This window comes from Bufo gargarizans, chromosome 6 (genome assembly GCF_014858855.1).
Source record: "Bufo gargarizans isolate SCDJY-AF-19 chromosome 6, ASM1485885v1, whole genome shotgun sequence".
NCBI lineage: Eukaryota > Metazoa > Chordata > Amphibia > Anura > Bufonidae > Bufo > Bufo gargarizans.
Window position 1 is genome coordinate 199692610 of NC_058085.1, and position 288358 is coordinate 199980967.

The 288358-nt window shown below is 44.8% G+C and overlaps 1 protein-coding gene across 3 annotated transcripts; it reads left to right on the top strand.

The window, feature by feature from the left end:
- Positions 1–18816: 18816 nt before the first annotated feature.
- Positions 18817–238377, top strand: DLG5 (discs large MAGUK scaffold protein 5). Of its 3 annotated transcripts, none has more exons than XM_044296449.1 (33): positions 18817–19615; positions 65254–65322; positions 68841–69009; positions 69128–69271; positions 74284–74467; positions 77706–77965; positions 79901–80213; positions 83222–83452; positions 94257–94441; positions 111750–111875; positions 125239–125371; positions 127472–127599; positions 128021–128196; positions 135253–135356; positions 142483–142575; positions 155937–156851; positions 156933–157062; positions 157168–157312; positions 158247–158368; positions 177396–177470; positions 179234–179402; positions 191835–191997; positions 193303–193433; positions 193523–193687; positions 193809–193992; positions 194346–194494; positions 197188–197358; positions 204893–205089; positions 214741–214884; positions 215033–215160; positions 219121–219230; positions 220847–220956; positions 237551–238377. In XM_044296449.1, the coding sequence occupies exons 1-33, from the start codon at positions 19318–19320 to the stop codon at positions 237652–237654; spliced, it is 5925 nt and encodes a 1974-aa protein (XP_044152384.1). In that variant the 5' UTR covers positions 18817–19317; the 3' UTR covers positions 237655–238377. The 3 variants fall into 3 exon arrangements, with proteins under 3 accessions (XP_044152384.1, XP_044152386.1, XP_044152385.1); XM_044296451.1 differs by having other exon boundaries at positions 157282–157312; XM_044296450.1 differs by having other exon boundaries at positions 155937–156824.
- The last annotated feature ends 49981 nt before the right edge of the window (positions 238378–288358 follow it).

Consider the following 288358-nt stretch of genomic DNA (forward strand, 5'->3'; position numbering starts at 1 on the left):
GCGTTTCATTCAAAATAGTCAACAGGGTCGCAAGAAGCGTGTGGAAAAACCAAGGCGCAAAATAACTGCCCATGAACTGAGAAAAGTCAAGCGTGCAGCTGCCAAGATGCCACTTGCCACCAGTTTGGCCATATTTCAGAGCTGCAACATCACTGGAGTGCCCAAAAGCACAAGGTGTGCAATACTCAGAGACATGGCCAAGGTAAGAAAGGCTGAAAGACGACCACCACTGAACAAGACACACAAGCTGAAACGTCAAGACTGGGCCAAGAAATATCTCAAGACTGATTTTTCTAAGGTTTTATGGACTGATGAAATGAGAGTGAGTCTTGATGGGCCAGATGGCTGGATTGGTAAAGGGCAGAGAGCTCCAGTCCGACTCAGACGCCAGCAAGGTGGAGGTGGAGTACTGGTTTGGGCTGGTATCATCAAAGATGAGCTTGTGGGGCCTTTTTGGGTTGAGGATGGAGTCAAGCTCAACTCCCAGTCCTACTGCCAGTTTCTGGAAGACACCTTCTTCAAGCAGTGGTACAGGAAGAAGTCTGCAAGGTAAGAAAAACATGATTTTCATGCAGGACAATGCTCCATCACACGCGTCCAAGTACTCCACAACATGGCTGGCAAGAAAGGGTATAAAAGAAGAAAATCTAATGACATGGCTATATTGGTCACTCATTTGTTTTAGTTTTGTTTTTGAATGTCAGTAATGTGTATTTGTGAATGTTGAGATGTTATATTGGTTACACTGGTAAAAATAAATAATTGAAATGGGTATATATTTGTTTTTTGTTAAGTTGCCTAATAATTATGTACAGTAATAGTCACCTGCACACACAGATATCCCCCTAAAATAGCTAAAACTAAAAACAAACTAGAAACTACTTCCAAAAATATTCAGCTTTGATATTAATTAGTTTTTTGGGTTCATTGAGAACATGGTTGTTGTTCAATAATAAAATTAATCCTCAAAAATACAACTTGCCTAATAATTCTGCACTCCCTGTATATGTAGAGGGAAAAGACCTTGAATCTCTATGCCAAAGCTGTCCCTTTCAAAATCTCAAGGCAGCATTGGATATCCTCATTGCAGGGGTTACAATCTGGCATGCCTTATGAGACATGTATCAGACTGGTTAGGTCACACCAATACACATTCCAGTTATAGAGTGGAGAATAACCTTGCAAGGCCATGGGATTTCGCTTCCCTGTTGCACCTTCCTTACTCTGAACTCCCGGGAGACATTAAGCAATGTTTAGTCCTAAAGGATACTATAGCAGCATGGAAGGAGGTCCGGCATCGATTTAAAGTGTCATATCAGATGTCTAAGTACTTGCCTCTATGGCGGAACTCAGGGTTTCCCCAGGAAGATACAAATAAAATATTTGTGAAGTGGAGGGAAGTGGGGATAACAATGCTGAAGGATCTATGGCAGTTGGAGGAGCACCGTTGGTTGTCATTTGGAAGAGTTACGCTGTCAATTTCAGGTCACCAGCTATCTACCTTATGCACAGATCAAAACGTTTTGTGGGAACCGCCTAAGGGAACAGTCTTGGGGGCTGTAGAAGAATGATTTCGATAAGTATGTCAAGGGGGGCCAGGTACGACGGTTTATAACCTGGTTATACAGAGGCATTTTGTCTCGTCTGTTGGAACCTACATCTTATTTTTATCATCATCCTAGCATCTTGGAGGATGATGGTTTAGCAAAAAATATTGTGGAGGGGATGGATAGAGTCCGCAAAGAGGTTATCAATGAACAGTAGAGGGAATATCACTTTAGTTTCATTTCATACATAGATCTACAGTATATATGGCTTTATTATCCTAACACATCCAGCGACCCCACACCGATTGGTAGCATGCCCCAATTGTCTCGGCAGTGGACTTATACCATTGCATGTGTCAATGCTCGTGAAGCACTTCTTTCTGGACAAACATAGTAGCTTATATTCGAGAAATCCGGGATGTTGAATTACCATTAACACCCCTGGTCTTATTGTTTTACATGGCCTCTGAGGCTGGTACCTTCCAATTGATTGTGGTGGTGGTGGTGCTTCTGGTGGCAAAGTGAACATTGCTCCAGTTCTGGTTAAGGACTGAGGTTCCCACAGTGCATGAGGCGACCAACCAATTGGCCTTATATATGCATCATGATAAAACACATGCCCTGCAATATAAGGTTACCAAAACAGCCTCTCTTTCAAGTTTATAATAGCTTTGCACGATAGGGAAGCCATTAACCTTATTGTGACCTTGTTTAAATACACGGAATGGTACCTAAAGGCCAATATTGGGGGAAGGTTGGGTGATTTAAAGGTGGGTTGATGTTCTAATGGAGAAACAGGAATGGCGATCTATTAGAATGTTGGTGGTATGAGATCATTGGCATTTGGGCTGGGGGGAGGGAGTAGGGAGTGGTTTACTGGGGGAGGGGAATGTTATTTGTCAATCTGTGGATTCTGGCTCTGATATAGACAGGGAAAAATCAATAGGCAGATTTACAAAAAATAATTTAAAAAAAGCGGTGAACTGGAATTAGTGATGTGTGAGACATACTGAGACTGATGTGTGATACATAACTGAGACATGGCTAGATAATAGCTATGACTGGGCGGTTAACGTACTGGGTAACAGCCAGCTTAAAAAGAATCGTCAAAACCGGAGAGGGAGAGGAGTTTGCCTTTATTTAAAGTCCTATCTAAAGCCCACAGTCCGGGAAGATATAAGTGAGGGACATGAACATGTGGAGTCACTGTGGGTAGAAATACATGGAGATAAAACCAATAATAAAATACTAATAGGAGTTTGTTGTAAGCATTCTAATATACCAGAGTCCACAGAAAATCTACTTCTAAACTAAATAGACGAGGCAGCAAATTATAATGAGGTTGTTATGATGGGGTACTTCAACTACCCAGATATAGAAAAATCACTGAAGTATTAAACCTACTTTAAAACGTAACTTTTATATGACGATATTAGTAAAATAATTCCCACAAAAACAAATGTTATTTTAGATAGCTGCAAATAAATCTAGCGGAGTATAGATAGGGTATACAGTACTCCGGATACACATATACTACACGTTAGGTCATATGTGGCCACTCATGATTAATACATATTAGGTCATATCCGACCACTCACGATTCAGACGTTCGGTGTTTGTTGACGGATATTCGCAAGGTTCCCAGATTCCCGGTCGTCTGATGTCTTGTTCGTGCTGGAGATATGGTCCTTCCGGCTGTAGGTATTCCAGGGTTCAAAAGAAGGGATATATTAGGGCGCAAAAAATGGGAGATCTAGCCCTACACAAATAGCTATCCCTGCCTAAAAGTGGAGATGGCCCCCGCCTAAATGCAGAAGTATCACTCCCTATTGGAGCGACCCCACTTATCGACGGCTGTACCCTGGATACTAACCCTAAAAAATGACTCCCAATTGGCAGTCCCAAATCCCGACGCGTTTCCTCTGTCACAATAGTGTGACAGGTTCATCAGGGGATGAAAACGATGTATGATGGCTTAATAGCCTAGCTAGATGCTGTTGCTGGTCATGCTAGATAAAGCAGACAGTCCAGAGTGGTGCTGGATACTGCTGCCCTTAAATACCCCATAGTTGGTTAAAAATTCCTTACCGGTGTGTATAATTGTTGCACACATCGCGGCGTGCGTTCCACATGGCGCCGGTTTCCTCATGGGTAAATGAGACGCATCCGCGTCATTGGATAGTATACAGGAAGTGTTTCGCCAACTGGCGACGTTACTTCCTGTATGTGAACCGCATCGTGGAACGCATCTTCAGTGGCGATTCAAAGTACCGGAAGTGACGATGCTTCCTGTGTATGAGACGCACATGGAACGCATCTCCGTCTATTTGAATCCACGAGATACTACACTTCCTATGTTTAATACATAAATATAGCGCACTTTTGATTTATATATATAAGGAACGCTATCAGGCACAGGCACAGTGAAGTATTCTCTCTGGATGTATAATTTAATATGGAACGCCACAATTAAAGATATAAACAGCTTATTTTGAGACATATTTGATAGATCTCAATAAGTATATTGGTATTTAATTATAAAAAGTATACCATTTAACCAACTATCGTCATTCCTGGGGATCAGTATAACAAGGTTGACCATATCTAAAATTTTAGGCGGGCAAGGTGATTCAAGGGAATGCTGTCTGCATATCCATTTGGCAGTCATCATTCAAAGATACCCTATATCACCCTATAATAAATTGTGTTAGACCTCTTGCGGTCAGATATCACTTATTTTCTAACGGATAGGTTTTCATATACACAGAGGTCTTACAAGTCTCTTTTTATGACAGGCAGTAACAATATATATAGTTAAATGAAACAACCAAAGGAGAGGATCTCGTTGAGGCCCAGTGGGCTCACAGTTTTTAATCTATGGGTCCACGCCGCCTCCTTTTGTAGGATCCTCCTATCCAGGTCTCCACCTCGAGGGGAAGGGCGTACCACCTCTACCACGCAGAAATTGATAACCTTGTCTACATTGTCATGAAAATTTCTGAAGTGTCGGGCAATGGCTGTGTCTTTTTTGTTCCTAATGTCCCCCAAATGGTCCCCAACCCTTCTCCTCCGTTCTCTTTTAGTTTTTCCTACATACTGTAATCCGCAGGTACAGTTGATCAGGTAAACCATTCCTGAGGTTTTGCAGTTTGCGAAGTCCCTAATTGTGTACATCTTGTTAGTGATGTTACTTTTAAAGTTTTTTGTTTGATGTATAAATGGACAAGCTACGCATGTACCGCAACGAAATGTGCCAAGGGGTCTTCTATCCAGCCAGGTACCTGGTTTAGGGATGGGAGTATAGTGGCTGTGAATGAATCTATCCCCGAGAGATCTTCCTTTTCTATATGTAATGGCTGGGTAACAAGGGAGCATGTCTCTTATGTCAGTATCCAAACGAAGCATTTCCCAGTATCTTTTTAGATTTCCCTGACCTCTTTGTTGCAATCATCATACGTTCCAATTATGCGAAAAAACGATTCTGTCTCTTTTCCTTTTTGGCCTTTCCTGGGATTAAGTAAATCTATTCTAGTGGCCTTCTCCGCTGACCTAAAAGCTTTATGTAATGGTTCATCTGGGTACCCTCTTTCATTGAATCTGGTTTTTAGATCCTTAGCTTGATGGTAAAAGTCATTTTTAGAACTACAGTTTCTCCGGATCCTCAAATATTGACCTTTCGGTATACCACACTTTAAGTTGTAGGGGTGGTGGCTCTCCCATCTCAGTAAGCTATTTGTGGCCGTAGGTTTTCTATAAGTTTTTGTACTTTATCCAGTGAGATGTACAGATCCAGGAAGGCGAGGCCCTTCTCATTTATCTCCGATGTGAAATGCAATGATAGCCAGATTATTAACCTGACTAAAAAACATCTGACTAATATAGAGCTGTCCGTTCTTGCCAGGGGGACGTCCTTCATACCCACCACTAGATATAATTCCTTCTCATGGATCAAAGATATTAATCTTTTTTGTCGTAAACTAAAATGGAAAAAATACTTTAAATCTAACGACGAGGGAGAAAGTCGGAGGTTGGGTATCAATGTGGAGGACGTCCACCTGGTGAGAACGATGACGGAACTCCTGAGGGAGAGTGATAAAAAACCAGGAGAAGGCCCCCATACAGATTTAAAATTAAAGAGCACAAGACTCCCTCCACCAATGGAAACAAACAGCATTGATCTGTTTCAAAATATCGTTACCCAGGAATTGGATAAATTGGAAGAAAGACAAGAGAAAAATACTCATATATCCAACCTGGAGCGCAAGGAAATAGAGGCAATGCTTAAAATTGAGAGGGACAAGGACATTATAATCAAGTCCTCCGATAAAGGGGGTAACTTGGTTATAATGGAACATCATGAATATACACATATGTGCTATGCAATTCTTAATGACAAAAAAGGTTATAACATATTGAAAACCGATCCCACAATAAATTTTTCTACCGATCTGGAACTACTACTCCTGGAGGCCCTGGAAGCCAAATTAATATCTAATGATGAGATGAAATTTATGCTTAAATTACACCCACAAATCCCCACCTTCTATACTATACCAAAAGTTCATAAGGGCTTGGTTCCCCTAAAGGGCCCCCGATAGTGGCCGGCATAAATTCCCTTACACAAAATGTAGGTACATACATCGACCACATTTTAAGACCCTTTGTCACATCCCTCCCTTCCTATATAAGAGACACATCTGACCTTTTGACAAAAATAGATGGTTTACATCTGGAAGAGGATATCCTGCTAGCATCTATCGATGTCGAGGCTTTGTACAGCAACATACCCCATGAATTGGGTTTGATAGCTGTAGAGCACTTTCTAAAAAGTAGAGGCACTCATTATAAAGCGCATAACCGATTCATACTCGATCTTATGAGTTTTGTCCTACGACATAATTATTTTTTATTTGACTCGAAGTTCTTCCACCAGCTCAGGGGCACAGCTATGGGGAGCGCTTGCGCCCCCACTTATGCTAATTTGTTCCTGGGCTGGTGGGAGGACACGGTGGTATTCACCGAAGGGAGCGTTTGGACAACCAGGATAGCCTTCTGGGGCCGCTATATCGATGACATCCTCGTTTTGTGGAGCGGCCCCAGAGGGCTATTCTCGGATTTTGTAACCGATCTGAATAAAAATCAGATCGGTATACGTTTCACATCGGAGATAAATGAGAAGGGCCTCGCCTTCCTGGATCTGTACATCTCACTGGATAATGGCAATATTAGTACAAAAACTTATAGAAAACCTACGGCCACAAATAGCTTACTGAGATAGGAGAGCCACCACCCCTACAACTTAAAGTGTGGTATACCGAAAGGTCAATATTTGAGGATCCAGAGAAACTGTAGTTCTAAAAATGACTTTTACCATCAAGCTAAGGATCTAAAAACCAGATTCAATGAAAGAGGGTACCCAGATGAACCATTACATAAAGCTTTTAGGTCAGCGGAGAAGGCCACTAGAATAGATTTACTTAATCCCAGGAAAGGCCAAAAAGGAAAAGAGACAGAATCGTTTTTTCGCATAATTGGAACGTATGATGATTGCAACAAAGAGGTCAGGGAAATCCTAAAAAGATACTGGGAAATGCTTCGTTTGGATACTGACATAAGAGACATGCTCCCTTGTTACCCAGCCATTACATATAGAAAAGGAAGATCTCTCGGGGATAGATTCATTCACAGCCACTATACTCCCATCCCTAAACCAGGTACCTGGCTGGATAGAAGACCCCTTGGCACATTTCGTTGCGGTACATGCGTAGCTTGTCCATTTATACATCAAACAAAAAACTTTAAAAGTAACATCACTAACAAGATGTACACAATTAGGGACTTCGCAAACTGCAAAACCTCAGGACTGGTTTACCTGATCAACTGTACCTGCGGATTACAGTATGTAGGAAAAACTAAAAGAGAACGGAGGAGAAGGGTTGGGGACCATTTGGGGGACATTAGGAACAAAAAAGACACAGCCATTGCCCGACACTTCAGAAATTTTCATGACAATGTAGACAAGGTTATCAATTTCTGCGTGGTAGAGGTGGTACGCCCTTCCCCTCGAGGTGGAGACCTGGATAGGAGGATCCTACAAAAGGAGGCGGCGTGAACCCACAGATTAAAAACTGTGAGCCCACTGGGCCTCAACGAGATCCTCTCCTTTGGTTGTTTCATTTAACTATATATATTGTTACTGCCTGTCATAAAAAGAGACTTGTAAGACCTCTGTGTATATGAAAACCTATCCGTTAGAAAATAAGTGATATCTGACCGCAAGAGGTCTAACACAATTCATTATAGGGTGATATAGGGTATCTTTGAATGATGACTGCCAAATGGATATGCAGACAGCATTCCCTTGAATCACCTTGCCCGCCTTAAATTTTAGATATGGTCAACCTTGTTATACTGATCCCCAGGAATGACGATAGTTGGTTAAATGGTATACTTTTTATAATTAAATACCAATATACTTATTGAGATCTATCAAATATGTCTCAAAATAAGCTGTTTATATCTTTAATTGTGGCGTTCCATATTAAATTATACATCCAGAGAGAATACTTCACTGTGCCTGTGCCTGATAGCGTTCCTTATATATATAAATCAAAAGTGCGCTATATTTATGTATTAAACATAGGAAGTGTAGTATCTCGTGGATTCAAATAGACGGAGATGCGTTCCATGTGCGTCTCATACACAGGAAGCATCGTCACTTCCGGTACTTTGAATCGCCACTGAAGATGCGTTCCACGATGCGGTTCACATACAGGAAGTGACGTCGCCAGTTGGCGAAACACTTCCTGTACACTATCCAATGACGCTGATGCGTCTCATTTACCCATGAGGAAACCGGCGCCATGTGGAACGCACGCCGCGATGTGTGCAACAATTATACACACCGGTAAGGAATTTTTAACCAACTATGGGGTATTTAAGGGCAGCAGTATCCAGCACCACTCTGGACTGTCTGCTTTATCTAGCATGACCAGCAACAGCATCTAGCTAGGCTATTAAGCCATCATACATCGTTTTCATCCCCTGATGAACCTGTCACACTATTGTGACAGAGGAAACGCGTCGGGATTTGGGACTGCCAATTGGGAGTCATTTTTTAGGGTTAGTATCCAGGGTACAGCCGTCGATAAGTGGGGTCGCTCCAATAGGGAGTGATACTTCTGCATTTAGGCGGGGGCCATCTCCACTTTTAGGCAGGGATAGCTATTTGTGTAGGGCTAGATCTCCCATTTTTTGCGCCCTAATATATCCCTTCTTTTGAACCCTGGAATACCTACAGCCGGAAGGACCATATCTCCAGCACGAACAAGACATCAGACGACCGGGAATCTGGGAACCTTGCGAATATCCGTCAACAAGCACCGAACGTCTGAATCGTGAGTGGTCGGATATGACCTAATATGTATTAATCATGAGTGGCCACATATGACCTAACGTGTAGTATATGTGTATCCGGAGTACTGTATACCCTATCTATACTCCGCTAGATTTATTTGCAGCTATCTAAAATAACATTTGTTTTTGTGGGAATTATTTTACTAATATCGTCATATAAAAGTTACGTTTTAAAGTAGGTTTAATACTTCAGTGATTTTTCAGTTTAGATACCTACTCAAATATGCATTTTACATTACTGTGAATTGTTACCCAGATATAGAATGGGAAACTGAAACCTCTACATGTCATAAAGGAAATAGGTTCTTGGCACTAACTAAAGACAATTACTGTACCTTTCCCAACTGGTTCAGGACCCGACTAGAGGGACGCCACACTAGACTTAGTATTAACCAATAGACCTGACAGAACAACAGATGTGCAGGTAGGGGGACACCTGGAAAATAGTGACCATAAAGTAATAACCTTCCAATTGTCATTCAAAAGAGCGTTTCTTCAGGGAGGAACAACAATACAAAAACTTTAAAAAAGCAACATTTAGCCAACTAAGAGAGGCCATAGGCCTAACTAACTGGGACAAAGTTTTAAAAATAAAAATATAGCCACAAAATGGGATATTTTTAAAAGCATCCTAAAATCTAATTGTGAGATATACATATCTTATGGGAATAAAATGGTGAGGAACAAAAAAACTATGTGGATAAATAGAAATGTAAAGAAAGCAATAAATGACAAAAAGAAAGCATTTAAATCACTAAAACAGGAGGGTAGCGAGGAAGCATTGAAAAACTATAAGGAAAAAAATTGAATATGTAAAAGACAAATAAAAACAGCCAAACTAGAGACCAAGAGATTAATTGCCAAAGAGAGTAAAACTAACCCTAAAATGCTCTTCAATTATACAAATGGTAAAAAGTATAAATCTGAGGGTGTCGGCACTTCACAGACTAATGACAGGGAGTTGCAGAGAGCGATGAGGAGAAAGGAAAGCTATTAAATATTTTTTTCTCCATTGTATTCTCTGAGGAAAATAAACTGTGAGATGAAATGCAGAATGTAAACGTAAATTCCCCATTAAAGGTCCCCTGTCTGACCCAGGAAGTAGTACAGCGGCATCTTAAAAAGATGAAATAGACAAATCGTCTGGACCAGATGGAATACACCCCCTTATCCTAAGAGAATTAAGTAATGTCATAGCCAGACCCTTATTTCTGATATTTAAGCACTCGATACTGACAGGGAGTGTTCCATGGGATTGCGCATAGCAAATGTGGTGCCAATAATCAAAAAGGGTGATAGAACAGAAGCTGGAAACTATAGGCCGGTAAGTTTAAGATCTGTTTTGGGTAAACTGTTTGAAGCAAATAACGCTATATTAGAATAGCTTTACAACGGATCGGTCATGTCAAACTAATTTAATCCGTTTCTATGAGGAGGTAAGAATTGACCGCAGCGAAACAATGGATGTTGTATATCATCTTGACTTCTCCAAAGCATTTGATACGGTACCGCTTAAAAAGTTATTATATGAAATAAGAATGCTTGGACTGGGAGAAAATGTCTGTATGTGGGTAAGTAACTGGCTCAGTGATAGAAAACAGAGGGTGGTTATTAACGGTACACACTCAGATTGGGTCACTGTCACTAGTGGGGTACCACAGGAGTCAGTATTGGCCCTATTCTCTTCAATATATTTATTATGTGTAAAGTAATTGACACGGAAGAGGACCGTATACAGCTACAGATGGATCTGGATAGATTGGAGGCTTGGGCAGAGACATGGCAGATGAGGTTTAACACTGACAAATGTAAGTTTATGCACATGGGAAGGGATAATGCAAGTCACCAGTACACACTAAATGGTAAAACACTAGATAACACTGACATGGAAAAGGAAATAGGAATTTTAGTGAAAAGCAAATTAGGCTGTAGAAATCAGTGTCAGGCAGCAGCTGGCAAGGCCAATAAGATAATGGGTTGCATCAAAAGGGGCATAGATGCCGGGGATGAGAACATAGTCCTGCCACTTTACAAATCACTAGTCAGACCACACACGGCGTACAGCTTACAGTTCTGGGCTCCTGTGAACAAGGCAGACATAGCAGAGCTGGAGAGGGTTCAGAGGAGGGCAACTAAAGTAATAACTGGAATGGAGCAACTACAGAACCCATAAAGATTATCAAAATTGGTGTTATTCCCTTTAGAAAAAAGATGACTGAGGGGAGATCTAATAACTATGTATAAATATATCAGGGGTCAGTACAGAGATCTATCCTATCATCTATTTATCCCCAGGACCGTGACTGTGACGGGGGACATCCTCTGCGTCTAGAGGAAAGAAGGTTTGTACACAAACATAGAAGAGGATCCTTTACGGTAAGAGCAGTGAGACTATGGAACTCTCTGCCTGAGGAGGTGGTGATGGTGAGTACAATAAAGGAATTCAATAGGGGCCTGGATGTATTTCTGGAGTGAAATATATTACAGGTTATAGTTACTAGAGATGGGTTGTTGATCCAGGTAGTTATTCTGATTTCCTTATTGGAATCGGGAAGGATTTTTTTTCGCCTAAAGTGGGGAAAATTGGCTTCTACCTCACAGGTTTTTAACAGGCCGAACTGGGTGGACAGATGTCTTTTTCAGCCTTATAAACTATGTATGTTAAAGCTGCTCCTTTTGTTATTTATTTATTTGCTGTACAAGTCAAAATGCTTCTTTTCTATTGTACCCAGCTGAATATTATTATTTTACTTTCACTGTACTATAGCAAGTACTGTGATCTGCAGCTGGTGATGCTTAGTGCCTGAGGACTCTTACAGTGACAGTTATAGAAAGTGACGCTTTTCTTGCAGAAGCATGTAGCTCCGCACGTCGCCAACATGCTTTTGCCCAGGAAAGATCTGTGCTGCATTCTAGGCGGGTTGACATTTCTTTTTCTCCTTCAGGCTTTATGTATTATACACACAGATAACAGTAGGTGGGGAGAGGAGAGAACTTCCAGTGAAACATAAATTTTAGTTTTGACTGACAAGAATATAACCAGAATGCTTGGATGTATAGGGAGAGGTATAAGCAGTAGAAAGAGTGAAGTGCTTATGCCGCTGTACAGAACACTGGTGAGACCTCACTTGGAGTATTGTGCGCAGTACTGGAGGCCATATCTCCAGAAGGATATAGATACTCTAGAGAGAGTTCAGAGAAGAGCTACTAAACTAGTACATGGATTGCAGGATAAAACTTACCAGGAAAGGTTAAAAGACCTTAATATGTATAGCTTGGAAGAAAGAAGAGACCGAGGGGATATGATAGAAACTTTTAAATACATAAAGGGAATCAACTCGGTAAAGGAGGAGAGCATATTTAAAAGAAGAAAAACTACCACAAGAGGACACAGTTTTAAATTAGAGGGGCAAAGGTTTAAAAGTAATATAAGGAAGTATTACTTTACTGAGAGAGTAGTGGATGCATGGAATAGCCTTCCTGCAGAAGTGGTAGCGGCAAATACAGTGAAGGAGTTTAAGCATGCATGGGATAGGCATAAGGCTATCCTTCATATAAGATAGGGCCAGGGACTATTCATAGGATTCAGATATATTGGGCAGACTAGATGGGCCAAATGGTTCTTATCTGCCGACACATTCTATGTTTCTATGTTTCTATGTGCTGCAACACCATCTACCAACTGATATCAGGTGTTGTGATGTTCAGTGTTAACCCTCATTTATTTTAATGTAAAGAACCATCTTTGCACATATATGGACAACTGTGAATAGATAAGGACTAGAACATATAGTATGGATACAAGAGTTTGCAACATGTGTCTTTAATCTCAAATAATCTAAAATACAGTGCTGATTACAATAGCTAATATGACAAAGCTTTATGATAGGAATATACAGTCTGTATCCTTCACTATGTTTAGCAAGCATCTGAAGAGCACCTGTCAGATGAACCCTATTAAACTAGGGATGGTACCTGGTAGGTTTCATCATGCTGACAAAAAATTATACCAGTTTTGTGAAGAATATATATATATATATATATATATATATTTATATTTATATATATATATATATACAGTATAGACCAAAAGTTTGGACACACCTTCACATTCAAAGAGTTTTCTTTATTTTCATGACTATGAAAATTGTAGATTCACACTGAAGGTATCAAAACTATGAATTAACACATGTGGAATAATAAGCATGGAGGAGGAGGTGTGATGGTGTGGGGGTGCTTTGCTGGTGACACTGTTGGGGATTTATTCAAAATTAAAGGCATACTGAACCAGCATGGCTACCACAGCATCTTGCAGCGGCATGCTATTCCATCCGGTTTGCCTTTAGTTGGACCATCATTTATTTTTCAACAGGACAATGACCCCAAACACACCTCCAGGCTGTGTAAGGGCTATTTGACCATGAAGGAGAGTGATGGGGTGCTGCGCCAGATGACCTGGCCTCCACAGTCACTGGACCTGAACCCAATCAAGATGGTTTGGGGTGAGCTGGACCGCAGAGTGAAGGCAAAAGGGCCAACAAGTGCTAAGCATCTCTGGGAACTCCTTCAAGACTGTTGGAAGACCATTTCAGATGACTACCTCTTGCAGCTCATCAAGAGAATGCCAAGAGTGTGCAAAGCAGTAATCAAAGCAAAAGGTGGCTACTTTGAAGAACCTAGAATATGACATATTTTCAGTTGTTTCACACTTTTTTTTGTTATGTATATAATTCCACATGTGTTAATTCATAGTTTCCATGCCTTCAGTGTAAATCTACAATTTTTATAGTCATAAAATTAAAGAAAACTCTTTGAATGTGAAGGGGTGTCCAAACTTTTGGTCTGCACTGTATATATACACAGTGAGGAACATAAGTATTTGAACACCCTGCGATTTTGCAAGTTCTCCCACTTAGAAATGATAAAGGAGTCTGAAATTCACATTGTAGGTGCGTTCCCACTCTGAGAGATAGAATAAATAAATAAATAATTCAGGAAATCACATTGTATGATTTTTAAAGACTTTATTTGTCTTGCACTGTTGAACATAAGTATTTGAACACCTGAGAAAATCAGTGTTAATATTTGGTACAGAAGCCTTTGTTTGCAATTACAGAGGTTTCCTGTAGTTCTTGACCAGGTTTGCACACACTGCAACAGGGATTTTGGCCCACTCCTCCACACAGATCTCCGCTAGATCTGTCAGGTTTCGGGGCTGTCGCTGAGCAACACGGAGTTTCAGTTCTTTCCAAAGATGTTCTATTGGATTTAGGTCTGGAGACTGGCTAGGCCATTCCAGGACCTTGATATGCTTCTTATGGAGCCACTCCTTGGTTATCCTGGCTGTGTGCTTCAGGTCATTGTCATGTTGGAAGACCCAGCCACGACCCATCTTCAATGCTCTGACTGAGGGAAGGAGGTTGTTGCTCAAATTCTCACAATAAATGGCCCCATTCATCCTCTCCTTAATACAGTGCAGTCATCCTGTCCACTTAGCAGAAAAGCACCCCCAAAGCATGATGTTACCACCCCCATGCTTCACAGTAGGGTCTGTTTCCACACCCCTGTGATGATGTCACTACTAGAGCTAGGAGGAGTTCTCTTCCCTGTTTCTCCGCCTCTGTGATGAGGTCTTTACTTTTGGTTTCCTTCCTCCCAGCTCCTCCTCCTGTGTTTGATTTCGCTGCCGTTAAATCACCCCTCCTCCTTTGTAGAGGTGCGGATTATACTCTTCATTTTGAGCTGTATCTCTCGCTTGAGTGTCTTCACCTGTGTTACTTCTCTTTACTGGATCTGTGTCCTGCTGATGCGAGTACTTCAGATATCGTCTGCTGACTTCGGATCTGTTTGCACTGCGGCTGCAGCACCTCAGTTAAGTGTACAGACATTGTGTTTATCTGTTCTTTGCTGACTGGATCCGAGGCGACCCCGGTTCCGTCCTTATACTGTGCAGGGCACCGGTGGCCGTGCCACTTCCACTATTGTAGGGGTTTCAGTGGTCTTCAGCCTTAGGTACGCGGGCATGTCTCGATCTACCATTCGGATCCGGACATGCGCATAGCAGCGTAGGGAGAGCTTTTAGGGTCTGGCAGGGGTCACCCTTATTCCTCCCTAGAGTGGGTCCGTCAGTTGTTATTCTCTGTGTACACTCTTGTTGCTCATTTACAGCCGTGACAAGTTTAGACCAAAAAGTTCTACTTTGGTCTCTACTTTGGTCTCATCTGACCACATGGATCATCCAGATGGTCATTGGCAAACTTCAGACGGGCCTGGACATGTGATGACTTGAGCAGGGGAACCTTCCGTGCAATGCATGATTTGAAACCATGACGGCGTAGTGTTCTACCTACAGTGACCTTTGAAACTGTGGTCCCAGCTCTCTTCATTTCATTGACCAGCTCCTCCCTTGTTGTTCTGGGCTGATTACTCACCTTTCTTATCATCAGTGATACCCCACGAGGTGAGATCTTGCATGGAGCCCCAGTCCAAATGAGACTGACAGTCGTCTTTAGCCTCTTCCATTTTCTAACAATTGCTCCAACAGTTGATCTATTTTCACCAAGCTGCTTGGCAATTGTCCCGTAGTCCTTTACAGCCTTGTGGAGGTCCACAATTTTGTCTCTGGTGTCTTTTGACAGCTCTTTGGTCTTGCCCATGGTAGTAGTTGGGGTGGACATGTGTCTTTAAAGAGCTCAGACAGTCGCTACTAAGTTAGATTAATGAGTGGAGTATATGTGAACTTTTTAAAGGCACAGTAAGGCTCCATTCCGACGTCCGTAGTGCAATGCGGATCCGCAATACACCCCGCCTGCACCCCCATAGAAATAAAACACCCAAAAATCAATAGCATAAGTATCTCACATGGAATCATCTGTACAACTTCTATACCGCTTAAAAAGCTAGGCTTGCCCCGTGAGGAAGCGCATAGCGAAACGATCGTCGGGCGGTACGCTCCAGACTGGGTCAGTAATTTAGATTTTTTTCTATGACTTCTATTAGCAGCATTACATTTGGGTGTGCATAGGTACATCACCGCCCTTCACGCTTTAGTGTTGAGCGGAGAATTGCAGTATATGGACACATGTTTGCTATAAGTGAGCCCTATGTGATGATGCTGCTATTTGTTATTACACTAGTCCAGGGATGGCCAACCTGAGGCTCTCCAGCTGTTGCAAAACTACAACTTCCACCATGCCATGCTGTAGGCTAATAGCTGTAGGCAGTGTGGGCATGCTGGGAGTTGTAGTTTTGCAACAGCTGGAGAGCCTCAGGTTGGCCATCCCTGCACTAGTCCCTTGATGTCTGGAGCTCATTTTTATTGTCATACTCCAGTGTTCTCATGTCTGCTGCTTTATGTATTTTATATAATTATTGTGTTGTTTTATGTGGTCTTCGAATAAAGTATTAAAGTTTATAATATTTACTTGCGTGGTAGCTTTTTTAGTGGTATAGAATTTGTACCCCCATAGAAATGTCTATTCTTGTCTGCAATTGTCTGAAAATCTATTTTCTTGTGGAGCTGCGGACCGGAAGACCGTGGTCGCGCTTCGGAAATGCGGATGTGGAGAGCACATAGTGTGCTCTCCGCATCTCTTCCGGCCCCACAGAGAATGAATGGGTCCACACCTATTCTGGATAAATGCGAAACGGATGCGGACCCATTCTACGGATGTCTGAATGGAGCCTAACAGGTCTTTGAGAGTCAGAATTGTGGGAATGCTCCTACAATCTGAATTTCAGACTACTCCATGATTTCTAAATGGAAGAACTTGCAAAATCGCAGGGTGTTCAAATACTTCTGTTTCTCACTGTATGTGGCACTGTATTACCCTGCATGTTCTGTAGCGCTGTATGTAATGTTTTCCAAGTATGTCTTTAAAGGTTTTGTTTTTTTGAGTGAGCGCTGCCTTCTCTGCTCTGTTTACCTGCTCATCACTGCAAATGCTACGACGATCAGGTGAACAGAACAGAGAAAGCAGCTCTCATATGAGCGCAGCCATCTCTTCAAATAGCTGATTGTCGGGGGTGCCGGAGGACCCAGGCTGATCTGATATTGATGACCTATCCTGAGGATAGGTCGTCAGTAGTAAAAAGAGGACAACCCCTTTAACAGTAGGAGTGGAGGGAAGGGGGGGGGGGCAATTTCAATATTTGACTTGGACAGCAGAAAAGCTAGGTGCACTAGCGCTGAGTGAAGGGGGGGGGGGGGGCAAGCTCAACTCTTGCACCAGGGCCCACAAGCCTTTAGCTACGCCCCTGCAGATACCAATGACCTATCCAGATGATAGATCATCAGTAAAAAACTCTCTGAAAAACCCTTTAACTCCTATTTACATAGGCTGAGGATCAGGACAATTATTGGGGATGAGCATTCATACAAAAGTTTGTCCATGATAATTGGTCCATAAGCCAATGAGGACCTGAGGAATGAGCTCATTCACTCGGTAATACATCTTTTATGTGGCACATTAAATCATTGTTTGCCGGTGTAATCAGGTATATGCTGCTGACAAATAAGAAAACTGCATGAGGATGAAGGAGTCCAGTATCTGTCTGCTGTGAGCCTCCCCAGGTAGTAGAATTATATCCACTATGCAAGGAAAAGGGTATTTGAAGCTTTGTGTTCCACCTCTTGTAGCTACCAGTAATGTGCTAGGCCCCTGGCATCGCCCAGCTGGAGACTACTCTGCTGTGGGAAACAATAAAAAAACATGAGGGCAAGAGGAGGTATGGTGACACCTGTGACAGGTGTTAGAAGGTCTGAAAGACTGACTGCACATGAGTGATCTGACAGCCTCTTTTGGTTTCACTTTGTCTGTGTGTTACTGGTATGTCCACACCTCCTGTTCAGGTGTGGATCATGTTACCTTTACCTCCCCCTATTTAATCTGACTTTACCCATCACTCCTTTCTCTGGATAGCTTTATTTGGTTTTGAAAGAGCTGGAGTGTGGTTCTTATTGAAGTCCTGTTCATCCATCATCCTTGTATCCCCCCCCCTTCCCGGTTGTTTACTAGGCCTCAGCGAGATGCTGGGAAGGAACTGGTTTTCTCTGCCCTGTCATTACCTTTAGTGCATCAGAGGGTCACCAGGGTTTTCTAGGTTCCTGTGTATGGGCATCTCTACCATCGAGAGGTGCCCATACGGATAGGAGTTAGGGCCATAAGCAGGGTTTTATAGGTGGTGACCCTTTTCCTTCCCTAACAGTGAGGCCTAGTGTCTTTCCCCTTCCTTCTTGTTGTCTTTTGGTGTTCTCCCCTACTACATCCGTGACAGGTATGTTATCAAGTAGGGGCTTTAATAATGCTTTCTATTTAGGAAGTCATGCCTTTGTGCCTTATAAGACCACGGAGACATAATAGAGAAGGCTACATCCTTCATGATCCCATCACTTACAGAGATCCCAGGATCTGCTATGGTCCAGAGCTGCATTCTAAATTCTGCATGCTTTAGTGCTGAAATTTACATAGATGAAATACCAGTATGTTGTAGAATTACAGGCAACCTTGCTAATATGCCCTATCCTCCTAATAAGTCTTCAGGCAAATGCATATGGGCCAAAGAGTGGAGTGCAAGCCTTCTCAGCTGTTCTTCCAGTGGTATATCCCTTTAAGCAATCCTGGCTTTATCTACAGTGTGAACTATACTTCATTTCTGACTTTTCAGACTTCCTTCCCTAACTTGTCCCCAGATGTGAAGTGACAGAAAGAAAAGTGAACTATTATGTCTAAAAGCACAATATTAAAGGTGCAGAAGGAAGATAGGAGCTAGCGCTGTATGCTCTGCTAGGGAGAAGGGGAGGGGCCGAGGAAAGAGGAGGAAGCCACAGACACACGGAGAGAGGAGGGGACAAGGGAGGAAAGGACTGAGGGAGAGCGGCACATCGTTATGCCAGGGGGAGACGGGTGAGAGCAAGAAGTTGTGGGGCAGCAAAGTAAGTAGAAGAAGAAGAAGCAGCCCCTTGTGAGGGGGGAGCCGCACGGAAGACGCACTCCTTGTTCAGTCATGTAGCAGGACAGAGGCTGACTGTCTGCCGGCCGGAGGAGGAGGACGCTGTTTCTTCTGCTCGCCGTTGCTGACTGGAAACAGTTTGGAGGGAGAGGAGCAGTGATAAGGTTGTGAGGTGAGGCACAGCATGCAGCCTCGCAGCCCTCCCCAGCTCAGCAATATGGCTGCTGCTGTTGCTTGCAGGCTCGGTGCAGGCAGAGGGTGCATGAGGGCAGGATTGTGCTCAGCTCCTATGCAGGCTGCAAGCTGGAGCTTCCTGCTGGGCCTATAACTCCTCCGAGAAAAGCCCACAGACTTAGACAGGAGGAGGGAGCTTCTGACGAGTCGGCTCTTCTCAGGCTTCAGGATGGAGCCCAAGCACAGGGAGTTACTCCAGCAGTGCCACCAAAACCTGGTGGAGTCCGTCAGTGATGCAGACAGGTTGCTGAACGTCCTGGAGGAGGCTGGCACCCTCACCCTCAGGGACAGGCAGGAGCTGGACAGTAGTTGTACCACTCACCAGGATAAAGTGGACCTCCTGCTCAAGATGCTACTTGTCAAGGAGAAGGACCACTTCCAAGATCTGAGGGTAGCGCTGGAGAAGACTGAGCCCCATCTACTACCCATCCTCTACTTGAACGGCTTGGGAAGTGAAGACACTGCAGGTGAGATTATCTGGCCCAGTCCCATAGGTATACTGGGCGGACTGGGGGCCAGTGACTTATGGTCTCTGTGTATAACTGTGCACAGTGAGTCTCCCCAACAATACAAACGTTCCTTCTTATCTGTTTGTGGAAAAGCTGGGTGCCAACCATTACGTCTGCCATTGCCGCCTCGACAGCTATACAAGAGTCCTGAAAGGTGCTGTAATGCTGCCATATTGGTTGTCACCCAGCCTTCCCAGGCTGGATAGAACTTCAAATAACTTAAACGGGCTTTCCAGGAAAAAATATATGTAAAACAGCTCATCAGGCTGAAAATGAAAAGAACTGGTCCGTTGTACAGCGAGGCACATTGACATATAATGGCGTCTGTCAAGGTTTGTAGTGATTTAAAGGCTTGCTATGCTTGCCATCAAAAGCAGCAAAACTGCTGTCTGATCCCCCGGTGGTGGTGCTGAGCAGAAGTGTGAACAGAGCCTGAGCTGTTCATTTTGATGACGCTCAGCATACTGTTAAAAACATCTGGAAATGTCACATTACAGTGGTACTGGGTCACTTCTGCCGTGTATTGGTTCATGTGCCACACACAGGGGTATAGCAAAACTGGTGTAAAGGAAAAATGGCTTAGTTGCCCACAGCAACCAGTCAGATTCCACCTTCCATTTTCCGAAGGAGCTCTGAAACATGAAAGGTGGAATCTGATTGGTTGTTATGGGCAACTAAGCAAGTTCTACTTTCCATCGTTTTTTATAAATCTTCCCCCTTGTATTCATAAAGTGCAACGTTTTGTGATTATTGGCAATGGTTTTCCAATACTGTTCAAAGCAAAAACGGGTCAGGGGGTTGATCTCCCTATTGTTTGGTGTATTTACACTAGAATCGATCATGTAACCCAGCAGTATTCTCAGAACAAGGAGGAGGGAGCTGATGGATTACTCTGGGCGCCACCAACCACCGGTATTGTGCTGTAATCGGACGGGCTCCGTCTGTGTGAACATGTCAATAACGTTTGTTGGCAGTGACCAGGAAGTGCTGTGTTCCATGCTCTGATTCCTTGTCTGTGGGGCCCCCCATGTTCATGGATATACAAAGAGGACACGTGGGGAGCAGACTGTGACACAAGTAGAACAGTAATGGCCTATCCTCCTGACTAGGGATGGATGGGGTCTGACATGCCGCACCCCCACAGGTCAGCTTGTTGCTTCAATGTAAGCACTATCCTGAGGACAGGCCGTCACTTAAACAAGGCTGGACAACCCCTTTAGGCCAGGTTCACACGTGACTGTATAGCGTTTCTGCTTGTAATCTGCAGTGAAATCCGCTGTAGATTTGAAGTCGTCCACACAGGTTAATTTCTCTGTGCACTTTTCTTCTGCCACGTGTGATTGAGAATTGCTATAAACTCACTGGAGCACATTTGCGGCTTTCTATGCCAGTCTTCGTGTCCCCCTTGCACTGCCGTAAGATTTGACTAATTTGTGACGAAATGTTCCGCTCGTCATAAATTAGGCACGTCTATGGCAGTCCTGTTTCCAGGTGTAAATTTGCTCGGGCCAGGATATGCCCCTTATCCAGCCCAACTGCTGAACATGGCATTCGACTGGGCATGCAATTAAATATTGTCGCACGGCTGGTTAAAAAGTTGACTTGCAACTATTTTTTAGACTCAGATAATCGCAAGTCCCTTAATAAATGACCCCCATTCACTTTTCTGGTACTGTACAACACCATGATCCTACAGTTTACTTATAAAATGACATAGAGACTTAGGTTAGGGTCCTTATACGCGGGCAGTTTCACACCAGATTTTGCACCGATTGGCACTCCCTTTTACAACACCTGATTCAGATTGAATGGGGGGGGGGGGAGCAGAGCATTATCACAACGATTGTTAACCCCTTTCCCCATACATATTGTCGGCAGTACACAGGACAATGGGGGACATTTATCAAAACCGGTGCAAAAGAACACTGGAAAACCAATCAGATCGATTTCTCAAAGGACCTCTGAAAAATGAAAGGTGGCATCTGATAAATCTCCCGCTATCTGCTACAGTTTCATTCTTGGATACAAGATCAGATTTGCTGACAAACTAGCGTTTGCTCCTCGACTATTCGGCAGGGACCAGTGATCAGAACAGAGATCTTCGGCCCATGCTTTATCCTGTGCTGTATTCACAATGCTGCAGACCTTACTGGTGCATGGTCAGGTTAGGCTACTTTCACACTAGCGTTCGGGCGGATCCGTTCTGAACGGATCCGCCCATAATAATGCAGACGGAGGCTCCGTTCAGAACGGATCCGTCTGCATTATATTAGCTAAAAAAAGCTAAGTGTGAAAATAGCCTGGGACGGATCCGTCCAGACTTTCAATGTAAAGTCAATGGGGGACGGATCCGCTTGAAGATTGAGCCACATTGTGGCATCTTCAAACGGATCCGTCCCCATTGACTTACATTGTAAGTCTGGACGGATCCGCACGCCTCCGCGCGGCCAGGCGGACACCCGAACGCTGCAAGCAGCGTTCAGCTGTCCGCCTGTCCGTGCGGAGGCGAGCGGAGCGGAGGCTGAACGCCGCCAGACTGATGCAGTCTGAGCGGATCCGCCTCCATTCAGACTGCATCAGGGCTGGACGGCTGCGTTCGGGTCCGCTCGTGAGCTCCTTCAAACGGAGCTCACGAACGGAAACCCGAACGCTAGTGTGAAAGCAGCCTTATCCATCTGAAATGTTGTGTATGACCTATACTAAATCTAGATGTTACCCCTTACCTTATAGCAGGTAAATCCCTGCTGGCATGCATTCTACTGTACTTTCTTGTGGACTCCACGTGTGAGCATGGCTTGTGCCCTTTGAATTAGAGGAGCTATGCTAAGTTCTTAGGCGTTTGTGTGTCAGCAGGCTTGTCGACGGTTTCCAGTGGCAACAAGCAGATTTATGAATTCAGCTCCTGCCTGCTATTTACCATCATTACAAGATAAGTAATCCATCGTAGGCAGTGTGTAGATTGTATACTGGAGAAATAAACCTTAGCTCCTCTGTTTTTTTTGTTCCTTGAATCACAAATAATTGCCTTTTCTTTACGTTTTTAAGCATTTTGTCATCCAGTATAAATTGAAGGCGGTCCTGTGACCAGATGATCTGTCTGGCAGTACATTTTGATTTTTACACTTTAGGCTACTTTCACACGTTTTGGGCGGATCTGTCATGGATCTGCAAAAACAGATCAGTTACAATAATAAAACCGCATGCATCGGTCATGAACAGATCCATTTGTGTTATCTGTAACATAGCCAAGACGGATCTATCTTGGTCTGTACGCCATTGAAAGTCACAGTACAGACCAAAAGTTTGGACACACCTTTTCATTCAAAGAGTTTTCTTTATTTTCAGGACTATGAAAATTGTAGATTCACACTGAAGGCATCAAAACTATGAATTAACACGTGGAATAATATACATAACAAAAAAGTGTGAAACAACTGAAAATATGTCATTCAAAGTAGCCACCTTTTGCTTTAATTACTGCTTTGCACACTCTTGGCATTCTCTTGATGAGCTGCAAGAGGTAGTCACCTGAAATGGTCTTCCAACAGTCTTGAAGGAGTTCCCAGAGATGCTTAGCACTTGTTGGCCCTTTTGCCTCCACTCTGAGGTCCAGCTCACCCCAAACTATCTCGATTGGGTTCAGGTCCGGTGACTGTGGAGGCCAGGTCATCTGGCGCAGCACCCCATCACTCTCCTTCATGTTCAAATAGCCCTTACACAGCCTGGAGATGTGTTTGGGGTCATTGTCCTGTTGAAAAATAAATGATGGTCCAACTAAACGCAAACCGGATTAGGGCTGCAACGATTAATCGATGTAATCGATTATAATCGATAACTGGATTCGTTGTCGACGAATCCAGTTATCGAATAATCGCCGATTCGTTGCTATGCGGGCGGGCGGTCACTGCATCTTTATTCTACCTTTTACAATGACGCTCCTGTAACAGCCAGGCAGAGCGGACGGCGGCGTAACGTCACTTACTCATGTGACACGCCTGCTCCGCCTCCTTCATTCATGAAGTGTGCGGAGCAGGTGCGTCACGTGAGTGAGTGACGTTACGCCGCCGTCCGCTCTGCCTGCTACTGGAGCGTCATTGTAAAAGGTAAAATAAAGATGCAGTGATTAGTCCGACTAAGCATCGGGGCCGGGGCTGTTATGGGGAGGGGGGAGGATCTGTCTATGGCACTGCTATGGGGAGGGGGGTCTGTGTATAGCACTGCTATGGGGAGGGGGGGTCTGTGTATAGCACTGCTATGGGGAGGAGGGGGTCTTTGTATGGCACTGCTATGGGGAGGGGGATCTGTGCACTGTTATGAGGAAAGGGATCTGTGCACTGTTATGAGGAAAGGGATCTGTGCACTGTTATGCCCATAACAGTGCACATATCCCCCTCTCCATAACAGCGCCGCCCACAGATCCCCCTCTCCATACCAGCGCCACCCACAGATCCCCCTCTCCATAACAGCGCCACCCACAGATCCCCCTCTCCATAACTGCGCCGCCCACAGATCCCCCTCTCCATACCAGCGCCGCCCACAGATCCCCCTCTCCATACCAGCGCCGCCCACAGATCCCCCTCTCCATACCAGCGCCGCCCACAGATCCCCCTCTCCATAACTGCGCCGCCCACAGATCCCCCTCTCCATAACTGCGCCGCCCACAGATCCCCCTCTCCATAACTGCGCCGCCCACAGATCCCCCTCTCCATAACTGCGCCGCCCACAGATCCCCCTCTCCATAACTGCGCCGCCCACAGATCCCCCTCTCCATAACTGCGCCGTCCACAGATCCCCCTCTCCATAACTGCGCCGTTCACAGATCCCCCTCTCCATAACTGCGCCGTCCACAGATCCCCCTCTCCATAACTGCGCCGTCCACAGATCCCCCTCTCCATAACTGCGCCGTCCACAGATCCCCCATAATAGTGTGGTCCACAATTTGTTTTAATATGGCCTTTGAACATAATTTTTCAAGTAAGATCATATAAACCTCTCTGTTTTGTAATTTTGTCGTTTTTCCCGATTAATCGTAGAAATTAATCGGCAACTAATCGATTACTCAAATAATCGTTAGCTGCAGCCCTAATTGTGGCAGTGAAAACGGATCCGTCCCCATTGACTTACATTGTGTGTCAGGACAGATCCTTTTGGCTCATTTTCATCAAGCGGACAGCAAAACATTGCAGACAATGTATTGGTGCCTCCAAAGCGGAATGGAGGCAAACTGATGCATTCTGAGTGGATCCTTATCCATTCAGAATGCATTAGGGCAAAACTGATCCGTTTTGGACCTGCTGTGAGAGCCCTGAAACGGATCTCGCAAACGGAAAGCCATGATGCTAGTGTGAAAGTAGCCTAATGTGTGCATGGACAGCCTGGTCCAGAGATGGGCTCTAACTGTCTGATATAATCAGTGACTCAAGGAGGATGAGAGTTGTTGGTTTGCAGTGCGCCGTCTGCACTTTGATTGACATGACCAGGCAGTGAAAACATCATCATGCTGGACCCTGACCAGTTTCATAGGTACAAGTCTGCTGACAGATGCCCCTTAAGATTTTCCTTCACTGGAGCTAAGGGGCCCAAACCAAGCCCTGAAAAACAACCCCATAGCATTATTCCAACAAACTTTACAATTGGCACATTGCAGTCAGGCAAGTAATGTTCTCCTGGGATTTGCCAAATCCAGACTTGTCCATCAGACTACCAGATAGAGAAGCCTGATTTGTGTTTTCACTGCTATGTTGTGGCAGGCTTTACACCCGTCCATCTGACGCTTGGCATTGTGATGTAAGGCTTGCATGCACCTGCTCGGCCATGAAAACCCATGCCATGAGCTGTAGGCGGACAGTTTTTGTACTGATGTTTATGGCAGAGGGGGTTTGGAGCTCTACGGTTATGGAGTCAGCAGAGCGTTGGTGACTTTTATGTACTGTGTGCCTCAGCGACCTTACTTTGTAAATCTGCATACGGGTGGATTTTCGTGTGGCCTTTTTTGCATTTCTGCACCAAAAACCGCATGTGTTTTTTCAGGTGGATTTCTGACATTAAGGCCTCTTGCACACGACCGTTGTGCTCCTGTGGCTGTATTGCGAGCCACATACGGCGGTTCTGCAACATACGGGCCACCGGCTGTGTGCATTCTGCATCACAAATGTGGACCCATTCACTTGTATGAGTCCACAAATCCGGAGGTGCGGAAAAGAAACATGGAACAGAACATGCCACCGTTCCACAAAAAAAAGTACTTGTTCTATCTTTTTGTAGAATGGACGGATCAAGGACACATTCAAGTTGAATGGGTCTGGATCCGTCCCGGCCGCCGCACGGACGTTGCCCGGACGTTGCCCGTGCATTGGGGACTGCAAATTGCGGTCCCCAATGCACGGAACGGAACCACAACGGCCGTGTGCAAGAAGCCTAAGGGTGGGTTCTCATCATGTTTTTCCCATTTGTTTAATGTATACAAAAAACACATACGTTAAACGGATGCCTCAGACTGATGCCATACATTGCCATCCGTTCATCATAGAGGTACATTGTAAAAATAAAGTAGTATACTTCTTTTTTTTTTTTTTTTTTTTTTAACCGGACTCTGCAGGATACAAGAATGTGGTGTGCTGTGTTTTTGTATTTTGTTATATTTTTAAATTTTATATTTTTTTCTTCTAACATATACGTCAAACGTGAAAAGGGTGAAATCAGCACAAAAGACCTGCACCGAGAATTGATATGCTGTGGATTTCAAATCACACAGTGGGTCAATTTCTGTACAGGAAACGTGCGTAATCCCCAACATGAGTCGCCGGGGTTGTAATAATACCACTCATAGTTGGTGAATCGGGAGCGAAGAAATGTCAAGAACTGACTTATTGGTGACATGTTATTAAAGTACCGTGCTTGAGTTAATTCTTCCACAAATGTCTGACTGCATGGCAATGGACTGAAAAAGAGCTGTTGCATTGTATTTTTTTTACTTTGTGGTTTCAGCCATAGCAATGTGCCCCTGCGCATTGGGATGTGCTGACTGACCCCCTTTTTCTTTGCAGTTTGTACTGGCGGTGTGGCTGCCTCCCCAGTCGTGCACTCCTGACCAGCCTGTCTGCCCCATAGGCTGATTTTAATTAGTGTGAGTATATCGCTTGGCCTGCTCTCCCTCATTCACTGGCAGCCATTTGGCACCAGGAGCGTTGTGCAGTGGGCTTGGCATGCATGTTGGTACCTGCATTCCCTGGATTTAATGGAGGTCATTTTGGCACCAAAGATGACAAAAATCAAGGTGGGCCCAGCATGCATGTGGAACCTGCACTCCATGAATTCTATGGTATCTGTCATGGCACATAACAGGTAGGATTTAGTGTTAGGCTCCCGTCTTATAGAGATCGCTTTGACGTGTAGCAGACAGGCCCAAATAATTTTGTACAGAATGCATTTGTCAAGCATCTCTAATTTACATAATAAGCGTAGCATTAGAATACTTTTTTGTACTTTATTTGGTTTGCAGAGTGCTGTTGCGTTGTATTTTTTACTTTGTGTTTTCAGCCACATGAGCGTGCACCTGCGCATTGGGATGTGCTGACTAACCCCCTTTTTTTTCTTTGCAGTTTGTACTGAAAGACGTGCCTGAATTCTAGCTCACTGTCTGTAAGTCCTCATGCACACGACTGTATGCATTTTGTGGTCCGCACCAGCCGTGTCGCACGGAGATATGGATGCACACAGCACATGGAGTGCTGTCCTAATTTTTTGTGGCCCCATTGAAGTGGTCCACATCTGCTCCACATTTTATTCTGATCGTATGTGTAACAGAAATATGCTTGTGTGCATGAGGCCTCGGTACTTTTAGGCTAGTTTCACACTAGCGTTCGGCTGTCCGCTCGTGAACTCCGTTTGAAGGGGCTCACGAGCGGACCCGAACGCTTCCGTCCAGCCCTGATGCAGTCTGAATGGATGCGGATCCGCTCAGACTGCATCAGTCTGGCGGCGTTCAGCCTCCGCTCCGCTCAGCAGGCGGACACCTAAACGCTGCTTGCAGCGTTCCGATGTCCGCCTGGCCGTGCGGAGGCGTGCGGATCCGTCCAGACTTACAATGTAAGTCAATGGGGACGGATCCGTTTGAAGATACCACAATATGGCTCAATCTTCAAACGGATCCGTCCCCCATTGACTTTCAATGTAAAAGTCTGGACGGATCCGCTCAGGCTAATTTCACACTAGCTTTTTTTTTGCCAATATAATGCAGACGGATCAGTTCTGAACGGAGCCTCCGTCTGCATTAATATGATCGGATCCGTTCAGAACGGATCCGATCGAACGCTAGTGTGAAAGTAGCCTTACACATGTAGATAATTGGGAACGAAGCAGACGCTCCCGATTACTGTCAAATCATCATTTCCATGCATCAATCACCTCCATGGTATTGGGACAAGCGATCAGTTCTCCCCATAGAAAAGCATTGTTCCAGCGCAGCAGATCGTTGTGTAGACAGTACTGTCTGCTGCACAGGAACAGGCATTCTGAGTGTTCATCGGGTGATCACCAGAACAAGCGGTTATACAAGCGGTCCGTGTAAAAGGACCTCTACATATACGCCTGGTGCACAAAGCCGTGACCATGTGTCTATGTCATATAACTTTGTAATTCTTACAGGGCAAACTGAAACCATCTGTACGTTTAGCAGACTGCTTGCAAATGCTGTTTCTGATCTCTTTTTCACACACACAGGGTAAAAATAACTCCTTAGTGAGCAGACATTTAGGAACAACAGGCGGGTCAGTGCCTCGGTGATGCCTACATTCTTGGAAATGGAAGGAGTTAACGACATAGTATACGTATGCAGTGCTTGTGCCAGGTCTGTCTACCGTACTGAGGAGTCGCTGTGTGAAGTCACATCTCATCTCCATCTACAGTTTGGATTGATAGTCCCTTCTTGTAGCAGACGCTCTGCGTTTTAGTCTAGCTGGGAAGTGCTGACACTACAGCCTTCAGCTAATGTTTCTTTAGTGAACAGACAGAGGGGAATGTGGCAGAGCGCCAGTGTAGTGTTCTAGGGCCAGCAGGGTGCAGAGGTACCCAGCTTCCTTATGTGATGCCGTAAGGTAAGCCTCTTCAAATTCAAGTTCCAGAAAGCGCATACGGTGAAACCTCTTTAAGCCCACCACCCACATTTGCACAGAAAAAAAAATATTTGCAGGTTAAAGGTGAGATGTCTGTCTTGACTTTACGTTGTGCTGTTCCTCAATTATTCCTGCTGACTGTGTGTTACTACTGGGGATGTCCATGCACAGTATGACACTTTTAGGGGGAATAATAGAAGCATGTCACAACATATAGTCCTAAGAATAAATCCTCTAGAATTGCTGTTACATGGAGAATACAAGTCATTACTGAAAGAGACATGTCAAGATCTGCGATGGAGTCAGCAAGGCCGTAGTCCCCCGGCATGGCTCCTATCTGATTTGTGCTCCCAGCATGGCTCCCCTCCTCATTTTATCCCATGGCCGGTTCAGTGCAGCATGACATGGCTTGCCCCTTACCCTTCACCTTCCTTTCTATACCTTCTGCTCCAGTTACACAGTGCAAAGTGGCAGCTTCAGTCCGGTGATGGAAATTGTGTGTGTGTGTGTGTGTGTGTGATGGAAATTCAGTGTGTGTGTGTTTTTTGTTTTGTTTTTTTCCCCCCAAAGGGGTTCCCATTAAAAAGTTAGCTCATAAGTTACAGAGTAGGGTCACGGAGCCTCAGCATAGTCCATAAAAGTCGCCAACACTCTGCTGACTCCAGAACGGCAGAAATGTAAACCTAACTCTAAAAACTGTGCGATGTTAGCATGGCCGAGCAGCTGTATGCAAGCCTTACGTCACCAAACACAATGCCAAGCGTTGGATGGAGGGGTGTAAAGTATGCTGCCACCAGACTCTGTGGAGTGGAGAATCACTATCTGACAGTTTGATGGATGACTTCGGATTTGGCAAATGCCAGGAGAACGTTACCTGCCTGCACTGTACAGATGTAAAGTGTGCCACAGGAGGGATAATGCTATGGAGTTGTTTTTAGGGCTTGGCCGAGACCACTTAGTACCAATGAAGGGAAATCTTAATGCTTCAGAATTTCAAGACATGTTGGACAGTTGTATGCTGCCAAGATTATGGGAAAACTTTTCTGTTCTAGCATACCTGTGCCTCAGTATAAGGCTACTTTCACACCTGCGTTCAGGTGTCCGCTCGTGAGCTCCGTTTGAAGGGGCTCACAAGCGGCCCTGAACGCAGCCGTCTGGCCCTAATGCATTCTCAGTGGAGGCGGATCCACTGAGAATGCATCCACCTGCCAGCGCTCAGCCTCCGCTCCGCTCAGTGAGCGGACACCTGCAAGCAGCGTTCGGGTGTCCGCCTGGCCGTGCGGAGGCGAGCGGATCCTTTCCGACTTACAATGTAAGTCAATGGGGACGGATCCGCTTGAAGATGACACCATATGGCTCAATCTTCAAGCGGATCCGTCCCCCATTGACTTTCAATGTAAAGTCTGAATGGATCCGCTCAGGCTACTTTCACACTTAGAAAATTTTTCTAAGTTATAATGCAGACGGATCCGTTCTGAACGGAGCCACCGTCTGCATTAATATGAGCGGATCCGTTCAGAACGGATCCAATCGAACGCTAGTGTGAAAGTAGCCTAAAAAGTAACGTCCATAAAGGCATGGTTGGGTGAGCTTGCTATGAAAGAACATGGCCTACAAAGAGCCATGACTTTGTTGTGCTGGCTGTACTTGCCTACCAGCATCTCACCACCAATGGTGGGTACTCACAGTCAGCGGTCTGTGCTCCCAGCTCCTTCCTCTTTCTGCACAGTGGGCATGGCCGCTGGAGCTCTCACCACTCACATGAGGCCAGTCTGGTCTCTAAATTCCTGCCTGCAGTTCTCTCTACCTGTAAGGGTTGTGTCCTCTCTGGTTCCTAAGGGGCCAGTGCACATCTTATTTAATCACCAGCCCGTGACTGCTTTATTTAAAGGGGTTGTGTAAGAATGGTTCTGGGAATGGGTTGTGTCTCAGACCTCAACCCCATCGGACACCTTTCGGATGAACTAGAATGGAGATTGCAAGCCAGGATCCCTTATCCAATATCGTTATTTGACCTTACAAATTATCTTGTGGATGAATGGGCATGCAATCCACAGATGCACGCCAAAATTTTGTAGAAATCATTTCCAGAAGAGGTAAAGGGAAACCTGTCATCAACTTTATGCTGAGGTCACTGAGAGCAGCATACAATAGTGACAGAAATGCTGATTTCAGTGGGGTGTCACTCATGACCTAAAAGTAAGTGGTTGCAGAGAACCAGCATCATGCAGCACAAGCCTTGAAAAGAGTCAAACCTACCTGAGAAGAGTCCTGGTTATTCATAATCCGCTGCTCTTCCTGCCCATTTGCTGATGATTGTCAGTTCTCTCCTAGAGAGAAAGGGAGAAAATCTAAGTAGAAGACTGTCAGTCATCAGCAGGTGGGCAGGAGAGCAAGAATTCATGAATAACCATAATTCTTCTGAGGTGGCTGTGACTCTTTTCCAGGCCCAGTCTGCAATGATTGTGATGTTGGTTCTCGGCAACCACTTACTTTTAACTTATAAATCACAGACCGCTGAAATCAACTCGCCTGTCTCTGCTTTATTTTGCTGTTAGTATGGGCAGCATAAAGTTGATGACAGGTTTTAACCCCTTAAGGACCAGGCTCATTTTCACCTTAAGGACCAGGCTCATTTTCACCTTAAGGACCAGGCCATTTTTTGCAAATCTGACCAGTGTCACTTTAAGTGCTCATAACTTTAACCGCCTCCGGACCGCCTAACGCAGATGTGTGGTCCGGAGGCGGCAGCCCTGCGCACAGCGACGCATATACGCGTCATCTCGCGAGACGCGAGATTTCCTGTGAACGCGCGCACACAGGCGCGCGCACGCTCACAGGAAAAGAAGGTAAGCGAGTGGATCTCCAGCCTGCCAGCGGCGATCGCTCGCTGGCAGGCTAGAGATCTGATTTTTTTAACCCCTAACAGGTATATTAGACGCTGTTTTGATAACAGCGTCTAATATACCTGCTACCTGGTCCTCTGGTGGTCCCTTTTGTTAGGATCGACCACCAGAGGACACAGGCAGCTCAGTACAGTCGCACCAAACACCACACTACACTACACCCCCCTCCGTCACTTATGAACCCCTTATGAACCCCTGATCACCCCATATAAACTCCCTGATCACCCCCCTGTCATTGATCACCGCCCTGTCATTGATCACCCCCCTGTCAGGCTCCGTTCAGACGTCCGTATGATTTTTACGGATCCACGGATACATGGATCGGATCCGCAAAACACATATGGACGTCTGAATGGAGCCTTACAGGGGGGGGGGGATCAATGACAGGCGGGTGATCACCCATATAGATTCCCTGATCACCCCCTGTCATTGATCACCCCCCCTGTAAGGCTCCATTCAGACATCCGTATGATTTTTACGGATCCATGGATACATGGATCGGATCCGCAAAACACATGCGGACGTCTGAATGGAGCCTTACAGGGGGGTGATCAATGACAGGCGGGTGATCACCCATATACACTCCCTGATCACCCCCTGTCATTGATCACCCCCTGTAAGGCTCCATTCAGACGTCCGCATGTGTTTTGCGGATCCGATCCATGTATCCGTAAAAATCATTCGGACGTCTGAATGGAGCCTTACAGGGGGTGATCAATGACAGGAGCGTGATCACCCATATAGACTCCCTGATCACCCCCTGTCATTGATCACCCCCCTGTAAGGCTCCATTTAGACGTCCGTATGATTTTTACGGATACATGGATCGGATCCGCAAAACGCATGCGGATGTCTGAATGGAGCCTTACAGGGGGGGTGATCAATGACAGAGGGGTGATCACCCATATACACTCCCTGATCACCCCCTGTCATTGATCACCCCCCTGTAAGGCTCCATTCAGACGTCCGCATGTGTTTTGCGGATCCGATCCATGGATCCGTAAAAATCATTCGGATGTCTGAATGGAGCCTTACAGGGGGGTGATCAATGACAGGGGGGTGATCACCCATATACACTCCCTGATCACCCCCTGTCATTGATCACCCCCCTGTAAGGCTCCATTCAGACGTCCGCATGTGTTTTGCGGATCCGATCCATGGATCCGTAAAAATCATACGGACGTCTGAATGGAGCCTTACCAGGGGGGTGATCAATGACAGGGGGGTGATCACCCATATACACTCCCTGATCACCCCCCTGTCATTGATCACCCCCCTGTCATTGATCACCCCCCTGTAAGGCTCCATTCAGACATTTTTTTGGCCCAAGTTAGCGGAAATATATATATATTTTTTGTTTGTTTTTTCTTACCAAGTCTCATATTCCACTAACTTGTGTCAAAAAATAAAATCTCACATGAACTCACCATACCCCTCACGGAATCCAAATGCGTAACATTTTTAGACATTTATATTCCAGACTTCTTCTCACGCTTTCGGGCCCCTAAAATGCCAGGGCAGTATAAATACCCCACATGTGACCCCATTTCGGAAAGAAGACACCCCAAGGTATTCCGTGAGGGGCATATTGAGTCCATGAAAGATTGAAATTTTTGTCCTAAATTAGCGGAAAGTGAGACTTTGTGAGAAAAAAACAAACAATTTCCGCTAACTTATGCAAAAAAAAATAAAAAATTCTATGAACTCGCCAGGCCCCTCATTGAATACCTTGGGGTGTCTTCTTTCCAAAGTGGGGTCACATGTGGGGTATTTATACTGCCCTGGCTTTTTAGGGGCCCGAAAGTGTGAGAAGAAGTCTCGGATCCAAATGTCTAAAAATGTCCTCCTAAAAGGAATTTGGGCTCTTTTGCGCATCTAGGCTGCAAAAAAGTGTCACACATCTGGTATCGCCGTACTCAGGAGAAGTTGGGGAATGTGTTTTGGGGTGTCATTTTACATATACCCATGCTGGGTGAGAAAAATATCTTGGTCAAATGCCAACTTTGTATAAAAAAATGGGAAAAGTTGTCTTTTGCCAAGATATTTCTCTCACCCAGCATGGGTATATGTAAAATGACACCCCAAAACACATTCCCCAACTTCTCCTGAGTACGGCGATACCAGATGTGTGACACTTTTTTGCAGCCAAGGTGGGCAAAGGGGCACATATTCCAAAGTGCACCTTTCGGATTTCGCAGGCCATTTTTTACACATTTTGATTGCAAAGTTCTTCTCACACATTTGGGCCCCTAAATTGCCAGGGCAGTATAACTACGCCACAAGTGACCCCATTTTGGAAAGAAGACACCCCAAGGTATTCCGTGAGGGGTACGGTGAGTTCCTAGAATTTTTTATTTTTTGTCACAAGTTAGCGGAAAATGATCATTTTTCTTTTTTTTTCTTTTTTCCTTACAAAGTCTCATATTCCACTAACTTGCGACAAAAAATAAAAAATTCTAGGAACTCGCCATGCCCCTCACGGAATACCTTCTGGTGTCTTCTTTCCAAAATGGGGTCACTTGTGGCGTAGTTATACTGCCCTGGCAATTTAGGGGCCCAAATGTGTGAGAAGAACTTTGCAATCAAAATGTGTAAAAAATGGCCTGCGAAATCCGAAAGGTGCACTTTGGAATATGTGCCCCTTTGCCCACCTTGGCTGCAAAAGTGTGTCACACATCTGGTATCGCCGTACTCGGGAGAAGTTGGGGAATGTGTTTTGGGGTGTCATTTTACATATACCCATGCTGGGTGAGAGAAATATCTTGGCAAAAGACAACTTTTCCCATTTTTTTATACAAAGTTGGCATTTGACCAAGATATTTTTCTCACCCAGCATGGGTATATGTAAAATGACACCCCAAAACACATTCCCCAACTTCTCCCGAGTACGGCGATACCAGATGTGTGACACACTTTTGCAGCCAAGGTGGGCAAAGGGGCACATATTCCAAAGTGCACCTTTCGGATTTCGCAGGCCATTTTTTACACATTTTGATTGCAAAGTTCTTCTCACACATTTGGGCCCCTAAATTGCCAGGGCAGTATAACTACCCCACAAGTGACCCCATTTTGGAAAGAAGACACCCCAAGGTATTCCGTGAGGGGCACGGCGAGTTCCTAGAATTTTTTATTTTTTGTCGCAAGTTAGTGGAATATGAGACTTTGTAAGGAAAAAAAAAATTTAAATAAAAATCATCATTTTCCGCTAACTTGTGACAAAAAATAAAAAGTTCTATGAACTCACTATGCCCATCAGCGAATACCTTAGGGTGTCTACTTTCCGAAATGGGGTCATTTGTGGGGTTTTTCTACTGTCTGGGCATTGTAGAACCTCAGGAAACATGACAGGTGCTCAGAAAGTCAGAGCTGCTTCAAAAAGCGGAAATTCACATTTTTGTACCATAGTTTGTAAATGCTATAACTTTTACCCAAACTTCTGTTTACTTCATGTTTGTAGCATTTTGGGAATGATATTTTATTTTTGGGGGATGTTACAAGTTTAGAAGCAAATTTTGTAATTTTTCAGAAATCTTCAAAATCCCACTTTTTTTGGACCAGTTAAGGTTTGAAGTCATATTGTGAGGCTTAGATAATAGAAACCTCTCAAAAATGACCCCATTCTAGAAACTACACCCCTCAAGGTATTCAAAACTGTTTCAAACTTTATTAACCCTTTAGGTCTTCCACAAGAGTTAATGGCAGATGGAGAAACAATTTTGAAATTTCTATTTTTGGGAAAATTTTCCAATATAATCAATTTTTTCCAGGAGTAAAACAAGGGTTAACTGCCAAACAACACTCAAAATGGGTTGCCCTGATTCTGTAGTTTGCAAAAACACCCCATATGTGGTCGTAAACTACTGTTTGGCCGAACGGTAGCACGTAGGAGGGGAACGCCCTTATGGGTTTTGGAAGGCAGATTTTGCAGGACTGGTTTTGTTTATACCATGTCCTATTTGAAGCCCCCTGTTGCACCCCTAGAGGACTTGATCAGAGAGATCAACTCCTCCCATATACCGATTGTAGTCGACGATAAAATCGGGCTTGAGGACCGTTGCCGCGGTACCTCGCACAGAGACTGGGGTGGTGCTGTTACCGTGGATTGTGGACAGCATAAGGACATCCCTCTTGTCCTTATACCTGACCAGCAACCGGTTTCCACTGGTAAGTGCACGGGTCTCACCCCTGGGGATAGGTACCTGGAGGGGGTAGGCAGGGAGGCCTCTTTGATTTTTCCGCACGGTCCCACAAGCGAACGTGGATCTGGCGGCAAGGGACCTGAACAAGGGAATGCTGGTATAAAAGTTATCTTCGTACAAGTGGTAACCATTATCCAGCAGTGGGTACATAAGGTCCCACACGAGTTTCCTGCTAACACCCAGAGTGGGGGGACATTCTGGGGGTTGAATACGGGAATCTCGCCCCTCGTACACACGAAATTTGTAAGTGTACCCTGAGGTACTCTCAAAAATTTTGTATAGCTTTACGCCATACCTCGCCTGCTTTGTGGGAATATATTGGCGGAAACTGAGTCTCCCCTTGAACGCAACGAGGGACTCATCAACCGCGACCTCCCTTCCAGGTACGTAGGCCTCCATGAATTTGGCCCCAAAGTGATCGATGACCGGCCGTATCTTATACAGCCGGTCATAGGCAGGATCACCTCGGGGTGGACATGCTGCATTATCGGAATAATGCAGACATTTCCGGATGGCCTCAAACCGGTGACGTGTCATGACCATACTGTACAGTGGGGTCTGGTATAGGATGTCCCCACTCCAGTATTGCCTGACACTGGGTTTTTGGACTAGACCCATATGCAGCACGAGGCCCCAAAATGTCCTCATTTCGGCTGCACTGACCGGCGTCCAGCCACCGGGTCTAGCCAAAACTGAGCCTGGGTTTTGAGCGACGAACTGTTGGGCGTACAGATTCGTCTGCTCCACCATCAAATTCACCAGTGGGTTACTGAAAAAAAAAACTAAAATAGTCTATTTCAGTAAACCCCACTGTGGGAATCTGGATTCCAGGATTTCCAGCGAAATCCGGAATCTCACGCTCAAAGTCCACTGTGGGATACCAACTAAGTTCGTCGGCAGGGGGCTCCGGTGGACTTATTTGGTGGGCCGGGAAACCAGTACGAACCCCAGGGCGGCTCGTACTAGGGTGGGCCACAGGATCCCTAGCATGTGGGGCCCCTGGCTCCGCCTGGCGGCGTCTCCGCCGCTTTGGTGGCTCATTGTCATCCGATGATGATGAGGAGGATGCGGATGATAAAAGGAATGTGGGGTCATCCTCATCCTCACTGGGGCTCTGAGTCGGAGGCAATCTGGGCGTATGCCTCCTCGGCCGAGAACATCCGACGGGCCATGGGTGTGTGTAGGTGTGCGTGTGTGGAAAACTTTATTATATGTGCGTGTGTGTGGGGGCAACGGGTGTTCGCGTACTAAAAAAGGCAACAAAAAAAAAAGGGCAAGTGTTAGGAAAAAAAAAAGTTAAAACTTGCTGATCAGCGGTACAACGGAGGGGGGGGGGGGGGGGGGTGGAAGTTTGGAATAAAAGTACTTTTTCTTTTTTTTTTTTCCTAACTTACTTTTCCCTTCTTTCCCTGCCTGACGGTGCCTCTCCCTCACTGACCCTAACCTACCTGGGTGGCGATGGGTGCAGGAGGGTGATGGATGCCGATTAGGCGGACGCAGGAGCTGGTGCTGGACAATGCTGCACGGTCAGCGTGCTGGACAGGAAGAGGAGGGGAGAGAGGAGCGCAGGAAGTTTGAATCTCGCGCCTCTCTCCCCTGCACCAATCAGCACCCTGAACAGCGGCGTTCAGCACCAGGGCCAGCACCGCCTCTCCAAATCCTCGGATTGCGATTGGTGGTGTATAATTACGCCACCGTTTGCAGTCTTTTTCCGGTTCATCGGGTCACAAGACACCCGAATGGACCGGAAACGCAGAAAACCACAGGTCTGAATTGACTTGCGGTTTTCTGCGATCGCCGATACGGGGGGGTCAAATGACCCCCCCCCCCCTGCGTTGTTACGGGATGCCGGCTGAATGATTTTAGCCGGTGTCCCGTTCCGATTAACCCCCGCGGCTCCGGAATTCCGATTTTAAGTCAGGACGTACCGGTACGTCCTGGGTCCTTAAGGACTCGGGAAATAGGACGTACGGTACGCCCTATGTCCTTAAGGGGTTAAAGCTGTTCTGTCTGTAAATCTGTAAAGAGGGGACCAGCTCCATGTCATATAAGCTCCTGTAGGTGGAATGTGTAGGTGTCCCAATACTTCTGTCCATCATATAGTATGTGTGTGTGTGAAAACCTGTTCTATTTCTCATTAATGCGATTATCTAGTCAACCAATCACACATGTAGGGTTGTAGTCCTGGTCAAGACAATCTCCTGAACTCCAAACTGAATATCAGAGTGGGAAAGAAAGATGGGCTACAACAGCAGAAGACCCCACTGGGTACCACTAATCTCCACTACAAATAGGAAAAAGAGGCTACAATTTGCACAAGCTCACCAAAATTGGACTGTTGAAGGCTGGAAAAATGTTGCCTGGTCTGATGAGTCTCGATTTCTGTTGAGACATTCAAATGGTAGAGTCCGAATTTGGCGAGAACATGTATCCATCATGCCTTGTTACCACTGTGCAGGCTGGTGGTGTAATGGTGTGGGGGATGTTTTCTGGGCACACTTTAGGCCCCTTAGTGCCAATTAGCCATCATTAAATGCCACAGGCTACCTGAGCATTGTTTCCGACCATGTCCATCCTTTCATGACCACCATGTACCCATCCTCTGATGGCTACTTCCAGCAGGATAATGCACCATGTCACAAAGCTCGAATAATTTCAAATTGGTTTCTTGAACATGACAATGAGTTCACTGTATTAAAATGGCCCCCACAGTCACCTGATCTCAACCCAATAGAGCATCTTTGGGATGTGGTGGAACGGGAGCTTCATGCCCTGGATGTGCATCCCTCAACTCTCCATCAACTGCAAGATGCTATCCTATCAATATGGGCCAACATTTCTAAAGAATGCTATCAGCACCTTGTTGAATCAATGCCACGTAGAATTAAGGCAGTTCTGAAGGCAAAAGGGGGTCCAACACCGTATTGGTATGGTGTTCCTAATAATTCTTTTAGATGTGTGTGTGTGTATGTGTATGTGTATGTGTATATGTGTGTGTGTATATATATATATATATATATATATATATATATATATATATAAATCTCGCTCTCTTAGGGGGTTGCAAAATCTAGGAGACGTCTCCTCTGACAACAGGGTTCAAGTCCAAAAGGTGCTTTATTTGGGCACTTCAGCACCATCACACACACACAGACATTGAAAATAAACACATGCACTTCTGGGCTCTACCTAATACACGTGTTATCTCTACTTCACCTATAGAGTGCCGTTCACACACTGAATTAGATCCGGCTTCCTCAGCCATGTACAGTCCAGCAGTACAAAGCCTCGTGGCCCCTCAGCCCTCCCGGCTGAGACCACGCCGAACCTCTCGGGCTCCCCACTCTTTCACTCTCAGGGTTCCTCAGCCTTTCTCCCTGCAAGTCATAAACAGAGGGTTGTTTTATCCCTCCGTGATTACAGCAGCAGGCCTCACCTGTGATCACCTCTGGCAAAAGACAATACATGTAGTGGAAGGGTGTGGACTGGCAGATCCCACTACCAAACCTAAACCCCAGTCCACATGAAATCCAGCCCAGAACAACATCTAGACAACTGTCTCAGCAAACTACACTTTGCTGAAACTACTGCAGATTTCTGGATTTGTTATCTCACCCAGCTGGGGATATACACGCCTCCCAGCACTTAGACTGTACACATCACCACTATATAGTGCTTTGTAAAAGTATTCATACCCCTTGAACTTTTGCAAAATGTATTTTATTGGGATTTTATGTGATAGACCAACACAAAGTAGCAATGTGAAGTGAAAAGAAAATGATACATGGTTTTCAAAAAAATTCTGATTTTAAATTTATTAAAAGTATGGAGTGCATTTGTATTTAGTCCCCTGTACTCTGATGCTCGCAAATAAAATCCAGCGTGACCAGTTGCCTTCAGTAGTCACCTAATTAGTACGAGTCCACCTATTTGTAATTTATTCTCAGCATAACTACATCTGTTGTGTGAAGGCCTAAGAGGTTTGTTAGTGAACAGTAGTGATCAAACAGCATAATGAAAACCAAGGAACACACCCGACAGGTCAGGGAAAGCAGGGTTAGGTTATAAAATGATATCCCAAACATTTCACCTAGCAGTGTTCAATCCATCATCAGAAAATGTAAGGAGTAGGGGCACAACTGTAAATCTACCAAGATATGGCTGTCCACCAAAACCGACAGCCCAGGCAAGGAGAGCACTAATTAGAGAAGTGGCCAAGAGGCCCATGGTCACTCTGGAGGAGCTGCAGAGGTCCACAGCTCAGGTATTAGAATCTGTCCACAGGAAAGCTATTAGTTGTGTACTCCCCAAACCTGGCCATTTTTGAAAGCAAGCCAAAAGAAGTCACGTTTGCGGTTTCTCACAAGCCACAGCAAACGTGGAAGAAGTTGCTCTGGTCAGATGAGACCAAAGTTGTCCTTTTTGCCCCAAATGCAAAACACTAAGTGTGCTGGAAAACTAACACTGTACATCACCTTCAACACACCATCCCCACTTTCAAAATTGGTGGTGGCAGCATCATGCTGTGGGGATGCCTTTCTCAAGTAGGGACAAGGAAGCTGGTCAGAGTTGATGGGAAGATGGATGGCGCTAAATACAGGGCAATCCTGGAGGAAAACCTGTTAGAGACTGCAAAAGACTTGAGACTGAGCCAGAGGTTCACCTTGCAGCAGGACAATGACCCTAAACATACAGCCAAAGCTACAATGGAATGGTTTAGATTAAAACATTTTGAAAACCATGTACCATTTTTGCTTTTCACTTCATATATACCTGCTACTTTGTATTGGTCTATCACATAGAATCTCTATAAAATACTTTTGTGAGTGTAACATGAAAAAAAATGTGGAAAAGTTCAAGGGGCACTCTCTCTCTCTCTCTCTCTCTCTCTCTCTCTCTCTCTCTCTATATCTATATATATATATATATATATATATATATATATATATATATAGTAAAACAAAACATGCAATGCAACAGCTCTCTGCAAACCAAATAAAGTACAAAATGCATAATAATTGCTAGTTACTTGCAATATAATTGCTATATTACTTATAAATTAGAGATGCTTGGCAAATCATTTTGAAGAAAATTATTTGAGCCCGTCAGCCGCACGTCAAGGCGATCTCTGTAAGACTGGTTCCTAACACTAAATTCTACCTGTTATGTGCCATGACGGCTACCATGCAATTCAGGGAGTGTAGGTTCCACATGCATATATATATATATATATATATATATATATATATATAATGTGTTATAGATAAAATATATATATACACAGATGTAGCCGAGCTAATCTTGACAAATAAAATCAACTAAAGTTTTCTTGCCATTCTTTACTTGACCCATTAACTATCAAGTTTAGCTCTGCTACATCTGTATGTTTATAAATTCACTTAATTGGATGTGATTTGGAAATATGCACCCTTGTCTATATAAGGTCTCACAAATGACAATGCGAACATCATGTGTCACGATCACTGTGGGGGAAACTTCCACACTGAACACAGGATAGAAGGGGAACAGTAACTGGGCCTGTAAACTAGGGAAGGAACAGGACACCTCCTAAACAACCCTTATCCGGGCCCTAACTACCTATCAATATGAATAGACCTTTTAGGTAGGAATATTCATATGCAGGAAACTTAGGCCCTTTATTCCCTATAAGGCCCTGGAATAAGGTTAGGATGGATGAAAGAAAGTCTGTGTCTCAGGCCCAGATACAAACAACAGGGAATATAACAAACAACCACGACACTAAACTTAAGTAGAGATGGACGAGCAGGAACACCAGATACAACCTCACACCAGCTCAGCAAAACCCAAATGAAAGCTTAGTTAGTCTACCGCATAGTCAGAAGGGTGGTGTCAGACTATAAAGAGTAGAAGTATTGACCACTGAGCAACAGCTGAGAAAAGGGAAGTGGTCATTAACCCTATCAATACTGAATCAAAAGAAATCGAGGAGGCTGCTAGATTCCACGCTCAGCCAGTCTCCTTGATCTCCTGACATCAGTCACCTGAGGGACCGTGACACCACGATTTTTTTTGCGGATTGGATGAGGACCCATCCATTTCAATGGGTTTGCAAAAAATGCGGACAGCACACTGTGTGCTGTCCGCATCTGTATGTTCATTCCGTAGCCCCGCAGAAAACATTAGAGCATGTCCTATTCTTGTCCGTTTTGCGGACAAGGATAGGCATTGTTACAATGGATCTTCAAAAAAAAAAGATGCAACACGGATGTCACACAGACGTCATCTGTTTATTTTGCGGATCCGCATTTTGCAATCTGCAAAATATTTACGGTTGTGTGAATGTAGCCTTAGACACAGGATTGTGTGGAGGCACAGATCTGAAGAATGGTACAAAAGTTTCTGCTGCACTGAAAGTCCCTAAGAGCAGAGTGGCCTCCATAATTCTTAAATGGAAGAACCTTGGAACAAGCAGGACATTTTCTAGAGATAGCCACCCCACCAAACTAAGTAATTGGGAGAGAAAGTCCTTGGTAAGAGAGGTGACCAATTACCCAATGGTCACTCTGGCTGAACTACAAAGAGCTGGAGATGGAACAAATGTCCAGAAGGTCAACCATCACGGACTCTCAGACTGTGAGAAACAAGATTCTCTGGTCTAATGAAACCAAAATGGAACTTCTTGATTTTAATTCTAAGCATCATTTTTGGAGGAAACTAGGCACTCCTCATCACCTGCCCAATACATCCTACCGACAAGCATGCTGGTAGTATGAGTGGCCCAGGCAGAGCCCTGACTTGAACCCAATCGAACATCTCTGGAGAGACCTAAAAATAGCTGTTGGACCAATCCCATACAGAGGAATTACATACATACTTTTGGCCAGATTTAGGGTCCATTCACACGTCCGCAATTTCGTTCCGCATTTTGTGGAACGGAATTGTGTACCCATTCATTCCTATGAGGCAGCACGATGTGCTGCCCGGACACGGAATTGCGGACCTGCACTTCCGGGTCCGCAATTCTGTTCCTGAAAAAAATAGAACATGTCCTATTCTTGTCCGCAATTGCGGACAAGTATAGGCATATTCTATAGTGCCGGCAATGTGCAGTCCGCAAAATGCGGAACGCACATTGCCGCTGTCCGTGTTTTGCGGGTCCGTGGATCTGCAACACACATTGCGGACGTGTGAATGGACCCCTAACCCCTTTAGGACACAGCCATATTTCACCTTAAGGACCAGGCCATTTTTTGCTAATCTGACCAGTGTCACTTTAAGTGGTGATAACTTTAAAACGCTTTGACTTATCCAGGCCATTCTGAGATTTTTTTTCATCCCGTATTGTACTTCATGACACTGGTAAAATAAAGTAAAGAAATAATTTTTATTTATAAAAAAAATACCAAATTTACCAAATTATTTTTTGAAGCTGTGCCTTCTCCCCTCTTCTGTGGGGTCCACACCAACCTTTTATTGATGGTGTAGAGCATCTGAGAAGGGATTATACCTGAAGACCCCTGGTGTGGACTGCCGTATTTTCCAACTACTCTACGAACGAACCAGGCGAGGGAGGTGGTTGTATTGGGTGTCTTGAGCTTTATCCCTCTACACCCCTCCCTGGTGAAGTGAGTTTCGGTGTTAATTCACCTTTTACTCTATATATTTTTATGTATTTTACTGATTATATACTAGCTGCTCCTTGTGACCCCATAGGGGATTTTAACTAATATATCGCCTAATCCCTTATTTTGGGATATTTTGCACTGTAGCATCTACTACATTTTATTAGCGGTAGGCGCCATTTGGTGATTTTTTATTTATTTTTTCTCTTTATCTCTACACTAGATTGGCAGGGCCAGGCAGTGTTCACCTCCAACTGCCGGCCTTGTGTGCTGGGGAAATCTTGCACCGTTCAGTATTCGGCGCAGGCCCAGTGAGGCAGCCGGCGAGCACCCTTCACTTACTGCACCTGCGCCGAATACTGAACGGGACGGTGCAGGCGCAAGATTTACATGGCAGGCAGGGACGGCAGTAGGAGACCAACGCTGCCTGGACCTGTCAATCTAGTGTAGCAGGGCGTGGCCAGGGGTGGGATAACGGAGCCTCTAAGAGCAAGGGCCCCCTGCTCCTAGAGGCTAATTAGCATATTTTGAAAGTTATATTTCTGGAGTAACGGGGCATAGATAAAAGTAGGAATAGACTAGTTAGGTTCAGCTGACATTAGCACATCAAATTTTTTAGGTTCCTAAAAAAACGGATCTGTCACCACTGACTTCCATTGTTTTCAGTGATTCGTTTTTTTGCTACCAGAGCTCAAAGACATCCTGATGCTTCTTGGAACGGATCTCTTTCCAATCAGAATGCATGAGGACTAAACAAAAACATTTTTTTTCCGGTATTGAGATCCTCTACTTGATCTCAGTACTGGTAAACAACAGCGTAAATGTGAAAGTAGCATAAAGAGGAGAGCCGTTGCTCCTAGCACTTTACCAAGCACAGTGGCGTCCATTGGATAGCGCTGGGCTTGGTATTGATAGCTTGAATGGGACTGAGCTTCACCTAGGTCATGTGACTGATGAACGGAACATCACCGGCCTAGGAAGAAGTTGTGGCTCTCCTATTCAAACAGCTGATTGGCAGGGGTTCCAGGTTTCGGACCCCCAATAATCAGATATTGATGACCTATCCTGAGGATAGGTCATACATTTTAAATACCTTTTAAAGGGTTTTTTCCCATCTTGCTAATTCATCCTCTTGCAGCCAGCTCTGCTGTACACTTCCTGGATTCATGCTTCTAAAGCTGGGCAGTTTGAGTGAAGCCCTGCCACGCCCCTTTCTGACATCACACTCCTTGCGTGCTTGTTCATGTGGCTCCTAATGCCACCGCTTCTCTTCCAAATCCCTGGGCCGCGCTTGCGCAGAAGACTGGCTGGGTGCTTATTGCAGTCCTGAGAGCTCACACTGCTGCGCATGCGCAAAGCTTATTTCTTTAGTGCCGTGTCTCATACAGAGCCGCTCTACATACAGGGCATGCACGGCTCTGTATGAGACGCAGCACTGAAGAAATAAGCCTTGCGCATGCGCGACAGCATGAGCGTTCAGGACTGCAATGAGCGGCTGGCTGGGTGAAAATAAAGTGTCTTCTGCGTAAGCGCGGCCCATGAATTCAGGAGGTGAGCAGTATTATGGGATACCGTATGACAACAATGAGGTAGGAGGGAAAGAATTTTATCAAGAAGGGTGGGAATTTGCCAATGCAATATATTTACAAAAATGATCACTGGCACATCATTAACAGATTAAACAGTGATCATTGTGATGGGAATACCCCTTAAAAACTACTTTAACAGGGTATTCTAGTGTTTATTATTTTTGAACTTGTTTGCTTATATAATAATTAATTTGAGAATTTTCAAAGATTCATGTATTTAAAATTGTTGATCCCTATTTGCACAGCAGAATGGTATAGCCCATGAATCAGTAAGTCCTATGTAATGCATCCATGGCCTAACTGAAACATGGAAGAAGTCATGTTACACTTTTCACATCATATTTTACATCCCGTAAGCAACCGTGTTACATGACATATATGTGCTGGGTCAGTGCATGGGACACTTCCATGGTATATCCACATAGGACTAATGGTGGAAACCAGTGTGGCTATTACAATAACGCCTTCACTTTGTGTATTTTAATAGCTGCCTGTTTCAGGTGATTTGTAAAATGGCTGCCTGTCTAGGTGATGTTGTTAATAAAGTTAACTGTAAAAAATTACATATACAGGGGAGAACAATGTTAGATGTTCACTGACAGTCATGATGAGGTGCTGCTGGAGGCAATAATGCTGTATATATGGTGTGTGTGTGTGTGTATGTATGCATGTATGTATGTGTATATATATATATATATATATGTGCTGCCTCTCAGTAAACTCAGGCATGGGATTCAACCAGTTCCCTCCAGTCCTCCAGATCCGGTTGTTAAAATTACAACTGGATCAGAGAACCGTGTTACCGTCTGAGACCCAGCTGGAGATGTTCGCTTCCATTGCTTTGTGCACCGCTGATAGTTTAGCTCTTTAGTTGGGTAGTATGGGCGTGTAGTGTGTGTGTGTGTGTGTGTGTGTGTGTGTATGTGTGTATGTGTGTATATATATATATATATATATATATATATGTGTGTGTACACAGTGTATTTATGTATGTGTACCATGTATATGGTGTTTTTATGTGTATGTGTGTTGCATATATATGGTGTGTGTGTGTGTGTGTGTGTGTATATGTAAACATGTGTCGTGACGCCGCGTGTCCGCTGTTGAGTAGGGAACTTGTTAAAAGTTTAAATCCCACCCCGGAGTAAACTACTATTCATCTGTTCAATATCTGAATAGCTAATTGAACAAACACACAATTAGAGTGGCACAGCACAAAATATAGGAAAAAACTAATGAAAAGATGAAATAAAGAAAGGGTTTACGCCTCCACAGAGCCAAAATCCAGATCCTCCCAAAACGATAAATGTACAAGGAGAAGGCAGCACTCCTGAAAATCCAAGTTTTATTCACCCAATGTCAGCTGAGCTAAAGAGCTGACATGGGGTGAATAAAACTTGGATTTTCTGGAGTGCTGCCTTTTCCTTGTACATGAATAGCTAACTGATGGCCAGAGATCATGTGACAAGCGTTAGGGTCACGTGACTGACACAATCTTTAGTCTTATCCAGCTCTCCTACGAATGCATTTTCTGAAAAACGAGAGAGAGGCTGTTGTGCCAATATATTAAGGAGTGTGAGTAAAATTTTTAATACATTTATATTAGAGAATTGTATAACCGCCTATTCTCTGAACAGATGTGACTTCAAATTTCTTATCTGAAAAATGGAGCACAGCACATATATTTCTCAAGTACACATAGCACTAAAATGGTTTACTTAATATTTTATAATCTCCAGTGCAGTGAAATATTCTGCAATCACTCAAATTGAGTTTACATCCTATTTATAATCCTCTTACTACTGAGCTTTTACAGAGCCTTCATTTCTATGCAGTTTTATTGTCCTCAGTCTTTTTTCCTCTGCTTCTACTTTTTGTCCTGGCGCCTGGGTATTTGCCCTCACATGGCTGCCCCCCCAGTAATCCAGAGCGATCCCGGCACTCCGCCGCCTCAACGTGGACTTCTCGGACAGTCTGGCAGGGAAGGAGTGACCCGGATCCGCCCCGCCCGCTCACTGGATGCTGCTCGTGGCTAGAGACATCAGCTTCTCTAGTGGGCTTTCCTTCTCCCTGGCTGTAGTGCTGTCCAATCGCAGCGCAGTACAGAGAGAAGGAACGCCCAGGAGAGAAGCTGATTCCTCCTCCCCATTGCTCCGATAGTAATTAGCATATGGAGCAGGAGCCAGCAATGGGGCACGGCGGGCGAACAGAGCGGCACCCAGGAATAATAGTAAGTGCTGGGACATCTCTGGGCGCCGCTCTGTGTAGCCTGCTACTTAAACTCTGGACCCATATAAGGTCGTCTTTAACACATAATACAGGAGGCAGGCACCGGCAGCAGAATCGAATAGCCGGCACCCTGCCTCTGACAGGGAGCTATGATCAGCGGCAGTTAACCCCTCAGGTGCGGCACCTGAGGGAATAACTGCCGCTGATCTGCTGCCAGTACCCACCTCCTGTATTAAGGGTTAATTATCATTGGTGGCTCAGTGTTCCCTCCCCCCCATTAAAATCATTGGTGGCACAGTGAGCCCACCCCTCTCAACCCCCCAGTATTAAAATCATTGGTGGCAGTGGCCACAGGGTCCCCTCCTCTTCTCATTGGTGGCACTGGCCACAGGGTCCCCTCGCTCCTTCATTGGTGGCAGTGGCAGCTTCTGATCGGAGCCCCAGCTGTGTAATCCTGGGGCTCCGATCAGTTACCATGGCAGCCAGGACGCTACTGAAGTCCTGGCTGCCATAGTCAGCTCCCTGCTGCCCTGTGCACAAAGCACAGGGCAGCAGGGACAGTGTGAGGTCCTATTCACCCTGATAGAGCTCTATTAGAATGAATAGGGCAAGGGATGAAAAGATCCCAGGTTCTGGCCCCTAAGGGGGGGAAATAGTTATTAAATAAAAAGTGTAAAAAAAATAAAAGTAAAAAATAAACCCACCCTTTCCCAATTTCACATATAAAACATATAAGCAATAAATAAACATATCACATATTTCCATGTCAGAAAAGTCCAAACTATTAAAATATTTTTAAAAAATGTGAACGCCGGAACAGAAAAAATAAAAATAAAACTGCACGATTTGCCTTTTTTTTTTTTTTTTTTAATGCGGAATGCATATGGCTTTTTTTTGTTTATTTTTTTCACGTGGTATCGAGTATCGCGATACTTTTTTATGGTATCGAAATCGAATCAAAAATTTTCTATCGCAACAACTCTACTCTGTACACTGCCACTGTGTATGTGTGTGCGGTTCTGTACACTGCCACTGTGTATGTGTGTGCGGTTCTGTACACTGCCACTGTGTATGTGTGTGTGGTTCTGTACACTGCCACTGTGTATGTGTGTGCGGTTCTGTACACTGCCACTGTGTATGTGTGTGTGCGGTTCTGTACACTGCCACTGTGTATGTGTGTGTGTGCGGTTCTGTACACTGCCACTGTGTATGTGTGTGTGTGCGGTACTGTACACTGCCGCTGTGTATGTGTGTGTGCGGTACTGTACACTGCCGCTGTATATCTGTGTGTAATTCTGTACACTGCCGCTGTATATGTTGTTAATGCCCATGTTGTTTGGTTCTAGACTTCTTTATATGTTAACTTAAAGGGGTTGTCCAGGTTCAGAGCTGAACCTGGACAGCCCTCCATTTTCACCCAGGCAGCCCCCCTGACATGAGCATCGGAGCAGTTCATGCTCCGATGCTCTCCCTTGCCCTGCGCTAAATTGCACAGGGCAAAGGCATTTTTTTAGAGTTCCGGTGACGTACCGGGGCTCTCCATGGGGCTGACAGGAACCCCAGTGACGTCACCGGCACTGATGGGCGGGCTAGGGCAGAGCTAAAGCCCGCCCCTCAGAGCCGGTGATGTCACCGAACACATCGCTGGGCGGAAGTTACCGCCCGGCAGTGTGTTATTGAAAACAAAAGAGCCCGTGCCCTGCGCGATCTAGTGCAGGGCACTGGAGCGCATCGGAGCATGAGATGCTCCGATGCTAGGCTCAGGGGGGCTGCCGGGGTGAAAATAAGGGTATGTCCGGGTTCAGCTCTGAACCCGGACAACCCCTTTAAGAGGTGTTATTTTTGTCGCTGAAAATAAGGCTTTATAAGGTAAAAAAGCTAAAAACTAAACACGGTTCCTAACTTTTTTAGCTGGCTCCTAGATTCCAAGGAAATCTGTCAAGCCCTGATTTAAATTGTAAACGGGGTTCTCCGGGAATTAAGAAAAAAAAATACTTAAATATTACTTAATTGTTAATATATTCCCAAATACTTTTCATTAGTTATAGTGGCTTGTTTTGTCTAGGGAGCAATCACAACACTGAGATAAACAGATGACTCGGCCTCCTCTCTGCTCTGCTTGTCTGGAATGGAGAGAAGGCGGAGGCAGCTCTTTAGCTCAGTGTTGTGAAGTAACTTGTCCTGCTGTGTGATTAGGACAGGTTTTGTGTGCACTTATAGGACGGTGGCCATTTTATTTCTCCCCATGATTGCTCCCTATACAAAACAAACAATTATAACTAATGATAAGTATTTGGTATTACATTTATAATAAAGTAATATTTAAATATTTTCAGTAATTGTATTTTCTTAATTCCCTGAGAACACCATTAAAGGGGTTCTGCACTTTCATTTAACTGATGATCTATCCTCTGGATAGATCATCAGCTTCTGATCGGCGGGTGTGCGACACCCGGGACTCCCACCGATCAGCTGTTTGAGAAGGCAGCGGCGCTCCTGCAGCGGCGCTCCTGCAGCGCAGCGGCCTTCTTACTGTTTACCGCCGGGCCGCCCGGCAACTGACGTCACAACTATCAACTAGCGTGGGCGGGGCTAAGCTCTGTTCACTTGAATGGAGCTTAGCCACGCCCACGCTAGTTGATACTAGTGGTGACATCAGTGGGCGGGCGGCCCGGCGGGAAACAGTGAGAATGCCTTCTCAAACAGCTGATCGGCGGGGGTCCCGGGTGTCTGACCCCCGCCGATCAAAAGCTGATGATCTATCCAGTTAAATGAAAGTGCAGAACCCCTTTAAGTTATAGTCACATCTGCAGCACAGGTTCCAGCAGGAGCCTCCATCACAGATTGTGGCAAAAAATAAATAAATAAAACCACTATATAGATGTGGTACTGCAGGTGCATCCACATGACATGGTTGGCTGTACCTACTGAAGTTGTCGATTTCAGCTGACTTTGTCTAATGTTTATGGCCAGTTTACGGGGACGACCCCTTAACTCTTGATATATGTTGCACCACATATATCCCCACTGTTATTTTTATTTATTTTTAAAGATATACTGCACGGTATATGAGTTTTCTTTTCTGCGGTGGTCCCCTTTATCAGAAAGCACAGTCTGCTGCTCTTTACTATATAGATGAAAGAGGATATGCACTATTATCAAAAATGAAGGATTCTACCATAAAGCCACAGATACTTAAAACGTTGTTTTATTCAGGGTGAATTTAATGAATTCATATTGTCAGATTAAAGGGGCACATTTATTAAGACTGTCATTTTAGCCACAGTTTTTAATAAAGACCCTGTGCTGACGTTGGTTCCGCCGGAGTTATGATGAGGCGCAGGCAGTTAGCACCAGTTCTAAATGTAAGACAACTTCCGAGCTGTCTTACATTTAGACCATTTTCTATGCTCAAACCAGGCATAGAATATGATGAATGAGATGGGCCTGCCAGCCTGTCCCCTTCCCTGCCCACGCCACACCCACAATTTTTGGCGTTAGTAGGGGAGAAGTCACAGATAGCTACGTATTTCAGTATAGTAAATGACCCCCCAAAATCTGTAACAAGTGTGTGTTAAGGACTAGGGTATATGATATTCGTGTTGCCTTACACTGTGGAATATTGTGGTGGGAGGGAACAATAACTCTAATCTGATCTTGTGATGTCCGTGTTACATTTTATTTTTTTGTGTGGACCCGTTCGATCATCCGTGTGCTTTATGCATCTGTATGTCCGTTCCGCTAAAAGATACTCTGTATACTTGGAGTCAAAATGCGGACCGATTTGAAGTCAGTGGGTCTGCAAAAAAAGGGAAATCAAAAATTTTTAGGAAGTTAAGAGCCAGGACAGAAAGTAGAATTCATGTTGTGAGTTCAAAAAATTATATCCAGAACCACCAGTTCTGTGTGTTTCTTTTTAATTCCATAGAATATTCACATATGGAATCTGTCACCATTTTTACGGTGTCCTAACTAAGGGCAACATAAACTAGTGAGGGATCTCCTTAGCTAGGTCACTTTCACTTTCTTTAATTGACCCAGCCATGCTGCCAAAATCTTGTGTTGAATAGCTCCAGCACTTGCTAATGATCCCCCATATTCATGAGCCCATGACTCTCCCCACTAACCTGCTGCTGATTCATATGGAAATAATCAGAGGCAGGTGTGCGGGCAGAGCTGTGAGCTCGTCAATATGGGGACTCATTGGCGTGTGCTGGAGCTGTTAGGATTTAGTGATGGTAGCAGAAAACTGGCGATACACTCCCTTTAATATGTGATAAATCTTTTTGGTGGTAATTTTTAGGGAATAGTCAACATTTTTATTTTTTTTTGTAAGATGGGACTTAAGTCAAGATTTCTGACTTTTGTATGTCAGAAAACTGCCATAGAATCTTAATAAATTCCTCCTTTGCTTACTGCAAGTGTGCTGAACTTCTGCCTCAGTTTGCCAGAATAGTGGTGCATTCTCATGAGTAAATCTGTCCCATAGTTTTTTAGGATTGTATAACCAAGAAAATTCATGTCTGAAAAAGCCATACCCAGAAAATGCTGCAGTTTGGGGGCGGGGGGACCCAGGGACCTAAAAAATACAATGCAAGTAAGATAAAAATGCCACAAAAACATCCTGTTTTTTTTGTTTTTTTTTTAGTGCATTTCATAGTTTCCTATTGACTTGCTGCAAACATTTTTCTGTGGCATTGTTTTGTGGCAAAAAAACTAAGCTGTGTCATTTTCAAAGGAGGAAGTTTAGAGTCGCTCATCCAGAAATGTGGCAGCAATTTTTTGACTCTTGACGTTTTGAAGTTACTTGGCTCTTGCCAGTTTTGAAAATTGAGTGAGAAAGAGGGCGTAATTTGCAATGTTAACGTGGTGCATGCCACATTTATCAATTGTTTAAAAAGTGGCAAAAAGATGAATTTCTACTCTAATATGGGGGTGGTATAAAGAAAATTGAGTGACATCTGCAGAGAAAAGTACTATTTTAAAAGATGTGTGCCCTATTCATAGTGCTAACCCTCACCTATCGGATGCCTGGGGAACCACTTCAAGCCAAGACAGACAGCAAAACTGACTTTTTTAGATTTCCATGTATTATATATTTACCCCTATGTGTGAAACGAAACAAAATGAAATAAGTTGTTGAAAAATGGTAAAAAGATGTAAAAAGGCCCAAAATATCCAGAGAAAATATATGGGGTCATTTACTAACATTGCTACTCCAGTTTTTGGCATAAAAACATTTACACCTATAAAAAGGCCTAAAAGAGGAGTGACAGCTGTTCCGGTCAGGATCTGGCGCAGTTTTCACTCCAGGTGCACGGACTTCTGCAGGAAGCACAAAGTCCCATCTTACAACATTGCAGGAAGCACAATGTTTTTTTGACGAGTCCTGTGAATTGGGCTACTTTCACACTAGCATTTTTTGCGGATCCGTCATGGATCTGCAAAAATGCTTCTGTTACAATAATACAACCGCATGCATCCATCTAGAAGGGAACTGGTTGTAATTTATCTTCTATAGCCATAACTGATCCATCTTGAACACCATTGAAAGTCAGTGGAGGACGGATCCGTTTTCTATTGTGTAGGGATCGACCGATTATCGGATTTACCGATATTATCGGCCGATATTCAGGATTTTGAACGTTATCGGTATCGGCATCTATTTTGCCGATATTCCGATAACGTCCTGGGAACACAGATCGCGCTGCTGACAGCGCTCTCCGTGTTCCCTCAGCAGCAGCACAGGGAAGAAGGAGCAGTGTCTCCTCCCCCTGTGCTGCTGCTGCCGCTCCAGCCAATGGGAGGACAGGGGACAAGAGGAGGGGAGGAGCTATGGCCACTGCGCCACCAATGAAGCTTAATCTCACATTAATTCATATACAGGAGGCGGGAGCTACAGAATCACATAGCCGGCTCCCGGCCTCTGAGCTGTAGCTGCGATCTGCGGTAGTTAACTCCTCAGGTGCCGCGGATCGCAGCTACAGCTCATAGAGGTCGGGAGCCGGCTATGTGATCCTGCAGCCAGCTCCCGCCTCCTGTATATGAATAAATGTGGGATTAAGCTTCATTGGTGGCGCAGTGCACCCCCCCAAGCCCCCCAGTATCAGACATTGGTGGCGCAGTGCGCCCCCCCTCCCCCCCCCCCCCAATATTAGGCATTGGTGGCGCAGTGCGCCCCCCCTCCCCCCCAGTATTAAGCAGTGGTGCGCCCCCCCCCCTCCTACCCCAGTCGCAGTGCGCCCCCCACAGGATTCCCTCTCCCCTGCTCCTCCGATCGGAGCCCCAGCAGTGTAATGCTGGGGCTCCGATCGGTTACCATGGCAGCCAGGACGCTATTGAAGCCCTGGCTGTCATGGTAAGCTCCATGCTGCTGTGTGCACAAAGCACACAGCAGCAGGGACAGTGTGAGCTCCTATTCACCCTGATAGATCTCTATCAGGGTGAATAGGACAAGGGTTCTAGTCCCTAAGGGGGCTAAAAGTTAGTTAAAAAAAAAAAAAAGTAATAAAAATAAAAACACCAAAATATTAAATATAAATGAAAAAGAAAGATTTACAAAAAATAAAAATACCCATTAACAATAAACATTAATTTTCAGCAGATTTGTGGGAATTTTTTTTTTTTTTTTTTTCAAAAATGAAAATTCCCAGAATATCGGTATAAATTATCGGCTATCGGCCTGAATGTTCACAAATTATCGGTATCGGTATCGGCCCTAAAAAATCAATATCGGTCGATCCCTACTATTGTGTCACAGAAAACGGATCCGTCCCCATTGACTTACATTGTGTGTCAGGACGTTTGGCTCCTGCTTCATCAGGCGGACAGCAAAATGCTGCAGGCAGCGTTTTGGTGCCTCCAGAGCAGAATGGTGACGGAACGGAGGCAAACTGACACATTTTGAGCGGATCCTTTTCCATTCAGAATGCATTAGGGCAAAACTGATCAGTGTGAAAGTAGCCTTAGGCGGTTCCTCCGGCAGAGCAGAGTCTATCAAAGACCAGTGTAAAAAGCCACTCTTCGATAACGGACCCCCATTGTGTGTAGAGATGCTGAGAATTCAGGAATATACTGCTATGTGTTTCCACTGTGTCTTTTTTTACGTCGTATAAAATATTGTAATCCTTATTACCATTGCATGTATCTTTTGATCAGATTTCTTGTCCTTTTTTTATTCCCGTGCCTGTTCCCGGATGTAGACATTCAGACTGTAACCTTACACCTCAGGAGTCGCACACTAATACAGCACACCCGGGCTGACTGGTTTCACCACCGATTAACAACAAGCCTTTGTTTTGTTGTGTCCAAAGTGCGTTGTCATTGTGCACTGCTCCATTAACTCTTTGCTACCAGAGGCCTATAGCGTGCAAAAGGTTACAGGTAAAGGAAGTGACTAATTTGTGTCATGAAGAGTCATCATTGACCTGCATCTCTATTACCTGGTGACTTGAGACACCTCCGGAACTCCCTTTCTTGCTTTAACTTCATCATCTGTGGGGCAGTATGATGCAACTGGCAGAATATCAGTGCCAGTAAATGTAGTCTTCTGTATGATCAAAGTATTGCCCAATGCCACCTGCACACGGGTGCTGACTGTCTTGCAGAATTTTCTGTGTGTTTCCTCACAAAATCCACACTAAAAATGTATGAGTTACTTGCGGTTTTTGGTGCAGATATGATGCGTCTTTGCCACAGATCTTATCAGATGTGATATCCTCACAAAAGAACTGCACAAGGAATTAACATGCTGAGGATTTCAAAATCCCATGGCAGGTCAATTTCTGCACAGAACGAAATGGCAAAGTGTACATGAGATTTGTGTAATCTCATACGCTTTGCTGGTACTACATTACAATGTATTTTTTTAAACCCTTTTACTTTAAATTGGGATGTTCAGCTGATGTTCGGTTAAAAATGCTATAAAAAAAAAACAAAAAAAAAAAAACCCTCTCCTCCTCAATATCCCATATGTCCAGTTATCCCGTTCAAGAAATGGCCATTCAGCTGAGTACCCATTGATTGGCTGAGAGGTATTCTACAGTAAAACCCCCCACACATCTCAGACAGTTCCTTTAGGGTACATGCAAGGGAATTGCTTCAGGCGCATTCCAATTTGTTATGGATTTAGAATAAATTGACATGCTGCAGATTTAAAATGCATACCTAATGCCAGTTTCTATGCAGATATTTTATACAGTGTGTGGATAAGACTTGTTTGAAGGGGTTTCCGAGCTTTTAATATTGATGAACTATCTTCAGGTCATCAATATCAGATCGGCGGCACCGCCGCCGATCAGCTGTATGAGGAGTCAGCACTCGCAGTGCGTCCATGCAGTCTCCCGCTTCTCTTTCTGTCACTGATGCTTTGCCATAGTCACAGCTTTATGTCACAATGATCCGTATCAGTAAGTTCAAGCAGAGACACATAGCATTATAAATCACTATAATGCTGTGTGAGCCTGCAAGTCTAGAACGGAGGATCACGCTCACACACTGAGCGCTATTCCCGCAATGGAATCTTTCATGTGAAACAGCGCTTTTAAATTTTTTTGTTAAATTGGCCATTTTTTTTTTTTTTTTTTATTGTACTGTCCTAATAGTCATGACATTTTCAGACATGAAAAATTTGATTATTTTTATCTGTGCTTTTTAAAAACTTTTTTTTTAAATTTAAGGCCTCTTTCAAACGAGCGTTACAGATTCTGTCAGGGTCTGTTCAGGAAAAAACGGATAGTTTTGCATGCAAGTTCAGTCAGTTTTGTCTGTTTTTCAATTTTTTCACACATGAAAAAAAACCTGAAGGATAACAATCTACATCTCCTAGCAACCATCAGTGAAAAATGCTTTGCATCTGGATGCAATCCGTTTTTCACTGAAACCACATTCACTTCTGTGTAACCAGAGCTGCGTGAAAAACACATAATATAGAACATGCTGCGATTTTCCCTGAACGCAGAAATGATGCGTGAGAAACGGCGCTCATGTACACAGACCCATTGAAATGAATGGGATTCAGTCTGGATGCACCCTGACTGAAAACTCACTCATGTGAAGGAGGCCTAAGGAGCTTTAACATGTGCTTGTTCAGCTGTGTCTCTGGCACGACCCTCCATACAGCTCAGTATGACAGCACTGGGAGCCTTCACAAGGCTTTAGACTGTCATAGCAATGGATTGAAGCCCTGAGATTTTGCTTCTGGGGCTCCGATCGGATGGCAGAGGGAGTCCTCTCTCTATGTCTAACCGCTTAGATTCCATGGTTGCTATTGATAACAGCATCTGAGGGGTTAAATGCCTGGAATCCACGTTTTTGCAGATCCTGGTCATTGTGGATGATTGTGGCTATACTATGTAGCCAGCACCTGCTGTGTATCGAATTGGATCAGCTGATGACCCCACTCCATGCACCTCATCTCTACTATTGCCCCATGGGCACAAAGAGGTTAATTCTCATCTGCTTTGCGGCTGTTCAAAAACACTACAGGTTTTCCACCTGCAATTCCAGGGCAGAAACTTTTCTTACAACACAAAATGATCTGAGTCCTCTGTGGCCAGTGAAGTCTTTGTCATATAGCTGACATCTGACCTCAATGACTGGAATTAGAGATGACTCTAACGCTGGGTTCACACCTGAGCGTTTTACAGCGCGTTCCTACGCGCTGTAAAACGCACAACAGGCAAGAACCAATGATTCCCTATGGGAAGGGTTCACACCTGGGCGTTTTACAGCGCGTACGATCGCGCTGTAAAACGCCCGACGCTCAAACAAGTACAGGAGCTTTTTTTGGCGCGTTTGACGCGCGTTTGGGCCATAGACTCTTTGGACAACACTGCTGTCAATCACCCAAACGCGCGTTCACTATTAAAAAAACGCGCATAAAGCGCGCGACAAAAATGCGCATAGAAACGCGCGTTTGAGAAACGCCTAGGTGTGAACCCAGCGTAAGAGCTTATGTACACGACCGCAAGAAAAAAATACGGATGACGTTCGTGTGCATTCCGTATTTTGCGGAAGAGAACAGCTAGCCCCTAATAGAACAGTCCTATCCTTGTCTGTTATGCGAACAATAATTGGAAATGTTCTTTTTATTATTTTTTTTCTTTCTGGACCCATTGAAATGAATGGTTCTGCATAATGTCCACCAAAAAAATTTGACTGACACAGAAAGAAAATACGTTTGTGTGGATGAGCCCTAAGGACTCATGCACGTGGCCGTTACGTGCATTGGGACCGCAATTTGCGGTCCCCAATGCACGGGCAACGTCCATGCGGCGGCCAGGACGGATTGAGACCCATTCAACTTGAATGGGTCAGTGATCCGTTGGCACTGCAAAAAAAATAATATAGAACATGTTCTATTTTTTTTGCGGTGTGGAGGCACGGACAAAAACACCACGGAAGCACTCCGTACTGCTTTCATGGGGCTCCGTGCCTCTGTTCTGCACCGCAGCTCCAGATTGCGCATGAGGCCTAATACTGATACTTTCAGATGCCACAGTTAACAGCTTCAGTCCGGTGGTGATGTGAGGGCCAGGAGACTGCCGTCTCAGTTCTTTGCAGAGAAAAGTATAATACCACTGGATCCATGCTGGAGATGTGGTTAGAGTTCGGGGTCATTCTCATATTTATGGCGGTACTGTCCTAAGATTAGACCTATTAATCTATAAATAAGGTCTGCTCCATTAACACATAATATAGCTCTCTCCAGAGCATATTTTTTTGGTTCCCCTGTCATTTATTTTCTTCTAGCTACTCATCACCTCACAGCAGCAAAGCTTTTGATACCTTTTAGGCCTCTTGCACACGAACACCAACCGTGGGGCAGCTGCAGCAGATCGCGGACCCATTCACTTTAATGGGTCCATGATCCTCCTGTTCCGCAAAAAGATAGCACATGTTCTATCTTTTTGCGGAAGTATGGGACGAAACCCCACGGAAGCACTCTGTAGTGGTTCCGTTCCCTGATTCCGTTCCGCACCATTCCTCATCTCCGCATCCGTGATGCGGAATGCCTATGGAGCGGTGCCCGTGTAAGTGTAGAAGCCCAGGAAGCAGTGAGTACAGAGCCTGGGGAGCACTGTATTCTTAGCTTCCTGGTCCTCCGGTACTAATCAGCACTTCCATAATGGAAGCGCTCATTAGTATTTGCCCCATAAGACACAGTGACATTTTTTTTACACTTTGGGTGGCTCTGGGGTGAAATGAGTCTTATGGGGTGAAAAATACGGTTCTCGCTCCACTTGAATGGAGCGAGTACTTGTATTCCACTGCACTTCCAAGACCAAGTGCAGTGTCCGTGTCCGTTCTGATTTTTTTGCGGACCCATTGACTTTCAATGGGTCCATTGAAAACTCGGATAATGCACCGTTTGTTATCCGCGTCCGTGATCCGTGGTTCCAGTCCGTCAAAAAAAATATAACCTGTCCTATTTTTTTTTCACGGAAAGCGGTTCGCGGACCCATTCAAGTCAATGGGACTGTGAAAAAACACAGAGGCACACAAGATTGTCATCCGCGTCCGTTTTTTTTCCCTATCATTTGCATGGCAAACCTGTCTTAGATTTTTTTTTTTTACTTTTCTTCATGTCTGGCGAGCCTCCAAAAATAAAGGAAGACACACGGAAACAAAAACGGATCACGGAACAACGGAACCCCATTTTGTGGAACAGAACACAATAACGGTCGTGTGCATGAGGCCTAATGAAGAGGAAGTGGAGCTCCCCATCCTCTTCAAACAGCTGATCAGCGGGGGTGCTGGAAGTCAGACCCTGCCGATCAGGTATTTATGACCTATCCTGACAATCGATCAATATTAACGCCTGGACAACCCCTTTTAATTTTTTACGTTTTTATTTTTTTAACTATTAAAACACAACAAAATGTACACAAATGGATTACCCCTGTAATTTTAGTGACCCAGAGATTGACACAGGTCAGTTTTACCATATAGGGAATGCCGTAAAAAATGGAACCCATAAAATTATGGCAGAATTGCATTTTGTTTTCCACCCATTTAACAATTTATTTTCCAGATTCCTACTACATCATATGTTATATTAAATGGTGCCATTAGAAAGTACAACTTGTCCTGCAAAAAACAAGCCCTCATACGGCTATGTGAATGGGAAAAAAAAAAGTTTTGGCTCCAGGAAGGCAGGGAGTAAAAAGCAAAAATCGCCCGGGGCTGAAAGGGTTAAACATATGGTTTCCCCCTGTCTGTCCGTTTAGTTATGGATCCAGCTCCTGACGCTTTTTTAGGCTAGTTTCACACTAGCGTTTGGGAGATCAGGTGGAGATCAGGCTGCAACCTGGCAGAGAATTGACCGGAAAAATACTGCTACGCAGTAATTGCCGGGTTGCAGCTGGATCTCCGCTGGTCCCCATTATAGTAAATGGGGCTGGACGGCATTCACGTAGCTTCCTGCAATGCTGGAGACCAGGCCGGATCTCCCGAACGCTGTTGTGAAACTAGCCTTATTCATCAATAAAAACCTTCTCCCCCTTCCTAAGGCCGAATGCACACGGCCGTGTTCCGCGGCCGCGAGCGGTCCGTGGTATGCCGGGCTGGATTCCTGCTGACAGCAGGAGCGCACGGTGTCATTGGTTGCTATGATGCCGTGCACTTCATGCCGCCGTTGCCCTACAAGAATACACTCGTATAGATCATATGAGTGTATTATTGTAGTGCAGCGGCTGCATGAAGCTCGCGGCGTCATAGCAACCAATGACACCGTGCGCTCCTGCTGTCAGCAGGAATCCAGCCCGGCATACCACGGACCGCTCACGGCCGTGTGCATTCGGCCTAAGGGCGTCTTCTTGCACTAACTTGCTTGTAGTTTTTGAAGGCAAGTACTTTTCTTTGTTTGTGTTATAAGCTCACTTTTATATGACCACTGTTGGCTGTATTTTGTGGTTGTGCTGGGACATTAGGAGGACTGCGTACCTCATTTTGCAGTTGACATGCCTGTGTGTTTCCTATTCTCTGTTTCATTAAAACAGTTCTGACCCCAAAAAGTTGGGACGTACACGAAAATGTTAAAGAAAAACTAAAATTAATTTTTTCTTTTTTATTGATATTTTTTTTTATGCCTAATGAAAACCATATAAAGTTAGATTAAATTGTAATGACCAGAATAAGGTGATCATATAATTTTTAGTGCACAGTGAATGCTGTAAAAACACATTGGGGCACATTTATCAAGCTCTCCTGTTTTGGGCCATAAAATTAGGCAGGCGTATTTCATTCGGTTGTCTTTCTTTTCTCATGTAGTCATTGAAAGTCGTACCGCAGTTAATGAATTAGGCAAGGCGTATTCTTAAGTCTGACCTCTGGTTGTTGTTTTTCAGTTAAAGGGGTATTCCCATCTCAGACAAAGGGGGCATATTGCTAGGATATGCTCCCATTGTCTGATTTGTGAGGGTCCCACCTCTGCGAGGGGAGACCCACACTTATCAGACAATGGGGGCATTTCCTACATATACTAGCGATATGCCCCCATGGTCTGTGATGGGAATAATCCTTCCAGTTCATAGTGCAAACACTATAGAAAATACACTAATGATAATGCTATGTTACAAATGTGAAATTTTTGGCAAATACATTTTTTACAAAATTATTTGTGCCTGTCTGCCAACGAGAAGGCGATCTCTTTAGGATAGGAACCTACACTAAATACTACCGCCTCTGGAGCCATACTTCCTCCATTAAATTCAGGGAATGCAGATTGCACTTTCATGCTGAGCCCACTCAGTATTTTACTTCTCCTGGTGCCAAATGGCCTCCAATAAATGCAGGGAGAGAAGGCTACAGCTTTTTACTTATACTAATTAAAAATGCTGCGGTTTTTGTCCGTCCGCCTCTCGGCCTGTTTGCTGTGCTGCAGCCAAATTTCTGGCTGGTCGCCATTATAGTGAAGCTGGCCAAAACAGCAAAATAGGCGAACAAGAAGCAAAAACCTTCAAAACGGGCAATTTTAGTAGTAAATGTGACTAAAAAAGTAAGACTGTCTAAACAGCATTTTTTATTTTTTGGACTAAAAACAGGAACAAACACTTTCGTAAATGTGCCTCAGTCTGTCTTGTCCGTCTTTTCTGTACTTTGGTTGTTTCCACATTGGGGGACGTTTATCAAACTGGTGTAAAGGAAAACTTTCATTTTTCCAAGGAACTCTGAAAAATGAAATGTGAAATTTGATTCGTTGCTATCGGCAACTAAGCCAGTTTTATTTTACACCAGTTTGATTAATCTCCCCCATGAACTCCATTCCTACAGACATTCAGCTGAAGATCTTATCATTGTCCGCATCTTTTGCAGCCCCACTTCTATACATCTGAATGAGGTTTTTTCTGCAGCATGTAAATAGGTTTCTGCTAGCTACATTCATATGCATGGGGCAGTTGCAAAAATTTCAAAAACCTATTTGCCCATGTATGAATAGAAGCTTTTTTTTTTCACCATAATTTCAAGCTATACTAATTGCATTTTATTATAAGCATTTTTTTGTGGTGTTATTTTCTACTCATTACTTTTCTTAGATTAATTTTGAGAAAAATGCCAGAAAAGTATATTTCATTGTCCTCTTCTTTCAAGTTTGCTTCTGTGAAAACTGAGACATACAATGTTGCCACCAGTACAGTTCATGTTTTGGATACTACCCACTGACTCCTGAGTGGTATTCAGTGATGTATCTATGGCCGCTTTCACATAAGCTCTGGCTCTAGATTATGGATGGATTCCTGATGATATACCTCAGGATTGTCATCAGTATTGCTTCAGTATTTCATCTGGATTTATATGTGTATTCCTCCCTCCCTGCATCTTTGATGCAATCCCATAGACTGTAATGTGCGTATTTGGAAACAAGCACCCACAAAACTCGGACATGATGCGGATTTAAAATATACACCCATGTGAATAGCCCTATTCATGAATATTAGCAGCGGATTCCATTACATAAAATCCGGCCCATATACGGATTGCAAATACGCTTGTATGAAAGAGGCCTCTGTATAATTCAGCAGATTTGCAGCCATGGCAGCCCTGACATGATTATTGGGGCACACCTTTTAATCATTGCATCAGTCCCATTGCTACAGGTGTATATGCAGTATACAGTTACATGCATTTGGGAAAGAATGAGTTGTTCTAAAGAGCTCCGTGTATTCAAGCGTGGTACTGTAATAGGATGCCACTATTGTGACAAGTCAGTTTGTGAAAGTTTTTCTCTCCTAGGTTTTCCACAATCACCTGTTAGTGGTATATTACAAAGAGGAACGCTTTAAGAACCACAGCAACTCAGCCACAAAGTGGCAGACCACAGCTATGTCGCAGAGTTCTGAGGCACATAGGGGGTCTTTTTAAGCCGGTCTTTGATGGTCTGCCAGAAGATGCACCTAATTCACAACTCGTTATAAATCAATTACAGCCTCCATCATTCCCTGCGGCTGAAGTGAAAACGACTTCATTTCATATTCAGGACACCACAGCAACTTCATTTAAAGTGAATTCTTCAGATAAAGCGCATCATCACAGTTTCAAAGCGCAAATTTATATGCATTATCCATAGCAATTTAAGAAAACCATAGCATCTGAGTACAGTCAAAGGCATGTCTGAGGAAGGGGGCTTGACCCCTGAAACGTAGCACACTGCATGTGTGAACACACTACCTGTCGACCTGACCTCAACTGGCACCTTGAATGGATAGGTACTAATGGATTATCCTGGACTGTATTCAGATACCCAATTTTTTTTCAATTGCTATGGATTAGGCCCCATGCACACAACCGTGCCGTTTTTTTCAGTCTGCAAACCGTGGCCTTCCGCAATTAACGGAATGGGCGGCCCATTGTAGAAATGCCTATTCTTGTCCTCAAAACGGACAAGAATAGGACATGCTATAATTTTTTTGCAGGGCCACGGAACGGTGCAACGGAAGGGGACAGCACGCGGAGTGAATGGATCCCCACCTGAGCCGCAAAAAATGCGGCTCGGATGCGGACCACAAACAGTCGTGTGCATGAGGCCATGAATTTGTGCCGTGATTCTGTAATGATACACTTCATCTGAAGAAGTAAATGCACTTTAGGCTACAGTTACATGACCATAGTGTTTTGTGGATTCTCAAAACACGGATACCGGCCTGTGTGCATTCCGCAATTTACAGACCGCGCGCAATCGCTTCTACCGTAGAAAATGCTTATTCTTGTCACCAAATGCGGACAAGAATAGAACATCTACAATATTGTAGACATGCACTACTTTATTTAAGTGATAGGGTGAATCATACAGACAGAGCACTATATATATATATATATATATATGTATGTACAGTACAGACCAAAATTTTGGACGCACCTTCTCATTCAAAGAGTTCTCTTTATTTTCATGACTATGAAAATTGTAGAGTCACACTGAAGGCATCAAAACTATGAATTAACACACGTGGAATTATATACATAACAAAAAACAAGTGGGAAACAACTGAAAATATGTCATATTCTAGGTTCTTCAAAGTAGCCACCTTTTTTGCTTTGATTGCTGCTTTGCAAACTCTTTGCATTCTCTTGATGAGCTTCAAGAGGTAGTCACCTGGAATGGTTTTCACTTCACAGGTGTGCCCTGTCAGGTTTAATAAGTGGGATTTCTTGCATTATAAATGGGGTTGGGACCATCAGTTGCGTTTTGGAGAAGTCAGTTGGATACATAGCTGATAGTCCTACTGAATAGACTGTTAGCTGCTTTTTTATTGCCATAATACAAATTCTAAGTAAAGAAAAACGAGTGAGCATCATTACTTTAAGAAATGAAACCACTAGGAAACCACTGCTAAGGACAGGCAACAAGCAGAAGAGACTTGTTTGGGCTAAAGAATACAAGGAATGGACATTAGACCAGTGGAAATCTGTGCTTTGGTATGATGAGTCCAAATTTGAGATCTTTGGTCCAACCACCATGTCTTTGTGCGACGCAGAAAAGGTGAACGGATGTTCTCTACATGCGTGGTTCCCACCGTGAAGCATGGAGGAGGAGGATTGATGGTGTGGGGGTGCTTTGCTGGTGACACTGTTGGTGATTTATTCAAAATTGAAGGCATACTGAACCAGCATGGCTACCACTTGCAGCGGCATGCTATTCCATCCGGTTTGCGTTTAGTTGGACCATAATTTATTTTTCAACAGGACAATGACCCCAAACACACCTCCAGGCTGTGTAAGGGCTATTTGACCATGAAGGAGAGTGATGGGGTGCTGCGCCAGATGACCTGGCCTCCACAGTCACCGGATCTGAACCCAATCGAGATGGTTTGGGGTGAGCTGGACCGCAGAGTGAAGGCGAAAGGGCCAACAAGTGCTAAGCATCTCTGGGAACTCCTTCAAGACTGTTGGAAGACCATTTCAGGTGACTACCTCTTGCAGAGAATGCCAAGAGTGTGCAAAGCAGTAATCAAAGCAAAAGGTGGCTACTTTGAAGAACCTAGAATGACATATTTTCAGTTGTTTCACACTTTTTTGTTATGCATATTATTCCACATGTGTTAATTCATAGTTTTGATGCCTTCAGTGTGAATCTACAATTTTTATAGTAAAGAAAACTCTTTTGAATGAGAAGGTGTGTCCAAACTTTTGGTCTGTACTGTGTGTGTGTGTATATATATATATATATAGATAGATAGATAGATAGATAGATAGATAGATAGATATAGAGAGAGAGAAGAAAAGGATTACATACTTTAGAACTAAGCAGGTAGACTTTGAACGATGTGTTGATTGGCCATACTTTCCCCTTGAATACTGGAACTAAGTCAGTGGCTTCCATATAAATATGTATTGCAGCTTTCTGAATGCAGCCTTTTCCTTATTCTAGTATGGTCATCTTGGTTTTGATTTGTATAGCTAATTATCCAATGCCAATAAAGTCTGACTCTTCATCGGTGTTATCTCCTCTTTGTAACAGGCTCTACATACAGTGTCCTCACCACCATGCCTTCAGACTCAGAAAGCAGTGGATCTGTCAGCAGTGTTGGTAAGACTTTTTATGTGTGCAGTATATTTCCTGCCATGTTGATCTTGCGCTGCATGTTGTGGAGAAGGAGAAGCTGAGCAGATTAATATATAGTTTTAAGGGAAAAGGAGTCAGTAGTGCTAGTAATTTATTCATTTAAAGGGGTTTTCCTATCCCAGACAATGGGGACGCATCGCTACGAATGCCCCCATCTTCTGATAGGTGTGGGTTATAGGTGAGATTTTTTTTTATTTGATAGTACATAGGACCAGTGGTCGGAATAACACCCGCACAAGCATCATAGACGCCTGTTCAGGCTATTTTACTCCCTGGAAAAAAGTCTAAGGCGTACCAATGCGCCTTAGACTTTTCCCTGCCATTCATCAGCGCAGTGAGCGCTGTGAACGGCACAGGCAGCGCAGCGATGCTGCTGCCTGAAACAACCAATAACAAGGCTCTTTACAGTAAGGAGCTTTGTCATTGGTCAGTTTGAGTGGGCTGGTGGAGCTTATGGCACACCACTCTGAAGTGAGGAACGAGGCACATGATCGTCACTGGCGGGGTAAGTGGCCTTGCTGTGTGGTGAAATTTAGTGGGGGGCCCAGATCTGAGCGCCTTGTTTTTCTCTATAGTCTGAAGCACTCACCCGAGCACTGTCTCTCCTCCCTGCTGAGCGCAATACTGAAGACGGCCTCAATAGAAGGTTTATGGGACCGTCTTCACTACCGCGCTCAGCAGTGAGGAAAAGTGGCTGAGCGCTTTAGACTCCTGCTTATAGAAGTCAGCGAGGGTCTCAGCGCTGGACACGCCAACAGGAGACCAGCATCAAGCAACACCATCTTCAGACTTGGGTCTGACCGCCAGCTGCAAGGGCAGGTCATTCTATTATCCCATAGCCAGAAAAATAAAGAAGGAGCAGCTTATAGATGCAGCAGACTGTGATGTACCTGTGTACCCGGTGCAGGGCCCAGCACAAGCCTCCTGACTGATTCATAGATGTCACAGCAATACTGACTTACAGATACCCCATCTCTCATTGCCAATGCTAATCCTGGAGATAGTAGGGGGATAAGAGAGGATGCTGCAAGCATCATGAAACATAAGCCTACTACCCAGACCCTGCAGAGCACTGTGCTATGCTAAGCCTACTACCCAGACCCTGCAGAGCCCTCTGTGCCATTTTAAGCCTACATAGCCTCATACTGTGCCAACCACACCCTGCAGAGCTCTCTGCCACCCTAAGACTACATGGCCTCATACTTTGCCACCCTGACCCTGCGGAGCTCTGTGCCACCCTAAGACTACATAGCCTCATACTGTGCCTACCTGACCCTGCAGAGCTCTCTGTACCACCCTAAGACTACATAGCATTAGCATCCAATCTGAGACCGCTGCAGAGGAGGATGCCCTCATGTGCGCGGTGCTTTGTACTAAGTTGCCCCTAAATTCCATTTCCTCTGAGTGTAACAGTGTCCCCAGCTTTAGGTGTTGGAGGAATGGCTGTAATAAGAAGTCTACTGTTCACATCTATAAAGGCAAGAACTGGTGGCACTGTTTAGGTGGCAGTGGTCTTATGTTTAGTATATGATGTCAGCTAAAGTTAAAATTGTCTAAATTTGCTATTTATGCATGGAAGAAAGTCCTAGAGTACTAGTAATGGTTTCCCTGCATAAATAGCAACCCCTTTTAGCTATATAGCCCTTCGTATTAGCTATTTGAATTACTGTAAGTTTCCTACTCCTCATCTGCTAAAAATACTCCTCAAAAATGGTAAGAGGAGTATTTTTACTCTTCCCAAAAAAATGTAGCGCGACCTCTTCATACAACATTTTTGTACAGGAATTCACCTTTTAACAAAAGAACTACCATATTTTTCGCCCTATAAGATGCCCATAGGTTTTAGAGGAAAACAATAAGGAGAAAAAAAAAATGTCATTAGACCTCAGGTCAGACCACCAATCAGACCTCAGATGACAGCCCCAATCAGACCCCCAATGTTAAAAAGACCCCAACAAGACCTTTAGAATCAGACCTCAGCTTAGACCCCAATGTGAATGACCCCTAATCAGACCTCAGATAAGAGCCCCATGCCTCTCATGAGCTCCCATATCAGCCCCCATGCCTTTCATCGGCGTCCATTGCCATATTTCACCCCCCATAATAGCCCCCATGGCCATATTTCAGCCCCCATGGCCATATTTCAGCCCCCCATGGCCATATTTCAGCCCCCCATGGCCATATTTCAGCCCCCCATGGCCATATTTCAGCCCCCCATGGCCATATTTCAGCCCCCCATGGCCATATTTCAGCCCCCCATGGCCATATTTCAGCCCCCCATGGCCATATTTCAGCCCCCCATGGCCATATTTCAGCCCCCCATTGCCATATTTCAGCCCTCATTGCCATATTTTAGCCCCCATATCAGCCCCATTGCCATGTTTCAGCCCCCATATCAACCTCCATTGCCATGTTTCAGGCCCCGTTGCCTCTCATGAGTCACAGAACATAAAACAAAAATATAACACTTACTGTTCCTCTCCTGCTCCCTGACGCTGCTGCTCCTGTCCTCCAGCAAGATCCTCTTCCTCCTGCTGTCAGCTGTGCTGTGAACAGCCACTGCACAGCTGACAGCCAAGGACCAGGAAGCGGTGAGTACTGAGAGCCTTCCCGGTCCTCCGGTACTAATGAGCGCTTTCATAATGGAACCACTCATTAGTATTCAGCCCAATGCATATTATCGGGTGAAAAATACGGTATTTTTAACAAATATTGTGAGTTTCATTGTTGGCATTCGCATTATAGAACATTTGTTCCTGCTATGTCTGATTCATCGTATTGGAGTAACACAGTGCCGTGTGTAGGTGTGCCTGCTTGCACTGGTCGTGTAGTGATTCCTTGTTACTTGTTTCAGATATTTAAGACATGATGAATTGCCAGTTGTCTAAAAAGTCCACCAATCACTTTAACTACTTTATATGTCACACAGAAGATAAACTGACCTTAAATGAGCTACATGCGATTTCTCCTTTGGTTTTGCCGTGGACTTCATTCTCAGGCCGCATGTTATGGAGCAGAAGGAGCTGAGCAGATTGATATGTAGTTTTAAGGGAAAAGATTCAGTATAACATGGAGAGAAGGTTGTCAATCACTTATATGACCACCTCTGACGTCAAAGCCCAGAATGAGCAGGAATGAATAAATTACAAGGCACACTGAATAAATCTGCTCCTCTCCCCTCCTGCTTTATAACATTCAGTCTTCAGCTCTGACACCATGTTCCATGCGACAGGTTCTTTTAAAAAAAATATTTCTTGCAAGTTTGGGTACACTTTAAATTATTTAGCCCCAAAAAGAAAAACAATGACAGAAATGCAGAATTTTATTTTTAGTCACATTGTCTCAAGAGTGGCGTATCCTCCAAAATGGTACCAATGAAAATGACCAGATTTAGAAATGCAAATTATTCCTTCATACTATGGTTAACAATAGTTAAATGTTTTTTTAGTTTATTTATTTTTACCAATGTGTCTATTTTGTAGGTACGACTAATAAGGCCTCTTCCCCTCCCTTATCTACTACTGATAGCCGTCTCATGAGTGAGAAGTTAGACACCATACTGTCACAGTTGAGGCAAGTGACACGTGAGAGAGATGAGCTTAGGAAACGACTGGCTTTGTCTTCACCCGGGTCAACGTTTGACGACTGCAGGTAGTAACAGAGATCATCTTAACCGTCAGTCGCTTGCTAAAATGTTATTCTTATGCATGTTGTAATACAGAGTGTATGTTGAATGCATCAAAATATCTTTGTAATAATTTTTGTGCAGACCAAGCCCCAAACTTACACCAGACTATGAGCGACTGAAGGTGCAGTGCATGAAAGCTATGTCAGAACTGGAGGCATTACAGAGTCAGCACTCCAAGGCACTTAAAAAGTGTGAGGAGGCTGCAAAGGAAGCGGATTTCTACCAGTAAGTAGAGGAGTATGTGACAAATCTGACAGCCAAGGTATCGAGTTAATTCAGTTCTCACATGGAAGTTTCTATTCAGCATGTCTTTGGAGTGTGGGAGGAAACCGGAGTACCCAGTGGAAAACCATACATACTCCATGAAGATGTTGTCCTAACCACTGAGCCACTGTGCTGCCACAGTGCTGCCACAGTGCTATCGAGAGATCCATATTCGCTCATGTGCCATGGGTTGTAACCCATGCGCACAATTTATGACACGTGATCCGGTAGTGCCACAAGCATATAATTGGACTGAGAGCACAGTGCTGGCCCTTTTATCAAGGACCAATGAAAAAGTTGTTACTCTTATCATGGGGAGGACATGAAACAAAAAAAAAAACAGATAACCCCTTTAATGTAATCCTCTCAGATTTCCATAAAATGAAAATAATTCACTTATATTGACATCTTCAGTATAGGTGTTCATGCCGACAGGGCTTAAATGTCCTGGGATATATTGGCATCTCATTGTGACATGTGGAAACCAGCAGGGAAAGGAACAGATGTAATGAAATAAAATATCATTTTTAGCTACCTACCGTAGGTATCTCAAGGTCTCCTATTTTTATTTTAGGCCTAAGAACAGGTTTCGGATTCTCCTTGTAGAAATTCACGAAAAGGTGGAGGGACTTTAAAGGGGTATTCCTATAATTTTAGGTTTTCCTTTATACACATGATAGAGGGGATAACTTTTTGATCTCTAGGAACCCCACCAATCACAAGACATGGTGATAACCACATTGCTGCTCTATTCCTCTCTGTGGGACCTGTCGGAAAAAGTCCATAGGTGTACTTGCCTGTCTCCAGCAGTCCCATAGAAATGAATGGAGCTGCAGTATGCTACGTGCCGCTTTGTTCATTCCAGGTGAACCTAACATAGTACATAAGGCCGAAAAAAGACATTTGTCCATCCAGTTCGGCCTGTCATCCTGCAAGTTGATCCAGAGGAAGGCAAAAAAAAAACCTGCGAGGTAGAAGACAATTTTCCTCACTTTAGGGGAATAAAAATTCCTTCCCGACTCCAATCAGGCAATCGGAATAACTCCCTGGATCAACAATCCCTCTCTAGTATCTAAAGCCTGTAATATTATTACGCTCCAGAAATACATCCAGGCCCCTCTTGAATTCCTTTATTGTACTCACCATCACCACCTCCTCAGGCAGAGAGTTCCATAGTCTCACTGCTCTTACCGTAAAGAATCCTCTTCTATGTTTGTGTACAAACCTTCTTTCCTCCAGACGCAGAGGATGTCCCCTCGTCACAGTCCTGGGGATAAATAGATGATGGGATAGATCTCTGTACTGTCCCCTGATATATTTATACATATTAATTAGATCTCCTCTCAGTTGTCTTTTTTCTAAAGTGAATAACCCTAATTTTGATAATCTTTCAGGGTACTGTAGTTGCCCCATTCCAGTTATTACTTTAGTTGCCCTCATCTGTACCCTCTCCAGCTCTGCTGTGTCTGCCTTGTTCACTGGAGCCCAGAACTGCACACAATACTCCATGTGTGGTCTGACTAATGATTTGTAAAGTGGCAGGACTATGTTCTCATCACGGGCATCTATGCCCCTTTTGATGCAACCCATTATCTTATTGGCCTTGGCAGCAGCTGCCTGACACAGTTTTTTGCAGCTTAGTTTGCTGTTTTATTAAAATTCCTAGATCCTTTTCCATGTCAGTGTTACCGAGTGTTTTACCATTTAACCACTTCAACCCCGCTAGCTGAAACCCCCTTAGTGACCAGGCCACTTTTTACACTTCTGCACTACACTACTTTCACCGTTTATTGCTTGGTCATGCAACTTACCACCCAAATGAATTTTACCTCCTTTTCTTCTCACTAATAGAGCTTTCATTTGGTGGTATTTCATTGCTGCTGACATTTTTACTTTTTTTGTTATTAATCGAAATTTAACGATTTTGTTTGCAAAAAAATGACATTTTTCACTTTCAGTTGTAAAATTTTGCAAAAAAAACGACATCCATATATAAATTTTTCGCTAAATTTATTGTTCTACATGTCTTTGATTAAAAAAATGTGAATTTCTGCTTTTTGAAGCAGCTCTGACTTTCTGAGCACCTGTCATGTTTCCTGAGGTTCTACAATGCCCAGACAGTAGAAAAACCCCACAAATGACCCCATTTCGGAAAGTAGACACCCTAAGGTATTCACTGATGGGCATAGTGAGTTCATAGAACTTTTGATTTTTTGTCACAAGTTAGCGGAAAATGATGATTATTTTTTTTTCTTACAAAGTCTCATATTCCACTAACTTGTGACAAAAAATAAAAACTTCCATGAACTCACTATGCCCATCACAAAATACCTTGGGGTGTCTTCTTTCCAAAATGGGGTCACTTGTGGGGTAGTTATACTGCCCTGGCATTCTAGGGGCCCAGATGCGTGAGAAGAAGTTTGCAATCAAAATCTGTAAAAAATGACCGGTGAAATCCGAAAGGTGCACTTTGGAATGTGTGCCCCTTTGGCCACCTAGGCTGCAAAAAAGTGTCACACATGTGGTATCGCCGTACTCAGGAGAAATTGGGGAATGTGTTTTGGGGTGTCATTTTACATATACCCATGCTGGGTGAGAGAAATATCTTGGCAAAAGACAACTTTTCCCATTTTTTTTTTATACAAAGTTGGCATTTGACCGAGATATTTATCTCACCCAGCATGGGTATATGTAAAATGACATCCCAAAACACATTGCCCAACTTCTCCTGAGTACGGCGATACCAGATGTGTGACACTTTTCTGCAGCCTAGGTGGGCAAAGGGGCCCAAATTCCTTTTAGGAGGGCATTTTTAGACATTTGGATCCCAGACTTCTTCTCACGCTTTAGGGCCCCTAAAAAGCCAGGGCAGTATAAATACCCCACATGTGACCCCATTTTGGAAAGAAGACACCCCAAGGTATTCAATGAGGGGCATGGCGAGTTCATAGAAATGTTTTTTTTGGGCACAAGTTAGCGGAAATTGATAATTTTTATTTTATTTTTTCTCACAAAGTCTCCCTTTCCGCTAACTTGGGACAAAAATTTAAATCTTTCATGCACTCAATATGCCCCTCACGGAATACCTTGGGGTGTCTTCTTTCCGAAATGGGGTCACATGTGGGGTATTTATACTGCCCTGGCATTTTAGGGGCCCTAAAGCGTGAGACGAAGTCTGGAATATAAATGTCTAAAAATTTTACGCATTTGGATTCTGTGAGGGGTATGGTGAGTTCATGTGAGATTTAATTTTTTGACACAAGTTAGTGGAATATGAGACTTTGTAAGAAAAAAAAAAACAATTTCCGCTAACTTGGGCCAAAAAAATGGAGCCTTATGGGGGGGGTGATCACCCATATAGACTCCCTGATCACCCCCCTGTCATTGATCACCCCCCTGTAAGGCTCCATTCAGACGTCCGTATGATTTTTACGGATCCACGGATACATGGATCGGATCCGCAAAACACATACAGACGTCTGAATGGAGCCTTACAGGGGGGTGATCAATGACAGGGGGTGATCAGGGAGTGTATATGAGGTGATCACCCCCCTGTCATTGATCACCCCCCTGTAAGGCTCCATTCAGACGTCCGTATGCGTTTTGCGGATCCGATCCATGTATCCGTGCATCCGTAAAAATCATACAGACGTCTGAATGGAGACTTACAGGGGGGTGATCAATGACGGGGGTGATCAGGGAGTCTATATGGGTGATCACCCCTCTGTCATTGATCACCCCCCTGTAAGGCTCCATTCAGACGTCCGTATGCGGATCCGATCCATGTATCCATGGATCTGTAAAAATCATACTGACCTCTGAATGGAGCCTGACAGGGGGGTGATCAATGACAGGGGGGTGATCAGGGAGTCTATATGGGATGATCAGGGGTGATCAGTGGTTCATAAAGGGTTAATAAGTGACAGGGGGGGGGGGTGTAGTGTAGTGGTGTTTGGTGCTACTTTACTGAGCTGCCAGTGTCCTGTGGTGGTCGATCCAAACAAAAGGGACCACCAGAGGACCAGGTAGCAGGTTTATTAGACGCTGTTATCAAAACAGCGTCTAATATACCTGTTAGGGGTTAAAAAAATCGCATCTCCAGCCTGCTAGCGAATGATCGACGCTGGCAGGCTGGAGATCCACTCGCTTACCTTCCGTTCCTGAGAGCGCGTTCACAGGAAATCTCGGATATCGCGAGATGACGCACGGATGGTCCAGGAGGAATGAATCAACCACCTTCTGGACGCATCCGTGCGTTAGGCGGTCGGGAGGTGGTTAATAAGTACGGGTGACTTGCATTATTCCTTCCCATGTGCATAACTTTACATTTGTCAGTGTTAAACCTCATCTGCCACTTATCTGCCCAAGCCTCCAATCTATCCAGATCGCTCTGTAGCAGTATACTGTCCTCTTCAGTGTTAATTACTTTACACAGTTTAGTGTCATCTGCGAAAATTGATATTTTACTATGCAAGCCTTCTACAAGATCATTAATAAATATATTGAAGAGAATAGGGCCCAAACCTGCAGGGTATGGCATCCCCTCCTCGTCTTGGGATTAGTGGCTGTCCCAACGGATAGGATAAAACTTTAGATTACCCCTGGATACCTTTTTGAGGGGGGGAAAACCCTGTCTTCTGTGCTTCCTTTATGTGTCTGTCCTGTAAGTTAACATCGGACTCCTTTAAAACAGGGTTCAAAATTAGTTGCCATTGTGGCGGGGTTTGGCTCTCTGTTCTCTGTGACTGCATGCAGCTCTATCTACCCAGCAATAATAGTCTTACACAGCCACTAGTTGAGACTGTTTTCTTCTTTTCGGGTAGCAATTTATTTTAGGACAATACGCATGTACTGATCAGAAGTAAAAGGATGACAAAGATGGTTTCCAAATAATTATCCTCTAGTTCTAGCAATTGTACATCTGATATCACAGTAGAAATTCTTCTTTTGCAATATTTTTTGTCCCTGTTTAGTACTCTTCACAGCCGTGTTTTAAGTGACCAAACGCAGCTCCAAGAGGATAGTGAGAGTTTGCGCAGGAAACATACCCAACTACAGAGAGAGTTCACCCATCTCCAGCAGTCCTGCCAGGATCTGAAGAGAATGCATGATGCAGATCAGAAGGAGATCTCTGAAATGCGCAGACAACAGCAACTGGTAAATTTACTTGGATTTATTTGTAGTATATAAGCGAGTCATTGGGAGTTATTTGCAAAAACCAACATTTTGCGCTGGTCTTTTGCAAAGTATTAAAGGGAACCTGTCACCTCCAAAAGTGATATAAAACTGCCAGCATTACCTTAAAGCAGCCCCCAGTCTGTAACTGATCATGTGTGTGAGCCAGAAATTCGTCAATCCATACTTGTGAAAAACGCTTTTTTAATCTCCCTGAGTGCTCTGTTTGCAGTGAGCTTGAAGTCAAGGGGGCAGCGGCCTCCTTGTTTCAAGTCAAGCAATGCCCGCCTCTTACCCGTCCCCTCCTAACTATGATTTACATATTTACCATTCCTTGGGATCCTGCCAGTCTGGAGCCTGCGCGGTGATCTGCTTGTGACTGCACAATCCTGTCTCGGGCTCCGGCAGTCAGCTGGGCATAATTTTGTAACTGCGCATGCAGTTATTTATTTATTTTCGTCCCTGGGTTTTCCATCTTGGCATACCATAATACTCAATGAGCCCTGTAGATAAAGGTCAGGATCCGGCAATGCTGCCGCTTGCACTGATCTTGCAATAATATCAGTCCCAGTTACAGTAGAAATTGGCAATACAAAACTGTAGTGTTGAATGCTCCCCAGGGTCTTGTAGGATCTTATAGGGGCACAAAGTGTAAAGTAAAATAGAATAAAAATAAATAAAGGCAAAGTAAAAATAAGGTCACTTTGCAAATTCTTGCAACCATAACTTTTAAAATTATGGACAACAGAGGAGGAGCCTCTATACATAACAAATATAACAAGACAGCCCAGCGGGCAAAGTAATACATACAAAAACAGTGTGACCAGAGGTTTGAATAAAAGCAGGAACGTTCTCACCCGGTTGTTGATCAGGATGTCTCATGGAGAAGACTGGGGGTGAAGAACGGTCCTTGGATGCTTCTCGTTCACACACAGAAAGATAGATGAGCCCCTTCAAGGATGGTTGGAGGCGAGATGGTTAGCCCTAGGCAACCCTAAGAAGGGGGGGCAGGGGCTAGTAAGCCCTACCTATCTACACGGGGACTTACCCCGCAAGGAGCGTCCCCGTCCGGATACCTGTCCCTGTGGGGACAGAAACCCTAGTAGTCCCTAAGAGATGCTCCCTACGTGTCACGTTTCAGTTCGTTCACAGAATATCATCAGGGGAGATAGATGGTACACACAGGGCTATGGATTGGGCCTGTGCGACCAAAGAGACAAAATAATACTAAAAAGGGTATTTTTAGGACATGGGTCAGAGGCCTAAAAAAGTGTGGGGCCAGTCGGGCTAAGACACACGGGGCATGACCGCATTGGACGTGTTAATCGATATAGATGCACCAATGGGTGCCAGCTATGCAGTAACACTTGGGCCACAGGGACGATCAATCCAGGGGCAGGCTGTCGGCCTGCCCCTGGATTGATCGTCCCTGTGGCCCAAGTGTTACTGCATAGCTGGCACCCATTGGTGCATCTATATCGATTAACACGTCCAATGCGGTCATGCCCCGTGTGTCTTAGCCCGACTGGCCCCACACTTTTTTAGGCCTCTGACCCATGTCCTAAAAATACCCTTTTTAGTATTATTTTGTCTCTTTGGTCGCACAGGCCCAATCCATAGCCCTGTGTGTACCATCTATCTCCCCTGATGATATTCTGTGAACGAACTGAAACGTGACACGTAGGGAGCATCTCTTAGGGACTACTAGGGTTTCTGTCCCCACAGGGACAGGTATCCGGACGGGGACGCTCCTTGCGGGGTAAGTCCCCGTGTAGATAGGTAGGGCTTACTAGCCCCTGCCCCCCCTTCTTAGGGTTGCCTAGGGCTAACCATCTCGCCTCCAACCATCCTTGAAGGGGCTCATCTATCTTTCTGTGTGTGAACGAGAAGCATCCAAGGACCGTTCTTCACCCCCAGTCTTCTCCATGAGACATCCTGATCAACAACCGGGTGAGAACGTTCCTGCTTTTATTCAAACCTCTGGTCACACTGTTTTTGTATGTATTACTTTGCCCGCTGGGCTGTCTTGTTATATTTGTTATGTATAGAGGCTCCTCCTCTGTTGTCCATAATTTTAGATTGACCGAAAATAAATGCTAAGTTTTATCCCTCTGTCCTACGGGATTAGTACTTATTGCTACCTAATTTTGGGATTTAGTTGGCCTGATTGACATACCTGGCCCTTTAGTTGATTCAACCATAACTTTTCTCAATATCAAAATCAACTTTACAGAAAGGGGGCATAATTTTAAAAAGTATTTTAGTTGCATTTTGTGCTAGTGAAAAAAACATTTTCAGGCTATAAAAATAAAAAAATACTAAAGGTAAAAATTATATTAAAATAAAGGCTTCTCCTGAACAAGGTTGTCATAGAGTCAGTAAGTCCTCTCTACTGGTCATCTCTACTGGTCCTTCCCAACACCTCTCCCTTACATCTAGTCTGCTTTCTGGAAATGTTCCAGCTCTACTCTGCATGGATCCAAGTCCAGGTTGAGCTTGAATGTCAGTTTCCACATTTTGCATGTGTCCTGGTTCCTGGCTGTACACTGACCAGACTGATTCCCTCTCTAGTTCAGACTGGTTTAACTTATTAGCTTAGACTAACTCTAGGAGAATGTTCTGACTCCTTTATTTATATAGCGGATAACACCAGCCCCATCTAGTGGTGCATACAGAAAAACACAGCATAAATATACATTACACAGAAATACATTTTTTGCAATTTCTTTTAAAGGTGGTTGTCTCATCATAGACAATGGGGGCATATCGCTAGGATATGCCCCATTGTCTTATAGGTGCGGTACCTGCACCTATATAGAGAATGGAGCCCCGCAAGGTGGTGGCTGGAGGACTCCGGTCCGGCCACCACCAAGCCGGCTCCCCATAGAAGTGAATAAGAGCGTACCGCGCATGCCAGCGCTCGGCTATTTTTACATAGAAAATTAATGGAGGGCGGCTGCGCATGTGCAGTGCGCCCTCTTTCACTTGCGGGGCTCTGTTATTGATTATAGGCACGTGTCCCTGCGATGGGACCTGCACCTATAAGACAATGGGGGCATATCCTAGCTATATGCCCCTATTGTGCATGTTGAGACAACCCCTTTAAGTTTGCAGTATAACGCAACTCCTGGAAAACGAAGTTATAAAAATCTATGACATTATATTATTGCTTATTGTGCCTGTTCTGCATTAAATACTAATTGTTTTCTGTACACGGTAGGTTGTGAAACAGAACGGTTCTTCAGAGCTAATTAACAAGTTATACGACACTGCCTTAGACAAGCTGGAAATTGTGAAAAAGGATTATGATTCCCTACGTAGACAGTACAATGAGAAAGTCTCTAGTCACAATTTGGATTTAGGGCGGCTGGAGCAGAGTGAGGAAGAAAAGAGAAGCCTTCAGAAGCAACTGGAGGGATTGATGAAGCAAAGAGATAGTGCTATGCATCTGCAGCACCAATATTCCTCCTCCATGAGAAGGTAATAGTCTTATGCGTCTGAAATAGAATGCCATTATGTATGGAATCAACAGGTCATAAATTATTTTAAACTGTTGGGACCTCTTGGTGTCACCAGATACAGTGAGAAACAGAAGTATTTAAACACCCTGCAATGTGGGGTCTGAAATTCACATTGTAGGTGCATTCCCCCTACGAGAGACAGAATAAAAAAAATAAAATCAGGAAATCCCATTGTATGATTTTAAAGACTTTATTTGTCTTGCACTGCTGAACATAAGTATTTGAACACCTGAGAAAATCAGTGTTAATATTTGGTACATTAGCCCTTGTTTGCAGTTACAGAGGTTTCCTGTAGTTCTTGACCAGGTTTGCACACACTACAACAGGGATTTTGGCCCACTCCTCCACACAGATCTCCTCTAGATCTGTCAGGTTTCGGGGCTGTCGCTGAGCAACACAGAGTTTCAGCTCTCTCCAAAGATGTTCTATTGGATTTAGTTCTGGAGACTGGCTAGGCCACTCCAGAACCTCGATATGCTTCTTACGGAGCCACTCCTTGGTTATCCTGGCTGTATGCTTCGGGTCGTTGTCATGTTGGAAGACCCAGCCACGACCCATCTTCAATGCTCTGACTGAGGGAAGGAGGTTGTTGCTCAAAATCTCACAATAAATGGCCCCATTCATCCTCTCTTTAATACAGTGCAGTCGTCCTGTCCCCTTAGCAGAAAAGCACCCCCAAAGCCAGAGGTTACCACCCCCATGCTTCACAGTAGGGATGGTGTTCTTGGGATGCAACCCATTTTTCTTGGGATGCAACCCTTTTTCCTCCAGGCACGACGAGTGAAGTTTAGACCAAAAAGTTCTACTTTGGTCTCATCTGACCATATGACTTTCTCCCATGCCTCCTCTGGATCATCCAGATGGTCATTGGCAAACTTTAGACCGGCCTGGACATGTGATGACTTGATCAGGGGAACCTTCCGTACAATGCATGATTTGAAACCATGACTGTGTAGTGTTATACCGACAGTGACCTTTGAAACTGTGGTCCCAGCTCTCTTTATGTCATTGACCAGCTCCTCCCTTGTTGTTCTTGGCTGATTCCTCACCTTTCTTATCATCAGTGATACCCCACGAGGTGAGATCTTGCATGGAGCCCCAGTCCGAGGGAGACTGACATTCGTCTTAAGCAGGCATCTCAAACTGCGGCCCTCCAGCTGTTGCAAAACTAAAACTCCCACAATGCCCTGCTGTGGGCTGATACCTGTAGGCTGTCTGGGCATGCTGGGAGTTGTAGTTTTGCAACAGCTGGAGGGCTGCAGTTTGAGATCCCTGGTCTTAAGCTTCTTCCATTTTCTAACAATTGCTCCAACAGTTAATCTATTTTCACTAAGCTCCTTGGCAATTGCCCTGCAGCCCTTTCTAGCCTTGTGGAGGTCCATAATTTTGTCTCTGGTGTCTTTTGACAGCTCTTTGGTCTTGCCCATTGTAGTAGTTGGGGTGGACAGGTGTCTTTAAAGAGCTCAGACAGGTGCTACTAAGTTAGATTAATGAGTGGAGTATATGTGAACTTTTTAAAGGCACAGTAACAGGTCTTTGAGAGCCAGAATTCTTGCTGTTTCTCAGGTTCAAATACTTATGTTCAGCAGTGCAAGACAAATAAAATCTTTAAAAATCATACAATGTGATTTCCTTTTTTTTTTATTTATTTTTTTTATTCCGTGTCTCAGAGTGGGAATGCACCTAAAATGTGAATTTCAGACCCCTCCATGATTTCTAAGTGGGAGAACTTGCAAAATGCTGATATCTAAATGGATACTGTAAGCAGACAAAAGTGGAGATTCCACCACATAGAGTATGTGTTGAAAAAGAATGGGTTGTACTTTAATATTCTGGTGTTTTTATGCTGACTTACTTAACTGCATAGTTGACATGGCTTTTCTAAATTACACAGGTACGATTCCATCCAGCAGGAGTTAAATAAGGCAGCTTTACAGAACAAGGAGCTACAAAGGGAGATTGAACGGCTACAGGCAGAGGCCACACGTTTCAAAACCATGCAGCTTAAAGCTGTCAAAGATGCTGAAAAGTACAAAGAAGAGAGAGACTCTGTATTTAATGAGTACCGTTTAATTATGAGTGAGCGAGACCAAGTCATTAAGGAGATGGACAAAATGCAAACTGAACTTGAATTGGCACAAGGAAGGATAAAAAATACATCAAGTGAGAAGAGAGTTGCAAGTGAGGAAATGGAAGCTCTTAGACAGGTATTTTTGCATATAAGCCAAACAGGAGCGTATACTGGGTGTTATTGAGGGACAACCGGGCATGCTTAGAGGTGGCTGTGATTAACTGACCATTAAAGAGCAAAATCGGTAGTATATGTGCATACAGTATATAAAGCTACATATCTTATCAGGGAAACTGGCATGTTCCCCACCTCTAGTTTGCTGTTCCAGGCTTGGAGGCTGTCTGTAAAGGTTCATGAATTTTCCCCACCCAGTAATATGCTTGTCTTTATTAACACAATAACTGGAAACAGGGAGAGGAGGTGGAGGGATGCTGCAGTCTTTTTAACTCTGCCTGCGTGTAAAGCTGACCATACACATATACAGTCAGGTCCATAAATATTGGGACAGCGACACAATTCTAAGATTTTTGGCTCTATATTCCACCAGAATGGATTTGAAATGAAACGAACAAGATGTGCTTTAACTGCAGACTGTCAGCCTTAATTCGAGAGTATTTACATCCAAATCAGGTGAACAAATATGTGCCTCCGACTTGGTAAGGGACCAAAAGGGATGGGGCAATTGGCTACTCAGCTGTTCCATGGCCAGGTGTGTGTTATTCCCTCATTATCCCAATTACAATGAGCAGATAAAGGGTCCAGAGTTCATTTCTAGTGTGCTATTTGCATTTGGAATCTGTTACTGTCAAGATAAAATCCAAAGAGCTGTCACTATCAGTGAAGCAAGCCATCATTAGGCTAAAAAAACAAAACAAACCCATCAGAGAGATAGCCAAAACAACTGTTTGGAACATTCTTAAAAAGAAGGAAAGCACCGGTGAGCTCAGCAACACCAAAAGACCCGGAAGACCACGGAAAACAACTGTGGTGGATGACCGAAGAATTCTTTCCCTGGTTAAGAAAACACCCTTCACAACAGTTGGCCAGATCAAGAACACTCTCCAGGAGGTAGGTGTATGTGTGTCAAAGTCAACAATCGAGAGAAAACGTCACCAGAGTGAATACAGAGGGTTCACCACAAGATGTAAACCATTGGTGAGCCTCAAAAACAGGAAGGCCAGATTAGAGTTTGCCAAACGACATCTAAAAAAGCCTTCAGAGTTCTGGAACAACATCCTATGGACAGATGAGACCAATATGAACTTGTACCAGAGTGATGCTTCACAGTGCAGATGTACAATGACTCAAAGCATACTGCAAAAGCAACCAAAGTGTTTTTTAAGTGAAAGAAGTGGAATGTTATGCAAGTCAATCACCAGATCTGAAACCGATTCAGCATGCATTTCACTTGCTGAAGACAAAACTGAAGGGAAAATGCCCCAAGAACAAGCAGGAACTGAAGACAGTTGCAGTAGAGGCCTGGCAGAGCATCACCAGGGATGAAACCCAGCGTCTGGTAATGTCTATGCGTTCCAGACTTCAAGCTGTAATTGACTGCAAAGGATTTGCAACCAAGTATTCAAAAGTGAAAGTTTGATTTATGATCATTATTCTGTCCCATTCCTTTTGGTTCCTTAACATGTGGGAGGCACATATGCAAACTGTTGTAATTACTACACTGTTCACCTGATTTGGATGTAAATACCCTCAAATTATAGCTGGCAGTCTGCAGTTACAGCACATCTAGTTTGTTTAATTTCAAATCCATTGTGGTGGTGTATAGAGCCATAAATGTTAGAATCTTGTCAATGTCCCAATATTTATGGACATGACTGTATGCTGTCCACACCTGGCGATCTAAGCAAGACTGTGGTCTAATGTGTATGGAGGCCTTCTGACTCTTCCCCAAACAGTACATGACACAAAAGCAAAAGAAGAGGTGTTTGGATTTCAACATGCCTGATCATTTTGTTCCTGATCTGGTAGTGGCTTACTCTACATTTCCTATTAAGACCACATGCATGATCAGCCATTTGTGCATACAGCACGTATGGGGGGTTTCAGGGGAGCTAGATGTTGGTTTAGCAAGTGTTTGTGAAGAGGAAGATACTGGATTGATAAAAGCACATTTCACAGTACCACATCAGCATCAGTGCAAGCACACAGTTGCAGAATTAAAATTGACATTTACGCATATTATAGAGAAGGAAAATACCATGCAGGCCACACATTTTATCAGAGAGCTACGTCAGTAATAATTTTTTGGATAGCTGTAGAAATTATGTTAAATCTTTTTCTATGCATAAAGTAAATGGTATTAAAGAGTTTTTACGAGTGTTTTATACTGTTGACCTATCCTCTGAATAGGTCATCAGTATCTGATTGCTGGGGGTCCAACTCCTGATACCCCCACTGATCAGCTGCTTGAAGAGGCTGTGGCTCTTCAGTGAATGCCACATCTTCCTCACAGCTTACGCTAGGCCAGTGATGGCGAACCTTTTACAGACCGAGTGCCCAAACTGCAACATAAACCCACTTATTTATCGCAAAGTGCCAACACAGCAATTTACCTTGAATACTACAGTCCAATATAGTATATCTTCCATGTACTTGATCATTTATCTACAATAGCCTGCCTACATTCCATGTGCTGCCTGTGCTGTTCATAGTGCGCCCTGCGCCGATGACTGATAGGTGAAGTCTAAGGCATATTGGTACACCATAGACTTTTTCCAGGGTGTGGGTGCCCACAGAGAGGGCTCTGAGTGCCACCTCTGGCACCCGTGCCATAGGTTCGCCATCACTGCGCTAGGCCAAAGATGTCACGTTCATGGGTCACATGGTCTAGGCACAGTTCAGTCCTATTAAAGTGAATGGGGCTGAGCTGCTATAGCAAGCATTGCTGCTATACAATGTAGAGTGCTGTGCTTGCTGAGCTGCACAGAGGCCGCAGTGCTCACTGAAGCTTAGTGGTCTCTTCAAGAAGCTGATGGGCGGAGTTGCCAGGAGTTAGGCCCCTACCAATTAGATGCAGAGGACCTGTCCAATCAAATTGTGATGACCTATCGTGAGGATAAGTCATCAGTATAAACACTGGGAAACCCCTTTTGAGGCCTTGCTTATACAAAAACTTCTCTTACACAGGAGCTAAACTCTGCCCTTGTGGAACGGGATAGAGCCATTTTTGAAAGGAATGAGCTCTTAGAGAAATACTGTCATGAGGTTAAGGACAAAGCAGAAGCTCAAAAGGAACTGGACCAAGCCTGTAAAGACATTGAGACTGTGAAGGAAGAACGGGATGTGGCAAGGAAGGAGAGGACAGAGGCTATCATACAGCGGGACCACCTACTTAGAGAGTACTATCAAGCTAGACAGGTACTCGCCAAGTTTTTGTGTACAGGTTGATTTTATTCCATTCTGCATATCTGCATGATCCTCACATTTGATTTAATCTTCATTTAGACAGATGACAACTGGCTTGAGTTTTTATTTGAAGCACTCATGTTTACTTCTTGCCCTGAATCGCACAGGGCAAGGTTTTTTTCTGGAGATCTGGTGATGTACCGGGCTCTCTGAGTAAGGTAGGCGGAGGCTTCTGCATAGAAGTGATGTCACCGGCACTAATGGGAGGGCTTTAGCACTCTCCTAGCCTGTAACACGCTAGGGCAGTGCTAACGCCCACCTATCAGTGACTGTGATGTCACCGGAAACACTGCTAAGTGGAGACCTCTGCCTAGCAGTGTGAAAATGTACACAAAAAATCCCTTGTCCTGCGCGATACAGTGCAGGGCAAGGGAGAGAATAAGAGCATGAACTGCTCCGATGCTCATGTCAGATGGGCTACCTGGGTGAAGAAGGGGATATTTCCGGGTGCAGCTCTGAACTCGGACAACCCCTTTTAAGGGGTTAATTTAATCAAATGGGTGTTTTCATGTTTTGAAGTCTGAAAACAGGGGTCACATGAGCGACAATGACAATACAGACTGCCAGGAGAAGGATCGGTCGGTGGAAATGCCCACCCTCATTTACACTCCCCCTTAGAACAGCAGTATTCTGGGACTTTTAGACAAGACTGCAGCAACATGGGAAGGAATTTTGACACAGTAGCAGCTATTTTTATGACTATAGTAGAGAGAAAAGGTAGATAAAGCTGACAGACTAGCACAGAAAAAGCAGAAAGGAGACTTGTAGCAGGGATGAAGAAACAGTAAGAACTGTTTTGACATAGGCTATTTTCGACTCGCGTTTGGTGTGGATCCGTCATGGGGAATGATGAGAGGTGCAGGGCACGGGAGCCCCTCAATGCAGCTGCACCATAGACAAAATTTACTTATTACAAAAAAGTCTCTTTTGGTAAAAGGCAGAATAGAGGCACATAATATAAATAAGGTATCATTTAACTCATCAGAATCAACCCCACCAGGCATTATGCTTGGTTGATGGGGCTGATCCTCACAACAAATTCTCTTTAAACTGGAGTGTGCAATAGGACAGATTTATGTGTGGTACGTTTTAAAGTAAAACCACAAGGAAAGAACATTCAACCACATTATGAATACAGTTCTGTTTAAACCAGTGGCATTGTGTCAGTAATAGAAATGCATAAGCGTTGCCAAATGGTTTTACCACTCCATGTAGCCCTTTATGACATGTAATGTCATGGAATGGATATTTCCCTAAGCTTTCTGTAGTTCTTATAGTAACAAATGGCATGCTTGCTCAGTGATTGGGATCCTTGGTTCAAATCTGAACAGGGACAATATCTCCATGCAGCTTGTATTTCTCGCTCATATCATTGGGGGACACAGGACCGTGGGTATAGCTGCTGCTGCCACTAGGAGGCGGCACTAGGCTAAAAAGTATTAGCTCCTCCTCTGCCGGCTATACCTTCTCCGAGCCAGGAGAGAGCATATAAGTTTTAAGGTTAGTGTCGTAGGAGGCAGACCTCCCAAGGCTGGTGTCGGATTCCCCCACCGCTCGACCTCCCCCAAAAAGAAAAGGTGGACCAGGGCAGACCAGCTCCCCTGCTTCCCGCCAGCCAAAGGGTCACCTGGATCCGGCGAGACTCCCCTTCCCCGCCATTCCATCTCCTGCCACTTCGGGTGCCAGCTGCTGAAGAGGTGACCCTTCTGGACTCTGAGGAGGGGTGAAGAGAAGAGGATGAAGATGGGGTGAGTATTATCTGCACCCTCCATCCCACCCCCCATTCCCTCCTCCCCCCTCCGCTTCTCTCCCCCTCCCCTCCCGCCCTATTTTACCTTCCGGCCGGCCTGTAACTTTAGCCCCTGGCCTCGTTTTGGGCCTACCAGATTTCCGGGCCCCATTCCATGCTCCTCGCTTCCCGCCCCGGTGGGGGGGGGGGGGTTCCACGGGCACCCGCACCAAGGGGAGAACAAGTGACTCATTTTGCGCGCCATTCGGAGTTCCCTCCGTTCTGTGGCTGACTGGAAGTGTCTTCAGATTGACCGCATATAGCAAATTTAGCTATATAGCTCTGGCTTCTAGGGTGGGTAGGCCGCAACTTGCGCCTCCCACTCTGACGCGAAGGGGTGTGGCTAAGATTCCTGCCGCGGCTCGTGAGCTCTGGCTGAAAGTTTTGCCAGCAGACGCCTCGTCAAAGCGTTACCGGTCTTCCGTTTGCCAGCTCCCGGTTGTTTGGGGCCAGGTTAGATAAAATTATCTCCGAGGCTACAGGCGTTAAGAGTACCCGGGTCCAGCACTTCAGAATGGAGTCCCTTCGCTCCGTTATTGCTTCACTGGACCAAGGAAAATTTCTCTCTTCTATAGACATTCGAGGCACGTACTTACACATCCCAATTGCCCCAGCACATTAGCGGTTCCTCCGCTTTACAGCGGGGCAACAACACTATCAGTTCGTCGCCCTTTCCTTTGGCCTGGCGACGGCGCGGCGAGTTTTTACAAAAATACTTGCTCCTCTCGTGGCGCTTCTTCGAACCAGGGGCATCAGCCTGATCCCCTATCTGGACGACATCCTAGTCAAAGTGGCGACCTTTGGAAGATCGAGGACAGCCTGCATATCACTCTGGATACCATGGCGCGGTTCAGGTGGTTGGTGAACTTCCAAAAGTCTTCACTGCGTCCTGCCAGACGGATCACCTTTTTTTAGGTATGATCCTCGTTACGGCCGCGGCGGTGGTGCGACTCCCTCTAGGGACCCTTCTATTCGGTTCTGCATGAAAGTCTTATGGTCGCTTCTTTCGAAGCGATTCCGTTTGCTCAATTTCACACCCGATCACTTCAGCAGACAATCTTGTCGTCTTGTGACAAGTCGCCGGATTCCCTGGACCGTCACATCGTCCTAGCCCCAAAGGTGCGGTCGGCATTTAGTTGGTGGCTTTCGACCCCAACCCTGGAGTTGGGGAAATCCTTTCTCCCGATCTCATGGGCAGTCATCACCACCGACGCCAGTCTCCAAGTTTGGGGCGGAGTCTTCCGTCCAGGACCGTCCAAAGTGTATGGTCTTGGTTCGAGTCCAAGCTGCCCATCAACATACTGGCGCTCCGGGCCATTCACCTGTCCCTTCTACATTGGACCCTTCTCCTCCAGGGCTGGCCAATCAGGGTACAGTCTGACAACGCCACGGCTGTGGCCTATATCAACCATCAGGGAGGAACTCACAGTCAAGCAGCGATGGCGGAGTCGGCCAAGATCCTGCTGTGGGCGGAGACCCATGTGCCAGCTCTTTCGGCAGTCTACATTCCGGGAGTGGAAAACTGGATGGCGGATTTCCTCAGTCGGACGACGGTGGACCTGATGGCTTCCATGGGACGGGTTCTCACTAGTGTATGTGTTTCCGCCTCTCCCTCTCCTGCCCTGTATCTCTCCAGGATCAAGGTGGAGGGCATCCAGATGATCCTTGTGTCTCCGGATTGGCCTTGTCGTGCGTGGTACACAGACGTTGTTTGTCTCCTAGGAGACATGCCGTGGCGCCTTCCGCTCAGGCCCGATCTTCTCTCTCAGGGTCCTGTCTTCCACCAGCATTTAGAGTCGCTACGTTTGACGGTGTGGCTGTTAAAACCGCCATTTTAAAGCAACGAGGTTTCTCTGACAGGGTCATCCACACCATGATTAAGGCCATGAAGCCGGTGTCATTCAGTATTTATTACAGGACCTGGAAGTCCTTTATGCGTTTCTGTGAACAACGTAGTCTTTCTCTTTTTCTCGTGCTTTTTTCCATTGGGGGACACAGACCATGGGTATAGCTTAGAGGTATTAGTAGGAGGGACACTATGCAAATGAAAGAGCTCCTCCTCCTCGGGCTATACCCCCAGACTCCACCAGGAGGAACTCAGTCTTTGCTTAGTGTCTGGTGAAGGAGGTTGACACTCTCTGATTCTACTCCTTTTTGTTATTTTTATTCTAGATGGGGACACAGGTCGGCATGGCGCCTTCCTGGTCCCCCGTGGAGTGCCCGCCGCCGTCTTTGGGACGTTGCCTGGCTGCCTCCATTTCCCCCCAAGAAGATAAGTGGATCCGGGCTCGACCTGTTAGCTCCGGCATCCCACCAGCTGCTGGGACGCCTGCTGCCTACCCTCCTCCAGAGCACTGTTCTCCTGGATTGGAGTCAGAAGTCTGAAGAGGCGCATCCCTGCTGGTCTGGACATCGAGGGAGCATGCTGAGCAGATAAGTGTTGCCCAATCCCTCCCCCTCCCTCTGTGTCTATTTGTCTGTGGCTACCTGGGTGAACTTGAAGAAGGATCCTGATGGGGCACTTTCTTCATTTTGGCACTGGAGTACTGGCATCTCTTCCCCCTTAAACTGTGGGCCTGCGGTCCCCGCTTGGGCATCTGCCATGTCCAGCGCGGCCGCTAAATTGGTCTTAGTCGCCAAGGCAACCATGTCCTTTAATCCTGTGGCGCTAACGACTCCATCTCTCTGTGGTCCCCACAGTGGGTGACTGACTACGAAGAGGCAGCGTGAGCGGCAGCATCCCACCTCGGATGTCTCCGTCTCTCCACCCCCCTCACCTCGCCGGTGGCGCTTGCGGACTGCTCTTCCCCCTCCCTAGGGAGAGTAATCCGAAGGAGAATTATCCGGCTCGGACGAGCCAGGTCCTTTTTGGACTATAGGGCATTTTCAAATCCTGTGACGCCAACCACCTCTCTAAGTGGTTTTCCACAGAAGACGCCCGACTACTAACAGGGAGCGTGAGCAGCAGCATCCCTCCTCGGATGGCTCTGGCTCTCCCCCCCCCCCCCCTCGTCTAGAGGCGCGTTCGGGCGACTCTCCCCTCCCTTAGGGAGCGCAAGTCTGAAGGAGAATTTCCGGCTCTGATTAGGTCATGGAGCGGGACCCCTCGCCTAAGCTCTCCACCAGGGTGGCTGACTTAGTGGTGACTGTCCGAGACACCTTTATTCTCCAAGGGGATTCTCCTCCTTCCACTGGTCAGGAGTTCCCCCTTTTTCCGTCCAGGCAGTCGGAGACTACCATGTTCCCGGTCCATGAGGGATTTTTCCGCGGTCATGTCCAGGGCCTGGGGTGGTCTTAATAAGGTTCTCGACCACCCAGCGCATGAATATACTTTCCTTTCCCTGCTGACGGCGAGGAGAGGTGTCTCCTCCCCCTAAGGTGGATCCTCCGGTGGCCGGATTAGCCAATTATGTGGCCCTTCCTGTCTTAGTCAGTTCCTCTTTCCAGGATGCTGTAGACAGACGCATAGACTCTCTTCCAGGTCCTTTTTTCGCTGGCAGCGCGTCCCTGTGACCTACCTTTCACTCAGCAGGGGTAGCCAGTGCTCTCTCGGTGTGGTTACAACACCACCACCAGGAACTGGCGGTACGAGATGCGGCTACTAACACACTGGAGTTGGTTCTCCAGATGTCTCAGGCTTCTAAGATTCTTTGCGAAGCTTCTAGGGACATTGTTTCCCTCTTTGCCCGCAGGTTGGCCATCTCTGTCACTCAGCGCGAAGAGATTTGATTGAAGGTGTGGGATGCTGACGCCTCCACCAAGCGTTCCCTTGCTAATCTCCCCTTTGGGGTTTCCAGACCTTATGGGGATCAGCTGGACGAGTTCATCTCTGCATGCCTTTTGCCGTTTCTCATCTGGTAGGCCGTCGCCTGCTTCCTCCGCCGGGGGTCTCAGGTCGCCCGCAAAGAGCCCTTCCTTTGCACCAGCCTTCCCGGCACTAGAGGGCCCAGTCAGCCCGCCCTGCTGCTCCTAGGCCTATCACATGTCCCGATTGCGGAATCCCACCATCGATTCCTGCGCTTCGCCATTATGGGTCGACACTGTCAGTTTGTCGCCCTTCCTTCGGGTTGGCGACCACCCCGCGGGTCCTTGCCACGGTCCTGGACCGCTCATGGCGCTTCTTCGTACCAGGGGCATTCCTTTGCTGCCCTATCGGGACGATATCCGGATAGAGGCCCCCCTCTCTACCGCAGACCACGGACAGCGTCCGGATCACTGTTCAGACCCTGGAACGGTTCGGCTGGCTGGTAACTTCCCAAACTCCTGCCTCTTCCCGTCCCAGAGGCTCTCCTTCCGGAGGGTGATTTTGGACACCTCGGCTGCCTAAGTATTCTACCAGCCTTCAAGTCCTCCCAGGTCCAGGGGGCAGTGTCGCATCTGCTGCGCTCCCCGTGCCTCTCCATTCGGGAATACTTGCAGGTCCTGGGTCTTATGGTAGCCTCTTTCGAGGCCTTCCATATGCCCAGTTTCACACTCGCCTGGCGCAACAGGAGATCCTTTACCTTTCAGCGGGTTCGGGCAGCTCTCCCTTGGTGGCTGTTCCCAAAGAACCTGAGGTCGGGGAGTTCCTTTCTCGCATTCTCCTGGACGATCGCCGCCACCGATGCCAGCATCCTGGGTTGGGGGGGCGTTTTCCAGTCTCGCACGGTTCAAGGAATTTGGTCGGCGGCAGAGTCTCGCCTTCCAATCAACTTTCTGGAACTGAGGGCGATTTTTTTCCGCTCTCTCTCTCCTATTGGACCTCTCTCCTTGCGGGCCTCCCAGTGCGGGTTCAAACGGGCAATGCCGCGGCCGTGGCCTATATCGACCATCAGGGCGGGACCCGCAGCCGGATGGTGATGCAGGAGGTGAAGAGAATTCTGACGTGGGCGGAGACGCACGTTCCGGTGTTGTCAGCAGTTTGCATTCCAGGAGTGGACAACTGGACAGCGGACTTTCTAAGCCACAACACGGTGGATCCAAGCGGGTGGTCTCTGCATCCAGAAGGGTTCGAGGAAATCTGGGACCGTCCGGATGTGGACTTAATGGCGTCCGGGTTCAACAACAAGATCCCAGTGGTCCTGGCTCGCGCCCGAGATCCGGAGGCGTACGGATGGATGCGCAGGTGTCTCCGTGGCAGGACTTCAGCCTCCTCTGTTTTCCTCTCCTACCAAAGGGTCTACGCCAGTTCGAGGCGGAAGGGACTCCGACCGTTCTCATCACCCCAGAGTGGCCTCGCCGCGCGTGGTTTTTTCGGACGTGGCTCGGTTGCTGGCGGGCGCCCCATGGCCTCTTCCCGACGGACAGGACCTACTGTCTCAGGGCCCGTTCTTCCACCGGAATTTGCGGTCTCTTCGTTTACCGGCGTGACTGTTGAAACCGCCATCCTGATAAAGATGGGGTTCTCGGATTCAGTGGTTAGGACCATGATCAGTCCGGGGAAGTCTTCTTCCTCCCGGATTTACTATCGTACCTGGATGGCCTTCCTATCCTTTTTTGAGGGTTCGGGGTTCCCTCCCCTTCGGTTTTCCATCTTGATGGTACTGTCTTTTCTTCAGTCTGGGCTTGTGCAGGGACTGTCGCTTAGTTCCCTGTAAGGTCAGGTTTCGGCGCGGGCCGTCAGAGGTCCCTTGCTCTTAAGGGTCCGGTGGTGACCTTTCTTCGGGGGTGGCGCATTCGGTTCCCCGTATGTTCCCCCTTTTGTCTCCTTGGGATCTCAATTTGGTTCTGCGCGCTCTGCAGTCGGCCCCCTTCGAGCCTTTGAGGAGGGTCTCTCTGACTGTTCTCATCTGGACTTCCTTGTGACCATAGCTTCTGATACAGCTACATAGCGTAGTGATTAAAGTTCTGGGCTATTATGCAGTGGCTGTGAGTTCACGTCCCATCACGAGCTTTTAAGTCAGACTGGTGTCGGAGCTGGCCGCTCTTTCCTGTCAGGAGCCTTTCTGGTTTTCCACCAGGATTAAGTTGTGCTCCGTCCAGTCCCCTTCTTTTTGCCCAGGGTGGTCTCTCCCTTCCGCCTTGATGAGGATCTTGTCCTGCCTTCCTTTTGTCCTTCTCCGGCTAACCCCAAGGAATGCACTCTGCATTCCCTGGATGTTGTACGGGTCCTGGAGGTGTGTCTCGCGGCTACTGCTTCCGTCCGCCGTTCTTGGCGCTCTGGATCTGCTTGGCTATTTCCGCGGCTTGTCGCGCTTGTGGTGGAGTTCCCCCGGCTAGAATTGCCGTTCTCTCCATTGGGGCGGAGGGGGCTTCCTGGGCAAGACGCAGTCGTGCCTCTGCGTCTCAGCTGTGTACGGCGGCCACCTGGTCGTCCTTGCATACCTTTGCAAATTTTTGTCAGTTGCATTCACTGGCTTCGGCTGATGCGGCTTTGGCCGCAGGGTTTTGCAGGCTGTGGTTCCTGTTTGACCGTTGGGGCGTTCCTCCTGGCGGTGCTGGTATTTTTTCCCACCCCATGGACTGCTTTTGGACGTCCCATGGTCTGTGTCCCCCAATGGAAAAAAGCACGAGAAAAGGAGATTTTTGTGAAACTCACCTGTAAAATCTTTTTCTCGTCTTTTCCATTGGGGGACACAGCTCCCACCCATTATTCCTGTTGCAGGAGGGGTCTTTAGTTCAGTTTTTCTGTTTCTGGTTGGACCTTATGGCTTGGTCCGATGGTTTCCATGATTTTTTCTTGCTCCTTCTCCTACTGCTTGTGCAACGCCTGAGTTCCTCCTGGTGGAGTCTGGGGGTATAGCCCGAGGAGGAGGAGCTCTTTCATTTGCATAGTGTCCCTCCTACTAATACCTCTAAGCTATACCCATGGTCTGTGTCCCCCAATGGAAAAGACGAGAAAAAGATTTTACAGGTGAGTTTCACAAAAATCTCCTTTTCTCTCTCCCTCCCTCCCTTCCTCCCTCTCTCCCTCTCTCCCTCTCTCCCTCTCTCCCTCTCTCCCTCTCTCCCTCTCTCCCTCTCTCCCTCTCTCCCTCTCTCCCTCTCTCCCTCTCTCCCTCTCTCCCTCTCTCTCTCCGTATCACGGCCCACTCGACCAGGGCGGTGGACGTATCTTTGGCTCGCTTCCACCAAGCTTCAGCTTTGCAAGTTAGCGACGTGGTCATCCACACGTTTATCAGGTGTAGACTAGAGTTGTTGCGATACCAAATTTTTGATTCGGTTTCGATACCATGAAAAAGTATTGCGATACTCGATACCACACGAAAAAAAAATAAACCAAAAAAGCCACGTGCATTCCGCATTTTTAAAAATGGCGAATCGCGCAGTTTTTATTTTTATTTTTTCTGTTCCGGCGTTCACCACCTAGATTTTTTTTTTATATTTTAATAATTTGGACTTTTCTGACGTGGCCATATGTAATATGTTTATTTATATATTTTATATGTGAAATTGGGAAAAGGGGGTGATTTATACTTCATATTTTTTTTTTTTTTATTATTATTATTATTTTTTTTTTTTTACACTTTTTTTTTATTTTTATTTTTTTTATAACTATTTCCCCCGTTAGGGGCTAGAACCTGGGATCTTTCATCCCTTGTCCTATTCAGCTTGATAGAGCTCTATCAGGGTGAATAGGACTTCACACTGTCCCTGCTGCTCTGTGCTTTGTGCACACAGCATCAGGGATGTTACCATGGCAACCAGGGCTTCTGTAGCGTCCTGGCTGCCATGGTAACCGATCGGAGCCCCAGGCTTACACAGCTGGGGCTTCGATCAGAAGCTGCCACTGCACCACCAATGAGGGGGAGGGGAGAGGTCTCTGTGGCCACTGCCACCAATGATTTTAATACTGGGGGGTTGAGAGGTGCCGGCGCACTGTGCCACCAATGATTTTAATGGGATGGGGGGGTTGAGGGGGGGGGGGGACACACTGCACCACCAATGATAATTACCCCTTTATACAGGAGGCGGGTACTGGCAGATCAGCGGCAGTTAACCCCTTAGGTAAAGCTGATGTCTCCTCCCATCGCTGAGACATCGCTGGGCGCCGCTCTGTGTGGGAAATGGGAATAGTCCCATTATTGGTGGCGCAGTGTGCCCGTCCCTCTCTTCTCATTGGTGGCGCAGTGCGCCCGCCCCTCCTCCGCCCCTCTCTTCTTATTGGTGGCAGCAGCAGCAGCACAGGGGGGAGGGAGGAGGACAGCTTCCTTCTCCCCGTGCTGCTGAGAGAATATGAGCGCGCCGATAGCAGCGCGCTCATGTTCAAAGATACTAGGATGCGCAGAAGCGCAGCCCAGTATCGAAAAAACTGAAATCCCGGGACAAAAGTATAGATTGGGTATCGAAATTTCGATACCCGCAACAACCCTAGTGTATACTTTTGCATCGGCGGACGCTGCTCTGGGTCGTAAAGTCTTGCAGGCAGCAGTGTGTTGAACTTCCGCGAGGCAGTTCCTCGCTTAGTTCATTGGGGGGACACAACACCCACCCATTATTTTCCATTATGGCCGCAGGTGTTAGCGGTTTGTTGGTCGGTGGGGTCAGTTTGGCCCTTTCGACATTACTGGTTTTCTGGTTGCTTTTATGTTTATTTCTTTCTCCTACTCCTATTGCTTGGGCACAAACTGATATGCTCTCTCCTGGCTGGAGGGGGTATAGCTGGCAGAGGAGGAGCTAACACTTTTTAGCCTAGTGGCAGCAGCAGCTATACCCACGGTCCTGTGTCCTTCAGTGAACTAAGCGAGAAAGAGATTTTACAGGTGAGATCACAAAAATCTTGTTTTTCTGCCCTGTATTAGCATTCTTCCTCCAAAAACCGTGCTAATAGAGGAATTTGTTTTTGGTTGCCCTAGTATGTATGTTTGCATTTAGGAAAGGTAGGAAAGTTAGACTGTGTGAGCTTCAATGGGGACAGGGGCAGCTGTGAGCTATCACAATCCGCATACACTGCTGCAGATTCTGTTGGCCCTATGTAAGCAATGATAAATATGAGTATAAATACTTGGTTCACCTTTGAAATGACATTATGGCCTTTACAAATTTCAGATTCAGGATTCTGCAACTCTGGATATGGAAAGAGCAAACAAAGAAATAGAGGTGCTGAGAAAACAGTATGAAGCAATGACCCATGAACTGAAAGAAGCCACGCAGGAAGCTGAGGTAGCCAAGTGTCGGCGAGATTGGGCCTTCCAGGAGAGGGACAAGATTGTAGCAGAGAGAGAGAGTATCCGGTGAGTGACTTGCATTTGGTTTATACATTTTATATAGGATAACTATTTCCACTGCTGTTGTCTTTCTAGTATTTAGGTTCTGTGTATATCCACATATGTGTTACCAATGAACACCTCAGAACATAGCATTCAATTAAAGGGGCTTAGCCTAGCTGAACTATAAACCTACCAAACACGCCAATAATCGCATAGAATGAGAGCCACTTGGCGACGTGGCCGGATGCAGAGCTAGGAGGACGCTCAAGGAAACGGCTCCAGCAGGTACCGTTCAATTAAGCGGCACAAAGCACTCCTGGGCCCCTAAAATCAGTCGACTCGCACTCTTACCTCTTCATTATGGGCTGCACTAAGAAAAAGGATGCAGCGCCGGCAAAGACCGAGGTCTTTGTACCAGTCTCGGGCAAAATCCAAGATGACACCCGCAACTCAAATCATAGACGCGCTGAGAGAGATGGCGCATGCTCAGAGCGCTCAGAAGCTTCCCTGGCCGTTTCAGTACAGCAGCAATTTCACTGTGATAGTGAGGAGCAGTATTATAATAAAGAACATGCAGCACATGTAGTGAGAGGCTTATCAGAATGTATACAAGAAGTTCAGTTTCCCCAGCAGAGGCATGAATGCTTCACCAGTCACAGAATCTACACTAAGAAGCCTCTTGTCTGATTTAAAGCAGTCAATACATAAGGATATCGCCACTGCCTTCTCAGCACTGCAAAAAGATATAGCACAAATGTGGGACAGAGCATCCCATATTGAAAATAAAATGGAGATATTCACAACCGCACACAATCAATTAGCGGATGCGCACAATGAGGTAGAGGAGGATATTTCGGCACTAGGGATGAGCGAACCCGAACTGTATAGTTCGGGTTCGTACCGAATTTTGGGGTGTCCGTGACACGGACCCGGACCCGAACATTTTCGTAAAAGTTCGAGTTCGGTGTTCGTCGCTTTCTTGGTGCTTTTTGAAAGGCTGCAAAGCAGCCAATCAACAAGCGTCATACTACTTGCCCCAAGAGGCCGTCACAGCCATGCCTACTATTGGCATGGCTGTGATTGGCCAGTGCAGCATGTGACCCAGCCTCTATTTAAGCTGGAGTCACGTAGCGCCGCCCGTCACTCTGCTCTGATCAGTGTAGGGAGAGGTTGCAGCTGCGACGTTAGGGCGAGATTTGGCAGTGATTAACTCCTCCAAAAGACTTCATTCAGTGATCGATCTGCAGCTGTGGATCATTGAACTGCTGCTATTCAATTGCTCACTGTTTTTAGGCTGCCCAGAGCGTTTCATTCACTTTTTTTCTGGGGTGATCGGCGGCCATTTTGTGTCTTGTGGTGCGCCAACACAAGCTGCCACCAAGTACATTTAACCCTCAATAGTGTGGTTATTTTTTGGCCATATACTACATCAGGGGCAAGCTGTCACCAAGTGCATTTAACCCTCAATAGTGTGGTTGTTTTTTGGCTATATCCTACATCGGTCAAGCTGTCACACCAGGTGCATTTAACCATCAATAGTGTGGTTATTTTTTGGCCATATACTACATCAGGGGCAAGCTGAGCCTGTCACCAAGTGCATTTAACCCTCAATAGTGTGGTTGTTTTTTGGCTATATCCTACATCAGGGTCAAGCTGTCACACCAAGTGCATTTAACCATCAATAGTGTGGTTATTTGTTGGCCATATACTACATCAGGGGCAAGCTGTCACCGAGTGCATTTAACCCTCAATAGTGTGGTTGTTTTTTGGCTATATCCTACATCGGTCAAGCTGTCACACCAAGTGCACTTAACCATCAATAGTGTGGTTATTTTTTGGCCATATCCCAGTCTAATTCTGTCTGTAAACGTATACCTGTCACCCAGCGCCTAAATAATGGGCCTCAAATTTATAGTCAGCTAAATCTTTGGTTATTGCTGTGGCTGGGCAAGTTATTTAGTGTCCGTCAAAGCACAGTTTTTGTTCTGGGTTGAAATACAATTCCCAATTTAGCAATTTCCTAATTTAGTGGTTTCTGCTGTATCAGACCTACTTTTAAATCTATCCCTAAAAGGGTATATAAGATTCACGGTGCAGATAGGGTTATTCTCAATAACTTCACACACACGCTATTGCGCAATTCCAAGTCTACGTATACCTGTCATCCAGCGCCTAAATACTAGGCCTCAAATTTATATTCAGCTAAATCTGTCGTTACTGCTGTGCCTTTATTAGTGTAATACGGTACCTAAATAGATAGCCAGATAGTGTTAGGTGTCTGTAAAAAAAAGTCCTGAATTTGAATTCAATACATTGGGCCAAATAATATTTTTCTTATTGTGGTGAACTGTAACAATGAGGAAAACATCTAGTAAGGGACGCGGACATGGTCGTGGTGGTGTTAGTGGACCCTCTGGTGCTGGGAGAGGACGTGGCCGTTCTGCCACAGCCACATGGGGTGGGGCCCAATTCCGTTCTAAGGATGGTAAGGCCTGAGCAGGTACAGGCATTAGTCAATTGTGTGGCCGACAGTGGATTCAGCACGTTCACATTATCTCCCACCCAGTCTTCTGCAGAAAGCGCACAGATGGCGCCTGAAAACCAAGCCCATCAGTCTGTCACATCACCCCCATGCATACCAGGGAAACTGTTTCAGCCTAAAGTTATGCAGCAGTCTCTTAAGCTGTTTGGGTTTCCCAAGGGCATCCACCTAGCCCTTCCCCAGCGGTGTAAGACATAGAATGCACTGACGCACAACCACTTATGTTTCCTGATGATGAGGACATGGGAATACCACCTCAGCACGTCTCTGATGATGACGAAACACAGGTGCCAACTGCTGCGTCTTTCTGCAGTGTGCAGACTGAACAGGAGGTCAGGGATCAAGACTGGGTGGAAGACGATGCAGGGGACGATGAGGTCCTAGACCCCACATGGAATGAAGGTCGTGCCACTGACTTTCACAGTTCGGAGGAAGAGGCAGTGGTGAGACCGAGCCAACAGCGTAGCAAAAGAGGGAGCAGTGGGCAAAAGCAGAACACCCGCCGCCAAGAGACTCGGCCTGCTACTGACCGCCGCCATCTGGGACCGAGCACCCCAAAGGCAGCTTCAAGGAGTTCCCTGGCATGGCACTTCTTCAAACAATGTGCTGACGACAAGACCCGAGTGGTTTGCACGCTGTGCCATCAGAGCCTGAAGCGAGGCATTAACGTTCTGAACCTTAGCACAACCTGCATGACCAGGCACCTGCATGTAAAGCATGAACTGCAGTGGAGTAAACACCTTAAAAACAAGGAAGTCACTCAGGCTCCCCCTGCTACCTCTTCTGCTGCTGCCGCCTCGGCCTCTTCTGCTGCTGCCGCCTCGGCCTCTTCCTCCGCCTCTGGAGGAACGTTGGCACCTGCCGCCCAGCAAACAGGGGATGTACCACCAACACCACCACCTCCGTCACCAAGCATCTAAACCATGTCACACGCCAGCGTTCAGCTCTCCATCTCACAAACATTTGAGAGAAAGCGTAAATTCCCACCTAGCCACCCTCGATCCCTGGCCCTGAATGCCAGCATTTCTAAACTACTGGCCTATGAAATGCTGTCATTTAGGCTGGTGGACACAGACAGCTTCAAACAGCTCATGTCGCTTGCTGTCCCACAGTATGTTGTTCCCAGCCGGCACTACTTCTCCAAGAGAGCCATGCCTTTCCTGCACAACCAAGTATCCGATAAAATCAAGTGTGCACTGCGCAACGCCATCTGTGGCAAGGTCCACCTAACCACAGATACAGACAATGGACTGTTCGAGTGTTGTGTGACGTGAAGCATGATTCTCTGCTATGATATGAAGACTGATTCTCTGCTGACATGAAGCCAGATTCTCTGTTACGGGACCTCTCTCCTCTGCCTGGGTGCCGGGGCCTAAATATATGACAATGGACTGTTACAGTGGTGGGTGACGTGAAGCCAGATTCTCTGCTATGGGACCTCTCACCAATTGATATTGGTTAATTTTTATTTTTATTTTTTTTATTTTAATTCATTTCCCTATCCACCTTTGTTTGCAGGGGATTTACCTACATGTTGCTGCCTTTTGCAGCCCTCTAGCCCTTTCCTGGGCTGTTTTACAGCCTTTTTAGTGCCGAAAAGTTCGGATCCCAATTGACTTCAATGGGGTTCGGGTTCGGGACGAAGTTCGGATCCCGAACCCGAACATTTCCGGGAAGTTCGGCCGAACTTCTCGAACCCGAACATCCAGGTATTCGCTCAACTCTATTCGGCACTTTAAACTCAAGTTAGTGCATTTGGAAGGCCGCTCAAGACGTAATAAACACAGCTCCCAGAGACGTCATCGCCAGACTTTTTTCATTTTTATTCCCACCCACATAAAACATACTCAAGAATTGACCTCATTATAGTAGACAAATGGTTATTTATAATAATCTGGTCAGACCATGCACCAATGCTATGCCAAATTGCAGAAGACTTTATTAATTACCTTCACTGGAGAATGAATAATTACTTATTGACGCATCCTGACTATAAAAAACAAATACAGGAGAATGTACAGGAATATTTTTACTTTATATGCACTGCAGATGTCTCCCCAATCACTTAGGTGGACGGGAAAAGAAAATCTTTCCCTAGACGTCCCTGGAGAACAAAGACCTGTGCCCAGGGATTACCCCCTAATGGTGGAGGTACCCTGTCCCCGTGCCTATGTCTAAACTCAACCCTGTTAAGGCCCCACTTTAATGTATACAAAATGTATACATGCAATATCCTATGGGGTATAGAAATTGGCCCAAGGAAGGAAAATGGATGCCTAAAAACTTTTTTTTAGACCCAAACGTGTTTCACCTGCACCGCAGTTCATCAGGGGGTGATAGACCAAAAATTATCGTAGGGAATATAAATAGATAAATATAAACGATACTTAGCTCCCATTAGTTGCTTGTGGAATAGGATATAGTAATAATGGGGTAACTCTGCCAGTAGATACAGAACTGGCCAGGGAGCCCACAGCACACTTGTATGGATATCCAGGGAGCTGATGTGGCCACATAACTGAGCCGAACTGAGCCTACGGACCCCATAGACTATAATTGGGTCCTTTTAGGTTTACGCTCAGAAAATGATTTTGGAGCGTATACAAAAGTCCTACATGCACATCTTTTGTCTCTGCTCCAAATTTATCTTCTGAGCATAAAGAACCACAGGAAATATTGAAGTATTGAAAGTGATAAAAATGACAAAAAATAATAAATCCCCCAGACCCGACTGTCTGTCCAATGAGTATTTTAAAACATGCTATGATATTCTAGCCCCTCATACTAGCATACTACCTTTCAACCGATTTTTCAATACAGGGGGACATCCCTGGGGAAATGTTGCAAGCGACTATCATTACGCTCCCCAAACCAGGAAAATCTCTGGACCCTACCAAGCAATTCTAGGCCCATCTCCTTATTAAACTCAGATCTCTGACATTGTCCCAAATATTATTAATAAAGACCAAGTCGGCTTCATTAAAACTAGGCAAATTATAGAAGGAGCCAGGAGAATAATTGATTTTATTCATGTGGCGGAGACTGGTGGGATGCCTTCTCTGCTGCTATCGCTGGATGCGGAGAATGCATTCGATCGCGTACATTGGGAATATTTGTTTGAGATCCTTTTGTAAGTATTGGTTCAATGGTAACATTTTAAATGCAATCAAGCTTCTGTATTTCCAACCCTCAGCATCAGTATACATCTCTGGAATGATGCCTGACAGGTTCTCAATAAGTAATGGCACAAGACAGTGGTGCCCCTCATCCCCTATAATTTTCATACTTGTGAAAATCAGAACGCATCCAATAATCTCTGGAATTAGTGTTGGTGATCATAACCATAAAATTGGGTTGTTTGCCGATGACATAATACTAGTACTTACAGATCCCCTTAACTCCTTACTAGCAGCTATGCACGTGTAAGGCTACTTTCACACTAGCGTTGTTTGAATCCGGCGTTTAATTCCGTCACCGGAACTGCCCGCCGGATCCGGAAAAACGTGTGAAAACGGATTACATTTGAATCCTGATCAGGATTTTGATCACAACGAAAAAATGTATTGGAAAAAACGGATCCACCATTTATGAACTTTAACTTTTTTTTTCGTATTTTTCGGGTTTAACATGCAAAAGCCGGATCCGGTCTGACAGAACACACGGCGCCGGATCCGGCGTTAATGCAAGTCAATGGGAAAAAGACCAGATCCGGCGTTCAGTCAAAGTGTTCCGGATTTTTGTCCGGAGGTAAAAATACAACATGCTACGGTTTTCTGAAAAGCCTGATCAGTCAAAAAGACTGAACTGAAGACATCCTGATGCATCCTGAACCGATTACTCTCCATTCAGAATGCATCAGGATAAAACTGATCAGTTCTTGTCCGGATTTGAGCCCCTAGGACAGAACTCGGCGCCGGAAAAGAAAAACGCTAGTGTGAGAGTACCCTTAGATTTACATCCAGTCTCATATTATAAACTAAACGTCACTAAATGCCTAGTCTTAAATCTGGGATTCAATCAGTAACTGCCCGACTGAGAACTACGGTATGTGCCCACTTCAGTGGGATAACCAATATATCATCCGACTTGAGTATAAAACTCACGCAGTCTACGTCAAACCTTGTCTTCATTAACTATGCATCTTTAAGGGAGAAAATAAAAAAGGAGCTAATTAGAATGAAAAAACATGAGATCCCTTGGACAAGCAGAATCACCTAAATTAAAATGTTTATTCTACCTCAGATCTTATACTTGTTCCGTAATCTACCAATACCCTTTCCTATGAAAATATTAAAGGAACTGCAATCTATCATATCTAAATGATATGGTTAGGCTGAGTTCACATTAGCGTCCAGCCTTTCCGTTCTCCTGCTCCGTTATAGGAGCAGGAGAACGGAAAGGACTGATTCGGCACATAACTGAGCCGGACGGAGCCTACGGACCCCATAGACTATAATGGGGCCCGTTAGGTTTACACTCAGAAGATGATTTTGGAGCTGAGACAAAAGTCTTACATGCACAACTTTTGTCTTTGCTCCAAAATCATCTTCTGAGCGGATACCTAACGGACCCCGTTATAGCCTATGGGGTCCGTAGGCTCGGTTTGGCTCAGTTATGTGCCAAATTCGTCCTTTCTGTTCTCCTCCTCCTATAACAGAGCAGAACGGAAAGGCTGAATGCTGATGTGAACTCAGCCTAAGACAAAAACCCGAGAGTTCAAGCCGAAGTACTATACTTACCTCTATCCAGAGGAGGGTTCGGGTGCCCGTCTATTGTAAGATATTATAGAGCCTGCATATTTAAGCAGCTTAGATTTCTATGGGAGGGTGAGGAGGAGAACAGGCTATGGATCTCAATTGAAAAGCATCTGATGGGAATTTCTAACACATCCTCATTCTTTTACTTTCATTCAATGGCAGAACAAAAACATAAAATACACCTCTCTCCTACAATTGATGTGGTTTTAGAATGATCGAAATTATTAACCACCAAATTGAAAATTATCAACGTGGATCTTTGAGGCCCACCTAGAAGTATTAGGTGTATCCCAGATTTGGATCTCAGAACATGGGGTCACACTGGCATTAAGTATATAAGGGAATTATTTGAAAATGCTGAATTATTACCCTTTAATACAACAATTAAAGATAAGTATGGCATACCCAATATGGAATTTTGCAAGTATCTGCAGATAAGACACCTATTGTCTAAGAAAACGTGTGTTAACAGCCTTTCTTGTGCATGGCATTGGGGGACACAGCACCATGGGTATATGTCCAACTACCACTAGGAGGCGACACTAGACATAAAAAAAAGTGTTGGCTCCTCCCCGTTGGGCTATACCCTCGCCACAGACGCTAAGCAGATCAGTCTTGTTCTAGCGTCCGTAGGAGGCAGACCTGACCTGCTTTTTGTGCAGGTCATCCTGCTACTTTTTTATTTTATTTTATTTTTTCTTTCTTTCTCTTCTCTGCAGGTTCCGGCCTGCGGCAGGGGTGGCTCCATCGTGTTCCACTTTAGTTGCCCCCCTGCGGGCGCGTACTCAGGTACTTGGCAGTCACCCAGTCCCCAAATCTGCTTCCGCAGTGGAATTCCGGCAGTCCCACGGTTCCCGTGTTGAGTCCTTCCGTTTTTTCACTCTCTGGGGGTTGCTTCTTCAGTTCTCTCCCCCACCTGGCCCCCGTTCGTCGCGGCTGCGTTGGCGCACGATCGCAATCGCGGCTGTTCATCCGGCCGCGCTCCACTAATTCAGACCCCGGCTTTTTCGGGCCTGCTAGGCCGCAACTCCCCACCCACTTTCTCCCTTCCAGGGCTTACTCCGTCCCCTCCCCTCCGTGGGGGGAGCCTGGGAGGGGCCTCTCCTGCCTGCCAGTCCAGCCCCAGGTTCCCTCTCTCTCAGAGGGGCAGTTCTTCCTCCGGCTGTCGGCTCCTGCTCTCTCCGGTCGCCATCTTCTGGTCTCCTGCTTGGCGTGCACTGCCTGGGGTCTGGTAGGCATCCTCTGGCTGAATTACTCCGCAGGCTCTTTTCCCTCCCTCCCCTCTCTATTGCTGCATTCTCCTGCAGCCCTACTACCTGCTCTATAGCTGCAGCACCTCTTGCGGAACGTACTATCCGGGGACAGATGGGACAGCCCTGCTGCTCTATGGTGGTCTCCTCTCCCAGCCTCCCTATCGGATCGCCGCGTATTTCACATGCGTCCGTTGTCTATGGAGGTTTCCATGTGGTCGCCTTGTCCCCCTCCTCCCCTTTTTGTGTGTAGGTCCCCCCTGAATGGGCTCCCTCCATGTCAAGCCACGGGAACCTTGCCTGACTCGCACAATCCCTGGCGGGGTCGCTGGAGCGCTGCCTACAAATTACGATCTTGTCTCTTCTCCCCCCCCCCCAGGGTCCTCCCTACAGATGGGTCGTGCTCACTCTCAGGTACAGGGTCACGCAAGGAGTAGCCCACTGACCCTCCTCGGGTGGAAGCTAGTCGAGATCCACCCCTCCTCTGCATCCTCTGGTCGCCCCAGGACAGGCCTGAGGCTGGTGACGAAGCCTTCTGTGTCAGTTGCCTCTGGGGACACCTCTGCACTGATTCCCTCGGAACAGAGCATCAGGCGGTCTTCCACCATGCAGAATCCCTCTGTGTGGTCAAGCCAAACATGCATGGTGGTACCTACCCTACCCAGGTTTGGTACCCCTCTAGTGGACTTTCGGATGGCGCTCTCCTGCCTGCACAGGTAATTACTGCATAGGTAAGGCAGCCGTCACCGTGTTTAACAACTGGCACACCTACACGGTGTCTCTGGTACGTACGCCCTTGTAGGCTGTACACGACAGACCTTCCTGGTTCCCCTATCCAGGGGCTATGTTCTGGGCAAACTGATTATTCAGGCAGACACCACTTGTAGGGTTGGCAACCCTTCTCGGCAGGGCCGGTGCAAGGATTTTTGCCAACACAAGCGAAGCTACATTTTGCCCCTTCCCCCCACGCTTCTCCTCTCTGTGGTCCTGGTATCTTCTCTCTGCTTCAGACAATGGCTGGTTTAAGGACCATATTTTTCGCCCTCTAAGACACACCTAGGTTTTAGAGGAGGATAATAAGAAAGAAATATTTTCCATTACACCTCAGGTCAGACCAGCAATCAGACCCCCAATGTTAATCAGACCTCAGATCAGAACCCCATGTCAGACATCACCCCCCCAGCCATCAACCCCCAATGTCAGCCATCAGACCCCCATGTCACATTTCTCCCCCTCCATGTCACATTTTTCCGCCCTCCCCCAGGGTGCGCCCTAAGGCGGCCGCTTGGTCTGCCTTATGGTAGCACCGGCCCTGCTTCTCGGCCTCTAAAGGTTCTTTTGTAGTGCCTGTACCAGAGAATACAGGCCGGCTTTTATTGCCGTGGCGATGACATCTGTTTCCAGCCGCCTTGTTACTTTCATTGGTAGAGTTCCTACACCTACTCCAGATGCTGTAGCCATTTCTCCTGGCTGGCTCTATGGTGTTCCATGCGGCACTATTTCCCCCTACCAGGCGAGATATACAGGCCGCCTTCAATTGCCGTAGCAATTGCAGCTGTCTGTTTCCAGCCACCTTGCTCCCTTCACGGGGAGAGTACCTACACCATGTCCCGATGCTGTATCCAGTATCCCTGGCAGGCTTTATTGTATTCCGTGCGGCACTATTTCTCCCTTTCCGGCGAGATGTAGAGGCCTCTCTCAATTGCTGTGGCAATTGCCTCTGTTTGGTTCTAGTGGGCACCAGGCTGCCACCTTGTTCCCTTCATGGTAGAGTACCTTCACTATCTCCAGAGGCTGTTGCCATTGCTCCTGTCTGGCCTTATGGTGTACCTTGCGGCACTATTTCTCCCTTACCGGACGAGATATTGAGGCCACCTTTTATTGCTGCGGCCACTGCACCTACCTCATCGTAGTGTGCACCAAACAGCCATCTTACTCCCTTCTTTGGTAGAGTAACTGCACAGTCTCTGATGCTGCAGCCGTTACACCTGTCTGACTCTATGGTGTACTGTGCTGCCCTGTTTCCCTCTTTTAGGGTGGAATAGAGGGCCGCCTTCAGTTGCCATTGCACTTAATTGCTGTCGTTCTTTGTGGTACTGTGCGGCCCTATTTTTTTTCCCCTTCCCAAGCGGAATATTAGTACCTTTGCTAAGGGGCAGCCGTTGCACTTCTCTGGTCCTAGGGCGCACCATGCGGCCACATCGCTCTAATCATAAATACAGTACCTCTACCATCTCCAGATGCTGTAGCATTGCACCTCTATGGTCGTATCTCTACACTACGCAGCTGTATTTCTACCTTACAGGTTGAGGACCTGCTCCCTCAAAATGCGGTCGCATTCCCGGATGCTGTGGCTTTGCTTCCACCGTCCTTAGAGTGCAACATGCAGCCACTTTACCTCGGTTTTAGGCATGTATTTTTAGTACCCACGTGCTGGGCCCTATGGTGCAATCTGTGGCCCATACAGTTTCTGTATTACTGGGTGTTTCCTTCCCCGGGCTCTAATCTGTGCTGCGGATGTTGGTTACTTCCCTTTTTGGTTCTTCCATGCATCTGCCACTCCGTTACTGTCGTGCTCCTTGTACTTCTTAAGGCACTGTCCACAATGGCCATCCTGGTTCAGCATGTACATGGTATCCATATCTGGCAGGGGTGGGCCAGCCCAACCCCCTCCTCCACCTTGTCGGTCTCTTGCTATTTCTGGTATTCCCAGTATAGGGCTGATCTGTTCTGATTTGATGGGTGGTCCACATACAACCACGCTCCCTACACCATGGCCGGGTGGTTGTTGGCTTTTGTGCTAGGGATGCTCCTGCATTCCCTATCAAATACTACTGTCTGCTGCACTCCGCGTTTCCCATGTTATAAAGGAGTACCCGCATTGTTTTCTATTACAGGGCGGACCATTCCTGGTGGAGTGCAGTGATCTCCACTCGGTCTTCTCCGTGTTGGGGTACGTAGCTTAATCTGCACCGGCCATTGCTGCGGTTTTTTGTGACTGATTTCCTCCGCCACACAGAATCCTTCTGGGGTCAGCGACATTATCCTCGCTGGACGTCCTCCCTGATGAGTTAGGGACAGAGCCACTGAGCGCCACACACCTGCCTGGTAGGTGAATTTTCTGCTGATTGCTCTGGCATCGGACAGGGTTCCGTAGTTCCTTCTGGGTCCGGGTGTTACCTTATATTCTCTGCTTAGTTGTGCTGTCAAACAGAGGGCAGTCCCCTGGGACCTTGCTATTGTCTGCGCCCGTCTGGTACTCTCTCCCCCTGGGAGTCTTCTGTATGTCGGTCGCAGCTGGTTTCTACATTTCGTGTAGTCACTCCCATTTCTTTTAAGGCGACTTCACCATTCCTTATGCATATGGGTGTCTATTTTAGTGATACAACCCAAGCCGCTGTACTTGTCCTCCCCGGGACAATGTATGCAGATTGCTAGCCACTATTCTTTGAATGGCTAGTTGTCCATGGCCAATTTCTTCCCATATGATGGTTACTTTCATTTTTTCTTGGATATTCGTGTCTATCTTCCCATCCTCCCACGTCTAGTACCTGGTGTTGAGTGGTTTAGTGCTACGGTCTGCATTTCCACCTTAGGGTCTCCTTCTGGAGGGACTTCCTCCTGGTTGTAGAACCTTCCTCCTTGGTCTGTTGAGAGTGCTCTCCTTCTCTTTCCATGTTCCTCAGTCCAGTGTCCCTGCTGAGTTTCCTGGGCCTGCATCTCCCTGATACTTCGTTTGGCCGGAGTTTCTCCGGTCTTGCGCTTCTCAGCGATATTTTGTTTTCAGAGGCTCGTTCCTCATCCCCTGGTTTTGGGATGCAGGGCTTATCTTGCCTTTTTCTTTTTTCCTGGCCTTTACTTGCAACCCCCTCCCTTTCCAAGGGTTGGCGGTTTCTGTTATTGCCTTTGGGGTTTTCACCTTTCAATAGGACGCTTCTCTTCATCACCTGCGTCGCGGTGGGGGGAGTCCTGCTCCCTTCATATGTGAGCCTTGCTATGGCTTCCCTCACTCCAGTGTGCCCCTGCTGAGATTTCCTGGGCCTGCATCTGGTCCCCTTATTTATTTTTATTTTTTTCCCCTGATACTTCATTTGGCCGGAGTTCCTCCGGTCTTGTGCTTCTCAGCGCTATTTTGTTTTCAGGGGCTCGTTCCTCGTCCCCTAGTTGGGGATGCAGGTCTTCCTTTCCAAGGGTTGGCGGTTTTCCTTAGCGCCTTTTGGCATTTTTTCCTTTCCATAGGGCGCTTAACTCCTTCACCTGCTTTGCGGTGAGGAGAGTCCTGCTCCCTTAACATGTGAGCCTTGCTATGGCTTCCCCCACTCGCTTGGCCTTCAGTGATTCCATGGCCCTGGCCCGTCAGGGGTTGGCCTCAGGGTGTTAGTGCGTTCACCTGAGACTATTAGAATGTTATTTGGCTCCAATACGCGATGCTGTCCTACTTTCTCTCCAGCCTTCGGCTGAGCTCGGTGTTCCCCTTTGCCTTCTCCTTGCATTTGGGTCGTTCTCCCAGGCATTTGTCCTGGGGTGCTGGCAGTTGTCACTGTGGCTTTCTTGGGGTTTTTCCCTTATGTGGCTTCCTGCCTATTTCGTGCTTTCTCCTGTTGGGTCACATGGTTCTTCTGCACCTGTATGCCCAACAGGTGGCATGCCTGTTCTTTTCCCACCCTCGGGGACTGCTTTGGGACGTCCCATGGTGCTGTGTCCCCCAATGCCATGCACGAGAAAATTAGATTTTTTGTACTCGCCATAAAATCCTTTTCTCGTAGTAGGCATTGGGGGACACAGATCCCACCCTATGTTTTTTACTTCCGCTTCTCCTGGCTGGTCTCTTGATCTTTCCCGATACGGGAGTTGTTGGTTCCTTGCCTTTTTTCTCTCTCCTACTGCTTTTGGTACAAACTGATCTGCCTAGTGTCTGTGGAGAGGGTATAGCCCAACGTAGAGGAGCCATCACTTTTTTTATGTCTAGTGGTAGTTGGACATATACCCATGGTGCTGTGTCCCCCAATGCCTACTACGAGAAAAGGATTTTACGGTGAGTACAAAAAATCAAATTTTTCCATCTAAGCTTTATCATTTGCTACATAACCCCTCTCATTATCTCAAGGGACTGTCTCGATCATATAACTATATGTTAGAAGCTATTGACGATCCCCCTAGCTGTAAATTGTTGTAAATGGGAAAAAGATCTGAACTGCTCTATTAGTACAGATCAATGGCAGGCATCCTTCTCAATTACAACTAGTTTATCTAAATGTATGAATCACCTAGAAAACTCAAGAAAGATTTTATATATGTGGTATCTTACACCATTTAGGCTAAATAATATATATCCTAATATAACTAATACATGGTGGAGGTGTTCTGAAGCCAAGGCAGACATGATTCATGTATGGTGAAACTGTAGAGAGATTAAAGCTCTTAGGTTATTGATAGCTAACCTTAAAGCTATTGACCCATGTTTGTGGAAATACAATTGCTCTCTCAGCGCAACAAGCTCTTTTGTCAGTAGACTTAAATTCCTTCCCATACGAGATAAGAATGATGATCATTCACGTAATAATCGCTGTCAGATTAAAAATAGCTAGCTACTGGAAAAAAACAAACGCTCCCCCATTCACTGAAATCATAGGTATGATTAATGAGAATGGCCTGTCGGAGAAACTTATAGCTTCTTCCATGAATAAAACACCCCAGTTCATTAAGAAATTGAATAGATGGCTTAATTTCTCCTTGAATAAAATCTCTCTACAATACTGAGATGTGTATGATCAAAGGTTGGCTATTGATAAGAGCTAAACTTAAGCTTATGTCACTTTTTTCACAAAATTTTTGACAACATTTTTCTTTTTCCCCTTTTGTATTTTTCTTTCTCGTTACTTAACGTTTTTTTTTTCTGCTACTATTGTTTTATATACAGTACAGACCAAAAGTTGGACACACCTTCTCATTCAAAGAGTTTTTTTTATTTTCATGACTATGAAAATTGTAGATTGACACTGAAGGCATCAAAACTATGAATTAACACGTGGAATTATATACATAACAAAAAAGTGTGAAACAACTGAAAATATGTCATATTCTAGGTTCTTCAAAGTAGCTACCTTTTGCTTTGATTACTGCTTTGCACACTCTTGGCATTCTCTTGATGAGCTTCAAGAGGTAGTCACCTGAAATGGTTTTCATTTCACAGGTGTGCCCTGTCAGGTTTAATAAGTAGGATTTCTTGCCTTATAAATGGGTTTGGGACCATCAGTTGCGTTGTGGAGAAGTCAGGTGGATACACATCTAATAGTCCTACTGAATAGACTGTTAGAATTTGTATTATGGCAAGAAAAAAGCAGCTAAGTAAAGAAAAACGAGTGGCCATCATTACTTTAAGAAATGAAGGTCAGTCAGTCCGAAAAATTGGGAACACTTTGAAAGTGTCCCCAAGTGCAGTCACAAAAACCATCAAGCGCTACAAAGAAACTGGCTCACATGCGGACCGCCCCAGGAAAGGAAGACCAAGAGTCACCTCTGCTGCAGAGGATAAGTTCATCCGAGTCACCAGCCTCAGAAATCGCAGGTTAACAGCAGCTCAGATTAGAGACCAGGTCAATGTCACACAGAGTTCTAGCAGCAGACACATCTCTAGAACAACTGTTGATCCTACTTTCACATTTGCGTTCGGGGCTCCGCTTGTGAGTTCCGTTTAAAGGCTCTCACAAGCGGCCCCGAACACATCTGTCCAGCCATAATGCATTCTGAGTTGATGCGGATCCGCTCAGAATGCATCAGTCTGGCAGCGTTTGGGCTCCGCTCAGCAGGCGTTCAGGTGTCCGCTTGGCCGTGCGGAGGCAAACGGATCCGTCCAGACTTACAATGTAAGTCAATGGGGGCGGATCAGTTTGAATTTGACACAATATGGCTCAATTTGCAAACTGATCCGTCCCCCATTGACTTTCAATGTAAAGTCTGGACGGATCCGTCTGCGGCTACTTTCACACTAAGAATTTTTTTTACAATATAATGCAGACTGATCCGTTCTGAACGGATCCATCGTCTGCATTATATGAGCGGATCCGTCTCAGACGGATCCTCTCTGAACGCAAATGTGAAAGTAGCCTAAGAGGAGACTGTGTGAATCAGGGCTTCATGGTAGAATATCTGCTAGGAAACCACTGCTAAGGACAGGCAACAAGCAAAAGAGATCTGTTTGGGCTAAAGAACACAAGGAATGGACATTAGACCAGTGCAAATCTGTGCTTTGGTCTGATGAGTCCAAATTTAAGATCTTTGGTCCAACCACCGTGTCTTTGTGCGACGCAGAAAAGGTGAACGGATGGACTCTACATGCCTGGTTCCCACCGTGAAGCATGGAGGAGGAGGTGTGATGGTGTGGGGGTGCTTTTCTGGTGACACTGTTGGGGATTTATTCAAAATTGAAGGCATACTGAACCAGCATGGCTACCACAGCATCTTGCAGCGGCATGCTATTCCATCCGGTTTGCGTTTAGTTGGACCATCATTTATTTTTCAACAGGGCAATGACCCCAAACACACCTCCAGGCTGTGTAAGGGCTATTTGACCATGAAGGAGAGTGATGGGGTGCTGCGCCAGATGACCTGGCCTCCACAGTCACCGGACCTGAACCCAATCGAGATGGTTTGGGGTGAGCTGGACCGCAGAGTGAAGGCAAAAGGGCCAACAAGTGCTAAGCATCTCTGGGAACTCCTTCAAGACTGTTGGAAGACCATTTCAGGTGACTACCTCTTGAAGCTCATCAAGAGAATGCCAAGAGTGTGCAAAGCAGTAATCAAAGCAAAAGGTGACTACTTTGAAGAACCTAGAATATGACATTTTTTCAGTTGTTTCACACTTTTTTTGTTATGTATATAATTCCACATGTGTTAATTCATAGTTTTGATGCCTTTAGTGTGAATCTACAAATTTCATAGTCATGAAAATAAAGAAAACTCTTTGAATGAAAAGGTGTCCAAACTTTTGGTCTGTACTGTACCTAGGGATTATATTTCAATCTCATATGGATAGGTTGTCCATTGACAAAGTTGATATGCTTATGTGTCCTGTATATGATTCAATGACACACAATGCAACTATGTTTAAACATAAGACAACTTGATTGATTCTTACATAATTTTGATAATTCAATACAAATATTGTTAAAAAATAAAATAAAATAGGTGAGCCACTCAATATATAAAAAAGTATGAATGTCCATTGATAAACCAATACAAATAACTTACAGGGGCAAGATAGAACATAGCCCTACCAACTGCTGAAAATAAGGAGATACACGAGATAAACTACCTGGACATATATATACCACACAAAAATTATGTCCAATGAATATCAAAAATCATGTAGACAGGGCGACCAACTAACTGCTTCTGCACAATAAGGATAATATCACGATTGAACAGACAAAAATATATTTATCTGAGGAGGTAAACAGGGAAAACAGTCCCTCAATTGGTGTCAAGGAGACCAAAAACATGCAGTTAGTGGGGCTATGTACTATCTTTCCCCTGTAATCTTCCCTGTATGTTATTTGTATTTATATATTAATAAACATTCATACTTTTTTATATATTAAATGTCTCTCATTCTGTGAGGTTATTGGTGTGTTTGGTAGGTTGATATTTCCACATATGTGCCTTCATTGCAAAAGTTTAAGATCATTATGTTCAAACAGCTTGAACATTTGTCTTTCACAGTATTTCTTTTTTATGATTTAACATAAAAAAATAAAAATATTTCTTGTTTTTTGTTCTCTCAGGACCCTGTGTGATAATTTACGCAGAGAACGAGACCGTGCAGTTAGTGAACTAGCAGAGGCATTGAGAAACCTAGATGACATGCGTAAGCAGAAGAATGATGCTACACGTGAACTGAAGGAATTGAAGTGAGTTTAGTAGTTGTAAATTAGACTGTCTCATTAAGAATGTATGTTTGTAGCTACAACTAAGGCTACTTTCACACTCGCGTTTTGGGCGTCATGGATCTGCAAAAACGGATCCGTTACAATAATACAACCGCATGCATCTGTCATGAACGGATCAGTTTGTATTATCTGTAACATTGTGTCGGAGAAAACGGATCCGTCCCCATTGACTTACATTGTGTGCCAGGACTAATACGTTTGGCTCAGTTTCGTCAAGCGGACAGCAAAACGTTGCAGGCATTGTTTTGGTGTCAAACTCCAGTGAGGAATGGTGACTGAACGGAGGCAAACTGATGCATTCTGAGCGGATCCTTTTCCATTCAGAATTCATTAGGGCAACACTGATCCGTTTTGCACCGCTTGTGAGAGCCCATGACGGATCTCAGAAACGGAAAGCCAAAACGCAAGGGTGAAAGTAGCCTAAACCTAATGGTGAACAAAAAAATAATTGTTCTGCTCCTTCAAATTGCAAACTGCAGACTGAAGTTTTTCTCTTTTCTATTTAAAGGGAACATCACCATAATGCCTCAGTACTTTACAGTTAGGGCCCATTCAAATGACCGTAGCGTTTTGCGTATCCGCAAATTGCGGATCTGCAAAACACGAATACCTGCTGTGTGCGTTCCACAATTTGCAGACTGCACATGGCCGCAACTACACTGAGCAAAAATATAAGCGCAACACTTTTGGTTTTGCTCCCATTTTGCATGACCTGAACTCAAAGACACAAAAGACCCATTACTCTCAAATATTGTTCACAAATCTGTTTAAATCTGTGTTAGCACTTCTCCTTTGCCGAGATAATCCATCCCACCTCACAGGTGTGGCATATCAAGGAGCTAATTAAACAGCATGAGTAAATGTTGGTCCACTCCTCTTTAATAGCTGTGCGAAGTTGCTAAATATTGTCAGGAACTGGAACACGCTGTCGTATACGCCGATCCAGAGCATCCCAAACACGCTCAGTGGGTGACATGTCCGGTGATTATGCTGGCCATGCAAGGACTGGAATGTTTTCAGCTTCCAGGAATTGTGTACAGATCCTTGCAATATGGGGCTGTGTATTATCATGCTGCAACATGAGGTGATTGTTGTGGGTGAATGGCACAACAATGGGCATCAGGATCCCGTCTCAACATATTAGGTATTGCCGCATCCGTATCGACCGGCTCTATAAAAATATCACATAACCTAACCCATCAGGTGAACACCGTCAAAAAAATAAAAATATAAACTGTGCTAAAAAAAAGTTTTTTTGTCACCTTACTTCACTAAAAGTGCAACACCAAGCGATCAAAAAGATGCTTGCCCCCCCAAATAGTACCAATCTAACTGACACCTCATCCCGCAAAACTTGAGCCCCTACCTAAGACAATCAACGAAAAAAAATAAAAAACTATGGCTCTCAGACTATGGAGACACAAAAACAAAAAAAAATTTGTTTAAAAAAATCCTTATATTGTGTTCAATGTAATTTTTAAAAAAAGTAGACATATTAGGTATCGCCGCATGCGTAACAACCCGCTTTATAAAAATACCACATTACCTAATCCCTCAGGTGAACACCGTAAAAAATTAAAACGGTGTAAAAAAAAGCCATTTCTCGCCCATTTTCCTTGGGGGACACAGACCTTGGGTATAGCTCAGCTCCCTAGGAGGCGTGACACTAAGTAAAACTGTTAAGCCCCTCCTCCATCAGCTATACCCTCAGCCTGGAGATAGAGGCTACCAGTTTTAGCTTAGTGTCCAAGGAGGCAAGACACTCCCTGCTCTGCAGGGCTGTTTTCTCCTTGTTATTTTTACTTTTTCTTCTAATTTTGTTATTTTATTTTTTCCTAGGGATACCAGAGACGCATTAGACCTCTCTGCTCTCCCGGGGTTGAGCTGCGCCAGTGCCAACTTATCTGCACTGCTGCCTCCCCCACAGAAGCAATAGGAGGATCTGGGCAGCAATGGCTCCCCTACATCCCGCCAGCTAGGGGGTCGCCCGCACGCCAAGCCCCTCTTCCAGCTTCCTGCCACTGCGGTGCCAGTGGCTGAAGGGGCGACCCTGCTGGAAAGGACTGAGGGTGAAGACGTCGGACGGTGAGATGGCTATTCCAGCCCATACCCCGTCCCTATCTGCAGCATCTACCCCTCTGGGTAAGGGGGGCACCCGTGGTCGCTCATTCTGAGCGCTCATCTGCAGGACAATGCAGCACAGCAGCATCCTCAGCACCCCCACGCCGCTATCTTTCTCCCCCCCCTCCCCCTCATTCGGGGCTGACTCCATTTTTCTCTTCTCTCTCTCCCCCTTCCCGCCGAGAACGGGGGGCGGGGCTTAGCGGTCCCGGCAGGGGGCGGGGCTTACGCGCGCGTCATTTTGGGGGCGGAGCTACGTTCTCCTTCACAGGAGACATTTCAAGCGCTGGAGGGGGCGGAGCTTGTTCCCCGTGCTTTCTGCTGAGGTTTCCCGCGCTTCCTCACTCCTGACAGGAAGCTGGGACACGGTGGGGGACTCTAACCTCCTGTGTACATCGCTCGGCTTCTGTGGGCGCTCTCTGCTGCTCTCTGCTGCTCACTGCTGTTCACTGCTTCTCTGCTGCTGCTGATCTGGGCCATCTCCTGACGTTCTTCTGAGGCACTGGTAGGACAGTTAACCCTCTCCTAACCCTCCTGGTCATAGCTGCTATAACCCTTTGTGGTCTCTATATTAGAGTACAACCACACTTCAGCATGTCAGATCCCACAGGTGCCCCCAAACCCTGGTACCATGCCTGTACTGCCTGTAAGGAACTTTTTCCGCGTGGGCAATCTGAGCCGCATTGCCTTGCATGTCAGGCCCCGGTGCAGGGCCCGCTTCCCGCTGCGCCTCCCGGTGCCTCTGAACCCCCTGACTGGGCTAGGTCTCTGTCTCAGGCGGTGGAAAGCCTTACACACGTAGTGGGCCGTCTCATGGATAGACCGCCTCTCCCGCAGGCTGCCACAATCCCTGTCGCACCCGCTGGGACTACCGTTTCTGCCGCCCCCACTGGTTCCCTGCCTCCCAGCGAATCTTCCAGGGCCCGGCATACTCAGAAACGTTCAAGGGTTGAGAGCACATCTTCTCCAGATGCTTCGCTCTCTCCGCCATGCGTGCGAGCTCAGTCAAGTCTATCCTCTCAAAGGGATACGCTTTCTGAGGGAGAACTGGCGGATTCGGACGTGGACATGGACTCAGAGCTTCCGTCCAAATTGGCGTCCGCGGTGGGGCATCTTGTCACTAGCATCCGTGATACCTTTCAGCTACACGATGACCCCCCCAGCTCTGAACAGGCCGGCGTGTCCTTTCTCCGACCCAAACAGGCCTCCAAGGTTTTTCCCATACACGCTGATTTTTCTTCTGTGGTATCCAAGGCTTGGACTCGGCCTAACGTCCGCTTTATTACACCCAAAAAGCTGGACATTTGTTATCCCTTTCCAGCGGATTCTGTGACCACGTGGACATCCCCGCCTAAGGTTGATCCTCCCGTGGCTCGCCTGTCCAAAAGCACTACTATTCCTGTACAGGACGGATCTTCCCTCCAGTCTGTTGAGGACCGTCGTACGGAATCCCTCTCCAAGGCCATATTTACTGCCTCTGGTTCGGCCCTTAGACCGGTCTTTGCCTCCGCCTGGGTTGGCAAAGCGGTCTCTGAATGGGGTTTGCAACTGGAACGGGAGTTAGGGTCGGACGTCCCTGTTCAGGACCTCCGTTCCTTAGCCCAACTAATTGTTCAGGCCGGAAAATTCGTCTGTGAGGCCTCCCTTGATGCGGGTGCCCTCATTGCCCGTTCCTCTGCCCTGGCAGTTTCTGTCAGGAGGGAACTCTGGCTGAAGGTTTGGGCGGCGGACGCCGCTTCCAAACGCTCTTTGGCCGGCCTACCATTCACGGGTTCCCGCCTGTTCGGAACCCGTCTGGACGAACTTATATCAGAGGCCACGGGTGGGAAGAGTACTCACCTCCCCCAGTCCAGGCCAATGGGCGCCCCCCGTGGTCGCGCTGGTTCGTCCCGTTTTCGGTCCTTTCGCAAGCCCACCGGGTCTAGACCCGCGGCCAGTTCTTCTTCCTCTGGCCCAGCCCAGGATAGACGCAAGAAGCCGTTTTTTCGGACGCAACCTACCTGGCGCAAGTCCCAGCCTGCACGGGCTCCCACAGGCCAACAGCCCTCTGCCTGAAGGTGCGCCCCCACCCACCCGGGTGGGGGGCCGCCTTCTCCTATTCAGGAACGTATGGCGGGCCCACATCTCAGACGCATGGGCGCTCGAGATTGTATCTTGCGGATACAAAATCGAATTTGCGTCCATTCCGCCAGACCGTTTCTTCCGATCCCGTCCTCCGCGAGATCCCGTACGAGTGGCCGCCTTCTTCGCGGCCATTCACTCTCTAATGGACAAGGGTGTCGTCGCCCCCGTGCCTCCGACGGAAAGGTTCAGGGGGTTCTACTCGAACCTCTTTGTGGTTCCCAAGAAGGAAGGCTCAGTGCGTCCGATCTTGGACCTAAAACGCCTGAACCGTTTTCTCCGACTGCAGAGATTCCGGATGGAGTCTCTCAGGTCCGCAGTGGCCTCCCTGGAAAGAGGGGATTTCATGGCCTCAATCGACATTCAGGATGCATACCTCCACGTTCCGGTTGCTCCATGTCATCACCGCTTCCTGCGCTTCGCGGTGGGGGACGATCACTTCCAATTCGTCGCCCTTCCCTTTGGTCTGGCGACGGCTCCTCGAGTGTTCACCAAGGTCCTGGCCCCTGTCTTGGCCCTTCTACGTTCAAGAAGTGTTTTTCTTCTCCCATACTTGGACGACATCCTGGTCAAGGCACCCTCCTTCTCTCAGACATCCCGCAGTGTGGAACTCACTCTGGAGACCCTGACGCGGTTCGGTTGAAATATCAACCACCCCAAATCTTCCCTTACCCCCTCCAGACGGCTGATCTTCCTGGGGATGCTCCTGGATACAGAGTTGGCGGAGGTCCGCCTTCCGTCGGACAAGCGTCTGGCCCTTCGCGGGTCGGTTCGCAGTCTCCTCCGTCATCACCGCCCTTCCCTCAGATCCAGCATGCGGTTGTTGGGAAAAATGGTTGCCTGTTTCGAAGCGGTGCCGTTCGCACAATTCCGATCCCGCACCTTTCAGAGGGCAATTCTGTCGGCCTGGGACGAATCACCGAGGAGTCTGGACAGGACCTTTCTTCTGCCTCCCCTGGCTCGGGCTTCCCTCGGCTGGTGGTTGCATATCCCTCTAAGGGGGAAGTCCTTCCTTCCACTGAACTGGCTGGTGATTACCACAGATGCCAGCTTACGGGGGTGGGGGGGGGTTTTCCCTCCCCGGTCCGTCCAGGGCGTTTGGTCTCTATCGGAGTCCAGACTTCCAATCAATATTCTGGAACTGAGGGCGATTCTTCTGTCCCTCAGACACTGGACCCATCTGCTGAGGGGCCACCCTGTTCGGATCCAATCGGACAATGCCACGGCTGTGGCATATATAAACCATCAGGGAGGCACTCGCAGCGATGCAAGAGGTGACCCTCATTCTCCTCTGGGCGGAGACGCACGTGCCGGCCTTATCTGCGATTTACATCCCGGGGGTGGACAACTGGGCGGCGGATTTCCTCAGCCGGTCCACCATCGACCCGGGAGAATGGTCCCTGCACCCAGAGGTGTTCGAAGCCCTTTGTCTTCGCTGGGGTCGCCCCGACGTGGACCTCATGGCCTCCAAATTCAACCACAAGGTCCCCCTATACCTGGCCAGGGCACGGGACCCGAAGGCATACGGCGCCGACGCGCTCGTCCTTCCGTGGCGCGAATTCTCCCTTCTGTACGTCTTTCCTCCTTTTCCCCTCCTGCCACGGGTTCTTCGGAGGATCGCGGCAGAGGGCGTCCCCGCGATTCTAATCGCCCCGCATTGGCCCCGCCGGTCTTGGTACGCCGACCTAATGTTGCTGTTGGCAGACGCACCGTGGCCACTGCCCTCCAGGGAAGACCTTCTCTCTCAGGGACCGATCTTCCACGAGCATTTAGGCTCGCTACGTTTGACGGCGTGGCTATTGAGACCGCCGTCTTAACGCGACGGGGTTTCTCCGCGGACGTAGTCCGCACCATGATCCGGGCTCGTAAGCCTGTATCCTCTAGGATCTACTATCGGGTTTGGAGGTCCTATCTGGGGTTCTGTGAGTCCCGGAGCATCCCACCTCTCCGGTTTTCTCTTCCCACAATCCTGTCCTTCCTCCAGTCGGGTCTGGACCTGGGGCTGTGCCTCAGTTCTCTGAAGGGTCAGATTTCGGCGCTGTCTATTCTTCTCCAGCGTCCCCTGGCCCCTCTAGGGCCAATTAAGACCTTTTTACAAGGGGTGGCTCACTCTGTTCCGCCGTACCGCCCTCCAGTTCCTTCCTGGGACCTGAATGTGGTGCTCTCGTCGCTCCAATCAGCCCCCTTCGAGCCTTTACGGGAGGTCTCCCTTCGCCTTCTGTCCTGCAAGGTCATCTTTCTTGTGGCCGTCACGTCTCTCCGACGGGTGTCGGAGTTAGCGGCTCTTTCTTGCTCCGAACCTTTCCTGATCTTCCACCAGGATAAGGTTGTGCTTCGGCCTGTCCCGACTTTCCTGCCAAAGGTGGTCTCCGCCTTTCACATCAATGAGGACATCGTCCTTCCGTCGCTCTGTCCCTCTCCTTCCCACCCCAGAGAACGGGAACTGCACCGTCTGGATGTGGTCAGGGCGTTGAGGATTTACTTGGAGGTCACCGGGTCCTTTCGGCGCACGGACTCCCTGTTTGTGGTTCCGGAGGGTTCGCGCAAAGGGTTGGCGGTCTCCAAGGTGGCTATTGCCCGTTTCATTAAACTGGCGGTGTCTGAGGCTTATCGAGCCAAGGGCAGACCTCCGCCTTTCGGCGTCACTGCTCATTCCACCAGAGCAGTCGGAGCTTCCTGGGCGCAGAGGCATCGGGCCTCGGCTGAACAGTTGTGCAAAGCAGCCACTTGGTCCTCTCTGCACACTTTCACAAAGTTCTATAGGGTGCATACGCATGCATCAGCGGATGCTGCTTTGGGCCGCCTGGTTTTGCAGGCAGCGGTTTCCTGATGCTCTGGTGGTGTTCCGCCTTGGGTTTGTGGTCCCTCCCTTCTTGGACTGCTCTTGAACGTCCCAAGGTCTGTGTCCCCCAAGGAAAATGGGCGAGAAAAGGAGATTTTTGTATAACTTACCAGTTAAATCTCTTTCTCGCTCTTCCTTGGGGGACACAGCACCCACCCTTCTGTGTTTGGTTACAGGGTTATGGTCTGGCGCCCCGTTGGGTTGCTGGCTGGTTGTTTCCGTTATTGGTTGTTATCCTTTCACTACTTGGACACGCAACTGGTAGCCTCTATCTCCAGGCTGAGGGTATAGCTGATGGAGGAGGGGCTTAACAGTTTTACTTAGTGTCACGCCTCCTAGGGAGCTGAGCTATACCCAAGGTCTGTGTCCCCCAAGGAAGAGCGAGAAAGAGATTTAACTGGTAAGTTATACAAAAATCTCCTTTTTTTGTCACCTTACATCATAAAAAGTGTAATGGCAAGCGATTAAAAAGTCATATGCACCCCAAAATAGTGGCAATCAAACAGTCATCTCATCCTGAAAAAAAGATACCCCACCTAAGACAATCGCCCAAAAAAAAAAAAAATATGGCTCTCAGACTATGGAGATGCCAAAACATGATTTTTTTTTTTTAAATTTTTTTTTTTGTTGTTTCAAAAATTATATTGTATAAAACTTAAATATATTTTTTTAATATATATTAGGTATTGCCACGTCCGTAATGACCTGCTTTATAAAAACATCACATGACCTTCCCCCTCAGATGTGAACACTGTAAAAATATTTTTTTTTAAAAACCTGTTTTTTGTCACTTTACATCACAAAAAGTGTAATAGCAAGAGATCAAAAAGTCATAACCACCCCAAAATTGTACCAATCAATCCGTCATCTCATCCCCCATTAGACCCTAAGACAATCGCCCCAAAAATAAAAAACTATGGCACTCAGAATATGGAGACACTAAAACATGATTAGATTTTATTTTATTTTTTTCAAAAATGCTGTTATTGTGTAAAACTTAAATAAATAAAAAAAGTATATACACATTGGGTGTCGCCGCGTCCGTAAAAACCTTCTGTATAAAAATATCACATGACCTAACCCCTCAGGTGATGTGTGAACACAAGATGGGTATTTTTACTGCATAATGTTAGATTTGAAAAATGCCTTGCAGAGTAAGCTGAGGAGATTCTTCAGATATGTACAGAAAGAGAGGCATAGTCTCTGTAGGCATTTTAATAGCAGTAGATATAATAGACACAGGTAGGCCACGCTATGATCTCCAAGGCCACATACAATTATCTGGCCACTTTCATGTAGGTACTCGCTCCCCTGTCCCATTCTAAATTTGTGTCCAGGATTCAATGAGATGGTCATGTGTTATCCTACTTTGTCTTCTTTAGTGCTGACTGCGGAGATTGTCACAAGCAGTGATTCCATTGCAATTTTATAGGTCCCATACAGTGAAATGGTCAGTGCCCTCTTTTGCCTAGTATACCAAATCTATGGTATGGTACATTTTAAGAATGTGTGCAGAAATTTGGGGCCTTTAGCAAAGAAATGGTTTTGCATGATAAGCTGATTAAAGTATTCTGGGCCCACTTTATACTTTTATAAATCACTGGTGGGGTAAAAATAAAAATCTTACCTCGCCTCTGTGTCCCATCTTCTTCTGTTCTATGCCTGCATTGTGGAGTTGGCAGACAGATGTGCGCAGTTAAGCTCATCCGCAACAGGGCAGATTGTGATATTGTTAAACCATAGACATCAGCACATTTAACTCAGAGTACCACTTTCCCCTTTATGCTGATACATGGACATTGATTGTTGCTATCTTGTACAATTCTATTGAAGAATGAATGTTGGGGCTGAATGTAACTCTTAGGTTTTACTATTTTTTATAAAGTGACTTTCAGACCAGTATCACAACTGTATCATCTGTAGGCCTTAACCTCTTAAGGACATAGGGCGTACAGGTACGCCCTTGTGCCCTGGTACTTAAGGACACAGGGCGTACATGTACGCCCTGTGTATTTCTGATCACTGCCGTGCGGCTGGCAGTGATCGGAACCCGGTGCCTGCTCAAATCATTGAGCAGGCACCTAGGCTAAATGCGCGGGGGGGTCCCGTGACCCCCCCATGTCGGCGATCGCGGCAAACCGCAGGTCAATTCAGACCTGCGGTTTGCTGCGATTTCTGCAGTTTCTGATCCCCGCGGTCCCTGACCGCGGGGATCAGAAACTTTAGGATTCCAAAAATGTTCCTGCATCCCTCCCCCCTGCACCCCTAAGTTATTTGAGCACGGTGGGAGGTGCAGGGGGAGGGTTGCGGGCGGTGCGGGAGGCGGGCGGTGCGGTAGGCGGGATCGCGATCCCCCGCCCGCCTCCCCTTGAATAATCGTTGGTTTCTAGTGGGTATACCAGGGTGCCAGCACATTGCTGGCACCCTGGTATAAACGGCTGACATCTGTGCTGCGATGTCAGCCGTTTAACCCTTTCCATACCGCGGTCCGTACGGACCGCTGTATGGAAAAGGTTAACAGCGCAGGGAGCTCCCTCCCTCTCCCATCGGGGGGCTGCTGTGCCTTTGCAGCCCCCCGAATGGAGAGGGAGAGAGCTCCCAGGCAGCCCCCCCAGAGCCCCGTCCTTACCCTTCCCCGTCTGCGCAGTTCTGACCATAACTGAGCAGACGGGGAAGGTTCCCATGGCAACAGGACGCCTCTCAGGCGTCCTGCTGTCCATGGTGCTGAACAGATCTGTGCTGAAAGGCATAGATCTGTTCAGACAAAGTGTAAAATACAGTAAAGTACTATATATTGTACTGTACTGTATTATACAGACATCAGACCCACTGGATCTTCAAGAACCAAGTGGGTCTGGGTCAAAAAGAAATTGAAAAAAAGTGAAAATAAAGTAAAAATCAAAAAACACATTTATCACTGATTAAAAATAAAAAAAATTAAATTCCCTACACATGTTTGGTATCGCCGCGTCCGTAACGACCTGATCTATAAAACGGTCATGTTACTTTACCCAAACGGTGAACGCCATAAAAATAAAAAATTAAAAACTATGATGAAATTGAAATTTTGCCCACCTTACTTCCCAAAAAAGTTAATAAAAGTGATCAAAAAAGTTGTATGTACTCCAAAATTGTAACAATCAAACCGTCATCTCATCCCGCAAAAATCATACCCTACCCAAGATAATCGCCCCAAAACTGAAAAAACTATGGCTCTTAGACTATGGAAACACTAAAACATGATTTTTTTTGTTTCAAAAATGAAATCATTGTGTAAAACTTACATAAATAAAAAAAAGTATACATATTAGGTATCGCCGCGTCCGTATCGACCGGCTCTATAAAAATATCACATGATCTAACCCCTCAGGTGACCACCGTAAAAAAAAAAAAAAAAAACGGTGTAAAAAAAGCAATTTTTTGTCATCTTACTTCACAAAAAGTGTAACAGCAAGCGATCAAAAAGTCATATGCACCCCAAAATAGTGCCAATAAAACCGTAATCTCATCCCGCAAAAAATGAGACCCTACTTGAGATAATCGCCCAAAAACTGAAAAAACTATGGCTCTTAGACTATGGAGACACTAAAACTTTTTTTTGTTTTAAAAATTAATTCATTGTGTAAAACTTACATAAATAAAAAAAATTGTATACATATTAGGTATCGCCGCATCCGTGACAACCTGCTCTATAAAATTACCACATGATCTAACCGGTCAGATGAATGTTGTAAATAACAAAAAAAAAAAACGGTGCCAAAAAAGCTATTTCTTGTTACCTTGCCGCACAAAAAGTGTAATATAGAGCAACCAAAAATCATATGTACCCTAAACTAGTACCAACAAAACTGCCACCTTATCCCGTAGTTTCTAAAATGGGGTCACTTTTTTGGAGTTTCTACTCTAGGGGTGCATCAGGGGGGCTTCAAATGGGACATGGTGTCAATAAAACCAGTCCAGCAAAATCTGCCTTCCAAAAAACGTATGGCATTCCTTTCCTTCTGCGCCCTGCCGTGTGCCCGTACAGCAGTTTACGACCACATATGGGGTGTTTCTGTAAACTACAGAATCAGGGCCATAAATAATGAGTTTTGTTTTGCTGTTAACCCTTGCTTTGTAACTGGAAAAAAAATATTAAAATGGAAAATCTGCCAAAAAAGTGAAATTTTGAAATTGTATCTCTATTTTCCATTAAATCTTGTGCAACACCTAAAGGGTTAACAAACTTTGTAAAATCAGTTTTGAATACCTTGAGGGGTGTAGTTTCTTAGATGGGGGTCACTTTTATGGAGTTTCTACTCTAGGGTTGCATCAGGGGGGCTTCAAATGGGACATGGTGTCAAAAAAACTGTCCAGCAAAACCTGCCTTCCAAAAACCAAACGGCGCACCTTTCACTCTACGCCCCGCTGTGTGCCCGTACAGTAGTTTACGGCCACATATTGGGTGTTTCTGTAAACGGCAGAGTCAGGGCAATAAAGATACAGTCTTGTTTGGCTGTTAACCCTTGCTTTTTTAGTGGAAAAAAATTGGTTAAAATGGAAAATTAGGCAAAAAAATGAAATTCTCAAATTTCATCCCCATTTGCCAATAACTCTTGTGCAACACCTAAAGGGTTAATGAAGTTTGTAAAATCAGTTTTGAATACCTTGAGGGGTGTAGTTTCTTAGATGGGGTCACTTTTATGGAGTTTCTACTCTAGGGGTGCATCAGGGGGCTTCAAATGGGACATGGTGTCAAAAAAACAGTCCAGCAAAACCTGCCTTCCAAAAACCATATGGCGCACCTTTCACTCTACGCCCCGCTGTGTGGCCGTACAGTAGTTTACGGCCACATATAGGGTGTTTCTGTAAACGGCAGAGTCAGGGCAATAAAGATACAGTCTTGTTTGGCTGTTAACCCTTGCTTTGTTAGTGGAAAAAATGGGTTAAAATGGAAAATTAGCCAAAAAAATGAAATTCTCAAATTTCATCCCCATTTGCCAATAACTCTTGTGCAACACCTAAAGGGTTAACGAAGTTTGTAAAATCAGTTTTGAATACCTTGAGGGGTGTAGTTTATAGAATGGGGGCATTTTTGGGTGGTTTCTATTATGTAAGCCTCGCAAAGTGACTTCAGAGCTGTAGTGGTCCCTAAAAATTTGGTTTTTGTAAATTTCCGAAAAATTTCAAGATTTGCTTCTAAACTTTTAAGCCTTGTAACATCCCCAAAAAATAAAATATCATTCCCAAAATAATTCAAACATGAAGTAGACATATGGGGAATGTAAAGGCATCACAATTTTTAGGGGTATTACTATGTATTACAAAAGTAGAGAAACTGAAACTTTGAAATTTACAAATTTTTCCAAATTTTTGTTAAATTAGGTATTTTTTGGTGCAAAAAAAATATTTTTTTTTACTTCATTTTACCAGTGTCATGAAGTACAATATGTGACAAAAAAACAATCTCAGAACGGCCTGGATAAGTCAAAGCGTTTTAAAGTTATCAGCACTTAAAGTGACTCTGGTCAGATTTGCAAAAAATGGCCTGGTCCTAAGGTGTAAAAAGGCTGTGTCCTTAAGGGGTTAAAGTGGTGTTCACCTTGTGGGGGCTCTTTCACCAGATTCCACCTCATGGCCCGACCTGTGAAGGGAAGCATTCTTACTTTCACCTCGACTCTGGGTTCAGCTCTTTCCCTCCCCACCTCTGCTGGGGTGATTGGGTCCCCCCCGCTGTCAAAATCAGCATTTTACACCGCTGCAGCCAATGGACTGTCTGCAGCGGTGACCAGCCCCCTTGGATCATGTGAAAGGGGGACAGGTCACTGCTGTGGCCAATCAACCGGATGTTAACAAGGGGGGGACCAGAGTGCTGCAATGGTGTTGGGAGTAATGGAGCCTGGACCCAGTGGCGGGGAGCAGTAAAGTATTCTACCCTCTGACAATAGGCGTTGGGGTTACACTGAAAATCCACAGGGAAATACATTATAATGCATATGAATAGGGTTTTATAAAACAACAATCGCACAGTAGAAAAATCTACTTGCATTTTGGGCAGATTTTCAAATATTCTGAGTCATTTGCTAGAACACAATAAAATTGGCCTCATGATAAAAAAGCATCTTCCATTAAATTTATATTTGCTGTACTGTGAGTGATTTTACAGCCCTTTGTAAAATGTGGTTAATGAACTTATTTCTTGCATTTTCTGAAATTATAGTACTACTGTTATCAAAATTGTGCTCGAATCTCTCCCCTCAGGGAAAAGATGGATAACCAGATTGAGAAAGAAGCCCGTTTCCGACAGCTCATGGCTCACAGTTCTCACGACTCTGCTATTGATACAGACTCCCTGGAGTGGGAGACAGAAGTGGTGGAATTTGAGCGTGAGAGGGTGAGTTTAGTACAATCAAACGAGACTGCCAACCCTCGATGACTTAAACAGAAAATTACATATTATTTGAAGGGCATCTGTCAGCAGATTTATAATTTTGAAACTGGCTGACCTGTTACATGTGCGCTTGACAGCTGAAGGCATCTGTTACTAAAATGTTCATATGTGCCCATATTGCTGAGAAAAATTATGTTTAAATATATGCAAATGAGGCTCTAGGAGCATTGCCATTACCCCTAGAGGTTCAGCTCTCTCTGTGCCCTCTGCACTTTAATTGACAGGTCCAGGCAGTGTAAACGCCATCATGCCTGGCCCTGACTTCTCCTAAAATCTTGCGCGGCACCATGTGCTTCAGTAGCCAGCACAGGCACAGTATAGGAAAGAGAACTGCCATCAAAGCTTTTTCCTGTACTGCACCCCGCAAATCCCACGCCTGCGCCGTCCATTTTAGTATTAGGTGCAGTGAGTGAAGGACAGCAGCAGGCGAGTGTCCTTCACTCCCTGCGCCTAATACTAAAATAGACAGCACAGACGCGGGATTTGCGGGGCACGGAGGAGAACGAGGATGTAAATCACCATTACAGAGGTGTGCCAAAAGGTGAGAGGATGGCGCCTCTAGGTGCTGCAGCAGCGCCCCACTAGCACCTAGAGGCTCATTTGCATATTATCAAAGTCATTATTTAGCGCGAACGGCGGCAGGCAGGGAGATACCCAGTTATGTTCTGCTGACATTGGCACATCGCTAATGTCAGCCAGCTACATAACGATTTTTCTGATGACAGAAACACTTTAACATGGGTTCTGCTTGGTGGTCATATTAACATTGGGAGTCCGATCTGAGGTCTAATTGGGGGTCTGATCTGAGGTGTGATTAACATTGGGGCTCTGAGCTGAGGTCAGATGTATGCACAATGAACTACTGTAAGACACTATAGAGCTGCTGTTCCCAGTTTGAGACAGTAGCTCTACATTAGATGGCTGTCCCCATAAAATGAATAAAAAAAAAAAAAAGATACAATCAGAAAATGTTAATAAAAGTAAAAAATATAAATAAATACATACTTTTAAGCAGCAATTAAATCAAAATAGTGACATATTTCCTTTAATAAATGTGATTTAATTTGCTTTTCTTTGAGTGAGACACTATGCTAATCTTTTGTGCTGAGAAAGATAATTATCATTTTGTACAATTACCTGTGACACTTCAGCCTGAAGAGGATTTCTCAGGTTTTAATTTTACTTTCCTTTTTAGATTTATGCCTGTAAAAGAGAAATGATTTCTTTTCTTAATTTTGTAGGTACATATTTTTATATGGCTGGGGCAGCTTTACTGGAGGCAGACACTTTTCCCTGTTTGCCACATAGGCATGGCTTTATAACTGCTATATAAGTCCCAGGTTATTACAATTTACAGAAACAGTACAGTTCCCTGCCCATGCCAGAGTGAAAGGGAAGATGCATACAGACCCTTATCTGTGTATATAGTGTTGTGTTGACCATGCACATAACTTATCTTTTGGCCAACAGCTATTCCTCCCAGCTCCTCCAAAAATGTTTTCTGCTGCCAGAACCCTCCTCCAGGGGCTTGTTTCTCTCAGTAGAGAAGATCAGCCATGTTGAAATCCAACATGCCAGGTCCTTCTTTTGTCCCAGCATCAGCCTTGATAGAGATTTAGATAACGCACATGCACATTATATTGGCCAGCCTTCATGTAATGTGTAAGGCCAGCTTTATTAGCCTGCCCTTATTTAGGTTTCCAACAGAATAATGGTTTTTTTTTAACTTGCCCCACCACTAATCATCAAAGCAGCAAAACAATGTTTACAGCAAAAAATAAATTCAAACAAGGGGGCATGTGTATGACCGTATTTTCAGTTCGCATCTGATCCGAATTTTTTTTATTGTTGTCTGTTTTGCGGACAAGAATAGGCATTTCTAATAAAGGGCAGACAAAATGAGGAATGCACAAGGACTGGAATCGGTCTTTTTCAGATCCTCAATTTGCAGACCAAAAAACTGATACGGTCGTGTGAATGCCCCCTAAAATGTAATTTTTCAAAGAAAAATTCTCTTGAATCTTTTTTTTTTTTTTTTTGCAGGAAGACATGGACCTCAAAGCACTGGGGTTTGATGTGGCAGATGGTGTCAGCGAGTCTTTTTTCCCAGGGGATAGCGGCATTTTTGTAACTAAAGTGGACAAAGGGAGCATTGCTGATGGCCGGCTAAGGTATATGATTTGTCTTGGAGTTCATTTGGAACACTTCAAATGCATTTTCTTTTTCCTGGTCCTCTAGCTTCTGTGAGGTATTAAGTTTTTGTCATTAGAATTTAGTTATCAGGGTTTTTCCCATAGTAGACATTTATTACCTGTCCATGACTGGGGTGATAAGCATTCGATTGCCTACTGGTATGGGAAGGGAATCCTAAATGCCTCATTCTGACTTTTTCATACAGTTTCTATGGGTGTTATGGTAACAGGCCCAGCACCCTGTATGGTCATCTTATAGGGGTGGTGGTGATGTAGAAAAGCCACTGTATATAGCCTGTTAGGAGAGCTATGTTCTTTAAGCCTCTATTCGTACACTATGAAAAAAAAAGTAGAGAAAGGTGATTAATTAAAAAAAATATTTCCTACCTCCTCATTCCAGAGTAAATGACTGTCTCCTAAAGATAAATGACGTGGATCTTACCAACAAGGACCGAAAACAGTTGATAAAAGCTGTCCTTAGTGGAGGGGATGTCATCAACATGGTGATACGGAGAAGAAAGTCTCTTGGAAGTCGAATTGTAACGCCTTTGCAGATCAGCCTCGGCAATCACAAAGGTTTGTTTTCTAAGAAATAATTGCGTATAGATGACATCTGCCACCAAGGTTTGTTTCACACTGCCGGAACAGCCTTCTGACAGGCTTTTCCAGCATAGAATGCCAGGACTCTGCTGGACACAAACTGTTGAGTCCAGTGGTATTTGTTTGGCCAAAACTCAGCATATTTTGGGTGGCTCTCTGCACGACCCCATTATAGATAATGGAGCCGGACGGCATTCTGTCAGGATTCGTCAGTGATGGATCTGGCAGGCTGTTCCCGAACGGAACAGCCTGCCGTATCTGTGGACACAGGTGTGAAAGGTGCCTAATGGCACTCATTTTATCTACCGTACTTTTATCATTTTATCTGTCCTTTCACCTGCCAAAAGTGCAAAGTGATTCTTTTCACTTGTGTTGCAAGGAGTCTGTTGGTGAATCAGCCCCATCCGATTTATGTTGCATCATAGTAAGGTTTCGTTCCGCATTTTGCGGAACGGAATTGCGGACCTGTTCATTTCTATGGGGCAGCACGATGTGCCGCTCGGATCCGGAATTGTGGATCTGCACTTCTGGGTCTGCAATTCTGATCCCGAAAAAAATAGGGCATTGGGCATTCGTATGCTCGTTTGCAATAATCTGCCATTATACAGGATCGTTCGTGCAGACACCTAAATCATTGTTTGCCGTCATCAGATAGTGCTGTCTAAAAGGCACTCTGCTGTCGGCAAACAATGGTTCTGTATGGGGAGGAGAGATTGCATTAGTGATCACTCCTCCCCATACTATGGAGAAGATTGCTACATGTAAACAGGTGATTTGTCGGAAGGAACACTTCTGCTGCGTAGGTGGTTCCCAAGCTTTTCATTATCAGCCTCCAAAGTGTCCAGTGTTATCTCGCTTGTTAGCAATTATTTGGCAGTGTAAATGTACCGCTGATTACCCGATAAACGAGCGAAACACTCGTTCATCGGGTAATAGATCATTTGTGCGGTCACAAAAATTATTGTTTGACAAAAGCAGCAGATCATGCTGTGTAAACAGCATCTGCTGCCGGAAACAAGTAGTCAGTATGGGGATGAGTGATGACATTAGTGATCGCTCCTCCCCATACTATGAAGGAGATGGCTGCATTCCCAACAATCTGTTGCTGTGTCGTCCGTGTAAAAGGACCTTTGGAGCAAGTGCACAGTCTGACCCTGATGATGGGTGACAGCTGGGATCACTCTGACTTGCTGTGTAATACATTTCCAGGGCTAAAGTGCCAGCCATGCAAGTTTTTACATGTCATCAGTCAGATTATGACAGCTATCAGTAGTGATGCGTATCACACGGGCGTCATGTTTTCGCTTCAGATGCGTCCCGGGTGCATTGCGGCAAACCCGTTTTTCACGCGTGTGATAAAACACTGATGTGGTACCCAGACCCGAACTTCGTCACTGAAGTTCAGGTTTCGGTTCAAGGTTGTGTAGATGTAATTATTTTCCCTTATAACATGGTATTCTCAATACAGAATGCTTAGTAGAAGGTCAATTGAGGGTTAAAAAATAAACATTAACTCACCTCCTCCAATTGATCGCGTAGCTGCCGGTCGCCTGTTCTTTCTTCAGGACCTGTCAAAGGACCTGTGGTGACGTCACTGAGCTCATCACATAGTCCAATCACATGGTCCATCACCACGGTGATGGACCATGTGATGTGACGTCACCACAGGTCCTTTAGCCAGAAGCTCATGATTAAAGAAGAAGAGATCGGCAACTACGCGATCAAGAGGAGGAGGCAAGTTATTTTTATTTATTTTTTAACCCTCAATTGACCTTCTACTAAGCATTCTGTATTAAGAATGCTATTATTTTAACTTATAACGGTCATAAGGGAAAATAATACAGTGAATAGACTTTCATCTTAGCAACCATGCATGAAAATCGCACCGCATGCACACTTGCTTGCGGATGCTTGCGATTTTCACGCAGTCCCATATACTTTTATGGGGCCTGCGTTGCGTGAAAAACGCACAGTATAATGCATGCTGCGATTTTCACGCAACGCATAAGTGATGCATGAAAATCACCGCTCATCTGCACAGCCCCAAAGAAGTGAATGGGTCCGGATTCAGTGCGGGTGCAATGCGATCATCTTGCGCGTTGCACCCGCGCGGAAATTTCGCCCGTGTGAACCCAGCCTAATACAGTCTGCCAGGGAAGAGCTCCAGGGCGACCTGAAGCTGTTCTACACAGAATGTCAGGATAGGAGCGGATGCGCCTGCGTTTGTGCTCCCGGCCATGAGAGAGGCCGGAGCCATGTCTGGCAGTGCTCAAATGCATATCCCCACACACCAAGCAGTGAATAATAAAGGGATTGAAGAATTCTGAAAATATTCCAAAAGTTTGGCTAAAGCACATATATAATAAAGTGTCTTGTATTGACAAGTTGGGAGTCATTTTATGAGACAGCCCCTTTTAAGATTTTTTTTTTGTGTTTAACCACCTCCGGACCGCCTAACGCAGATTCGCGTTCCGGAGGTGGCAGCCCTGCGCACAGTCATGCATATATGCGTCATCTCGCGAGACGCGAGATTTCCTGTGAACGCGCGCACACAGGCGCGCGCGCTCACAGGAACGGAAGGTAAGCGAGTGGATCTCCAGCCTGCCAGCGGCGATCGCTCGCTGGCAGGCTGGAGATCCGAATTTTTTAACCCCTAACAGGTATATTAGACGCTGTTTTCATAACAGCGTCTAATATACCTCCTACCTGGTCCTCTGGTGGTCCCTTTTGTTAGGATCGACCACCAGAGGACTCAGGTAGGTCAGTACAGTCGCACCAAACACCACACTACACTACACCCCCCCCCCCCCCCCCCCCGTCACTTATTAACCCCTTATAAACCCCTGATCACCCATGATCACCCCATATAAACTCCCTGATCACCCCCCTGTCATTGATCACCGCCCTGTCATTGATCACCCCCCTGTCAGGCTCTGTTCAGACGTCCGTATGATTTTTACGGATCCACGGATACATGGATCGGATCCGCAAAACGCATACGGACGTCTAAATGGAGCCTTACAGGGGGGTGATCAATGACAGGCGGGTGATCACCCATATACACTCCCTGATCACCCCCCTGTCATTGATCACCCCCCTGTAAGGCTCCATTCAGACGTCCGCATGATTTTTACGGATCCATGGATACATGGATCGGATCCGCAAAACACATGCGGACGTCTGAATGGAGCCTTACAGGGGGTGATCAATGACAGGCGGGTGATCACCCATATACACTCCCTGATCACCCCCCTGTCATTGATCACCCCCCTGTAAGGCTCCATTCAGACGTCCGCATGTGTTTTGTGGATCCGATCCATGTATCCATGGATCCGTAAAAAATCATGCGGATGTCTGAATGGAGCCTTACAGGGGGGGTGATCAGTGACAGGGGGGTGATCACCCTGATCACCCCGTGTCATTGATAACCCCCCTGTAAGGCTCCATTCAGACGTCCGCATGTGTTTTATGGATCTGATCCATGTATCCATGGATCCGTAAAAAATCATGCGGATGTCTGAATGGAGCCTTACAGGGGGGGTGATCAGTGACAGGGGGGTGATCACCCTGATCACCCCCTGTCATCGATAACCCCCCTGTAAGGCTCCATTCAGACGTCCGCATGTGTTTTGTGGATCCGATCCATGTATCCATGGATCCGTAAAAAATCATGCGGATGTCTGAATGGATCCTTACAGGGGGGGTGATCACCCCCTGTCATTGATAACCCCCCTGTAAGGCTCCATTCAGACGTCCGCATGTGTTTTGTGGATCCGATCCATGTATCCATGGATCCGTAAAAAATCATGCGGATGTCTGAATGGATCCTTACAGGGGGGGTGATCAGTGACAGGGGGGTGATCACCCTGATCACCCCCTGTCATTGATAACCCCCCTGTAAGGCTCCATTCAGACGTCCGCATGTGTTTTGTGGATCCGATCCATGTATCCATGGATCCGTAAAAAATCATGGGGATGTCTGAATGGATCCTTACAGGGGGGGTGATCAGTGACAGGGGGGTGATCACCCTGATCACCCCCTGTCATTGATAACCCCCCTGTAAGGCTCCATTCAGACGTCCGCATGTGTTTTGTGGATCCGATCCATGTATCCATGGATCCGTAAAAAATCATGCGGATGTCTGAATGGAGCCTTACAGGGGGGGTGATCAGTGACAGGGGGGTGATCACCCTGATCACCCCCTGTCATTGATAACCCCCCTGTAAGGCTCCATTCAGACGTCCGCATGTGTTTTGTGGATCCGATCCATGTATCCATGGATCCGTAAAAAATCATGCGGATGTCTGAATGGAGCCTTACAGGGGGGGTGATCAGTGACAGGGGGGTGATCACCCTGATCACCCCCTGTCATTGATAACCCCCCTGTAAGGCTCCATTCAGACGTCCGCATGTGTTTTGTGGATCCGATCCATGTATCCATGGATCCGTAAAAAATCATGCAGATGTCTGAATGGAGCCTTACAGGGGGGGTGATCAGTGACAGGGGGTTGATCCGGGAGTCTGTATGGGTGATCACCCCCCTGTCATTGATCACCCCCCTGTCATTGATCACCCCCCCCCTGTAAGGCTCCATTCAGACAATTTTTTGGCACAAGTTAGCGGAAATATATATATTTTTTTGTTTGTTTTTTCTTACTAAGTCTCATATTCTACTAACTTGTGTCAAAAAATAAAATCTCACATGGACGCACCATACCCCTCACGGAATCCAAATGCGTAAACATTTTTAGACATTTATATTCCAGACTTCTTCTCACGCTTTAGGGCCCCTAAAAAGCCAGGGCAGTATAAATACCCCACATGTGACCCCATTTCGGAAAGAAGACACCCCAAGGTATTCGCTGAGGGGCATATTGAGTACATGAAAGATTGAAATTTTTGTCCTAAGTTAGCGGAAAGTGAGACTTTGTGAGAAAAAAACCAAAAAAATCAATTTCTGCTAACTTATGCAAAAAATAAAAAATTTCTAGGAACTCGCCAGGCCCCTCATTGAATACCTTGGGGTGTCTTCTTTCCAAAGTGGGGTCACATGTGGGGTATTTATACTGCCCTGGCTTTTTAGGGGCCCGAAAGTGTGAGAAGAAGTCTGGGATCCAAATGTCTAAAAATGCCCTCCTAAAAGGAATTTGGGCCCCTTTGCGCATCTAGGCTGCAAAAAAGTGTCACACATCTGGTATCGCCGTACTCAGGAGAAGTTGGGCAATGTGTTTTGGGGTGTCATTTTACATATACCCATGCTGGGTGAGAAAAATATCTTGGTCAAATGCCAACTTTGTATAAAAATATAGGAAAAGTTGTCTTTTGCCAAGATATTTCTCTCACCCAGCATGGTTATATGTAAAATGGCACCCCAAAACACATTCCCCAACTTCTCCTGAGTACGGCGATACCACATGTGTGACACTTTTTTGCTGCCAAGGTGGGCAAAGGGGCACATATTCCAAAGTGCACCTTTCAGATTTTGCAGGCCATTTTTTACACATTTTGATTGCAAAGTTCTTCTCACACATTTGGGCCCCTAAATTGCCAGGGCAGTATAACTACGCCACAAATGACCCCATTTTGGAAAGAAGACACCCCAAGGTATTCCGTGAGGGGCACGGCGAGTTCCTAGAATTTTTTATTTTTTGTCACAAGTTAGCGGAAAATTATGATTTTTCTTTTTTTTTCTTTTTTCCTTACAAAGTCTCTTATTCCACTAACTTGCGACAAAAAATAAAAGATTCTAGGAACTCGCCATGCCCCTCACGGAATACCTTGGGGTGTCTTCTTTCCAAAATGGGGTCACTTGTGGCGTAGTTATACTGCCCTGGCAATTTAGGGGCCCAAATGTGTGAGAAGAACTTTGCAATCAAAATGTGTAAAAAATGCCCTGCAAAATCCGAAAGGTGCACTTTGGAATATGTGCCCCTTTGCCCACCTTGGCAGCAAAAAAGTGTCACACATCTGGTATCGCCGTACTCAGGAGAAGTTGGGGAATGTGTTTTGGGGTGTCATTTTACATATACCCATGCTGGGTGAGAAAAATATCTTGGTCAAATGCCAACTTTGTATAAAAAAATGGGAAAAGTTTTCTTTTGCCAAGATATTTCTCTCATCCAGCATGGGTATATGTAAAATGACACCCCAAAACACATTCCCCAACTTCTCCTGAGTACGGCGATACCAGATGTGTCACACTTTTTTGCTGCCAAGGTGGGCAAAGGGGCACATATTCCAAAGTGCACCTTTCGGATTTTGCAGGGCATTTTTTACACATTTTGATTGCAAAGTTCTTCTCACACATTTGGGCCCCTAAATTGCCAGGGCAGTATAACTACGCCACAAGTGACCCCATTTTGGAAAGAAGACACCCCAAGGTATTCCGTGAGGGGCATGGCGAGTTCCTAGAATCTTTTATTTTTTGTCGCAAGTTAGTGGAATAAGAGACTTTGTAAGGAAAAAAGAAAAAAAAGGAAAAAAAAAGAAAAATCATCATTTTCCGCTAACTTGTGATAAAAAATTCTAGGAACTCGCCATGCCCCTCACGGAATACCTTGGGGTGTCAAATCTGTGTGAAAAAAACTATGGGATGAAGAAATCTGTGTGAAATTTCCAGAATATGAACATTCCCTTAGGAATATACTATACCAGTGATGGCGAACCTTTTACAGACTGATCGCCCAAACTATAACCCAAAACCCACATATTTATAGCAAAGTGCCAACACGGCAATTTAACCTGAATACTACAGTCCAATATAGTATATCATCAATCTATAATGGCCTGCCTGTGCTGTTCACAGTGCGCCCTGCGCTGATGAATGGCAGGAAAAGTCTAAGGTATATTGGTACAACATAGACTTTTTCCAGGGGGCGGGTGCCCACAGAGAGGGCTCTGAGCGCTGCCTCTGGCACCTGTGCCATAGGTTAGCCACCACTGTACCATGCACCTTACATTTTAAATCAGGTTGCTAGTCATGCTGTGCCTGTGATAAGTATAACAAAATATCCAACTGTATTCACTTATAGATAGTGGAGTTTCTTTGGAGACTGGAATATTGGTGGCATCTGTGATGCCTGGAAGTCCTGCTGCCAAAGAGGGATCTCTCACAGTTGGTGACAGAGTAGTGGCTGTAAGTATAAACAAGTTTTCCATGAATTCACTAGAAGCTGAAGATGTGGCCATATAGAGATTTTTCGGTATTATTTATCTTATTTCGATCTGTTAGAGCATTTGTCAACATGATCAACTCTATTAAAACAGGGATACTGCCTGGTAGGGTTGATCATGGTGGTTAAAATGAGCCCTCCATTGCTGCAAACGGATGTAGTGTTGCAGCATAATTATATAATTATTTTTATGCAAATGTGGTAACTGAAGCACCAAGGAGCTGGCCTAGACCCTTGGAGCATCACTTCACCTCCTCCTCTCCCCTATGGCCTACTTGAAAGTACCAGGCATCTTCACAGTTGAGATTTCATTGGCACATGCGCGGTTGGTGTCAGGAGGTTCTCCCCATAGAGATTTGCACTGCGCAAGCTCTGATGACAGCATCTGCACATACGCAGTGCAGATCTTAGTATGGAGAGCATCCTAAAATCAACCGCTCATGCACTGAGCATGCTTGTTTTTTCCAGTGTGGAGAGGATTACACATAACAGCAGCTCATCTCTCACATACAAAAATGGGGAGGAGGGGCATAGATGGCTTAAACAAGAACCGTGCTGAAACCAAAAAGAAATATGAAAAATTGCAAAAAACAGGTGTGTGTGTGTGTGTGTGTATGTATGTATGTGTATATATGTGTATATATGTGTGTGTATATATATATATATATATATATATACACATACACACACACACATACACACACACATACACACACACATACACACACACACACACACACACACACACACACACACAGTGCATTTATAAAGTGTTCAGACCTTTATTATCTTGTGGCCCTCTGCTGACAAAGTGAAAACAACATGTTAGAAATCTTTGCTAATTTATTGAAAAGGAGAAACAAAAATATTGCATTTACCTAAGTATTCAGACCCTTTACTAAGTTTGTTGAAAGGGGTTTTACAAGATTTTCAAAAATTTGGCAGAGTAATGGGCTGTGTAAAATTAATTAAAAAATGTCCAGCCTTTCCCATGCAACCTGCACTTCCACATGCTGTTCATGTGAGCACTGCAGCCATTCACCGGCCTCAGGGGCTGTTCATGCATGCTTGACCACTGAAGTCATTGATTAGGTATCAGCCGAGTAGAGAACGGAGCGGTGGTGTGTAACATTTAAAACTGAGTAATTAATTATTTCTCGTACTTTTTTCCATTGGGGGACACAGACCATGGGTATAGCTTAGAGGTATTAGTAGGAGGGACACTATGCAAATGAAAGAGCTCCTCCTCCTCGGGCTATACCCCCCGACTCCACCAGGAGGAACTCAGTCTTTGCTTAGTGTCTGGTGAAGGAGGTTGACACTCTCTGATTCTACTCCTTTTTGTTATTTTTATTCTAGATGGGGACACAGGTCGGCATGGCGCCTTCCTGGTCCCCCGTGGAGTGCCCGCCGCCGTCTTTGGGACGTTGCCTGGCTGCCTCTATTTCCCCCCAAGAAGATAAGTGGATCCGGGCTCGACCTGTTAGCTCCGGCATCCCACCAGCTGCTGGGACGCCTGCTGCCTACCCTCCTCCAGAGCACTGTTCTCCTGGATTGGAGTCAGAAGTCTGAAGAGGCGCATCCCTGCTGGTCTGGACATCGAGGGAGCATGCTGAGCAGATAAGTATTGCCCAGTCCCTCCCCCTCCCTCTGTGTCTGTTTGTCTGTGGCTACCTGGGTGAGCTTGAAGAAGGATCCTGATGGGGCACTTTCTTCATTTTGGCACTCAGGCATCTCTTCCCCCTTAAACTGTGGGCTTCAGCGCTTCTCTTGTCGGGCCTTGGCTGCTGCGCTCTCTCAGCGCCCGCCGGCAGGCCGCTCCTCCACGTGGTGTTTGTTTAAATCGCGCGTGCGCTCATTTTCGCGCATATTTTCGCGCGCGCGCTTATTTTCGCGCATATTTTTCGCGCGCGTGCTTATTTTCGTGCGCGCTTGTTTTGCGCGCTTATTTCGCGCCATAATGACGCGTTCGGGGGGGCGGAGCCTCGGCATGCCGCTCTGACTCTCCTTACACCGGAGACTCTGTTTGCTCACGGCCGTGCAGCTCCTCATCACTCTACTCCGTTTTGTGCCAGGCAAGCTGGTAGCTCAGTGGTAATGCTGCTTCTGCCCCATGTCCAGGCTTTCTGAGTTCAAAGCCCCTTTCAGCCTTCAAAAATTGTTTACATTTTTCTAGATGGGGACACAGGTCGGCATGGCGCCTTCCTGGTCCCCCGTGGAATGCCCGCCGCTGTCCTTGGACGCTGCCCTGCTGCCTCCATTGCCCCCCAAAGAAGACAAGTGGATCCGGGCTCGACCTGCAGCTCCGGTATCCCACCAGCTACTGGGTCTCCTGCTGCCACCCTCCACCAGAACACTGCACTCCTGGACAAGGAGTCAGACGCCTGAAGAGGTGCATCCCTGCTGGTCCTGGAGTCGAGGGAGAAGATCTGCAGGAGCAGATAAGTATTACCTGCATCCCTGCCTTACCCCCCTCCTCCACCCCTCCTCCACGTTCCTGGGAGCCTGCGGTCCCCGCTTGGGCATCTGCCATGTCCAGCGCGGCCGCTAAATTGGTCTTAGTCGCCAAGGCAACCATGTCCTTTAATCCTGTGGCGCTACCGATTCCATCTCTCTCAGTGGTCCCCACAGTGGGTGACTGACTACGAAGAGGCAGCGTGTGCGGCAGCATCCCACCTCGGATGTCTCCGTCTCTCCACCCCCCTCACCTCGCAGGTGGCGCTTGCGGACTGCTCTTCCCCCTCCTTAGGGAGAGTAATCCGAAGGGGAATTATCCGGCTCGGACGAGCCAGGTCCTTTTTGGACTATAGGGCATTTTCAAATCCTGTGACGCCAACCACCTCTCTAAGTGGTTTTCCACAGAAGACGCCCGACTACTAACAGGGAGCGTGAGCAGCAGCATCCCTCCTCGGATGGCTCCGGCTCCCCCCCCCCCCTCTCGTCTAGAGGCGCGTTCGGGCGACTCTCCCCTCCCTTAGGGAGCGCAAGTCTGAAGGAGAATTTCCGGCTCTGATTAGGTCATGGAGCGGGACCCCTCGCCTAAGCTCTCCACCAGGGTGGCTGACTTAGTGGCGACTGTCCGAGACACCTTTATTCTCCAAGGGGATTCTCCTCCTTCCACTGGTCAGGAGTTCCCCCTTTTTCCGTCCAGGCAGTCGGAGACTACCATGTTCCCGGTCCATGAGGGATTTTTCCGCGATCATGTCCAGGGCCTGGGGTAGTCTTAATAAGGTTCTCGACCACCCAGCGCATGAATATACTTTCCTTTCCCTGCTGACGGCGAGGAGAGGTGTCTCCTCCCCCTAAGGTGGATCCTCCGGTGGCTGGATTAGCCAATTATATGGCCCTTCCTGTCTTAGTCAGTTCCTCTTTCCAGGATGCTGTAGACAGACGCATAGACTCTCTTCCAGGTCCTTTTTTCGCTGGCAGCGCGTCCCTGTGACCTACCTTTCACTCAGCAGGGGTAGCCAGTGCTCTCTCGGTGTGGTTACAGCACCACCACCAGGAACTGGCGGTACGAGATGCGACTACTAACACACTGGAGTTGGTTCTCCAGATGTCTCAGGCTTCTAAGATTCTTTGCGAAGCTTCTAGGGACATTGTTTCCCTCTTTGCCCGCTGGTTGGCCATCTCTGTCACTCAGCGCGAAGAGATCTGATTGAAGGTGTGGGACGCTGATGCCTCCACCAAGCGTTCCCTTGCTAAACTCCCCTTTGGGGTTTCCAGACCTTATGGGGATTAGCTGGACGAGTTAATCTCTGCATGCCTTTTGCCGTTTCTCATCTGGTAGGCCGTCGCCTGCTTCCTCCGCCGGGGGTCTCAGGTCGCCCGCAAAGAGGCCTTCCTTTGCACCAGCCTTCCCGGCACTAGAGGGCCCAGTCAGCCCGCCCTGCTGCTCCTAGGCCTATCACATGTCCCGATTGCGGAATCCCACCATCGATTCCTGCGCTTCGCCATTATGGGTCGACACTGTCAGTTTGTCGCCCTTCCTTCGGGTTGGCGACCACCCCGCGGGTCCTTGCCACGGTCCTGGACCGCTCATGGCGCTTCTTCGTACCAGGGGCATTCCTTTGCTGCCCTATCGGGACGATATCCGGATAGAGGCCCCCCTCTCTACTGCAGACCAAGGACAGCGTCCGGATCACTGTTCAGACTCTGGAACGGTTCGGCTGGCTGGTAACTTTCCCAAACTCCTGCCTCTTCCCGTCCCAGAGGCTCTTCTTCCGGAGGATGATTTTGGACACCTCGGCTGCCAAAGTATTCTGCCAGCCTTCAAGTCCTCCCAGATCCAGGGGGCAGTGTCGCATCTGCTGCGCTCCCCGTGCCTCTCCATTCGGGAATACTTGCAGGTCCTGGGTCTTATGGTAGCCTCTTTCGAGGCCTTCCATATGCCCAGTTTCACACTCGCCTGGCGCAACAGGAGATCCTTTACCTTTCAGCGGGTTCGGGCAGCTCTCCCTTGGTGGCTGTTCCCGATGAACCTGAGGTCGGGGATTTCCTTTCTCGCATTCTCCTGGACGATCGCCACCACCGATGCCAGCATCCTGGGTTGGGGGGGCGTTTTCCAGTCTCGCACGGTTCAAGGGATTTGGTCGGCGGCAGAGTCTCTCCTTCCAATCAACTTTCTGGAACTGAGGGGGATTTTTTCCGCTCTCTCTCCCCTATTGGACCTCTCTCCTTGCGGGCCTCCCAGTGCGGGTTCAAACGGGCAATGCCGCGGCCGTGGCCTATATCGACCATCAGGGCGGGACCCGCAGCCGGATGGTGATGCAGGAGGTGAAGAGAATTCTGACGTGGGCGGAGACGCACGTTCCGGTGTTGTCAGCAGTTTGCATTCCAGGAGTGGACAACTGGACAGCGGACTTTCTAAGCCACAACAAGGTGGATCCAAGCGAGTGGTCTCTGCATCCAGAAGGGTTCGAAGAAATCTGCCACAGATGGGACCGTCCGGATGTGGACTTAATGGCGTCCGGGTTCAACAACAAGATCCCAGTGGTCCTGGCTCGCGCCCGAGATCCGGAGGCGTACGGATGGATGCGCAGGTGTCTCCGTGGCAGGACTTCAGCCTCCTCTGTTTTCCTCTCCTACCAAAGGGTCTACGCCAGTTCGAGGCGGAAGGGAATCCGACCGTTCTCATCACCCCGGAGTGGCCTCGCCGCGCGTGGTTTTTCGGACGTGGCTCGGTTGCTGGCGGACGCCCCATGGCCTCTTCCCGACAGACAGGACCTACTGTCTCAGGGCCCGTTCTTCCACCGGAATTTACGGTCTCTTCGTTTACCGGCGTGACTGTTGAAACCGCCATCCTGATGAAGATGGGGTTCTCGGATTCAGTGGTTAGGACCATGATCAGTCCGGGGAAGTCTTCTTCCTCCCGGATTTACTATCGTACCTGGATGGCCTTCCTGTCCTTTTGTGAGGGTTAGGTGTTCCCTCCCCTTCGGTTGTCCATCTTGATGGTACTGTTTTTTCTTCAGTCTGGGCTTGTGCAGGGACTGTCGCTTAGTTCCCTGTAAGGTCAGGTTTCGGCGCGGGCCGTCGGGGGTCCCTTGCTCTTAAGGGTCCGGTGGTGACCTTTCTTCGGGGGTGGCGCATTCGGTTCCCCGTATGTTCCCCCTTTGTCTCCTTGGGATCTCAATTTGGCTCTGCGCGCTCTGCAGTCGGCCCCCTTTGAGCCTTTGAGGAGGGTCTCTCTGACTGTTCTCATCTGGACTTCCTTGTGACCATAGCTTCTGGTACAGCTACATAGCGTAGTGATTAAAGTTCTGGGCTATTATGCAGTGGCTGTGAGTTCACATCCCATCACGAGCTTTTAAGTCAGACTGGTGTCGAAGCTGGCCGCTCTTTCCTGTCAGGAGCCTTTCTGGTTTTCCACCAGGATTAAGTTGTGCTCCGTCCAGTCCCCTTCTTTTTGCCCAGGGTGGTCTCTCCCTTCCACCTTGATGAGGATCTTGTCCTGCCTTCCTTTTGTCCTTCTCCGGCTAACCCCAAGGAACGCACTCTGCATTCCCTGGATGTTGTACGGGTCCTGAAGGTGTATCTCGCGGCTACTGCTTCTGTCCGCCGTTCTTGGCGCTCTGGATCTGCTTGGCTATTTCCGCGGCTTGTCGCGCTTGTGGTGGAGTTCCCCCGGCTAGGATTGCCGCTCGCTCCACTAGGGCGGTGGGGGCTTCCTGGGCAAGACGCAATCGTGCCTCTGCGTCTCAGCTGTGTACGGCGGCCACCTGGTCGTCCTTGCATACCTTTGCAAATTTTTGTCAGTTGCATTCACTGGCTTCGGCTGATGCGGCTTTGGCCGCAGGGTTTTGCAGGCTGTGGTTCCTGTTTGACCGTTGGGCGTTCCTTCTGGCGGTGCTGATATTTTTTCCCACCCCATGGACTGCTTTTGGACGTCCCATGGTCTGTGTCCCCCAATGGAAAAAAGTACGAGAAAAGGAGATTTTTGTGAAACTCACCTGTAAAATCTTTTTCTCGTCTTTTCCATTGGGGGACACAGCTCCCACCCATTATTCCTGTTGCAGGAGGGGTCTTTAGTTCAGTTTTTCTGTTTCTGGTTGGACCTTATGGCTTGGTCCGATGGTTTCCATGATTTTTTCTTGCTCCTTCTCCTACTGCTTGTGCAACGCCTGAGTTCCTCCTGGTGGAGTCGGGGGGTATAGCCCGAGGAGGAGGAGCTCTTTCATTTGCATAGTGTCCCTCCTACTAATACCTCTAAGCTATACCCATGGTCTGTGTCCCCCAATGGAAAAGACGAGAAAAAGATTTTACAGGTGAGTTTCACAAAAATCTCCTTTTTTCTTTTGTTTTACAAACCCCCTGCTCTCTGCAAAATAGCATAGATGTAACTAGTGGGTTTCTGTAAGCTATGACCTTGACCATGTGCTAAAATGTAAGGAGTCACCCAGTGTTTCTTAGATTTTACTCCAGAAATGTCCAGATCTTTAATGTAATATTGAAGGCCTGACTTAAATGTGCATGCAAGGTAAACATCAAAGGGGCCTAGTGCTCTGAAGAGTGCCAGGTTATGTCACTGTTATGAAGCTGATTCCATGTTTTTTGCTGTGCTCGATCAGTCATTGTCTGTCATTGCAGATTAACGGTATCGCTTTGGACAACAAATCCATTACAGAATGTGAGGCACTACTCGGGAGCTGTCGGGAGTCTCTCAGCATCTCTTTGTTAAAGGTAATTTAAAGTTTAGTGTATTCTAGTTGGAAACCATTGTATGGAAGCTATTGTGCGCTCAGGGTACTTTCACCTTTGTGGCAGAGGATTCCAGCAGTTAGTTCCGTCGCCGGAACTGCCTGCCGTATTTGGCAATCCGGACGTAAACGGAAAAATGGATCTGGTATTTATTTTTTTTCACCATTTTAAAGGTCTGCGCATGCGTGGACTGGAAGAACAGATCCGTTTTGCCGGAACACTTGGGGTTTAATGCATTTCAATGGAAATTAATGCCGGATCTGGCCCATGTTCATTTGGAACAAAATGTATCCAAATTCTTTATCAGTCTTGTCAGGATCCCAGACTTAGATTCGGGACGGAAGACTGCATGGCCCCGCTGGACCTCCCTCTGTCAGAACTCCATCATCCTAAAATAAACAAATCCATCTTAGTGTGCATTCACGACCTTATAAATGGATCAGCATCCGTTCCGCAAATTTGCGGAACGGGTGCGGACCCATTGATTTCAATGGGGATGGGGCCGCAAAAGATGAGGACAGCACACAGTGTGCTGTCCGCATCCGTTGCTCCGTCCGGTGGCTCCGCAAAAAAGATAGAGCATGTCCTATTCTTGTCTGCAACCGTGGACAAGCTTAGGCATTCTTTCTATAGTGCTGGCCATGTGCGGTCTGCAAATTTCGAAAACGCACACGGCCAGCATCTGTGTTTTGCGGAGTGCAAAACACTTACGGTCGTGTGAATCCACCCTTAGCTGCCACGACTTGTCATATCAGGCTGACGAGACACCTTGCATTAAATAACGCCCCAGGCATGCATCCTAGCAACTTCATATGGACTCCATCCTAATGTCCCGCATACATGCATACTAAACATGGTGGAGGCAATGGCAAGATGGCTTCAGTTATCTAATTGCTCCCAGTTACTGAGCTGGGATCGATTTGACTTTGATACCGTAGACACATATACATGGCCTGAGTTCTCAGCAGGAGGCACGTGGCCCAAATATGCACTAGATCACGTATTTCTTTGATATATATCGTAAGACAGGGGTTTCATGTGTGACCTTGGTGGAAAGGACACTAGCCTTTTCCTGACCCCTCTAAAAGGTGCTGCTCTGTGAAAGGTTTTTGTATGACCCTATCTTCAGGTTCTATGATTGGGGACTCTGAAGTGATTCCATCTTACTGATTTTATGAATACATTCTCCTGACCTGGCTTAGCGATGGGGACATGGACAAGGTGATGACCCACTACAGGAATGTCAAGGGAGGGGTGCCTACTCTTAACAAAATTTTTGATCTCTGGATACCTCTATCAAATATAATTACATGACAAGGCCAACAGATGCAGCTACTTTAAACCCTTCAGAACTTTGATATGTTCTATGTCAGTCACTACAGTGTATCTTGTGCCAGCTAAGGGTACTTTCACACTTGCGTTGTGAAATCCGTATGCAAACGAATAGCATTTGTAGACTGATCCAGATGCGGATCCGTCTCACAAATGCATTGCAATACCGGTTTTGTCTATCTGGTGTCATCCGGAAAAAACGGATGCGCAGACCGGAAAACCGCATCAGATTTTCCGGAACACTTGGTGCCGGATCCGGTATTAATGCATTTCAATGGAAAATAATGCCAGATCCGGCATTCCGGCAAGTGTTCCGGAAATTTGGACTGAGAAAATACTGCAACGTGATGCGGTATTTTCTCTGGCCAAATACCGTAAGAGTGACTGAACTGAAGACATCCTGAACGGATTGCTCTCTATTCAGAATGCATTAGAATAAAACATTTTTTTCCAGTATTGAGCCCTTAGGACGGAGCTCAATACCAGAAAACGTTAACGATAGTGTGAAAGTACCCTTAGTCCACACCTCATTCTACTGTATATCTGGTGAAATTTCCTCTTTTGGTCTCCCATCTGGTGAATGGAGACCTATGTCTACGTTTGGCATATGCACAAGGTGGTTTTCATGTTTCTTGTTTACCAAACGTAGTGTGAATAGAGCCTTATTGTAACAAAACATTTCAGTCTCATATTGGCCCCTTTGTCAGCCTCTCTGTTTATCACTGCTGACAGTAAATATTTAGCAGTGATATGTAATGTCTCCAGTGTGGAACTTGCTGGTTCTTTTCTTCTTTGAACCGCCAATTCTGTAGAATCTGCAGCATTTTGTTTCTTTCCTCTAGTATGCATTTGATGAATAATTTGAAAGGCAAGTCTTATCAAGTACATGGATATAAAAATGTTACAGTGCATGTTGCATTGTTTGTCAGATGTATACACCTAGAGGATTTGCCTCTGTATACCTACATCAGATGCTTCCGGTCAATGCCACTTTATAGGTCTCCATGTAATTTTTTTTTTTTTTAAGTATACTGTGGGATAATAAAATAATGTAGTCTGCTCTGCTAATCTATACAGTGATTAAAACGGTATACCATCCTATGCAAGGACATTCTTTTAACTTTTGTTGAGTGAATGGGCTGTGAATGTGTTTGATGTAAGGCCAGGAGCTCTCTTAGTGCATACAGCAAATATGCAGACGCAATGTGAATGCACCCTTATTCAGACCTTTTCCCTGTGTGCCTCTTTGTTTTTCATGGAATCTGTAACATCTGCAGTGGATGCTGGGGTAGGATCGCAGGGGAATCGGGGCACCATGGCTGCAGGCATCCCTGCCGCGTAAGGGCAAGATGGTGTCTTTCTGCCCCCTGCCGCTCCCAGCACTGCGATTGGCCACGCAAGCTGACGTTTGCCAGACACTGCAATATAAAAATACTGCAGATACAAAAAAAATATTTTATATATATATATATATATATATATATATATATACACATTTTTTTATTTTTTTACACACACATATGCAGCCAGGTCCATAAATATTGGGACATCGACACGATTCTAACATTTTTGGCTCTATACACCACCACAATGGATTTGAAATACAACAGTTTGCATATGTGCCTCCCATTTGTTAAGGGGCCAAAAGTAATGGGACAATTGGCTTCTCAGCTGTTCCATGGCCAGGTGTGCGTTATTCCCTCATTATCCAATTTACAATGAGCAGATAAAAGGTCCAGAATTCATTTCAAGTGTGCTATTTGCATTTGGAATCTGTTGCTGTCAACTCTCAAGATGAGATCCAAAGAGCTGTCACTATATATATATATATATATATATATATATATATATATATATATATATATATATAAAAATTGGCACAGGTGATGAACAGTGGTTTACCGACTGATCAGTGCTTGGCAGCCACGGCTCACACACAGAAAAAGTGGTGCAGAGCTGCAAAATAGTAAAAAAAAATAAAAAATTACCCCACAAAGCGCACAGACCAAATGGCGTCCGTAAAAAGGAGAGGGAGGGACAGGAACAGAGATGGATGGTGGTTTAGGGATCTGGGACAGCTGCAAATGAAAAAGATAAAAAAATCTGTAACTTTTTTTATTTTCTGGTCACATAGCTGTATAAGGGCTTATTGTTTGTGGAACAAGTTATACTTTCTAATGCCATCATTAATTATGGCATAAAATGTCGTGGGAAGCGGTAAAAAAAATCCGAATGGGGTGAAATTGGGGAAAAAAAAACTAAACACAATCCCTCCACCGTTTTACGAGTTTTGTTCCCACGGCGTTTTGTTTACGGCCCATGCCCTTCATTCTCTGCGTCAGTACGATTGCAACGATACCCTATATGTATAGGTTCCTTATGTTTAAATAGTGTAAAAATAAATGTAAACTTGGAGAAAAAATGTATTATAATAATAATATTATTATTATTTTGTTTTTTTCATTTTGGGTTATCCGGAATTTATTACTAGCTTATTTTGCTCATTTTTGCTCATTTCTTATCCTGGCATCTGGTGGCCAAAATAAGAATTGCAGTTTGAAAACTTCTAGCTTTCTCAATAAAACGACCAGTATTCAGCGCAACTATCTATGTCTGGATTGGACACGTGGGGAATAGTTAGGAAGTCCGGAAGCACGAGCTTCCTGGTTTTTGCGCATTTAGGTGCTGTAACCTCACTTGATCACGGCATCTAAAGCATTTAATTACCTTGCCTTTTGCGGCAATTAGCCACAGGGACTTGCCGGCCATGACGACCGCTGCACGCGCGAGCGGGAGTCATGCTTGCACAGCTCTACCTACATGTACGGTGCTGGTAGCGAAAGGGTTAAAAAATACATTTAGTGTTAAATAGAAATCAATTTTAGGTAGTGTTAGTGCGTGAGTCCTGCACCTGCTGAGCGCTGATCAGAAACTCCCCCCCCCCCCGTGTAGATATATATATATATATATATATTTCCATATATATATATATATATCAATTCCGGATCCGTTTGTCTCAGTTTCGTCAAGTGGACAGCAAAATGCTGAAAGCAGCGTTTTGGTGTCCGCCTCCAGAGCGAAATGGAGACTGATCGGAGGCAAACGGATGCATTCTGAGCGGATCCTTTTCCATTTAGAATGCATTAGGGCAAAACCGATCCTTTTTGGACCGCTTGTGAGAGCCCTAGACTGATCTCGCAAACGGAAAGCCACAATGCCAGTGTGAAAGTAGCCTTAGTGTAGATTTTTACACACTCATAATATCTGTGTGCGTGGGTTCTGCACCTGCTGAGCGCTGATCAGAAACATACATTTTTCTGATCGGTCTGCTCGGTTTACTGTGCAAATTTTTTTTTCTTCGTGTAGTTATATAGTAAGGGGTTACACTCTCAGGTAGGGCGGCGATGACAGATTCTCTTGAAGACTGCAGGGTTAAAGTCCAAATGTTGCTTTATTTATCACACTCCGGCAGTACTGGCAACCGCAGTTATAATTCACTGGGTAAGCTGAAGATCCAGCACCACAAAACATAAACCAAAATAAACACCTGCCCGCCTGGGCTCTGGCTAATACAGTGAAGTTCCTAACTCACCTATTGAACACAGGTCACACAGAGAATTCAGCTTCTCTAGCCAGCAGGGCAGCCAGCTTCCCAGGCTTTCTCCAGGCCTCACTCTCCTAGACTGACAGCCTGGACTATGCTTTATTTCCCCTTGACGATCCCAGCTGGCTTCCTCTGGGGATCCTTCAGGCTAGGGGAAAACCTGTCCCGGAATAGGGTGGACTGAGGAGGTCCCTCTACCAATCCTACCTTCTCCCAGTCCAATAAAATCCAGCCCATAAACTTAACAAAACTGTCTCGGCAACCTACACATTGCTGAGACCATTTTAACCTTAGGATATGCACCCCTTCCAGGACTCTACCATACACTTTTCTGTTCACCTTACCACTATATAAATAATTCAATTTTAGGTAGTGTTAGTGTAGATTTTTGCATCCACGCAACATCTTTGTAATTTTTTTAAAAACTTTTTTTCTTTACTCCTTTTCAAATTTATTACAAGCCCCTTCACATGTGAAAACACAACATACACACCCCTCACACTAAATAAAGGTTTACACATTTCACACATTACACCCCAATGAAATAAAAATGTCCCGTCCGTGCTAACGAGTATACTCAGCTGAAGAGGCATACGCCATGCTTCTCTACAATACTGAGTCTGCCAGTGAGGGAGAAGAGGATGCCACTTTCCTCTACTCCACTACCCCCTCATAATCATCATCCGCTGATGAGGGACCCTCTAGAAGGCACCCCAGAAAAACAGCTGAGGCAGACCCTCAAAATGAGTCCATATGGACCCCACCCCCTGACTATTATCAGCCCCAAATTCCAGATTTTTAGGGCAGCTCCGATAGACTGTGCGGGCTTTACTGAACTAGATTTTTTCCAAAATCATCTTCTATGAAGATTTTGAAAATTTTATGGTGGCCCAAACCAATTTATACGTCCAACAATTCATTGATCAGAACCCTACATCGGCATATGCCAGACCCCAGTAAGTGCATGATGAAGTTTTGGAGACTCATTCTGCATATGGGTGTTGTAAAGAAGCCAAACGTTAGACAATATTGGAGTTCGGACATTTTCTACCAGACTCCAATTTACAGTAACACGGTGACCTGGAAAAGATTGAGTAAATTAGGAAATTCCTACACTACAATGACAATGCACAGTGCCTACCCCAAAACAACCCGACATTTGACTGTTTGTTCAAGGTTAGGCCTGTCATTGACCACTTTAACATCAGGTTTGCTGAGGTGTACAACCCAGATAAAAATGTCTGTGTAGATGAGTCCCTATTACTTTTCAAAGGGAGGATTAGATTCTGCCAGTACCTGCCTAGCAAACGGGCAAGGTGCACTTCACAAAATAGATAGCATCATGAGGAAAGAAGATTATGTGGAAATGCTAAAGCAACATCTCAAGACATCAGCCAGGAAGTTAAAGCTTGGGCGTAAATGGGTCTTCCAAATGGACAATGGCCCGAAGCATACTGCCAAACTGGTTACAAAGTGGCTTAAGGATAACAAAGTCAATGTTTTGGAGTGGCCATCACAAAGCCCTGATCTCAGTCCCTATTGAAAATGTATGGGCAAAGCTGAAAAGGCAAGTGCGAGCAAGGCAACCAACAAACACGGCTCAGTTGCACCAGTTTTGTTAGGAGGAATGGGCCCAAATTCCGACCAACTATTGTGAGAAGCTTGTGGAATGATATCCAAAACGTTTTACCCAAGTCAAACAGTTTAAGAGCAATGGTACCAAATATTAATGAAATGTATGTAAACTTTTGACTTTGCAGAAAGTAATAAAAATGCCTTAAAACATTCTGAGAATGGATAAAAGTAGGGCTCTCCTCCATAAGAACATGCTGGTGGTTAAGTACAAGGACAAGAGGGATGTCCTTGTACTGACCACCTTTCACAGTAAAACCAGCTTCCCTGCTCCTGTATGAGGTACCACAACGACTACCCCCAAACCAAGGACCTAAAAAAGATGCAGGGTGGGTTCCAACAGGGGGATAAGGAAAGACACTATTTACCACTGCGAAACCTATCCTGAAAAACCTGACCTGTGCATGTAGGATTGTTTTAAAATTACCACTCATCCATGGAGTATTAATTTAATTAACTACCCTGTAGTTTTACCACCTTGTATCTCTGATTTAATCCGCATAGCTTACATATCCACTTTTCACCAACTACTACATATAAATTTCTGTGAAACACCGGTTAGGTCAAAAGTGCCCTTTCCACCCCTTAAAATGTTTGTACGGGGGTACTCTTTCCAAAATGGGGTCACTTCTTAGGGTTTTTAATTTCTGGGGACCTCTGGAATATTTTTAATGTGACATGGCACCTAAAATCCATGTCTGCCAATTCAGACCGGCCAGCAAAATCCATATTTTGCTGTTTGCCTGCTGTGTGCCCATACAGCAGACTACAAGCACATATGGGGTGTTCCCTGAATGGGGATAAAATGGGAAACACATACTGCAAATGCATTTTCTCCTTTAATCCCTTGTTAAAGTGAAAAATTGTGGTCTGCTAGTAATTTTTCATTTTCACAAATGTGTGCTTTGAAATCCTTTAACAAGTGAGAGACACTGCCTTCTGTGAGACACTTGTTTGCTGAAAAGTGCCCTTTCCACCACTTAAACTGTTCATACGGGGGTGCTCTTTACAAAATGGGGTCACTTCTTTGGGTGTAAAGCAACTTTTTTGTGAAAGTTTTCATTTTCGCTGCCAAGTGTTTCCTAATTCTAGGAAACATCTTCGAGGTCAAATTGCTCACTACACGCCTTAAAAGATTCATTGAGGAGTGTAGTTTCCAAAATGGGGTCACTTTTTTCTGGTTCCTACTGTATGGCCACCTCAGGGTCTTTATATGCGACATAGCTCCCAATTACCGTTCCAGCTAAATACGCTCTCCTAAATCCATATGGTGCTGCTTCCACTGTGAAGCCTGCTGTGTGCCCATACATCAGTTTTTGAGCACATATTGGGCGTTTCTATAAACTCCAAATTCAGGGTAATAGATTTTGAGTTTTGTTTGGCTGTTAACCCTTGATGTTGTTTCCTTAATTCTCATGGGGCACTTAAAGGGTTAACAAAGTTTTTGTAAAATGAGTTTTGAATAGCTTGAGGGGTGTCATTTCTAAAATGGGGTGTTTTATGGGTGGTTTCAGCCCCACAAAGTGACTTCATAACTGAACTGGTCCTTAAAAAATGTGGGTTTTGGACATTTTCTTAAACATTTTAAGATTCTAATGTCCCCAAAAAATGTAATTTTCAAAATGATCCAGACATGAAGTAGACATATGGAGAATGTAAAGTAATAACTATTTTGGGGGTATTACTATCTATTTTAAAAGAGAAATGTAAATTTAGAAATTTGCTAATTTTTAACTTTTTTTTTTTGTACATTTTTTTTTTTTTATTACAAATAAAAATGAATGAAATTTACCAGTGTCATGAAGTACAATATTTGACGAGAAAACTATCTCAGAATGGCCTGGTTAAGTAAAAGCGTTTTAAAGTTATCACCACATAAAGGGATACATGTCAGATTTACTAAAAAATGGCCTGGTCCTTAAAGGGGTTCTCCGGGAATTAAGAAAATGAAAATACTTAAATATTAATTTATTATAAATATAGAACAAATAAAAAAGAAAATTGGAGGGCAATCAATTATCAGGAAGTCGAATGGAGATTAGATACATTTATTAGAATAAAAAAACACTATTTGTCAGCCTTTATTTTATATATATATTTTTATTCTATGCGGTCTTTACAAAACACCAGACTGTGATCTCAATAGTACTAATACCCTATTTCAGGGAAATCCTTTTGTGGATCCCTGTGTAGATCAGTGCTCCCCCCTTAATATGGGGTAAGATCGTACTGCTAGGATGAGCACTATCTCCACCTGGAGCATCACCCCAGTGATAATCGTAGAGGATAATTGGATTGCAATCAATGATACTAGTATACAATATAGCACAGATGAAGATAGACAAACAAAAAAAATAATAATAATACAATAATATGATTATAATGGTAAGGATGGCAATTTTCAGAAACACAGCAGAATAAAAAACATATCTTCAGAATTCCTCCAAATGATCACATGGATGACTAGTCCCGCTGCAATGCAACGTAATATTCTTCCAAAATGTGAATTAAATATAAATAGGATTAAAAATGGAATCCTCCTACAATGCAGTACATTAATCCCTTTCAGTGAGGGTAGACCAATACCTCTTAATTCACTATATTATCAGTGGTATGCTTGTACTGTCCAGACCTCTCTTGTGGTCTCTCTGTGTATTGCCGCAGTTAAATTGGGAGTAATGCCGTTTAGGTATAATCATTCATCAGCAAGTACTGCCATATAAACCAATAGATCTATTAATCTGTATGTTTGCCACAAGGGTTACGTTACCCTCCGATGGACTTGGTATGATAGTGCCGGCTTGTATGTGTCTATCAGTTGTTACGATAGTATGCGCTCCGGTCGGCGTCCCACGTGTGCTGGGATCGCCGTTCTTTTCTTTACAGCACTGTCTATGATTCAGGGATGATAGTCCTCAATCGTGGTCAAGTGGTTATCTTGTTACATTCCAATAGTACAATTTTCGGTATGGCCATCCAGTATGTACTGTCTTTATCAATACCAGACGCGTTTCGGGACTACGGTCCCTTCCTCAGTATACTGATGCTAATGCATTTTTATAGCATAGCTGGCATTACGGGAAGGAAATAAAACTCAGAAGGGCATAGTATATGGAGTGGATTCCAATGGATCGGCAGGTAGTCATACATAATTTTGCAGAGACTATGCGTCTTTTATGCAGTATGCATTCAATGTCTATAAATAAATAATAAATAGATAAATAAAGGAATAGACATATATTGATATTAGTCCATATGTTACATCCTAAAAATTGTCAAACATAATAGAAAAATAATAAAAACATATAGAAAAATATGAAAGAAAAAGTCCAGCTCAGCTCGGGTGCAAAAGGTGACTTTTTTTATTCCAGCGGTTTTAAAATTTCCATAAGACTTTGTTTGTCATGAAGAAGGACAAACACAGTCTTATGGAAATTTTAAAACCGCTGGAATAAAAGAGTCATCTTTTGCACCCGAGCTGAGCTGGACTTTTTCTTTCATTGGATTCTATACATTTCCGCATCCAGGTGCGGTGCCTGTGCCCAGTGGGTGTTGTTTAGCAGGTGAGAGCTGCCTTGCGCTTGATTCTTATATATAAAAATATATAATGGACAATAATAAATAATGAAAATATAATGCAAGGTATACTGCATATTAAAAACTTGATATACTGGATACTGACAATTCCATTGATGATTGTGACTGTGGGACTAATCCTGTCCCTAAATTTCCTTTTTTAATACAGTATGTACTACGGAAAAAAGGCTATTGGGAATACTATATCGTTGATATGGGTAATTTATTGATACAAAAAAAAAGAAAGAATGACCATATGTTTCATAAATATAAAGATAACCATACTATTGATGGCTCTCTTATATCTCAATAGTATTATAAAACCAATAATAAATATAGTAGAATATGAGAAGGTAAAATGAAAAAGTCCATAGTGTAGATATAAATATAGTAGAAAATAGGGAATTATACTGGAATGAATAATGTAATAAATAGTGATATATACAGTACAGACCAAAAGTTTGGACACACCTTCTCGTTCAAAGAGTTTTTTTTATTTTCATGACTATGAAAATTGTAGATTCACACTGAAGGCATCAAAACTATGAATTAACACATGTGGAATTATATACATAACAAAAAAGTGTGAAACAACTGAAAATATGTCATATTCTAGGTTCTTCAAAGTAGCCACCTTTTGCTTTGATTACTGCTTTTCATCCTCTTGGCGAGCTTCAAGAGGTAGTCACCTGAAATGGTTTTCACTTCACAGGTGTGCCCTGTCAGGTTTAATAAGTGGGATTTCTTGCCTTATAAATGGGGTTGGGACCATCAGTTGCGTTGTGGAGAAGTCAGGTGGATACACAGCTGATAGTCCTACTGAATAGACTGTTAGAATTTGTATTATGGCAAGAAAAAAGCAGCTAAGTAAAGAAAAACAAGTGGCCATCATAACTTTAAGAAATGAAGGTCAGTCAGTCCGAAAAATTGGGAAAACTTTGAAAGTGTCCCCAAGTGCAGTCACAAAAACCATCAAGCGCTACAAAGAAACTGGCTCACATGCGGACCACCCCAGGAAAGGAAGACCAAGAGTCACCTCTGCTGTGGAGGATAAGTTCATCCGAGTCACCAGCCTCAGAAATCACAGGTTAACAGCAGCTCAGATTAGAGACCAGGTCAATGCCACACAGAGTTCTAGCAGCAGACACATCTCTAGAACAACTGTTATGAGGAGACTGTGTGAATCAGGCCTTCATGGTAGAATATCGGCTAAGAAACCACTGCTAAGGACAGGCAACAAGCAGAAGAGACTTGTTTGGGCTAAAGAACACAGGAATGGACATTAGACCAGTGGAAATCTGTGCTTTGGTCTGATGAGTCCAAATTTGAGATCTTTGGTTCCAACCACCGTGTCTTTGTGCGACGCAGAAAAGGTGAACGGATGGATTCTACATGCCTGGTTCCCACCGTGAAGCATGGAGGAGGAGGTGTGATGGTGTGGGGGTGCTTTGCTGGTGACACTGTTGGGAATTCATTCAAAATTGAAGGCATACTGAACCAGCATGGCTACCACAGCATCTTGCAGCGGCATGCTATTCCATCCGGTTTGCGTATAGTTGGACCATCATTTATTTTTCAACAGGACAATGACCCCAAACACACCTCCAGGCTGTGTAAGGGCTATTTAACCATGAAGGAGAGTGATGGGGTGCTGCTCCAGATGACCTGGCCTCCACAGTCATGGACCCATGAACCCAATCGAGATGGTTTGGGGTGAGCTGGACCGCAGAGTGAAGGCAAAAGGGCCAACAAGTGCTAAGCATCTCTGGGAACTCCTTCAAGACTGTTGGAAAACCATTTCAGATGACTACCTCCTGAAGCTCATCAAGAGAATGCCAAGAGTGTGCAAAGCAGTAATCAAAGCAAAAGGTGGCTACTTCGAAGAACCTAGACTATGACATATTTTCAGTTGTTTCACACTTTTTTGTTATGTATATTATTCCACATGTGTTAATTCATAGTTTTGATGCCTTCAGTGTGAATCTACAATTTTCATAGTCATGAAAATAAAGAAAACTCTTTGAGATAGAGATATATATATATATATATATATATATATATATATATATATATATAAATAAAACAGGTGATCACCTATGGGAAGGAATACTAATATGGAGGGCTGATGGTCGTGTAAGGGACGGAGGCCGACGTAGAAGGAGTGGTCGGGATGCTGGTAAACAACCTCCCATCCCCCATCGGCATCCGCCCTGTCAAGTGGAACTTGATTTATAAAAAGCCGAACCATTCCATCTCTGCATTAAAGGGGACCCGTCACCTGGATTTTGAGTATAGAGCTGAGGACATGAGTTGATAGATGGCCGCTAGCACATCTGCAATATCCAGTTCCCATAACTCTGTGTGCTTTTGTTGTGTAAAAAAACAAATTTTCTACATATGCAAATCAATGTGAGATGAGTCAGAGCTTGAAAATATGACTCTTCTCTGGTCACACAAGTAAGATATGACTCGTTTATGTTATTTTGCATAAAAGGCAGGAAGTACAAAAATGCATAATACTTATTGAATTCGTCGGCAAATGAAATTAAAAGTGTAATTTATATGTTTAGGGTAACACAATGAACATTTAGAAACGCTTAGTGAGGGTAGCATAGTAGAGGTGACAGGTTCCCTTTAAGGCCTGTGGGGGCTATTGTGTCGAATTCATAAATCTTTCTTACCTCTGCTCTGGACATTTTTGCAACAGAGTTCCCCCCTCGCACAATCTCCTAATTTTTTTCTAGGGCTGCGAACTTAAGTGTGCTTGGGTCTTTCTAATCATATTATTGTATTATTATAATTTTTTTTTGTTGTCCATCTTCACCTGTGCTATATTGTATACTAGTATCAATTATTGCAATCCAATTATCCTCTGCGATTATCACTGGGATGATGCTCCAGGTGGAGATAGTGCTCAGCATAGCAGTACGATATAACTCACAAATACAGTTACTGGTAAGAAAATGAAATTCACTGCAGTTTACTTTATGTACCTTTCTAAAAATTCAGAGAATACAAATTTATTGTGGGATTGTGTCTTTAATGTAAATATTAGTGACTACATAGCATGCGTTGGTGATTATGACAAACATTAAAAACATGATGGTTATAGTTAATATAATAATTTAGTGTCTTTGAATAATGCTTGGTGTTCACTTCAATACCAGTAAGATATTTATTTATTTTAATTTTTTTATAGGTCTTCCCACCCATGACATCTTGGAGTGGGCAAAACCTCTTTGAAAACCTGAAGGATTCTTGTCGTATTCTCCCTCCAAACATTCAGGCTCAGAATAAAAGGAACCTAAAGAATAACAGCTCAACCCAGACAGACATCTTTCGCACAGACATTCTTGATCACAAGAAAGAGATGGGAGATTGCAGTGGATCCGAGAGAGCACTTCAGTTGAGCTGCCATAGTCACTCCGAGCACAGCTTAGGGTCTATAGGTGGAGATGCTTTTATGGGACGTGGCTATGAATTGCTAGAAGAGGAGGGAAGACCCCTTGGCTATACTGAAGCTATTACAGATGTTCTAGTGGAGGCATCCACTGGCAAGAGGAGTAGTGGGACATGGCCAAAGGTTATGGTAAGCCCTGGACATTCCCAAAGTGAGTTCACTGTCTTTAAAAGACCAAGACAGAGAAAGTCCATTTTTGATCCAGAGACTTTCAAGAGGCCTCAGACACCCCCAAAACTATCTTTTATGACACCTGCATCAGTAATGTGTCATTCTTCCCAGCCTTCAAAAGTAGACCGACCACCATCTCCTCCAACTCCTCCTAAACGCAGTGACTCTATAAAATTTAAACATCGACACCAGTCTAGCTCAGCATCTGATTCCACTGTAACTGCTGGTTCACCGCCTACTAGTCCTTTACCAACGTCTCTTCCTACCAACTCCCAAGAGAATACCCATCATAACAGAGGGGTTGTAAAATGCTGCATAGAGAACGCGGTAGACTGTTCTTTGACAGGCTTTAGAGGAAGTGGAGATGTAGAAAGCTGCTTGCAGAGGGCAGAAGAGCCAGAGGTCAAGAGGCCGAGACCATTGTCTGCGCCAGCTTTAAAACACAGATTGGCACCTGTCAGTATTCCCCACCATTCACTACAAGTTAGTTTTCATTACTTTGTTTGATAACCCGTGAAAGTGGATAGCTCACCAATACTGATTATTTCTTGTCTCTCTTTACAGAAGTTTTCCCCTAGTTCCGAGGATCGCCTGTCTCCTGAACTGAATCATGAGTGGGTTAGATTCTCTCCCACACGTTCTCCCCGCCATAGTGACATTTTTGCTTCTACCTTATATGGATCTGGTATGTCTGGTGAGTTAAAAACTTAATTAAATGAATAACTTTGTGCACACGCTATGTGATAATACTGCTGTAATATTGGAGTATGTAGATACATCTATTATGCATATTAATTAGGTACTGTACCTCGAAGCCTTGCTCCTTGTCCTGCTGTTACCGCAGTTTTAAGAAATCCAATCTACACCGCCTGGAGTCATCGTGTTCCCACTAATAATTGTCCCTCCTCTACAGGCCAGGCCTGCTCCCAGCACATGAATCAAAGGTACAGCTTTTCATTTTATTGTTTCGTCACTTGTCCAGCACTTAGCACCCATATAAGGCTACTTTCACACTAGCGTTTTGGCTTTCCGTTTGTGAAATCCGTTCAGGGCTCTCAAAAGCGGTCCAAAACGGATCTGTTTTGCCCTAATGCATTCTGAACGGAAAAATATCCGCTCAGAATGCATCAGTTTGCCTCCGTTCAGTCACCATTCCTCTCTGGAGGCGGACACCTAAAAGCTTCCTGCAGTGTTTTGGTGTCCATCTGACGAAGCGAACACACAATAGAAAACGGATCCGTCCCCCATTGACTATCAATGGTGTTGAAGACTGATCCGTCATGGCTATAGAAGACCTAATACAACCGGATCCATTCATGACGGAAGCGTTTTTGCAGATCCATGACGGGTCCGCAAAAACCGCTGGTGTGAAAGTAGCCTAAGCCTTAAAACACATCCATATTGCACACTGTCCTTATGCTCAAAATTGCCTTGCATTGTTCAGAACTACTGCTACCAAAATGAGGGTGTGTGAGGCAAGTGTCACATGTAAAGATTGCAGGAATCATCATTGCTGTAGCAGCCAGGGCACTATGTTGTCCATGGCTCCTCACAGAAACACTACATATGAGGGGGAGCTATGAACAGAGTGGTTACTTTTATGGGATACTTGTGTCAAAACAATGTAAGGTAAGCAAGAAAGAGCAAAAAATCTGTAGCTTTTGTGACTTTTAAAAAGTTTAACCATTGTTGATTACTATGAAGGACATGGACACCTTTATTTATATGAGGCATTATGTTTTCTATGAGATGCATTTGTACTAATCATAGTCACGGGTATTGTGGTTATTAAGACTGTGCCATGTTGTGTTCCAAACAATATAGTTTGAACTGAAATTACATTTCTTTTTAATATAATTATTTTCTAACTCTGCCCAGTGCGCAACACCATGGCAGGCTAAGCTTGGACCTGAGTCACAAACACCCAAGTGAATATTGTGATACCTCCCGTCCTAGGGTATCACATGGCTCCAACTCTCTGCCTTCCAGTGCCCGTTTAGGTAAGCAACTTTATGCATTGACAGGATTTTGAAGGTTTTTTATGGAGAAGCTGGAGCTGTCACTCATCCTTCATTGTTGACTGATGTTTGTGAGTAATGCTGTTTGATGTCTAGTTAACATCTCTGATGTAATGTTCAACTGGTGCCAGTAGATGGAAGAAAATTGTACTGTGTAATATACTATAGTCTAAGGCTAGTTTCACACTAGCATTAAAACTATCTGGCAGGCTGTTTCGGCAGAGGAACATACTGCCGAAGTTCATTGTTTCGGGATCACTGCCAGGACCCTTTCACTATGATGGGACCCTACGGAGATAATGCCTGGTTCTGGCATTACTGCTTGGATTTAACCAGACAAAAAATGGTGCTTGGACCGTTTTTTTTGTCTAGCTGAATCCCACCACTAATGCCAGAAACAGGCTAGATCCCTGCCGATTCCCATAATTGTCAGTGGGCTGTGGCAGGAATAGGCAGTATCCAGCAACACTGGATACATTGAACACTGGCTCTGCCGGAACAGACTGTTGGATACCTTTAATACTAGTTTGAAACTAGCCTTAGGAAGAGCATTATGGGAATTAGAAAGGAGGGTACAAAAGGGAGGTTTTGACCCCACAATTCCCCTTTCATGTTCATATGTCCTTGGACATCATTGATATTGATAATCTTATTAATATCATGTGGAGGTACTACTGATCATGATCTTACAAGTTAGCAGTTTCCTAGCCAGTAAATATCACGGAACACTTTAGTCTCTAGTGATGGAATCGCTTTCATGTGGAACCAAAGGAAAATTCTAATTTAAAATAAAAGTTCAGTTTTGTTTCTATTATACATAGTAACATAGTGTATATATACACTATATGTCGAAAAAAGACATTTGTCCATCCAGTTCGGCCTGTTATCCTGCAAGTTGATCCAGAGGAAGGGAAAAAAAACTGTGAGGTAGAAGCCAATTTTTGCCCACTTAAGGAGAAAAAAAATTCCTTCCAGATTCCATAAGGGAATCAGAATAACTCCCTGGATCAACGACCCCTCTCTAGTAGCTATAACCAGTAATATTATTACACTCCAGAATTACATCCAGGCCCCTCTTGAACTCTTTTATTGTACTCACCATCACCACCTCCTCATGCAGAGAGTTCCATAGTCTCACTGCTCTTACTGTAAAGAATCCTCTTCTATGATTTGTGGACAAACCTTCTTTCCTCCAGAAGCAGAGGGTGTCCTCTTGTCACAGTTACAGTCCTGGGGATAAATAGATGTTGGGAGAGAGCTCTGTACTGACCCCTGATATATTTATACGTAGTTTTTAGATCTCCCCTCAGTCGTCTTTTTTCTAAAGTGAATAATCCTAATGTTGATAACCTTTAGGGTGCTGTAGTCGCCTCATTCCAGTTATTACTTTAGTTGCCCTCCTCTGTACCCGCTCCAGCTCTGCTATGTCTGCCTTGTTCACAGGAGCCCAGAACTGTACACAGTACTCCATGTGATTTGTAAAGTGGTAGGAGTATGTTCTTATCACAGGCATCTATTCCCCTTTTAATGCAACTCATTATCTTATTGGCCTTGGCAGCAGCTGCCTGACACTGTTTTTTACAGCTTAGTTTGCTGTTCACTAAAATTCCTAGGTCCTTTTCCAGGTCAGTGTTACCCAGTGTTTTACCATTTAGTAAGTACGGCGACTTGCATTATTTCTTCCTATGTGCATAACCTTGTCAGTGTTAAACCTCATCTGCCACTTATCTGCCCAAGGCTCCAATCTATCCAGATCCATCTGTAGTAGAATACTGTCCATTTCTGTGTCAATTACTTTACACAGTTTAGTGTCATCTGCAGAAATTGATATTTTACTATGCAAGCCTTCTACAAGATCATTAATATATTGAAGAGAATAGGGCCTAATACTGACCCCTGAGGTACTCCACTAGTGACAGTGACCCAATCTGAGTGTGTACCGTTGATAACCACCCTCTGTTTTCTATCACTGAGCCAGTTACTTATCCACATATAGACATTTTCTCCCAGTCCAAGCATTCTAATTTGATATGCTTGATTAAGGGGAGTGGCCTGGGCAACCAGGTGCTATAAATTGAACCACTTAACTCTCCAGAGCTAGCTCTTCCTGACGCTTGCTCTACTAAGTGGGCTTCTTATTAAGTGAAGTAAAAAAAAAGGAGTTCTAGTGCTGAGTGTGATTTTGTTAGTGATTGCAGGTGGCTGAGTGTGGTTTGAAGCAGAGATCCTTGAAAGTTAAGTTTTTGCATTTTAGTACTGCCATTTAAAACTTTTTTTTTCTCTGCTGGGTGTTGCCATTTAAGCCTATTTTTTTTTCTCTGCTTGATTAAGGGGAGTGACCTGGGCAACCAGGTGCTAAAAAATGAACCAATGAACTCTCCCTGAGCTTGCTCTTACTGAGGCTTGCTCTACTAAGTGGGCTTCTTATTAAGTGGAGTTTAAAAAAAGCGTTGGAAAATAAGGTTGGATATAATTTCCTTGTGTGTTGTTGGCTTAATTCTAGGTAGTCCTTCAACTACAGCAGACAGGGTCTAATTCTAAATCATATTTACTGTTTTACTTTTTTACTGTTGTAATCCCCATTGAGTATGTGTTGCACAATTGACAACGCAGTCCAGTGCACATCTTGCATGATGTATGCAGTCCTCGAATTGCTGTTCGAGGGTGTAAATCTTTGTTCAAGATGTGAGCAAATTACCCCTTTGGAATCACAAATCGAGTCTCTAAACTGGCAAGTTGCAACACTGAGAGGCATTGACAATTTGCTAGAGTTTGCTTCTCACCGAGCAAGCACTCTTTGGGGTAGATGAGGGGGGAGGGTGACAGGGAGGAGGCTGAGGAACGTGAGGTAGCTAGCTGGGTAACAGTTAGAAAGCGGGGTAGAGGGAAGAGTGCCAGGGAGGCTAGCCCTGATCTGACACACCCCAACAAGTTTGCACGTTTGGCAGATGAGGGGGATGTCAGTCCAGGGACGTCACTGCTGCAGCCGGACACTTCCTCTGCCAGTCAGGGGAATGTCAGCTCCAGTAAGCAGGGAACCAGGAGAGCAGGGCAGGCCAGACAGGTGCTGGTAGTGGGAGACTCCATTATTAGGGGAACATATAGGGAAATCTGTCACAAAGACCGTGATCGCCAAACAGTGTGCTGTGTTCCTGGCGCTAGAGTTCGACACATTGCGGATCGGGTTGACAGATTACTGGGAGGGGCTGGAGAAGATCCAGCAGTCCTGGTCCATATTGGAACCAATGACAAAATTAGAGGTAGGTGGAGAGTCCTTAAACATGATTTCAGGGATTTAGGTCAAAAGCTTAGGGCAGGGACCTCAAAGGTAGTATTTTCCGAAATACTGACTGTACCACGAGCCACACAAGAAAGGCAGCGGGAGATTAGGGAGATTAACAAGTGGCTCAAGAACTGGTGTAGGAAGGAGGGGTTTGGGTTCCTGGAGAACTGGGCCGACTTTTCTATCGGCTACAGGCTCTATCGTAGGGATGGGCTGCACCTCAATGGGGAAGGGGCAGCTGTGCTGGGGAGAAAGATGGCTAGAGGGTTGGAGGAGTGTTTAAACTAGGAGGGGGGGGGGGGGGAAATTACATTATAGGAGGAGAAGATAGAGCAGATAGAGACCAGGGGCAATGTCATGGGACTAGGGGAGGAATGGAAGGAGGGACTAGAACAGTTCAAAAGGAAAGGTGTAGGGTAAAAAATATACATAAACCTCTCAAATGTATGTATACTAATGCCAGAAGCCTGACTAATAAAACTGGGGAACTGGAATTAGTGATGTGTGAGGAGGACTATGACATAGTGGGAAGAACTGAGACATGGCTGGATGATAGCTATGACTGAGCAGTTAATGTACAAGGTTACAGTCTGTTTAGAAAGGATTGTCAAAACCGGAGAGGGGGAGGGGTTTGCCTTTATGTAAAGTCTTGTCTAAAGCCCACACTCTGTGAAGATATAAGTGAGGGACATGAACATGTGGAGTCACTGTGGGTAGAGATACATGGAGCTAAAAACAACAATAAATTACTAATCGGCATTTACTATAAACCACCTAATATACCAGAGTCCACAGAAAATCTACTACTAAACGAGATAGACGAGGCGGCAAATCATAATGAGGTGGTTATTATGGGGGACTTCAACTACCCAAATATAGACTGGGAAACTGAAACTTGTATATCTCATAAGGGAAACAGGTTCTTGGCACTAACCAAAGACAATTACCTTTCCCAAATGGTTCAGGACCCGACTAGAGGGACGTCCATACTGGACTTAGTATTAACCAATAGGACTGACAGAACAACAGACGTGCAGGTTGGGGAACACCTGGGAAATAGTGACCATAAAGTAATAACCTTCCAATTATCATTCAAAAGAGCGTTTCTACAGGGAGGAACAAAAATACCAAACTTCTAAAAAGCTAAATTTAGAGGCCTAACTAACTGGGACAAAGTCCTCAAAATAAAAATACAGCCACAAGATGGGATATCTTTAAAAACATCCTAAAATCTCATTGTGAGAGGTACATACCATATGGGAATAAAAGGTTGCAAATGTGTTAAATATTTTTTTTTCTCCAATGTATTCACTGAGGAAAATAAACTGTCAGATGACATGCAGAATGTAATAATACATTCCCCGTTAACCCCTTAAGGACTTGGGACATACCGGTATGCCCTGTTTCCTGAGTCCTTAAGTGATCGGAACAGGCTGCCTGTTGAAATCATTCAGCAGGCACCCTGTGACGATGCCTAGGGGGGTCCTGTGACCCCTCCCCCCCGCATTGTCGACCGCTACAAACCGCAGGTCAATTCAGACCTGCATTTTTAGCGCTTATGCAAGTTTCTGATCCCTGTGGTCCGTGACTGCAGGGATCAGAAACCTCAAAGTGCCCATATATTTGAAAGTTAACCCATCCCCAACCTCCCCCCCACCCCCCCCGCAGCCCTCTGTGTTTTTGTGCCTGCGGAGAGGGTGGGGGGTGTTTGGATTGGGAAGAGGTTTGCGATCTTCCACCCGCCCCCCGTTTATTTTCAGGATGGCCGAGCAGTTGAATCAGAGTGTCAGCTCGTTGCTGACACTCAGATTCAAACGGCAGACATCTATGCAGATGTCCGTCGTTTTAACCCCTTCCATGCCGCGTAGGGACCGCTGTATGGAAGAGGTGAAGAGGGAGGGAGGGAGCTCCCTCTCCCATCGGGGGGCTACTGTGCCTTTGCAGCCCCCGGACTGGATGGGGTGACAGACGGAGGGAGCCCCCCCTCCTTCCCCGTCTGCTCAGTTGTGACAGACGGGGAAGATTCCCATGGCAACAGGACGCCTTCTCGGGCATCCTGCTGTCCATGGTGCTGTACAGATCTGTGCTAAAGGCAGAGATCTGTTCAGACAAAGTGTGAGTGAAATACAGTGCAGTACACTATATAGTGTACTGTATTATACAGACATCAGACCCACTGGATCTTCAAGAACCAAGTGGGTCTGGGTTAAAATTAAAATAAAATAAAAAACACATTTATCCCTGCTTAAAAAAATAAATAAAATTCCCTACACATGTTATATATCACTGCGTCCATAACGACCCGATCTATAAAACGGTCATGTTACATTCCCCGCACGGTGAACGCCATACAAAATAAAAACTGATGAAATTGAAATTTTGCTCACCTTACTTCCAAAAATAAGTAATAAAAGTGATCAAAAAAGTCGTTTGTACGCCAAAATAGTACCATTCAAACCGTCATCTCATCCCGCAAAAAATGAGCCCCTACATGAGACCTTGGCCCAAAAAAAAACAAAAAAAAAAACTATGGCTCTCATACTATGGAGACTCTAAAACAAGCTTTTTGGGTTTAAAAAATATTATTGTGTAAAACCTTAATAAATAAAGGTACACATATTAAGTATTGCCGTGTCCATAAGAATATCACATGATCTAACCCCCCAAAAGCCATAATTTTTTCACCTTACATCACAAAAAGTGTAATAGCAAAAAGGTATATGCACCCCAAAATCATACTATTAAAACAGTCATCTCATCCTGCAGAAAATGAGACCCTAACTAAGACAATTGGCCAAAAAAGGAGACACTAAAAGAATTTTTTTTGTTTCAAAAATATTATTGTGTAAAACTTAAATAAATTTTAAAAAGTAAACATATTGGGTATCCCTGCGTCCGTAACGACCTGCTCTATAAAAATAGTACATGATCTAATCTGTCAGATGAACGTTGTAAATAATAAAAACTGTGCCAAAACAGGTATTAACGGCCAATCAAAACTCTATTTATTGCCCTGATTCTTTAGTTTACAGAAACACCCCGTATGTGGTCGTAAACCTCTGTACGGGCACACAGCAGGGCGCAGAAGGAAAGGAACGCCATATGGATTTTGGAAGGCAGTTTTTGCTGGACTTGTTTTTTGACACCATGTCCTATTTGAAGCCCCCCTGATGCACCCCTAGATTAGAAACTCCAAAAAGTTACCCAATTTAAGAAACTACACCCCTCAAGGTATTCAAAACTGATTTTACAAACGTTGTTAACCCTTTAAGTGTTCCACAAGCGTTAATGGAGATGAAATGTCAGAATTTCAATTTTTTGTTACTTTGCTTCACAAAAAGTGTAATATAGAGCAACCAAAAATCATATGTACCCTAAAATAGTACCAAAAAAACTGCCACCTTATCCCGTAGTTTCCAAAATGGGGTCACGTTTTTGGAGTTTCTACTCTAGGGCTGCATCAGGGGGCTTCAAATGGGACATGGTGTAAATAAACCAGTCCAGCGAAGTCTGCCTTCCAAAAACCACACGGCGTTCCTTTCCCTCTATGCCCTGACGTGGGGCCATAGAGTGGTGTACGACCACATATCGGGTGTTTCTGTAAACCGCAGAGTCAGGGCAATAAATATAGAGTTTTGTTTGGCTGTTAACCCTTGCTTTGTGGATGGATTAAATTGGAAAATTTGGCAAAAAAACTGAAATTCAGAAATTTCCCCCCCTATGACGGCACCCATGGATAGCATCCGCCCCTTTCCTCAGGACAGGAAACAAGAAGCACAACCTCTTTAAAAGGGAAGTACAACCCCCATCATGCCAGTTCTGTTTCCTGTCCTAAGGGACAGGGTGGATGCACAGCACGAGAAGATGGAGCTGCGGGAGCCCCTGGTGTTCACCCGTAAGAGGAGGACCTACCTGAGCGGCGTAAGCCTTCCTTGGAAGCCGCTGCTGGAGCCTGGATCCCTGGACACCCCCTCGTTCCGGTCACTCCCCGTCGGGGCTGCCTTGGTGTCCCCTATACGGCGAACCTCTGCGGCTGTGCCGTATGTTCGGCTGCTGTCCAGCGCTCGCGCAGGAGCGCGACGCCGTCACTTCCGGGTAAGCAGGCCGGCGCTGACGTAATTAGTCAGCGCCGGATCCTTGGCTAGATCCGGGTTCAAGCCTTAGGCCGGAAAGGGGGGGGGGGGGGGTGCCGGTGCGCGCCCGGCAAGTTCAAATCCAGGCTGTTGTTTTGGCCTGCAGTGATCTCCATAGAAGAAAGCCTGAGGCAGAAAATAGAGCCCACACAGCGTGCAGAACCCACTGAAACCACCAACGAATCTTTGGTACCAATGGGGGTAAGAGGGGTGAATGCCCTGCTTTTTTTCACTTATTACATTATCCTGATGGGAGTCTTCTTATTCTGTGTGTCTAGACTTCCAAAGAGAGAAGGGTGTCAAGATCCAAGGAGCGGGGCTGTGCTATTTGTAAAAGAAAGCTACCGTCCGGTTGGGGTAAACCTGCCTGCCAGACCTGCGTGGGCAAATTATTGGAGGATGAGGCCCCTTCTCTCTTATCAAGCCTAAAACAGATTATCAAGGACGAGGTCAAAGAATCAGTGAAGGAGTCCTTGAGTAATCTGCTTGAAGATCGCCCTAGCACTTCTGCTGCTGTCTCTATTCCCCCTTCAAGTGATCAGGAGTTGTTATCGGGGTTAGAGGAGGAGGGAGAACTACCGTCCTTGGATCACTCCCAAGATGAGCAATTGGCGGGGAGACCTTTGTTCCTATTAGAGAACATTAATTCCCTAGTCAGGATCGTCGGGGCGACCATGGGACTCGATGTTCAGTCAGAACCCCAGTCTATGAGAGATACTATGTTTGAGGGCCTGGGTCCTAGGAGGTTGAAGTGTTTTGACGTTCACGAGAATATAACTTCTGTAATTAAGAATGAATGGAGTAGGCCGGATAGAAGGTTTTTCGTGCCATCTGCCCTAAAGCGGAAGTATCCCTTTGAAGATAAGGCCTCAGCTGATTGGGATAGAGCTCTGAAACTAGATGCCCCGTAGCAAAGATCTCTAAAAAGGCAGCCCCCCCCCCCCCCGTTTGAAGACTCGGGAACACTTAAAGATCCGATGGACAGAAGAGCCGAGGTCTATTTAAAAAAGAACTGGGAAGAGACGGCTGGCTCGTTCAGGCCCGCTATAGCCGCCACCTCAGGGGCCAGATCTTTAAAAGTCTGGATGAACGAATTGGAAGAGCATATAAAGAAGGGAGCACCTGTAGAACAGTTGCTTGCTTCATTTCCAACCCTTTATAGTGCCATTGATTTTCTAGCAGATGCCTCAGTAGATTCTCTGAAGCTATCAGCAAGAGCCGCCGCTCTTTCAAATTCCGCCCGGAGGGCTATTTGGCTTAAGGATTGTAAAGGAGATGCGGGTTCAAAAGCGAAATTGTGTGCTATTTCCTGTCGGGGTGAATTCCTCTTTGGGCCAACGTTAGACGATTTGCTGGAGAAAGCTTCTGACAGAAAAAAGGGGTTCCCCTCTATACATCAGCAACCTCCTAAGAAACCTTTTCGCTCTAAGATAACCAGATTCAACTTTAAGAGAAGAGAAACTCCCAGACAATCTGGTAATGCGGCCAGAAGAAACAAGGGATTTCTTTTTTCAGGTGGAGAGGCCTCAAAAAAGCCTCAGCAATGACGCTAGATCCCTGGTTGGAGGTCGGCTCTCCCTCTTCGCAGAGCAATGGCGGAAGATCTCGAACAGCCCCTGGATTCTTTCAATTATTTCAGAAGGCTATTGCTTAAACTTCCTGAGAACTCCTCCAGAAAGGTTTGTCTTGACGGACTATCGCTCCAGCCCAGAGAAACTCGAGGCGTTGCGTCTGGAGATTTCGGATTTGCTGAAGAAAAAAGTCCTGCAGGAGGTTCCAGCTCAAGAGAGGGGGACGGGCTATTACTCAACGCTTTTCCTTGTAAAGAAGCCAAACGGCACCTTCCGTATTATAATAAACCTGAAACTGCTCAACAAATACCTGGTGTACGAGAAATTTCGTATGGAGACTATCGGTTCTATAATTCCAAATCTATCCCCAGGCTGCTACATGGCAACCCTGGATCTCAGGGACGCTTATTACCATGTACCAATCCATCCCAGTCACCAGAGGTTCCTAAGAGTAGCCGTTCAGTTCCCAGACAGACTCCTACATGTACAATTCCAGGCCCTGCCGTTTGGGTTGTCTCAGGCACCCAGGCTTTTCACAAAGATTATAGCAGAGATGATGGCTCATCTGAGGGAGAGGGATCTGATTGTCATTCCCTATCTAGATGATTTTCTCCTTCTCTCTCAGGAACCAGACCAGTTAATCGATCTGATTTCCTGGTTCAGGGAGGTGCTAGTGAAGCTGGGTTGGGAATTAAATCTCCAAAAATCCAGTCTTGTGCCAAGCCAGATATGCACCTTTCTGGGGCTACTCCTGGACTCCCAGAAACAAATGTGTTTTCTCCCGCCTCAAAGAGTAAATCTGCTAGTCTCCAGGGTTCAAGACATTATAGCTCGCCACTCTATCTCCCTAAGAGAAGCAATGTCAGTTCTAGGCCTGATGACGGCCGCAATCCCGGGAGTAGAATGGGCCCACTTCCACTCGAGGTCACTTCAGTTGCAGATCCTGGGGGTTTAGGACAAAGATCCCCAATCCTTGGATTCTCTCTTTCTTCTTTCACCTCAAACGTTAAAAGATCTAGAATGGTGGACGGTGCCTTCCAACCTTCAAAAAGGAGTCCTTGGTCAAGGAAGGATCCCCTTAATCTGACTACAGATGCAAGTTTTTGGGGTTGGGGAGCTCACACAGATTCTCTACTTCTGCAGGGACAGTGGAATCAGGAGATAGTTTCCAAATCTCACAACTTCAAGGAACTTCTAGCGATCCTCATGGCCTTGAAGAGGAGACTCCACCTCTTAAAAGGCAGAAATATCTTGATCTACTCAGACAACATGACGGCAGTAGCTCATATCAATCGTCGGGGGAGGGGGGGGGGACCAGATCCCCAGACCTAATGTCTCTGACCAAAGAAATTTTCGAGCTGGCAGAAGGTTTCCTTCCATCAATCGGGGCAGTACACTTAAAGGGAACGAAGAATGTAATTGCAGATTTTCTGAGCAGACATTGTGTTCGGCAGGGGGAATGGTCCCTAGATCAACAGATCTTCAACGACATTGCAGCTCTATGGGGTCTCCCGGTGGTAGATCTCTTTGCCACAAGGGAAAACAGAAAAGTGAAAAAATTCTTCTCCCTATCCCCATTAGAGCAGCCCACGGCGGTGGACGCATTGGCCCAATCATGGAGAGTAGGCCTCCTGTACGCCTTCCCTCCTATAAAGCTACTCCCGAGAGTCCTGAAGAAAATTCGGGATGAGAAGGCCCTAGTAATTACTATAGCCCCCTTTTGGCCCAGGAGGGTCTGGTTTTCCTGGCTAAGGAGGATGTCGGTAGCAGATCCCTGGGTACTTCCTGTCTTCCCGGGGCTACTAGTGCAGGGGCCCGTACTTCATCCGCAGTTAGAGAGCCTGCACTTGACAGCTTGGCTGTTGAGAGGCAGATCCTAGAAATGAAGAGTCTTTCTGGGGAGGTGATAAACACCCTTTTGTCCAGTAGAAAGGCTGTTACTTCAAAGATTTATTTAAGGATTTGGAGGGCCTTCCTTAGGTTTGCAAATAAGCCTGTTAATGTCCTAGAACCCGCAGAGTTTCCACTAGTCCTTAGCTTCCTCCAGGAGGGCTGGAATAAAAAACTTAGACCTAGTACTTTAAAGGTCCATATCTCTGCCTTAAGCGCTCTCTTTGAGTATAAATTAGCAGACCACCCCTGGATTAAAAGATTTGTTGCAATTTCTAAACTTGCACCCGTCAAGAAGTCCAGAGTTCCTCCCTGGGATTTAAATCTAGTTTTGTCTGCCTTAACTGGGGATCCCTTTGAGCCCATTGAAGATATCCCAATAAAGATCTTAACCTATAAATTAACCTTTTTGCTAGCCATTACATCAGCTAGAAGAGTGAGCGAGATATCGGCCTTCTCAATCGAGAGACCGTATCTTAGCATTTTAGAAGATAGGATTATTTTATCTCCTGACCCTGCCTTCCTTCCAAAGATTTCGTCATCCTTTCACCGATCTCGGGATGTAGTTTTACCCTCCTTCTGTCCCTCACCGAAGAATCAGAAGGAAAGGGAATTCCATTGCCTCAATGTTAGAAGGTGTCTAATTCAATACCTTTCTGCCACTCAGGACAGGAGGTCGTCCTCTAAGTTTGTGGTTTCCTTTCAGGGACAGAAGAAGGGCTCCCCTGCTTCCTCACAATCTATTGCCAGATATATTAAACAGGCCATTTACCTTGCATATTCCTCTAAAGGGGTTCCTCCTCCTGCCGGGTTTGGAGCACACTCAACTAGAGCGGTGTCTACATCCTGGGCAGAAAGAGCTTCTGCTTCTATTGCGCAGATTTGTAGAGCTGCTACGTTGAGTTCTTCACATACCTTTTTTAAGCACTATAGACTGCAGATTCCTTCACAGGAAGGTTTAGGGTTTGGGCGTAAAGTCCTCCAAGCAGTTGTCCCACCCTAGATAATCTTGCCTAGATATCCATGGGTGCTGTCATAGGCGAGGGGGGGAAATATGGGATTACACTTACCGGTAATCGTTTTTCCTTGAGCCTATGACAGCACCTGCCTAGGACCCGCCCAAAATACAAAAAAAAAAAAAAAAAGGGTTTTGATAAAAACATAGTATAAATACTCCTTTATTTATGTTCAGAAATATATATATATATATATATATATAAAAAGAGAAAAATATATGTGTGTGTATATATATACATACATACATACATACATACATACATACATACATACATACAGATATAAGCGTTTGATCTATTATAGATATATTGTGTCCTGTGGTGTAGTCTTTTTTTGTCTCCTTAGTTCTTGGAATATAGGACTGGCATGATGGGGGTTGTACTTCCCTTTTTAAAGAGGCTGTGCTTCCTGTTTCCTGTCCTGAGGAAAGGGGCGGATGCTATCCATGGGTGCTGTCATAGGCTCAAGGAAAAACGATTACCGGTAAGTGTAATCCCATATTTCATCACCATTTGCCATCAACTCTTGGGGAACACCTAAAGGGTTAATAATGTTTGTAAAATTAGTTTGGAATACCTCGAGGGGTGTAGTTTCTAGAATTGGGTCGCTTTTGGGTGGTTTCTATTATGTAAGCCTCACAAAGTGACTTCAGACCTGAACTGGTCCCTAAAAAGTGGGTTTACATCTAAACTTCTAAGCCTTGTAACGTCCCCAAAAAATAAAATGGCATTCTCAAAATGATCCAAACATGAAGTAGACATATGGGGAATGTAAACTAATAGCTATTTTTGGAGGTATTACTATGTATTATAGAGTAATACATAGTATTATATTTGCAAATTTTTCAAAAATGTTGGTAAATTTGGTATTTTTTTATAAATAAAAATGAATTTTGTTTGCTCCATTTTACCAGTGTTATGAAGTACAATATGTGACGAAAAAATAATCTCAAGATGGCCTAGATAAGTAAAAGCGTTTTAAAGTTATCACCATATAAAGGGACACTGGTTAGATTTGCAATAAATGGCCAAGTCCTTAAGGTGAAATAGGGCTGAGTCTTTAAGGGGTTAAAAGTGTCCTGTCTGACCCAGGAAGAAGTACATCAGCGACTTAAAAAGATTAAAATAGATAAATTGCCAGGACCGGATGGCATACACCACCGTATCCTAAGGGAATTAAGTAATGTTATAGCCAGACCCTTATTTCTGATATTTGCGGACTCTATACTGACAGGGATTGTCCCACAGGATTGGCGCATGGCAAATGTGGTGCCAATATTTAAAAAGAGTCCAAAAGCAGAGCCTGGAAACTATAGGCCGGTAAGTTTAACATCTGTTGTGGGTAAACAGTTAGAAGGTTTTCTGAGAGATGCTATCTTACAGCATCTCAACGGAAATAAGCAAATAACGCCATATCAGCATGGCTTCGTGAGGGATCAGTCATGCCAAACTAATTTAATCAGTTCTATAAGGAGGTAAGTTCCAGATTTAACAGCGGCGAATCAATGGATGTCGTATATCTGGACTTTTCCAAAGCATTTGACACTGTACCACGTATCAATTTTCGCAGATGACACTAAACTGTGTAAAGTAATTTACACTGAAGAGGACAGTATACTACTACAGAGGGATCTGGATAGATTGGAGGCTTGGGCAGATAAGTGGCAGATGAGGTTTAAGGAAAGGAATAATGCAAGTCACCCGTACATACTAAATGGTAAAACACTCGGTAACACTGACATGGAAAAGGACTAGGAATTTTAATAAACGGCAAACTAAGCTGCAAAAACCAGTGTCAGGCAGCTGCTGCCAAGGCCGATAAGATAATGGGTTGCATCAGAAGGGGCATAGATACCCGTTATAAGAACATAGTCCTACCACTTTACAAATCGCTAGTCAGACCACACATGGAGTACTGTGTACAGTTCTGGGCTCCTGTAAACAAGGCAGACATAGCAGAGCTGGAGAGGGTCCAGAGGAGGGCAACTAAAGTAATAACTGGAATGGGGCAACTACAGTACCCTGAAAGATTATCAAAATTAGGGTTATTCACTTTAGAAAAAAGACGACTGAGGGGAGATCTAATTAATATGTATAAATATATCAGGGTTCAGTACAGAGATCTATCCCATCATCTATTTATCCCCAGGACTATGACTGTGACGAGCGGACACCCTCTGCGTCTGGAGGAAATAAGGTTTGTACACAAACATAGAAAAGGAATCTTTACGGTAAGAGCAGTGAGACTATGGAACTTTCTGCCTAAAGAGGTGGTGATGGTGAGTACAATAAAGGAATTCGAGAGGGGTCTGGATGTATTTCTGGAGCGTAATAATATTATAGGCTATAGCTACTAGAGAGGGGTCGTTGATCCAGGGAGTTATTCTGATTGCCTGATGGGGAAAATTGGCTTCTACCTCACATTTTTTTTTTTTTTTGTCTTCCTCTGGATCAACTTTCAGGATAACAGGCCGAACTGGATGGGCAAATGTCTTTTTTCGGCCTTATGTACTATGTTACTATGTATGCTAACCTTTTATGTGGTACAGTGTCAAATGCTTTGGAGAAGTCCAAATATGCGACATCCATTGATTCGCCACTGTCAAGTCTAGAATTTACCTCCTCTGATTAAATTAGTTTGAAATGAGCAATCCCTCATAAAGCCATGCTGATATGGCGTTATTTGCTTATTTTTCTTGAGGTACTCCAAGATAGCATCTCTTAGAAAACCTTCAAACGGTTTACCCACGACAGATGTTAAACTTACCGGCCTATAGTTTCCGGGCTCTGTTTTTGGACCCTTTTTGAGTATTGGCACTACATTTTCTATGTGCCAATCCTGTGGAACACTCCCTGTCAGTATAGAGTCCTTAAATATCAGAAATACGGGTCTGGCCAGGACATTACTTAATTCTCTTAGGATATGGTGGTGTATGCCATCTGGTCCTGGCGATTTGTGTATTTTAATCTTTTTAAGACACCGCTGTACTTCTTCCTGGGTCAGGCAGTACACTTTTAATGGGGAATAAACTTTTACATTTTGCATTTCATCTGACAGTTTATTTTCTTCAGTGAATACAGTGGAGAAAAAAAATATTTAATAGCTTTCCTTTCTCCTCATCTTTCTCTGCAACTCCACCCTCATTACTCTGTAGAGAGCCGACACCTTCAGATTTATACTTTTTACCATTTATATAATTGAAAAACATTTAAGAGTTAGTTTTGCTCTCTTTGGCAATTAATCTCTCGGTCTCTAGTTTGGCTGGTTTTATTAGTTTTTTACATATTCAATTTTTTCCCCTCATAGCTTTTCAGTGCTTCCACGCTACACTCCTGTTTTAGTGATTTAAATGCTTTCTTTTTATCATTTATTGCTTTCTTTACAGTTCTATTTATCCACATCATTTTTTTCTTTTTCCTTAACCTTTTATTCCCATAAGGTATGTACCTCTCACAAAGAGATTTTAGGATGCTTTTAAAAATATCCAATTTTGTGGCTGTATTTTTATTTTTAAGGACTTCTATGGCATCTCTTAGTTGGCTAAATTCAGCTTTTTTGAAGTTTGGTATTTCTGTCCCTCCCTGAAGAAACACTCTTTTGAATGATAATTGGAAGGTTATTACTTTGTGGTCACTATTTCCCAGGTGTCTCCCAACCTGCACGTCTGTTGTTCTGTCAGGTTTATTCGTTAATACTAAGTCCAGGATGGCTGCCCCTCTAGTCGGGTCCTGAACCAGTTGGGAAAGGTAATTGTCTTTGGTTATTGCCAAGAACCTGTTTCCTTTATGAGATATACAAGTTTCCCAGTCTATATTTGGGTAGTTGAATTCCCCCATAATAATCACCTCATGATTTGCCGCCTCGTCTATCTTGTTTAGTAGCAGATTTTCTGTGGACTCTGGTATATTAGGTGGTTTATAATTAACTCCTATTAGTATTTTATTATTGTTTTTGCCTCCATGTATTTCTGCCCACAGTGACGCCACATGTTCATGTCCCTCACTTACCGTATATCTTCCCGGAGTGTGGGCTTCAGACAGGACTTTACATAAAGGCAGACCCCTTCCCCCCCCCCCCCCTTCGGTTTTGGCGATCCTTTCTGAACAGACCATAACCCTGTACATTAACTGCCCAGTCATAGTTATCATCCAGTCATGTCTCAGTTATTCCCACAATGGCCCAGTTCCAGTTCCCCAGTTTTATTAGTCAGGCTTCTGGCATTGGTATACATACATTTAAGAGGTTTATATATATTTTGTACCCTACACTTTTCCTTCTGAGCTGTTCTAGTCCCTCCTTCCATTTCTTCCTCTAGTTCCATTACCTTGATTCAGTTCTCTATCTGCACTATCTTCCCCTCCTATAATGTAATTACCCTCCCCCCAGTCCCTAGTTTAAACACTCCTCCAACCCTCTAGCCATCTTGTCCCCCAAAACATATGCCCCTTCCCCATTGAGGTGCAGCCCATCCCTAGAATAGAGCCTGTAGCCGAGAAAGAAGTTGGCCCTGTTCTCCAGGAACCCAAACCCCTCCTTCCTACACCAGTTCTTGAGCCACTTATTAACCTCCCTAATCTCCTGCTGCCTTTCTTGTGTGGCTCATGGTATTGGTAGTATTTCAGAAAATACTACCTTTTGAGGTGCTTGCCCTAAGCTTTTGACCTAAATCCCTAAAATAATTTTTAAGGATGCTGCACCTACCTCTAACTTTGTCATTAGTTCCGATGTGGACCATGACGGCTGGATCTTCTTCAGTCCCTCCCAGTACTCTGTCAACCCGATCCACTATATGTCAAACTCGAGCGCCAGGAAGACAGCACACTGTTCGGCGATCACGGTCTTTGTGACCGATCGACCTATCTGTACCCCTAATAATTGAGTCTCCCACTACCAGCAGCTGTCTGGCCTGCCCTGCTCTCCTCTACTGGTCCCCTGCTTACTGTTGCTGACATTTCCCTGACTGGCAGAGGAAGTGTCCGGCTGCAGCAGTACTCTCCCTGAACTGACATCCCCCCCCATGCAGACTTGTTGGGGTGTGTCAGATCGGGGCTAGCCTCCCTGGCACTCTTTCCCGTTTTCTGTTTCTAGCTACCTCACTTCCCTGAGCCTCCTCGCTACTACCCTCCCCTACATCTACCCCATAGAGTGCTTGCTCAGTGAGCAGCAAACTCTTTTCCAAATTGTCAATGCTTCTCGGTGTTGAAATTCGCCCGTTTAGATACTCGATGTGCGATTCCAAACGGGCAATTTGCTCACATTCTGAACAAAGATATGCACCCTCAAACAGTTGTTTCAGGACTGCTTACATTAGACAAGATGTGCCCTGGACTGCACTGTCAATAATGGAGCACATACTAAGGCTGCTTTCACACTAGCGTTCGGGGCTCCGCTTGTGAGTTCCGTTTGAAGGCTCTCACAAGCAGCCCCGAACGCATCCGTACTGCCCTAATGCATTCTGAGTGGATGCGGATCCACTCAGAATGCATCAGTCTGGCACCGTTTGTCCTCCGCTCCGCCTGGCCTTGCGGAGGCAAACGGAACCGTCCAGACTTACAATGTAAGTCAATGGGGACGGATCCGTTTGAAGTTGACACAATATGGCTCAATTTCAAACGGTTCTGTCCCCCTTAGACTTTCAATGTAAAGTCTGGACGGATCCGTCTGAGCAACTTTCACACTTAGAATTTTTTCTAAACTATAATGCAGACGGATCCGTTCTGAACGGATCCCATAGTCTGCATTATAGGAGCGGATCCATCTGTGCAGACTCCAGACGGATCCGCTCTGAACGCAAGTGTGAACGTAGCCTAAGTGGGGATTACACAAGAAAAGAGAAAATACAATATAGTGCAGTGATAAGAATCTAACTTAATGTGGCTTTCACACTAACAGCAGTTATGCCGTACGTATGCATAGTGTAGGGGATAGTCGTCAGATTCCTAGTGGTGATGGAAAAAATGTTTCCCAGAGTCCCCAATGAGAATGAAACAGTATTGTGCATGTTTGACCACCACTCCATTCACACCACTGGGACTGCTAGACATAGTGGAGAGCGCTTGGACCCCCAGTGATCACACACTTTTATCCCCTATACTGTATATTTGTTAGTGAGGTCTGTTGGACACCATTGTTTGTCATATGACTGATCCAGCACTCCATTATTTTCATGTTTTTTTTTGCTATTAAAGTGAAACTGGAAATTGTGAACAGAGCTTTGTGCAATATAAAAAAATAAAGATGTTGGGCTCTGTTCACACTGCCATCGGGAGATTTAAAGATTTGATGGGAAGAATAGTGGGGAATGCAGTGCTATTCTTTCCATCAAAATGACAAGACTCCACTGCCAAACTCTATTAGTGGGGTCTATCGGGCACTGCTGGTGTGTTCCACATGACAGATCGAGTACTCCATTATCTTAGTTTTTAGCTGCTTTAATGGATCAGAAAGACAGTAGGCTTCCCGGAAGTATGTGTTGTAGAAATATTAATAGTTGTAATCAGCTTGCATTGAGAATACATATCCTAATAAAATGTCCACAACATATGAAAAATATATTAAAAGCAGGGATGGGAATTTAAAGTGGTCCTGGAAGACCTTAAAAGTGGCCCCATGTTGTAGGCGTGTCCTAATTGACAGAAGATGGAGTAACAGAAGTAGGTGGGGCCAGCAGTACCTTAATGCAACAAAAAAATACCACCCCAGCAGAACCAAATACCACAGTCCAGCATAAAATACTGCTGTCCCTCTGCAGTATTCAACTGTATCTCCGTCCTGAGGATGGCGATACAGTTACATTCCGAAGGGGCGTAAGTACCTGATTCTCCTACCACTAATTAATACCAAGCACATCAGATTGATATGAACCTTGCAGGCGGCCGTGAGGAGGGCTTGTGCAGCCCCTTGTGCATCGGCCTACCGGGTAATTTCCTTGTAGGGTCTAGGGCCAGTCTGTCCCTGATGAAAAGTGTATAAAATATCAATATAAAATAATAAAAATTACATGTTTGAATATGTCTGATTACACGCAGGCTTTTGCATTACTGCAACAGTAGATTTGCACCTTTTACATGTATTGCACTTTAAGAGCTGCTGACTAACTGTTTTATGCATTTCAGGATCCTCAAGAACTGAACGCATTAAAATCCCATTAACACCAAGATATTTGAGGTGCCCAATGGGTTCGGACAGGGGTATGTTGCATAGTCTTTGTGTGTGTGTTCATTTTCTAAATATCACATCTGCTTAGGTAAGACAGAAACTATAAGTGGAGAGAAATGGCTTTACTGTACTTCAAAATCTGAATGATTTGTCCCGCAGCATAACCAATCACAAAGTGTCTTAATTATTTTTTGTAACTGGACACACACAGTCCTCCTCAGCGGCTGTTTTGTGCCGGTCCTAGCTGGTAAGCTTCTTGTTTGATGGGGGTAATATATCTGCTTCAGCCATTGACTGGCGGCAGTGGTGAGGAGTCCCCCATGTGGTTACATGACACATGGAGGACATGTGACCTAGTTTACTAGCTGGGACTGGAGTGAGGCAGTGGTGACGAGGAGCCGAAAGAGCTAGAACCCAGTGATAGGGAGCAGGTAAGTGTGATTCCTTCCGCAGGACGGGCGACGTGACCATAACAAGGGCTTGTTTTTTTTGTGAGACAAGTTGAACTTTTTAACAGAGTTTTTTAACTATTGCATATGATGTAGTGGGAAGCTGGAAAAAACTTCTAAATGGGATTGAATTGGAAAAAAACACAATTCTGCCATACATGTACCCTATACTGTAAAAATTATGGTACAGTAGATATTTTATTAGTTCTGGCATTTTTAGATGCAGCAATGCCATTGATCTTTATTTTTATTGTATCAAGGCAATTTAAAATTTTTATATTTTTTTTTAGATATATATATTTTTTAAACTTTTTTCATATATATTTTTAGTCCCTCTAGGGGACTTTAAATTGCTATCATCTGATTGCATCTACTGTAGACTGCAATGATTACCAATGCAATCTATGGTGGGTCAGTGCATTCCTATCAATACCTGCCACAGGAAGTTTGCTGGGGCAGGCCTTAGAGCCTTTAGAATGTTCCAGGCTGCAATAACAACTGAACAGCTTTTGCCGTCTTGTCACAGGCTAGCTGTTTGGTCAACCAGAGCGCAGCGTTTCCAGAAAATGTACTAATTACACAATTGAGGGGTTTAAAGTCTGTAATCCAGGTTGTCTCTAATTTGGGACTCTGGCATCCTCTGAACATGTATGGTAGATGTCAGGAAGGCTTTAATACATAGTACCATAGTACATAGTAACTATCATGAGAGGTTTGTGAGGTCTAGTTTGCTCACAGATGTGTTATCAATATTGGGTCTGTTCATGTTTAGAGTCTCTGCATGATTATGTCCATTTACTGATAGCTAACAGATCTCGAAAATCATGAACAACATAAAATATATGTTGTAAATTGTTCCATTATTTACATAGAATTGGAAATGCCTCCATTCTTAATTGAAGCCAAGTGTATGTTAAATGGGTGTTACTGGCTGCTGATATTGATGACCTATCCTCGGGATAGGTCATCAGTATACAGCGGGTGGCAGCGCTCCGATTCCTGGAAACCCCACCAATGAGCTGTTCTCTGCAGCCCCTGATGTTGGACCTAGCACTTTGAAATCTGCTGCTATATTCACCAAAATCCATAATGATATCTGCATGTAACAGAGTTCATTAAGGGTTGTGCAGATTATTTGCTTATATCAACACTGTAATGTTTATGCTGTTTGTGAATCTACTCTTAGTATAAATCCACAAAAAGCATTATTTGGTAGGACATTTCTGGTATCTTACAAGTTAATCCCTTTTACTGGTTTAGACATATGGTATTGCATATGGATACTTCTTTAAACAAAATGTCTTGCTTTGTGGACACAGAATAAAGCCTGTTATCTTTCTTCATAGGTTCCCTTTCACAATCAGAGTGCAGTAGTCCCAGCCTTGCCAGCCCTCCTCATTCTCCCCTCAACTTGGAAACCTCTTCGTTTGCAAGTAGCCAGTCACAAAATTCTATTGCCAGCTTGCCTAGAATTTCCATCAGCACTGTACCCATGGGGGAACGCAGGAAAGACAGGTACATTTTCATTACTTTTAATATTAATGTAAAATTTTGTGTGAGATAAATAGTTTCCAGCTTTCAGGCACTTTTTTGTTTAAAAATTCTAGCCCAACCTTCTGTACCTGTTAAAAATAACACACTCACCTCCCCCCTGCAGCTCCATTCCAGCTCCCTAGCTCTAGCTCTCTCTTCTGTGGTCTTCTGGTCCCCGTCCTGTAAGCTTGTGGACAAATGGGCTTACATATGTCACTGTAGCCAATAAGTGTCCTAAGTGTTGACGTGCCAAGTGGCAAGTGACCCAGCAGTGACATGTCACTAGGGGGCACATGACCATTGAGGCCAGTCATTGGCTGCAGCAGCACACATGACCCTGTCTGTCTGAAAGTGTACAGGATGAGGACTGGAAGCTTGCAGAAGTTTGCCCTGGAACTGAAACAGAATGGAGGAGAGCACGTGAGTATGATTTTTTTTTTTAAATGGGTACAACAGGCTGGACTTGAAAGTTAAAAAGTACAGAAAGCTGGAAACGACCACGAGAATGGGTCCGCGAAATTAATGGAGCAGCTCCGTGCATGCCCTAACAGCTGCCCCACTCATTTCTATGAGAGTGCTGGAGATAGCAGAATACAGCGATTGGCTATATTCGGAACTCCCATAGAGATAAATGGAGCGTCTGCGCACATGCCTGACTGGTTGCTCTGTTCATTTCAGGTGGCTCCAATCGAATAGTTATTCCTTATCCTTTGGATATTGGATAACTTTATGTAACCAGAATATTTCTTTTAACTCAGTGGGGCAGATTTACTAAAACTGTCTAAAAGTAAGACGAGTAAGGGCTCATGCACACGAACATATTTTCTTTCCGTGTCCGTTCTGTTTTATTTGCGGAACCATTCATCTCAATGGATCCGGGAAAAAAAAAAAAAAAAACGGAAGGTACTCAGTGTGCATTCTGTTTCCGTATGTCCGTATTTCCGTTCCGCAAAAAAAAAAAATGAACATATCCTATTATTGTCCGCATTAGGGACAAGGAGAGTACTGTTCTATTAGGGGCCAGCTGTTCCGTTCCGCAAAATACAGACTGCACACGGACATTATCCGTATTTTTTGCGGATCGGTTTTTTACGGGCCGCAAAATACATATGGTCATGTGCATGAGCCCTTTTATCAGTTTTGACATAGGCATAGGTATTATGTTGTAGGGCAGCCCCCTCTGATGCCATGGGTGTATTTTTTTAAACCCCCTCCGCCCCCTTCCCCCTCCTTCAGCCACTGTGGTCCCCTGTTATATTGGCGTACTTTATTGTAATGAGCTGTAACTTCGCAATGGGCGGAGACGCAGTCTTCTGCTGTGGGCGTCTCCTTCTCCCTGGCTGTGAGCTATCCGCTCTGATTGGATCGTGCTCACAGCCAGGGAGAAGGAGACGCCCACAGCAGAAGACTGCGTCTCTGCCCGTTGCGAAGTTACAGCTCATTACAATAAAGTGCGCCAAAATATCGGGGAACCACAGTGGACGAACGGCGGGAGGGGGTTTGAAAAAACAAACAAAAAACACCCATGGCATCAGTGGGGGCCGCCCTTCAAGGAAACTGATGAAAGGTCCTCTTTAAACGGCTCCAGATTTATCATTGTGACTGATTCTGGGCGGAAAATCTGTGGCATCTTTAGACTGTCTAGTTTAAGTTTTTGTTTATGCCACCTATAAATTCTTGGTTTTATTTAAAAATTGTGCACACAGAGGTATATTTAAACCATGCCCATTTCCACTAAGCCACACCCCATTATGGATGAGGTATACAAAGGTTAGAAAAGTGTCTAAAAGTCCAAACAAAGGAGCAAGCGAAGAGCCAGGACAGCAAGTAGAATACTTCAACAAATTGTATGACTTTATACTTATATAAATAATATCCAAAAAACCATTCACCTGTATTTAAAAAATAAATAAAAATTACATAGAGTATTCACATACAGGCTGTTATGGTGCAATTTAAAAACATTTGATGGTAATACCCCTTTAAGTCATTTGGGTCTGACCACACAATATTTTATCATTAAATTTGCTTACAATATGTGCAGAATATTTTTTCTGATCTAGAATTTGTCCTCTTTATTGGATTTATTTTAAGTTCCTTAAATGGGGTTCTCCGCAGGAAAAAAAATCTATATTGTGTCTGAAATGCAAAATGATTGGACTTAATGGCTCACGGGTCCACTGATCCCCAGCTCCAGAGTCCAGGCTGGTTGACTGGCTCATTTCGGTAGCTAGGCCAGTCCCCTTTCTTTGCATCAGATGTAACTTCTCAGGTACTGTACAGTGGAAATCACTTTTTTCCTGCTTGACAGCCCCTTAAATTAAACAAGTATAGGACAGATATTCTGATTATATAGTTTACATAACATAACAAGCCATTTCAGAATAGATTCCCATTATAAACTGTTGTCACTTACTAGGTCTAAAAAGTGCACAAAGTGCATTGAATGAAAATAGCACACATGGCATGATAAGTTTGGCACAGTTCGCTTGGTATCTTGAATTGAAATCCATGCTTAGGTCTGATATGATTCAAATCTCCAGTGGATTCCTCTTGTGCAGTTAATCAAACCACACCTTAGCTATTAGCAATATGACTTCCAGATAAGCAATCAGCTCTGTAAAGGTCCCTTTTCACTGCCCGATGTTCATTTGTACGAGCGCACATTAGCAATAATCGGCCTGTTTAAAGGTGCCAGCAATAAACAAGTGAAACACTTGTTCATTGGGTAATGGATCGTTGGTGCAGTCACCTAAATTATAGTTTGTGGACAGCAGGTTATACTGTCTAAACAGTACTCTGCTGCCCACAAACAATGATTCTGTATGGGGAAGAGCTTCGGCAATAGCGATCACTCCTCCTCATACTGTGGATGATACAGTAAATGCAGACGTAAGCTCCACTGACGAGGCGATTGCCAGGAAGGAACAATTCCTTCCCAACAATCATCTGCTCCATTAAAACACAGCACCCACACTGAATCCTCACCCATTCATTTCAATGGGTCTGTGGTCAGTTCTGCGTTGCGTGAAAAAACGCAGCATGTTCAATATTGTGCGTTTTTCACGCAGCTCTGGCCCCATAGAAGTGAATGGGGCTTCAGTGAAAAACGCATTGCATCCGGAAGCAAGTGCGGATGCAATGCGTTTTTCACTGATCGTTGCTAGGAGATGTTTGTAAACCTTCAGTTTTTTAGCACGCACGTGAAAAATGCATCAAAACGCATTGCGCCCTTGTGGTAAAAACTTAACACAATCGCAGACAAAACTGACCGAACGTACCCTGAATGCATCTGGAGCCAATCCGTATAGTTTGTGTGAAAGAGGCCTAAAGCAGCAATAAGGCAAATTCAAAACTCCAATGGTGAGTCTCCCACTCTTTACTTACAGAATGAAAAACATACCTAAAATCTGCTCAGATACAGGTGAAACTCGGAAAATTTGAATATCGTGCAAAGTTCATTTATTTCAGCAATGCAACTTAAAAGGTGAAACTAATATATATGATAGACTCGTTACATGCAAAGCGAGATATTTCAAGCCTTTATTTATTATAATTTGGATGATTATGGCTTACAGTTTGACACCCCAAAGTCACAATTTTGAGGTACCCTTTGCTCAGGGGGTATGGGTTAATTAGCTGACACTTTGAGCCTAGAATATTGAACCTTTTCACAAAATTCTAATTTTAAGCTGCATTAATACAATTACTTTTAATTTGCATTACTGAAATAAATGGACGTTTGCATGTTATTCAAATTTTTGGGAGTTTCACCTGTATATCTTAAAACGGTATTAAACTAGTTATTTTCAGGATAAGTCATCAATATCTGATTGGTGGGGGTCTTGTATGAGCACCGCTTCCTCTTCAAGACTGCACGTCTTTTAGCTTGCAGAGGCGGGCAGTCTAATTCTAGTGCTTGTTCCATTCAAGTGAAGACGAGACGACACGCAGTGTAATCTTGAAGGGGAACCTGCACTTGCACCAGTGCTGCCTCCACTTTAAACAGCTGATGGGTAGAGATGCCAGTGATCAGATATTGATGATCTATCCTAAGGACAGGGCTGCACAACCCCTTTAAATCATATCTATCCAGTCATTAAAATCACAAGCCACAAAGTAACCCCAATTTTAACATATTATATGTCTGGGCACAAAGGGGGAATATCATAGGTTAGATAGAAAAATATGCAATATGTTCCTGGTTTTTATTGAGTGTGTAATATGTTTTTTTGGGGGGTCATTTTATAAATTATGGATTCGTTTTTAGTTAGGCTACGTTCACATCACCGTTCAGCCTTTCCGTTCTTCTGCTCCGTTTAGGGGCAGGAGAACGGAAAGGACAGATAAGCACATAACTGACACCAAACTGAGTCAAACGGAGCCTGAGGACCCCATAGACTATAATGGGGTCCGTTATGTTTCCGCTCAGAAGATGATTTTTAAGCGGAGACAAAAGTTGTGCAGACTTTTGTCTCCGCTTAAAAATCATCTTCTGAGCGGAAACATAACGGACCCCATTATAGTCTATGGGGTCCTAAGGGCTTCGTTTGACTCAGTTTGGTGTCAGTTATGTGCTTATCCGTCCTTTCCGGTCTCCTGCCCCTAAACGGAGCAGAAGAACGGGAAGGCTAAACGGTGATGTGAACGAAGCCTTAACTCTATAAAGAAATACGTTTTGAAAATGTAAAAAGGTGGGGCAGAAATACTTTTTATGATGGACATTTAGAAACCAAGCCCCAGAAAAAACAAAAAATGCAAATTGGGTGGAAGAGAGCTAGGGTGCTAAGATTGTTTGCATGAGATATTAGCTATGTGTTTTATTCCTTTAATCCTTTAATTTAGAAGGAAGGAATGGAGAAAGAAATTAAGGAAGGAATGTCACCATAGGGGTTTTGTGTTTGCCTTACAGAGCAGAACTTGTATAATTACCTTGAAGTCCCTTTGCTAATGACTATGGTGTGATTTAAGCAGTAGCAAAAGGGGAATCCACTGACTATTTAGAACATCAAGGATATAAGTATCCACTTCAGTTCGCTCTGACTACTTCTGGAACAGCTCAGGACAACTGTATTGAAGCTGACCTATCTGTGTTCCTTGCTGCACTCCACTTTGATTCACAGGGAGTGTCACCTTCTACTGTTAATTTTTTTTAAATGTATAGTTTGTGCCCAAAAATGTATTTCTAAAAAAGATGCCTAAAACACATTACTAATCTGCCGCAAGCTACTGTACTTCCTCAGTCTCTATTGTACTTTTTAAATTGAGTATATAGTTAAGAAATCCTATAAGTAAAGAATGCTGTGTTTTGTGTTATTTAACAGTTTTCACTGTGTTTGTCTTAAGAGTCAGCTAATATTAATCCATGTTCTTTTTTTATATTTCCCTCTTTTCCCTCCTTTTAACATGGTCTGTTATTACACCTCTTATTCCAACCTACCGTATATGTCATACCATGCATGTCATTTTGTTACCCGATCTTAATTTCTCCTTATATTTTCTTGTCATATGGTCCTGCCACTTTTCCCTACATTTCTTCATTTATTTCTTCTTTATACTCCAAGCCATTATTACTTTCTTCCCCACTTTTCATCTTCTCGATATGTCTTCCGTACTAGGTCTTTACTGAGGCTTCCAGCCCATTCTAGGCCAAGGTTTTCCTCAGTAAGATGCTTGAGGTCCGCCACTTGTCTGAGTCTGATCAATTATTTTGCTTAAGTCTCCTTAGAATGTGCACAGATCCTCTGCTGCGGTTCCTACATGTTTCTCCACCCCTGCTCCAATGGCGTGCTGGAATGCTGTCTTGCTTCATTGGGTGTGGGTGTACATTGCTGTTGCTGGTGTGTCCTATCATTCTTCAGCTTTTGCATGTTAGTGCATGCAGTGATACTACTTTGTATTGGGTTTATAAAGGGGAAATTCGGATGATTACAAATGTTGGTTTAAAATAATTGTTGTATTATTGTGCTATAGAGGATTACTAAAAATATAGTGCCTTCTCATGAGTTCATTAGTCCCTGCTTTAGGCCTAGAACTGGAACAGGATTTTAGGAAAGACTTTAGGAAAAAGGTTTTATATCAAATTGGCCATGAGATCAGTAAAAGTCTGTAAAGACACCACCAATCTCATCAGCAAGAGGGTATCATTTTCAATTCTGTTAATTCAGAGGGAAGTGCAACTTAGTCCTGTCCTCTTCCATGTAGCCAAGCTACAGTATCAGACAACCCATTGACCGGCGTGACACTGATTCTGGAAGAAAGCAGTCATGTTTTTCTAATTCTGGGCAATCCCTTCCCAACACGGTCTCAAAATAGGTAGTTAACGAACTATTCTAAACTGACTCCTAAATGGACAGTCATGTGATGTTGTCCAGTTATAGTGGTCTAATGTGATCTTGCCCACCCCACAGTTTTCATCATATAGTGAGCATGCATCACTCCAAGGCCTGCCCTGCTTAGTTGTTTCATTCAGCATGGCTTTGTAATGAGCACATTTTGGATGTAGTACATGCCATTGCCTTTTCAGGTGAAAAAGATATGGTACTAGGTACACAACTCATCATTGTTTGTGGGCAGCACAAAATGCACAAATGTTCATATAGGGGGGTAGAAATAAAAATCAACCAAATGATTTTGCACCTTGAAAGGTAGGTTTGGAAAACACATTACAGTTTAGACTGCTTCATGCTTGCTGTAGCCAAAATCTCCCACCACTGCTCCATCTGTGGTGGAGATCAAGTAACACTAAATAACATCGACTTATGACGTTTAATTTAAAAACGGATGACGAGAAGGTGTAAAGTAAACCAGTCAGGTGATCTCTGCTGCTATAGGGAGAGAACCTAATGTGATACTTAGGTTTATATGATTCAGTACAAATCCATAAATCCTGACAGGAGTCCTGATTACCCTGCCCAGTGGCCACACATAGTGATGGGCTGCCCTCCTATTAGTGTATGTGTATAGAGAAGGTTGTCGGTCACGGTGTGGGTGGGGGAAGGGCTCCAGATGGTAACCATAATGGTTACCAATGCATCCCAAAATTAGCAAACAAAGACAAGAATTTATAGTCTTGCTGCCATTTGCAACTAGCACTGCTGCTGCACTCCAGCTCCTCAACCAGACATGTATACACTTGGTGCTGGGATTTAATCCAGGGCGCCGTACTTGTACGGCACAGGATTAAAGCACTTGCAAGCTACGTTGGGGACCCTAAGGGGAAGATAGAAGTGGTTTATTGCTATTTCTACTGTCTCCCTTCTTTGGTGCATAGCTCTCATTGCAGCTATGCTGTTTACTTTATTGGACACAGAGATCCTGTGATCACCAACTGTCCTTGGGCCCAGCAAAACTGCTGGGTCATTGTAGACTCAGATCAGCTCTACATGTGTAAAATACCCCCAAAACGGCTCTGTTTTCACCTCTAACTGGGGCTTTGTAAGGCTACATGCACACGACCGTTCAGTTTTTTGCTGTCCACAAAAAAACGAAGCCGCCCGAGTGCCTGTCGCAATTTATGGAACGCGCGGCCCATGGTAGAAATGCCTATTCTTGTCCGCAAGAATGAATGGGTTGAAGTCAATGGGTCCGCACCCGAGCCGCAAAAACTGCGGCTCAGATGCTGACCTGAAAAACGGTCATGTGCATGAGGCCTAAGGCTGAGTTTACACTTCAGTTATTTGATCAGTTATTTCAATCAGTTATTGTGAGCCAAAACCAGGTGCCGGTCAAAAACACAGAATAGGTGCAAATCTTTACATTACACCTGATCTCTGACTCGGAGTAGGCTTCACTGCTGGTTTTGGCTCACAATAACTGATGGAAATAACTGACCAAATAACTGAAGTATGAACTTGGTCCAACTTGGATGCCCCAGTTGCAGAGGAAAAGTAAAAAAAAAAGTGTTAAAGACCTCTTGGGGAACATATTAGTGCTAAAATATATTTAAAAAAGTAAAATAAAAGTCAACAGAAACAGTCCCATTTTATTGATTCATTTTGGTGTCAGTTTGCATATTTAAAGAATAAGGAGCTATAGTTTGAAAAACTTTTTTCATCGTTTTCCCCTAATAAAACTGTAAAAGAAGAAAAATTCTCAAAAAATCCATATGTGTCATGTTAAAACGTCACACAAGTTAGGCTACTTTCACACTAGCGTTTTTTTGCGGATCGGTCATGGATCTGCAAAAACACTTCTGTTACAATAATACAACCGGATCCATGCGGTTGTATTATTGTATTATGTCTTCTATAGCCATGACGGCTCCGTCTTGAACACCATTGAAAATCAATGGGGGACGCATCCATTTTCTATTGTGCCAGATTGTGTCAGAGAAAATGTATCCGTCCCCATTGACTTACATTGTGTGCCAGGACAGATCAGTTTGGCTTCGCCAGGCTGATAGCAAAACGCTGCAAGCAGCGTTTTGGTGCCTCCAGAGCGGAATGGTGACTGAACAAAGGCAAACTGATGCATTCTGAGCAGATCCTTTTCCATTCAGAATGCATTAGGGCAAAACTGATCTGTTTTGGACCGCTTGTGAGAGCCCTGAACAGATCTCGCACACGGAAAGCCAAAACGCTAGTGTGAAAGTAGCCTTATTTGGTAGCCCAACAGGTTAGGGCCATTAAACCATCATATGTGATAAATCATAAAACAAGTGTCTGCCCATTAAATAGGTTCATCAGTATTTTGATATTGATGACTTTAGTATCAGCTGTAAAAGCTAGAAGAAAAGGATTCAGAAGAAGAAAAAGACATGGTGCACTGCACATATTAAACTTTTGGCCCATGTGGTCTCCAGACTAAGCTCTATCATTGCATATGAGACAAAAGTGGGACTCATCGCTGGAGAGGATATACCACCATTCCAGACTCTGTGTTACTGTCTTGCTCTGCACCATGATAGCCTTTGAGAGCGGTGTCTTGAGATCAGTGTTACACCTGTAGCTGTATATCTGGATCATAGCCCAATGTCATGCAAACTCAAGGATTCTGTCCCTCTCAGTTTGTGACAGTGGCCATAACTGCCACCTAGATGAATAGAAAGCATCACACAATACTCCCACATGACTTGATCTGATTTTTGAAGTTTCATGTGGGTAAAAAAAAAATATATTTTTCCATCCCCTCTCAAATACCACACATTGGAGCTAGGTGCTTGAAAATGTTATCATCTGCAGATCTTGGTGACACTTACTAATTCCTTGATTTGCATAATCTTACCGCTTGTCTTTCTTGGCGTTGCAATTTCAATATTGATGAGTGTATTATAACATTAATTAGGCTACTAAAATTGTATTTGTCTCCTAAACTTTCAGTTCAGGAGTCAATGACTCGTATTTTACTCTGGAGTACTGTGTGTGGGTATCATACACAAGAATACATTTAAATTGTTTTATGCATTGTAGAAGTAATTGGAAGTAAACATTTTTTGTGTAGACAGGCAGAAACCTATTGCTCATGAGACATACACACATTACCTTTTTCTCCATAATGTTAACTTTTCCATACCTAATAGTGACCATAAATTTTGCTGGACATTGAATGTATAAGATTATTCCTCTTTACTGTGTTGATTACCTATGTGCTATGGTGATATTCCCACAAAAGGACTTTCAAATCATAGCACAAAAAAATAACAAAAACATGTGTTATGATGCCAAGCAGATGTAAATATGTATTGAAGTGTATTTTAGACCAAGGTCCTTCATCAGGTTTGGAATTGCAGTACAGACCTCATAAAGCAGGGATGCTCAACTTGCGGCTCTCCAGCTGTTGTAAAACTACAACTCCCACTATGCCCAGCTGTAGGCTGTTCAGGCATGCTGGGAGTTGTAGTTTTGCAACAGCTGGAGGGCCGCAGGTTGAGCTTGCCTGTCAAAGCATTGAGCACAAGTGGATTCTGGTGAATTTTTTTTATTCTTGAGGTGTCCAAAGAAAATAAAAACATCAGGTGTGCAACTCCATGTGGGACAATAGAGTATGGATTCTAGAATTCTCAGCCTGATAGAACATTAAAAAACAAAATAAATATTTATTAAGAGCTATTGTATAAAAGATCATAAAGGGGGGCTTCTACACCCTTTACAGTCAAAAACAGGCAAACAAGATACCGTGCATGTATAGAGGGCCTAGATAAATGCCATTTACATGCCTTGTAGCCTGAATAGAAAGCTGTGGTGTACTGTCTTTGGATGGACTCACTTTATACTGATTATCGTGTCAATGAGTGCATATAACACACAGGTTGAATAAGACAGCTAATAAAGACAGTGTGCGAAATCTCCCAATTTTTTTTCACCGCCCAGTGTTACTGTCCAGACTACCTGGATGGGAGGAAGCTGTAACTCTGACACCTCTCAGTAGTGTGCCGCAGTTCAATAGCACAACTACTCCCTGCCCTGTCTAACTGTTGTGTGCGGGAATTAGCACTGTGATCGCCGTGAAAATAAAAATAAAATAATAACCTCAGGTGTGAAACTGTATGTGGGACAATAGAGTATGCCTTTAACAGTCTAAAGCAATGGCCTAGTTTTGCCTAACAAATTTGTCTAAAGAAAGTGTAAAAGTTTGGTGCATCTAGAGTTTCTACATTTGTAACCAACAGGGTACATGCACCAACATTTTGTCTCAATTATGGCGGAAAAATATGTTTCAAAGTGATCCAACCAATAGTTTGTAGAGAGTCAGTGAAAAGTGTCTATCCCTGAACCACATAATTCTGATGCAGGTCTACACAACCTGTCTAAGCTTATACCTTCTTTAGGATTAGTAAGTTTGGGCAAATATGTGCTGCCGCACCATCTAGGAGTAGTTATTAGTAATAAGCACATATAGTCTGAGATTTTGAAGACATAAAGTTTTAATTGGTATGTTTAGGACCTTTAGTGGTAGCTGCTAACAGAAGCAGGCTAGTAAAGGCTAATCTAAGGCTAGGGCTACATGGCTCTGTTGCACGACAGCAACTCTCAGCCCATTCGACAAATGCATCGAAGACAGGCACTACAAATACAGGGTGCAGAATTCCTACATTCCACACAAGACACACAGTTGGCATATAAAGAATAGATGTCCCCATGCTTATACAGTAGATAATCAAACCAGTTTTGTTAAATCTAAAACTTACATGACACAGAACACAAAAAGTGCCTTCATGTATAGTGTAAGGGTGTATGCCCTGATAAGTAATGACATCATGGATCAATCCCCATACAAAATAATTACTCAGTTATGTAGCACTGGCATATTCTGCTGTGCTTTACAGGCATTATATCACTTGTAAGACAATAGACAATGTGAACTAAACCCAAGACCACAGTTGATATATGCATGAACAAATAAAGAGAAATACTATAGAAGAGAAGTCAATGGTAGTTACATAACAAAGTTAGCTGATGAGGTACTTCCCAACTGCAGCATGATCGCGCCGTATGGCTGAACCCCATGACCAATAATGGTGGGTCTTTGCAAACCTGTCCCCAATTCACCATTTACATAAAGTTGTACTGCTTTAAGTTGTTCACGTGATCTCATAATTATATCGGGGCCTACACATTTTACATACTACCAATGTAAATTAATTAGACCTGGTAGAAATCCCACTCTTCTTGTCATGTGTGGTTTTTTAGTTAATCTCATAAATAAGCAACCTGCAAACCAAAGCACAGTTAGTACATCATATAAAATGAAATAACTTAGCAGGTGCACGTTACTGTAGCTGAAAATACAAAAGAAAGCCAAACGCATTGCAACAGCAAAAATTGAATATATAGATTGTAAGTTTTACTATTGTTGTATTCACTATATAAGGTAACATAAGTTACTTAACAAGTATATTTTGATCAAAATTATTTGTGCCTATCCACCAGCGCCAGATGACTTCTTTCAGATGGAACCCTATGATATATTGGCTCCTCTCCTTGTGTCAACAGTTCTCAAATGAATTTAAATGCAATATCAGACTTAATGCTGTATTCACAAACACACACACACTCTGTTGTAATTCTGTATGATTTTTATTTTATTTATTTTTTTGTTCATGAGGTAAGTGGGATTTTTCAAATTCACAGTAGAAAATCTATTCTTGCTCTAGAGCAATAAGAACTTACTGACTGCTTCTCCCATCATAAACAGCATGATAGAGAGGCCTCTGTTGTCACCACAGGGACCCTGATATATTTTAAGGGTTTGTCCACAACTGAACAACCCATTTAAGTTTCAGGTTCCAAAACAAGTTAGAAAACAAAGCTACTCTATATTTTTTCTTTTGAATGTATGTATTGGTGTGGTCATCATTGTTGAACTTCTGTTGCCTTCATAATTGTGAGGCAGATAGGCCACATAGATGTTAAGTTGCTGTAATGTAGACACTTTGGCTAGTAAATAATGCTAAGCTGAATGTTTTCTCCACAGGCCTCTGGTAGATGAGCCTCGACATGTTAAGGTACAGAAAGGATCTGAACCTCTAGGAATATCAATTGGTGGTGGAGAAAGTGGGGGCATCTTTGTATCTAAAGTGATGGCTGGAAGCATTGCTCAGCAAGCTGGGCTGGAATATGGAGATCAGCTGCTAGAGGTATAGTAATACAGCATTGCATTGCTATTAGGTTTACAATACCTTGGAATTTGTGTCACGTAGACATGTATAAGAAGCATAACAAGAAAGGGCCACATAATATGCTGTCAGAATAGCACTGACATTAAAATTCAATGCACTATAGGGATAATGCATTGAATTTTTAAATCAATCAAAAAGGACTATTAAGTTAAAAAAAAAAAAAAAAAAGCTTTTCAATGAAAAAAAAAATGCAAAAAAATAAATAAATCTCCCCCACATGTTTGGTATTGCCGCATCCGTAACGACCTGGAGTATATAAATATCATGTAAATTATCCCCTACGGTGAACATCGTAAAAAATAAAAAACAAAAGACAGAATTGGTAATTTATGCTTAGTTGCCACGTAAAAACATAATAACAAGCTATCAAAAAGCGCCATTTACTCCAAAATGATACCAATGAAAAATACAAGTCGTCCTGCAAAAATCAAGCCTTCACACAACTCAATAGAAAGAAAAAGAAAAAGTTATGGGTCTTGGGAAGTGGCAATGCAAAAACATTTTTCTCAGGATCAGCTGGCTTAAGAGAAGGCTGTGTGAGCGTTGCCTTTTCTTTATGGTCGTCGACATCACAGCGTTCAGCAGGTGTAATTACAAGTCGTCCCGTTCACTTCTATGGGATGGCTTGTAATTGAATAAACTTAAATAGGAAGGAGCCGTCCCATTGAAGTGAATAGGACGGCTTCTTGTAATTTTACCTGCTCACTGCTGCAGTGTCAACAGCGAGCAGGTAGACAATACAGAGAAGGCAGTGATTGCACGGCGTATGGCCTTCTCTTCAACCAGCTAATCAGTGGGTGTCCTGGGTGTCGGACCCCCAATGATTTGATATTGATGACCTATCCTGAGGATAGGTCATCAATATTAAAATCCTGGAAAACACCTTTAAGTTAACACTGATAAACAATGCCTGCCTCCACCACTATCCTTACAAGAATAGCTATAGTGTGCAGGAGTCACTTTATTGCAGGAGTTCAACTATCGATCATTGCATTTATCAGGCAAGCACCAGTGGAAGTACTTTATAGCAGTTTGTTTGTGACCTTTTGAAATAACATTTTCTAATATACCTTCTGTATCAATTCTTCAGTTTTGAAGATCTTTGCTTGCTGTCATTCAGTATGTCCTGATAATGACATGTGGCAAGTAGTCCATAGGAGTGCACAAAGTATTCCTCTGGATATTTAAATTGTGGCGTCATGCTACATAAAATTCTTTGTGTGTCCCCAGCCTTTATCTTAATCTTTGCACTATTTCCTGCAGTTTAATGGTATAAATTTGAGAAATGCTACAGAGCAGCAAGCACGGCTCATAATTGGACAGCAGTGTGATACCATCACAATCCTGGCCCAGTACAACCCTCACATGTGCCAGCCACTTCATTCACGATCCAGGTACTATGTGCACTCATGTTTTCTGCTTCATTGCCACAGCCCTTTTCAGTACAGTTCTTTGGTTATTTTTGTGCCCATTCTTTTACCAGCTCACGCCTGGATGCTAGCACCTCTCATTCAACACCTCACGGCAGCGGCGCTGCAACACCTGACAATCATTCCGTCATCGACACTGTGAGTGAGCAAGATGAAGGGACCATGACTCCTCCTTCAAAAGAAACGACGCCTAGTACAAGCCCTCGCAGCTCACTTAGGTGATTTCCTAATTCTCCAAGACTTAAAAAAAATAATATATATTTTAAAAAAATTCCATCAAAGTTTGGTATAGTCCTCTTTGGGGGCCATTATATTCAATCGCCTGTTTCTCTTTTCCAGGACACAAGTGGATGGCATAAAAAAACACTCAGAGATCCGCACAGTTACCCTCTCTAAGTCTCCTGTGGAGCTGGGAATGCAGATCTGTGGCGGGAACCTGCATGGAATATATGTGTTGGATTTAGATGAGGATAATGCGTCTGGTGGACTGGAGGGACTGCTGAGAGGAGACTTCATTATAGACGTATGTGGATCGCACATACTGGCTGCCATAGCTGTTTAGTTATGTGATGGTGCCAGTTTTTCATACTTTTGAAAGCTCTATTCCACTCCAATGTTTTTTTTTTTTTTTTTTTTTATATGAAAGCTTTGCATGAGATTACATTATATTTATAACATATGATTGTTTTGGCTCTGTGATATTACACACCATACGTGAGTTTTTTGTTGTATCCCGAGTTCTTTAGAAATGTTTATACGATCTACGTTTGTTTTCTACTTGTTAACTTTTATGATTATTTTGGCATTTCCCCTCTATATGCCCTGTTCCATATTTGCTTAGTTTCTCTGATCTCTTTTTAATGTTTCCTTCCTTAGTATGGCTCTGTTAACATGAGAAACAAAACAGCTGAAGAAGCCTACCTAGAGATGTTAAAACCAACAGAAAATGTTAAGTTGAAGGTGCAGCAAAAAGTGGATGAGTTCAGTAATATTAAAGACCAGCCTGGTGATGGGTTTTATGCGAGGTCAGTCTCTTTATGAAACCTGTATAATATGTAGCACTTCAGTCACCTGTAGCAAATAAAAGTCCACACCGGGAGCTCTGCTTAAGGCTACTTTCACACTAGCGTTCGGGCGGATCCGTTCTGAACGGATCCGCCCATAATAATGCAGACGGAGGCTCCGTTCAGAACGGATCCGTCTGCATTATATTAGCTAAAAAAAGCTAAGTGTGAAAATAGCCTGGGACGGATCCGTCCAGACTTTCAATGTAAAGTCAATGGGGGACGGATCCGCTTGAAGATTGAGCCACATTGTGGCATCTTCAAACGGATCCGTCCCCATTGACTTACATTGTAAGTCTGGACGGATCCGCACGCCTCCGCACGGCCAGGCGGACACCCGAACGCTGCAAGCAGCGTTCAGCTGTCCGCCTGTCCGTGCGGAGGCGAGCGGAGCGGAGGCTGAACGCCGCCAGACTGATGCAGTCTGAGCGGATCCGCCTCCATTCAGACTGCATCAGGGCTGGACGGCTGCGTTCGGGTCCGCTCGTGAGCTCCTTCAAACGGAGCTCACGAACGGAAACCCGAACGCTAGTGTGAAAGCAGCCTTACCCAACCCTGACAGTCTATCACACGTGTAGACTTCATTGTGCCAATATTGTATGTGAGTGAGCAATAGAAGTCATACTCACAAGTTGCTGGTACAAAACCTTTTGTTTCTTTTTATTTTCTTGAATTCATTCCAGTATAAAATGGTACAGCATGAGGGACGATGAGACAGACATTGTGTTCTCCCGAAACGTTGCGTGGAGGAGAGGAGGTGTGAACGATGTCTATCTCAGCATCCCTCATGATGTACCATTTTATACTGGAATGAATTAAAGAAAAAAAGAAACAAAAGGTTTTGTACCAGCAACTTGTGAGTACAACGTCTATTTCTTACTCGCATACAATATTGGCACAATGAGGTAAAAAGAACACACAAGTCTGCATGTTTGAAAGACATTCCATGTCCTGTCCTTAGGATTGACTACCGGTTTTTGATTGGAGGGGTTTGATCTCAGAGAATCCCACTAATTTAAGCAGGTGCAGTTACGTATTCTTGATAATTTACACAAACATATAAGCTTGTAAGTACGGCTGGCTGTGTTTGGAACTGCAGCTGAGTCTCATTCTACATCTTCACAGCAATAATGTTATAAAGAACCTCTCAGAAGTTTTGTGCTGCTGCAACCGTGGGCAGTATGAAATACCACCAGGCTTCATCATCTTGAAGCACTAGTTTTAAAATGAGCCAATCACAGGTTTAAGTGTCCGCTGGCAGGTTCCTCTAGTCTACCCCTTCTCCCTGGCTGGCATGGTGTGATTGACAGGTGTCTTCATATGTGCAAATGGGGAGAGAACTGTCAATCTAGCACAACTGGGTGTGGAAAAACGAATCCGAAGAAAAATATTGTAAATGGCATATCATTTATTTTATTTATTTTACTCGCTTCTATAGCGCTGATGTATTCCGCAGCGCTTTACAATACTCATCACTTGCTTTCCCCAATGCAGCCCACAATCTAGATTCCCTATCAATGTCTTTGGAGTGTGGGAGGAAACCAATGCAAACAAAGCAAGAACATACAAACTCCCATGTAGATTCGTCCTTGGTTGGATTTAAACCTAGGACTCCCAGTGCTGCAAGGCACCAGTGCTAACCACTGAGCCACTGTACTTCCCCCCCCCCCCCTGTTGTACTTACAAAGTATGTATCTGAAATGTAGCTGTCTATAGCAATTTTGTAATCTACACTCACATTGCTGATGTGCCTGTGGTGTATGGATAGCATATCTCTGCTCCTGCCTGTGCCAGTTACGCTCTGCTAGGCTTAAGCAGATAGGGGACTGGCCACAGCGATGTGCTGTGCAGAGACTCTTCCTGTGTTTGCTTACTCCAGTGAAAGCTCTGCATAGGATATTGGTGTAGGATACCCTGTATTGATGTGCTGTGCAAGGCTTTAGCAAAGCCAGCGGTGGCAAGATCTCTGCATCACTGCTCCTACTTGTGCCAGCTCCTCACTACAAAAGCCTGGCATAGCACACTAGCACACTGTGGCCCCATAATGTTATCCAGATTCCATACACCGCTGACATGTCCAAGTGTACGGATATGGCAATCACTGTGGCCCCATAATGTTATCCAGATTCCATACACCACTGACCTGTCCAAGTGTACGGATGCAAAAAAGCTATAGACACCTGAACTTTGGATGCCTATTTTGTAAGTATAATGGGAAAAAATAAATAAAACACATAAAAACTAATTTGTTTTTAATAAAATTGTTCAAAAGGTCAGGTATACTTTTAAGGGTATGCCCAATTTGATTTACAGAGCTGTGGCTATTAAAATTAAGCAGAGTACAGTTGGTATATAATTCTTTTGTGTACTTGGGGTCATTGAAACTTTAGAAAAGAGTTTCACATTTAATAAAATATGCTGTTTTAAGAATTATTCATCAGAAAATATATTTTAAAATAAGAGAGGCGCTCCTGTCAATCCAACGAGCGCAGTGTTAGAGATTAGTCAATCAGTTGACTATTTTTGAAAATATGAGAACCACAGTTTAAGCAAAAAAGTCTTGTAAATATGAATGGAGTATATACATATCATATAGAGAACAAAAACAGCACTATTAAAAAAAAACAAAAAAAAAAAACTATGTGTACCTACAGAGCACTTTATGACCGGCAAGCCGAGCATCCTCAGGAGTTGAGTTTCAAGAAGGATGATATATTATATGTGGACGACACACTCCCACAAGGTGTGTTTGGGGCATGGATGGGTTGGCAACTTGATGAGAATGCCCAAAAACTGGAGAGGGGTCAGATTCCCAGCAAATATATGTAAGTACTAAAATGTTCACAAATTGTGTAAGCCAGTTATCTTTCTTTATATTACAGGCTCAAATCACTGTTTTGGTATATTCTGAGGAATGCTATGCCATCTGCTTAATAAAGGCTGTCTCCCCCAAATCAGCATTTATCACCTGTCCGCAGGATAGGTGTTAAATACACTGCTTGGCCCAAACCAACTACAGAAATACACCCCAAGGCCCCCATACTTCCTGATTGTACAGCAGCAATGACAAGTTTGAATGGAGTGGCAGTTGAGCAGTCTTTGTGACTCTGAAATAGCGGGATACAGTGGGTTGTGCAGTGCGGAGGAATGGGCGGGCTCATGCCTCCCATTCATGTGATCATTTGGGGTCCAAAGAGTAGGGAGTGTGGATAGTCGATAGCTCCTTATGTGACAACCCCTTTAAGCCACCGAAAGATATGCATTATGGCTTTTCAAATCCTCTTTAGATTTATCTAAGATTTATCTCTAACAATTAATGACTAGTCTATAGAAATATGTACACATACACAACAAGCATACAGAGAGGAAAAAATGTACATTAAAGGGCTTCTGTCACCCCACTAAAGTGATTTTTTTTTTTTTGGGCTGGTGAAATTAGTTATATTGCGAAATATTACAATATAATTGTGTCACTTACTTTGATCCAGCAGTTTCTTCAAAAAACGAAGTTTTATCATATGTAAATTCGGTCTCTAGCAGCAAGTAGGGCGGCTACTTGCTGCTAGCTGCTGCAGAAATCCGCCCTCTCGTCGTGTTGATTGACAGGGCCAGCCGGGATCTCCTCCTCCGGCCAGCCCTGTCGGCATTTCAAAAATCGCGCGCCTCTGTTGATTCGGCGCAGGCGCTCTGAGATGAGGAGGCTCGTCTCCTCAGAACTCCCTCAGTGCGCTTGCGCCGATGACATCACCGAAATAGAAGACGTCATCGGCGCAGGCGCACTGAGGGAGTGCTGAGGAGACGAGCCTCCTCATCTCAGAGCGCCTGCGCCGAATCCACAGAGGCGCGCGATTTTTGAAATGCCGACAGGGCTGGCCGGAGGAGGAGATCCCGGCTGGCCCTGTCAATCAACACGACGAGAGGGCGGATTTCTGCAGCAAGTAGCCGCCCTACTTGCTGCTAGAGACCGAATTTACATATGATAAAACTTCGTTTTTTGAAGAAACTGCTGGATCAAAGTAAGTGACACAATTATATTGTGATATATCGCAATATAACTAATTTCACCAGCCCAAAAAAAAAAAATCACTTTAGTGGGGTGACAGAAGCCCTTTAAAGATGTATGTTAACATAATCTAAAATGGGATTCAAATAGTCACTGTACTTTCAGTACACTTTGCATACAAGCAAATATAGAAAAGAAAAGTAGAGCTTAATGTATCTTTTAGGGAAAAATAAATCCCACTTATAAACCGCTTCTTCTCCCTCTGCCTCCAGACCTGACGACCCTCAATTTTTAGTTGATATGCGTTGAGAGATAAGACCGATTATCAGATTACGTGTTGCCCATTGAAGTCAATGGAGAGGAGATGGAGAAGTGGCTTGCTGGTGTGAGACAGAGGCAATCGGAAAGGGGCAGATTTATCATAGGCTGGCGGTGTACACCGATCTTTAATAACCAAGTGCGCTGCTGGATGCTGTGCCTAATTTATGACGAGGCGTATGGCTCATCAAAATTAGATGCAGCATCCGGCAGTCCGTGAGCATACTGGTGTAGATTTCAGTGCTCTTTTACAAACAATTTTGCGCCAGTGCATTTAAAGAGTTGCAAACATGCAGTTTGCAACTTTTTTATGCTACAGAACATAAATTTTCTCATGAATCGCATTGGGGGACATAGCACCATGGGTTATATGCCATCTGCCAATAGGAGTATGACACTAGAAAAAGAGTGTTTGCTACACCTAGGTGGGCTATACCCTCAAGTTTTAATCTGGTCTCCGTAGGAGTCAGACTTTTTTTTTTTGCAGTTCTTGTTACTTTTGTATTTTAGTTTTAATTAATTAATGAATTTATTTATTTTTTACTTTTCTTCTACAATCCTTTGCCTGCTACAGGGGGGTCTTCATCGTACCCTGGTACCTCCTTGATCACCCATTCCCCAATTACTGCATCTGCAGTGTCATGCCGGCAGTGCCACGTAAGTGCGAGTTTGCCGAAGTGGTGACCTTGCGGCACCCAAAGACGCTGGATAGTGAGTATTCTCCTCTTGGTGTCCTTGCCCCTTTCCATTGGGTCCCCTGGGTTAGGCCCCTTCCCTGCATCTCTCTTTTTCTAACTATCCTGGGGGTCCTTGTACTTCCCTGTCTCACCCTCCCCCCTTCTCCCTCCAGGGCTCCCCGTTCCTTGCCACCAACACCTCCTTCTCGGCCTCTCCTTCTGATTTAGTCCCCGGCTTTTGCCAGGACCAGGCCGCAATTTCCCCTAGCCTGTTTCTCGACTCCAGGCACTCCTTTTGGCCCACTTTTCCCCTCTCAGTAAGTCACTTTCACCAGGGAGTCTCCCCACCTAGTTTCCTTTCTCTGGAGGCCCCCAATTTGCCACGAAGTCCGGTGGCCCTTACCTGTCGACGGTCTTCTTTTCTGGCCACCGGTTTAATCGTGCCCCTGGCTTTTCTCCCGACTAGGGCGCATCCTCCCTCTGCCCCCTCTGTTTCATTGGGTGGATGTTTGGTGCTCTCCTCAGTCTCCTCTCCTGTTGCACTTTCCGCCACCTCGTGGGAAACCTATGACTCAGATTCGGGATCTGAGCAGAGCACGACCTTATCTGAGGCCATGCAGGACCTTATCAAGGTGGTTAGTGACACTCCACATTCTGAAGGATCCCTCCTCTGCAGCTCGGGCCGCAGTATCTTTCCGCCACTAGGTGCCCCGCCTTTGTTTTCCCTAACCATGCAGATCTTGACACACTCCTAGCTAAGGAGTGGCATCATCCGGATATACGACTTCAGTCCTCCAAAGATTTGGAAATTCTCCATATTTCCAAGGAATCCATTTCTAAGTATTGCATCCATCCACAAGTGGCCCACCACTTTCCCCTTGGCTTCTCTTTCAGACTCGTTGGACAAGAAGACTACCTATCCAAATCTGCCTTTGTGGTAGCAGGTTTGGCTATCCGCCCTGCCTTTCCTGCGTCATGGGTTGCAAAGACCTGCATAGTTTGGACCAAACTGCTTGTTCGTTCCTTACCCGCTGATTCTGATCAGACGGAGCTCCATCTCCTTGCTTCTCAACTTCTCCAGGCTTCCCAGTATCGTTGTGCTGTTTCCATGGATTCAGCCCACTGAGTAGGCAGGGTGGTGGCAGGGTTCCATGGCATTCTGCAGTACGGTGTGGGTCTTTTCCTAGGCAGAAGATGCAGCCTCTAAAAAGGTGCTCATATTGCTCCCTTTCATGGGTGTCAAGCTTTTTGGAAAGCGTCTGGAAGAACTTCTTTCTGAAGCCACAGGTGGTAAGAGTTCTCTCTTGCCTCAGAACTGCCCCGGTTGTCGTCCCTTGTCAGCAGCACGTTCTTAGCGATTTCGCTCCTTCTTCTGATGGGGACTCTTCTCGGCTCACCTTCAAGCCCAAGCCCTCTTGGCACGCCCCGCCCTAAACCTTCCAAGCCCCTGCCTATGAGTTATTCCTCAGCACAAAGGTCTTCTAGTCTGCTGCTCTCCTTTCAGGATGCCTGGCTCACAAGCGTGGACGACACTTGGGTTCTGGAATTTGTATCCTCCGGAGACAAGATAGACTTTTCCGTCCTTCCTACAGGCCGGTCCTTCCATTGTTAGCCTACCCGATCCCCGTCTCGGGCAGCCCCAAGAAGGACGGCTCCCTCCATCCCATAATGAATCTAAGTATCCGCAAATCATTTTGTCTGGGTCCGTCACTTTCTTATAAAGTCCCTCAGGTCGGTGATAGATTCCCTGGAGGTGGGCGATTTCCTGTTATCTATCAACATCTGGGATGCCTTCACATCCCTATAGCCCTGTCTCCTCAATTGTTCGTTCGCTTTGCGGTCGGTTATCTTCATTTTCAATTAGTTGCATTTTCTTTCGGGCTGGCCTCTACCACAAGGGTCTTCATAAAGGTCATGGCTCCCCTCATTGCACTTCTCCGCACCAGGGGAGTAGTGGTGATACTCTACCTGGACGATCTTCTGGTGAAGGCTCCATCTCGAGACAACCTTTTAAGCCTCCACATCACCCTGAATGGTCTGCGTTCAGGCGGCTGGTGAATCACTCCAAGTCCTCCCTCTTGGTATGATCTTCGACATTTGCCTCAAATGGGTTTTTCTTCCCCAGGACAAGGTCGTGGCTCACCTTTGCAAGCCATCTCCTCTGTCCATCAGGGCATGCATGTGCATCTTTGGCCGGATGGTTGCTGCCTTCGAGGCAATCCTTTATACCCAATTCCATACCCGGTCCCTTCAGCTCTTAATTCTCGCCTGGTGAAACGGCTTCCTCTGGTCTCAATTGCCTGATTCTTCTTTCTCCTTGAGTCCGCCTTGATGTGCTTTGGTGGCTGAACCCTTCCTTTCCCTCCTATGGCAGGTGACCTTCATTGATACCAATCTTGCCCATTGGGGGGCAGTCTTTGGTTCGCTCACAACCCAGGATCAGTGCTTGATGGGGGAAAGTTCCTTACAGATCAACATTATTCAGCTCAGGGCCATTTTCCTAGCTCTCTCTTATTGGACTCTCCTCCACCAGGGTCGCCCTGTCCAGATCTAAACGGACAACTCCACTGTGGTGGCTTATTTAAACCACCGGGGGGCACCAGAAGCACGGTTGTCCTGACAGAAGCCTCTTGCATCCTCTGGTGGGCGGGGAGACACATTCCCGCTCTCTCCGCCGTCCACATACCCAGAGTAGACAACTGGGCAGCTGACTCTCTGTCGTCAATGTCTCTACCCAGGTGAGTGGTCTCTCCATCTGGAGGTGTTTCAACAGCTCTGTCAGCTTTGGGGTCTCCCAGACAAGGGTCTTTTTGCCTCCCGCCTGAAACCCAAGCTTCCAGTTTACGTCGCCAGGTCACTGGATTCCCAGACTCTGGTGGTCCCGTGGTGCCAGTTTGCTCTCCTTTACCTATTTCCCGCCCTTCCACTGCTTCCTCAAGTTCTCAAATGCCTCAAGATGATCGGATCCCGGCTATCTTGGTGGCTCCAGATTGGCCCCGCAGGGCATGGTATACATATATTGTCTTTCTGCTCATCGAAGCTCTGTGGCGCCTTGCGCTGTCCCCCAACCTTCTTTCTCGAGGTCCGCTGTTCCACATGAGTTTACCATGGCTTCATTTAACGGCGTGACATTCGAGGCCACGATCCTAAGGTTTTGTAGTCTCCTCGAGACTGTCTTCCAGACAAGGCTTAACAAGCATAAACCCCAGTCTGCTAGGATTTACCATCGTACTTGGAAGTCTTATTTCACCTGGTGTGAATCCACTGATGTTCACCCCCTTCTTTTTTCCATCCCTAGGATTATTTATTTTCTTCAGGCCGGTCTTGAGAAGGGTCTCCCTCCGGCCTCTCTCAAAGGTCAGGTTTTGGCTTTGTCTGTCCTTTTCAAAAGCCTCTAGCTTCTCGCTCCTAAGTGAAGACCTTCCTTCAGTGGGTGGCCAATTGCGTTCCCCCTTTCTGTCCCCCTGTGGAACCATGGGATCTGAATCTGGACTTAAATGCTCTTCAGTCTTCCCCTTTGGAGCCTTATGAGAGGTTTCTCTTCTTTTTTGTTTCTTTTAAGGTTGCCTTTCTTGTGGCTATTACCTCCATTTACAGAGTTCCTGAACTCGCAGCGCTCTCTTGCAGGTCTCCCTTTTTGGTTACTTACCAGGACAAGGTTGTCCTTCACCCTGTTGCTCCCTTTTTCCTCCAGGTGCTCTCTCCTTTTCACATTAATGAGGAGATTGTACTGCCTTCATTCTGTCCCAACCCGTCTGATTCCAGACAACGGTCTCTCCACCGTCTTGATGCTATCCAGGTAATCCGGCTATATTCCTCTTTGTCGTCCTTGAGAGCGCCTGTTGGATTTTGCCGACCATCAAGTATGTGGCTAAGGGTCAAGCTCCTCCTTTCAGGGTGACCGCTCACTCTACTTGGGCTGTCGGGGCCTCCTAGGCAGTCCGGCATTATACTTCAGACCTGCCTCCCAGCAAGGTCTCCACATGGCCCTCGGTTCATACCTTTTCCAGGTTCTACCACATTGATTCTTTGGCCTCTGCAGACACCAGTTTGGGTTGCAAGGTCGTGCACACAGCGGTGCATTAGGTGTTTCACATGGCTGTCTCTTCCCACCATGCTTTGGAACATCCCATGGTGCTGTGTCCCCTAATTCTATTTATGAGAAAACCTGGATTTTTGTACTGTAAAATCAGTTTCTTGTTGGATACCCTGGGGGACACAGATCCTACCCTTGTTTTTTCTTTTCTCAATTTCTCCAGGATTCTTGTTTGGTTTGTTCTCTTCCAGGTTTAGGACATGGTGGCTTTTGGTTTTCGATCTGTTTTGCTGTTCTCTTACTGCTTTAGTACCAATTGGTTAGTCCAGTGTCTGCACAGAGTGTATAGCCCACCTGGGCGGAGTCCATGCTCTTCTTTTTCTAGTGTCAGTCTCCAAGTGGCAGCTGGACATATACCTCATGGTGCTGTGTCCCCCAATGCATCCAACGAGAAACAGATTTTACGGTAGGTACAAAAATCCAGTTTAAGTGATGACTCTGCCCCATAGACTCTGCTGCTGTCCATTTGTGCCCAGCTGCGCCCCTTATCTCGTAACCCAGCGCCGCCCCACTGCTAATTATGCACTCCTCTCATCGCCGATGGTGCGCCGTAATCTCGCTCATACGCCCTAAATCCACTGGTCAGCACCCACGCGGTGTCCTGGCAGCAGCCTCAGCGAACGAAGCGCGCATGCACCAGCTGTCTGCGCACTTCGCCCGCGCGGCTGGGCACAAGCGGCCGGAGGGACAGCCCCATGGGCATGTTAGTAAGGTAATTAGCATATTAATAAAACCGATTTTTATCCAAAATGAAAGGACAAGTGGGGGTAAAACTAGTATATTTTTTATTAAATAATGGAGACTGAGATGATGATATGAACAGCTCCATATCGAAAATCTTGATGACAGAATCCCTTTAAATTGCCAAGTACTGTACATCCACCCACATATACAGGCACACATTACTGCCACTACTGAAACCTTGTAGGATATTGTTTGTCTGGTATTTTGGATCTACACAAGGTCTGCATAACCTGTTCTTCTTGTAAGTTCTCCTTTAAAGGCTTTAATATGACAGCTCTATGTCTGGAAAAGCCCAAATTTTGAACGAAAAGTTTTTACATAAAGAAACAAAAAAAAAAAAACACAGTTTGCATGTTCTAAACTAGTCAAAATGCATATAAAAGCAAGGAAAATGAAATCTACTGCTTCCCACCGCACCAGAAAATGAAATTCTTCGAAATTATTTTGTATTATTTCTTGGCTTTTTGTTTGGAAATGCTCTTAATAGACATGCCAGTTAGATAGTAATTTGATTGTTTTAGGATGGAGCAAGAATATTCCCGCCGACTCAGTGTTTCTGAAGTACGAGATGAAGGTGGTGCAGCAAAAACTCTTTCTGCAGCTGCTAGGAGGTCTTTTTTTCGAAGGAAAAACAAACATAAGCGAAGTGGGTCTAGAGATGGCAAGGAGCTTCAAGGATTGGACACAATCAGCACAGATTCTATCCCCTTCCTCGATGGTGAGGAAAATTTTAAGAAACAGTCTTAAAGTGAAACAAATGATGCTTGTGAATGAATGCCATATAGCTTGTTTGCCCACTAGATGACAGTATTTGTAAAAAAATTGCAATGTGTTGCAACAATTTTTCCATAAACAAATAAAAAAAGGACATAGACAAAAGTAGAAAGAAAAATAATGAAAAATATGTATCGTATATACAGTGGATATAAAAAATTGAGACAAAGATAAATCATTTCAGAACTTTTTTCACCCTTAATGTGACCTATAAACTGTACAACTCAATTGAAAAACAAACTGAAATATTTTACATAGAGGGAAGAAAAAATATAAAAATAATGTGGTTGCATAAGTGTGCACACCCTTAAACTAATACTTTGTTGAAGCAGCTTTTGATTTTATTAGAGCACTCAATCTTTTTGGGTATGAGTCTATCAGCTTTGCACATTTTGACTTGGCAAAAACACTCCAAATCTGTCAGATTGCGAGGGCATCTCCTGTGCACAGCCCTTTTCAGAGCACCCTACAGATTTTCAATCGGTTTCAGGTCTGGGCCATTCCAAAACTTTAATCTTCTTCTGGTGAAGCCATTTCTTTTGTTGATTTGGATGTATGCTTTGGGTCGTTGTCATGCTGAAAGATGAAGTTCCTCTTCATGTTCAGCTTTCTAGCAGAAGCCTGAAGGTTTAGTGCCAATATTGACTGGTATTTGGAACTGTTCATAATTCCCTCTAGCTTAACTAAGGCCCCAGTTCCAGCTGAAATAAAACAGCCCCAAAGCATGATGCTGCCACCACCATGCTTCAACGTGGGTATGGTGTTCTTTTGGTGATGTGCAGTGTTGTTTTTGCACCAAACATTTCTTTTGGATTTATGGCCAAAAAGTTCGACCTTGGTTTCATCAGACCATAACACCTTTTCCCACATGCTTTTAGGAGACTTCAGATGTGTTTTTGCAAAATGTAGTCTGGCTTGGATGTTTTTCTTCTAAGAAAAGGCTTTCGTCTTGCCACTCTACCCCATAGCCCAGATATATGAAGAATACGGGAGATTGTTGTCACATGTACCACACAGCCATTATTTGCCAGATATTCCTGCAGCTCCTTTAATGTTGCTGTAGGCCTCTTGGTAGCCTCCCAGACCAGTTTTCTTCTCGTCTTTTCATCAATTTTGGAGGGACGTCCAGTTCAAGGTAATGTCACCGTTGTGCCATATTTCTCGCCCATTTTCCTTGGGGGACACAAGAGACCTTGGGTATAGCTTAGCTCCCTAGGAGGCGTGACACCAAGTGAAAATTGTTAAGCCTCTCCTCCAGCAGCTATAGAGAGAGACTCCCAGTTTTTGCTTAGTGTCCAAAGAGGCAAGGCACTCTCTGCTCTGCAGGGCTGTTTTTTTCTCTCCGTATAATTTTTTTATTTATTTTTTTCTCTGCATTTCTTCTTCTCTTCAGGGACAACAGAGACGAACTAGATGTCTCTGTTTCTCCCGGGGTCGAGCTGCACCAGTGCCGGTCATCCGCACTGCTGCCTCCCCCACAGAAGGCAAGGTGAACCAGGGCAGCCTAGCTCCCATACATCCCGCCAGCGTAAGGGTCACCTGCACGCCAAGTCCCTCTTCCAGCGTTTTGCCACTACACTGCCAGTAGCTGAAGGGGCCACCCTGCTGGAACGGAGCGAGGGTGAAGACGGCTGATGGTGAGAGAGTGGCTTCTCCAGCCCAACGCCTCCCTCGCCCCCCCTTACCCGGTTTCTGGTTCCCTGCGTGACTGACCCCCATACTCGGGCAGGCTTGCTCCTGGGATGTCTCCTGTCCTACAATCATCCTCTCTCCTGAAATGGCTGATAACAGGGGGAATACTCGCGAAGGCTGGCTCCTGGGGTGTCGCAAGGTCTGCAAACCATGCTCCCAGCTCCCCCTCCTTCCCTCCTGCCCCCTACCTCCATGAGACATTGGTGGTCACCTCACCGCTCCTCCGCGGCAGCCATGGTATAGCCGCTCTGCCTCTTTTCCCTGCGGCAGGGCCGGGAGGCCTGCGCCAAGCTGCCCCAGACCCTCCTCTGCCCGCCCCTGCGATGGGGATTCACGGGCTCCCGGTCGCCTGACTCTTCCGGCCGCGGGGTGAGCTCCCGCGGCCGGCATGTACATGTGGGCGCCGCTCCAGGTCCCTCCTGGCCCCGGCTGACTGTCCTTCCTGGTCGGCCGGGCACCACAAATTTAGGTCCCAGCTTCGTGGCCTACTAAGCCGCAATTCTGGCCCTTCTTCTCCGGGCCCCTGACTCTTCCGGCCCGCAGGGTGGGCACTCGCGGCCGGCATGTACATGCGGACGCCTTCACACCGCTCCGGATCTCTCCAGGCCCAGGCCGACAGCCGGTACATCCCGGTCGGCCGGGCGCCACAAATTTAGACCCCGACTTCTAGGCCGCGATTCCGGCCTTAATTGCAGGGGGAGGGAACTTCTCCCAGGCGCAAATTCTTCCCGCCTGGAGGTTCCTCCTCCCCCAGGCCGGATCCCAGTTAATTCCTTAGGTACCGGCCTTCTCCATGGGCCGGCTTCCGTATAGGGGAGGCCCTCTGAGATCCGGGCCTTCCTCATGGGCCTATATGGTGGCCCCTTCCTACCTCTCAGAGAGGCTGTGTCATTGAAAAAAAAGTGTCGACCGGGTGCATGACCCCTTTCTATAGGCGGAATTCGCTCTCTCAGAGGTTACGGTACTGGCGATGTACACAACCTCCTTCCATGTGGATGACCCCCATCTTCCTAGGCGGAATACTGCACTCTCCCTGGCTGCAGGCTGGCCATGTGCATGACCCCCTACCATAGGCGGAATACTGCACTTTCACTGTTCACGGTGCTGGCCATGTACACGACCTCCTTCCATAGGCGGAATTCGGCACTCTCACAGGGTACGCTGCCGGCCATGTGCATGACCTCCTTCCATAGGCGCAATGCTTCACTCTCACTGGATCCGCTGCCGGCCATGTGCATGCATCCCTTCCATAGGCGGAATACTGCACGCTCACTGGAGGTGCTGGCCACTTGTACAACCTCCTTCCATAGGCGGGATTATGCACGCTTACTGGATTCACTGCCGGCCATGTGCATGCCTCCTTTCCTTAGGCGGCATAATGTGCTCTCACGTTGCTGGCCATGTGCATGACCCCCTTCCATCGGCGGGGTGCTTGCACTCTCACTGGATGCGGTGCTGGCCACGTGCATGATCCCCTTTCTTAGGCGGAATACTGCACTCCCACTGGATACGGTGCTGGCCATGTGCATGACCTCCCCTCATTCCATAGGCGGAATTTTGCACACTCACGGGACTCAAGGCTGACCTTGTACATGCTGTGCTGGCCTCGTGCATGTCCCCATCACGGGATACGGTGTTAGGTGGATTATTGCACTAATCACTTAATGTGATGGTATCCATGTGCATGTCCCCCTTCCCTAGGCGGACTTCCTGCGTTCCTATTAGATTCAGTGCGGCCATGTACATGTCCCCCTTCTGGACGGAATATGGTATGCCCTACTTCTCTGAAGTCAGTACCGGTCTTGGGCATCACCCCCTTCTTAGGCGGGCCTTGACACTCTTGCCAAATGCAGTGTTTGCCAGGTGCATATCCCCCTTTTCTAGGCGGACTGCTTGCATTCCATCGCATACTGTACTAGCCTTGTGCATGACTCCCTTCCAGGCGGTATATTGCACTTCTGTAGATACTGTGGGGCTCTGTCGATGGCCACCTTCCCATAGTGAATATTTACAGTGGGTGAACATTAATGCGCGCTCTGTGCATTGTATGGGCCGTATATGCCTTCTCCTCCCGTAGGTGGGTTGGCATTCTCACTGCTTACGGGGCTGACCGTACGCATGTCCCCCTTCCTCCCGTCACATACGTGTTTCCCTTGGGATACGATGCTAGCCGCATGCCTTACACCAGGCATCCTCAAACTGCGGCCCTCCAGCTGTTGTAAAACTACAACTTCCACAATGCCCTGCTGTAGGTTGATACCTGTAGGCTGTTCGGGCATGCTGGGAGTTGTAGTTTTGCAACAGCTGGAGGGCCGCAGTTTGAGGATGCCTGCCTTAAACTCTTCTCCAAAGAAATCCTTTTGCTTCCACTTGGTCCGGACGTGGTCTACTTGCTCTCTGCCTGCACCGAGCTAGGCGGTGCTCATTCCTGGGTTTGGACAGTATTTTGTGGTTCCACTTGTGGCAGTATCCACCATGCTCATGGCCCTTCCACCCATGGAGTGTTCATGGCTCCTGGATGCATACCCATTTCGTCCTCCTGCTGCTTTGCTTCCCTGCGCAAGCGTCTCATGGACGAGAGGGCTGTCTGCAGCGCCCTTTGAATTCTACGTTGGCTCTGGCGGGACTACAGTTCCCTCACCTACTACCATTCCCTCCTCTTCGGATGTGGTGTGGTGTGGTATGAGTCCTTCCTATGGGCGCCCTCTGAACTTTAGTGCCGCTCTGCTGCCAGATTCGGGCCGCTCTCCCTTGGAGGGTCACCCAACGTCTCTTGGGTGCTTTGGTTATGCCAGGTCCAGGGGACCTCCACCTTGGGTTCTTCAGGGTGTTCGCCTTCTGCGAGGCGGTGAGCCGGGCGACACACAGAGTATCAGGTGTTCTGCCTTTGAGCTGTCCTGCTCTGACTACCCTGTTACCCACTCCTCCTTTCGGTTGGAGGGGTTATGCCAGCGTCTGCCTCGACTGCTTCTTCTCGCCGGCTCTGTTTTGGCTCCTGCTTATGGCATATCCCTCCGATGTGGCTTCTGCCCTGGTCAGGCTTCAGAGCCTGTTCCTTCACAGCCCTATCCTCGGGAGAGTATGGTTGTTGACTTGGATGGTTCCGGAGTTCCTGTTGTGACCTCGGACCGTCTCCCTCGTTCACGCTAGGTGTACTGGCCGTGTGGCCACTTAACGTGCCTACCGCATTCTGTCCTCGCGCTTAGGTGACAGATTGCGTTTTTCCGTTCTAAGCTGGGGGTCCTGCTGTAAACTTACCTTCTCTGTAACTTGACCCCCAGGCTTGGATCTGGGTCTCTACAGTGGTAACGGTAGCACTTCCAGCATTTACCTTCTATTCCTTGCCATATCGGCCCTTAACTGGTAGGCCGTAGCCTCTCACTCCCTGTACTGGTAATCCGTTCGCTCGGGTCTGAGGTAGTGATGGTGCCCTCAATTGTACCTCATCTGTCTCGAGGTTAGTTGTCTCTGCCTTACCTGACGTTTTTTGTTCCGCGACTACTATCTTCTTGTTGTAGCTGCATTGCGTTCTACAGCAAGGCCATCCTCATCTTCCTGCTGTTGTCCCTGCTTGAGGACTTCTCTTCGGTCAATGATTGCCCTTAATTCTCCCTCACAGGAATGGTAGAACCCCTTCCTTCGGTGGCACCATCGACATGGACTTTAGCCTGGCTTGTCCTGGCATCTGTCGTCTACTGGACAGACCCCTTTGGTTCCTTCCGTCCGCTCTTCTGCTCCCCCACTACGGGTGGCTACTGGACGAAGTTGCTTGTGGGCCGATGGACCAGCTTTGCCGGACTCTTCTGCTACTTACCCGTGCTACTGGTCTGCGGCTGATCACGTCATTTTATATTTTTTTTTTCCTCTCTCGCTTGCCTAGGCAATTTGCAGCGGGCACGCTGGTTTTCGCTCTCAGCCATGCTCCGTCCAGGATCTATTATCGGACTTAGAGATCTTACCTGCGGTTCTGTGGGAAACTGGGCGTTCCCCCACTCTGCCTTTCTCTCCCAACGGTTCGGTCCTTTCTCCAGTCTGGCCTAGACCTGGGACTGGGGCTCTGTTCCTTGAAGGGTCAAGTGTCGGTGCTATCCATCCTCCTCCGGCATCCCCTGGCTCCTCTTGGGCCTGTCAAGACCTTCAGCCCACGGGGTGGCTCATTGGTTTCTCTGTACCGCCCCCCAGTACCGCCCTGGGAACTAAATGCTGTGCTCTCGGTGCTCCAAACTTCCCCCTTCGAGTCGTTACAGAAAATCTCTCTACACCTTCTGTCCTGTAGCCCTCCGTCCTGTAGGTCCTGTTCCTTGTGGCTATCATGTCTCTCAGACGGGTGTCTGAATTAGCTGCCTTTTTTCTTGTTCCAAGCCTTTCTGTTCTTCCCCACGACAAGGCTGTTCTCCATCCCGTCCCTTCCTTTCTTCTGACGGTGGGATCTGCCTTTCTTCTCGACTAGGCCATCGTCCTCTCCTTCCCACCCTTGGGAACGGACACTGCGCTGCTTGGACGTTGTTCGGGCCTTGAAGATTTACTTGGAGATCACCGGCTCCTTTCAGCGCTCGGACTCTTTTCTTGGTAACGGAAGGTCCACGCATAGGGTTGCTGGCCTCCAAGGTGGCTTTCACCCGCTTCATCAATTGGCTATTGCTTAGGTTACTGCACCAGGGGCAAGGTTCCGCCTTTCGGTGTCGCCACTCATTCCACCAGAGCGGTCGGTGCCTCTTGGGCCCAGAGATGTCGGCCTTCGGCCGAACATTTGTGCACAGCGGCCACTGGTCTTTCTTGCATGCCTTTACCAAGTTCTACAGGGTGCATACTTGTGCATCAGCGGATGCTGCCTTGGGCCGCCTGGTTTTTGCAGGCAGCGGTTCCTTGATCCCTAAGGGTGCTTCGCCTCGGAGCTGTGGTCCCTCACCTCTTGGACTGCTCTCGGACGTCGCAAGGTCTCCTGTGTCCCCCAAGGAAAATGGGCGAGAAAACAAGATTTTTGTATAACTTACCAGTAAAATCTTTCTCGCTTTTCTCGCTCTTCCTTGGGGGATACAGCACCCACCCATTCATTTGTTTTTTCTACACGGTTACAGACTTGGTTTACCCCGTGGTTAGTTGGCTGGTTGGTTCCACATTGTTGGTCATTGCCTTTTCTCACTACTTGGACACACAACTGGCAGTCTCTCTCTCTCTCTCCAGGCTGAGGGTATAGCTGCTGGAGAAGGGGCTTAACAGTTTTCACTTAGTGTCACGCCTCCTAGCGAGCTGAGCAATACCCAAGGTCTCCTGTGTCCCCCAAGGAAGAGCGAGAAAGAGATTTTACTGGTAAGTTTGCAAAAATCTAGTTTTTCTCCACTTGATGATGACTGTCTTCACTATGTTCCATGGTATATCTAATGCCTTGGAAATTCTTTTGTCCCTTCTCCTGACTGGTACCTTTTAACAATGAGATCCCTCTGATGCTTTGGAAGCTCTCTGTGGACCATGGCTTTTGCTATGGGATGCGACTAAGAAAATCTCAGGAAAGACCAACTAGAGCAGCTGAACTTTATTTGGGGATAATCAGAGGCACTTTAATTGATGGCAGGTGTATGCTGACTTCTATTTAACATGATTTTGAATGTGATTAATTCTGAACACAGCTACATCCCCGGTTATAAGAGGGTGTGCACACTTATGCAGCCACATTATTTTTTTTTTTTTTTTTTTTTTTTTTTTTCTTCCTTCCACCTAAAAGATTTCAGTTTGTTTTTCAATTGAGTGTTACAGTTTATAGGTCACTTTCCACCTTTAATAAGTTCTGAAATGATTTATCTTTGTCTAATTTTTTTTTTAACATCACAGAAACCTGACCTTTTAACAGGGGTGTGTAGACTTTTTATATCCACTGTATGTATGTGTTTATATGTGTAATTTGTTATTTATTATTTCACTGCGTGCTTACAGTCTGTTCACTGTATATTCTTCCAGAATGTCGGCACTTATCTCCACAAAGAGCTTAGCTGTGGGAGCAGAGAGCCTGCTGTCGGGGACAGCAGGGCTCCCCATAGAGAAGATATGGATGTTTATTTACCTTCCCGACCTCCCACGTTGCTGTATACACAGCTCTCAATTTGTGTTTATATATACATATCAGGAAGCAGCAGTGCCTAGCAATCATGCGGCTCTGTAGTGAGGCTGTACAGCCTTGTACAGTCTCCCTGGGAGCTTATATTCCTCCCTTAACTGGGGCTCAGCCCCAGTTACATGAAAAATCGGGAATTAAAAAAAGTGTAATGTTAAAGGGCACCTGTCCTATTGAACATGGCACTGTATGTAAGCAGCAGGCAGCTTGTTATAGAACATATTGATTGTGGTAAAAGATTCAGTATAAAGGCGTATTCACAACATTATTTTGTTTTCCATTCTTCTGATCCGTCAGAAGAACATCATTTTTTTTTTTTTTTTTTTTTTTTTTTTTTTTTCTTAAAGGATCCATTATTTAGAGCATGCATTATAATCAGTTTGCATCTGTTTTTGCCAGTTCCATTAAAGATAAATGGATCAGTTATTTTCAGTGCAAACTGATGCTAACTGAGCATGACTGATGCTCAAAATAACTAACAGATACCTTTTTTTTTTTTTTTTTGTTCTTCTGACATATCAGAATAATGGGAAACAAAATGGTGATGTGAATGCACCATTCATTAATTCATTGATTCATTCCTATCCGTGATTGTCAGCCCTCTCTGACTTTGCATACAGAAATAGCTGTCAATCAGTAATAAGAGTGCCTTATTGACTTCAAAGCCCAGAATGAACAGGAATTTAAATGAATGAAATGCAACTTGAATATTTTCCCACAAAATTATGTATCAAACTGTTCTGCATCTCCTGCTCTAGAACATGCTGCTGGCAGATTTACACTGCATTTTCATGTTGAAAGTTCCCTTTAAATGCACCCAAAAGCCTTTTATGACCTTATAGGGAAGCACAAAGTGTAAATTAAAATAAAAAGTAAAAAAAAAAAAACACCACATGCCTCACAGCAGCTTTAAACCCTGCCCCCAGTGAACATAACCTATACATCCCATGTTTCAAAACGACCATTATGGAAAGGGAAACCAATTTAAAAAAAGTATTTTAGGGTACTTTCACTCTAGCGTTTAAGTTTTCCAGTATTGAGTTCCATCATAGGGGCACAATACCAGAAAAAAAAACGCTTCAGTTTTTTGTCCCCGTTCATTGTCAATGGTGACAAAACTGAACAGAACAGAATGTTCAAAATGCATTCTGTTCTGTTTAGTTGCGTTCCCAGACCAGAGAGAAAACCGCAACATGTTGTAGTTTTCTTTCTGTCTTGGGAAACTGATCAAGACGGATCAGTCATGACCCCCAATGCAAGTCAATGGGGACAGATCAGTTTTCTCTGCCACAATAGAAAACGGATCCATCCCCCATTGATTTTCAATGGAGTTAATGACGGATCCGTCTTGGCAATGTTAAAGATAAAACAACCGGATCCGTTCATAACTGATGCAGATGGTTGTATTATCAGTAACAGAAGCGTTTTTACTGGACCCTGCAGGAGCCAGCAAAAGCGCTGGTGTGAAAGTACCCTTAATTGCATGTTATGCTACGAACAAAAAAAAAAGACTTTTTTCCCCATTGTATTTTACTTTTTGCCTGGGTATAAAATAAATAAAGCCCCATGATAATTAACATAACTGAACTGAAAAAGTTATGGCTTTCAGCGATACGTGCACAAAAAAAAAAACGGAAAAGCTTGTGGCAAGGAAGGGGGATAAATAACCAAAGTCCTTGACTGGTTAAAAATATGTCACTTTCTGTTGATCTTGCTTCTTTGGGGAACATGTGTTTTCGATTGCCAAACAATGATTGATGGTTGATCTTTCTGTTCAAATTTATCTTTCATTAGAATCTATGAACGTGGCATACCAACGAGTGCAAAGGGTAGACTGCACAGCACCACGTCCTGTGCTGATTTTAGGGCCATTAGTTGATGCTGTAAAGGACATGCTGGTCAAAGAGTCCCCAGGGAAGTTCTGCAGATGTCCTCTTGGTAAGATCATTGTCACATAGCTGTATTGTTTCATGATATCCAGTCATTGTTGTACATTTATGGCACATGGTTTCTAGTATATTTTGCTTTTATCATACATTATTATAGTTTCATGATTATCTTTTTCTCCATCATTTTGTGTTTGCAGAGGTAATGAAAGCTTCTCAGCAGGCCATAGAGCGTGGGGTGAAGGATTGTCTCTTTATAGATTACAAAAGGCGTAGTGGCCATTTTGATGTCACCACAGTTGCTTCAATCAAGGAGATCACAGATAAGGTATATTTTACTCATCCAGTGTTATAAAATGTTAATGACAAGATAATAAAAATGTAAAGCTAAAAGAATTAGCACCCATTCAGCTCTTAAAAATAAACACTCCACATCTGTATGGACCATCAGATCCCTAGAATATTAGATGGGTCAGAAAAAAGTCATTTTTACATAAAATCTATGCTGGGCTACAGATTATATTTTATACCTGATTAAGGGTACTATCACGCTAGCGGCATGGACCTTGGGCGGGTGAACAGCCTGTCGGATCCATCCTGCCGCTAGTGAATGCGTGCCCACAGACTACCGCTTCGACCCTATTGAATATAATAGGGGCGGGGCGGAGTTCCGGCGTCAGCATGGCAGCACATGCCGAGAGGCCGCCGGAATAAAAGTACAACATGTCGTACTTTCATTCCTGCAGCCTCTCGGCATGCGCTACCGTGCTGCCATTGGAACTCCGCCCCGCCCTGCCCCCATTATAGTCAATGGGGCCAGAGTAGTAGTCCGGGGGCACTCGTTCACTAGCGACAGGACGGATCCGACAGGCTGTTCACCTGTCGGAACAGCCTGCCGGAGGTCCGTGCCGCTAGTGTGATAGTATCCTTAGTCAGGTATCAAATTTAATCTGTTCAATTAAAATAGTTTTTAGTCCTTTCTATTGTTTCAGATTTTTTTTACCCATAGTCCCCAGCACAGTACATGTACGGTGTGCTGATCGGGCGGGCGCAGGACCTGCACCCGCTCGATCAGCAGAAGAGGACCAACTATTACTGACAGCCGTGCCCCTGCTGTATCCACCAGCATTGGTGAAAACGGCAGATAAACCCCTTAGATGCCCCGGTAAACATGGAGTGCTCATCTAAGGGTTCTATAGAGTATCCCAGCTCCCTGTCTCTTCTCATCAGGTCCCTGTGCTATGATGGCTGCTATGGCAGCCTGACACTTTACACAGGCCTCGGGGCCTGCCTGCTACAGAGGCCTATGAGGCCCAGCCACCAGGCCGTAGAATACAGAATGTATTTTGCAGCTTTGAAACGAGGATCAGACCCTGAAAAGTTTAAGTTCCATAGTGGGACAAAAGTAAAAAGTGTTGTAAAAAAATAATTTACATGTGGGCAGAATCAGTGCTGATTTTCCCATTGAAATTAATTGGAAGCAGAAAAAAAATGTGCTGTTGAGATGTGCACATACTCGTGTTTTTTTGCTTTTAAATGCTATAAAAAAAAAGCTTGTGGGAAAAGTACTATAGAATTCAAAAGTCAAAAACCTGCATGAAAAACGCGTCAAGAACTGTGTGAGTGATTTTGAGGCGTAAAAATCTGCTTGGATTCAGCACTGATTTATTTATTTATTTTTTAAACGTGTATTTTGAAAGTCAGCCATGTGAACTGACCCTTAGGTATCACCTGGTTCAAAATGACCGGCTCTATAAAAATATCAGATGATCCACCTCATGAGGTAAACACAGTATAAAAAAAAAAAGTGTTCCAAAACAGCAAATTTTTTTTTTAAATAATCTTGCCTCACAAAAAGTGTAATATCGAGAAATCAAAAAGTTGTATGTACCCCAAAAGGGTAACAATGAAATCATCCCACAAAAAATGAGCTCCCACACAAGACAATCACCAGAAAAAAAAATGGCTATGGTGACACTGTGTAAAACATAAAAAATTGACATATTAGGTATCACCATGTCCGTAACAACCAGCTCTATAAAAATATCACATTATCTACCCTGTCAGGTGGAGGCTGTAAAAAAAAAAATATATATATACATTTTAAAAAGCAAAAAAAATGTATAAACCCCTGAAATTTTTGGGTCACCTTGCCTCCCAAAAAGTGTAATATCGAGCGAGCAAAAAGTTGTATGTACCCCAAAATGGTACCAATGAAAACATTACCTCATCCTGCAAAAAAAGACAAGCCCCCACAGAAAAAAATAAAAATTGCGATGTAAAATCAAATGCTTTGTGTAAAAGTGGTAAAACTATTTAAAATTGGTATCACTGTAATCGTAAACGTCATTTTTCCTGCACAATGCATGCTGCAATAACAAAACCAAAACAAGTACCAGCAGAATTGCTGCTTTCTCTTCATCCTGCTTCCCGAAAAAGTGAAATAAAAAATAATCAAAAAGTTGTATGTACCCCAAAGTAGAACCATTGATGATGGCAACTTATTCTGTAAGAAAATAAGCCCTATAACTTATGGTTGTCATAAAATGGCTGTACTGGTACCTCAGAGGCTGTTCAATAGTAACATGGCACCTATAAACCAATCTATCAAAATACGCGCTGAAGAAGCCAAAAGGTGGTCTTTCCCTTCTGAACCCTGCCATGTGCCCAAACTGAATTTTCAGTCCACATTTATGGCTTTTCCGTACCCAGTAGAACTTGCCTGAATTTAAAGGGTGTGCTGTGTCTCAGCTGGCACACACTGGCCACAGCATATTGGGTACTGAAATGCCATATCTGTAGAAAAATGTTAATTTTGCACCATCCACTGATTGTTAATTTCTGCAAGACCATCTACAGTTTGTTAGGAAAAATACATTAATAACTACATTGGGCCTCAAATGTGTATGGTGCGCTTTTACTCCTGAACCCTATTATATGTCCAAGCAAAAGATTAGGGTCACATGTAGGGTGTTTATAAAAACAAGAAGCATAGCAAGGGATACTTTTCACATACAAGGGATTACTTTTCACCCTGGCACACACTGGGCACAAAATATTGGGCACTGAATTGCTGCATATTCGTTTTTGCAAAACACCTGTGGGGTCAAAATGCGCACTACACCCCTTGATAAATTCTGTGTGGTTTCTAGGGGCCCTTTTTGGGGGTGTCTTTTATTAGCAAATGCTGTATATAAATCACTAAACTAGGCCTCTTCTCTTCTGAGACCTGCTATGTACCCATACAGCAGTTTATGGGTAACGAATTAGGGAGTGCATTATATACTGTTACACCCCTGGTGAAAATGAAAAAATTGAGGCAAAAGCAACATTTTCTTGTAAAATATGTAATATTTAATTTTCACAGCCAAGTTTTCTAAATTCTTTGAAATTCCTGTTGGGCCAAAGTGCTTACACCCTTTTAAAAATTCCTTGGGTGATGTAGTTTCCAAACTGAGGTCACTTTTTAGGGGTTTCTACTGTTACTCAGGTTTTTTTTTCAAATGTGACATAATACCCCAAAACTATTCCAGCAAAATCTGCTTACCGTGTGCCCATACAGCAGTTTACGACCACATAGGGTCTTTCTGTAAACTGCAGAATCAAGGTAATAAATATTGAGGTCTGTTTGGCTGTTAAACCTTGCTATGTTACAGAAAAAAAATGGATTTAAATGGATTAAAACTGAAAATCTGCAAAAAATAAATAAATAAAAAAGTGAAATTTTGAAATTGACCTAATGAAAAATTTGGTGTAGTTTCCAAAATTAGGTCATTTATGCATGGATTCTATTATGTACTATAAGCCCCTCAAAGTGACTTCAAAACAGAATTGGTCCTTAAAAAAGTGGGTTTTGGAAACTTTCTTGAGCCCATAGAGATAACTGCAGAAGGTTTTTCACAATGTGTGTGTGTGTGTGTGTGTGTGTGTGTGTGTGTAGAGTGAAGAATCCAAGGAGGCCAACACACACAGGCTATTGTAAGTAGGGAGGAAATCACATACAATGCAGTTTGCAGGGCGACAATAACAGCTTCCCGGACACACAGATCCAGTATGTATTACTGGGAGGAGGCACAACCAACATAAAAAAAAGTTTAAAACTACTGTAGGAGCAGGTTTCAAACTGAATATCAAGGGACAACCTTTTTTAACACAATGTAATTAACTAACTAATGTAAAAATATTTTTTTTCCATGTCAGTGTTTAGAAATACTAGACAGTTTAATTTCTTGCTTTTTCTGGGAAATAATAAACATACAAAATAAACTTCTTTCTTTTTATCTCTTAGAACTGCCACTGTCTTCTGGACATAGCCCCTCATGCCATTGAAAGACTTCACAGTGTCCACATATATCCAATTGTCCTTTTTATCCGGTACAAAAGCACTAAACAGATAAAGTAAGTTATATATTAGTCCCAACGATGTTAAGGCCCCTTTACAGTGGCTGAGCATCGACCAGATAATGGCTAACAAGCAATTGTAGGAACACTCGTTAGTAATTATCTGCTGGTGTAACGGTGCTGCCTGTATCGTTTGTGAGTTCCCATAAATCATCGTTTGCCGGTGGCAGATCATGCTGTCTAAACAGCTTCTGCTGCTGGCAAACAGTGGTTCTGTATGACGACAAGCTATGGCATTAGCAATCTCTTCTCCCCATACTGCTGAATGTAAATGCAACAGTCACCTTCACTGACGAGCAGGTGGTTCCTTCCTGACAATCTGCTAAATTGTGCAGTGTAAAAGGACCTTTCACACAAGAGAGATTTCCTTCCGGATGCAATGCGTGAAGTGAACGCATAGCACCCGCACTGAATCCTGACCCATTTATTTCACACATAATTTCTGCTTTCAGGAAAAATGCAGCATGTTCTGTCTTCTGCGTTTTTCATGCAGACGTGGTTCCATAGAAGTGAATGGGGCTTACGTGAAAAACGGATTGCATCTGGATGTAATCTGGATGCAATGCGTTTTTCATTGATGGTTGCTAAGTAATGTAGTTTTAATTCTTCAGTTTTTTTTCCTGCGTGTGAAAAATGCATCCAATTTATGAACCCAGTGCTCTACCGCCAACTCACTGGTGACTGATGGCTGCTGATAAGCATGAAGACATACCATAGGATGCATCAGTCACTGGTAAGGCAAAATGGCTGGTCATTTGGTTATTGAATCCACTGGAATCATAATTGGCTATTTGCTGAATTCCTTTTTCTGAGATATTATCCAAACTACACACTATATTTTGAATTCTCTAGCTCGTCCCACACATCAACAGAGCAAACTATGGCTACTTTCACACTGCCGTTTTGGCTTTCCATTTGTGAGATCCATTAAGGGCTCTCACAAGCAGTCCAAAACGGATCAGTTTAGTTTGCCTCCGTTCCATCTCCATTTCGCTTTGGAGGCGGACATCAAAACGCTGATCCGTTCTGACACACAATGTAAGTCAATGGGGATGGATCCGTTTTCTATGACACAATCTGGCATAATAGAAAACTGATCTGTCCTCCATTGACTTTCAGTGGTGTTGAAGATGGGTCCCTCTTGGCTATGTTAAAGATAATACAAACGGATCCGTTCTGAACGGATGCAGACGGTTGTATTATCTGAACGAATCCGCACCAAACGCCAGTGTGAAAGTAGCCTAAGGGCACTTTCATACTTGCGGTAGCCTTTTCCGGCCGGGGAATAGCCTGCCGGATCCGTGCTACCGCTAGTCCACCATGTAGCTAGGCCACAGCACGGCAAACAAGCTGAGAGGCGGACAGACAAAAAACGCAGAATGTTGTAGTTTTTATCAGGCGCCTCTTGGCATGTTTGCCATACTGCGGCTGGACCTCCAGTCTGCCCCCATTATAGTGAATGGGGCCAGACTGCCTCCATGACTTCAGAACTCAAAATGAACAGAAATGTAAATATATAAATTTACATCTCATTTATAAATTATTTATGTAACAAAAAATGCTGCAAAATAAACAAACGGTTTATTAAAGTTCCCTTTTTCTTTTTTTTATAGGGAACAAAAGGATCCAATCTTTCTACGGGACAAGGTAACACAGAAAAATTCCAAAGAGCAGTTTGAATCTGCGCAGAAAATAGAACAAGAATACAGCAAGTATTTTACAGGTGTGTTACAGGAAAAATGTTTGCTTCCTTACCCATAGATTGCACATCCAATGCATTCAGACCACTGCTAAACACACAGCGTGGCTGGAAAAACTGGATTTTTGTACTCACAGTAAAATCCTTTTCTTGTAGGATGCATTGGGGGACACAGCACTATGGGTATATGCCCAGCTGCCACTAGGAGGTTGACACTAGAAGTAAAAAGTATTGGCTCCTCCTATCTGGGCTATACCCACTGCAGATGCAAGAGCAAACCAGTAGGTAGAAAAGCAGTAGGAGCACAAGATAAAACTGTAAGCCAACAAGTCCTAAACCAGACAGGACCAACAGAAAACTTAGCCAAAGATGGTGGGATCTGTGTCCCCCAATGCTTCCTACGAGAAAAGGATTTTACGGTGAGTACAAAAATCCAGTTTTCTCTTGAATGCATTGGGGGACACAGCACCATAGGACGTCCTAAAGCAGTCCACAAGGGAGGGCAGCAATAAAACAGCAATACAATGCAACGAACTCACGACTGCTTGCAGAACCCTGCGACCCAAACTGGCATTAGCAGAAGCCAAGGGGTGGATGTGATAAAACTTGGAAAATGTATGAACAGATGCCCAGGTGGCGGACTTGCAGACCTGGGAAGCTAAGGCCTGATGTCTAACCACCCAAGAAGCCCCGACCGCCCTAGTGGAATGAGCGGTCAAGCGAAAGGGAGGAACACGACCCTTGGCAACATAGGTCTCCTTAACTGCCAACCTAATCCAATGGGATATGGTAGCCTTGAAAGCTTGCAGGCCCTTGCGAGAACCCTCAGAGATCACAAAGAGGGAGTCCGACCGGCGAAAAGGGCTCGGTCAACTGAAGATAAAGGTGAAGCGCCGTAACAACATCCAAACGGTGAAGCGAACGCTCCCTAGGATGAGAGGGGTTAGGACAGAAGAATGGAAGGACAATCTCCTCATTAATGTGGAATTAGGACACCACCTTAGGGAGAAAGGAAGGCCCTGGACGCAGAACGACCTTATCCTGATGAAACACCAAGAAAGGGGATCTGCAAGAGAGCGCAGCAAGTTCAGAAACTCTGCGAATAGAAGTAATCGCCACAAGAAAGGCGACCTTAAACGAAACAAAGGAAAGAGAAATATCCTGGACGAAAAGGCGGAACACGGTGAGCGAAGACCCTTGTCAAAGCCCGACTGGAGGAAGGATAAGACCCTGGGAATGGACAGGTAGAGAGGGTGGAACTGAGCAGCCTCACACCAGGAAAAATAAGTCTTCCAAGTACAATGATAAATTCTGGAAGACTGGGGCTTGCGTGCATGGAGCATAGTCTGAATAACAGACTCCGAGAGAGCGCGGAACCTCAGAACCGCGGCCATGCCGTTAAATGCAGCTGATGTAAATTCGGGTAGAGTAGCGGACCTTGGGAAAGGAGGTCAGAACGCAGAGGGATGCGCCACGGAAGATCCACGTACCATTCTCGGTGAGGCCAGTCCGGGGCCACCAGAAACGCCGTAACTCGGGCCAACTTCAGATGCTTCAGAACCCTGGGAAGGAGCGGAATGGGAGAAAAGAGGTAAATGAGACCGAACTGGGACCAAGGAAGGACCAGAGCATCCGAGGCCAGCGCCTGAGGGTCCTGAGACCTCGCGAAGTAACGAGACGAGAGGCGAAAAGGTCTATGTCCGGCATACCCCAACGCTGGCACAGACTAAGAAACACCTCTGGGTGAAGAGACCACTCGCCCGGGTCGGGTCTTTGGCGACTGAGAGAGTCCGCCGCCCAATTGTCGACCCCGGGAATGTGGACTGCGGAGAGGAACGGAACGAAGGACTCCGCCCACTGAAGTATGCAAGATGCCTCTTCCATGAGCCTCATGCTCCTGGTGCCCCCCTGATGATTCAGGTACGCCACCGCAGGGGAGTTGTCCGTCTGGACACTGACTGGAAGACAGGAGAGAAGGTGTGTCCAATGAGAGAGAGCCAGAAAGATCGCCACAGGTCCTGAGCAGATAGGGACCCGAAGACTGCTCTCCAACCTGTCAGGCTGGCGTCCGGGGAGATCACCTGCCAACAAGGGGGAAGAAAGGACTTGCCCAGAGACAGGGTGCGAGGCAGAAGCCACTAGCACAACTCCTTACGGGGAAGACGAACCAGACGGTCGAAGCCCGACTGGAACTTGTCACAGCTGGATAGGATCGCCAGCTGAAGAGGCCTGGAATGAAATTGCGCAAATGGGATTGCTTCGAAGGAGGCAACCACCCGGCCTAAAACCTGCATGCACGTCCGAAGAGGTAGAGGGGACTGCTTGTGAAGGCGAACGCATCTCTGAGAGCCACTACCTTGTCCTGGGGAAGGAACACTCGACAGAGGCGAGTTTCTAAGGTCATGCCCAAGAAATTCATTTTCTGGCGGGAAACCAGGCAGGATTTGGGGAAGTTGACCAACCACCCAAACTGAGGCAGGACAGACAGGGTGATACGGAGGCTGGCCAGGTTGTCCTTCAGAGACGGAGCCTTCATTCACCAACAGGTCGTCCAGGTAGAGAATAACTGCCGCCACCCCCCCCCCCCCCCCCCCGAGTGCGGAGGAGAGCAATTAGAGGGGACAGGACCTTTGTGAAGACCCTTGGGGGGGGGGGGGGTGTGACATGAAAAACCGACTTGCAGGAAGAGTGGAAAACTATTTTGTAACCGGAGGACATGATCTCCAGAACCCAAGCATCATCCATGCTTGCACGCCACGACTCCTGTAAGTTGAGCAAGCACCCCCCCCTCCCCACATGTGGTAAAGCACATGCAGAAGAGGTTTTCGCAGGCTTTGGGCGAGAGTGCCAGGCAGCATCAGCCAAGGGAAGGGTGGTGGCCTTGGCCAAACGGGCCACCTGAGGATCATCCAGAGGTGGGACTGACTAGAGGTTCACGGATTCTGCACTGAAAGGAAACGGAGCGTCCGAACCTTTAGACATCTGCAGGCGCTTATCAGGCTGACTCAATTCTTTGGCCAGGAGTGCCGCAAGGCCCAGGTGATTAGGAAAAACCAACACTGAACGCCTGGAACGGCGAAAGGACACGGGGTCCTGAGAAGAGGAGGGAGTACCCTCCTGCACATTGAGGGTGTCTCTAACCGCCTTAGGGTCCATTCACACGTCCGTTTCTTTCCTGATCTGTTCCGTTTTTTTCAGAACAGATCTGGACCAGTTCTGTAACCATTCATTTTCAATGGGTCCTGAAAAAAATCGGACAGCACAATTTCCGTTTTTTTTTTTTTTCAGAACCCATTGAAAATGAATGGGTACAGAACTGGTCCAGATCTGTTCCGCAAAAAACGGAACAGATCAGGAAAGAAACAACGGATGTGTGAATGGACCCTTAATGAGGGCCTTCATGGCCCCAGATAAAGTAGAACTCTGCTCTGATACATAATCTGAGTCAGAGGTGACCCCAGGAGCAGCGGAAGACGAGACTTCGCCTGTCTCAGAGGAGGAGCGGGACGCGGCTGAGATCACTCAAGGTCTTTTACGGGACCTGGTGTCAGAGTAAGGGCAAGCCCCTTCAGCAGCATGGTCCCTGAGAGGTGTAGAGACTGCCACAATTTGAGCATGCAAGCGGTCCAGCGACTGCACCATGGACCGGGACAGGCTGGCAAGGTCGCCTATGGCCTGGGACAGTGAGGTGGCCCAATTAGGAGGAACCGCTACTGCAGAGGGGGCCAGGACATCATGTGAAGAGCCCCCTCCTGAGCATGAGATGCGGAGAGGTAGAACAACGACAAAACAATGTCTTCATTGGGATAGAAGGTAGAAACCACCTTGGTAAAGAAGGATGGTACTGACCAAATGGCTACCTTACCTTGATGAACTACTAAAAGGCGGGATTTACAGGGAGGCATCACCAGCTCTGAAACCCTGCAAATGTAAGTAATTACCACCGAAAAGCCATCCTTGTAGCAAAGGAAATTAATACAGACATATTGCAAAGGCTCAAAGGATGAAAATTGAAGAGGAAGCCGTAGATTGTGTAAAGTTACAGAGCGGTGTCGCCAAATGCTGATGCTCACGGTGCATAAATTTGCTAATGCTCTACTGATTCAGTAAGTGCAGAGTTCCAAACCTCCTCTGGCATTAACATCAGCCCAAAAACTGGTACTGTGAGCATCATGGCATGAGTTCCCATGGCCAAGGAGCTGCATGCAAGCCATACATCACCAAGCGCAATGCCAATTGTCAGATGGAGTGATGTAAAACATGCCACAAATGGACTCTGGAGTATTGTTACGTGTTCTGTGGAATGATGAATCAGGCTTCTCTATCTGGCAGTCTGATGGTCGAGTTCAGATTTTGTGAATGCCATAAGGATATTACTTGCCTGACTGCACTGTGCTAACTGTAAAGTTTGGTGGAGCAGGGATAATGCTGTAGGGTTATTTTTCAGAAGATGGCCTTGGTCGTTTTAGTTCCATTCAAGGGAAATCTTAATCCTTCAGCATACCAAGACACCACATTTATGGGAACAGTTTGGGGAAAGCAAGGTCCATAAGGGCATTGTTGGGTGTGGAGGAAATTGTCTTGCCCGCACAGAGCCCTGACCTCAAGACCATCGAACGCATTTGGGATGAACTAGAACAGAGATTGCAGGCCAGGCCCTCTCGTCCAACATTAGTGTCTAAATTGACACACTCCAAAGTGTTGTAGAAAGCCTTTCCAGTAGAGTGGAAGGCATTTTTGCAGCAAAATGAGGACCATCTCCATATTAATGCCCATGGATTTAGAATGGAATGTCATAAAAGCTCCCGTAGAAGTAATGTCTAGGTGTCCCAATACTTTAATCCATAAGGTGTATATCCGAGTGAGGCTTCATAGGGGCGGAGGTGAAATAGATGACCCATGGGAGAGGGCAAGAACAGGCCATTCTGGCTGTCTTTTTGTGGCCCCAAATTTTCTTTTTTTCTGCATACATTTGACCTAAAACTACATCATTCACACACATCCTAAAAGTAGTTTAGTAGTAGTAGATTTATTTATTGAGGAAAATGTTTGGTTACTTTTATAAAATAGTAACATAGTTTATATAAAGCCATCTAGTTCAGCCTGTTATCCTGCAAGTTGATCCATAGGATGGCAAAAAAAAACTGTGAGGTAGAAGCCAATTTTCCCCACTGTGGCGGAAAAAAATCCTTCCCGACTCCGATCAGGCAATCAGAATAATTCCCTGGATTAACGACCCTTCTCTAGTAGCTATAGCCTGTAATATTATTACACTCCAGAATTACATCCAGGCCTTTCTTGAACTCTTTTAGTGAACTCACCATCACCACCTCCTCAGGCAGAGAGTTCCATAGTCTCACTGCTCTTACCGCAAAGAATCCTCTTCTATGTTTGTGTACAAACCTTCTTTCCTCTAGACGCAGAGGATGTCCCCATGTCACAGTCACAGCCTGGGGATAAATAGATGATGGGAGAGATCTCTATACTGACCCCTGATACATTTATACATAGTTATTAGATCTCCCCTGAGTTATTAGCTCTGAGTTTGTTCTAAAGCGAATAACCCTAATTTTGATTAACTTTCAAGGTATTGTAGTCCACCCATTCCAGTTATTACTTTAGTTTCCCTCTTCTGAACCCTCTCCAGCTCTGCTATCTCTGCCTTGTTCATAGGAGCCCAGGACTGTAAACAGTACTCCATGTGTGGTCTCACTAGTGATTTGTAAAGGGGCAGGAATATGTTCGTATGGCAGGCATCTATGCCCCTTTTGATGCAACCCATTATCTTATTGGCCTTGGCAGCAGCTGCCTGATACTGGCTTCGCTACAGCTTAGTTTGCTGTTCAATCAAATTCCTAGGTCCTTTTCCCGGTCAGTGTTACCCAGTGTTTTACCATATAGTAAGTACGGGTTACTTGAATTATTCCATCCCATGCGCATAACCTTGCATTTGTCTCAGTGCGTCTTTTAAAGCGAATGGTGCAATTTTTACATGGCTGACACTGATACATCACCGACCTCTATGCTGCACAGCACGGCTTGCGATGTATCATTTACAGTAAGCAGGGTAGGAGGAGGGGCTGGAAGCGGGCAAATGCTGTTGCACTCGCAGCGGGGCTCGATGCAGTCAGTGTACACCGGGTCCGCTCACAGCAGTCTTTATATGTAAAGTCTATTTAATGCTCAAGCAGTGGCTCCCTCTTTGTTAAACTACCGTAATCATCTGTAATAGTACTCACTAGCTCACTCAAAGCAGCCATCAGCCCGGCAGCGTAACGTCACTCACTCGTGCTCCTCCCACTTGAGTAATGAAGCTGTCGGTGAGTGAGTGACGTTACGCTGCCGACCTGACCGCTGCTTTGAGTGAGTACTACTACAGACTATTACCGTAGTTTAACAAAGAGACACTGCTTGAGCATTAAATAAATAAACTTTACATATAAAGACTGCTGTGAGCGGGGCCCGGTGTAATGGGGTCACTATTCACACAGGGACATGAGGGGACACAATAATGTAATACTGTGGCCACACATCCCCCATAGCGGTGTCATCTACCCATCCCCGATAGCAGTGTGTCATCCACAGATATCCCCCATAACAGTGCGTCATCCACAGATATCCCCCATAACAGTGCGTCATCCACAGATATCCCGCATAACAGTGCGTCATCCACAGATATCCCCATATCAGGGCGTCATCCACAGATATTCCCCTTATCAGGGCGTCATCCACAGATATCCCCATATCAGGGCGTCATCCACAGATATCCCCATATCAGGGCGTCATCCACAGATATCCCCATATCAGGGCGTCATCCACAGATATCCCCATATCAGGGCGTCATCCACAGATATCCCCATATCAGGGCGTCATCCACAGATATCCCCATATCAGGGCGTCATCCACAGATATCCCCATATCAGGGCGTCATCCACAGATATCCCCATATCAGGGCGTCATCCACAGATATCCCCATATCAGGGCGTCATCCACAGATATCCCCATATCAGGGCGTCATCCACAGAGTCCCCCCCCCCCCCCATAACAGGGCGTCAGCCACACCTTTTTGGTTAAAATTATTATTATTTTCTTATTTTCCTCCTCAAAAACCTAGGTGCGTCTTATCAGGTGCGTCTGATAAAGAGAAACATACGGTATATATTGTGGTCATCCCTTGAGGGGATGAACACTCACCAAGCAGTGCGCCCAGGACAGGGCTTCCGCATTTCCCTGTAACCGGCCTGCTCTATGTTCCAATGTAAACGTGAATTTCTGTAGAAACCAGAACCATCTGGTGACCTGGGCATTCTTCTCTTTGGCCCGGTGGTGACAGGCCATGGCCAACTCCATATCACCTCTATCTTATTCCTCTGGGGGGTTTTATGACTCCGTGTCCAAAGACATGCCCTATGTATCGTGCCTCCTCTGAGATGACTTGTTGCCGAGCCTCGGGCACTCGGTACGGCTTTAACCGGACTTTCGCCTTGGGCTCTGTGACAATATTATGTCGGATTACAGAAGTACGTCCAGGGGGCTCCGAGAAAACATCTGTGTCCTGACTAATGAACTCCCTGGCCTCCTGAGCCTGCTTAGAGGAAAGGCTATAAGACACATACCGTGGCAGCCTCTTCCCCTGCAACAGACAAAGGTGCCAGAACCCCTTCTCCTAGATAAACAGGATGCGGGTTGTTCTCAACACAACTCTCCCTATCCTTCCAAGGCTTCAGTAAGTTGACATGGTAGACCTATTCCGGCTTCCACCGACCTGGCTGGTGTACCTTGTAAGTTACGTTGCCTACTTTCTCCAGTATCTTATAGAGCCCCTGCTTCATAGCAAGGAACTTTCTGACCACAGGTGGCACAAAAACCAAGACCCATCTCCCAGGCTAAAGTTCAGGACCCGAGCCGCTCGATTATAGACCCGACTCTAGGCTCGCTGAGCTGCCTTCATGTGCTCCCTAACTATCCCATTCAGTGGGGTTGTCTCCCCCCTCATCCACCAGAGTGGCTGTCACCCCTACTGCGGGCCCTGCTGCCTTGGGTTCCAAGGGTTCTAGCACCCCGACTGAGCCAGGCCTCTCCACTGGAGCTTTCCCTATCTCTCTGGGATCAGTAGAAATAACAGCTGGCCACAGGGCTGGGAACAGAAAATCTCTTCCTAGTATCAACTCATAGTGCAGGCTCGTGGCCACTGCCACCTCATGGATCCACCTGCCGGCACACCTGTTTAGAAACACCAGAGCGGTGGGGTAGTCTTTTAAATCTCAATTAATGCTGAATGCGCTGACTTTTCCGGACAGTAAACTCAGTGGGTCGCACTAGAGTAGCCCTCACAAGGGTCACCAGACTCCCTAAGTCCAGCAGAGCCACCGCAGGAGTGACTCCTACCTTCACCTGACACAAATGTTTGTTATTGTGAGTCTCTGGAGTGTCTGATGCACATACCCTTCTGGCATAGAGTGACTTTCGGTATCCAAAGTTTGTGTCTATGGGCTCAACCAGGTGACGGCCCTTACATGGCTGGGCTCATGACACTGCCAGCATATTTCCGGGCCCAGATCTCCAAAGGGCACATCCCAAGCGGTCTTTCTCAGCATTGACCGCCGGGTCTGGGGTGGGGATTTTTGGGGTTTTATTGCCCCCTTCCCTAGGGCCCCCTCCTGGATTTCCATGGTAGCCCCATACCTCTCTACCAGTTCCACCATCTCAAGGGCGCTAGCAGGGGATGCCTGCCCGACCCAGTGCTGTAGGGGCTGTGGCAATGCCCTCCAGAACCTGTCAGCCGCAACACGGTCCAGCATGGCAGTGGGATTCAGTACCTCAGGCTGTAGCCATTTCTGCAATAGGGGAACCAAGTCATAATACTGCAACTTCGCTGGCCTGGCCGGCTCAAACTCCCAACGATGCACCTGCTGGGTCCCGAACCAACACATTCACCCCCAGTCGCTCCAGGATCTCACCCTTGACTTTGTTGTAGTCCGCCGCTTGCTCGGGCAAACAAATCAATGTAGACCTGTTGGGGCCCATATGTTAGGAACGGAGAAATAACCTCAGCCCACTGGTCTCTAGGTAGACCCTCCCTCTCGGCCACCTTCTCTAACACCGCCAGGTAGGTCTCAACGTCATCTGTTGGAGCTATTTTGGGGAATTCATGCGGACTGCTTCCCGGACATCGCGGACCCCCCTCGATTCTTCTGTAAGGCCATCACGTGTTGCAGTAGTAGCTGGTTTGTTTCTTGCTGTCGCTGATTAGCCTCCTGTTGGTGCTGGTTCATTTCTTCTGTCTCTGATTAGCCTCTCGCAGTTGCTGGTTAGCCTCCAAGAGGGCTTTCACTACAGCCTCCATCTAGTCTAGTGACACTGGTTGCAATTTAGCGGGCTTAATCCAGGACATAAAACAGTGCCTGGAAAAAATGCCTCGCTTCGTATGCCCGCTCCAAGCCACCAATTGTGGGAATTCGCTCTGGTAGGCAGGTTGAGTGGATGCAGTACAAACTTCAGTGTTTATTCACACTAGGCAGGTATCACAAAACAGAAAAAACAACTTCACCTTTGTTTTAAGGCATGGGTGTCAAACATGCGGCCCGCGGGCCGCATGCGGCCCGCAATGAATATATTTGCGGCCCGGCAAAGATGCAGCATCGCAGACTGCTATGTATGAGCCGGGAGAGAGGAGGGGCTGGAGTCCGTAACTAGGGGCGGGGCCCGGTGCAGTCACTGTACTCTTACACCGGGCCCCGCCGCTCACCAAAGTATTTATAAATGTGAATCCTTATCCTGTTAAGTTGAACTAACGCTGCCCTCTCCCATGTTCCCATGCCCCCCTTACTTAAGCTTCAATAGCAGGCAGAGAGGACAGCAGCAGTAACGTCACTCACTGACGTCGAGCGCCTGCTCCGCCCACTTTATGAATGAAGCAGGCGGAGCAGACGCGCAACGTCAGTGAGTGACGTTACTGGTGCCGTCCGCTCTGCCTGCTATGGAAGCGTGTTCGTAAGTGCTGTGGGGATACAGGGGAACATGGGAACATGGGAGAGGGCAGCGTTAGTTCAACTTAATAACAGGATAAGGATTCACGTTTATAAATACTTCGGTGAGCAGAGGGCCGGTGTATTGGGGGACACTGTTATGAGGGGGATCTGTGGATGACATATAGCAGTGTCATCCACAGATCCCCCCCCCATAACAGTTCCATCCACAGATCCCCCCACCTCATAACAATGCCATCCACAGATATCCCACCCCATAGCAGTACCATCCACAGATATCCCACCTCATAACAATGACATCCACAGATCCCCCATAACAGCACCATCCACAGATCCCCCACCCCATAACAATGCCATCCACAGATCCCCCCACCCCATAACAATGCCATCCACAGATATCCCACCCCATAGCAGTACCATCCACAGATCCCCATAACAGTGCCATTCACAGATCCCCCATAACAGTGCCATCCACAGATCCCCCATAACAGTGCCATCCACAGATCCCCCATAACAGTGCCATCCACAGATCCCCCATAACAGTGCCACCCACAGATCCCCCATAACAGTGCCACCCACAGATCCCCCATAACAGTGCCACCCACAGATCCCCCATAACAGTGCCACCCACAGATCCCCCATAACAGTGCCATCCACAGATCCCCCATAACAGTGCCATCCACAGATCCCCCATAACAGTGCCATCCACAGATCCCCCATAACAGTGCCATCCACAGATCCCCCATAACAGTGCCATCCACAGATCCCCCATAACAGTGCCATCCACAGATCCCCCATAACAGTGCCATCCACAGATCCCCCATAACAGTGCCATCCACAGATCCCCCATAACAGTGCCATCCACAGATCCCCCATAACAGCGCCATCCACAGATCCCCCATAACAGCGCCATCCACAGATCCCCCATAACAGCGCCATCCACAGATCCCCCATAACAGCGCCATCCACAGATCCCCCATAACAGCGCCATCCACAGATCCCCCATAACAGCGCCATCCACAGATCCCCCATAACAGCGCCATCCACAGATCCCCCATAACAGCGCCATCCACAGATCCCCCATAACAGCGCCATCCACAGATCCCCCATAACAGCGCCATCCACAGATCCCCCATAACAGCGCCATCCACAGATCCCCCATAACAGCGCCATCCACAGATCCCCCATAACAGCGCCATCCACAGATCCCCCATAACAGCGCCATCCACAGATCCCCCATAACAGCGCCATCCACAGATCCCCCATAACAGCGCCATCCACAGATCCCCCATAACAGCGCCATCCACAGATCCCCCATAACAGCGCCATCCACAGATCCCCCATAACAGCGCCATCCACAGGTCCCCCATAACAGCGCCATCCACAGGTCCCCCATAACAGCGCCATCCACAGGTCCCCCATAACAGCGCCATCCACAGATCCCCCACCCCATAACAATGCCATCCACAGATCCCCCCACCCCATAACAATGCCATCCACAGATATCCCACCCCATAGCAGTACCATCCACAGATCCCCATAACAGTGCCATCCACAGATCCCCCATAACAGTGCCATCCACAGATCCCCCATAACAGTGCCACCCACAGATCCCCCATAACAGTGCCACCCACAGATCCCCCATAACAGTGCCACCCACAGATCCCCCATAACAGTGCCATCCACAGATCCCCCATAACAGTGCCATCCACAGATCCCCCATAACAGTGCCATCCACAGATCCCCCATAACAGTGCCATCCACAGATCCCCCATAACAGTGCCATCCACAGATCCCCCATAACAGTGCCATCCACAGATCCCCCATAACAGTGCCATCCACAGGTCCCCCATAACAGCGCCATCCACAGGTCCCCCATAACAGTGCCATCCACAGATCCCCCATAACAGTGTCACGCACAGACCACCATTAATTCAAAGCCCACCAAAAGCACAACTTTTGGTTAAAAATATTTTTTTCTTATTTTCCTCCTCAAAAACCTAGGCGCGTCTTATAGTGAAGTTTAATATTTGTATGTATATATATGTATATGTGTGTGTGTATATATATATATATATATATATATATATATATATAGATCCATAAAAGAAGTTTCAGGCAGCACTCCTGTCGTTTTACTCAGCCGTAGCTGTGTGGTGCCGGCGGTGGTCCCTCGATCCGAGACGTAAAACAATGAAGAAAATCCGCAGCACTCCTTGAAGTGTAGAAAGAATGTGTAGTTTTATTCACACATGTCAAATAAGACAACGTTTCGGTTCTCTCACAGAACCTTTTTCAAGTCAAGTCTTGACTTGAAAAAGGTTCTGTGAGAGAACCGAAACGTTGTCTTATTTGACATGTGTGAATAAAACTACACATTCTTTCTACACTTCAAGGAGTGCTGCGGATTTTCTTCATTATATATATATATATATATATCATTCCTCCTTGGTGGTTTTATCGTGAATACATTTTCACTTTTTGATATTTATTGATTTATTACCTAGTTGCCACGTCGGCTTGGTCTTGCGGTTTAGCTGGTTTCCTAGTAACCACAATATTTTTGCGAGCATCATTACGTCATAACGACACCTGCGGCTTCCCGTTCCCGTTTTTTTTTTTTTTGATGCGGCCCACATAAACTTAAATTTTGTTTTTTTTGGCCCATGTTAGCCTTTGAGTTTGACATGCTTGTTTTAAGGCTACTTTCACACTGGAGTTTTGGCTTTCCGTTTGTGAGATCCGTTCAGGGCTCTCACAAGAGGTCCAAAACAGATAAGTTTTGCCCTCATGCATTATGAATAAAAAAGGATCTGCTCAGAATGCATCTGTTTGCCTCCGTTCTGTCTACATTCTGCTTTGGAGGCGGACAACCAAAAAAACTGAAACTGGGGCGGTCCGCATGTGAGTCCGTTTCTTTGTAGCGCTTGATGGTTTTTGTGACTGCACTTGGGTACACTTTCAAAGTTTTCCCAATTTTTCGGACTGACTGACCTTCATTTCTTAAAGTAATGATGGCCACTCGTTTTTCTTTACTTAGCTGCTTTTTTCTTGCCATAATACAAATTCTAACAGTCTATTCAGTAGGACTATCAGCTGTGTATCCACCTGACTTCTCCACAACGCAACTCATGGTCCCAACCCCATTTATAAGGCAAGAAATCCCACTTATTAAACCTGACAGGGCACACCTGTGAAGTGAAAACCATTTCAGGTGACTACCTCTTGAAGCTCATCAAGAGAATGCAAAGAGTGTGCAAAGCAGTAATCAAAGCAAAAGGTGGCTACTTTGAAGAATCTAGAATATGACATATTTTCAGTTGTTTCACACTTTTTTGTTATGTATATAATTCCACATGTGTTAATTCATAGTTTTGATGCCTTCAGTGTGAATCTACAATTTTCATAGTCATCTATGACTAAGAAAACTCTTTGAATGAGGTGTGTCCAAACTTTTGGTCTGTACTGTATGTGTGTGTGTGTGTGTATAGTATATATTATATATATATATATATATATATATATATATATGATGTTTGTATGGGGGAGATGTTTGTATGGGTGTGTACATAGTCTGCTATACTATTGCTAATACTATTAACCTCCCTGACGGTATTGGGGTTAATTTTCGCTGCCAGAAGCGGTAACCCCGAGTCACGCTCGGCGTAGATTGCAGAGGGAGCCGCGGGTGTGCATACCTAATCCCGGCGATCCAGCGATGTTCCCCGCTGTGATCGCCGGTGAGAGCCCCGGCGGATGTCTCATCTCTCTTCCTGGTTCCGCCTCTGTGAGCTGCAGCGCCTCACAGAGGCGGAACTGGGCAGGAGATTCAAAAAAAATACATTGTATATAAGTCAAACACACACACATAAAGTTAGGTGATACAATCCTGTCAGATTACACTATCACCTCAGATTTGACAGATTTGATCTGATCATTCTACACTGCCCTGACTGCCCTGGCTGTTTTTTCTAAGCAAAAAAAATATATATTTTTTACCATGGCATCAAAGCGTCACTTTAGCATCACCAAAGCGGGTTTGGATCAGATAAGCGACAGCGACACAGAGCCCCTCGCAGAATTGAGCGACAGCGATAGCGATTCGTGGAAAGATTCATCATCCGACTCTGAACCTGACCAGAGAAGTGGCGACAGCGACGAATCTGCACTTGAGCTCAGTGAGGTGCGCTCTTTGTGCCCTAATGATTGCGGTATGGATGCAGTACCACCGCCAAGATTCCCGTTTACAGGATCGCCTGGGTTGAAGGTAGAAGTTGATCACAATGATCCTTTGGCGTACCTAAAATTATTTCTGACTGATGACGTCATTGAAAAGATTGTCACGGAGACAAACCGCTACAAAGAGCAGCAATCCACTACTCTGCACAGCAAGTTTTCCAGAACCAGAAAATGGGAACCGGTGAGTAAGGAGGACATATGGAAATTTCTGGGGCTAATACTTCTTCAGGGGGTGGTGGGGAAACCCCTGCAGAAATGGTACTGGACTACCAATAAATTGCTGGCAACCCCATTTTTTGGCACCATCATGTCCGAGTACCGATTTTCCCTCATAATGAAGAATTTACACTTCACCAACAATGAGGAATTTGACGAAGCCACACATCCAGCGCCAAAACTGAAGAAGATCTGGGAAGTATTCCAAATGATCATAACAAATTTCCAGCAGGCCTATGTGCCAGACAGAGACATCAGCATTGATGAAAGTCTGATGGCTTACAAAGGACGCCTCAGCTGGATTCAATACATCGCATTCAAGAGAGCGCGGTTTGGAATAAAATCCTATATGCTCTGCGAGTCTACAACTGGCTATATATGGAATTCCATCATATACACCGGCAAAGGAACACAATTCAACCCCAGGTACAGCGGCTATGGGATGGCAACGTCATCAGTCCTTTCACTGCTTGAACCATTGCTCAATAAGGGGTATTGTGTGACAACAGACAACTTTTACACAACTTGTGATCGACTATAATAACACCATGGGAGGAGTCGATAGAGCCGATCAGGCGATGACATTCTATCCAGCAATGCGGAAGCAACAAAAAAAATACTACAAAAAAATATTCAGGCATCTCCTGGAACAATGTCTGTGGAATGCCTATATACTGTACAAAGGAAAGAGTGACAAGCCTCTTGTTCACTCTGACTTCATCTGGAAGGTGGCGGAGCAGATTTTTGTGAACTACCAAACGCCATCAGTGGCCGTGAACAGATCTGGACGTCGCGCTGTTGACGTTGTAAACCCAGAGAGGCTGACTGGTCGTCACTTTATGGATTACATCCCGCCAAGCGCAAAAAAGGCAGCACCTACAAGGATGTGTGTAGTTTGCTGCTCAAAGCGAGATGGAAATGGAAAAAAAATCCGAAAGGAAACCAGGTTCCATTGCCCTGATTGTGACGTTGGTCTATGTGCAGTCCCATGTTTCAAAATTTACCACACCCAGGATGTTTACAGAATTTTCTTTTGTTTGACAAATTTCATTATTAATTACATTACTGAATAAAATTATATTATTTATTAGATTATAACTCATGATTTTATTTTTTCGAACTTTATCACATCTGAGAGGTCTACTAGAGTCTTCTTTGGTCAGGTTTAAGTAAGTAATTACTAAGAATTGCAGGCCTACAATACATAACACCAAATTTCCATGCAAAAAAATGGTACCGCTTTTGGAACAAAATTCCTGACATAATCATACCGCCAGGGAGGTTAATGACTATTGCTATAATATTATTTTTTTTTTCTGTATTTCTCTTTTTATGGCTTATTTTTTTTTTTTTTTTTATTTCAGGGCAGGAAGAGGTTAATTCATAGCCTGCAGGCTCACAGTTAATTTTATAGCCAGCAGGGGGCGCTCTTACATCAAGAAGAGTGCTTCCCACTGGCTTTTACGTTGTACACTGCAATGGATCCTTGTATCAGGTTGCTACAAGGATGCCAGCAGTGAGACTGCTTCTTTTGGTCCCCGGGCAGTCTCGGCGATCTGCAGGACTACAGGGCGCCAGCAGATTGCAATGTAACCCAGTGCTTTTATACGTCAGATTACAGAGAAGAGCCTACCACCACAATGCATAAAGTCGTGCGGCGGTAGGCAAGAGGTTAATGCCAATTTCTGCGTACAAAAGTGCGACCATAAGATTGTCAAAAACACATTGTGTGAGCAACCCTAAAGTACTGCACCCCACAATTGCTGCTCAGAGTGCCAATGGACTGGCAGCTCGTTTCTATTGACCATGGCTTCTAAGGGGTTTAGTGACCAGAGATCTCCGATAAGTGCCCTGATGCCCAAGGATTTAGCTACATCCTTGGGGCAATTTAGCGCCTAGTGCTACAATCCACTGTAAAAACAGTATTCTGTGTTGTCTCCCTGCTGTTACTAATGCGAAATATGACACAGTTCCAACCACCTCCTGCGCCAAAGCGCTCTACTTCCCAGGAGGTGGTTGGGACAGTGGCTCATCTCGCCTTAGTAACAGCAAGATGAGACAACCTCTTTAAGGGTCTAAAGTAAGTTTTGTTAATATACACTGATTGACATTCCTGCGCTGACATTTGTGCTGCATATTATTTAACTTTCTTTTTTCTTCTCATTTTATTCCAGCTGTAATTCAAGGGGGTGCACTGATCAACATTTGCACTCAGATCCTGGCAATTGTGGATCAAGAACAGAACAAAGCCCTGTGGATCCCAGCTGGTGCCTTCTGAAACTCTGCATGCTACTCCTTCATATCACAGTGAAGCAATAGGCAATGACCCTGTTTGTACTTCACTGAAATTTGAGTTGAGAACCACTGCTCATGGTGTGGATCTATTACATAATTATATGGGCACAGCATCAACAATAAGTTCTACCAGAGCACCAATTAATGGAAAACCAGATGAAAGATTGGATATAAGTAGCTTTGATCATCTTGTCTTGCTTGTATAAGATGTTCCATAGAGAAACCAGAATTGAAAAATTACAACAAGCAGTCCGGTAACAGTCACGGGCAAACTCTTCAGGACCGTGGAAAATTGATGGAAAATCAATGACTAATGAGTTAGCCAAATGGTGGTGGACATTATTTTCAAGTGCTCAGTTAATCTTTAGTGTATACAGATCAACCTGAGAGCCTTTGTTCTTCTTTCATAACACACTAATTATAGGTACTTGACCAGGGGTTTCAACATAAAGAGCTGTTTCTCACCAATATACTATGTAAACTTTTGCTTGGGCCCTGTAGTATAAACAGTCTTACCACCCTTTACTGCTAGAGGTGACTAGCAGTGATTTGCTTCGGCTGATACTTGAATTAGGGGCACCGTGGCACGCTCCAGATTTGTTTCTGTAGACCAGTTTAAGTGACACTACAAGTAACTGCACTTTTTTTTTTAAATCTTTCTTGAAACATGCCAGTTGTTAAATCTTTGATAAGGACACCAGAATATCCCCCAAATTTCTACTCAAGAACACATGATACAATTTATGTGGACAGATATTGTGAAGATTGTGCAATGTATCATCAATGCCTCGGCACTGTATGCAATACATTTCTTTAGTAAGGTGTTAATGTGGCTTTACACACAAAGCTGTTAACATAGATAAGCTGAACATTCCGATTAACATTCTTCCTTACCATAAAAATAAGCAAATTAAAAATGTAATTTATTATCAGGGTATCTTCCTTTCTGAACTCCAGCAACACAAACCACTGTGCTTTCCTGCAACCGAATGAAAAGCTCCAGCAGCAGATAGAACCCTGTGCTGTGGCCCCTAGTCAGGCAGGGCCTCTCCATACATATGTGCAACCTAAGCAGCTTCATTGGGACCTGTAGGTGAGGGGCCCACTACTACATCAAAAACACCTTCCTTCTGTCTATTAAATTGCATGTAAGATACTGAGCTATTTCATTTCATAGCTCACAATTATTTATGGATTCATAGAGCGAGTTAAGGGAATGCTCTCTGAGCTTTGGAGAGCATGGGCCCAAATATTGTTCTTGTGCAGAGGTCCTATGCTATTTGTGTTTGCCCTTCCTTCTAGGCATCTGAATGCAGCAACCAGAATATACACCAAATTTCTACTCAAGAACACTTGATACAATTTATGTGGACAGATATTGTGAAGATTGTGCAATGTATCATCAATTGGGCTGCTCTTAGGCTAAATACACACGATCAGGGAGTAAAATCCACACCTAATCTGCATGCAAATCCGCACCAATTCTCTGCACATAAATCCTGATCGTGTGCATTTACCTTTTATTGTATTTAATAGCGCCGTGTTTAATTTAAGAGCTTTGGAGCAAAGACTTCATGCTGGCTATAGATGCCTAATAATCTGAAGCTCTGATACCTGATTATCATTCGGCTTCCTTAGATTTTTTTAAATCGTAAAAAAAAAAAAAGCTCTGTTTGCTGCTGGAGCTTTACTGTCAGTTGCTGGAATATGCAGCACATGTGGATGTACTGCTGAAGATTAGAAAGGAGAAGAACTCTAAATTGACACCCTCTTAACCATGTTGAGCATCAGAATTTTTTCCAGCCAAAATAGAAAATAGAATTACATTGTTTTTTTCCATACCTGCTGTAGCTATGTCTATAACCTGTGGTTATCTGTCAGATAGTCAGAAATTGTTGTGTGTAATCCCACTTTTAGATGTTGTGAACCGCATAATATGCTCTGATGAAAATATTTTGACCTCATTGGGCGGCCAAGAATGCTGAAATCATCGAAAGGCTTTGTTCAAGTATGTGATGACTTAAGAGTAGGAATTTTTTAGAATTCTGTTTTAACAAAGGTTTCATTAGATTCTGAATACATTCAGCATCTGGAGGTTCATAACCATATGTTGGTAGCCTACATTTTTGTATTTTTCACATAAAAGGGACCTGGAAAAATTGATTTCAGGAGTGTGGAATTTGGTAATTTATGAATAAATCAATATGTTTATACTAAACCACAGTGTCAGCTTTAAAGTACATTTTTTACAATTTAATGTTGGAAGAGGAAGGTTTAAAATAGTTAAACAGTGAAATAGTATTCAAGATACTTATAACCATAGTCACATAATTTGGTATACTCCTGACAATGTTTGACAACCAGCCAAATCGTTTTTCTATTGCGTCCCATGCAGTCACTTACACTCGTGGGCAAAATTGTTGGTACCCTTCCGTTAAAGAACAAAAACCCTCAATGGTCACTGAAATAAGTTGAAGCTGACAAAAGTAATGATAAATAAAAACGTACTGAAAATCAACTAACGAAAATCAGACATTGCTTTTCAATTGTGGTTCAATAGAATAATTTATAAAACAAACTAATGAAACTGGCCTAGACAAAAATGATGGTAGCTGTAACTTAATATTTTGCTGCACAACCTTGAAGCAATCACTGCAATCAAGCGATTTCCGTAACTCTCAATGGTCCACTGGTATTTTGGCCCAGTCCTGTAAACATAGAGCTGAAGGGACTTGCCTCGTTTTGTCTCATGTGTCCAAAGGACATTCTCCCAGAAGCTTTGTGTCTTGTCAGTATGCATTTTGGTGAATTCTACTCTTGCTTTTTTTTTTTATTATTTGCTTTCAACAGTGGTTTCCTCCTCAGTCGTATTCCATTAAGTCCACTTTGGCTAAGAAGGCAACGACACTGATGTACCTTGACTTTGGAGTTACCTCTAATCTCTTTAGAAGTTCTTCTGTCCTCTTTAGTTACCATTTGTTTTAACCATCTCTTCAGTTTGTTATCAATTTTCCTCTTGTTTCCATGTCCATGAGGGTTGACTACAGTCCCATAGACCTTTTAAATCTCTGAATAATATGTGCAAATGTAGTAACGGGAACATCAAGCTTTTGGGGATGGTGTTATAGCATTTATCTTTAAACTTTTTGTCTATAATTTTATTTCTAATCTCCTGAGACAACTCTCTCCCCAGGTTTCTTTGGTCCATGCTCAGTGTAGTACACTCCATCATACCAAACAGCACAGTGACTACTTTTCACCCTTATAAATAGGCAGACTGACCGATTATAAGTTTGAAGACACTTGTGATGCTAATTACAGGACAATTATTAGGTTTAACATGTTCCTGTGTTCAAATTATTTAATTAATCTTTACTAGGTGTACCATCATTTTTATCCAGTATTTTTAGCTTGTTTTTTTAAATTATTCAGTTGAACCACGTTGAAAATAAATGTCCGATTTTCATTAGCTGACTTTTAGTGCAGTTTTATTTTTTTATATTTTTTTTGTGTCAGTTTTATGGGTTTTTATTTCTTTAACGGACGGGTACTAACAATTTTTTCTGACATTATTTATATTGCTAACCAGTAGAATAGAATTGCATAGAAAAAAAAAATAAGGTGTCATTGGGAGGGTTCGTCAAACACTTAATATAAACAAGTAAAGTCCAGGGCACACGTGTATAGCTGAGTATCCCTTTTTTTGTATTTTTATTTTCTTTTTTAAATGATGGGTATGAAACATAAAAGTAATGTTGACAGGATGCAAATCCAAGTAATAATTCAGTATGATGAATGCTAAGGAGTTATATCTGCGCAAGAAAAATCAGTATGGAGTATAAGGTAAAATGTCACCAGAAGCCAGAGTAGGATGGGCCAGTGGGTAAAGGGCACAGGAGAGTCCATGATGGAGATGTGTAGATAAGAATAAGCAGAGAGCAATGCAATGTAAATGAAACCTGGTAACGAAGCACATGTGGATGACTGGAGTAGGAGGAAGTAGATAAAATGGCGGCTACATATACCGATTGCACAGAAACATTATGGTGAAGAGAGTGAGGGCAAAGCTAGATATAAAGTATGGATGAAGTGATGTGGGTGGATAGATATGTATACAGACAGAAGATAGGAATGTATGGGATGTATGAAGGGTAGAGTTGACTTATGTGGGGCAATGGATGAGGGCAGAGAAGAATGGTTAGAAGGAGAAAATGGTAAGAAATAGATTGAAAGAATGAGAAATGAGAATGGAACTGCATATATAAACGGGGACTAGAAGATAAGAATATATGAGAAAAATGTATGTGAGGAATGTTCTACTGAAAATAAAGGATACAATATGTGAGTGTATATGGTGTAATATGGAGGTATGTATAAATTGGAAATCTGTGGAATATATATCAGGGGATCAAAGAGTGAATGTATACAGACAGATGGCATTATTACAACCTAGAGTAAGATCCTATCTAATAAAAGCTGCCATAAATCCACAATACATGTACATATATCATATATTCTGACATATTATGACATATTATTATTACCCAAGCCGCCCGCCCAGTAGATTCTGGCATTATTTTGTCTGTGGGAAAAAGCTGTAGAAAATTATTGTATTGAAATATAATGTAAGAAATATGTATAAGAAAGGTGCATGTAAAATGTAGATATAGAGGACAACAATAGAGTATAACAACCAGGGGGCGTGGCTTGACTGCTGAAGGAATATGGTCGCATGAGGAAGGAGCTCCTCCACATCATAGCTCTAAAAGCGACATTTCAACGCTAATATTGCCTTAAAATGGACCATTTCTTTAATATTAAGAGGTCTAGGCATTCAAGAATGAAGGCATCGAAAAAATCTGATCGATCGATGAGAAGAAGCAGGTCTTTCTCCAGCCATGAGCAGGACGACCGGGACGACGCTGGGACAGCGTCCGACGCTTCATCGGGCTCTAGCTGTAGGAGAGCCCCAGCAACTGAAAAGAGATCGATTTATTCGACACCGATCAGTTCTACTCGAAGGATCGAACAACTGCCTCCCTGTACCCCACTTAAAAGGGGGAAATCGGTCAAGGAATCGAGAGAAATATCGAGGGAGAGCCGCGCCACGGCTGTGACCGCACCCAAGCTGGACAAAGGAAAAAACATCGAAGGCGCGATGGCTCATGAGAAACAGAATCCCCATTCATCTGATTCAGCGGAACAAAGCGATCGAGAACAGGGAGAACTTGACCATACTACATTGGATTTAACTGCTATTCCACCGAATATTTCCCCGCAAAAGACCGGAGATCCACCACAGCAAGGCCGAGAACAAGACACAGTGAGTACTGATCGAGCATCCGATCAAAACCCTGACGCTTTTGAAAAATTTCAAGCGGCTGATAAAGAGTTGTCAGCGGGGCTGCTTAAAGACATGCTCTTGGCGCTTAAATGCTCCATCAATAACGATTTTAAATCTTCGATTATACCGCTTCAGCAAGCTATTGAGGAAATCGGAGATAGTTTCTCATGTTGAAAATAAAATGGGGGAGTTTGCTGCCTCACAAAATGAAATAATCGATCGACATAATATATTCGAAGATACGATCGAATCCCTGCAAGCTAAAATTACTGATCTGGAGGACCGTAGTAGGAGAAATAACATCAAATTTAGAGGTTTCCCTGAATCGGTCCCTAACAAAGACCTAGCCCCATATATAACAGATACGATCAAGTTTTTGGTCCCACATGCAAAAGAATACGAACTCAGTATCGACAGGGCCCATAGACTTCCTAAACCAACATTTCTCCACAAAGATGTACCAAGAGATGTATTAGCCAGACTGACTTTTTTCCATGTAAAGGAACAAATGTTGAGGGAAATGCGGAAAAACCCTGAACTCCCAGACCAATTTGCTGGGGTTAAGCTTTTCACGGATTTATCTGCGGCCACTATTAGGGCCAGGAGAGACTTTGCTACCGTCACCAGAACCCTGGCTGCTAACGGCATAAACTATAGGTGGGGGTTCCCAGTTAAAATCCTAGTTTTTAAAGATGGCGAATTACACGTCTTGAATTCCCCTGAAACAGCTCTAGCCACTTTGAAAGAATGGAAGTTACAGATTGAGCAACCACCACGTTATCAAGATGGCAGCTCCAGAAGGCCTCAGGAGAGACTACACCCTACTGAACAACAGGATCATAAAAGAAGGATGAGTCACCAGAGACAAAGGAAAGACGCTTGAGGCACCTACTGAGAGCTTTTCACTGTGGAGGACTTCTCTTTATATTTGCTGGACTTACCCGCCCCAGTAATTGTTGTAGATGACACCAGTTCATCTACTTTTCTTTGCCTTGTTAATTCAAGGGCTACTCAAGGCAACATGTACTTTTATATGTTTCAGTTTTAACATTGTTTTGTTTGTGTTTTGTTCTCACTGCAGGGAATTGCATTTACTTTCAATACGATGTTCTCCTATACTGTCTTGGATCCTCACATGCGCGTATGGAAAGGGACCCACTATTGAATCTACTTGTATGGTACAGTGACCTGGAGGTATGGAATAACTCAGCAATGTCTAGTTTTTACCCATGGCTGTTGTACTGACCTCGATTAATGCAAGGGGATTAAACTCCCCCTATAAGCGACGTCAGCTATGGAATGAGGCAATTGATGGAAGATGTGACATACTGTATGCCCAGGAAACTCATATTGCAGAAAAAAAGCACACCTCAGCTGCGGCACAAAAAATTCCCTAAAATAATCTATTCCACCTACAAAAAGAAGAAAAGGGGAGTTTTAATTGCTTTTAAGGACACCATCTCAGTCGACATCAAAGAACAATATTTAGACCCAGCGAGTAGGTTCATAATTCTAGTTGCCCAAATAGATGACAAATTATATACATTAGTGAATTTATATGCTCCTAATGCAGGACAGACAAAATTTTTTAGGAAATTATTGAAAAAGATTAATACAATGAAAAAGGGTGCATTAATAATAGGTGGTGATTTTAACGCGGTCCCCAACTCTACACTAGATTCTACACATGGAAGCCGATACCGAGATTCGGCCTTCCAGAAAATAATAGAAAACAATGGTCTTTTTGACATATGGAGGTTGCAACACGCCTCAGAAAGGGACTACACCTATTTTTCCAACAAGTGTCATTCATACTCGAGGATTGACTATTTTCTAATTGAGCAACCGCTAATAGACTTATCCAGGACTGAGATTGGCACCATTGTTTGGTCAGACCATGCCCCTGTTACCTTGACTATTGCTATAAATCAACGCCAGACTAATGATTATGTTTGGAGAGTTAATCAATCTATTTTAAAGAATGAAAACTTGGCCAAAAAAATCAGTTCTGAGCTAAAAGAGTATTTTGAACTCAACGACACCCCTGATGTAGATCCCTTTACAGTTTGGGCTGCACACAAAGCAAACATTAGGGGTACCTTTATGTCTATAGGCTCCTATATAAAGAAACAACGGGAAAAGGAAATTAAAGCAGCTTTGAAACTTATCCAAGATCTGGAGTCTAAAAACAAGATAAACGCGTCATATAGCATCACTAAAGAGCTACAAAAAATACGGTTTAAACTCTACAATCTACTATTATACAGATATGAAAAATCCCTTAGACAAACTAAACTCAACTTCTATTCACATGATAATAAAGCAGGCGCTCTCCTGGCACGGCGCTTGAAAGTCAAGATACAGAGAACTAAAATCCGCCACATAACACACCCAATTACCAACCAACCCAAACTAGCCCCTAGAGATATAGCGAATGCCTTTAAAACATACTATGAGGAACTATATAACTTAGCTTCAGATCCACATAGACTGGTAGCTGAAAAAGATATTGTAGATTTTCTAGATAAACTGGACATACCAAAAATTAGCCCAGAGCAGCTGCAACGCTTAAACCTCCCAATTTCTTTGGTTGAGATATCAAACGCGATAAAGACTTCTCCCAATCAAAAATCCCCAGGTCCAGATGGATTCTCAACAGAATATTATAAAACATTCATAGACATATTACTACCCTATTTGCACAAAACCTATAATCTGGCTTTCTCCAGGGGCACATTCCCTAAAGACATGCTGAGGGCTACAATAGTTATAATACCGAAACCTGGTAAAGACCCGTCAAACGTGAAAAATTATAGACCAATATCTCTATTGAATGCTGACATCAAATTCTATGCCAAAATTATAGCCAACCGTTTTCAAAACATACTCCCAGGATTAATACACAGAGATCAAGTAGGATTCCTGAAACTCAGACAAGGACCTGACAATACCAGGCGCATTATCTCACTGGTCCAGTACTGTGAAAAACTCAACATCCCATCAGTCTTCCTGACAATTGACGCGGAGAAAGCCTTTGACCGCATCAACTGGTCATATGCTTTCAAAGCGATGGAGAAATTTGGTATTACAGGACACATATACTCTGGGATTGGGGCCCTATACAGTAATCCCTCTGCTACTGTATATGTTAATAGCTCCCTGTCAGACTCATTTGATATCACTAATGGTACCCGGCAAGGATGCCCTTTCTCACCCCTATTATTCATTCTTTCAATAGAGCCACTGGCCATGGCAATCAGGCACCACCCAGACATATGTGGAATAAATCTGGACAGTGAACAATATAAACTGGCATTATTTGCTGATGACATTATACTGTCATTGACTGACCCCCAGACCTCCTTGAAAGCCTTCTTTGATCTTGCACAAACTTTTGGAAAGATCTCATACTACAAAATTAACCAGGACAAGTCACAAGCCCTACCAATTAACATTAACATGACTCTTCTACAGGATCTTAAACAAAGATACAAGCTTGACTGGCAACAGTCAGAGATAACCTACCTGGGCGTACAGGTGTCACATCCCTCATCTAAATTATTCGACAACAATTTTCCTAGACTAGTTACTGAAATGAATAAAGACATTGCTGATTATTCCAAAAACAACATCTCTTGGCTAGGCAGGATAGCGGCTTACAAAATGCTGCTACTGCCAAAACTACTCTACCTCTTCAGGTCACTTCCTATTGAAATTCCTCACTCTTATTTTGTGTCCCTGAATGCTAAACTTAGACTGTTCATCTGGAACTACAAGAAACCTAGGGTGGCGTTTAAGACCATAATTAGACACCAGAAAAAAGGTGGGCTGGGAGTCCCACATATCCAATTCTATTACTTTTCAGCCATATTAGATCAGCTGTCTCACTGGTGGTTGGACAACCCAGATAAGCTGTGGGTCAAAATTGAAAAGAATATCTGCGGTCTACATACATTGAAGACCAGGTTATTAGCTCCACTACTAGGTTTCCAGATCCCTCCACCTCCTATCAAAGTAATACAGATCTCTGATGCGATATGGAAGGAATTTATCAGATTAAGGAAAGGCAAATTGTTTCTCCCACTCTCTGAATTTAACCTGGAGGCCTTACAAGATCGGGTAGACCTTATCCCAGTTCAGGAATGGAAGATAGCAGGTATTACTTCCCTTCAAGATTTCTATGTTGATGGCGTGTTTGCATCTTTTTCATACATTAAGGCCCGGTTTAATCTTGAAAGGGATGATTTCTACAGGTTCCTAAATGTTAGAGATTTCGTCAATAAGTATTCCATTGCAGACAGGACGATTGCAACCCACATGTCCCTATTCTCGGCATTATTTAAAAAGAAAAAAGGTATCTCTATATTCTATAATCAATTGGCAGATTCACTTAACACATCGACTAACACACACATAGACAAATGGCAACATGATCTACAAATCAAGTTAGACTTCTCTGAATGGAATAATGCCTTCTCCAATATACACAGATTCTTCCACAGCACCAACCATAAAGAGGTCCTATACAAAACATGCTTAAGATGGTATTACACACCGAGTAAACTGCATTTAATATTTCCAGACACGTCAGACAGATGCTGGAGACTCTGTGGGGCCAAAGGTACTCTCATTCATACACTATGGGAGTGTACCTCTATACAACCTCTTTGGAAAGCTGCGGAGATCGTTTTACACTCCATCCTAGATGTACGCATCACACTGACACCACAACTTGCACTACTGCTACTAGGATTGGATGACCTACCAAATGAGTTTAGATCAATTATAGCGCACGTAGTTATGGCTACAAAATTGGTAGTGACAAGGCATTGGAAATCCTTGGATACTCCACATATTAAAGAGGTGTGGCAAGCTGTGAATACTACATGCTCCTTTGAACAGATGGTAGCGAGGATCCAAGACAGATCTGCAACATTTCACTATAGATGGGACAGATGGTTCAAAAGTAAATACTATCTTTCTCAGGCATAAGATGCACCCCTGCATAGTTTGTTTTTGTTTTGTTAACTATGTTAATTGTTGGTTTTGGTTTCATATTCCTGAATTCTACATAGAATTAAGGAGAAATTCGAGCATGATTAATCAATATGTTATGTTCAAGTTCTCCAATCATAGTAGAAAACCGTTCTTTGTTTTATTTGTTTGTATAAAAAACCTTTAATAAAAGAATTTTACAAGAGTATAACAACCAAAAGTCACAGTAAGCAAAGAGAAGTAAATACAGGTTGTGGTGTAATATGTTTGGTATTTTAAAATCTCAAATGAGAGATTATATGGTCTTTCACACTTTGCTTGTCCGGATCCGTCGTGTACTCCATTTGCCGGAAGTGCCCGCCGGATCCGTAACACCGCAAGTGAACTGAAAGCATTTGAAGACTGATCAGTCTTCAAAATGCGTTCAGTGTTACTATGGCAGCCAGGACGCTATTAAAGTCCTGGTTGCCATAGTACTAGTGGGAAGCGGGGGAGCAGTATACTTACCATCCGTGCGCCCCATGCGCATGGATGACGTGATCCATGCGATCACGTCATCGATGTGTGTGGGGCGCCCTGACGTTACTCTGAAGCGCCCCGGGAGCCGCACGGACGGGAAGTATACTGCTCCCCCGCTCCCCACTACACTTTACCATGGCAAACAGGACTTTAGTGTCCTGGCAGCCATGGTAACCATTCAGAAAAAGCTAAACGTCGGATTCGGTAATGCGCCAAAACAACGTTTAGCTTAAGGCCGGATCCGGATTAATGCCTTTCAATGGGCATTAATTCCGGATCCGGCCTTGCGGCAAGTGTTCAGGATTTTTGGCCGGAGCAAAAAGCGCAGCATGCTGCGGTATTTTCTCCGGCCAAAAAACGAACTGAAGACATCCTGATGCATCCTGAACGGATTTCTCTCCATTCAGAATGCATTGGGATAATCCTGATCAGGATTTTTCCGGCATAGAGCCCCGACGACGGAACTCTATGCTGGAAAAGAACAACGCAAGAGCCCTTACATACACACGGCCATATGTGTTTTGCGTTCTGCAAATTGTGGATCCGCAAGAAAAAGATGATATCCGTATGCCGCCCGTTTTTTTGTTTCATTTTTGGGCGGATCCATTGTAATAATGCCTAAAACGGACAAGAATAGGACATGTTTTATTTTTTATTTTTTTGCGGGGCTACAGAAAGGACATAAATATGCGGACAGCACACAGTGTGCTGTCTGCATTTTTTGCAGACCCATTGAAATGAATGGGTCTGTAGCCTATCCGGAACAGAAACTGAAACCAAATACATTTGTGTGTTTGAGGCCAAAGTGGGAGGAAAATGTTAGTGCTTATTATGGGGCGAACACTAATGAGCGATTCCATTATGGTAGTTCTCAATAGTACAGGAGGAATGGGAAGCGGTGAATGCAGTGCTCCCAGGGCTCTGTACTCACTGCTTCCTGGTCCTCAGCCACTCGCTGTGCTTTCTTGGCAGGAAGAGTCAAAAGAGCCGGTAAGTTAAATTAATGTTTTTGTCTGAATAGGGGTCTTAAAATTGGGGGTCTGATCCGAGTGTCGGAAAAGGGATCTTATTAACATGCCAGTCTGAATGGGGGTCTTAACATTGGGGATTTGATCTGAGTGTCTGAATAGGGGTCTTAATAACATGGGGGTCTGATCTGAGGTCTGAATAGGGGTCCTAACCTTGGGAGTCTGATCTGAGTGTCTGACTGGAGGTCTTAACCGCCTCCCGACCATGTAACGCACGGATGCGTCCGGGAGGCAGTCGATTCATTCCTCCTGGACGCCTCCGTGCGTCATCTCGCGAGACGCAAGATTTCGGACTGAGCCGGCCCGCGCATGCGCATCGCGGGCCGGCAATTGAACGAGAACAATTTCGTCACCAGCCTGCCAGCCAATGATCGTGGCTGGCAGGCTGGCGATTTTTAAAATGTCAAATCGCAAGCCATCTAACACATCATATTTGTAAATGGCTTCCCTGCTCCTCTGCTGGTCCTTTTGGTCGGTTGGTTCCAGCAGAGGAGCGCAGGCTTCACAGTGAGTAGCACCAAACACCACACATAGCCCCAGATCACCCCCCTGCACCCCAATTAACCCCTTGATCACCCCTTCATGCCCCTGTCAATCACTAGTGAAAGGGAAAAAAGTGATCAGTGTAAACTGTCACACTTTTTTTTCCCACTGGTATTGACTGATAGGTTTTAGGATAGTTTAGGCCCCTTGGTTAGGTAGTTTAGCGATCGGTTAGCGCCCAGCCCACCGCACCACAGTCACTTATTTGCTGATTAGCGTATAGCTAATCAGCATTTGTACTTTTATAGTATCTGTAAGTCAGATCTATAATAGTATTAGTGTCACCTTAGTTCGCCCTCCACCCAAAACGCAGTGTTTGCCTGATCGGTCACCCACACGTGCGTTCACCCACGCCCGCCCCGCCGCAGTGACAAAAAATTATTATTTTTTGATCACTGCAGATTCACTTCACAAGCGCTGCGGCGATAAAAAAAAATCTGTTTTGGTATTTTTTTATGAACCACAGCGGCCTCCGGTACTTCGCTAGCCTCCCATTTGTAAGACAGGCTTGCTTTTTTTCTTGGGTAGTCTCAGGGAATACCCCTAAATTTAGTAGCCCAAATGTCAAACAGGGGGTATTCTTCTGAAGAGGCCTACAGGCTTCTGACCCAGTCGGATGAGGAATGGAAACCCTCATCTGATGAATCTAGCGGGTCAGAATATGAACCTGTAGAAAGCAGTGGCAGTCTGACTCAAAGTTCGGACGAGGAGGTTGAGGTCCCTGATAGCACCAGGCGTACTCGGCCCCATGTCGCTAGACCAGAGTTTGCGCAGGATCCGCTTCAAGGGCAGCAGAGTGGGGCTGGCGCTGTCGGATTACGTGGTGAGGCATACACCAGCAGCGCAGCCCATCCTGGACCTAGTACCAGCACTGCCGTACAACATGGTGAAGTGGCGAGCACCAGAAGGGCAGTTGAAGCTGGTACGGTGGCACGTGCAGTAGTTACCCCGTCGCAGCCACCGCACAGACAGGCCCGTAGAGCCCCTAGAATCCCTGAGGTGCTGGCAAACCCTGATTAGCAGTCCCCAACTTCAGCCGCACCTGTAGTTCCCCCTTTCACCGCCCAGTCTGGAGTTCGGGTTGAGACAGCTCAGATCGGTTCGGCCCTGGGATTTTTTGAGTTGTTCTTGACTGCGGAGCTCTTGGATTTAGTTGTGGCAGAAACAAATCAGTATGCCACACAATTTATAACCGCCAACCCGGGAAGCTTTTATTCCCAGCCTTTCCGGTGGAAACCAGTCCAAGTTTCCGAAATTAAAATTTTTCTGGGCCTTCTCCTCAACATGGGTCTAACTAAAAAGCATGAATTGCGGTCATATTGGTCCACGAACCCAATTCATCACATGCCCATGTTCTCTGCTGCTATGTCCAGGACACGATTTGAGACCATCCTGCGTTTCCTGCACTTTAGCGACAACACCACCTCCCGTCCCAGAGGCCACCCAGCTTTTGACCGGCTCCACAAAATTTGGCCCCTCATAGACCACTTCAACCAGAAATTTGCAGATTTGTATACCCTAGAGCAAAACATCTGCGTAGACGAGTCCCTAATACATTTTACCGGGCACCTTGGCTTCAAACAATACATCCCAAGCAAGTGCGCCCGGTATGGGGTCAAATTGTATAAGCTCTGTGAAAGGGCCACAGGCTATACCCACAAATTTCGTGTCTATGAGGGAAAAGATCAGACCCTGGAGCCGGTCGGTTGCCCTGACTACCTGGGGAGCAGTGGGAAGACAGTCTGGGACTTGGTGTCACCCTTATTTGGCAAGGGGTACCATCTTTATGTGGACAATTTCTACACAAGTGTGGCCCTCTTCAGGCATTTGTTTCTAGAACACATTGGCTGCTGTGGCACCGCGCAAACTAGTCCCGCGGGCTTCCCCTAACGGCTCGTTACCACCCGTCTTGCAAGGGGGGAGAGGGCTGCCTTGTGTAACCAAGAACTGCTCGCGGTGAAATGGAGAGACAAGCGTGATGTTTAAATGCTCTCCTCCATTCACGCAGACACGACAATCCAAATTGAGCGATCAACCCGTGTCATTGAAAAGCCCCTCTCAGTCCATGACTATAACCTTCACATGGGAGGGGTGGACTTCAATGACCCGATGTCTCCGTATTTAGTTTCCCGGCGCACCAGACGCTGGTATAAGAAGGTGTCTGTATATTTAATTCAATTGGCTCTGTATAATAGTTTTGTTCTCTACAGTAAGGCTGGGAGAACACGATCCTTCCTCAAATTTCAGGAAGAGATCATCGAGAACCTCCTGTATCCAGGAGGTTCCGTGGCCCCATCCACCAGTGTAGTTAGCCGTCTACACGAGCGACATTTCCCCAATGTCGTTGCTGGTACCTCAACCCAAACGTCACCCCGAAAAATATGTCGTGTCTGTAGCAGGAGTGGAATAAGGTGTGACACCCGCTATTTCTGTCCTGACTGCCCTGACCACCCTGCCCTATGCTTAGGGGAGTGTTTACGGAAGTACCACACACAGGTACACCTAGCATAGGGATCACATCTCACCAGGACAGGCACACAGGGCTATTAGGGCCCATTTGGATTTCACAGGGCATTTTTTACAGATTTTGATTTCAAACTACTTCTCACGCATATGGGCCCCTAAAATGCCAGGGCAGTATAACTACCCCACAAGTGACCCCATTTTGGAAAGAAGACACCCCAAGGTATTCCGTGAGGGGCATGGCGAGTTCCTTGAATTTTAAATTTTTTGTCACAAGTTAGCGGAAAATTATGATTTTTTTATTTTTATTTTTTTATTTTATTACATATTCCACTAACTTGCAACAAAAAATAAAAAATTCTAGGAACTCCCCATGCCCCTCACGGAATACCTTGGGGTGTCTTCTTTCCAAAATGGGGTCACTTGTGAGGTAGTTATACTGCCCTGGCATTTTAGGGGCCCAAATGCGTGTGAAGTAGTTTGCAATCAAAATGTATAAAAAATGGCTGGTGAAATCCGAAAGGTGCTCTTTGGAATGTGGGCCCCTTTGCCCACCTAGGCTGCAAAAAAGTGTCACACATGTGGTATCGCCATACTCAGGAGAAGTTGGGGAATGTGTTTTGGGGTGTCATTTTACATATACCCATGCTGAGTGAGATAAATATCTCGGCAAAAGACAACTTTTCCCATTTTATTTATACAAAGTTGTCATTTGACCAAACTATTTCTCTCACCCAGCATGGGTATATGTAAAATCACACCCCAAAACACATTCCCCAACTTCTCCTGAGTACGGCGATACCACATGTTTGACACTTTTTTTGCCGCCTAGGTGGGCAAATGGGCTCACATTCCAAAGAGCACCTTTCGGATTTCACAGGCCATTTTTTACAGATTTTGATTTCAAACTACTTCCCACACATTTGGGCCCCTAAAATGCCAGGGCAGTATAACTACCCCACAAGTGACCCCATTTTGGAAAGAAGACACCCCAAGGTATTTCATGATGGGCATAGTGAGTTCATGGAAGTTTTTATTTTTTTGGCACAAGTTAGTGGAATATGAGAATTTGTAAGGAAAAATAAAAATCATCATTTTCCTCTAACTTGTGACAAAAAATAAAAAGTTCTATGAACTCACTATGCCCATCAGCGAATACCTTAGGGTGTCTACTTTCCGAAATGGGGTCATTTGTGGGGGTTTTCTACTGTCTGGGCATTGTAGAACCTCGGGAAACATGACAGGTGCTCAGAAAGTCAGAGCTGCTTCAAAAAGTGTAAATTCACATTTTTGTACCATAGTTTGTAAACGCTATAACTTTTACCCAAACTTTTTTTTTTTATCAAAGACATGTAGAACAATAAATTTAGCCCAAAATTTATATATGGATGTCGGGTTTTTTTTATGCAAAATTTTACAACTGAAAGTGAAAAATGTCATTTTTTGGCAAAAAAAATCGTTAAATCGTTAAAACAAAAAAAAAGTAAAAATGTCAGCATCAATGAAATATCACCAAATGAAAGCTCTATTAGTGAGAAGAAAAGGAGGTAAAATTCATTTGGGTGGTAAGTTGCATGACCGAGCAATAAACGTTGAAAGTAGTGTAGTGCAGAAGTGTAAAAAGTGGCCTGGTCATTAAGGGTGTTTCAGCTAGGGGGGTTGAAGTGGTTAATATGGGGGTCTGATCTGAGGTCTGACTGGGGGTCTTATTAACATTGAGGGGTCTGATTGGGGCTCTGAGTTGAGGTCTGATGAAAAAATATTTTTTCTTTGTTATTTTCCTCCTCTAAAACCTAGGAGCATCTTATGCGCAGGTGCGTCACATAGGGTGAAAAATACGGATATGTCACTTTTACATCTAATGGTCGTTCTCATATTGTCTGGGTTGTCTGGCCTACGAAGGCCAAGCCACATGGACATTTTCTCAAATAGATCACAAAGCTGGATTCACATGTGTTATATCCTTTGATGTTAACCTGTTCTGGGGTGTGTGAAGTATGAGCCCTTAATAATGGAGTAACACTGGCCACAATACAAACAGGGAAATGTGCCTTTTCATGTGGAGGCGAAAAAAAGTTTGAATAGGGTGACTGGATAGGCTGCTAATGTTGGTGCGAAAGAGAGTGCCATGTTTATTCTTATAGTGTATACAAAGGCTGAGCACTCTCCCAATGGACCACACGGAAACTATTCAAAGATTATTAAATTTATTATACCAATATATAGATCTAAAATTAGACAAAATTACAATAAAACTAAATATATAATAAAAATACTTTATAAAAATGCACTATAAAATATGGTAAAAAGTTATACGGATTCAGAGCATAATTGATTAAGTGGCGTTGGCTTTACAAAAGTATATTATATCTGACTTTGATAAAGTATATCCTGGTTATACAGAAAGATCAATAATTTGCAGGTAATTCGATGTATATATGTTCAACAGTCAGAAGATGAGTAATCAGCTGTATAATAATATTTTCGAATGAATATTCGGATAAATGTCCAGACTGATAATATTTTCGAATAAATATTCGGGTAAATGTCCAAACTGAAATTGAATACGTGCTTGCGATAATTTGAATACGTGCTTGCGATAATTTATGTTAAGTCAATATCCCCTGTGTGGCAATTTAAAAGAAACACTTACTCTTGCAGACAGCCGTCTGATGATAGCACACGGTGGCGTCCCACGTGGCCAATGGAGTCGGATTCGGCGGTGTCTGTTACTAGCAGTACAGCAGGAGCAGTGTAAGCGATATAGTCCTCCGTATAGACATTCTTTGTTAAAGAAATTCTGAATGTAGCTCTACTTCATGGGACTGGATATTCGCTTTATGCCAGAAGTTCCTCAGGGTAAAAAAGATCGATTCAGATTCAGATTGTTGAAATCAGGACGTCCATCAGCTGATGTGCGGGTCTTTTAAAACCAGACGCGTTTTGGGGTCTTTTCCTAGCCCCTTCCTCAGTGGTAGCCCGCATAGGGAAATACACCCCTTTTTATACCCAAAATCCTCCATAATGCAGCAAAATAGGAAAGCTGGAGTGGATCCGGCGTTTTATGTCAGCCGGATCCACTCCAGCTTTCCTATTTTGCTGCATTATGGAGGATTTTGGGTATAAAAAGGGGTGTATTTCCCTTTGCGGGCTACCACTGAGGAAGGGGCTAGGAAAAGACCCCGAAACGCGTCTGGTTTTAAAAGACCCGCACATCAGCTGATGGACGTCCTGATTTCAACAATCTGAATCTGAATCGATCTTTTTTACCCTGAGGAACTTCTGGCATAAAGCGAATATCCAGTCCCATGAAGTAGAGCTACATTCAGAATTGCAGCATATTTATATGACATTAATTCGGACACGATTTTTTTTAACTTGAATCGGACACAAAACAAATTTCACGTTTGCTCATATCTAAAGAGGTGGACTGAATATTTCTAATGGGCTGATGTCCAATAGGCCACCGAGCCCTCCACACAGCCACTGGCTATGACACTTCCAGTCTTAAGAGGTGCTTATGTACCCAACCAGTGGCTGCAGGTGCCCTCCTGAAGTCAACTGTATTGCTGTTTTTCAGGACAGTGATACAGTTTAACATTGTCGGACTGTGGTGCCCTGGGCCCACCAGTTGAATTAATTTTGGGGGCCCACCCTACAGCTACTGTAAATGGAAAGATTTTTGGCCTCATGCAGTTGAATGTGTCCATTTTAGCACATAATACAGAATTATATTGTGCACTGCACATCAAAGTTTTTTTTTTATCAACAAACACATGACTGTTAGTTGATAACTTACTCCTGGGAAATTAATTTTTCTTGTAAATTCTTTATTTTCAAGTGTATAAAAGAACATACATTGTCATGCATCACATGTGCCAGTATATAGAACCATGAAACAAAATCATTCAAAAAGAGACACTGTAGATATAGTACATGCACATATCGTCAATGGATGGGAGGGAAAGGGAATTGGGGAAAGGGGAACTGTAATCCAAACAACATTAAGGCCTAGCAGTTTCCTATGTAAATTTAGGATGTCAAGAGAAAGTCTCTGACAATCAGTCTCTCCAACAAACTTGAGAGTCCAATGTGGGTGAGAGGAGTCTACACCACTCTACTGTACGAACATTAGTAGTACAAAGAGCAAAGTAATGTCATAGTTTTATTCCGTCCTCCTGTCGGCATGTTTGCACTTTGCTGTGCTGCCAATGGGGGCGGAGCGGTAGCACTTGCGGCAGCACGGATCCGACAGACTGTTCAAACAATCCACCGGAACAGCCTGCCGGAGTTCCTTACCACTAGTGTGAAACTAGCCTTAGAGAGACTGAGTGTACAATATGAGGGGAGCAGATCTGATTGATTGTGCCCTCCATGGCTTTCCAGTAAGTTTGGATAATGGGGCACAACCATCAAATATGAAACAGCGATCCAGGACTCCGGGCACATCATCAACAAGCATTAACACATAAGAAATCATTTTAGACACAAAATCAGGTGATCTATACCAGCGGGTAAGTATTTTAAAAGAATTTTCCTAGGTCCAGACATATCGAGAGGGGCCATGAGAACGATGACGCAGTAACGGGACTTCAGACTAAATTGGGATTGTAAATCTTTCTCCCAGGACATTAGAAAGCTTCCCAGGGTTTTCTGACATAAGTAGCTTGTTATAACAAATAAGTAGCGTTGTTATAACGAATAAGTATTTGGGCAGACTTAGAAAAGACAGCAAGCACTGAAACCAATTCAAATCCCTAGGAATAAAAAGGGGAAGGAACGCACCGCAGACTTTGGAAAAATGAGCATAGTAAAGTTCCGTCCAACCAGCAACCTTGTGAGGGATGGACCTTTACCATCTCTGAGGAGGACTCCTACTGGTATTCTGGCGAAATGAGACCAGATCCCAGTTGGATCAGAGTGACTTATGAGAACACAGTTGGGAATCAAATGGGATGGCATCAATGGGGGAATACGAGTCTCTGTAGAAAGTAATTTCAGGTGTGTCCAAGCTCTAAGAAACAGATTATGTTCTGGCCCTAAAGAGCTAGAGGTAGGAGGTCGCCACAAAGCATGAACCTCTGTCACTGTAAGTAGGGACCACAATATTTGTAAACTCGGAGAGGATGTGTTAGGTGAAAATAACTATTTTTATCAGTAGGCGAAGGTGCGATGCATAGTTATACATTCCAACATCGGGTAGGCCAAAGCCACCTGCTTACTTGGGCAGAGCCAGGGTGTCAAGCAGTGGCAGTGCTTGCACACTATAGGAAAAAGCGCCAGCCTCTCTGGCAGCCGGGACTGTGGGAGCACACATAAGCTGGCATTCTTTCCTATTGTGTGCAAGCCCGGCCACTGCTGCTGGATTGCAGGATGGTTATAATCATGGAAATGAGCAGTGTATAATGTCATGGAAAAATTAATTTAGCCAGCAAAGAAAGCAATATGGACAATAACAATACATTAGTCATTGCCTTGTATTAACTTTCTCTACGTAATAAATGCTATTTGCTCAAGTGAGACAACCCCTTTAACCGCCTCCGGACCGCCTAACGCAGATCTGCGGTCCGGAGGCGGCAGCTGTGCGCTCAACGACGCACATACGCGTCATCTCGCGATAGCCGAGATTTCCTGTGAACGCGCGCACACAGGCGCGCGCGTTCACAGGAACGGAAGGTAAGCGAGTGGATCTCCAGCCTGCCAGCGGCGATCGTTCGCTGGCAGGCTGGAGATGCGATTTTTTTTTAACCCCTAACAGGTATATTAGACGCTGTTTTGATAACAGCGTCTAATATACCTGCTACCTGGTCCTCTGGTGGTCCCTTTTGTTTGGATCGACCACCAGAGGACACAGGTAGCTGTGTAAAGTAGCACCAAACACCACCTAAACTACACTACACCCCCCCTCTCACTTATTAACCCCTTATGAACCCCTGATCACTTCATATAGACTCCCTGATCACCCCCCTGTCATTGATCACCCCCCTGTCATTGATCACCCCCCTGTCATTGATCACCCCCCTATAAGGCTCCATGCAGACGTCCGTATGATTTTTACGGATCCATGGATACATGGATCGGATCCGCAAAACACATACGGACATCTGAATGGAGCCTTACAGGGGGGTGATCACGCATATAGACTTCCTGATCACTTCCCTGTCATTGATCACCCCCCTGTAAGGCTCCATTCAGACGTCCGTATGATTTTTACGGATACATGGATCGGATCCGCAAAACACATACGGACGTCTGAATGGAGCCTTACAGGGGGGTGATCAATGACAAGGGGGTGATCACGCATATAGACTTCCTGATCACTTCCCTGTCCTTGATCACCCCCCCTGTAAGGCTCCATTCAGACGTCCGCATGCGTTTTGCGGATCCGATCCATGTATCCGTGGATCCGTAAATATCATACAGACGTCTGAATGGAGCCTAACAGGGGGGTGATCAATGACAGTAAGGCTCCATTCAGACATTTTTTTTGGCCCAAGTTAGCGGAAATTCTTTTTTTTTTTTTTTTCTTACTAAGTCTCATATTCTACTAACTTGTGTCAAAAAATAAAATCTCACATGAACTCGCCATACCCCTCACGGAATCCAAATGCATAACATTTTTTAGACATTTATATTCCAGACTTCTTCTCACGCTTTCGGGCCCCTAAAATGCCAGGGCAGTATAAATACCCCACATGTGACCCCATTTCGGAAAGAAGACACCCTAAAGTATTCCGTGAGGGGCATATTGAGTCCATGAAAGATTGAAATTTTTGTCCCAAGTTAGCGGAAACGGAGACTTTGTGAGAAAAAAAAAAATCAATTTCCGCTAACTTGTGCCAAAAAAATTCTATGAACTCGCCATGCCCCTCATTGAATACCTTGGGGTGTCTTCTTTCCAAAATGGGGCCACATGTGGGGTAGTTATACTGCCCTGGCTTTTTAGGGGCCCGAAAGCGTGAGAAGTCTGGGATCCAAATGTCTAAAAATGCCCTCCTAAAAGGAATTTGGGCCGCTTTGCGCATCTAGGCTGCAAAAAAGTGTCACACATCTGGTATCGCCGTGCTCAGGAGAAGTTGGGCAATGTGTTTTGGGGTGTCATTTTACATATACCCATGCTGGGTGAGATAAATATCTTGGTCAAATGCCAACTTTGTATAAATAAATGGGAAAAATTGTGTTTTGCCAAGATATTTCTCTCACCCAGCATGGGTATATGTAAAATGACACCCCAAAACACATTCCCCAACTTCTCCTGAGAACGGCGATACCAGATGTGTGACACTTTTTTGCCGCCTAGGTGGGCAAAGGGGCACACATTCCAAAGAGCACCTTTCGGATTTCACAGGTCATTTTTTACACATTTTGATTTCAAACTACTTACCACACATTAGGGCCCTTAGAATGCCAGGGCAGTATAACTACCCCACAAGTGACCCCATTTTGGAAAGAAGACACCCCAAGGTATTCCGTAAGGGGCATGGCGAGTTCCTAGAATTTTTTATTTTTTGTCACAAGTTAGCGGAAAATTATGATTTTTTTTTTTTTTTTTTTTTTCTTACGAAGTCTCATATTCCACTAACTTGTGACAAAAAATAAAAAATTCTAGGAACTCGCCATGCCCCTCACGGAATACCTTGGGGTGTCTTCTTTCCAAAATGGGGTCACTTGTGGGGTAGTTATACTGCCCTGGCAATTTAGGGGCCCATATGCATGAGAAGTAGTTTGAAATCAAAATCTGTAAAAAAAAAAATGGCTGGTGAAATCCTAAAGGTGCTCTTTGGAATGTGTGCCCCTTTTCCCACCTAGGCTGCAAAAAAGTGTCACACATCTGGTATCGCCGTACTCAGGAGAAGTTGTGGAATGTGTTTTGGGGTGTCATTTTACATATACCCATGCTGGGTGAGAGAAATATCTTGGCAAAAGACAACATTTCCCATTTTTTTATACAAAGTTGGCATTTGACCAAGATATTTATCTCACCCAGCATGGGTATATGTAAAATGACACCCCAAAACACATTCCCCAACTTCTCCCGAGTACGGCGATACCAGATGTGTGACACTTTTTTGCAGCCTAGGTGGGCAAAGGGGCACACATTCCAAAGAGCACCTTTCAGATTTCACCGGTCATTTTTTACAGATTTTGATTGCAAACTACTTCTCACGCATATGGGCCCCTAAAATGCCAGGGCAGTATAACTACCCCCCAAGTGACCCCATTTTGGAAAGAAGACACCTCAGGGTATTCCGTGAGGGGCATGGCGAGTTCCTAGAGTATTTTATTTTTTGTCACAAGTTAGTGGAATATGAGACTTTGAAAGAAAAAAATTAAATAAAAAATAAATCATCATTTTCCGCTAACTTGTGACAAAAAATCAAAAGTTCTATGAACTCACTATGCCCATCAGTGAATACCTTAGGGTGTCTACTTTCCGAAATGGGGTCATTTGTGGGGTGTTTGTACTGTCTGGGCATTGTAGAACCTCAGGAAACATGACAGGTGCTCAGAAAGTCAGAGCGCTTTCAAAAAGCGGAAATTCACATTTTTGTACCATAGTTTGTAAACGCTATAACTTTTACCCAAACCATTTGTTTTTTTTACCCAAACATTTTTTTTTATCAAAGACATGTAGAACAATAAATTTTGCGAAAAATGTATATATGGATGTCGTTTTTTTTTTTGCAAAATTTTACAACTGAAAGTGAAAAATGTCATTTTTTTGCAAAAAAATCGTAAAATTTTGATTAATAACAAAAAAGTAAAAATGGCAGCAGCAATGAAATACCACCAAATGAAAGCTCTATTAGTGATAAGAAAAGGAGGTAAAATTCATTTGGGTGGTAAGTTGCATGACCGAGTAATAAACTGAAAGTAGTGTAGTGCAGTAGTGTAAAAAGTAGCCTGGTCATTAAGGGGGTTTTAGCTAGCGAGGTTGAAGTGGTTAAGGAGCGATAAAGGCCTATAGCTAGTACAGGCGGTCTGGTCTTTCCTTTCCTTGGGAATCGCACTACTGTGTGTCTGCTGAGCCTAGGGTGGGATAGCCACACCACCTAGAATTCCATTAAAATAAAGGCCATCTGGACCAGGCACCTTCTGCAGTAATAGGGAGTAAAAGTAATTTCACACTAGCGTTTCACGGATCGTTTGAAGGGCATTTCAAACGGAAGCCATTCAGACGGATCAGTTTATACGGATCCGTCTGTATTACGGATCCGTTTGCCACGTTGGTTTCCGTTTTGTCATCCGTTTAGCGGATCCGTTTTGGAAGGAAAAGCATCTCTAGGTTCCATCTTCATGTATTGAGATCTATAGGGTTGTAATGCTCCTATATTTCTCCAGGGCTATCTTGTAGAAGTTCCAAAGCTGGTCCAACTTTGATAATAGACCACACCTTTCGGACTCTTGTACATGACTACATGCACTTAATGTATAGTGTTCGTTAGAGGGCCATATGTCCCTGATCGTGTGTACAGGAGTACAGAGCATCATGATGCTGACCATGTTGTGCCGCAAACTGGGCTATTGTCCCGCACTCATATGATCTATTAGTGCAAGACTATATCCCCGCGGGCAGCTCATGTGCACGATCAATGCCACTACGGGACATATGGCCCGCTCACGGACCGTATGTCTCTTGTGGCATACAGTCGTGTGCAAGAGGCCTTAAAGGGGTTTTCTCATCTCATACAATGGGGGCATACCACTTTAAGATATACCTACATTGTCTTATAGGTGCGGGTCCCACGGCTGGTACCCTCACATATATTGAGAATGAAGCCAAGAAAGTAGATGAGGTTGCACTGTGCTGCCGCCCTCCATTCATTTCTATGGGAGAGGCGGGGATTAGCGCTTGGTGGTGGACATACCATGGGAAATGTGTCCTACAGCAACAGTGCTCCGGGCTCCGTTCTCAATATAGGTGCGGGTCCTACCAATGTTACCCACACCTATCAGACAATGGGGGCATATTCAAGTGAAATCCCCCCATTGTCTATGTGAATACCCCTTTAAAAACTGTATGTCCCTTGCGTGTCCCTTGTGGTAATCACACTAGTTATATTAGCGTCATCGGGAAATCATTAAACGTTAAAATCACAATGTATTAATGAATTCCTGATGATGCTGATGGACCGTGACTCCCACAAGGGCTCATATGAAAGGGCACAAGATTGAACAATGAACAAGCATTTGCTTGTTCATGTGCCAATCATAGGGTCTACGATCAATAAAGAGCCAAAATTTAGCTCATTATTGATGGTCAGGTTTTAATGGATCTTACGACATTGGCACTAATGCTGTTTTGATATAAAAACTACCAAGGGTGTTGTAATCAACGCACAGTAGTGAGACGAGGGTAGTTTTTATTTCAACACAGCTATAGTGCCAAGGTTCCCTGTACAGGACATATAAAAACACAGTCACAGTGCAGTAAAGTATAATTTTTATTTTATTTTTTTACTGTAAATAAATAAAATATAAACTTTTTATTTTATTTTATAAATTTTCATAACTGGTAGGGGAGGTGGACTGTCGTGGACTTAATGCGCTGGGGCTGGCAATGGTAGCCCCCCTGTCCTGGCGATCCACTGAGGTTAAACTACGGGCCACAGGAAAGGATGCAGGGCGTAATTGTGGGGTGTGGAGAAAGGAAGGGTCTGAGGAGGAGGGGACCCGAGCATGTGTGGAGGTGGAGGGAGGTTGAAAAGAAGTAGGAGGAAAATAAGGGGCAGGAGAAGAAAAAGAAGAAGGAAACACATGCTCGGGGGGTGGGAAGGGAAAGGTTGGCGGTACTGGCCACTGGTGTGGGATGGGGGGTAGGTGTGGGATGGGGGTGGGGGTGGTGCATGATTTCCCATGACCCGTTCTCTAGCATGATCTTAAACTCATGCAACTGCTCGGGCGTCATTGAGTCCATCAAACCGATCATGCTTAGCCCATAATGGTAGTTTGTGCTGCGTTGATACGCCGACTCCGCCCCCTCCCAGCGGCAATTCAAGTCAGCACTAAACTCCATCTGATGTTGGGCAAAACCTTCTAGAGAGTCGGAAACGACCTCTACAAGGTTCGCATAATCGGCTCGACTTGGCCTACCGGATCTCTGCCCGCTCACCAGGGCTCTCAAATTTTGACGGAAACCTAAGAGCCTCTGTTGAGCGGAGGGACCCGGTAGGGGACCCGGATTATCCTGAGCCGATACATGAGGGACAGGAGGGCTGGCGCTTGCGATCTGTTCTGGTTCCGCCTCAGGAGGTTGGTCAGGCTCCCGAGTGCTGCTGGCACTTCTGTAGGAAAAAAAAGGAAAGTTAGGAATTGTTCTTTAAATAAAACATCCATGTTCTATGCTATGTCTACCGTATACCATAGGGGGCTGGCCAAAACAGGGGAGCCTAACGCTACCCTGTCTCAGACAGCCCCTTACACTCAGACGGAGAGAACAATTGTCCATCTGACTGTGGGGGGCTGGCCAAAACAGGGGAGCCAAACGCTACCTGGACTCTGATAGCCCCTTTACAATTTATTTTTTAAACAGTTGTTATAAATATTTACCTTTTTGGTGCCATTGCCTTTCGTAGGAACCCCAGGGCCGCCGTATGGATGTAGGTGGCCCCTGAGGTTCCTCCGGAGCCACTCGGGGCCTGAACCTCCTTGTTGTAATCCCTCCTGAAGCGGTCCCGGATAGATCGCCAACGCATTATAACCAGTTTGACTATCGAAATGATGAAAGGAAAATAACAATATTTTAATGTTTTAAAATACATATTGTTTTACTTACCATATTTCTCCTGAGCCGCCGCATCTAGATCCCCCCCAGGTCTCAAAAACTTCAGCAGAGATGTCCCTCCAGAGCCGCTGGGTACGAGGATGATCGGCATGGTGGCGGTCGGAGTGGTCCCATAATGCTGGACGCGCCTCCACCAGTTGGATGAGGAGCAGGTTATCTATGCTCGGAACCCCGAACTCCTCATCTTCCCTGGTGGAGCCTATGGAACCCTGAAAAAAAGGAAATACAAAATTTAATGTAAATCCTAATACAAAATGCAAATTAAAACTACTAAATTCAATACTTACACGTCTACGACCGCCACGCTCTTTCCCGCGGACTCTGGAGGCGACTGGGGGATCCTCGCTGGCAGCTCTAGGTGCAGATTGCTAACACAAATAATTTTTTTTTTAGAAGACTGTACTTAAATAAAAAAAAAATAAATAGAAATCTATATATATATATATATATATACACACATATACATACTTACTTCTTGACAGCCCCGGTCCGGGCTTGGTCCACCTCCCCTGGATGCTGGTGATGCGGCAGGTGAGCTGGCCCCGGCAGTGCCGCCCACTTCGGGAGAGCCCTCCGCTGATGATGAAGAAGAAATCTATAATAAGAGCACATACTGATTAATGCAACGAATCAAACAGTAAAAACTCCAAGTGTTGATTTTATACTTACCGGCCACTGGATACGGCGGCGCCTTCTGGGTGGGTTACTCCAATCTATGGTTGTCTTCTTTGATGACATCTGTACGCAACAGAATACCAGACAAAATGCAGATAACGTTAAAGGAACTTGTAGAGCACTATTTCCTCATATATCAACATTTTCTTTTTTTTAATACTTTTTAAAATATAGATATGGGCTTCCCCACCGCAGATGTCTCTTTCAATTTTTATTTATTTTTTTGGAACGACCTTAATAATAAAATGATTAAAAAAATTAATCTGACAGGAGCCATAATCCCCCCAAGTGACATAAACACCCCGAGAGACAGCAGCCCCGCATAGTGCCAGCAGCCCCCCACAATGACATCAGGCCCCCAGTTCCAAACAACTTTCCCACAGTGCCCTCAGCCCCCCCAATGCCAGCAGCCCCCACAGTTCCAGCCACAAACACCCCCGCAGTGCCAGCAGCAAACAAAGTTCTAGCCACAAACACCCCGCAGTGCCAGAAGCACCGCACAGTTCCAGCCACAAACACCCCCGCACTGCCAGAAGCACCGCACAGTTCCAGCCACAAAAAACCCTGCAGTTCCAGAAGCACCGCACAGTTCCAGCCACAAACACCCCCGCAGTGCCAGAAGCACCGCACAGTTCCAGTCACAAACACCCCTGCAATGCCAGCAAACCGCACAGTTCCAGCCACAAACACCCCCGCAGTGCCAGTAGCAACCACAGTTCCAGCCTCAAACACCCCTGCAATGCCAGCAAACCGCACAGTTCTAGCCACAAACACCCCTGCAGTGCCAACAGCAACCACAGTTCCAGCCACACCCCTTCCCCCCCCGTGCCAGAAGCCCCCCATAAAGGCAGCCCACACCACCAGTGCCAGCGGCTCCCACTGCTCCAGACACACACACCCCTTCCCAAGTGCCAGCAGCCCCCCCACCCTAGAAATAGAGAGATAGATAGTAAAAAAAGAAAGCTAGACAAACAGACAAAACTTCATATACTTACCAGTCTCACCAAGTCGATGATCCAAAATGGCCGACGATGAGGGGGAGGGACAGGAAGTTACTGGGCATGCGCAGAAACGTGAACGGTTTCTAACGGATCCGTGTCAAAGCGGAGCCAGGACAGACGGATCCGTCCCCATTGACTTCCATTGTAAGTCTGAACGGATCCGCACGGCCAGGCGGACACCAAAACGCTGCAAGCTGCGTTCGGGTGTCCGCCTGCTGAGCGGAACGGAGGCTGAACGCTGCCAGACTGATGCATTCTGAGCGGATCCTTATCCACTCAGAATGCATTGGGGCAGTACGGATCCGTTCGGGGCCGCTTGTGAGAGCCTTTGAACGGAACTCACAAGCGGAGCCCCGAACGCAAGTGTGAAATTAGCCTAAGTCTTTATCTTCCTGTGATATAGAAGGAAGTTGTAGACCTTCTAAAAAGGTATTGATGTCCACAAGGCAGGAATATAGCTGGCTTGCAGACTCATCAGTGCGCAAATTATATAGTTAACTATAATAACTGGAAAAAGCGTTCCCAATACTAATAGACTGAAGACTGTTTAATGTGTGCTGAGTCCCTAGCTTTTTTGGCCAGAGCTAACATCACCCTACCCTGAGGGAAAGTTATAAATGCCTAAACACCAGTCAGGATCCCTCTGCGCCGGAGTGAGAGGTTTCTAAATTATTAAGAGGCAGATCCATCTTAATGCATTCGGTGCATCTCTGGCAAGGGCTCACGTATTCTTCAGCTGATGCCATTTTTCTAGCATAACTTATAGCAAATCCAGTCTGCCTCACAAAGCCCCGTCCCCTTTTCTGAGTACCTCAGAAAAGTGGTGAGAAGCTTAAAAAGTCACAAATTACTTATTTACACAACAATATTGTTATAATTAGGTTTATAAATGTTGCTGTTCTTGTCCTAGATTAACCACCCAGTCCCTCAGTTAGGCTAAACAAAATTCCAAGTGAAGCAAATGTTTGTCAGCATCTTCGAATGAAAAGGTTATTGCACTGAATACATAATAAACCTCCACGTATTGATCTCTATCGGGTCCTTTTTTAAGCTTAAAGGGGTTGTCCCACTTTGCTTTTTCAATCTTACCAGCAGTAGATGTCCTGATAACTTCCTGGTTTGGCTCCTGTAGTTGAGTGAAGGCCGGCCACGCCTCCTCATGACTCACCCTGAGAGCTCAGTCCTTGCGTGCTCGTTCATGTGGATGAGTCATCCACATGGAGCCGACAATGTATGAGAGGTCCCGCCCCCCCCAGTATAATAAACATTGAGTGCGGCCCCCCCCCAGTATAATATACATTGAGTGCGGCCACCCCCCCCCCCAGTATAATATACATTGAGTGCGGCCCCCCCAGTATAATATACATTGAGTGCGGCCATCCGGATGTGCCGTTCGCGCATGCGCCCATCCAAGCCGGCCCGCGCTGCGTTCCAAAGACCGGAAGTAGCAGCACGCGCCGGCTCACAGGGTTCCCACTGCGTGTCAATAGTCGGAAATGACGTAGGTCCCGGCGTGTGACGGCGACGAGGGGAACTGCAGATGTACATAGAGGAAAAAGGGCAACAAGAACGAGCCTTTTACACTGGACTTGGCACATAAATTATGAAAGACAGTGAATCAGAATCAGGGAAAGACCAAGAGTTGAGATAAAGGATAAGGAACAAGTGTTGCTCCAAAAATAAAGGGCATAAAGAGAACACCAGGAAAAGAATAGACTAATTTCAAGAGCACACCAAAAAAGTGTCAAATAATGATAATTAATATACTCAAAATCCAAAAAAAAATATATTTCTAAAACAATTTTTCATATGTTATTGTTTATAATTATTGTACTTATTTAATACTTATTTTTAATCTATTTGGGCTCCAGGGAGACCTGCATCAAGTTCATAGATACATTGAATACCAACGACTTGAACATACATTTGACGTACACTATATCGGATGACACAGTGGATTTTCTGGATTTGAAGCTGCGTAAAGAGCATGAGCGGATTACTACATCTCTTTTCCGAAAAAGTACGGCTACTAATAATTTACTACACTATCAAAGTTTTCATCCGGCCCATATGAAGAAAGGGATCCCAAAAGGGCAGTTTCTCAGGCTGCGGCGCAATTGTACCAATATAACGGACTTCAGGACAGCATCGGCAGACCTAACAACACGGTTTCGAAAAAGGGGGTACCCTAGGAGACTCATCACACGATCCTATGAAGAAGCCAAAAATGCTGACCGGATGCAATTATTCACCCCAAAACCAAAAATCAGGGATGGCAGGGTGCATTTGATCACACGCTACAATAATCAATGGCCAGCATTGTACAAGATTCTGGAGAACCATTGGTTCCTGCTCACCTCTGATCGCAGATTGATACCACACATGGATGAAAAACCGAGAATTATTGCCCGTAAAGCACCCTCACTCAAGGACAAGCTTGTCTGTAGTCACTTCCAGCGTCCCACACGGGGACTGAACAGAGGCATCAAATTTAAAGGCACACATCCCTGTGGCCAGTGCAATGTTTGTCCGTACATGTTGGGAAAGGATAATTTCATAAATGGCGAATATATGTGGGACAGACCTCACAGGAATTGCGAAAACGAATCCAGCAGCATATGTCCAACATTAACCTGGCCGCCCGGGACCGGGCTGACGAGGAGAAGACTCTTACTTCTGTGGCTTCACATTTCTTGGATCACCATGGGGATATACATGTTGTTCACACTACATGTGATCACGTGGTCTTCTATTTCGGGACTGGATTATCTTCTTCTGCACTTTGGTTGGGGAATCTTTTGATCATCGTTCACGACACTGAATTCTATTGGACTATTATGTCTTTTTCCTCAAGGACTCTTTCATTTGTCTGGACCTGTGATGACCAGTCCACTGCAATTTATGTGTGTTTCTACATTATTTGAACTGGATAACCTTTGGACGCTGCAACCCCTGGCATGGTCATTACTTCTTAGAGTGACCTTCTTGATCCTGTGACCTCAACGTGGGGTGCTGCAGATCTTGGCATGGAGCTTCACATTTCTTTTCTTCCTTTCCTTTTCCCCTTTTTTTTTTTTTTTTTTTTTTTTTTTTTTTTTATACAATTAATTCATAATTAGTAACTAAAATTAAAGAGAAAAAATGTTTATTTAGACACGTTTGGGTGTGACACCATGCAGCCGAATTCAGAGACCAGGTCATTCATTTGACAGGTAGCTAATTCTGCACATGATTTAATTACAAACATTCACTTTGGATTTTATTTTTGGGCACATACATTGCTCCTTAGTGCACTAATTAATTGATAACTTCAAAAAATTTAAAGTATATAAAATATAAATAACATAAAAAAGAATATAAAATAACAAACCAAAAAATAATAATCAAAAATATGTAAATAAAAAATAATATATCCTAAAAAATATAAAATATAAAAAATAAAAAACATAAAAAATTAATAAAAAACAATAATAAAAAAAACAGGAAAAAATAATAAAATATAAAAAATAGATTAAAAATAAGTATTAAATAAGTACAATAATTATAAACAATAACATGAAAAATTGTTTTAGAAATATATATTTTTTTGGATTTTGAGTATATTAATTATCATTATTTGACACTTTTTTGGTGTGCTCTTGAAATTAGTCTATTCTTTTCCTGGTGTTCTCTTTATGCCCTTTATTTTTGGAGCAACACTTGTTCCTTATCCTTTATCTCAACTCTTGGTCTTTCCCTGATTCTGATTCACTGTCTTTCATAATTTATGTGCCAAGTCCAGTGTAAAAGGCTCGTTCTTGTTGCCCTTTTTCCTCTATGTACATCTGCAGTTCCCCTCGTCGCCGTCACACGCCGGGACCTACGTCATTTCCGACTATTGACACGCAGTGGGAACCCTGTGAGCCGGCGCGCGCTGCTACTTCCGGTCTTTGGAACGCAGCGCGGGCCGGCTTGGATGGGCGCATGCGCGAACGGCACATCCGGATGCCGTTCGCTTCCCACAACGGACCCACACCTGTATTATGGGAGACTTCCCCATTCACCTCTCTGTCGCTCCACGATAGTGAGGTGGTCACCGCCCCCTTCTTCCATCTGGCATCATTGCACAGGTACAAGGCATTATTATGTGATTACTTGATACATATATATTTGATGATTGCTATTGGGAACCAGGCACTCCTGAGGAAGCCAGCAAGTCTGGCGATACGCGTTGGGCTTTCTTTCTGACCGCCACAGATACCCCCCATCATGCCAATACCATGATAAGTATTTATTAACTCTTATTCATTGTTGATGGATCTCATGCACTTTATATTATGATATGCTGATAGATGTGGGGGTTCACACATGAAATTGTGGTGATTCAGATGGGCATGCGCCGATACACGGCTTACATGGCCCGGATTTGTTGTATACAACGATTTTAAACTTTTTTATGCTGTGTCTGTTACCTAAATAAATTTGTATATTTTGTAGATGTGCGGCTCCTGTTTCGGTATTCTTTTTCTCTTTTGCTATAGATAGGAAGATATGTTCTGTGGGGGTAAATACATTAGATAAAACCTATTTAATATGGTGGGACAACCCCTTTAACCACTTAAGGACCACAGGTTTATACCCCCCTATTGACCAGGCCCTTTTTTACAAATCGGCACTCCACAACTTTAGCGGTTTATTGCTCGGTCATGCAACTTACCACCCAAATGAATTTTACCTCCTTTTCTTCTCACTAATAGAGCTTTCATTTGGTGGTATTTCATTGCTGCTGACATTTTTACTTTTTTTGTTATTAATCGAAATTTAACGATTTTTTTGCAAAAAAATGACATTTTTCACTTTCAGTTGTAAAATTTTGCAAAAAAAACAACATCCATATATACATTTTTCACTAAATTTATTGTTCTACATGTCTTTGATAAAAAAAAAATGTTTGGGTAAAAAAAAAAAAATGGTTTGGGTCAAAGTTATAGCGTTTACAAACTATGGTACAAAAATGTGAATTTCCGCTTTTTGAAGCAGCTCTGACTTTCTGAGCACCTGTCATGATTCCTGAGGTTCTACAATGGCCAGACAGTAGAAAAACCCCACAAATGACCCCATTTCGGAAAGTAGACACCGTAAGGTATTCGCTGATGGGCATAGTGAGTTCATAGAACTTTTTATTTTTTGTCACAAGTTAGCAGAAAATGATGAATTTTTTTTTTCTTTTTTTTTTTTCTTACTATGTCTCATATTCCACTAACTTGCGACAAAAAATAAAAAATTCTAGGAACTCGCCATGCCCCTCACGGAATACCTTGGGGTGTCTTCTTTCCAAAATGGGGTCACTTGTGGCGTAGTTATACTGCCCTGGCAATTTAGGGGCCCAAATGTGTGAGAAGTACTTTGCAATCAAAATGTGTAAAAAATGGCCTGCGAAATCCGAAAGGTGCACTTTGGAATATGTGCCCCTTTGCCCACCTAGGCTGCAAAAAAGTGTCACACATCTGGTATCAACGTACTCAGGAGAAGTTGGGGAATGTGTTTTGGGGTGTCATTTTACATATACCCATGCTGGGTGAGAGAAATATCTTGGCAAAAGACAACTTTTCCAAAAATTTTTATACAAAGTTGGCATTTGACCAAGATATTTATCTCACCCAGCATGGGTATATGTAAAATGACACCCCAAAACACATTCCCCAACTTCTCCTGAGTACGGCGATACCAGATGTGTGACACTTTTTTGCAGCCTAGATGCGCAAAGCGGCCCAAATTCCTTTTAGGAGGGCATTTTTAGACATTTGGATCCCAGACTTCTTCTGGCTCTTTAGGGCCCCTAAAAAGCCAGGGCAGTATAAATACCCCACATGTGACCCCACTTTGGAAAGAAGACACCCCAAGGTATTCAATGAGGGGCCTGGCGAGTTCATAGAAATTTTTTTTTTTGGCATAATTTAGCAAAAATTTTTTTTTGTTTTTGTTTTTTTCTCACAAAGTCTCACTTTCCGCTAACTTGGGACAAAAATTTAAATCTTTCATGGACTCAATATGCTCCTCAGCGAATACCTTGGGGTGTCTTCTTTCCAAAATGGGGTCAGTTGTGGGGTGTTTGTACTGCCCTGGCATTTGAGGGTCTCCGCAATCATTACATGTATGGCCAGCATTAGGAGTTTCTGCTATTCTCCTTATATTGAGCATACAGGTAATGAGATTTTTTTTTCCGTTCAGCCTCTGGGCTGAAAGAAATAAATGAACGGCACAGATTTCTTCATTCGCATCGATCAATGTGGATGAAAAAATCTCTGCCCAAAAAAAAAAAGGAGGGGAAAGGTGTCTGCCAGGACATAGGAGCTCCGCCCTACATCCATACCCACTTAGCTCGTATGCCCTGGCAAACCAGATTTCTCCATTCACATCAATAGATGTGGATGAATAAATCATTGCCGGGATTTTTTTTTTTTTTTACATACAAAGTGTTTGCCAAAGCATAGGAACGCCGCCTCCTCCTCAGCTCGTATGCTTCGACAAACGTATCTGTTACTGCAGAGTAGAAATCTCGTCTTGCAGCGCCGCATACACCGACTTGCGTGTAATCTGACAGCAGCGCAATGCTTCTGTCAGAATGCACATCGGTGCTGCAGCTGCTTGATCGCTTGGTCCACCTGGAAGGTAAAAAAACAAGAAAACAAAAAAGAAAAAACCAGGCCGCAACGCAATAATTTTATTAACATTAACTTTAGAGAACATTAACTTTTCTAAACTTTTGAAACAGAACAATAACTTTTTTGCTTACCGGTGATTTTTTCTTTTTTGTTTTGTTTTTTTTACCTTTATTGGACAAACCTCTCCTTCCCCATGGGACAATGTGCAAAGCGCAAATCGCCCAAACGTGTGGCGAAGTGCATTATGCACTTTGTCCCAGGTGAAAGGAGAGGTTTGTGGCAGCTCTGTGTGAAAGGGCCCTAAGACCCCTGTGTGCCTGTCCTGTGTACGCAATCCCTATGCTAATAGTGTACCTGAGTGTGGAACTTGCGGAAACACTCCCCTATGCATAGGGCAGGCTGGTCAGGACAGTCAGGACAAAAAAAGGTGGTGTCACGCCTTATTCCACCCCTGCTACAGACACGACATCTTTTTCTTGTGGAACGTTGAGTTGGGGTACCAGGATAGACAGACGGGAAGTGTCTGCCATGTAGCCGGCTCACTACATCAGGGCCTTGGGGCACGGACCCTCCTGGATACAGGATTTCCGAAATGATCTCTTCCTGGAATTTTAGGAAGGATCCTGTTCTCCCAGCCTTACTGTAGAACAAAACTATTGTACATCGCCAATTGGATCAAATAAACAGACACCTTCTTATACCAGCGTCTGGTTCTGCGGGAAACTAAATAGGGAGCCAACATCTGGTCATTGAAGTCCACCCCTCCCATGTGAAGGTTATAGTCGTGGACAGAGAGGGGTTTCACAATGACACCAGTTGCCCTTTCAATTTGTACAGTCGTGTCTGCGTGAATGGTGGACAGAAGGTAAACGTCCCTCTTGTCCCTCCACTTCACCGCGAGCAGTTCTTGGTCACACAAGGCAGCCCTCTCCCCCCGTGCAAGTCGGGTACTAACGAGCCATTGGGGGAAGCCCCGGCGACTAGGTCGCGCGGTACCACAGCATTGAATTCCGACTATATGTAAGTGCCGAAAGAGGGCCACGCTTGAGTAAAAATTGTCCACGTATAAGTGGTACCCCTTGTGGAATAAGGGTGACACCAAGTCCCAGACAATCTTGCCACTGCTCCCCAGGTAGTCAGGACATCCGACCGGCTCCAGTTTTGAGTCTTTTCCCTCATAGACCCTAAAACGATATGTATAGCCTGTGGCCCTTTCACAGAGCTTATACAGTTTGACCCCATACCGGGCGCGCTTGCTGGGGATGTACTGTTTTATGCCAAGGCGCCCGGTAAAATGTACTAGGGACTCGTCTATGCAGATGTTTTGATTAGGGGTATACGCATCTGAAAATCTGGATGACAAATGGTCTATGAGGGGCCGAATTTTGTGGAGCCGGTCATAAGCAGGGTGGCCTCTTGGATGACAGGTGCTATTGTCCGCAAAATGCATAAAGCACATGATGACCTCAAAACGTGCCCTGGACATTGCAGCAGAGAACATGGGCATGAAATGTATTGGGTCTTTAGACCAATATGACCGCAATACATTTTTTTTTGTTAGACCCATGCTGAGGATAAGGCCCAAAAAAATTTTAAACTCGGAAACAGTGACTGGTTTCCACCGGAAAGGCTGGGCATAGTAGCTTTCCGGATTGGCGGTAATAAACTGTGTGGCGTAGCGGTTGGTTTCAGCCACAACTAGGTCATAGAGATCCGTGGTGAAGAACAGCTCAAAAAACTGAAGGGCCGATCCTAAATGAGCCGTCTCCACGCGAACTCCAGACTGGGCGGTGAAAGGGGGCAATACGGGTGCGGCGGAATCAGGGGATTGCCAATTAGGATTTGCCAGCACCTCTGGGAGACTAAGGGTTCTACGGGCCTGTGAACGCGGTGGCTGCGACGGGGGAGTTATTGCACGTGCCACCGTACCAGCTGGAACTGCCCTTCTGGTGCTCGCCACTTCACCAGGGACTACGGCAGTGCTGGTAGAAGGTCCAGGCTGTGCTGCGCTGCTGGTGTATGCCGCACCATAAACAAGATCAGCGCTAGCACCACTCTGCTGCAAATGAGGATCATCATGCAGGGTAGGCAGAACTCTTACATGGGATCGGGTACGTCTGGCCGTAGCAGGGACCTCTACCTCGTCATCCTCACTAGCCGTTAGAGTGCCACTGCTGTCTACAGGTTCATATTCTGAACCACTGGATTCAGCGGATAAGGCGTCCCCATCGCTTTCATCCATCACGGTCAGAATCCTGTAGGCCTCTTCAGCGGAATACCCCTTGTTTGACATTTTGGGTTCACTAAATTTAGGGGGTATTCCTCTGAGACTACCCAGGAAAAAGAGCAAACCTACCTAGTAAAAAGGAGTGCTTGCGAAGTAAAGCTGCGATCGCTAATAAAGATCCAAAAAGCTCAAAAGTGATCTTTATAGCGGCGCAGCGATTTTACGGTTTTTGCAGTGATCAGAAAAAAAAAAATTCTGTCACTGCGGTGGGGCGGACTGAACGCAAGTGTGCGCACAAGATCAGGCCTGATCGGGCGAACACTTCGTTTTTTGTAGAACCTAAGGTGACCCTAATGTACTTATATAGATCTGATTGCGATCAGTATTGATCACTTACAGATACTATATAGTACTAGTGCTGATTAGCGACAGCGATGACGCTGATCAGCGACAAATCAGTGACTGCGGTGCGGTGGGCTGGGCGCTAAACTACCTAGCAAGTAGCTAACTACCTGGCAGGGATGAGGGACCCTAACAGGGGGGGGGGGGTGATCAATGACAGGGGGTGGATAAGTGGGTGATCAGGGTGATCAGGGAGTCTAATATGGGTGATCAGGTGCTAAATAAGGGGTTAAATAAATGACAGGGTAATATCTAATGTGTAGTGTGGTGATTTGATGCTACTTACAGAGCTGCCTGTGTCCTCTGGTGGTCGATCCAAGCAAAAGGGACCACCAGAGGACCAGGCAGGAGTTATATCAGACGCTATTTTCAAAATAGCGTCTGACATAACCATTTCATTGGACAATTCAAAAATCCACAGCCTGCCAGCCAATGTTCGCGGCCGGCAGGCTGCAGATGAACTTGTGAACTGCGCAATCCTGTGAACGCGCGCTCCTGTGAGCGCGCGTTCACAGGAAATCTCGGCTCACGCGAGATGACGCCAATCGGCGTTAGTGTGACCTGGGAGCGCCGCAGCATTGACGCCTTTCGGCGTTAGTGTGACGGGAGGAGGTTAAGACACTTGAGAAAGACCCTATGGCTAATTGACGCGGTTCGGCAGGATCCCTCTCATTGAGGCCGCTTAGATTTGTATTAAGGGTTAATTATATTCAACGGTGGCGCAGTGGCCTCCCCCAGCCTCCTCATTTTTATATTCATTAATGGCCATGGGAACCCCCCTCCCTAAGTAATTTCATTGGCGGCAGTGGCATCTTTCAATCAGAGCCCCAACAGTGATATCACAGGGTTCCGATTGGTTACAATGGCAGCCAGGACACTATTAAAGCCATCATGGCTGCCATGATAAGCTCCCTACTGCTGTGTGCACAAAGCACAGGGCAGCAGGGACAGTGTAAAATCATATTCAGCCTAATAGATCTCTATTTTGGTGAAAAGGACAAAGGCAGTCCTGGAACAGCCGTTTGATGGTGCATATCTTTGTTCAAAATGTGAGCAAATTGCCCGTTTGGTATCGCACATCGAGTATCTAAACGGGTGAATTTCAACACTGAGAAGCGTTGACAATTTGGAAAAGAGTTTGCTGCTCACTGAGCAAGCACTCTATGGAGTAGATGTGGGGGACGGTGGTAGTGAGGAGGCTAAGGGAAGTGAGGTAGCTAGCTGGGTAACAGAAAGCGGGGTAGAGGGAAGAGTGCCAGGGAGGCTAGCCCTGATCTGACACACCCTAACAAGTTTACACGGTTAGCAGATGAGGGGGGTGTTATGTCAGGGAGAGCACTGCTTCAGCAGGACACGTCCTCTGCCAGTCAGGGGAATGTCGGCTCCAGTAAGCAGGGGACAGGAGAGAAAGGCATGCCAGACAGGTGTTGGTGGTGGGAGACTCAATTATTAGAGGTACAGATAGGACAATCTGTCACAAAGACCGGGATTGTCGAACGGTGTGTTGTCTTTCTGGTGCTCGAGTTCGACATATCATGGATCGGGTTGACAGATTACTGGGAGAGGCTGGAGAAGATCCAGCGGTCATGGTCCATATCGGAACCAATGACAAAGTTAGAGTTAGGTGGAGCGTCCTTAAAAATGATTTTAGGGATTTAGGTCAAAAGCTTAGGGCAAGGACCTCAAAGGTAGTATTTTCCGAAATACGTACTACCGTTACCACGAGCCACACAAGAAAGGCAGCGGGAGATTAGGGAGGTTAACAAGTGGCTCAAGAACTGGTGTAGGAGGGAGTGGTTTGGGTTCCTGGGGACCTGGTCCGACTTCTCTCTCGGCTACAGGCTCTATCGTAGGGATGGGGAACGGAGCAGCTGTTTTGGGGGAGAAGATTGCTAGAAGGTTGGAAGAGTGTTTAAACTAGGGACTGGGGGGATGGTAATTACGTTATAGGATGGGAGGATGGTGCAGATATAGACCGGGGGAAAGGTAACGGGACTGGGGGAGGAATGGAAAGAGGGACTAGAACAGCTCTGAAGGAAAAGTGTAGGGTAAAAAATATACATAAACCTCTTAAATGTATGTATACGAATGATGTAGACTAATAAAACTGGTGAACTGGAATTAGTGTGAGGAGGACTATGACATAGTGGGAATAACTGAGACATGGCTGTATGATGGCTATGACTGGGCGGTTAATGTACAGGGTTACAGTCTGTTTAGAAAGGATCGCCAAAACTGGAGAGTGGGAGGGGTCTGCCTTTATGTAAAGTCCTGTCTAAAGCCCACACTCCGGGAAGATATAAGTGAGGGACATGAACATGTGGAGTCACTGTGGGTAGAAATACATGTAGGCAAAAACAATAATAAATTACTAATAGAAGTTTATTATAAACCACCAGAGTCCACAGAAGATCTACTACTAAACGAGATAGACGAGGCAAATCATAATGAGGTTGTTATTATGCTGGACTTCAACTACCCAGATATAGACTGGGAAACTGAAACCTGTACATCTCGTAAAGGAAACAGGTTCTTGGCAATAACCAAAGACAATTACCTTTCCCAACTGGTTCAGGGCCCGACTAGAGGGACGGCCATACTGGACTTACTATTAACCAATACAGCTGACAGAACAACAGATGTGCAGGTTGGTGGGCACCTGGGAAATAGTGACCATAAGGTAATAACCTTCCAATTATCATTCAAAAGAGTGTTTCTTCAGGGAGAAACAAAAATACCAAACTTCAAAAAAGCTACATTTAGCCAACTAAGAGAGGCCATAGAAGTCCTCAAAAATAAAAATATAGCCACAAAATGGGATATTTTTAAAAACATCCTAAAATCTAATTGAGAGGTACATACCTTATGGGAATAAAAGGTTAAGGAACAAGAAAAATCCAATGTGGATAAATAGAACTCTAAAGAAGCCAATAAATGTCAATAAGAAAAGATTTAACCCCTTGAAGACCGGGCTTATTTTCACCTTAAGGACCAGGCTATTTTTTGCTAATCTGACACGGGTCACTTTATGTGGTGATAACTTTAAAACGCTTTTACTTATCCAGGCCATACTGAGATTGTTTTCTCGTTATGTATTGTACTTCAAGACAGTGGTAAAATTGAGTCAAAAAAATTAATTTGTATTTATAAAAAAAAAAAAAATTACCCAAAATTTGAAAAAATTGGCAAATTTCCAAATTTCAATTTCTCTACTTCTATAATACATAGTAATACCTCCAAAAATAGTTATTACTTTACATTCCCCATATGTCCACTTCATGTTTGGATCATTTTTTGAATGCCATTTTATTTTTTGGGGACGTTAGAAGGCTTAGAAATTTAGAATCTTGAAATTTTTTTGAAAATTTCTAAAACCCACTTTTTATGACCAGTTCAGGTCTGAAGTCACTTTGTGAGGCTTACATAATAGAAACCACCCAAAATTGACCCCATTTTACAAACTACACCCCTCAAGATATTCAAAACTGATTTTCCAAACTTTGTTAACCCTTTAGGTGTTCCACAAGAATTAATGGAAATAGAGATAAATTTTTTGGGCAGATTTTCCATTTGAATCCATTTTTTCCAGTTACAAAGCAAGGGTTAACAGCCAAACAAAACTCAATATTTATGGCCCTGATTCTGTAGTTTACAGAAACACCCTATATGTAGTCATAAACTGCTGTAAGGGCACACAGCAGTGCGCAGAAGGAAAGGAATGCCATGCGGTTTTTGGAAGGCAGATTTTGCTGGACAGTTTTTTTGACACCACGTCCCATTTGAAGCACCCCTAGAGTAGAAACTCCAAAAAAGTCACCCCATTTTAGAAACTACAGGATTTTTGTTGGTACTATTTTAGGGTACACATGATTTTTGGTTGCTCTATATTACACTTTTTGTGAGGCAAGGTAACAAGAAATAGCTGTTTTGGCACAGTTTTTATTTTTTGTTATTTACAACATTCGGCTGACAGGTTAGGGTACTTTCACACTTGCGGCAGGACGGATCCGACAGGCTGTTCACCCTGTCGGATCCGTCCTGCGGCTATTTCGCCGGACCGCCGCTCCATCCCCATTGACTATAATGGGGACGGGGCGGAGCTCCGGCGCAGCACGGCGGTGCACGGCGAAAGCCGCCGGACTAAAAAGCCTGACATGCAGTAATTTTAGTCCGGCGGCCTTTCGCCGTGCTGCGCCGGAGCTCCGCCCCCGTCCCCATTATAGTCAATGGGGACGGAGCGGAGGTCCGGCGGCACGGCGAAATAGCCACAGGACGGATCCGACAGGGTGAACAGCCTGTCGGATCCGTCCTGCTGCAAGTGTGAAAGTAGCCTTAGATCATGTGGTATTTTTATAGAGTAGGTTGTCATGGACACGACAATACCAAATATGACTGGTTATTTGTTTAAGTTTTACATAACAATGCATTTAAAAAAAAAAAAAAAAAAAAAAAAAAAAAAAGATTCTTTAGGTGTTTCCACCTTTTGAAAGCCATAGTTTTATTTATTTTTTGGGCGACTGTCTTGTGTAGAGGCTAATTTTTTGGGGATGAGATGACTGTTTGATCGACAGTATTTTGGGGTGCGTAAGACTTTTTGATCGCTTGCTATTACACTTTGTGATGTAAGGTGACAAAAAATAGCTTTTTTTGCACCGTTTTTATTTTTCTCTTTTTACGGTATTCACCTGAGGGGGTTAGGTCTTGTGATATTTTTATAGAGCAGGCTATTACGGACGCGTAATTATTTTTTGTCCCACTTTGGGACTTCAACTTTTGGGGGTCAGATTGCCATTACAATGCGTTCTAATAATTCTGTATTGGAATGCATTGGCTGTATGAGTAATACAGTGTGTATTACTCATACAGCTTCCTGCCTGTTAGATCCAAGGGCCTGGATCTTAGGCTCTTCACCGGAACGCAGCCCCGATGGCTAAGGAAGGCATCGTGCTGCCTTCCATGCCATCGGGTCCCCATTACAGCAGCATGTGGACCCAATGGCACCGCCGATCTCCGCCGGAATGACCCATAAACTCTGCAAACAGCAGGTCTGAATTGAAATCATTGCAGCGATTGACGATACGGGGGGGAAGTCACAGGACCCCCCTTCGGCATTGTCGCAGAGTGCCTGCTGAATGATTTCAGCAGGCACTTTTTTTCCGATCACCGCCCACCGCGCTCCGGTGATCGGAAATACACAGGGCGTACCTGTACGCCCTGTGTCCTTAAGTACTGGGACATCAGGGCGTACAGGTACGCCCTGTGTCCCCAAGAGGTTAAATCATTAAAACAGGAGGGTTGCGAGGAAGCACTGAAAAACTATAAGGAGAAAAATACAATATGTAAAAAACTAATGCAGACAAACTAGAGACTGAGAGATGAATTGCCAAAGAGAGCAAAACTAACCCTAAATGTTTTTCAATTATATAAATGGTAAAAAGTATAAATTTTAAGGTGTTGGTCCTCTACAGAGTAATGAGGGGGGAGTTGCAGAGAGTGATGAGGAGAAAGGAAAGCTATTAAATATTTTTCTCCACTGTACTCACTGAAGAAACTAAACTGTCAGATGAAATGCAGAATGTAAAATTAATTCCCCATTAATAGTGCCAGGACCAGATGTCATACACCCCCAAATCGCCAGGACCAGATGGCATACACCCCCTTATCAGGATTGGTGCATAGCAAATGTAGTGCCAATATTTAAAAAGGATCCAAAAACAGAGCCTGGAAACTGTAGGCCAGTAAGTTTAACATCTGTCGTGGGTAAACTGTTTGAAGGTTTTGTGAGAGATGCTATCTTGGAGTACCTCAATGAAAATAAGCAAATCGCCCTTTCAGCATGGCTTCATGAGGGATCAGTCATGTCAAACTAATGTAATCAGTTTCTATGAGGAGGTAAGTTCTAGACTTGACAGCAGCGAATCAATGGATGTCGTATATCTGGACTTCTCCAAAGCATTTGACATTGTACTGCATAAAAGTATAAAAATTTAGTATATAAAATGAAAATGCTTGGACTGGGAGTAAATGTCTGTATGGGGGTAAGTAACTGGCTCAGTTATAGAAAACAGAGGGTGGTTATTAACGGTACACATTCAGATTGGGTCACTGTCACTAGTGGAGTACCTCAGGGGTCAGTATTGGGCCCTATTCTCTAATATATTTGTTAATGATCTTGTAGAAGGCTTGCACAGTAAAATATAATTTTTTGCAGCTGACACTAAACGGTACAAAGTAATTGACACGGAAGAGGACCGTATACTGCTACAGATGGATCTCGATAGGTTTCAGACTTGGGCAGAGAAGTGGCAGATGAGGTTTATCACTGACAAATGTAAGGTTATGCACATAGGAAGGAATAATGCAAGTCACTCGTACATACTAAATGGTATACACTGGGTAACACTGACATGGAAAAGGACCTAGGAATTATAGTGAACAGCAAACTAAGCTGTAAAAACTAGTGTTGGGCAGCTGCTGCCAAGGCCAATAGGATAATGGGTTCCATCAAAAGGGGCATAGATGCCCGTGATGAGAACATAGTCCTACCACTTTACAAATCAATACTCAGACCACACATGGAGTACTGTGTACAGTTCTGGGCTCCTGTGAACAAGGCAGACATAGCAGAGCTAGAGAGGGTTCAGAGGAGGGCAACTAAAGTAATAACTGGAAAGGGGGGGACTACAGTACCCTGAAAGATTATCAACATTAGGGTTATTCACTTTAGAAAAAAGAAGACTTAATATGTATAAATATATCAGGGGTCAGTACAGAGATCTCTCCCATCATCTATTTAGGAGCTTGTGATCGTGAGTACACTAAAAGAGTTCAAGCAGGGCCCGGATGTATTTCTGGAGTGTAATATTGCAGACTATAGCTACTAGAGATGGGTCGTTGATCCAGGGAGGAAATTATTTTTCTCCTTAAGTGGCTTCTACCTCACAGGTCCCCCCCCCCCCCTCCTCTGGATCAACTTGCAGGATAACAGGCCGAACTGGATGGACAAATGACTTTTTTCGGCCTTATATACAATGTTACAATGTTACTTCTAGCTCATAGTTATTGGTTAGCTAATAGTTATTAAATAAAAAAAATAAAAAAAAAACCCTTCCTAAATATTAAGTTTAACCCCTTAACGCCCAGTGCCGTATGCAACCGGACGTGAGTAAACGCCCAGCGCCGTACATGCTCTGGGGAACGATCGGGGGGAGTTGCGGCACCATGCCTGCTCTTACTGGCAGGCAGCCATGCCTGATAAGAGCAGCATGGTGCTGCACCGTCCCCCCGCAGCTCCAAGTGCTGCAATTTGCCGATCAATGAGACTGGCACATCGCAACACAGGAAGCTGTCAGAGGCATTGGGGAGGGTCACAGGGAGGTGGCAGGTGCTATACAAGTCAGCACCGGTCACCTCCGAGGTGAAGCAGGGGACACCAGTGTTTTGGGTCCCCTGCCAGCGCTATTGGCTGGAACAACGCTCCAGCCAATGGCAGCGCTATAGCTGCACAGGAAGAGGCAGAATTTCCCTGCATGCAGCCATTCTAGCTGGTGACTGCATGCAGAGAGGTCTTGTGCTTCTCTGTGCAGCTTGTTGGCTTGCTGGGGCTTGTGGTACACAAAAGAAGAAAGAAGAACATCTGGAATAGCTGCACAGTTTTTTTTTTTGCAGCTGTTCCAGATCCCTAAACCACCCTCTGTACCTTCCTGCACCCCCTCCCTCCGCCCCTGTTCCCCCCGTCCTTTTTATACTGATGCCATTTGCTCTGTGCACTTTTTTGGGGTCTTTTTATTTATTTTTACCATTTTCCAGCTCTGCACCACTTTTTCTGCGTCTGAGCTGTGACCGCCAAGTGCTGTTCAGTGCGTAACTGCCTGATCAGCACCTGCGGATTATTTGTGCAGATTTTTGGACAAATATATATATTTTTTTTTGTTAAAAAAGAAGAAAAAAGCAGTTAGGGCGTTGACTGAAGGTATGTGTCACCGAGGTTCCTGGCCTCGGTGAAGTAAGAGCCGGTAATTTCAGGTGTCGGCGGCAGCCAGTGCTGATTGATCTGTTGTTCTGTGGACTTTCCATTGTGTGATCTAACACCAAGACTGAAAAGTGTTGTTTTGTTTTGGCCTTATGTGTGAATAAACACTGAAGTTTTGCTTTACAAACAGTTTTTTTTTTTTTTTGCCTCTGTACTGCGTCCGCTTACCCTGCCTACCAGGGCAAATCCCCACAATAGATATGTTACATTTTTAGCCAGTGTTCACATTTTTATACTACAGTTTTTGCACACACGCACGATCTGTGTGCGTGCATGTTGCAGAGCACCGATCGGTAGTGTTCTCCGTAGGATCTGCACATTTTTTGACATTGTTTGTTTGTTTTACTTTTGTTTTTTTTTGGTGTGAAAAAAGAGTTGCAGTTATTGGTAGTAAGTTTTCTATACAGTATATGTGTATATATATACTGTACAGACCCAAAGTTTGAACACGCCTCATTCAAAGAGTTTTCTTTATTTTCATGACTATGAAAATTGTAGATTCACACTGAAGGCATCAAAACTATGAATTAACACATGTGGAATTACATACATAACAAAAAAGTATGAAACAACTGAAAATGTCATATTCTAGGTTCTTAAAAGTAGCCACCTTTTGCTTTGATTACTGCTTTGCACACTCTTGGCATCCTCTTGATGAACTTCAAGAGGTAGTCACCGGAAATGGTCTTCCAACAGTCTTGAAGGAGTTCCCAGAGATGCTTAGCACTTGTTGGCCCTTTTGCCTTCACTCTGCAGTCCAGCTCACCCCAAACCATCTTGATTGGGTTCAGGCCCGTGACTGTGGAGGCCAGGTCATCTGACGCAGCACCCCATCACTCTCCTTCATGGTCACATGGCCCTTACACAGCCTGGAGGTGTGTTTGGGGTCATTGTCCTGTTGAAAAATAAATGATGGTCCAACTAAACGCAAACCGGATGGAATAGCATGCAGCTGCAAGATGCTGTAGTAGCCATGGTGGTTCAGTATGCCTTCAATTTTGAATAAATCCCCAACAGTGTCACCAGCAAAGCACCCCCACACCATCACACCTCCTCCTCCATGCTTCACGGTGGGAACCTGGCATGTAGAGTCCATCCGTTCACCTTTTCTGCGTCACACAATGACACGGTGGTTGGAACCAAAGATCTCAAATTTGGACTCATCAAACCAAAGCACAGATATCCAGATATTGTTCATCCCTTGTGTTCTTTAGCCCAAACAAGTCTCTTCTGCTTGTTGCCTGTCCTTACCAGTGGTTTCCTAACAGATATTCTACCATGAAGGCCTGATTCACACAGTCTCCTTTTAACAGTTGTTCTAGAGATGTGTCTGCTGCTAGAACTCTGTGTGGCATTGACCTGGTCTCTAATCTGAGCTGCTTTTAACCTGCGATTTCTGAGGCTGGTGACTTGGCTGAACTTATCCTCCGCAGCAGAGGTGACTCTTGGTCTTCCTTTTCTGGGGCGGCCCGCATGTGAGCCAGTTTCTTTGTAGCGCTTGATGGTTTTTGTGACTGCACTTGGGGACACTTTCAAAGTTTTCCCAATTTTTCGGACTGACTGACCTTCATTTCTTAAAGTAATGATGGCCACTCGTTTTTCTTTACTTAGCTGCTTTTTTCTTGCCATAATACAAATTCTAACAGTCTATTCAGTAGGACTATCAGCTGTGTATCCACCTGACTTCTCCACAACGCAACTGATGGTCCCAACCCCATTTATAAGGCAAGAAATCCCACTTATTAAACCTGACGGGGGACACCTGTGAAGTGAAAACCATTTCAGATGACTACCTCTTGAAGCTCCTCAAGAGAATGCCAAGAGTGTGGAAATCAGTAATCAAAGCAAAAGTTGGCTACTTTGGAGAACCTAGAATATGACATTTTCAGTTGTTTCACACTTTTTTGTTATGTATATAATTCCTCATGTGTTAATTAATCGTTTTGATGCCTTCTGTGTGAATCTACAATTTTCATAGTCATGAAAATAAAGAAAACTCTTTGAATGAGAAGGTGTGTCCAAACTTTTGGTCTGTACTATATATATATATATATATATATATATATATATGTAAATTTCAGTTAGTGTGAGTAGGTTTCTGCACAAAAGCACTATCTGCGTACGTGCATTTTGCAACCACTGAGCACCAATCAGTAGTGTCCATTACTGATTGTGTCTGCTCAGTTTGCACAGTTTTTTTTTGTTGTTGCAGAAAATACTTTTTTGTGTGCAAGACTTTTTTTTGTGCAGCAAAGCCTTTTTTTTCAACTTTTCTTATAATTCACATTTATTATGCCCCTTCACATGTGAAAACACTATATACACACCCCACACTAAATAAAAATTTACACGTTTGACACATCACACACCAATAAAATAAAAATGGCCCCTCCATCCCAACGTGTATACTCGGCTAAAGAGGCATACGCCATGCTTGCCCCCCGATACTGAGTCTGCTAGTGAGGGAGAAGATGCCATTTTCCTCTATTCCTTTACCCCCTCATCATTATCCACTGATGAGGGGCCCTCTAGAAGGCGCCCCAGGGTAGCAGAGGAGGCAGCCCCCCCAGAATGAACCCTTTTTGACCCCCCCCCCCTTGACGATTATCAGCCCCAAATTTCAGAGTTTGTTGGAAACTCTGGAATCTAAATTGACTGCATGGGCTTCACAGAAATTGATTTTTTTTTAAATTACCCAAGCACTGGGTTAAACATGATATGGGAGAGACTTGAGAACTGTTACGGCTCACCAGAAGTGATAGAGATAGGAAGAGATAGATCCCAGCTTTGACTCCTCGATGTTTGACACCACTTACTCCAAACCAGGTAGGCCTGTCTTACTCCGTAACATGAAAGGTACACCTGTTGCAGTACACAAGACCAGTGTATCTTCCAAAGACCCCTCAAACAAAACCTGCAGTATCTCAGTGACTGAGAAGATCTGAACAAAAGACCCATGCAGAGAATACCCTCTACATAAGAAACCGCACTCATTGCTGAAATGCTGAGGATCTAGAGAAAAACTTCTCAGGGACCACTAAACTTTCCTGAAGGAGAACCACATTTGTTACAGGTGTTGTGCATCAACCTCTCATCTTGCAAAAGACTGTACCGTAAACATCAAATGCTCTAAATGCAACAGTGAAGAGCATAAAACAGCCTTACACCCTGGACCAGCTCTATGGACTTTCACACCCTCAGAACAGGCTGTAGAGCACAGCAGGGAGGAGAGAGACACGGTACCTCCTGAAGTGACACCCCAGTGCACCGAAGTCTGTGGAAAAGGTCTTCGTAACAAATCTTGCTCCAAGATCTGTCTTGTCACAGTTTACCCTATTGGTCAGAAAGAGAAAGTGGTAAGGTTGTATCCTTGATGGTTAAAGTAATGGATCTCTTGCTAACTCGACTTTCTTTGATATCTTCGATAATAAAGGACACAGCTCTCCATATTTACTTAAAACTTTCACAGGTGTGAGTGAAGAAAAGGCAGAAGAGCTACTGGCTTCCAAAACGAATCCATAAATGGTGAAGCATCCCTAACTTTGCCTACCATATGCCTAGAAGCTTGACCTGGGGTGGGTCATTATAGGTGATGTCTGCTTAAGAAATGTTCACAAGCCTACCACAGTGAATTCTCTTTACATTGGCGAATGGACGTCCATCCCTCTTTCAGCCTTGTCCTAACAGATTCCTTGTAAGAGAGAAGCCGCCAAGTGTGCTGTATCCTGACTTTTCAGAAATCGAGAACCATCCTTGTGGTGAAGACCAAGACCACTTGGGGTGCAAGGTGTTCCAGAGGACAAAGAAACACCACAAGTTAGCTCCCTCTATTGAAGATGAGGCCTTCTTAAACATAATGGAACAAGGATTCTTCAAGGATAAAACGAACACCTGGGTTGCACTACTACCTTTCAAGACACAGAGACGCTGTCTTCCTAACAGAGATCAAGCCTTTAAACGCTTCTGTTCACTCCAATGCAACTTCCAGAAAAGACCAGAAGTGATGGAACATTTTTTCTTATTCATGGACAAGATATTGGAGAATGGTCATGCAGAAGTAGCTCCACCCCTAAAAAAGAAAAATAGAAAGGTAGAATGCTGGTACTTACCAATCTTTGGCGTTTACCACCCCAAGAAGCTGAGTGGTATTTGAATCTAGTTCACAATATGAGGGAGTCTATCTAAATGATGTTCTTTTGACAGGACCAGACACACTTCTCGGTGTCCTCATAAGATTCCGCAAAGAACCCATTACTGTAGTTGCCGACATAAAACAAATGTTCTATTGTTTCCTAGTTAAAGAAGAGCATAGGAACTTCTTAAGATTCTTTTGGTTCAAGGATAACGACCCTACCCAAGACATCATAGAATATTGCATGAAGGTGCATGTTTTTGGCAACAGCCCATCTCATGCAGTCGCTATTTATGGACTCAGACTTTCTGCCCAAGAAGGTGAAAAAGTCTATGTGGAGGACGTTAAGAAGTTTGTTGACATTTCTATGTAGTTGACGGCTTAAAGTCACTTCCCTCACCAGAGGCCGGAATCGGTCTACTCAAAAGGACCCAAAGTATGCTTGCCTGTTTAAACCTCAGGCTGCATAAGATAGCTTCAAACAGCAAAGTTGTTATGGAGACCTTTCCTACTCAAGATCATGCTAGTGATTTGAAGGATCTAGACTTGGCAACAGACCCATTACCCATGCAGCGCAGTCTAGGGCTCAGCTGGGGCCTCAAGTCTGACACCTTTACCTTTCAGGTTGACCAAGAACAGAAACCCTTCACATGACGTGGAGTCCTGTCCACCATTAACAGTCTACGATCCACTTGGATTTGCAGCCCCTGTGATCATCCAAGGTAAGACTCTGCTCAGGGAGCTAACCAAAGATATATGCGATTGGGATTCGCCACTTCCCTCAGAGAAATAAGCATTACGGGTAGCATGGAGGGATTCTCTAAAGGCATTATCTAACATGAGTATACATAGGCCATATGCCCACTTCTCTCCTGCTGAGGTTCAGTCCAAGCAGCT

What these genes read in the sequence shown, in the direction of transcription:
- DLG5 (XM_044296449.1), top strand. Translation starts at nt 19,318, where the DNA reads ATGGAGCCCAAGCACAGGGAGTTACTCCAGCAGTGCCACCAAAACCTG. An exon ending in TTGGTGACAGAGTAGTGGCT is followed by an intron (nt 135,357 to 142,482) that starts GTAAGTATAAAC and finishes CTGTCATTGCAG; the next exon opens with ATTAACGGTATCGCTTTGGA. An exon ending in AAAAGCACTAAACAGATAAA is followed by an intron (nt 219,231 to 220,846) that starts GTAAGTTATATA and finishes TTTTTTTTATAG; the next exon opens with GGAACAAAAGGATCCAATCT.